Source organism: Phyllostomus hastatus, unplaced genomic scaffold (assembly GCF_019186645.2).
Source record: "Phyllostomus hastatus isolate PE091 unplaced genomic scaffold, TTU_PhHast_1.1 phas_contig_1162, whole genome shotgun sequence".
Lineage (NCBI taxonomy): Eukaryota > Metazoa > Chordata > Mammalia > Chiroptera > Phyllostomidae > Phyllostomus > Phyllostomus hastatus.
Window position 1 is genome coordinate 13,666,466 of NW_025333537.1, and position 282,208 is coordinate 13,948,673.

At 47.1% G+C, this 282,208-nt stretch overlaps 11 protein-coding genes, 1 long non-coding RNA gene and 1 other non-coding gene across 45 annotated transcripts; 6 read left to right on the forward strand and 7 right to left on the reverse strand.

The window, feature by feature from the left end:
- Positions 1 to 686: 686 nt before the first annotated feature.
- ANKLE2 (ankyrin repeat and LEM domain containing 2) lies at positions 687 to 20,639 on the reverse strand. The gene is made up of 13 exons (XM_045844168.1): positions 20,303 to 20,639; positions 14,996 to 15,469; positions 13,702 to 13,905; positions 11,775 to 11,968; positions 11,507 to 11,695; positions 9,659 to 9,781; positions 8,067 to 8,133; positions 6,541 to 6,713; positions 5,526 to 5,632; positions 4,592 to 4,782; positions 3,576 to 4,194; positions 2,621 to 2,752; positions 687 to 2,210 (listed from the first exon to the last, which is right to left on the reverse strand). The coding sequence occupies exons 1-13, from the start codon at positions 20,487 to 20,489 to the stop codon at positions 2,003 to 2,005; spliced, it is 2,868 nt and encodes a 955-aa protein (XP_045700124.1). The 5' UTR covers positions 20,490 to 20,639; the 3' UTR covers positions 687 to 2,002.
- A 2,255-nt stretch (positions 20,640 to 22,894) lies between these two features.
- GOLGA3 (golgin A3) lies at positions 22,895 to 55,862 on the reverse strand. 8 transcript variants are annotated; one of them, XM_045841539.1, is made up of 24 exons: positions 55,575 to 55,862; positions 49,720 to 50,031; positions 47,405 to 47,683; positions 45,091 to 45,203; positions 43,223 to 43,878; positions 42,705 to 42,816; positions 41,337 to 41,643; positions 39,860 to 40,062; positions 37,812 to 37,949; positions 35,781 to 35,942; positions 35,109 to 35,477; positions 34,013 to 34,090; positions 32,792 to 33,055; positions 31,762 to 31,856; positions 31,183 to 31,399; positions 29,579 to 29,722; positions 28,910 to 29,107; positions 28,357 to 28,473; positions 27,940 to 28,079; positions 27,334 to 27,466; positions 27,020 to 27,142; positions 26,262 to 26,426; positions 25,280 to 25,443; positions 22,895 to 24,704 (listed from the first exon to the last, which is right to left on the reverse strand). In XM_045841539.1, the coding sequence occupies exons 2-24, from the start codon at positions 49,850 to 49,852 to the stop codon at positions 24,485 to 24,487; spliced, it is 4,530 nt and encodes a 1,509-aa protein (XP_045697495.1). In that variant the 5' UTR covers positions 49,853 to 50,031; positions 55,575 to 55,862; the 3' UTR covers positions 22,895 to 24,484. The 8 variants fall into 8 exon arrangements, with proteins under 8 accessions (XP_045697495.1, XP_045697488.1, XP_045697503.1 ...); XM_045841532.1 differs by having other exon boundaries at positions 55,541 to 55,862; XM_045841547.1 differs by having other exon boundaries at positions 55,482 to 55,862.
- Positions 55,863 to 59,029: 3,167 nt separating this feature from the next.
- On the reverse strand, positions 59,030 to 84,715 carry CHFR (checkpoint with forkhead and ring finger domains). The gene is made up of 17 exons (XM_045844546.1): positions 84,353 to 84,715; positions 79,995 to 80,094; positions 76,860 to 76,969; positions 75,994 to 76,053; positions 75,670 to 75,876; positions 72,422 to 72,589; positions 70,389 to 70,548; positions 69,387 to 69,541; positions 69,136 to 69,298; positions 67,219 to 67,361; positions 65,981 to 66,097; positions 65,445 to 65,528; positions 64,860 to 64,930; positions 63,817 to 63,904; positions 61,050 to 61,157; positions 60,616 to 60,688; positions 59,030 to 60,275 (listed from the first exon to the last, which is right to left on the reverse strand). The coding sequence occupies exons 1-17, from the start codon at positions 84,489 to 84,491 to the stop codon at positions 60,233 to 60,235; spliced, it is 1,989 nt and encodes a 662-aa protein (XP_045700502.1). The 5' UTR covers positions 84,492 to 84,715; the 3' UTR covers positions 59,030 to 60,232.
- Positions 84,716 to 85,727: 1,012 nt separating this feature from the next.
- ZNF605 (zinc finger protein 605) lies at positions 85,728 to 108,615 on the reverse strand. Of its 3 annotated transcripts, none has more exons than XM_045841977.1 (5): positions 108,548 to 108,615; positions 104,007 to 104,175; positions 100,526 to 100,646; positions 100,203 to 100,292; positions 85,728 to 95,036 (listed from the first exon to the last, which is right to left on the reverse strand). In XM_045841977.1, the coding sequence occupies exons 2-5, from the start codon at positions 104,019 to 104,021 to the stop codon at positions 93,247 to 93,249; spliced, it is 2,016 nt and encodes a 671-aa protein (XP_045697933.1). In that variant the 5' UTR covers positions 104,022 to 104,175; positions 108,548 to 108,615; the 3' UTR covers positions 85,728 to 93,246. The 3 variants fall into 3 exon arrangements, with proteins under 3 accessions (XP_045697933.1, XP_045697927.1, XP_045697942.1); XM_045841971.1 differs by lacking the exon at positions 108,548 to 108,615 and adding an exon at positions 108,384 to 108,531; XM_045841986.1 differs by lacking the exon at positions 108,548 to 108,615 and adding an exon at positions 108,307 to 108,368.
- A 1,555-nt stretch (positions 108,616 to 110,170) lies between these two features.
- ZNF26 (zinc finger protein 26) lies at positions 110,171 to 119,898 on the forward strand. Of its 4 annotated transcripts, none has more exons than XM_045846522.1 (5): positions 110,171 to 110,404; positions 110,534 to 110,586; positions 114,414 to 114,540; positions 114,799 to 114,894; positions 118,291 to 119,898. In XM_045846522.1, exons 2-5 carry the CDS (start codon positions 110,554 to 110,556, stop codon positions 119,640 to 119,642), a joined length of 1,608 nt encoding a protein of 535 aa, XP_045702478.1. In that variant the 5' UTR covers positions 110,171 to 110,404; positions 110,534 to 110,553; the 3' UTR covers positions 119,643 to 119,898. The 4 variants fall into 4 exon arrangements, with proteins under 4 accessions (XP_045702478.1, XP_045702469.1, XP_045702487.1 ...); XM_045846513.1 differs by having other exon boundaries at positions 110,171 to 110,370; XM_045846531.1 differs by having other exon boundaries at positions 110,171 to 110,370; positions 118,294 to 119,898.
- Positions 119,899 to 124,383: 4,485 nt separating this feature from the next.
- On the forward strand, positions 124,384 to 139,377 carry ZNF84 (zinc finger protein 84). 7 transcript variants are annotated; one of them, XM_045843762.1, is made up of 8 exons: positions 124,595 to 124,724; positions 125,003 to 125,122; positions 126,431 to 126,539; positions 129,130 to 129,244; positions 130,315 to 130,488; positions 132,796 to 132,922; positions 133,635 to 133,730; positions 136,689 to 139,377. In XM_045843762.1, the coding sequence occupies exons 5-8, from the start codon at positions 130,474 to 130,476 to the stop codon at positions 138,668 to 138,670; spliced, it is 2,220 nt and encodes a 739-aa protein (XP_045699718.1). In that variant the 5' UTR covers positions 124,595 to 124,724; positions 125,003 to 125,122; positions 126,431 to 126,539; positions 129,130 to 129,244; positions 130,315 to 130,473; the 3' UTR covers positions 138,671 to 139,377. The 7 variants fall into 7 exon arrangements, with proteins under 7 accessions (XP_045699680.1, XP_045699689.1, XP_045699718.1 ...); XM_045843724.1 differs by lacking the exons at positions 124,595 to 124,724; positions 130,315 to 130,488 and adding an exon at positions 124,384 to 124,477; XM_045843733.1 differs by lacking the exon at positions 130,315 to 130,488 and having other exon boundaries at positions 124,486 to 124,607.
- Positions 129,765 to 129,954, reverse strand: LOC123823755. Its single transcript, XR_006786587.1, has one exon. It is a non-coding gene; the product is annotated as a U2 spliceosomal RNA (small nuclear RNA).
- A 2,224-nt stretch (positions 139,378 to 141,601) lies between the features above and the next one.
- On the reverse strand, positions 141,602 to 143,558 carry LOC123822278. Its single transcript, XR_006786256.1, has 2 exons — positions 143,130 to 143,558; positions 141,602 to 142,910 (listed from the first exon to the last, which is right to left on the reverse strand). It is a non-coding gene; the product is annotated as an uncharacterized LOC123822278 (long non-coding RNA).
- A 576-nt stretch (positions 143,559 to 144,134) lies between these two features.
- On the forward strand, positions 144,135 to 153,786 carry ZNF140 (zinc finger protein 140). 7 transcript variants are annotated; one of them, XM_045845977.1, is made up of 6 exons: positions 144,135 to 144,191; positions 144,725 to 144,780; positions 147,125 to 147,244; positions 147,635 to 147,761; positions 148,011 to 148,106; positions 151,555 to 153,786. In XM_045845977.1, the coding sequence occupies exons 4-6, from the start codon at positions 147,728 to 147,730 to the stop codon at positions 152,718 to 152,720; spliced, it is 1,296 nt and encodes a 431-aa protein (XP_045701933.1). In that variant the 5' UTR covers positions 144,135 to 144,191; positions 144,725 to 144,780; positions 147,125 to 147,244; positions 147,635 to 147,727; the 3' UTR covers positions 152,721 to 153,786. The 7 variants fall into 7 exon arrangements, with proteins under 7 accessions (XP_045701933.1, XP_045701894.1, XP_045701913.1 ...); XM_045845957.1 differs by having other exon boundaries at positions 144,156 to 144,428; XM_045845967.1 differs by having other exon boundaries at positions 144,156 to 144,428; positions 147,125 to 147,185.
- Positions 153,787 to 160,542: 6,756 nt separating this feature from the next.
- Positions 160,543 to 165,088, reverse strand: ZNF891 (zinc finger protein 891). Of its 2 annotated transcripts, none has more exons than XM_045843631.1 (2): positions 165,022 to 165,088; positions 160,543 to 162,688 (listed from the first exon to the last, which is right to left on the reverse strand). In XM_045843631.1, the coding sequence occupies exon 2, from the start codon at positions 162,401 to 162,403 to the stop codon at positions 160,736 to 160,738; it is 1,668 nt and encodes a 555-aa protein (XP_045699587.1). In that variant the 5' UTR covers positions 162,404 to 162,688; positions 165,022 to 165,088; the 3' UTR covers positions 160,543 to 160,735. The 2 variants fall into 2 exon arrangements, with proteins under 2 accessions (XP_045699587.1, XP_045699597.1); XM_045843641.1 differs by having other exon boundaries at positions 160,543 to 162,502; positions 165,022 to 165,069.
- A 135-nt stretch (positions 165,089 to 165,223) lies between these two features.
- Positions 165,224 to 182,769, forward strand: ZNF10 (zinc finger protein 10). Of its 4 annotated transcripts, XR_006786441.1 has the most exons (8): positions 165,224 to 165,534; positions 169,746 to 169,896; positions 171,637 to 171,796; positions 174,153 to 174,242; positions 175,834 to 175,960; positions 176,322 to 176,417; positions 178,615 to 181,881; positions 182,067 to 182,769. XR_006786441.1 is itself a non-coding variant. In XM_045845029.1 (7 exons), the coding sequence occupies exons 4-7, from the start codon at positions 174,210 to 174,212 to the stop codon at positions 180,075 to 180,077; spliced, it is 1,719 nt and encodes a 572-aa protein (XP_045700985.1). In that variant the 5' UTR covers positions 165,224 to 165,534; positions 169,746 to 169,896; positions 171,637 to 171,796; positions 174,153 to 174,209; the 3' UTR covers positions 180,078 to 182,769. The 4 variants fall into 4 exon arrangements, 3 of the variants coding, with proteins under 3 accessions (XP_045700985.1, XP_045700993.1, XP_045701000.1); XM_045845029.1 differs by having other exon boundaries at positions 178,615 to 182,769; XM_045845037.1 differs by having other exon boundaries at positions 171,656 to 171,796; positions 178,615 to 182,769.
- Positions 182,770 to 185,545: 2,776 nt separating this feature from the next.
- On the forward strand, positions 185,546 to 197,816 carry LOC123823360 (zinc finger protein 268-like). 5 transcript variants are annotated; one of them, XM_045846010.1, is made up of 5 exons: positions 185,546 to 186,260; positions 189,363 to 189,558; positions 193,375 to 193,501; positions 193,804 to 193,896; positions 194,979 to 197,816. In XM_045846010.1, the coding sequence occupies exons 1-5, from the start codon at positions 186,244 to 186,246 to the stop codon at positions 197,015 to 197,017; spliced, it is 2,472 nt and encodes an 823-aa protein (XP_045701966.1). In that variant the 5' UTR covers positions 185,546 to 186,243; the 3' UTR covers positions 197,018 to 197,816. The 5 variants fall into 5 exon arrangements, with proteins under 5 accessions (XP_045701966.1, XP_045701958.1, XP_045701985.1 ...); XM_045846002.1 differs by having other exon boundaries at positions 185,547 to 186,083; positions 189,370 to 189,558; XM_045846029.1 differs by having other exon boundaries at positions 185,548 to 186,260; positions 189,370 to 189,558.
- A 10,211-nt stretch (positions 197,817 to 208,027) lies between these two features.
- On the forward strand, positions 208,028 to 220,503 carry ANHX (anomalous homeobox). Its single transcript, XM_045845908.1, has 9 exons — positions 208,028 to 208,276; positions 210,400 to 210,527; positions 212,468 to 212,591; positions 213,651 to 213,873; positions 214,278 to 214,392; positions 215,288 to 215,580; positions 218,868 to 219,015; positions 220,127 to 220,211; positions 220,417 to 220,503. The coding sequence occupies exons 1-9, from the start codon at positions 208,028 to 208,030 to the stop codon at positions 220,501 to 220,503; spliced, it is 1,452 nt and encodes a 483-aa protein (XP_045701864.1).
- The last annotated feature ends 61,705 nt before the right edge of the window (positions 220,504 to 282,208 follow it).

A 282,208-nucleotide genomic window follows, 5' to 3' on the forward strand; every position in this document is an offset into this window, starting at 1 on the left:
ACACCTGTTGAGACAGGTGCGTGTGTGATCTGTAAGCCAGGAAACTCGGGTGTTGGTGCACATGCAAAAAACATCAGCGTCAGACACAGGAAAAGCATGCGTCTCCCAACAGCCCAGGGAGTACATCGGCCCAGGGAAGCTCTGAAACTACACCCAACAGGCAGGCATCCCCCCAGCCTGTCACTTCCTCTGGAGACTGGATGCTTCTGCGAACATCCGTGTACAGGCTCTGCCCAGGGCCTGGCACCTGGGATGGCGGTTGCTCCACAACACGGAGCCCGTCAGGCCTAGCACCCAACCCCACTGCAGGGCGGTTCATGTCACCCCTTTTCGACGGCAGGAGTCACACAGCAATTGCTAGCGTTACATAGTGCAGCGAGGAAACATGCTGACTTCACCGAGGCCAGAACGACGCTCACAACTGTGTCAGGAATGAAAGGAAATGACCGATCAACAGTCTCACCGAACACGGCTTCAGATTTGACTAAAAACAGCATTTTGCCTGGTCACAGGTGAGAGGTCTTTCTGAAATCTTAGAATTATTGCCACATGGTCTTAAAAATGATTCACTAACTGGTTCTAAAAGAACATCGTCACTGGAGATCTCGCTGGGACCAGGCTGCCCAACAGAATCAAACAGGGAACAAAGGCCAAACTTCACAAGACAGGAACAGCAGTCGGCAAAATTAGGGCAGAGCACTCCTTTAATGTCCATCTGAGTATTTACAGCAACACACAGGGCAGTAAGGTAAGAAAAAGACAGATGAGCACTGTGAATGTGTCTACTCTGATTTCTTCTGAGAACAAAGATGCCATTTAAAATGCCGCTGGAGTTTACAGCAGAACATTTTCTGTCTCACACAGATTGTCAGCGACTCTACATGTGAAAACACCTTGTGTAATCATTAGAAATTTTAAATCTGCACCTTTATTTGAAAGACAGCTGTCTTTATGAATGAAAAAGAATCTCATGCCTACTCAGCATCACTATACATTCTCAAAAATCAAGTCCAGGAAAATAAAAAATCATTTACAAAAGGCACTGAAGTTAGCAAAAGCGCTGACAGCTTTCAGTTGGCTCCCACCCTGGACGTCCACAGAACGCGGCTCTGCGCGCAGCCGCCCGTCACCCTGCGGGGTCTGTCCCTGGGCGTCTGGTGTGGCACTGGGAGCGTGACTCCCACACTCTGCACTGAGACCCCGGGGGCGGGGCTGAAGTAAACCACACTCAAATCACTGAACCAGTCTCAAACCCCTCAGAAGTCAACCTCCAGTTTCTGTACTAAAATGGGATGCTTTTATAACAGAAATCCAACTGGAGTAAGTTCCAAAATATTCTGAGTAAATTCTGAAACATGAGATCACATCAAAGCCAGGAAACAACTGTGTGCCCTGCCTGGCAGCAGGCGGCAGGCAGGCTCCGAGCCGGGCACAGCACACTGCTCGGGGCCACGGCCCAGGCCTGGCGGCGCACGCAGGCCTCCCAGGGCCCCTGGCTGTGTCTGAGAAGGCAGCTTTACCTCTGTCCAATCAAGGGGAACCCCAAAGTAACTCCCCGCACCCCAGAAAAGGAAGGTGGGCACAATTCACCTCAGTGCCCAGAACCGAGCTGCAGCAAGGTGGCTCCAGCAGGGGGCAGCTCCTGGCGCGGCCGCCCCCGCCCCCAGGCACGGGTGGTGGTCTGCGGGAGCACAGGTGGCCTTGGCTCCCGGGCAGTCACACACGCGACCAGGACAGCAACCACGTCTGGGGCACTGCCACACTGACACATTCCAAAATACTGGTACCTGAGTTTGCTTTCATCAACTTCTCCCAAAGTACCAGATACATAAATTTTATACAGAACATATGCATTTTCTAAAATACTTTTACTCTCAAAATGATTAATAAGTTAATCAGAATATATCCTTTTTGTGAATTTGAGCAACAAACACGTTATCCTTCTTTCTTTAAAAATGAAGCACGAGCCGCGCAGTGAGCCCCAGCCCTACAGGGATGCGAGCTAGGCCAAGGGCACCATCCTGCGCAAGTGGCCCTCGTTGGCAGGGCTGTAGCGCCCAGGGCTGCCCAGGCAGGGCGAGTGAGGGGCCAGTCCCGGCCTCCTGGGGCTGCCTCCTGAAGGACCACTTCTCCCTGGGCTGCAGCTGGGAGGGCAACTGAGATCTGGCTGCTGAGACGTCAGCTTCCCTTTTACCGCAGGGCTTGGCCAGCTGAGGAAACCAGAAAAGGTCTGTCAGTACACATGGCGGTGAGGGGGGATCAGAGGCCACGATGGGACCTCCTGCACCTGAGCCCAAAGGACCACTGTGGCTACGAGAGGCCCTTAGAACCTCAGAACATAGGCCTTGAAGTTTAAGAGCCCATTTGATTGTCTACATAAATCCCACATGATCATGACCAGGAACCCTGGGTGCTCCCCACGCCCTCCCTCGTCAGCAGCACCCCTTCGGCTTCTTCACGCACTGAAGGCCCCTCCCCTGAGATGCCCCCAGCCACGGCCACATGTCGGGGAGCTAGACACCAGCTTGTCCAGTGTCCTGGGGGGACCAGTACATGCGTGTGGGTCAGAACTGGGCGGCCCCAAACTCCAGTGCCAGCAGACCCGGGGGCCCGTGTGTACCTCTGCCTGGCAGAGGGCGGGTAGTGCAGGACGGCGCTCCTCCACCTGTGCACGGCAGGGTGCTGCCGAGGGTCCACGTCCACACACCCCAGGGCGGCCAGCACGTCCCGGTCCAGCTTCGACGGCTCCTCGCTGGGAGGCGTTACCGAAGAGGAGGAAAGGGAGAAACACTTGTGATCAAAAACAGACTTCCAGCAGCACGGCATTTCCTTTTCTTTTGACTGGTTGATTTTGGGGGCGCGGCGGAGAGAAACATCAGTTTGTTGTTCCACTTACTCATGCATTCAGTGGCTGATTCTTGTATGTGCCCTGACTGGGGACTGAACCTGCAACCATGGCGTTATCGGGATGACACTGGAGCCAACCAAGCTACCCTGCCAGGGCAAACCGCTGCATCCTTGATTCATAAACCCAGCACAGGGGCAGACCTGTGCTGGTCCCCCACCACCATCTTAAGCACCAACTGTCAGGCACAACCCAGGCTGCGGAGGGGCCGAGGCTAAGGTGGCAGAAAGGACATGCTGGCTTGGGAGAGAGTGCCCCCAGGATCTGCCCTGCCATGAAAATGCAACTCCATTTCCAGTTCTGAGAACCATCGACCTGGGACAGACCGCCACCTGGGGGACGGGGACTGAATCCCAGACCCCTCTTCCCAAAGCAAGCAACATTCTTAGGACAGTTCCAGTCATTCTGGGGTGTCTATCTTCCCAGGAACAACAGCAACACAAGGACAAGCTGAAAAGGGCGTGTCTCCTACCAACCTGAAGATCCAGCTGAGACAGACTGAGAGCCTCAAGAAGCTACACACCCGACACGTGTGAACGAGTGGTGCGTGTGAGGCCAGGCTGTGGGCAGAGGGAAGCTGCCACACACACTCACTCCCCCACTCCGTGTCATCGAGCCTCACACCCGTCCTACAGCGTCTCCCTGAACAGCCCCCACCCCCAACTCATACCCAAAAAGGAAGAGCCTCCAGACAGGCTCCTCCATGGTGGGGGCCTCTGCGGGCTCCGAGGACGCCGAAGTGCAGCTGTGCTGGGCCTTGTGTCCAGGACTGTGGGCATCCAGGCACATGTTGGCCATCCCTGTCGACGTCTCGCTGTCCGTCCCCGCCTGGCTGTTTCCGAGTCTGCTGGCAGCAGGAGGCTCTGACGCGTCACTGTCCATTGCATCTGCTCCTGATGTCAGGATCTTCTCATCTCTCATGTTCACACTTTCATTTGGTGTCTCAGAAGGGCCACTCCCTAGATTCTGCAAATGGAGTTTATTGAACTCCACCGCCAAGCTGCGGACAGGTGACGGGAGGGCCTCCTCCCCGCTCGTGGCCTTTGTCCTCTTCCCACCCGGGATCTTGCTGCCACTCAGGGGGCTGAAGCACCCATTCCTGTTGGGGGGACAGGTCCTCTGCTCCAAGGGAAGGATGTTGCACCCCAAGTCTCCCAAAGCCTCAACTGTGGGCTGGCTGTTGTTTCGAGCTGTGTTCTGTCGATTTTTAACCTCTTCCAAGCTCATGACATTGTCTTCACTCAGAAAGGCCTCCCCGGAGGTGGAGCCGCTGCACTTCCCACGGCGGCCTGTGAGGGAGACAGGGCAGCCCCTCAGGCGTGGGCAGTGGAGTCCGCACAAAGCGTGTGCAGCACAGTGCAGACCCCATGACCACCCAGTCCCTCCTGAAAGCTTCCTCAGACACCAGACGAAACCACCCGCCATGCTCCAGGGGCAGGGAAAGCAGGGCCCTGGAGCAGAAACAGAGCCTCCAGGAAGATAAGAAGGACAAGGCCAAGGGCAGCCACAGGTAGGGCGGGCTAGTGCCTGGTGTCTCCTTCTCATCTGCACGAACACAGGGCGCCGAGAGCATGACGGACAGAGGGCAGCGGCAGGCGTCCCTGTGTGCGCAGGGACATGCTCGGGCCCACGGGCACAGGGCGGGCTCCGGGCCACAGCATGCAGGGACGCCACGCGTGTCCTCACCCAGGGCAGAGGGGTTCTCCCGGACACGGGCTTCATCTTCCCCTGTGTCTCGCTGGGCCTCTCTGCCCATTTCCTGCTGCGTGAGATATTCCTCCAGTTTCTGCAGGCCCTCCCGGGAAGACAGGTCGACAAAGCAGCCCAGGAAGTCCCAGTACTCGACCCAGGGGTACCCCAGGTCATGGGCCAGGTCCCTGCAAGAATAAAGCATAAGTGATCAGTCGTGAGGCCGGAACAAAAATCCCAGAACCGACAACAGAAAACAGCCAGCTAAGGCAGAAATCCTGGTTACGGTCTCATTTCACCCTAAATCTGGGGCAAAGATAGGACTCTGGGTCCTCTAGCACAGGCGAGCAGCTCACTCGTGGGGCTCTGATGGGATAGAACGAGCCAGTCACTGGGGCGGAAGGAGCCCGCATCCAAAACCAGCTTTACCAATAAACCGTACAGTGAGGCAAAACAGCACAATGCCACCAACAGACGGACCTTTGTGTTTTCATAAACCAGTGATATAAAGCAGAAAATGATTCTGGTTTTAGCCAGGCACATGAAAATTTAGAAGTCCTTTTCAAGTTTAAGCTGTAAACCTGAAACTGAGCATGTATTTTAAGAAAAAATTCTAAATCCATTCAACGATGCTCTATTTGATTACTCTGTAATTTAGCTCCCTGACTGCCACTGGCAGCTTCTGGCCACCCTGAACACCCCGTGTTCTACTTTCCCCTTCACTGCCAAGGAAGCACCCAGCGCAGGGCACTCCTTCCAACACTCTCCGCCCCTCGGGCACGGGCTGCACGACCTGGGGAGGGGCTGCGGGTACAAGGCCTGCAGGGACCAGAGCTCCAGGAAAAGCCTGGAACATCCCAGTAAATGCTTCCTGGGGATTCTGACTCTGGAGCAGATGTCACTGGCCTTTCCACCCGCAGTTTTGACGCACCTGCCCGCTCTCTCCATGCCTCTTTCTGGATCCGACTTCTTGACATCGTGAAAGAAGCCCGCTTTCTCTCGAGGAGGGGTTTTCCAGAGCCTGCGAAAACCTTCTGCCTATGAAGAGAACGTATCTCGAGCTGTGTCCTGCATCCAAGCTGCTGGAGAACGTGAAGACCCACCAGCACCACAGAGCCAGCTGGGTGCTCCCAGGGTCCTCCCCTCCTCCCAACACAGCCTGGACGACATGCCCACCTGCCTTGCAGCTAAGAGAGCTACAGGGGGCTGCATTCTGACCGAAGTGTGGTGGGGGAGGGCCCTTCTCATTCCCTGTGGCTCTGGGTGGGGCATGGGGTCAGAGTGCACCAGGAGGCCCGAGGAGGAGGAGGAGGCCTCGCCCGGGAGCACAGCACCGACCTGCCACCCAGAGGTCTCCAGGCTTGTTTCCCACCACACAAGAGAAGAATTAATGCCCATGTTTTTGACCCATTAGAATTTTATGTTTTATGCAGCTGACTCTAATCCCACTGATGCCACTTGTTTTTCAGATATTTTATAGTTGCACGTAACTATTCAGAATTTTTTCAATGAGATGAAAGATTATACAGGCCACTGTATGTAACAGCTCAGAGGGTGAACTTCAAAGCTTCCAAGTGGAAGTTTCCTTGTGACAATGCCAGTCTACACCACTGGGAGAGACGGCCCAGCTAGACCGGCCATGCCCTGGGAGAAGGGCTATCAGAACTCAGGGGAGAACACGGTGACCATGGCATGGGAAGCGTCGGCCCAGGTAAATGTCGCTCCTGAGGTGCAGGCTCCCCGCCATGCCCGTGCTAGCGGCCAGTGAGGAGCAGGACCAGGACACCCCTGTCTCCCCAGCGAACCTCTGAGGCCCCGTCACTCACTCGCTGGGGCCCCAGGAAGACCTGGTCTCCGAGACCAGGTGCGGGGCAGAGGCAAGAACACCCAGCACTTCTGGTGGGGACAGCCAGGAGCTTGTTCCAGAAGCTTCCACAGCAGCTCACCTTGGCTGGACTCAGGGGCCCTGCGAAGGCTCTCAGGGTCATAACAGGGTCCCTAGGGCTGCTCCCACCGTGGCTGATGTGAAAGGCCTTGGCCGTCTGGTCTGAAGACCACAGCTCCCCGATCACTGGGGACGACATGTCCTCTGCCCTCAGGAGCGGCACGTAGTAGTGACCTGGGGAGACACCAGGGCTCGTCGCGTCTGCGGAGACGGCTCCTCACCTCAGCACACAGGTGGGGGCTTCCAGTGAGCGGCCCAAGAAACAACGTGAGTGACCCCTGACAACAACAACAACAACAACAACAACAACAAGGCCGCGAGTCTCTGGAGCTGAAGGGGCTGCACGAGAGGTCAGATGCTCCAGACTCTGTGGGTGAGCCCCACGCTCTACCTCGGTGGGAAAAGGGAGGGAGGGGGGCGCAAGCACCTCCTCGCCCCAGGTTCTTGAAAGGACTGGGGGAACAAGGTCAGCCTAAGTGGACACGGGAAAGCATCAAAAAGAGGGACTGTCTTCACCTCCCCCCATCCCCCCGGTCCCTGTCCTTTCAGCACGTCCCAGTTCTGGTCGCTGACCACCTATCTCTAACCTGACGGGCACTCGCAGACGCTGCGATGGGAACTCAGGACAGAACAGAGGGAGAGCACGGGGAGGTCACAAGGGACAGCGTGGCCAGGCTGCAGGGGACAACATGCACACAGCTGGTTGGCTGCCCAGAGCCAATGAGCCTTATGTATGAAAGTAGGAGGTGGCAGCAGTGTCTGTTCAATGGAGACCGAGTGACAGGGATCTGGATAAGGGAAACCGAGAGAGGACAGACAGGCAGTCAGTGGAAGTCAGCGACCTCTGGCTGCAGGTGACAAGGAAAGGCCCCTCTGCTGCATCACCTGAAACTCCCTGGAAACACAGAGGAAGACAGTGGGAACGGCCCCTTTCCGAAACCAGCCATCTCCACAGTCTGGAAGCCTGACAGCTACAGGCCAAGGCCCATGAGCTCCTGACCAGAGAAACGAGGGCCCTGAGAGTGAACGTGAACCTCCACAGGACCGTCTGGCAATCCGACTCCCAGTCTGAGGGGTGAGATGCAGAGCTGGCCAGGCCTCAGGAGTGGGGGCTGCCCAGGGAGCGAAGGAAGGAGCTGCCCTGGGCAGCTCCTTTGCCAAGGGTGGGGGCAGGGCCTGGCGCAGAAAGAGGTGACAGGGAGCTCAGGCACTGGCCCTCCTGCTGGCATCTACCCGAGAAACGTCAGATACACCTGCTGCATGAGCTGTCTGCAGAGGGTGAGGGGTGAGGCACATGACTGACAGCTTGGTCTCTCAGAACAGCTCAAGGGGTCAAAGGAGGGACAGGAGGAAGGCCGAGGTGGAGCAGGAGCTGGGGAGTTCAGGAAACAGGGTAACGAGGACGAGGGCTGGCACGTGGAGCTCACCCGTAACCCTCACTTCACGCCCCGCACACGGCCAGGCTCGGACCTGCCCAGTCTTGCCCAGCAGTGGGCCCCACACCCCCGCACCAATGCCCCTCCTTACCCTTTAAATATTCTCTGATCCGCTCCTTCAGTTCCATGGATTTATTTTTGCTTCTTTCACAAATAACCTATTTTAAAAAAGAGTTATGTGAACTTCACTCAAAATCTTAGTTTACCACATTTTCTTATCATTAAAGTTTTATAAATCCAAGTTTTTAAGTCAACAAAATAAGAATAGTACCTAATGCTCAATATTTCATAAAGCCCACCACCAAAAATTGTGTCCTGAACAGTTAAAATCTTTCTTCCATAACGTTTTGTAACAGCTTATGTTGCCAGGACAAGAAAAACCCTGAGATTCTGGGTGAATTTTATTTCCTTTCTTCACGTTGTTCTCCATTTGCTAGTGGTCTGCACGGAGAAACCTTCAAGTGCACCATCGAGTCAGAGCAGCGGTGCACAGACAGGCTCACGGTTTCCGGCTAAGTGCCGCTGCCCGGGAGCCCACTGTTTGGCAGGGTCGACACACAACAGCCATGTAGCACGAAACACCAATGTTTGCTTTTTGCAATTACAGGAATCAACTTTGTCAGCCCTTGAAGAACTGGAGTGACAAGAACATTTTTGCTAGAAGAGAATCAAACCTCAGTAACCTTCAGATAAGGAAGACGCCACGATACGATCATCCTGACAGCCTGTGAGAACTTACAACACGGCTGTGCAGTGCACCCTGGGACAAGTGCAACTAAGTGTCTGTTTGAGTCTGTAACTGATTGTGAGAGGTGTCAAATGTTTTTGAAATGTCTTACCAAAGAGCATTTTATATTAAAATATATACATATGCAAAGAAAATGCTGAGTCAGATATATGCAAAGTACTGTTAATTTCTGAGTTGTAGAACTGTCTGGATTTTCTTCTTGTTCACGTGCACTCTAAACTTTCTCCAGAAAGTAGGCATGTAATCCCAGCTGTTACAAGGAAGGCATCTGCTACCAGAGCAGAGTCCTTACAGGTCACATTCCCAAAGGGTGGGCAGGTCAGGTCAGGTCAGCTAACAGCTCCAATCTCGGTCAAGTGCACTTCCCAGACACAGGCAGGGCTCAGCCCTTGGCGGTGGTGGCAGGGGAGGGGGGGCGCAGGGTGGCGGCACGGGCACATTTTGCTCAGTTGCCAGCACAGAGCATGCGGAGGCCTACATGCCTCAGGTGGGAATATCTGGGTGGGACTTAGGTCAGCACCTGGTATACCCTGAGCTGCACCTGTCAGCTATTTGCAGCATCATCATCCTCATCACCACCCTTACCATCACGACCATTATCACCGTCACCACGACCTTTGTCCTCTCTGGCTCTGGCCAACTGAGATATGTACAGAGAGAACTCAACAAAAGACTGTGAGCTGCTGAGAAAACTGACCACCTGTTTTAGGAGAACAGAATCAGCACACAGGGCTGCGCATCCCCTCCTGGCTCCACGGCGGCCCTGTCCTTAGCAGCTGGGCTCTAGGTGAGTGTGAGCGCGCACACACACACACACACACACACACACAATCCGAGTTGCTCCCGGCTTCATGGTGGTGGTGATCACAGACTGCAGTTTTACGTACTTTCATTTCTAATGCCACACAGTGAAAGTATTTTAATAAGGTACTTACATCTTCAGGTGTTTTACCACATTTATTCCGTGGACGTCTGGCAATCAAAGGGTGTGAAGAAAGCACGTTGACCACACCTGCATTCCCAAACTTACAAGCAAAGTGCAACGGTGTGTCGTAGCCCTGAGAGGTGCAGAGGAAGAACACATTTCCCATTTACACTCCTTCGTCTCGTCAGGTTGCTTTACGATGAAAACAGTTACTCAGTATAAGAAACAAAGTCCCCGAAAACAAAGACGTTGTTTTTATAACTGAGAATACTGGCGGCTACCACCTATCCACTTCTTGCCAGGGCTTGAGCCCAGCACAGTGCCCTGGTGACCATGTATCCAGTGCCCAGGGGCCCAGGTCTGGTGGGAGCTCACGGCGGAGCTGGGCCTGAAAGCTGCTCAGTGAATAGCAGCTTTGACAATCCAAGGCCTGGTGCGATGTCTCACAACTGATGCTCAAAATGTGAAATAAACAGACGGAGGCAACATCCAGAATAAAGCAAAGTCTATGAAGTTGCTCTGTGCTCAGAGAAAGTTCCCTAGCAGCTAATGCCACTGGAAACCCCACAGTCTAGTCCCGGGTTCCTCAAAAATTAAAAACAGAAACACCTATGAGCCAGTAGCTCTGGGTATTTATCCAAAGAAACACAAATCACTAACTTAAAAAGGTATGACCTGTGTGTTCCCTGCAGCATTATTTACAGCAGCCAAGATATGGAGACAACCTAAGTGTCCCTTGAGGAAAGGATGCGGTGCACACGCACAATGAATATTACTCAGCTATTACAACAAAAAGCAACCCCCCCGAAATCCTGCCATCTGTGACAACATGGATGGACTGAAAGGGTATTCTGCCGAGTGAAGTAAGTCAGAGAAAGACAAAAGCTGAATGATTTTACTTTTATGTGGAATATAAAAAACAAAATAAACAAGTAAGCAAAACAGAAACAGACTTATAGGCACTGAAAACAAACTTATGGTTGCCAAACGAAAGGGGGTTGAGGGGCTAGATGAAAAAGGTGAAGGGGGCCCTGGCTGCTTGGAGCTTCACCTCAGTATGACCAGGTTGAGGGTTCAATCCCCAGTCAGGGCACATACAAGAATCAACCACCGAATGCAGTAGATTCAGTGGAAAATAAGTAGAATGACAAATCAGTGTTTCTCTCCCTCACTCTTTCTCTCTAAAATCAATAAATTAAAAAAAAAAAAAAGCGGAGGAATGACAGCCTTCTTAAAAAAAGGTGAAGGGATTCATATGTATAAATTACCAGCTACGAAAACAATGATAGGATATAAAGTTCAGGACAGGGAACATGGTCCACAGTATTGTAACAACCGTGCCCTGGTGTCAGAAGGGCACTAGACTTATTGGGGGAACCACTCTGTAAGTTATGTAAGTGTCTAGTCACTATGCTGTGCACCTGAAATTAATACAAAGATAACTGAATGTAAACTGTAATCAGAAAATAAATTTAAAAAAAAGAGAGAAAGATTTTAAAAGACAATATTTCCCCCCAAAAGCTACAACGGACAACTCCCCGCCCAAGTTCACAATGCTTCTCAAGTCCCTCGCTCGCCGCTGAGGTCCTTCCCAAGGGTCCCCGCTGGGGCGCCTTCCACTGCTACCTGCAGCCCAGCGGCCCGAGGGTCACAGCACCCTGCCTGGCAGGGCAGACCCGTGTGTGAATGGCTCCTTTCCCAACCACCTTTCCAAGCCCTCTGAGCTCACGGGGTGCACGTCTCCTTGCCGACCCTGCACGTGCAGGGACGCAGCACATACTCAGAGCCAGGCACGTGGGTCTGGTTTTCACTGCGAGGCTGACCGTGATGTCACTGAAGAAAGAGGCGGTGCACTCACCCCCTTGTCGGGCGTATTCAGGTACAGGTCCAGGATGTAACAAATGCGTTTCTGCAGCATGTCCGGGGAGTCATCAGGGTACATGAGCTGCATAAACTCAGGGTTCTCCAGTGTCTCAAGAGTCAGCTGGCAGATGGAAGCCTGATCCTCTCTGGCAGCAACATGCATGACGTTATACCTACATCCCTCCTAAGGGAAGAGCAAAGATTGTGAGTTTCATTTTTGTCACCCGAGGTCTTGAAACTAACAATGCTGGACACAAGCTCACCTGTACAATGGTTGGGTTGTCCCCAGAACCAATCAGATACCGGGGGTTACTCCAGACAAGGCTGGAAAAGGTGTCTTCGTCTCCCTCCTCCACAGCTTTTCGCAGTTTGGAAGTGAGGTCCTGTGTACGGGGATTTTTATAACTGTTGGCTCGTTCTTTGTTCATGGTTTCTGACTCAGATGAGCACAAGCCATCTGTTGTTGAGAGACAGAATTTAAGAACACTTAACTTCAATAAATTATGTACACAATTAATACAATTTGAAAAGGAACTAAAAATAAAAGAGAAAATATTAAAGATAAAGGTTGAAGTAATTAAATAGGAAAAAACCAGTAACGGCAACAAGAAATAAAACAACAGAACAGCTAAACGAAACCCCAAAACTAGCTGAAAAAAACTGTAATATATAACCCTTTGATAACCCGCCCCGCAGAAGCCCCCAGTCCAGCTGAGAGAAGCAGGGAAGGGACAGGAGTGCGCGGCGGCGGCGGCGGGACGGCGCTGCCCTGGCAGCCAGCAGCGGCACAAACGCGTGGCAGCAACGACCCGCGGGGACCCAGCCGGGAAAGCTGGGACGGGGCAGGGAGCTCAGTCAGAGGAGCCGGGCAGGGGCACGTGGCTGCTGGCATCACCCCAGATCGGCAAAGCACAGGGAGCGCCCTTAAAGGCAGCGAGCCAAAGAGACTTCCGCCAGTTTCACGCCAATGCCTGGAGACGTCTGGCAGATACCTCGAGGGAGACTTCTGCAAACAGCACGGAGGGAAGCCCGTAAGGCAGGGGTGTCAAATGCACGTTCACCAGGGGCCACATCGACCTCGCGGTCACCTTCAAAGGGCCGAGAATGTCGTTTCGGGACGGTGTAAATGTAACTACTCCTTAACAGTGAAGCGAGAGCCCGGCGCTGCTGCCGGGTAGAAACCAGGTGCCAAGCCAGACAGAACAAGGGGGAGGGCCGGGTTCAGCCCGCGGGCCTGGTGTTTGCCGCCTGTGACCTAAGGGCTTGAAATCCTTCTGGTTTCCAAGCAAGAATCACCTGTGTGAAGTCAAGTAGGGGACAGAGGAAAGGAAGCAAATGGGACTCTGGACAGACGGCCAAATGTCTGTGAGGAGGGGCTGCCTCTGGAACCCCAGCCAGCCCAGGAAGCAGGACAGCTGGGAGCTCCAAGAGTGGACAAGACTGAGGCCAGGGCTGCGCACACAACCGATGACAAAGGTCTCCTCACAAGACCAGGTTCTGAGCCAAGAGGTCAGGTTTCCAACTAAACGGATAGTCTGGGTCAAAGCTGCTGCCACAGTCCTAGAAGCAGGTGTAGCTTCAGGTGGGAAACAGACTGGTCTTGGCATCAGAAAGTGCCTCAGCCCTGGCTGGTGCGGCTCAGTGAACTGAGCTCCGGCCTGCAAACTAAAGGGTCGCCAGTTAGTTGGATTGCCAGTCAGGGCACATGCCTGGGTTACAGTTCAGGCCCCCAGTAGGGGGCGTATGAGAGACAACCATACGCTGATGTTTCCCTCCCTCCCCTTCCCCCTCTTCCCTTCTCCTCTCTCCAAAAATAAATAAATAAACTCTTTTTAAAAATGCCCCTGAATGCAACAGGCAGCAGGAAGAGAGGAAGACAGAAGGAACAGGACAGAAGAGGTGACGGCGGCCCTCACGGCTTCTCCCACAGCTCGTCAGTGTCGGGGCCTAGAGTAGCTGCCCGGCCCACTCAGCCCCCGTCGCCTCTCCCCTCAGGGTCCCGGTCCCCCCAGCCCAGCCCGAGGACCCATTCCCTTCCAGCTGCTCCACACCTGGGCTTCCCTTCCCCAGCAAACAGGACTCCTCCCAAAGGCGGGAGAAACTAATGCCCATGTAGCAGGAGAGAGAGCACAAAATACTTTTGGGCAAAGCTGATAGTAATGCCACGTTGTAAACAGCTACATAACTTACCTTTTGACCCACCATTGCTAGAGAGTGTCGCTACTTTCACAGAAGACGGTAGAGAAGTTTTGCTTGGAGAAGGGAAATAATCACAAATTCCTCTAGCGAATTTCTCAGCATCTTCTCTGCTTGAAAAAGCCTTGAATCGGGATCCTCTGATCATTTTGACAGCTTGCAGGGCTTCCTTTTTGTCTTCGTAAACGTGAACCCTCTCTGGTGGGAAGCAACAGAGGGAAGGTGGAGACGAGCGACAGGAGCCGCTGTCCTGCAGCCGCCCCGAAGGCCCGGAGCCCCCCAGGCAGCGGCTGCTCCCCGGCCGCCCGCCCGCCTCCTCTCCGACATGAATGTTCATGGCTGCGATCCCAGGGAAACAGTGCTTCGCTAGCCAAAAGAATGCAGTAAGCTTGATCGTGTATGTGTGTGGATGTAAAAAACGTGATACATTTTTATACATATCCTTTATATCCTTGGATATAAAATTCCATATTAAAAAATAAAATTCATGGGTTAATGACCTAAACAAAAATAACAAAGAAAGCAAGTTTTAAAACTATGAAGGTATTAGCAAATCAATGTAAGAAAATTTTAAACATAATTTTGGGTGGGAAATGCTTTTTAAGCATGGAAAGGAACCCAAAATGCATGAAGAAAAAGAAAGTTCTGATTATATAAAAATATTATAGTTCTTTAGAGGAACTATCACAATCAAGTTCTGTATAAGACTCTGAAAAAATACATAACATGCAAGTGATAGACTGGGATAAAATATTTTTAACTGATATACCAGAAGAATGGTAATGCCCACTGCCCAATAAAAATGGTCAATAGGAGCTCTGGCTGGTGTGACTCAGTGGACTGAGCTCAGGCTGCGAACCAAAGGGTCGCCAGCTCAATTCCCAGTCAGGGCATGTGCCTGGGTTGCGGGCCAGGTCCCCAGTAGGGGGTGTGTGTGAGAGGCAACCACACGTTGATGCTTCTCTCCCTCTCTCCCTCCCTCTCCTTCTCTAAAAATAAAATAAAATAAATAAGTAAATAAGTACCTAAAAAAAAAAAAAAGGAGGGAGATGATTAATTAACAAATAGTAGCCAGCCAATAAATACTTTATTTTTAAAAATTTCATACATAGATTAAAAAAATTTTAGGAGAGTTCTATATAAAAATACCAACAGTGGTTAACTCAGAATGATGAGATTATAGTGGCAAAATTATTCTTTCTTCTCTAACACTGGGATTTTTAAGATCACCTCACCCTGTGGTCAAAGCACCCCCTCCCCGTGCAAAACACCATGCGGGTCATATTACCATTTCTCGCTGGGGCATCCTCGTAGGCTGGACACACCCCATAGTACAGAGGCGGCCCAGCAGAGGCCCTCGCCACAGTTTGGGGGCCGCCGACCCCGGCCACAGCACTGCAGGGCACTGCGCAGGTCCGAGACTCCAGGTCATCTTCCTCCGGAGGACTCAAGCCCACACCGTAACAAAGATCTCTGTCTTCAGGGAAGCTGACCTGCTCGCGCAGGCTCCCCACGGCAAACTTCGAAGGCCTCTGCGTGTTCTGGCTGAGAGCTGTGGCACCCACGGGGGTCTGGGTGGGAAGGTGCGAAGGCGGGGTTCTTCCACACTCTAACAGAGCCTGAGCCAATTTCTTCTCAAAAACGAACCTTGTAGTTGAGGTAATGGGTCCACATTTCAACCCGGCCTTGACGATTTCCTCTCTTAGGTCATCCGGGTTCAGGAGTTTCAGCCGAGCGAGGATGGCATCCATTGTCATTTCACCTAGGCCCGAAACAACACAAAGCAGTTTGACGTCTCCACGTATATCTTTTTTTATCTAATAAGAACCAACCAAAGAATGCATAAATAAGTGGAACAACAAATCGATGCCTCTCTCTTTCTCTCCCTAAAATCAGTTTTTTAAAAAAGTGGCAAAAAAAGCTGGCTTCAAAGTTTCATTTCAATCCAGTGTTTCTCCATAATCTCTGGAGTCTATGGACTCCCTATGAGAATTTTCATTATGTTTTTTGTTCCCAAATCTATCAGAACACAAACAAAATTAAGATACACAGTTAAGGCTCATCTGGATAAGAATCTTATAACCTAGTACGATTACACAACAGGACCACACTAACATTCCAGGCAGGGGAAACAGGCACACTCCTTTGTTGCTAGTTGGACTGTAATTTAGAACAAACCCCAAGGAAGGCAACTGAACAGCTTCCATCAAAACTCCAACTCCAGAAACTTATCCTACAGATACATTTGCACTTTATCCCGTAAGTGGCAGAAGTTACGCAAAGATTTAAAACATGGCTCTAGCAGTCCTTTCGCTCATAGCAACAACAAATAGCTCATGTTTAACTTTTTGCTTGTCTTTCCATGTGCCTGGTGCTGTTGCAAGCACTCCACATACTTGGAAGATATTTAACAGAAACGGTAACTCTGGGAGGCATCACCACTCACTGCTCACCCCCACTTTACAGACGAAGAACCCAAGACAAAGAGAAGCTAAGGAACTTGTTCAAGTCATACAGCTACCGAACAAATGGATGTGAGCTGGAGCTGTAATGAACACATTTGGAGAAAAAGCAACTAAACCCATGGAGCACAGGTTTAAGTGCGGTCAGTAGCATCAGCAAGGAAATGACCCCTGTGATTAATGGGGCTTGAGACAAGGGCCTAGACTGGAACAGGAGGTCTTGACAGTGGACAGACCAGGTGCCATGCGAGGGCCTTGAGGGACTGCAGTCGGCCTGGACAATGCTCAGGAATTGATTTCACCCGAGGCAGAGAATGTCCGACACAGAACAAATGGAGATTTAGGCACTGAGCACTGGACACATCTGTCGCACACCGTGTGGGCACTTCAGTTTTCAAGTCTGAGATTTAGAGGACAGGAAGTGCAGAGGGTGAAAGACAGACCCAGAGTCCTCAGCACACAGGTGGTGGTCACGACACCAAGAGACTAGACCAGGGAACCAAACACACACAGACAGGGAGCCTGAAATGGAATCTGAGCAACACCAAGGAGTAAAAGGCAGGAACGTAAAAAAATTGGACATATTAACATCAATATGAAATATTAATATCAAGGAGGCGATGGTTTAAGAGGTGTTCACAGATGAAATGATAGGCCTTCCAGGACTGGTTTTAAATTACTCCAGCAGAACAGAGGGGCCGGTGACAGAGAAAACGAAATTCAAAGAATACCAGCTGCAGCTGGACGATGGGTACAGGGGCTCATCATATTATCCTATCTATTTTTGTGTGTTCCTCTTCAAAAAAACTTTTTATGATGCCCTCCCCTCACTGCAAGATTTCAGAAAAGGCTGCTACTTATTTGCAAAGCAGAACCAGTCTCAGAAACAGCGACTGTAACGCACAGCCCCCTCTAGAAGGGGGGCCTGCTGAGCACAGCACCCCACCGGGAAGAGCCCCTCCTCGAAGTCTCTGTACACCTGATTCAAGAGCAACATAGATGGCTCGGTGATAAGGACCTGGCAGGACAGGGACAGGGCAGGTCCAAGCCACATGCAAGGCCAAGTCCAGGGCTAGGGACACACTGGGGAAGATGCTATGAAGAGAGAGGAACTCAACCCCTTCCTGACAATATTCTACTTTTCATACTATCCGTGTCCTTACGCTGAAGCTACGTTTTTAACCTGTGTAAAGGGGACTTTGTCCTTGCAACTAAGCAAACGCTAAACAGAACAATTACACTGCACTGTATCGTATCACTCACTGTGTGACCTTGGGCAAGTTATGCAAACTCTAAGTCTCCGTTTCCTCATCTATACAATGGACACACTAGCTCTCCTTCTTAGGTTACAATGCGAATTAGATAAAACAGTATGTGCGAAGTCTATGCCACTGAGTTTGACACGAACAAACTATCCACAGATATCAGTCACAGCTAATAAGCTAACAAGGAATACAAGTTTCTAATTCTGCAAAAAGCACACTGTTACTAATATTCGTACAACACACAGGTATCTGCTCACGTGTGCGGAGGAAACGAAGGACGAAGCAGAACCTCGAGGGACCAGTTACCCCTCGTGGGGCAGGTGGAGCCGCACAGGAAGAGCAGCTCTTCAGAATGTGACTCTATGTTCTGACTTCTAGAAGCAAACCTTAAAGAATAAGTCAACAAAGACATGGGGGGACCCCCAAATAGAATACAAATAAAAACAAATGGGCTCAAATGTATTACAAAGTAGTAACAGAGTCCCTGGGGAGAAGGAACCCATTCAATACTAACAGAGAATCAGTTCCACCTGACTACAAACTAAGGCCAAGACCAGAGAAGGGCCAGGAACCCGGACTAGAGGTGGCAGGTGGTTTTCAGTGGCTCCGGTTAGTGGTTCGGAAGCTCCTCTACGGCACTCTAGGGCTCAGCAGGGGTCAATCATGGCTCCTGAGGTTTCAAATCAGGAGAGGGAGCCTAGAACAGGGGTTAGCAAACTTCTGGAAGGCCAGGGAGCAAATTCTGAGGCTCTGAGACCCACAGGCCTCGCAATCGCTCAAGAAGAGCTATAGACGAGCGTGACTGTGTTCCACTGAGACTTTATTTACAAAAGTGGTGGGGCCCGACTCGGTCTGCAGGCCCTGGTGTGCTGACCCTTGGGCTAGAAGGGGATGTATCTGTCTGACCCCGAGTGACTGATAGACACAAAAACAAAAGAAATCGAGTTAGGTGTGAGGACTCAGGGGTCCCCAACCTCTGGACAATGGATGGTACCAGTCTGGGCCTATTAGGAACCCAGCCAAGCAGCAGGAGATGAGCTTGAATGAACTGCTCTTGAATCACCCCCAAACCACCCCCCACCACCCCCGGGGGTCCATGGAAAAACTGTCTTCCACAAAACCGGTCCCTGGTGCCCAAGAAAGTTGGAGACCAGGAATGACATTTCCTGGTCTCCCTACCAGTAGTGTGATCGTGTAAGACACTAACATTGGGGAATCTAAGTGAATCATCTACAGACTTAACTACTTTGAAACAATTACGAACACAAAAAGTTGAGACACAGTAGAGGTCACGCGGACCCATCGCCTTGCTTTCCTCAGTGGCAACGCCTTAAACATTGCAGTGCGTGACCCAAAACAGGAACTGACCCACAAACCAGACAGAGGTCTCGCCGGTTTCGGGGGGCATTCTTTTGGGTTTCTGTACGGACCTGACCATTTGCCACCCCTGGAGATCCACAATCAATCCCTGAACCGTTCAGTCACCATGCACACCTCCCTCCTGCTGCACTTTTAGTCACGTCCAACCTCCTCCCGGCTGTCCCCACCCCTGCACAACTCTGATCTGTTCTACCGCTACTGTCGCTCCGAGAGCCACTCGCTGCAGACCTTCTGGGGATGGCTCTGTCACTCAGCACAGTGCCCGCGAGCACTGGGCAGGCTGCTGTGGGGACACACAGCCGCCTCACTGCCGGGGGGCATCCCCTGGCATGAACCTGCCAGTGTGTTGAACACTCACCCCTCAAGAGACATCTGGGCTGATTCCAGTTTTTGACAATTAAGGATAAAGCGGTAAAATGTGAATATGGGTTTCTGAGTGAAAATGAGTTCTCCAGAAGAAATGCCCCAGAGAGCGGTGTGGGTTCAATTCTCCGAGAAACTGCCTGTTTTCAGAGTGGTCGCACCATTAAGGTTTCCACCAGCTGTAACGAGACCCTGTTTCTCAGCGTTTGGAATATTTGCTTTTTTTTTTTTTTTCTTTTAGCCGTTCTAATGGAGTACAGTGATACCCCACCGTGCATTTATTTGTGTTTGGCCAGTGGCTGGTGGTGCTGAACATCTTCTTCCACACGTTTCTTTGCTTTGTACTATTTCTGTTCATTTCTTAGAAACCTAAAATCATTTCAAAATGACAAGCGAAAAACTTAAAAGAAACTGGAATACAAAGAAACACCGAGCCTCAGCCCTCCCCCCGACCCTGTGTCTGGGAGGCTTTCAGGCCCGGGCCCTGTCCCGATCGCGTAACTGGGCGGAACAGCGCGCGGCTGAAGGTGCCGCCGAAAGCTTAGTTAAAGGGCGAGCGCAGGCGGCCGGCGGCCGGCGACGCGACAGCACGTAGGGCGGGCTGGACCCGGCGTCCGCAGACGACGTCCCGGCTGGGATCGGCCCACCACCGCGGTCGTCCCCACGGAGCCCGCCTTCTCGGGGCTGCTTTCTCAACCGCGAGGCGTCATCCCAAGGACACCCTCAGCCCCGAAGTTCCGAAGCGAAATTTCGCTTTCTGTTAAAAAACTTCACCCTTCCACAGGAGCACTCGAGAGACATGAAACGCGGGCCAGGGAACTGAGGACGCGAGAACGAGGCGGGTGCGGGAGGCGGAGAGGGCGCAGACCGCGTGCGGACACGGGTGGGCACCAGACCAAGGGAAGCCCAGACAAAGGACGCCAGGGGGCTCCCCGGCAACGAGATTCGGACGGGCCGAGAGGCCGACGAAACGGTCCGCAGACGCGGGGCGGGCGTCCGGCCTCAGCGCCGGGCCGTCGTCTGCACCGTAAGGACCTCGGAGTGCTACTCCCGGGCTTTTCCCAGAACAGCACCCCCAGGTCGGGGTGGGGTCCGTCCAGGAGGCGGGGAACCGAGGGGCCTTACCTGGGTCGGGGGCCGGGTCCACCATCGCGTGCGGTGGCGGGGCGGGAGACGCGTTCTGGCCCAGGCCCCACGGCCGCCTCTCCAGCCGCCACACCAGCCAGCGAACTGCGAGCAGCAGCACCGAAGCGCCCAGCAGCTCCCAGGCCAGCGCTGCCCACTCGGTGGCCACCAGCCGCTGCCACAGCATCGCCACCGCCCTCCTCTCCGCCGCGGCTGCCGCCACCGAGGAGACCCGCGCCCCTCAGGACCCCGCGTCTCGGGCTGCCCACGCCGCCGCCTGACGGCGCCGCCGCTCCCGGGGTCGGCTGGCGGGGGGCCGCGGCTACGCTCACAGGCCAGGGCGCTCCCACCAGCTTCCGGCGACCCAGCGAGGGAAGTGCGACTGCGGCCCCCCGCTGATGGCACCGGGCGGGCGAGGGCACGCGGCCAGGCGTGGCACGGGCAGCCCCGGACGCGGGGTCCTGAGACGGGCGGGGACGGGGGGCGTGGCCCAGGCGGGGGCGTGGCCCAGGCGGGGGCGTGGCCCGGCGGCGGAGCCCTGCTGCTCCTCTCCCCACAGCGCCTTTTCCTCGGCTTGGTCGACTGAAGCGCTTTGCGAGCAGAAGGGGCCGGAGACTTCCCTCCAGCGGCCGCGCGCCTCCGCCTCTGGAGGACGTTTCCCGTTAGCGGCGCGGCCGGCTCCACCCTCCCCTTCTCAGCCCGTCAGTGCGTCTCCTGACCTGAGTGCGGCGGGCTCCCCCAGGGAGCGGGAGAGCCGCCCGTTTCACCCAGAACTCTCATCTGGTTCATCCCTCTTGGTCAGAAGTGAAGTATGAAAGGGGTGAAACCGGGGTCCTCAAAACTGAGACTCAGGCCCGCTGCCGTAGGCAGGGCCAAGGGCTGGCCAACGACACGCCGGTGCCGACGGGCGCGCGGCCTGGGAGGGGTGCCGCCCTCTCCGCTCCGCTCCGCTCCTCGGAGCATCCCTGGCTGTGCAAACTCCCCTCCAGGTACCGGCCGCAGGTGGCAGGTACCGGCGACGCGGGGCCGGAGGGGGAACCCGGGGAAGCGGTTGTGAGCTGGGTTTCACAGCCCACCCGAGACTTGGGCAAACAACACCTTCGTTCGAGAGTGGACAGCGTGTGCGACTGCATGAGGCGAGTTACCCCCAAACATGGCGCTTCCTCTCTCTCTGTATGAACCCCAATGAAATATGAAAATCTGTAACAAAAAATAGTTTATTGCACAGATTTTAAAGAATTCCCAAGCACGCTGAAATTTATAAAAAGAAAAAATTAACATGCTTTTTAAAGTTACAATTTGCTGTGCATGGTGACACCTTCCCCCTGAACTGCCCCCACCTGGGGAGTCTGTTTCATGAGGAAATGTCTCACCGAAGGAAGTGGCTACGCGCCTCTCGCGCTTTCCAGCCTCTCCCAGACAGTGCCCGGGACCCTGCTGCGGCCCGAGCCCACCCCACAGGAGACTCGCCTGGGGCGCGCTCCCTGGGCATGTGTGAACAAGGCTGAGGGTCCCACACGCCCCAGTGCCGTCCACGTCGCGGGGGGCTCTCAGGAAGGGGCATTTCCCTTCAGACACGCTGGTCCCCGTCGCTGCCAGAAATAGTCACACACCACACTTTTGTTAAAGGAACACGCACGAAGCAGGAACGAATGTCACAATGACTCTGCAGTAGCCCCAGACCAAGGAAGGCCTAAGCCGCGAGGGGCTGCGTGAGACCCCCCAGTGCCGTGGCCCCGGGCCGGCTTCCCGGTGGGCGCTGCTGTCCAGACCCGGGGACAGGAAGGGCACGTTTCACACCCCAAGGGAAACTGACGCTCCAGATGCGGGGTGGGGCAAAAGCGGGGTTACAGCCGTGAGCACAGGAAACAGAGGTGACTCTTGTGTTCGTACTGTGTTAGTCTGCACTCGAGCAACTGCAAACCCCCTTTCGCCCCACCCTGGAGAACAAAACCGACCCGATCTGTGGCATCTGCCTGATACATGTCGTGGAGAAATCAGGGACAATCTCATTGCAGTATTTTTTGCAACCCAAGAGAAACAAGTAATGACATCTTAAGGTGTCCGAGCCCCCGTTCTCTGGGTGAGGGCATGACGGCGCACTCACACACAGGACGAAAGAGACACACCAGTGCAACGCCACGGGGAGCCCGTCCTTCCCGATGCTCCAGGCACGACTGCTGGTGTTCACGAGGAGGTTCCTAATTCCCACTTGTCCCCACACAGAATGTTGCACACGTCGGGAGGTAGAAGTGACAGCAGAGTCCCATGGAGATAAGAAAGCTGGAGCCCCCAGAAGACACCACATGAGCTCTTGAATCCCAGCCCAAGGGTGGCTGGGCGCTGGCTGGACTGGAGGGTGGGAACTGCGGATGAAGGTGGCACAGGGCAAGGCCAAGGAGCCAGACAGCACACGTGCACACGGACCAGGGAAGGGGCTGAGGACAGAGCGGCTTCCCCTTGCTGGACGCACTCAGGGGTCGTGTTTCCTCAGGGAAAGGACACAGGGATGACTGGCAGGCCTTCCACGGCATCTGGGGCTGAGTGCCATTTCTTGGTTTTAAAATTAAAACAAGGGTAATGCAGCCAAAATAAATAAGAACATAAATTATCATCTTTCTCTTCTGATGGTACAAAAACATTTTTTTCAAAAATGATTTTCAACTATTATGGAAAGCAGAATACATTTATAATGAGTTTTCAAGTATTGTTTCAAGATTGACCCTGTACAAATGAGACACGTGTTTAGAAGTCTCAATACTTGCCGGGGAACCTTTTTTAAACAACAAACATCTTTGTGTTAATACAACTTTATCAATGAACCTTCTGACAGCATATTATAAGAGAGCACAGCTCAAAAATACCCTTTTCTCCACAGAGGAGATTCAAGGTGCACACACGTCACCCCACCTTCAGAGCAGCAGATCTGCACAGGATGCACGTGCACCCACCTCGCGCTGTTCTCCAACTTGTTACAATAACTATTTTAGGTTTTCTTAGCTAACTTGGGGACAAGCTTACAGCCCTCCAGTACCACAGTCTTTCCGTTTTTGCCGGTGTGCTTCAGGTGGGACATGTGTACAGGCAAACCTCACGCACTCGTGGTACCTGGTTTCAAACAGGGCTTTTCCACGTTGGGTGAGCATGGGGACCTCACCACCTTTCCCCTCGGGGCAACCTGCCTCTTCCAGGAACCTCACTGCACTCCAGATAAGATGTTAAAGCACTGTGGACCTCCTGATGGCCGTCACCACCGAGTCCAGCACATCTCCGATGACCACAGGTCCTGGTGCTCACTGCCACCCAGAGCACAGAAGGTGCAGCCTGGAGAAGCCATGTTACCTGGGCTAGAGCCCCACCTACCCACCTGACCTGTGCCTCTCTCCAGACCTCACACGTCAGGTCAGCTTGTGGGGACCACAGCATCCTTTTGGGTGCCCCTGGTGACCGCAGGGCCTGTCTGGGCGGTGACCAAGGCGAGGCCAAGCAGGGTTGGGTTGGAGAGGTGGACATCGTGCACTTGTACCAAGGAAAAAGACACTCAAAAATAAAGTGAAACAAAAACTAGAAAGAATGCTCTTTGTCTAAGAATATTTGGTTTTAGAAGGTAAATAAAATAATTACGTTTCTTAAAATATAATTTTCTGACATCCCTTAATCCTACATGTACATTATTTCCTAACAGCAGATTTTCAAAAGGCAATCAAAAAGCAGACAATTTAGGTCATTTTTAAATAATATGAGGACATACTTTTTAAAGATTAGGTTATAATTCTCAGTATTTACATACACGTCCTATGGTGGGATGGCTAGGAAAAAATAAAATAAAATAAAAACCAAAGGTGCAAATAGAGTTTCACTTCCGTGGGAGGTGAAGCTTGCAGTGGGTCCCACAGGGAGTGAGGCAGTGAACCCACGACCAGGTTCCCCAGGACCAGCGGCTGCAAAGCCACGTTTATGTCACTCGTGAGGTTTCGCTTCCCACACGTAACCCTCAGAGACCTTCCAACACTGTCACCAAAAGCTCACCTAGGATTTTAAGGTTTGGTCACTTTGTGGGAAGCTGGCTATGATCCGCTCCGTTATTTCACCCCTTGTAAAGGCAAACACAAAACTTAAAACTCCATCGCTGAAAGAAACAGCTCAGTCAGACACATGACCTTGTGAGGGACTGTCCGACAGTTACACACACTCGGGATGGGGATGCTCCGTGGTCGCCATTCCCAGCCCCTCTGTGGGAGCCCTGCTGGGACCCGGTGGCTCTGTGTCTCCTCCGGGGTTGGCATGGGCACCTGGGGAAGTGGGGCTGGCGGCGAGGTCCCCTGGAGTCCACGAGGACAGTGACTCGTGCACAGTGAATGCGTGTGCCTCCATCTGGCGCTGCAGGCTGTCCATCTCCTGCCTGGGGACACAGGGAGCAAAGGTGGGAAGGCCAGTCAGAGACAAGCCAGGGTGCCACTGCTTCCCCATGATGGATGTGGGGCCTAACGGGCGTCAGCTGGATGGCCATTCGCTCACACATCTCGGGCACCTTCAGGGACCAAAGGAGCCTCTCTATTTACACCAGCAGCAGCAATGGGGGACACAGAACTTAAGGGGCTCTCGACACTGTTCTTGGTGCCGTGTAGAGACCAACAGACCATGAGGCTCCACACACAGTCTTCTGTTCAGGGATGTGAGGAAGATGGAGCCAAGAGACTCACACGCAGCCTCCCTCACAGGGTCCAAAAAAGAGGTCCCCACCAGGCCATGCACTCTGTACATCAGCCTCATGCCAACGGAGTTGAAGGGCTCAGGACCTGGTAATTTAGGGCTTCTCAGGGTTATTTAGCTGCAGGCAACTATCACCTTACAATGTGACCACACTTAACAGAGACCTGCTCAGCCCCAGCTGGGTATTCAGTGCTGCAACAGGGACTCGGCCAAGCTCAACATGTGACTCAGAAGCTAAGCAACATGAGACAGAGCCCCTCGTACTTCAGTTGCTGGAGGCAGCTGTTGAGGTTCCTCAGGGGCTCCTTGCTCACGGCGGGAGGGGGCCTCAGCAGTTCCTCCAGCAGCGAGGCTGGGACCGGGCAGTCAGGGACCTTCACTGGCGTCACAGGGCTGGAAGGGCTGGCCTCGCCTCTCCGTTCCTTCCTCTGTTCATAAAAGCATATAATTAGGTGTCTGCTGCCCACCCCGTTGTCTCCGCTCCACACGGCCCTGGGAAGGTATGTGAAGTGGTCTGCACCCACTGAGCTGGCAGCCACAGGGGCTCAAGAAACGCTGGCCGAAGAGAACACCTCCCTGCTGCACACAACAGACACACACAGTCCTGGATCCTCAGGACAAAGCCAAGCCCTAAATGTGAGCTCCCACACAGGACTCTCCACGAGAGATCACAGCCCTGACTCTGAGTTTCCCTAAGAAATTAAGTCAATTTTCCAACTCAGATGACTCCCCTTTCTAACACTTCAAATTAAGACTTTGCACAGATATATGCTGATGCTACTGAAACCCTGAATCTGTGCCACTTCTCTGACCAGGAAACCATGAATGCATGCTCACGTGAGTACGTCTCTGAGAAGAAACAAATGCTAGGCACGCAGACAATCCGAGAGGGACCTGTGACCACAGCCTCGGGGTCCTGGGGTTTCAGGGCCCAAGCTGGTCTCAGCTGGGTGCACCAAGGGACGAGGGATTTTAACACAGCAAACCATGACCTCACTTGGTTTATAATGCCCAGTCAACAACATGATAACTGAACTCATAAATAGAAGCAAACATTTTGCTGGAAGTCACCAAAATAAATACTAGGACTATTGTCCAAGCAGAATTCTCCACATTTCACACAGGGGCTGCTGAATGTGGAGTCAAATACAGTTTTATGTCTGAGATCCACCACCCCACCCCCAGCCCCCGGCCACCTCCCCGCAAAGGCCTGCAGTTCCCATTCCTGCCGCCAGAGCCCGCTCACCGTCTTGGCTGCGCCGCGTCGCAGGTCCAACTTAAGCTGCTGGTTCTGCTGCAGCAGAGTTTTCATGTTGTTCTTCAGCTCCGACACTTTGGCCTGAAGCACAAACTTGTCTTTCTGGGTCTTGGACAGGTCCTCCTGCACTATCTCCAGCTCAGACTTGATGTTCTAAGGGAAGTCAAGTCACAGAGTTTTCACAGTTGAAAGATCTGAAATGCTGCCAAGGTGTCTGCGTGTCATGAGTCTAAGGAGACACAGCAAGGTGCTGACTGTCGTAGGTGCCCCTGCCTGGCTTCAGGTCCTCCCGGCAGGCCAGCCTGTGATGCTGGCAGCTCCATTTACATCCCGCATGCCCTCACCCCTCACTGCTGCCCTGACCACACCCACAACGAGCCAAAGTCCCCAGCGCGCATCCCATGCCCAGCTCCTGAGAAAGAGTGAAAGTCGGTCCTGGTGGCCAGTAGAGCTGCTACAGGCAAGTCATGCTCCCAAACCCTCTGCAGTCAGGACCACCCCAGGCACCATCGTGTCGATGTGTCACATGTGCTGTGTCACTCATTGCTGCATTTCGCAGCAAAGCCCAGGTGTGGTACCAAGGTCTGGTGTCCTTGGCCTTCACCCGCTGCATGACCCGGACATGTCCATGAAATGGGGTAATGTGGTCTCACAGTCATCGCTGATGTGGTGGGAGCAGTGACTGCCCATGTCCTGGCTGTCTGAGGCGAAATCTGCCCGATGACCCCCGGCTGTGCTCCCAGTACCTGCAGAGACTGCTCAGCCCCATCCAGCTCCCGCCTGCTCTGCTGCTCAGTCAGGTCCAGCTGCTGCTTCAGGGCCTGGATTTCTCTCTCCTTCTGATCCACCTCCCACTTGAGGTTTTCCATCTACAGGAGGGGGAAAAATCACATGAGCAAAAGAATTTCACAGTGGCTTTCTTGCACAAGAAGTACTCCATGTCTGTGTCTTATTTAACATCACACTTAGAGACACATGACTGTCCTGAGCCTGCAGGCAGGGAAGCAGCAGAGTCCAGCCATACAGGTCCTGTCACCAAAAGCAGAGCTGCCCTGCCTACCTCCTGGTTTCCTGCGGGCTGTCTGCTCAGCTGCTCATCCAGCTGCTTCTGCAGCAGCTGCAACTGCGTCCGCGCCTCTGCCAGCTCTGCCTGGAACTGTGCGACTTCCTGGGCACGTGTGCCCTCCTGACGCCTGGCACAGAGAACACGGCAGATGCAATGACAGCGTGCAGCCCACCTGACCCCTCAGCCCAAATGTGTCAGCTCTGTGTGACCAGTCCTGAGGGGTGGGGGCTCGTGTGCTGCTCACTCTGGGCAGGGACCCTCTAGGGGTGGTTGATGAACTGTCTCGACTGAGCCTCACAAGCCCCCTGGGGTTATGGTAGTGGGGAGAGTTTCACAGGGACCTGAACACATACAACTCAAGGCTGCCCTTGTCGGAGCTGACAGTGAGCCTCAGAGGTGGGCATAGTCCTCAGAGGGTACGGCAGCATGGCGACTATAACATGGGGGTTAAGCATAGACTTCTTGAGACAGACTAGACATCTTCTCCTTCCCAGGCCTGCTCACACGGTGACCTCAGAGAGTGCAATGTACTAGGTGGACTTGGGGCAGAGCCCCGGTGGGGACCCTGTGGCAGTTGGCCCTCTGCCCGTGGACACTTACTGGAGACAGTCGGCCTCTGCCTGCAGTGTCTGCACCAGGAGCTCCTTGGCCTGCAGCTCCTTCTTCACCTCGCTCAGCTCCAAGGTGGCGGCCTTGAAGTGGCGGCGGTTGTGCCCTGCTTCCGCTTTGGCCGCAGCCACCTGGAAGGACACTGGCCTCAGCAGAGTTCAAGGCAAAAGCAGTATCCCCTCTGCCCTCACTTGTCCTAATGGGCACCAGGGCTCTCCTGACCCCACTGTCACCCAGCCCTGATGCCACCTCTGTGCTTGGGACACGTCAGAAAAGGCACTGGTACGTTAAGTTCCTGGAGGGAATGGCTGTGTCAAGGGGCCCATGCTCAGTTTTAGACACTGAAAACGCGCCCTGTAAAGGCTGCACGTGGCTGCACGGTGGATGTGTCGGAGGGTGGCCACACACCTGTTCCCTGAGGCTGTGCACTTCCAGCTTTTCTCTCTCCAGGGCGGCTTGTAAGGTCTGCACCAAGTGCCTCATCTGGCGGTCCTCCTCCTGTTTGCACTGCATGATGGCCTGCACCTGCAGCGCGGCACCAAGGGGACCAGTCAGGAAGGACCTCCATGCCACAGCCTATAGAGCCCAGGACAGAGCATAGGCCACCGTAATCGGTGCCACATGGGAGACCAGGGCCAAACAGAAACCAGTGAGTTCTCTGATGGCTGGAAAATCCAAGGCTGTTGATGGCCACAGGAGGACACCCCTGAAATACCCAGCTCCCCCGAACTCCAGAAGCTTTGGAGCCCTGAACCGAGAACAGGGTCTGGAGCAAGACCCCTGCTGGTCCCTTACAGACAAGCAACTGCCTTGACATAGTGAGGGTCCACCCTGGCCCAGCAGGAGTTGCCCACCCCAAGCCCTCCCAGGACTCAGTGACGGGACAGTTCGGGGCCTATGTGCACATGTGAGGAGGGTGTCACACTCCCCCTGCAGGAGCAGCAACGACTAAGCCTGATACCTGGAGGTTCAGCTCCACAAGGTCGGCCTCCCTCTTGGCCAGCGCTGTCTCCAACACGCTGTTGTGCTCCCGCAAAGCCGCGTTGGACTGGCCGAGGCCCGTGAGCTTCCCTCGCTCGTGCTCCAACTCCAGAGCTAACTTCTTTTTTGACTCCTCAAGGTGCTTTATCTTCCTCCTAAAGCCCCTGGATTCCTGAAGCTGAAACAAGTCCCAGTCATGTTATAGAGTCATGCGTTCTGGTCAGGGGAGCTGTGACCCACTGGGAACAGAACAGCCAACATAAAACACAGTGACAGGTACCCAGGGCCTGACTGACAGTCCCATTCGATCTTTAAACGTCCAGCCCACCTGAGCTGCGCCCTCTGGAATTTGCAACGAGAGCATCACAAGCAGGAGCATGGCTGCCACGAGGCCTCTGACGCCCCCCACATGGGTGGCAGCGGACATGTCCTGCTAGCTGCTATTGTTACCGTGCATGGGGTTGGGGGAGTCTACACTTGGGCAGTCAAAGATCCAGAAACATGGTCGGACGGGTGTGGAGTGCAGAGCAGTCAGGTTCGGCACACAGGCCAGCCAGGCTGATGCTCCAGGGTCCTTCATCTCTGCACCAGGGCCGCAGTGGAGCAGTGTGGCCCATATACTCTGCCGCGTGACCACGAGCTCACTTACCTCGTCCTCCAGCTCCAGCACCTTCTCCCTGTACTCCTCCAGCTCCTGGCTAGTCAGCGCGATGACCTCCTGCAGCTCCTTTTCCAGCATCACCTTGCTGTGGCCCACAGTCTGCAGCTCCAACTCCAGGGTCTGGATTCTCTCCTAACAGCAGGACAGGAAGGTGGACAGAGTCGTGGGCTTCAGTATGGCCGTGGAACGTGCTGACCTCCCTCCTATGTAGCCCTGCGTCACCTGACCCGAGAGGCTGCTGACCACACTGACAGCAGGACGTAACTAACCACTGTACACACACACGGGCACACATACACGTGCATACACACTCTTACTGCCGCTGTGGTGTAGGTGCTGTTCATGCTTGTCTCTCCACTGAGCCTCCTAATGAGGGGTCTGACTGTCTACTCAGACTCAGGAAGGTGAATGACCTGCCCAGAACCCACTTTCTGCGTGTGGCTTTCAGGCTGAGCTCCTACAGCAAGCGGAGGGTGGAGTCTACAGGCTTTGTGCCTTCCCACCTACCACATAAGCCAAGAAATGAAAAAACCAGACATGTTTTACAGTGGAAGGGAAATTGTAATTGAATAAATTTTCCCCGATGATAAGTGTAGGTGATTGTAGAAACAAACTTCACGTGAGAATGCAATGACTAAATGGAAGTGAGATACCTTAAATTGGAGAGTAATACATAGAGTGTGAACTAACTTACTCAGGCAGACTTACTCTGAGTAGCAAAAGTGAAAAACGGTCAGGCCCAAAGCTGGCAGGGGTCCCCGGCAAGTCTGAGAGGCTTCATGTCATACATTCAGCCCTGCCCACCCACTCCCCAGTGGGAGCTCCCGCCTGCCACCGTCCTCCATTCCGCTCAGGGATGCCAGCCAACCATGACCTTGAAAATAATCTACACGCCAAAGGCTTTGGGCTCACAGCACGGACCTCCTTCCCCAGTTCCTCCAGGATAAGGCCCCCCATCAGCAGAGCCGCCTGCCACCACCTGCACCTGGATGTGGGCGCATGCTAGCATGGACCTGAGCGTCCCGTTTTCCCGTTCTCTCCCTGTCACAGCCTCCCCTGGAACCACCATCCCTCCACAAGAGAGTCGCAGGTCTCACCCTACCTGACCTCAGTCTGCTCAACACACACCGACCCCTTCACATCACACAGGCCCATCCTCTGCTGAGACACCAAGCTGTCCGCCCTAACACCTTGGTTACTCAAGTACTACCTCCTCCGAAAGATTTTCTTGATTGTCCCACAGGCGCTGGAACCCTCACCAGCCCCCACTCACACTGCTCACACAAATGCTCCCCAGACACTGAAGGGGCAAGAAGGAGCCAGTGTGGCGAGCACACGGTGGGCCGTGCCTGACGACTGAGTGTCCAGTGTCCGAGCAGACCCCACAGGCCCACAGGGGCTAAGGGAGAGGACCTGCATGCAGCTCCCACCCCTGGCCACATCGACATGGTGTTGAATTTTAGAGAGCTGCTGCCCACACACTCACTCCGCCCCCTCAGAGGGGTCTGTGAGGGTTTCAGGGGAAATGCTCACATCCCCTCACACCCCTACCCTGGGCGCCCACGACGGGCTGAAGCAGACGCAGTACCCACATGCAGTGTGCGGCCACTGGGGCCGCCGGCCTCCTGGGCTCTCAGCTGGCCGAGCTCGGCCTCAGCTGCCTCCTTGGCCGTGAGGGCCTCCTGCAGGCGGCGGCTGAGGATGCTCACAGCGCTCTCGTAGGCCTTGTGCTTGCTCTTCATCTCCTTCTGAGCACTGCTCAGGTCCGAGCCCAGACGCATCACCCTCTGCTTCTGCTCGGTGATGGCCCTGGGGCATGTCAGAGGAGACAACAGGCTATCTTAAGTCCCCCATACCTGCCCCCAGCTCCACCTCTCCTGATCCTGCACCCCCAGATCCAAGACCCGTGGATGTGGCCGGTGTTGGCAGCCCCCCAGTGCCCAGCACTGTGCTCAGACCCACCCGGCCCCTCCTGGAGCTGTTCACAGGCTCCTAACCAACCAAACAATGAACCTGACCACAGGGTCATGAGTAAATCACGGCTGATAGCAGCGCCGGTGTGCATGTGTGGGATGTGTTGGGGCAGGGCCGGGGTGGGGCTGGCATCCACCAAGAGCAAGACACACAACCCCAATGGAAATACAAACAGAAAGGGCGAGGCCCCGACTCACCTGGCGGCTCCCTGGTGCAGCTCCTCAATTTGTGACTTGAGCGCTTCATTTGCCTCCGTCAGCACAGCCACCTGCTGCTTTTCAAACTGCAGAGACTTCAAAGGAGGGAGGAGGAACCAGTGAGAGCAAAGCCCCATGTGCCTCGGCAGCCTGATTCTGGACGAACCCCAGGCACGCGGTCCCGTTTCAGGGCCGCCTCCAGCACGTGGGCTTTGAAGGTCCCGAGAGAGAGCTTTGCCCTTTTATGAGGGACCGTGTCAGAGAGGTCAGGTGCCCCTGCTGTCTGTGTCATGGCGATGGAGGGAACACTGGGAAGGGGCCCCCTCCCCCTGGGCTCCCCAGCACCCATGGGAGCGAATGTGAACCAATTTGGGAGGCTCAGCCTACCCCTAGCCCCTCTTGCTGCCCTGAGCACGTCTGTGACATGACTCACACCGAGGCCCCCGCTCCAGTAGCTCCACCTGCACACTCACAGCTCTAATGCTGTCTCTTCCCGAAACTCTTAGCTTGCGGCCCCCAGTCAGTCTGCCCAACCTGCACCCTGCCTGGCCCTCTCCTGAGACTTCAAAGACCTCACACACCAAACAGCCTTGGTTTGACGTGTATGCGCATGTGTCATTTCAGGAACACCCCTCAGTCCCAACAGGGCCCTGGACTGAGGTCTCGCTCTCCCTGCCCTCTCAGGCACCCTCAGCCCCCGCAGCACAGCCACCTACACCAGCTCCTGCTCGCACCCTGGCCTACCCTTGGCCACAAGACCTGCACAGGTGCACCTCCACCCTGCTGGCCCTCCACACCGCTCACCAGCTCCCACTCCCAGAGGCTGCAGCACCTGCTACAGCCTGGTGCTCCCTGCTGTCCCTCAAACCCAGGTCGCCCTTGGGTCTCCCCACAGTGCCGACTCTCTTCCTGCACTCAAATCCATGTCACCTGCCGGCAGGTACCTGTCGCCCTCACTGCTGTATGCCCCCCTGCCCAGCCCCACGAGAGCCTGAACAGCCAAGTCTTCTCAGTCAGCGCATCCGCAGACCTGTAGATGCGTCTCCATCTCATCGCGCTCCCGCTGCACTGAGTCCAGTTGTCCTTCGAGAGCTGCCATCTGCTGCTGGACCTGGGACACCTCCTTTTGTAAGCGCGCCCGCTCCGCCTCCACGGACTTCTTGTCCCCTTGCACCTGGATCAGCTCTCGCCGCAGCTCCTTCACCTCCACGTCCAGCCTCTTCTTTGTGGCCTTGAGCTCGCTGGTGAGCTGGTCTCGGGAGGCAGCGTCGCGTCGGTAGGCCTCCATCATCACCTGCCAGGACAGAGCTGCAGCCAGGGCGGGTGGGGCCCCCAGTGGACACGCAACTTACACAGAAATGCTCACGGGCCCTGAATGGTGAGGCTCAGCGGGCTGGGTGTCACACCACAAACCAAGAGGCCACCGGCTGGATTCCCAGTCAGGACACATGTCTGGGTTGCGGGCCAGGTTCCCAACTGAGAGTGTGCAAGAGGCAACCAATTGATGCATATCTTGTACACTGATGTTTCTGTGCCTCTCTTTCTCCCTCCCTTCCCCTCTCTCTAAAAATAAATAAATAAAATCTTTTAAAAAACACTCATAGCTTGTCTGGGGCTAAATAAAGATAACACTTTGCCAAACTGAAGACACCGTCAACTGAGACACCCCCGTGATTCTGCTCCCTGACAAGCTGGCGAAGCACACAGCTGCTACGCCAGGTGCGGGCACCTCCAGCCTCCACCTCCCGGGAGTCTGGCCGTTCCCCCTCCAAGCCATGCTCCCAGCTGGCAGAGACGCCCACACCACTGGGGGCGTGCCCTCAGGGGCCAACCCTCCTCAGACCCTGCGCTGGCAACACTCTCTCATGCCCCCCACACGGATGGGCTTCACAAACCGATACACACCCTGGGTGCGCCCAGACTGATGTCAACGCTGGGTCAGTGTTGTTCTCCAAGCGTGCGTTAAACAGAAACTCAGCCTGTGCAGTGGTGACGCACCTTCTCTGCTGTGACCACAGGGCATGATGCGGCCGGACACCAGCCCCACTGTGGACACACCTGACTCTGGAGACTTTCTATGGGAGGGGGAGGGGCACCTCTTAGAGTCAAGAAGTGCCTTTAAAAACTGAAGGTGTCTAGACACTCGCTACCTTGCTCTTGATCAGTGCGACCTACTGATGTGATTAAACCACTTATAAGACTGTTTTCACACACTTGTTTCATGTAAAGAACACCAACAACTCAACTTTACCTTTTGTTGAAGAAACTGTTCTTTTATTTTCTGCGTCTGCTTTTTCAGAGAGGCAGTCTCTTCCTGAAGGTGCTCCACCTACGAGGGACATGTGCGCACTTTGGTCCCCGAGTCAGGGCAGGAAAGACAACTTCCCAGTGGGACAGGAATGCCACCCCACTTCCTACCCACTGTTTTAAAAATAATAACCTTAATCCAAGGTGCAGCCACCAGTGACCTGGTTAATAGCACCACAGGCAAAACGGAAGCATGAGCAATAATGCCTCATACCAACAACGGTCTCTTCCAGAGCTTTCCAACTATCCGCTGATGTCCCTCTTACTGACAGTAAAATCAAACTCCAATTTACTCAAAGAATCTGCACACGTGCTGTAACTCCGTCCCTGCTGGTTTGAAAATCTCCCTCCGCGTGCCCTAGGAAGTAACTTAGCTCCGTCATTGTCCGCAGAGAAAACACGGGCCTCCCTCAATCTTACTTCCCAAAAGGAAAATGCCATTGGTTTTTTGTCTTGTCCTGTTGCTTATGTAGTGGGACCTGAAGACAAAATTATTGTCTGACGCCCACTCTAGTTCTGCACATCCTGCGGCTTTCTTGTTTTGCCCATATTTTTAACATTTGTCTATGCCCAGCCGTGTTAGCTGTTTGCATCACAGCTCCCAGGTGTGGGTGCGAGGTGACATCCACACAACCAGACACTCAGGCCACCTGCCCACCTCGCCCGCTGACACCAGTCTGTCCCACTGCTGTGTGCTGTGGGTTCACTGCTCAGGCACACAGGAGGGAAAAGACAGAAGTTCCACACACTTTCCCTGCCTGAGCTCTACACATTCCGTGGACAGAAACTGTGTTTATTGGTAGATTACTTTCAAAGCCCAAACATAATTGTTTCCTGGCTCTTGGCCTGTACATGCCCAGTACCTAGAGGGCCGGAAGCCCACCACCAAGGGAATGGGTCCTCCCCCAGTGAAGCCCTGGCCTCAGCCTGGGTGTACTTTCACCTTTGTACAATGGGGTTTAAAGAAAGAGCCAAACCCTGAACATCGATGCTCACATGTGTGACTGTGACTTGTACAAAATGATGGTAAATGGCACTACCTGGCTGGACTTGACGGCTAATTCCTGTCTCAACTGCTCCAAAATTTCCGATGTCTCCTCAGCACCTTCCTCCAAGCGTCTGGCTCCTCCGTCAAGCTGCTCCCCACTGCTCCTGGCCGCCTGCAAAGCCACCTCCAAGACAATCTTCTCCTTCTGCAGGAAGCTGATGGTGTCATCCCTGGTGGTGGCCTCACTTTCTAGCTCTTCTAGCCGGGCCTGCAGCTCATTGTAGCGCTCCTGCAGGTCGCCAAGGGTCTGCTCCCGGCTCTGCAGTGTCTCCTGGGTCGAGGTGAACTGCTTCAGCAGGTCCAGGTGCTCCTGCTGCAAGGCCTCGAGCTGCTGGTCTCGCTGGTGGAGAGTCAACTTCACCTAGAAAAGGGACCAGATTCAGTGTGACCACCCACTCTGGAATTTTTACTGCTGCTCTGTTCAGGTTGAAGATAACCTGCATGGACATTTTGCAGTATTTTGTACATAAAAGTAAAGTCGGGTGTACAAGGACACTTGCAGAAGCAAGCACTTGGCCAGGTCTGCCATAGCAGCCAGGTCTGGTGGTGGAACACTGAAATGAATGTGATAGGTGGACCAGCACCAATGCACACAGCAAGGACAGCCACATGAGGCAGCTGTGTGTGGTCCAGGCATCTCAATGGGGCTGCAGCAGGGCCTTGCCTGCTCCAGCTGCTGCTCCAGGGCTACTGCCGAGGCCGCCACATTCTGCAGCTGCTCCTTCTCCTCCTCAAACTCCTCCAGCCTCCGCTGCAGGTCCTCCTCCACCATCGTCTTCGCCTCCTGAATCTGCACAAAGGCAGCTTCTTGGTCCAACATGTCAGCCTAGAACCGGAAGAGAGTGCATTTTAAAAAACAGGATAACCTGAGTGCCCCAGCAGAGTGAAAGGACACCCTCCCAGTGGTTAGGGTACTCAATCCACATCACTGTCTGCCCGTGACCTGTGAACGGAGGAGCCAACGGCCACTGGAGTGAAAGGCTGGTGACCTCTCACTGCCCACTGACAGGCTCTCTGCCTGCTCTCTGTCCACGGTCCTCCCCAGTGCTGACCCTCGGGCCTGGCTGGGAGGAGAAGCAAGCAGACAACTGTCTGAGGACCTGGGATAAAGTGACAAATGATATCTCACACTGCCTCTCACATGAAGATGGGCACCCTGGGGTGTGACACAGGGAACATCCTGTGTCACAGGATGATCCTGATACCACTTGGTAAAGCCAGAGACTGGGGTCGTGGGACAATATGGGAACGCTTACATCTGACTCTGTACATGAGACCCAATATCCAGGTGTGTTTCACAGGGAAAGTAACGTCAGTTTATAATTTAGAATTTTCCGGTTCTTTGAGGCTAGAGCCCATGAAGAGCACGTTTTTCACAATGTGACTCTCCCCTCATCCAGGTCACCTGTGAGGACAAAGGCCATGTGCAGAGAAGGAGGAGAAAGGAGCCACACCAGTGGCAGGACACCAGCCTTTGGGGTGACTGGAAGGCCAGTGACAAGACTGCCACGCCCCACCCCTGTGATGCTGCATGGCCTTTTCTCTGCCTGATTTCTCCCAACAATCCTAAGAAATAGGTACTATTTCTCTCATTTTATAAAAAGGGAACGAGGCCCTGGCTGGTGTGGCTCAGTGGATTGAGTGCCAGCCTGTGAAATGAAAGGTCATAGATTCGATTCCTAGTCAAGGCACATGCCTGGGCTGCAGGCCAGTTCCCCAGTAGGGGGCATGGGAGAGGTAGCTGATTGGTGTGTCTCTCACACATCAAAGTTTCTCTCCCTCTCTCCTTTCCTCCTCCTCTCTCTAAAAATAAATAAAAGTAAAAATAAAAACAGACTTTAAAAAAAAGAGAAGAGAACAAGGTTCTAAAAGGTCAAGAAATCGTCCAGGTGTCACAGCTTGAAAAAAGGACAGGTACTGGGTCCCAGACCAAGCTGCTGCGTCCCACCGCCCTGACCCTGACCCTGCACATACTGCTGGGCAGAAGAGTAACAAAGGCTGAGGGCAAGGAGACACTTGCTGCCACTGGGCTCTGCGAGGCTCTCAGACATGCACTGCACTGAACGCCTTCCTTCCCGCTCACTCTCTGCCCAGCACCACCCGCCACTGGGCTGTGTGCCAGGACCCAGACCCCCCACAGGCCAGAGGAGACGAGTATGAGAGAATGTGAGGAACTGAATCCCGACACCTAACCACTGTAGGCTGTTCAATACTTTAAAAGACATACAGCCCTGACTGGTGTGGCTCAGTGGATTGAGCATCGGCCTGTGATCCAAAGAGTCGCTGGTTTGATTCCCAGCCAGGGTACATGCTTGGGTTGCAGACAAGATCCCCACAGTGGGGGGTGTGCAAGAGGCAACCACACACTGCTGTTTCTCTCCTTCTCTTTCTCCCTCCCTTCCCCTTTCTGAAGATGAATAAACATATTTGAAAAAAAAAAAAAGAAAGAAATTAGTTCTCTTTCCCCTACATTCAAAACTACTCAACTTCTGAACATGACACATATTTCTTAAAAAAATAAAAGTAAAAAATAAAAGACATACAAATATATGTATATATTATTCATGTGTATGTACGTATTTGTATATTTCTTTAGCCTTGACCAGTGTCAAAAAAAGCCCAATTCAAAACAAAAAAAAACCCCAAAACAAAACCCTAGTGACAGGCAGCGGCCGTGGGATAGCCCGGCCCTCACCTCGATGCCCTGGAGCTGCAGGGCTATGCGCTCCTTCTCCTTGATGGACCTGTGCTGGGTCTCTGTCAGCTGCTGTGACAGGGACACGTTCTCCAGTTTCAGGTGCTCCAGGAGGCCTGTCTGGGTCATCTGTCCAACCTGCAAAGAAACACATGGCAGAGAGTTGCTAGATTTCAAGCACTAGATTACAAGTGCAGACCAGCCTGTGCCCTAGGCTGCCAGGGTGAGACCCTGCCCATTGGTGGCCCCTGAGGGGCCAGTTCCTGAGGAGCCACCACACAGGGCATCTGCCCACCCTCTTGCAGGACAACCTGACACTAGGGGCAATGGGCCCTGTGTGCCTAAGAGGGGCAGGCAGGCAGCCCAGGAGCTAGAGGTTACTCCTCTGAGAATGTGCAGTTTGTGGCAAGATTTATACCTAAGGTCCCACTGAAGGTTCATCCTGAGCCCCAAAGGTGAGGGGGCCTTACCTAGACGACAGGTGCAGCCAGGGCTGGAGATCTGCCCCATAGGTGAACTGACCAGCTGTGACGAGACACATTTCAGGCCCTGCCCTCTCCATGTCAGATTGTCCTGGGCACACCAGGTTGACCCTGTCCATTCCTGGGATCCAGCCCAGGGCCTGGCCCAGGCCATCAGCCAGGCCTCCTTTGACTACTGTCTCCTGGAGAAGCAGGCACCCAGCTTTGAACATGCCAGTGCCAGGGAAGGGGTCAGCAGACACAAGGGTCTGCAACTGGACCTTTGAGCACACCACTCCCAGCTCCAGTAACAAGGCTCCTAGAAGGACACGAGTCCCAGGGCCTCAGGGGAAGCCACTACAACAACAGGGACACCATTTGCGGGAACTGTGTCTGGAGACGACGACACGGTAAAGACCACCCTGACTATCCCCCCGCTGGACGGTCCTGGGAACAGGTCTAAGTGACTAGGAAAAGGGGGGAAATGCTGAACCTGGCTCCCAGAGGGATTTGAAAACAGCAATTACGTTTCTCAAACTGCCACTCCCGGAAATCTTCCTGTTTTTATCTTCCCAATTCCATTTCTGACTTTTGTCAGATACAAAAATCTGGCTTATTTAAATACTTTATGCTTCATTTAAATGAATGTACCATAGCTTCAAAATTACATTAACTTGTAAAATAATGTATTTTTAAGTTATGTTGTAAGCAGAACCAATGCTTGTCCATGTGGTCCTTTAGCTTAAATGTGTGACATAAATTTAGAGAGTTTCTACTTTGTACATACGTAGACTTTAGATGTTTAAAAAAGGAAAATTTGGTCAAGTTAGTATTTCACATTCTCTACCTGGGAAATAAACTTTTAATTAATGTAAATTATTTTATCTGGACCAAAAAAGGGGGAAGGGAACAAAATCCACAGTTAAATTCAAAAAGAAGCCTGAGGCTGATACAGGTGCCACCTGGCACCTTCGTGGTCAACCCGCTCAGTCGAGAGCCCTGAGGTCCAGAGCAAAGAGCAGTTCAGCCCGTGCCAGCTGTTCTGAGTCCTCCAGAGCAAGACATGGCTCAGAGGGCGCAACCCCAGCGTGACTGTGCACCTGTGCCAGCTCCCACGTGTGCCAGCAGTTCCCTAACACAATGAAAGGGAGGAGAACCTGGGGATCAAGCATCTTGAGAGGGAGAAGCTCTCGCTGGGAAGAGAAGGCATGCCTGCGCCCTGTGCATGTCACAAACAAGTCACAGGAGAGCAGAGACCGGGCGGACTCAGAGTTGAGAACTAGGTTCCCAGGACAGAAGTCACCCTCAGAGGACGACGCGTCCTAGCAGTCAGAACTGGGGACACAGTTCCAGAGAGGAGTATTTTAGGGTTAGACGTGCTGAAGCAGAGGTTGTGACACTCCCTGTGTCAGAAGGTCACGAAGACGCTTATGTACAGGGTGAGCATGGGCTACGTGACTGGTTAGCAGGTATTTTAAAAAACGCACCAGAGAAATCCAAAAAGCAGAAGTCTTTCTAATTTACAGAAGAGCAGTTGCTCCACACGGAACACGAAGTGTGAGCTGTCCAGCCCTGTTGGGGCCATACCTGGATGTGGGCCATCTCGCCCTGCAGTCTGACCCGGGCCTCCTGGGCCAATGCGAGCTGCTGCTGGTACCACTGCCTGACGCTCTGCAGAGACGCGATTTCTGCCTGGGATGCCTTCAGCCTGCTTGTGAGCGTCGTGCGCTCCAGCTGCACTTGCCTCAACTGGCTCTGTAAGGCTGTCATCTGCTGTCGTAGGTCATGCACTGGAAGCGAGAAAGCACAGTGCTCAGGCCAGCCCACAGTGGGAGCCCACAGCTGCACTTGGAGGTCCAGATCACGACAGCCTCCCCACAGAGCAGGGACCCAGCAGACTCCCAAAACACACGGCAGTGATGTTTAAAGTTGCAGTGCTGAGCCACGTCTCCTGGGGATGGGGTTAGGTTCCTGTCACAATACTTCATCACTTGGTCCTTGTCACATGTGTCTGTTTATGACACCCAGCATCGCCTACAGCGTTGATTCATCAGCACCAGACTCACAGAATGAGGCTCAACTAATACACGTTTACTCTACAAGACAGCGCAGCCTCCTTGCACTTAGGAACAAAACAGTGTTTCGGGTTCTTTTTAAATAGCAAACTACCCGAAAAAGCACAAAAATGCAAAAAACATGTCACTGAGCCTCCTGTGAGTGCAGGTCCATCCGCTGCCTGATGAGCTCTGGTCGGGTCAGGCCTTGCAACCCAGATTTATAAAATCATTTTTGAGTTCAGAACTTTTTGGATTTTATAATTTTCTTAAGGGACTGGGTACACAGAATGCTCAAAAAACTAAAAACAGTCTACCGTTTTGTTTTTCAGTTGTGCTGTATTTTTTTCTAGTTTCAAGATAAAACCTTTGTGACAGCAGTCCATCACTTTTTCTTTTATGTCATCAGACCTAAAACCTAGCGTCACACGCCTTACGGCCAAGACTCTGTGCTGACAGCAGCCCCACAGCCGCTTGGCCAGAAGAGGCTCATCTATCTCTGCAGCCTGTGCTGGAGGGGCTGAGGCCCGGCCGACGCTGAGGTGTCCTGAGCTGACAGCTAGTCCTCTTGGCAACTGGCTGAGTCTGGGGCCTCAACCCAGGTTCCCTGGACGCCAGTATTCCATGTCATTCTGCAGGGGATTCCCACAGGGACCCAGCCAGACCCACAGCTGAACTTAAGGTAGGCACAATAAAGGTTTACTAATCCACAACCTATTGTTTTTTTTTTACATATTTTAAATAAGACCTGTCATTCTGTGGAACAAGCAGGCAGCTCCGACAACTGACTCAGGGTCAGAGCCCACATCTGAGACCCAGGCCACCCTGACGCACATGCAGAAATTTACCAGAAATAATCCGCATTCAGAAAAGGAGGCCCTCATGTACAAATCAGAAGGCAGTACAACCCCCCAGCACATTCATATGGCAACAGGTCAGTGTCCAAAGCAGGCACCTGAGGTGCACCCCACTGCTGAGCCCAACCCGCAGACACCAGGTCGCACACGCACCTGTGCTGTCCTTGCTGAGCATGCTGCTCTGCATCTCCTCTACCTTGGCCAGGAGGCGCTGGTATTGCTGCTCGGCCACCTGCAGGTCTCGGTGGGAGGAGGCCAGGCTGGCGTTCTTGGCCTCCAGTGTGTTCTGCAGGTCGCTCATCGCCCGCTCCAGGTCCCAGCATGACTGCTTCAGAGTGTCCACCTCCGAAGTGAGCGCGTCCTGCTTCTGCTGGCTGCTGTGGCTGTGCTCCTCCTGCGCCTGCAGCCGCGTGTTCAGGGCTGCCAGCTGTGCCTGCAGCTCTGCCTTTTCTTTAAGTGCCTAGAAAGATCGCCAAAAGGCAACCCAGTCAGGAGATCCAGTCACCTCTACCTTGTGCATTAAGGAGGCTGCCACACCACCCAGTGAGACAAAGAAAGGTGCAGACAGGTGGGCTTTCCAGGAAAGCATTGATTTCCAAATTATCCAGCTGTCTGACACAACGGCCCCCCCAGAGGAGGTACACTATCCAGACAGCCAGGGGCAGGGGACCATGCACCTGCCTGTTTCCGCAGAGTGGTGCTGCACAGGCGCACCCTGAGAGGGCTGTGCAGCACCTGCTCACCTCTCAGCTCTCACATAGCATATTTGTTCAGAAACAAAAAGCTCACAAGCACCCCCCCAACACACACACACACACACACACACACACACACACAGTACCAGGAGCCCTGAGGGATCCTCAAAAGACAGAGAGCCAGGTTCAGCTCTGAGGAAATAAATCGTCAGGGAGAGGCTCCTACACAGGGACCCTGTAGGGCCAGCTGGGGCCTCGGGCAGCCTAAGGCACCATCCTGGGCTGGGTGGCAGGCCCTCAGAGACCACTGCCCACGGGATAAAGCAGGAGAGAGGAGAGCAGAGCCTTGAGAGCCCCAGGGAGAGCAGGGCACATCCACAGGAGCAAAGGGCATGAGCTCCACCATTTGGAAGTCAGCCTATCAGGTGTGCAGGGAACTCCTGAGTAGAAACTGATTTTTAGGAATATGCTAAGCAAATAAAGCAAAGTTCGTATCAGAAAAAGAACCCACAGCAAAAAGCATTCAAGGGGAAAGATGACAATTTTATCATGCCAGAAAAAAGTGAGGTCCAGCCAAATCAATCTGACTCTTAAGCATGGCTGGTTATCTGACATCAGGGTGAGCAAATACTGCAGGCTGACCCAGGCAGAGACGGCAGAGACATGGGAAATGCCAAAGGGAAGCTCACATGCCTCTGAGCGGACAGACCAGGCCAACAGGACGTAGGCACAAAGGTCTGGCTGCTGCTGCTGCTGTATTTGTAAGGACATGCGAGACTCTACCCAATGATCAGGAAGCACACAGGTAAGATGTTGCACCCCTTACCTGACTGGCCTCCTGGGATAAGGCTTCCAGCTGCCCTTCAAGTCTCATTTTTTCTTTAAGAACCTGCAACATCTCATCCTGAGTTTCAGCCACAGAACTTTCCATGGATACGCTGGAGGAAAAGGTACATGTAGTCAGGTGGTGAGAATACGAGTGATCATAACTTTTACACTCTCCAAACCTCACACATCCCTGCCGCTCTCCCGCAGTTGAAAATAAGTAAGGAAAACGATTCCAATGGAGAGCTGTCAGGAAACAACCCCACCACAGCCGGGCATCTTCAGTCCCCCTTGGCTGCAATCCCCATGTGGGGATGTGAGCCAAGGTGAGCTCCTGTGGGCTTTTGCAGGCAGGTCTAGGAAACGCTGGAGGAGAGAATGTCCTAGCATTGCAAACGATGACCAGATAGCTCTAGTTCCATTTCTAAAGATCAACGTGTATGTCGAGGAAATGGGAAGGACTGAGAAGTTAGGTGTTGCAGCCCCTGCCCGGGCGAGTGGGTCCTGCGTGGTGCCCACCTGCTGCAGATGCTGTCTGTCCGGCTCCGTGTCTCCCCATTGACCTCTGGTCCCTGGTCTCGGTGCTCAGCTGCCGCGGCCTGAAGGACATCCGCGATGGATGGGAACTGGCCCAGGGAACTGGCAGCAATCTCCTGGCCGTTGACCACATAGGAGGCTTCACGCATGCCGGCACGGTTCACAGGAAGGCGGTGCACGCCCCGGGTGGAGATGCCACTGCAGGAGGAGCTGTCGCTCTCATTCCCATCGGCCTCAGACGTGTTGTCTCCAGTCAGGGAGGAGTTCTCCAGGTCGTCGGCCTCAGGACACAGGCTGACCTCAGACACCACTGACGTCACGCTGCTTTGGCTCTGCTTCAGGGAGCCCCTGGTGGAGTCTGTGGCCAGAACATTTCCACCCGAACTCCCAGCATTTGACTCTTCAGTTCTATAATCAGCCAGGGACCGAATTTTGCTTGATTTGGAGCTTTTTTTCTCCTTAGGATGTGCCAGGAGCCCTAAGCTGCCTACCTTCGGCCCCCGAGGCACGCTGGTGCGCAGGAAAGAATATTCCTTTGTCATAGCCACGGTGCTGGCCCTTGGTAAGGTTTCTGGGTTCAACATGAGTTCAGGATCAAGTGTGCTGAAAGGTCTCATTTTAGTTGCAGGCTGGCTGGACTGAGAAGGAAATAAAAGCAGGAGCACGTTTGAACTTAGCAACAGCATTCAAGCTGTGCTGCCCACAAAGAGGCTGCACAGATGACAGCAACCCCTGCGTGTGTGCCGCCCCTGCCCAGCTCCGCCCCAGCACACTGTGCTCTGCAGCCTCACTGTCCCCGCGTCACATCCAGGGACCATCCAAGCACACTGTCAATGACTGCAACTTGATTACAATTAAAAACAGCTATTAGCCAGTCCTTCCTCATCACACCTCCTTTGCAATATTTTCCTGGCTGTTCTCCCATTTTTATACTTTTGGATAGACTTAAATTTTTTCTTCAAGTTATAAAAAGACGTTCTACTGAATTAGAACTACCTTATATTTGTAATTACTTAGCAGATAATGAGTAGTTTCCCTCCAGTTATTCAAAACTGCTTGCAGAGGAAGTTAGAGAGAGTTCTTCCAAATTCTGGCCACCTTTACTGCCATTTTAATGTGATGCTCAGATAGTTACCACTTTTCTTTTATTTTTTAAAGATTTTATTTATTTATTTTTAGAGTGGGAAGGGGGGGGAGAGAGAGAGAGAGAGAAACATCAATGTGCGGTTGCTGGGGGTTATAGCCTGCAACCCAGGCATGTACCCTGGCTGGGAATCGAACCTGCAACACTTTGGTTCGCAGCCCGCGCTCAATCCACTGAGCTACGCCAGCCGGGGCTGATAGTTACCACTTTTCTTATAAACATGACCTTTTCCCACTAATATTATAATTGGCCTTATTAGGATAACTATTGGTTTTTAATACTTGTATTTTTCAAACTTCTGAACCCTATTTTAATAATTTTATATTTTTATAAATTATAATTTTTGGTTGACTCTCTAAAGTTTTCCAAGGCATCGCCAACATGTGCAAACAACAAGCCACCTCCGCTCGGAGGCGAGGACTGGCTGGCTGCTCCAGCGCAGAAAGCAGTGACACCCATGCGCTGGCTTTCTTTGCTCTCCGAATGGCAGGTTCCAGGGTGGAATGCCCTTGTTTCGAGGGAAGAAGAACCAGACAGGGTGGGAACCAAGGCCCCGCCGGAAAACCCCTGCAGGGGGGAACCAATGAGAAAAATGGCCTTTCCAGAGCAGCACAGAGAAGTGAACCACAGACCCTAGCATGGCATCTGACTGACCGCGCCTGCTACACAGAAGCTCTCCATTAGCTTTTCCGAGAGTGGGACTCACTCGTTCCTGCTGCCGCTTCACCCTGTACTGTTTCAGCTGTTCCTCCAGCCGCTTCCGAGCCTGGAGTCGGACCTGCTCCTCCTTCTCCAGGGGCAGCGAAGCCTCTGCTGAGCCTGGGGTGGGGAAATGGACTCTTGGAAACTCATAAAGCACCAGGCACAAAGGACAAATCCCAACAGCAGCTGTGCTGGCTTGCATTTCATTACCGACATGATTTAGCTTCTAAACAACTCATGCCATCTAGTTTGAAAGGCCTACTTCCAGAAGGAAAGAAACTGAGCCCCAGACACTGGCCACAGATGGGACCCATGTGGCAGAAGACACCCTGGCCATGCCTGGGGCCTGGGCTCCACACAGCATCCAGCGGGTACAACAGGACACGGCAACTTGCCCCTAAGTAATGAACTGAACTCCAAGTTGGTGCTCGTGGGGAGCCCTCCGCAAGCTCTAACTCGGATCTCTGAGGTGACAGAGGGACCAGAGGAGAACAGTCCTGATGGAATGACACCCAGTCACAAGGTGTGCCACACCAAGCATGCTTGCTTTATGCAGTTATATCTGGAGATAGGATTTGATCCACAGCTTACCTAAGTTCCCACAAAAATGACTCATGTTATATGAGGTCAGTAACAGAATTGAAAGTATCTAAACCCAAACCTTTTCCTTTAGATAATCAAGGGGAACAGTGAGTGCAACAGTACAAGTTGCAGGTTTCCCTCACATACAGCAAACATGCACGCTGGGGGATATGCTGATGAGAGCAGGTAAATGTCCTGATTTAAGCACTTCCTAAGCAACGCCACCCTCAGAGGTGGAGTCCCAGACAACAGGCAGTTGCTGTTTTAAATAACCCCTAACAAACACCTGAGCACCAGAATTCCAAGAATTTCACTAGGAATTCACCAACGTCATTACTAATTGGTGCGTTTATCAGACCTCTAGTACTCTTTTTGAGGCTTGAGTGGTCTGAAATGCAGAAACCCAGTGGCCAGTGGCTGCATGCAGGGCACCCGGACCTGCAGGTTCCGCAACAGAGACACAGCCCGAGAGTCAGGGTCATGAGTGAACACTCCCCAGGAAGGGCAGCAGATCCCTGCCACATGGGCACCTCACGGGCACCTCGTGGGCATCTGGCACATGCCGGAGAGCAGGAACCAGACTTTTATGTGACGTCTCTTCGCTTAACTGTTGACAATGAGTTTACAGAAAATTTAAAACACACTATGGCCTTAAACAAAAATAATGCCTGTGAAGAAAAAGGCAAACAATCCTAAAGAAAAATGGGCCAAACATATGAACAGACATTTCACAGAAAGGAATGACCAAATGGCCAACAGAGAACAAGATGCTCAAACCCTCCCGCAACCAGAGAAGGGCAAGTTTCAAGTGAAACAATCAGTGCTGATACGCCCACCAGACCAGTAAAAACTGAACAGAAAGTGTCTGGGTGCGGGAGGGCTGGGCGACAGTGTGCTCTCACGGGTCCTTAGTGGCAGTCACATGACCACACATGACAGAATAAATAAAAACGCCCGTTGCCTTGGACCAAGAAGCTGTCTCTGGGGGGCAGCCCTAGAAGCTGCGGCAGTGATGCTGCAGGCGTGAAGACGAGACACATGTGGCAGGGGATGCACAGCCGTGTCCACGCAACAGTGAAGGGGTGAGTGAGAAAAACCTCCAACAGTGGGAGCAACACAATCCCATAGAAAAAAGCAGGGACCCCAAACCCAGCAGTTGACAAAGGTCTATGGAGGGTCAAGAGAATGTGGCCGACCAGGATGGGGAGTGGTAAGAGCCCCCCCCGCCCCAACCCCCGGTGTGTGACATGGCCCACTGTGCACAATTCTAGGTCTGGGTGTGAGAAAGTCAGTGGCAGACCACAGTCTGAAGGTTTCCTGGTTTGTAGGCCAGTGCTCAATCCACTGAACCATACCAGCCAGGGCTTGGTCTGGACGTTTCTTGGGCTCACAGGCTGCCAGTTTGTGACTTGGCCATCCCAGAGTCCCAGGATCAGCACAAAATCAACGGTGATAAAGACAATTCACAAGAGAAAGTTTCCGAAGTGTTACTGTTGAGATGCATTTCCCACAGGCTGCTGCTCCCCATCCCAGATGACAAAAGTCACATACTGGCCCTTTAAATCTGGAACACCAACACCAATACCAGACCACGAGGATGTGTACTTTCCCTCTAAAATGGAGCCATCTGATAAACGCACAGTCCACCATGCTGACGAAGCAAAATGCCTGTGAAGGCGGCGGCGGCTGGCACACGGGGGAGGGCAGGGAGGGGAGGCCGGGGGTGGGATGCTTACACAGTTGCGTTTCTTGCATAGGAAGACTGAGTCTGAGAGACTGCAAAGCTTCTTTTCTAACACTGCCCTCAGCACTAGTCCCCTGAGACTTCGTTAGGTTGTCATGGAAATCAGCCACACCTGGAGGGGCATCAGGACCCACTGGGCTTGCGGGGGGACCGACAGCCCATGGTGAGCCTGGGAGCTGTGGCGTTGGCCCATTCTGACAGGCGTCCCCCTTGCTGGGCATGTCTAGGCTTCCTCCTTCATCCACAGCTCTGTTCGCCTCAACGTTGGCACCTGGAAGAGAGGGCAAGCTGGGCCATCATGTTGTTCTGCAGATGTGCAGCTGAAACAGGACGAGAGAGAATCTAGAGATGTGAGCACGAGCAGTCCGCACACCCTACGTCGGTTCACTCCAGGAGGAGAGCAGGCCCTGGTCCCCTCACCATGGGCGGGAACACGGAACGGGCCACTCAGCCACTCAGAGCCCGCCATCCCCATCTGTGGAATGCCTTCACCTTTGCATTTGGGATGAAGAATTTAGGATTGTTTCCTTTTTATTTAAATACGACCAATGGGAAATCTTGTGAAAGCCTGTATTAATGAAACAGAAAAAGAAAACAAATGCTTAAAACATAGCTGACCGTGTTTCTAACAGGGATCAGGAACTGCAGGGCTAATCAGAGCCATAGCCTCACAGTCATTTTCACAGTCATTTCAAAGTATAAATTCATCCTCCAAAATGAGAAATCTAAGGCAAAGAGGTGGATTAGCTGATCAGAATGATTTCAGCAATGTTGAGCCCCGAGTGTGTGCTTCTGCTTGACAAACACCTGTCTAGTAAAAGCCCAAGATTTATCCAATGATGACCCATCAAGCTCAGTTTTACCCACTGATACATTACACACACACTTGTTCGTACATTAGCTTAAAAACTCTTTCCTTATCGAAAGGAAGAAAGACTTTATATACTCCAGTGACTGTTAGTCTTCTCCCTGCCCCTCACACTGGGGGGTGAGCTAGTCAGAGGTTGAAGAACCAGGGTGGTGTGTGGAGGAAGGGAGGGACCCATAACACCCTCTTTTGCCCAAGTAAATTTAAAATGGGGTTCTATCACTTGAAATGTGAGTCCCAACTAACACAGTGACTTACGGTCATGCCTCTCTAAAAGGAAAACCAGAATAAAAAATGTGCCACAGACACAAAGCAGAACCAGGGGGCTGCCCTCAGCCCTGAAACTGTGTCTGCTCCCACACAAACCACCCTGTAGCTCTGCTGTATGTGTCGGGGGGTGGGGGTGGGAGGGGAGTCCTGCATTTCAGATATAAGACAATCAGGTTAATACCACTTTCTGATGAGTTTACAGGTCTGGGAGAGTCTCACAAACCTTACTGCTTATAAAATAAAGTAATTTTTGAGCATCATATTGCACTTTAAAAATATCTAAAAGTGAGAAGGCCCAATAAACAAGACTTTGTTTCCAAACACAGACCTAACTATGGATAAACAAGTAACGATGATGATGATGCCTCCCGAGTGCCTGTGTCTGTTTCACGTGGGCCACTTCCTCCAGCCCCACGATGGCCTCGAGAGGTAGGCTCCACTCATCTTCTGCTTCACACAATGGGACAGTGAACCCGAGGTAAACTGCAGACCCTCTGCAAGGCTCACTGCTCTCCGTGGTGGATCTAAGGGCTGCCTCCCCATCTGCCCCGCTCTGGGATTCTCCGTCTTGGGCCCACGCTCTCACCGGCCTCACCGGGCACTTAAGCGCAGTAGCCAACAAAACCATTTTAGGTGCTTGAACACCATTTTGAAGAACCAGGATGCAATTTCCACTAGTAAATCAGCACACACACACTTTTTGCAAGCACACACTACACTAAGTGTCATGACCAGGAAGGGGCATGAGGACTCAGTGAATTAACCATCAGCTAACACACAAATATGATCTGATAATCCTTCGACCACTACTAGACCATTCTGGCTCCCAGTTAGTAAAATTCTGGCAGCCAACCAATCAGAGAGGTGAGACACTAAGCCAGGAACAGTGACGTGTAGGAAAGACCCACAGAAACTTCAGGGAAATCATCACGGCTGCTCTGCTGGGGCAAAGAGTGGGGCAGTTCCTATTCTATTTAAACACAGGCCGTTGATTTACAGTTGGAGTTAACTAAGAAAAGACACTCATCTGATCACTACAACACACTTCGAATGAAAAGTTAGCTGTCGTCTTAAACACCACAGTCCGCCTCCGAGATGCCAGCCAATGCCCATCCCTGTTCAGAGACAACGCGTCGTGTCGGCAGCACGCAGAGAGCCCGGTGACTCACGCTGGGCTTCGTCCCACTGGTCCGGAGGCGCCTGCGGGCCCAGGGGCTTCGGGAGGGCGCCAGGGAGGGTTGAGGTGCCACTGTGGGATCCATCCTCCAAGAGGCCACCCTGCACAGCTGACGCTCCATCCATGGTCAGGACGACTCAGACTGGGTGACACCCAGGGGCTGCACGGGGGCTGCGGGCAGGCACAATCTCTGCCATCACCAACAGTTGGGGTCCCCTTGGAAGGACGGCACTAGGTTTTCCATTTTGAAGACATTTAAAGTCTCATAAATGGCTTGAAATCAAACCGAGGAATATCATGATACCTGCCAGGAGGGAAAACAGAAAGTATTATGAAACTTCACTAGCAGATTTGAACTAACAATTCCAAGATTAACATTTGCTTCTCCGTTTGCATCAGTACAACAAACAAATGCAGATACCAATGTGGCTGAGTAGGTGGGGCAAAGTTGCCCCGAAAAGCAAGAGGTCACCAGTTCAATTCCCAGTCAGGGAACAGGCCTGGGCTGTGGGTTCAGTCCCTAATTGGGGTGCCTACCAGAGGCAACTGATCAATGTTTCGCTCTCACATCAATTTTCCTTTCCCTCTTTCTCCATCCCTTCCCCTCTCTAAAAATGAATGAATAAAATCTTTAAAAAAATCATTGCAGTATCCTAGGTTTTAAGGATAAAATGCTGAGCCAGTCACACCCAAGCCTGTTCCTGAAGGTGCTTATTGTCATTATTGGTGATGGCCAAAGACCGTCCTGCCATGGCAGAGAAGCTCCCTCAATTGGCAATGTGTTTTCACAGGTGGCCACTGAGGGGGGTCCAGGAACTGAGGAACTGAGTTTTTTGTTTATTTAAACTACCATATTTTGCCATGTATAATGTGCACTGTTTTGCCAAATATTTAAAGAAAAAATAAGGATGCACATTATACATGGGTAGTACTAATTCATATCTAAATGTCTTCAACTCTTGTATTTAGGCTTATGTGTTAAAAGTAGAATTCTAGAAAGCAACATCCAGGTGCAAAATAATACCCTGGAATGTGATCGTTGATTTTGTTTCTAAATAAATAAAAAATTGAATTAAAAAATTAAAATGAAAGATTCTTTTTCCTGGAAGTTTAGGCCAAAAACACAGGTGTGCATTATACACAGCAAAATACGGCACTCTGAGTGTACACAGCCACCGGGGGCCGGGACTTCTGTGTAAACACTCAGAGGGCTCCCCTCCTCGGAGACCTGGCACGAAGGTGCTGAGGCCACTGTTCAGGACCAGCTGCGGGCACAAGGTCGCAGGGCACTGAGCTGGGGAAGCACAGGAGTCGAGGCCACCGCGGAGTGGGGGCAGAGAGAGCATCTTACAGGAGGTGACCAGTCCACCTTGCATTTCCAGCAGCGTCAGTGCCCTTGAGCCCATCCTGCAATGCTAAGTTTAAGGGAGCAAAACTGCCCAGTTTGGCAACTGGTTTTGGCTTGTGAACTGGCTGAGGAAGATATTATCACCTTGTTTCCTCGTCAACAAATAAGGTGTTATTAGCTGTTACTCTTTCTATGGGAATGTTGGCATTTAGTTCCTTTAAAATATTATCCTATGCACTGTTCTAGGTTTCACATGTTTCAGGATAAAATTGTGCACAACTTCCTCTCCAGCTTACAAATCCCACTGATGTTGGGCTACAAGCCAGGCAGTGGTCCTCACCAGGGGGGCTGACATAGGTGAGCCTGCTCTGCCAGGTGCAGTGCCTCTGAACACTTCTTCACCCAGTCCGTGAACAGGCATTCTCAGGGGTCGCATCACCTGCTGCACCCATGCAGTGAATGACTAGTAGTGGGAGTGTCCCTCTGGGTGAACCTGGGGTGTGGAGGGAGGGGGCTGACTTGAAGCTCCAAATACCCACACATTCCTCCCTGCTGTCCTACACCCTGCAGGCCAAAGACACCGTGCGTTAGTGCTATTAACAATACAGGGTGTGGCAAACAAAGGTTTACAGTTGTAAGTACACAAAACAGTTTATTCTTGTATTATTATTTATTTTTTAAAAGATTTCATTTGTTTATTTTTAGAGAGCATAGAAGGGAAGGATAGAGAGAGAGAGACAAACATTACTGTGCGGTTGCCTCTTGAGTGACCCCTTCTGGCGACCTGACCTACAACCCAGGCATGTGCCCTGACTGGGAATCAAACCGGTGACTCTTTGGTTTGCAGGCCCACACTCAATCCACTGAGATACACCAGCCAGGGCTTGTATTATTATTTATTAATTACTGTATTATTTTCCATATAAACAGCTACAAGCCTACTTTTGCCCCACCATGTATAAAAGCTTATATCTACTACTAAGCATAAAACTAGCACTGAAAGGATTTGTACTGGAAAGAACTGTTGATAGAAATGTGTGCAAACATGAACTATAATCCACTGTAGCTCATCAAAGGGCACTGGGCTCCAGCCCAAAAGAATCAGAGAAAGAAGGGGAGGTGCTGAGGCTGGAGAAAACGTGATCCTGCAAGCAGTGAGTTCTCAAACTCATTCTTGTGTCTTCAGTAACCAGTAACCTCTTTCACCCCCAGACTTTCCAGGTGGGGTGTGTGTGGGGAGGCAAACAGGCCCTTGGAAGCTCCACTGAACTTGCAAGCCCCACAGACCCTCCCTGAAAATCACCGATTCCCATGGTCCCAGCTCCAGAGAAAACCATTGCAATGCCCACCAAGCCTGCTCCGCAGCCCCACTCCCAGGGACTCCCTGGGGTGGCTGCTGGTACACTGGTCAGGCCAGGATGAGATGCTACAGAGGAGAGCCAACAAAGCCAGGCAAGGCACGCCAGCACAGGATAGCCGGCTGCCCCCTCATCACAGGGACAGATGATGACAGACAATATGTAAGAACCAGTATGGAATCCGTGCTCACAGCATGTGGCATACTGTACGTGTTGGCCACCCCCACAAGTTCCCTAACAAGAGAAAATGTTTGGATTTGCTCTGAAACGTGGGTGAAGATGTCCACATCACCACCATGCTCCCCACAACACAAGACAGGGTACCAGCGAGATCTCAGTGTTTTTCAGGCAGAAGCTGGTCCCTCTACTGTGGCACCCTTTACCCTACATCGCCAACCAAATCCCCAAATTCTTTCTATGTACCATCAGGTGCTGCTCTGAAGACTCTCTGGGGCCTCAGATACAGCACCTGGCCTGGCCTACTCCCTTCTGCCATCAGGAACCCCCTTTGTGCACATCACAGTACACCTGTGCATGTGCCCGTCTCCTCCATCGCCCTGTGAGGTCCTTGGAAGCAGAAACACCACCCCAAGTCTGCCCTGACATCCCTACTTAAGAGCTGGTGCCCAAGGCAGGCTGCTCACTTAAATCTTTAGCTCCACTGAGTTCCACCCCTCAGAGACCAAGCTAGCAGTTCCCCGCAAAAACGATTCAGTGTCTGCATCTGTGAGGATCAACACTGCCTTTCCGAATGCAGAAAAACTCTAGTCCTACTAAAAACACAAAGACAAATGTGCCAGCTCTCGCAGCCTGATGCCATCACATACTCCACTCCTTTAATTCCCTTTATTGGGTTTCTTGGTAAACAAGAAACCTTTTGATTCCCAAGTAGTTCTACTCCCTAAGAATGTGAGGCCCTGAGACCATGAATGGCTGTGGTTCCCCATGAGGATGGCTTCTGGTCACGCGCAGCCTCTGCCCCTGCAGCCGGACAAGAGGCAGGACTCATCGCCTGCTCATAGCAGCGCACCCGCCTGCCAGGGAGGGACTGGCAGTCCCGGCCTGCCCTTGGCCTTGTTGGAGTTTTACTTGTCCTGAGTTTTAATTCATCGTTTATGGCCTCATGACCTCCGACTGCTGACCAAACCAGGACAAGGAAGAGGGTCAGGCAGCTAGGAAGCTGTTATTAGTAACATGCACCCCATTCTGTAATTTTTAAAAAAATAAAGAGATCAGTCTTATCACAGTTCCATTTTTGGCTACCTGCACTCTGTGTTTCCTAGAGGGAAGACACAGGGCAAAGCTCTCCCCTAGAACTGCGCAGCGCGTTCCTGACTCCAGGTTCAGCCCCGCCTGGCGACAAGGGACCTCATGCTGAGCAAGCACTGTGTCAGGCACCTGTGTGACTCCCAGCTTCCCCCACATGGCAGACTACACGAATTCAGCATCTACACGCACCCCACCTCATCTCCGTTGTTACTGTTGGCAATCAGAAACAACACAGCACGGCCAAAGATAAAACAGAATTTTCTTAAGAAGATAATGTCCTCTGCTGAGGCCACACTAGTGACTGAAAGTAAACAGAGACCGGCACACAGAGTGAACCCTGGGGAGCCTCCTGCACAGGCTCCGGCGGAGACATCTGGGCTTCAAACCCCAACCTGCCACCACAGCTGTCAGGGCATGGGCACACTGCTGAACCACCCTCGTGAGTAAGATGAGAAAACAATGTAAAATTTTCGCCAGGATTAAATGCAATATGGCACAGGGTCTGTCCCATGCCCTCAAAAAAATGGTTGCTATTACCATTAATGTTATTTCCTTTCCATTATTGCCTGTCAAAATTTATAGGCATAAACCAACTGAATATATCCTTTCTCACTTAAAATATACTGCTGTTTAAGGCAATCAGCAAAAAAAAAAAAAAAAAGTCTAACTGATGTCAGATGATTTTTATTTCTTTTTATCACTCTCCAAGGCAGACTGTCACTGAGAGCTCACTCCCATAAAGGGTCACGTTTGCAATATAAAAGGGACAATTAAAAAATTTAACCCCATGAATCACTTAAACCCATGAGTCAACTGTGTATCATTTACAATGTCCCACTGTGGCTTTCAATCATAATGACAATAAAATCCAAGCCTCTCGTCATAAACTAGAGAGCTGCACCCAAGTAGCCCCTCCCTCCGCTACATCCTCGTTCCTGTCACTTTCCTTCTTTCTCATGACGCCTTAGCCACTCGTCTGCACCTAAGGACACCAAACCGACTCCTCCCTCAGGGTCGTCACACTTGCGTTCCCTCTGCCAGAAACGCGCTTATTCCACAGCTTCGCGCGGCCAGCTTCCCGTCATAGAGACGTTGGCTCCAAAGTCACCTCCCAGACCCTCCCTAGCACCAGACCCTACTCTCGGCAATTCCCTCACTGGCTGTCCCTGTCTCTCCACGACAATGTGAGCTTGCTGAGGGCAAGGTCCCGTGTCCCAGGACCTAAAGTGAACAATGCCTGGCACGAGGCTGACACTCAACAAGCACCTGCAGCAAGTCTGAGCTGCGCACCTCTCCATGCTGGTGTCAATGCCTGGCCCAAATCGCTCCGGAACGTGTCACCTCTCCAGAGAAACAGCTCTAAGCACAGGGGGAAAAAACAGAATCCGGGTGGAGGGAGAGGCAAAGGGCCACACAGAGTCTTTCAACCTGGTCTCACACTAACCATGTCACACCATGTCACGTCTGTCCTACGGACCGCAAGTCTGCAGATGGGCTCCGGCGCTGCCTGAGGTTCCTAAGCAGCTCCCAGAGCAGCTGCGGGCACCTCTGCCACAAATCACGCCCCGTCACGCGCAAACAGAGTGCCAAGGGCTCAAAAGGAAAAACATGCACGAAGCCAGTTCCTCCGGCATCTGCACAGGCTGGCTTCCGGGCCCCGAGGCTACCGCGGGGCAGGCGCGGGGCGTCGCCGCCTTCAGAGGGAACGCGGCCTGCCCTCGGGGTCCGCCCAGGCCCTTCCGCCCCTTTCCCGGCCTCCACCCCAACCGCGCCGCGGACCTGGCGTCCACGCGCCCTTCCCGGCGAGTCGCTGCCAGGAAGCTTCCCGCGACCCTCACCCCAGAGCTCAGGAACCGCAGCAGCAGCACTGACCAGTGGCTCCAGCGGCGACGTGGCCGCGCCAGGGGCGGGGCGGGGCGGGGCGCATCGACTGCTTCGGCCCCCCTAGGAAACACCCTGTGCTCGCTGCCTTCGTTCCGGAAGAGAAGATGACCTTTTCTCTCCAGCAGGTGCCCTCAGGCCGGGGATTCTCCGGCAGCAGGGCCAGCATCCAGACCACTCACAACTGGCTCGAAACAATGTCATAAAATGAGTGGGCGGCTCTTCCCCGTGTAGAAATGCAGCTTCCTGACTCGCAAGACCTCCTCAATAAAGCCGGACAACTGAGCTTCCGGCGGAAGTGGCGCTCCAGGACTCTGACCCCGCCCCATCTGTCAGGTTGTGGGCGTGGCCACCCTCCGTTGCCTGTAGGCCCATTGGGGGCGTACTTAGAAGGTGCGGGGGCGGGACATCGGGCCCGTTCACACCCAAAACCTTCCAGCGCGCTAAAGCAAAAGTGACTGAGGCTTTGGAGCCACAGCAACGTTTTACCTTTTTTTTTTTTTTAAAGTTGTTGGGCCCTAGCTGGTGTGGCTCAGTGAAATGAGCACTGGCCTGCGAACGAAAGGCTCGCTGGTTGGATTCCCAGTCAGGGCACAAGCCTGGGTTGGCCAGATCCCCAGTAGGGGCATGTAAGAGGTACACTGAAGTTGTACCTCTTAGACAGAGGGGAAGAGAGGGTACACTCTCCCTCTCTTCCCCTCTGTCTAAACATAAATAAAATCTTTAAAAAAAAAACTGGTAACATAAAAAATGTTGGCATAAAGCTTGAGGTTTAGGTTTTTTTCTTTTTTCTTTGCCTGTAGATATCAAGTTGTTACAGCATCCTTACTGAAAAGACCTCCCTCCACTTACTTGCTTTGGCACATTTGTCAAACACCAGTCGGCTGCTTGGCAGAGACTTTGGGTCTGTTTCCGGAGTCTCTGCTGTGCCATCTCCTTGCCTATCCCAGGAGCTTTGCAAAAAGCTGTATTATCCAGCAGAGAATTCCTCCCACTTCATCATCTTTCCTCATTGTTCTAGCTATTCTGGCGTCCATGCCAGTCCATATAAATTTTACAACAAACTTGTCTGTAAAAATTTTTTCTGGGCCCTGACTGATATGGCTCTGTTGCTTGGATCTTGTCCCACAAAGGGAAAAGTTGCCAGTTTGATTCCCAGTCAGGGCCTGTGCCCAGCTTGTGGTTTTGGTCACAGTCAGGGCACATAGGAAAAGCAACCTCACAGTGATGTCTCTTTCCCTCCGTTCCCTTCTCTCTAAAAATACATAAAATATTTTTTGAAAGAAAAATCCCCCCTGGGATTTTGATGGGAATTAGAATAGCACTATAGATAGATTTGGGGAAAATTAACATCTTTACTATGTGGAGTCTTTCAAGTCATGAACACTCAATGCCTCTCTATATTAGGTCTTCTTTGGTTTCTTAGACATGCTACCAAAAGCCACTTATCTCTGCTGCATCCAGTTTTGCTGACTTTCCAAGGGATAGGAAAGAAAGGCAAGTAACAGAAGCAAAAGCAAACTTGTCACACAGACATAACACCGACTATGGCATGCCCAAGGGAGGGCTGGAAAGTTTTTGCCAGGATACAGAACTTCCTGTGGAGATGGAGCCGGTCTATTGTCAGCTTTTAAGTGCTCTACTGTTTCCATCTCACAGAAGAAATAGGTTCACTGAGGCTGAAACAATCCAAGTGAGACAGGAAAGAGCCAGATTTGGCTGCACTCCACCTGCACCAAGGATGGTGGGCCTAATTCTGCAGGGAGCTATGAATCCCACCAAGGAGAATGTCTAGGATCCTCTGTGTTCCCACCCATGCATGGCTGGTGCTTGCAAGGGGAGTTGCCAAGACCTGGCCAGTGCTTTATTGAGGCTCCCACCAGGGTCAGGCCTGGACAACTGAGGCTTCTGGGACTGGGGTGGTCTCGGTTCTCTTGGTGGCAACACTTGATACTCGACATTCATCTTCCTCTTGCCTGGGACTGCCCCTGAACTGCCCCACCTGCCTGTGGGTGCTGGTGGCTGGGAAGTACAATGGGCTCAGGGCTGGCCCGTCAGCGATGATGCCAAAGACAGGCTTTCATGTGAATGAGGGGGAAATACCAGATCACCTGCTTCTGCCTGATGGGAGGGGAGGGTCCCAGTACTGTGTTTAGGTCCCTGTGTCCAGCCAAGTTAGGCCCACTCTGGGCTTTCTAAGTCCAGTTGATTCTCATCTCTTGCTTCCTTCCTGGTGTGGGCTTCCTGGTGGCCACCATAGCAGCAATCCTAACTGACCCAGAACCTGGGCATTTCTGGGCCTCATCCGGGCAGCACATGTGCTAATCTGGCTGCACGACTCCTGCTGGAAAAGTCCAACTTAGCCTGTCCTGGTTCGGGCACTTGCCTGAAGCAAAACCCACTGATGCAATCTGCTCCTCTCAGGTCTGGGTCTGTGATTCCCATTCTGTTAGCGCTGATGTATTAGAATGATTCGCTTGGCCAACAAGGCCCGTATAGGATTGACCACTCACATTGGAGCTTGGACTGCAGACCAGGAGGGGTTCAAATGTAGCCTCTTGGAGGGGGAACAGTGGTGGTGGTGTGGGCAGGGCTGACCCCATCATTGGTAACCCAAAAGGGACTTGGGTCTGGGGACAGGCTGAGAGGCTGAAGGACTCAGCTGCACCTGTGCTGGGCTGAAGGGGCCAGAGAGCACGTGGGAATCTCCCCTGCATAAGCCAGGCACACTCGGTACAGGCAGGGCTCCAGCCCAACGGTGGGCTGGTGGGAGGGTGGGAGGGTGCTGAGGAAGAGGAAGTACAGAAAAATCACAAAAACATGGCGTGACGCACACCCACCCAGCTCTGTAGAATAGCTGCCCTGGTTCCAGGGTTCTGCCCTAGACTTACAGCTGACAGCTACTCTTAGCCTGTGCACTCATTAGAAATGGGGAGCCCGAGTTCCACTGGGGTCAGCCCACACCACGGGCCCCCCAGTGTGATGTGGCACACACCTTTCCCTTCACGGATGGATTCAGCAAAGTGTGAGGAGTTCCATGTTATTTAAATGTAGGCAAAAAAAAAAAAAAAAAAAAAGCTGGTACATCCTCCAAGGGACTGCACCTTTGTTCTCACTTTTGGGGAGAGGTGGGGTGGGCTGAAAGGGTGATGAGCCAACATCTTAAGGTGTGGAGGGCAGGCCTCACTCCTGCACAAGCAGAGCCTGAGGCTTGGACACAAAGCTGTGGCTTCAGAGTGGACCGACAGGCTGTGGCTCCCTCAGGCTGGCGGATCCAAGAGACCTTGCACCTTTTCATGGGTGCTCAGACCTGGGGCCCAAGCCAGGGTCACTTGTGCCTGAGAGCTAACTCAGCAGAATCTCCTTAGTATTAACTAGACATGTCTACAGCCATCTGTCCTTGTGATGGGAAGGGTCACATCGTAACCAATACATGAACAAAGATGCAGGAGAGAGAAACAGACACGGCTTGTTTATTAGAATTCAGGAAGGAGGCCTTCTCTCACAAACAGGTGCTGCTTCTCAGTCTGTATCAAGAGCAAGACAACAGTTTAAAATCGTATTCCTGAGAAGAAGCAAAAAAGTTACAATTTTGCAAACAAAATTAACAGGTGATTTTAATAAAAGATAAAAAATATTTTTTCTTTTACAAAGAACAAAATTTCAAGTATTATTCCAGATGACAGCAAACTCAATGCAGGAGGAAAGGGCAAGGACTAGTGGAAGCCAAGGCCCCTGGAGCTCTTGGTGGGAAGGGGCTGCTCTGGGGGGTCAAGATGCCAGTAGGGCTGACCTGCACGTGCACCTTGGCTGCCCATGGCCAGGGCCCCGCAAGAGGGAATAAAGAACTTGGGGACAGTGGGTGGGGCCTGCAGCTATGCAGACAGAGGAGCAGCAGGGCCAGCTCTTTGCTTGCAGGCTCAGGGTGGTGGCGCCCCAACCTCCCCAGGCCTGGGAGGGGCCACACACTCAGTGTCGGTGTCCAGAGCTAGCAGTTCCAGACACCCGATGATGTTTTTATTAATAAACGGAAACATACATTTGTTTTTTTCAAATACTGTACTATTCCTAATATTAGTCAATTTGTAAATTATAAATTATATTATTTGTGCTACAATTTGTGGTATTTAAATCTTATTAAAAGATAAGCATCAACCCTATTAAAATAAAAGCTCATAAGAGCTGTGGCTTTCCCTGCGGGGCACTGCAAAGCCTGTGGGCTGTAAACGTTTTTCTTAAAGAACAGAATGTTTCTGACAAACTTTCCTTTTTCTCCCATGAAACTTTTCTTGGAAAGAGATGTGCATTTCAACCACAGCTGTGGGAAAGGTACAAAGAGCAAACCTGCAGGCCACCATCTCAGGAGGAGGAGGAGGGGATAGCTGCTGGCTGTTCTGGCTGAAGAGCTTCAGGTGGCCCCAAGCTCAAAGGATGGAAGTGCACGCCCTGGACCCCAGGCTGTTGCTGGGGCCTCAATGAGAGGGTCTCCTCCACAGAACAAAAAGTCACACCAGAGTGCTGGATGCAGAGACCCCCAGCGTGCCCTGAGGGAGTATAAAATGCCCTACAATGTTCATATTTAGTTCTTCCTGAAACACGCTGTCACTGACCCTTGTGCTCCCAAGCCACCTTGGTGCCTCCTCAGATGCTTAGTTCTTGAACCTCGTCTGTTCACAGATATGATTGAATTTCCTGCAGGGAGAAAGCAGTCAAATTACACACGAGAGCAAACATTTAACACCACCGAAGAAACTCAGAGGTGCAAGGGAGAGGTGAACATTTCTATGCAAGTGTTTCACAAAATGAGGTAACAGGAGAGTAGAGTTCCTAAATGGCAACACCACTTTGTAGACTGCATGTTTAGAGTAGTATATTTGTAAGTTGGCTAGTCCACAAACATCCCTAAAAGCTGAGATGTCAACTGGGACGCAACACTTGGAAAATCCCATGAGAAGAACAAGGGTCAACCCCTGTCCCAGCCTCTAGGACCTGAGAGGACATACCCCGCCCGGCACAGTACAGCGTCACTCACATTGCATGGTGGGCCTTCACCTGAGTGCGGCAGTTTCGACCCCAGTAGCAGTCAGGACGGGAAGTTACAGCCACTAGAAAGAGAAAAACATCACAATGTATAGTGTGTACACCATACTCACATACTCAGGTCAGGGAGTTTACCCAAGACCCAGAGACACTGCAGCTGAAATGCACTACACTTTGCCCTGCTTTACAACAATTTTCCTTCCACTGTTCCAGGAAAGATAAAAACGTTTAATTGAAAACCCAATTCAGGAAGTGATATTATTCCAGCTCGGATGTTCTGTGCACTTGGGGCCTAACACAGCACAGTACTCAGGCAGCCCTCTGTTAAGAACACAAAGCAAAGGCCCAGACAGAATGCTGACCTGTCGTGCAGGAGCATAGAAGCCATGGCAAACAGACATGAGATGGGGGTGGGGAGTCACTTACCTGGCAACTCGGAGGCAGGAATGTTCTGCCGATACTGGTAGGTCAGCTCTCGGAAGCTCCGCAGACCACAGCAGTAGCACAGCACAGTGCTCCCCGTGACCCTGTAATCTAGAAGACACAGGTCATGCAGCACCACCAGACATCAGGAACGCCAGTGTCCAGAACAGCAGGACAGATGTGGCTGTGTTCACTAGTGGAGGACTAACACGCTGATCCATAAATGGAGGAGAGAGAGGGCCAGATGTTTGGGAAACAAGAACAAAACCAATCCAGATGCCAACTTGTTTCTTTACTGTAAAACAAGTCCACTTGGATTAAAATTTTTTAAATATTAAATATTTTTAATATTTTTAAGGAATGATATGATTTTTCTCTAGTTATTTCCAAGTATGCCATGAAAATTAATGGCATGTAAGGGTCAGTAACTCTGAGTGCCCACAGTCTGCATCAGAATGGAGACACGTACAAGGAAGGTGAGAGCTAAGGAAACAGTGGGAAATCCGCAGCACCGAGGACATGTGCTAACCTCACATAACAAAGCCGTCACACACATCCACACCCAAAGTGCAAACAGCCTGACACAAATAAGGGCTGATGTCACAGACAGCAAATGACCCATAGAACAAAAGAATCCTCAATTCTGTGAATAATCAAACATGGGCAGATAAAAAGACAATGAAACACTGTTCACCTCTTTATTTACAAGACCTGACAGACAAAATTGGCTGCCAGTCCCCACTCCGAAGGCACAGCCCTGGGAGGAGTTAGTCAACGTGACAAAGTCTCAGCTGTGTGCACCATTTTTTCCGTAAAGTAGAAGAAACATTCTTCACTTTTACTAATTAGTGATTTGGATATTTTGGTATGTCAGCTATTTCTCACATGGTGTAACACTGATTATTCTCAATTAGTGTCTCAATTTGATCGCTATCAACTTCAAAAGGTCTACTCAACTGTGGAGCACCAACCAGTGAGAAATCTTCAGCACAAAACTTGGCAAACTACTTTTGATATGTTCAATCAGTCACAGCACCTTGTCTACACACTGCACAAATCTTTTATTTTGTGTTTCAGTTGCAGTTTTACCTTAGAATAATAAAAAATAATATGCCAAAAATGTTGTGTCTTTTCCTTCATCTTCAATATTAAAATGGTTACACAAAAACTCACCCATTTTGACATTTTTTAAAGTGCATGCTGATATGACAGCTGTCACAATACAATCTAACAACATTGTTTCAAATGGAGTTAAAGACAGCTAAGCGCTACCAGAGCCATCTTATCTAAAAAAACCAAATAAACTTTTGGGCCAACCCAATAGATTACAATACTATAGTAATTAAAAATAAAGGTATATAGATCTTTACTGATGTGTAGAAGGTCCAATATGTATTGCTGAGTGGACAGGTTATAAAATGGCACGTGTGGTAGGATTTTATTTATGCAAGTTATGTGCACATGGATATATGTGGTCATGAGAATATTATCACTGGGTATATGCTTTTAGGTGGTAGGATTTCCAATGGTTTTTACTTTATGCTTCATACTGCCCCGTACACTTTCAATTTTTTGTGAGCCATGTCATTCTTACTAACAAATGAAAGGAGTTAATGCCCAGCTGACAGATTTGGGCAACTACCCAGGAGTTCCCAGCAGAAAACACCTGAGATACTCCCTGGAGTGTATCTACAACACAGAAACAGCTTGGAAGGATTCCCAGCAAACCTCTCAAGTCTTTCACAAAAGAATCATTTGAGCCCTGACCAGTGTAGCTCAGTTTGTTGGCTGCCATCCTGCAAAGTGAATGGTGGCTGGTTTGATTCCCAGTCAGGTCAAAGGCCCATACAAGAGGCAACTGATTGATGTTTCTCTCCCTCTCTTTCTCCCTTCCCCTCTCTCTACAAATTAAATAAAATCTTAGTCCTGGCGGGTGTGGCTCAGTGGATTGAGTACTGGCCTGCGGACCGGTTCGGCTCTCGGTCAAGGCACATGTCTGGATTGTGGGCCAGGTCCCCAGTCGGGGGCATGTGAGAAGCAACCAATAGATGTATCTCTTGCACATTGATGTTTCTTTCCCTCTCTTTCTCCCTCCTTTCCGCTCTCTCTAAAGATAAATAAAATCTTGCCCTGACTGGCGTAGCTTAGTGGATTGAGTGCGGGCTGTGAACCAAAGTATTACAGGTTCGATTCCCAGTCAGGGCACATGCCTGGGTTGCAGGCCACAGTCCCCAGCAACCACACATTGATGTTTCTCTCTCTCTCTCCCTCCCTCCCTTCCCTCTCTAAAAATAAATAAATAAAATCTTAAAAAAAAAGATAAATAAAATCTTAAAAAGATAAAATCCCTTGATTTTTCTGCAGCCTCCCTCAGTGACAAAAGTCATTATCTGACAAGGCACCAGGTGTCTCTGTGAGAGGAGCCAACCCTTCAGTCACCAACACACTGAACTACAGGCAACCGAGGGCCCCGAGGGTTTGGGAACAACCCACCCCAGGATCTTGACACCAAACATCTCTAGTGCCGGGCCCCTCCCTCCTGTCTGCGAGAGAAGATCCTGGAACGGGTCATGAGGACTCAAACCCCACTCTGAAAAAATCCTGAAGTTTTAGGGCTTTTCTTTCCGTCTGTGCCAGGGTGGGCAGAGGTCGAAGCTGTGGGTGTGGGAGCACTGCCCAGGGGCCCGACAGCCATGACTGCTTCACAGGAGGCCCAGGGGCCACGGACATACCAGCGTTCTTCAGGGGATGGCAAGCACTGTGAGCTTACCAGTCAGCAGGAACACTCCTCTCTGCAGCGCTGCCAGGCTTTCAGCCAACACGTTCTTCCATGTCAAACCCCTGGTCGCCAGGTAATTCTGTGGTGGGGAAACAACAGCAACAGGAGAAACACTGTTCAAGAGGGTAAACAGTTCATGAAAGGCCCTCAAAATTGTAACCTAAACATGGCAGGTCTTTGTAGAGGGTAGCTGTGCACCTTATGTGGGCCCATCTCCATGACCACAGCTTCGGACGGCCAGGAGGGCCCGTGCACCAGGGCCCCCAGACCAATGTGGTAACACACCCACAAACCAGTGTACAGGGATTCTTGTCCAGATGCTTCCAAGCCTCACCAGGCAGGCCAGCTTCAGGCTCTCTAGTGCAGAGTGACGCATACTCTCTGAATCTATGCCAGGATCTCTGCCAGGGCATCCCAGCACAGGAGTGTGAGACATCCACCCCAGCTGGAGCAGCTATACCACAGTGACCGGCCCATGACCGTGTGGCCAGGAAGCTGGTGTCTGGATCTGCACTCTGCCCTTCACTCACACAGAGCTGCCCAGCTTTCCAGGCAGACCTACAAGGAAGTTCCATGTGCATACCTAACCAGGGGCAGTAGCGCTCAGGAATGTGCCATGCAGCTGAGAGGCCCTCAGTCCTATCTGTGAGGCTGCACATAAATGGGGTGAGAGGGACTGATGTGCACATTAAACATACTGAAATCCTAAGAGCTGTGCTTGCTTCCTGACATGGGGAAGGAAATTATCAGAAGAGAGCCAGAGAGAAGACTCCAGCTCCACCCAGGCCCAGGGGTACCTTGGCCCAGCCCAAAGACCCTCTGCGTGGGGCGAGCAGGAGCCATAGAAGCACCTAGGATTCATGGCATGATGGGCATAAAGGAAGAACCTAGTTCTTGGAATATGGGGGAAAACGGCCCTATATAAACATGATGCTGACCATCAGTGGTGGCATGAGTCAGAAAATGCCAAGTTATTAAAGTGACCAAAAAAGTGCTGGGGAGACCTCCCCCTGGCCCTGGCCTAACCCAGGTACCTTCAGGATGTCAGACTCGTAATTGTTGTTGTTCAGCACCCCGTCCAGACACCTGTCGCCCAGGTTGAGCTCTGTCGGGTAAAGGGAAGCAACATTATCTGTTTTACGGACATTTTGTGAAAGCACTGTACCCCCGACAGCTAATATAACCACCTTCCCTTCATCATGGAGTCTATGAATAAAAAGTTCCATGACAAACCACAACTTTATAGTGAGAACAATAAAATAACTTCCATTCCCTCTTCCTGAAATGGCCTGCTCTCCAGTCTCCTCGGCACCTGGTCTGCTATCACAGATCTGAAGGCTGTGGCCAGGATGTGCCCTTTTAGGGGTGGTGATCGTTGTGCATAAATAAACCCTCCTGACTTTGAACTCAGGATCCCCTGAATTCCCCTCTTATTGTTTGGTGCTGAGCCAACACTTTTAATGGCCAGCCATGCAGTATGTCGGGAAAAGGCAGTTAATTTGTGTGGACCTATAGTGGCCTCCCCATCCTTGGACACATGACAGGCCACACCACCCCATTCCACCCTCAAATACACCAATATACAGAGGCAGAAGCGGCCGGCTGAAGAGCAGCATTACCACAGAAGGGGGCCAGGCAGCCGAGGCAGCCGGTCCGGGTGCAGCCCCAGTACAGGTGGCAGAAAGGCTGCAGGCAGACGGTACCTGTGGACACAGCACAATTGCCAGTCAGGATACTTCCATGAAAAATCAGGCCAAAGGGCCATCAAATAAGCAACAAGCTTGATTTTAACAGCAATCCACAAACTCTAAAGTAAAGCATCATATTTATCTACCAGACTTAAAAGTGACACATGAAAGAATGACTGGGGCCCCAATGTAGGGACAGGCATGAGATGCAGACTCCAGAAAGGGAACCACCAAGTACGGACACTGGATGTACAGCAGGGAAAGCCTCACCAATTGGTGGGAAAAGCTGGTGACTCATGTGTCCACTCAGGGACCACAAACTGCACGATGGAAAAGCAGAACTGCATCCTTACTTCCCACCACACACAAGCGTCAACCACATGTTGAAACCCAAGCCTGAAGGACACACAGGCGAGGCTTCATGGTGGGAGGCTGTTCAGGCAGACAGCATGCACACGCTTACTCACACTGCTGGGGTGCAATGCGGGGGTCCTGCTCACGCTCCGCCCTCCGGTCAGGCATGGGCTGGAAGCAGCAGGTGCATATGGCATGGCTTCCTTGCAGGGTGCACACATAGTCCTGGGCTGCAGATAGACAGGACAACAGGCCAGTGTGTGTTGGGGCACAGGCAGAAGGAGCAGATGAAAAAAAATCTAGGGGGTGGCTATAAACTACACACAAAGACATACAGACAGACCTCCACGAACACTCAGGAGAATTCAGACCCCTTCCCCTCAATAGACAGTTAACAGTATACCACTGAAATGAAGAAGTTTAAATAAACTGAAAACAACCAAAGTTATCTTTTGGTTCAGTGGTTGTTATCAGGATGTCAAAAATCACAAAGGTTTTCTGCCATTTCCTATAAAGGAAGGACAGGCCACAGAGCACACACCATAAAACAATATAGCAACAGGCCTGGCAGGCAACACTGGCTGACCCGCACCAGGCGATGGTGCATGTGGCCCAGCCAGACACTCTCCATCCACTTGAGGCTCTGAGCACGCACACTAGCTCCAGGCCCCATCCCAACGGGGACTTGCGTCTGCAATCTGCAAACGACAGAGACCACCTGGTGAGTGGCAGGGTCAGCAGGAGACCAAGCAGTGCACGACCCTGTGCATGTGGCCTACAGAAAGTAATGGAGAGCCACTACACAGCGCTGTGACAGATGGTCAAGAATGTGGCTCTAGGTGACATTCTGGGTCAGTGACCTCATTCTAGGTCATGACGGGTTTAGGCCGACAGTGGCTAAGAGGCCAGGCCCTTGTGGGGCCACAAACCACGGATTCCGTGTGTCCACTCTCCCTTTCCTGATGGCACCTCAGGACTTGGCTGGTAGAAACAGGCAGACAGCGCTCAGGGCAGCTCCGGGAACAGCATGGGCCGTTGCCAGAAAGAGGCAAGTCCCTCACGGGAGGGGCCCATGCATGGTTGTTTGGCTTTGACAGGTACCACCAGGAACACCAGCTGCCCCAAAGTCAGTGGCTGTGGGGGCTGAAGGTGAGAATCAGGACTCATTTCCCAGGAGTGTCCAGGAGCAGGGAATATGATAATTACCTAGTTTCTTAGCCCAGAACAGATGTAAGGAGCAATAAGCTACAAGGCAGTGGGACCACTAGAAGCAGGGGATGGGAGAGCAGAGAGGAGCCACATCCCGAGTGATCACAGTAGGGGCACATGTCAGAAGGCACTGCCGTCTCACCTGGTGTGACACTGGCAGACGTTGATGGTGTGTCCCCGGATGCCTGCATTGCCCGCTGCTCGCTGCCAGGTCCCGAGTAGTGAAAGAGCTGCCCCACCTGCCTCCGGTACTCAGGGCACTGTCTGCACACGATGTATGGCTGGCTTCGAGGACAAACACACAGACCTGAGCTCAGAGGGGTGGGATGACAGCTGCTCTCATAGATGGAGGTGGTGGTGATGAGACAAGGGCCAGATCCCCGATCCCAGCAGTGTCTTCTCCACCCAGGGACCTAGTCCCCACTTCACAGCTCAGCCCTGTAGTGCCTGCTGTCACCCGGTGAGTGTTCTGGGCTGTGCTCTTGGCCACCTCTACTGTTCAGCTTCCATAGCCCTCACTCCTCAACTGCTCCTGGGGTGTTGAGGTGTCCTTGCTTTGCAGGACACCCCCAGGGGCACAGCAACTCAGTCTCCACAAGGAGCAGGACCTGCTCTCAAAGGCTCAATGCTGGGAGAGCTGCGGCTGCATCCAGAGGTGCCCCCAGACCCCCCAGGGCACCTGGGACTATCGCCCTGGCCACCCAGGGAATGTCTGCACACATTAAAATCAGAACAAAATGCACTGCAGTTGAACGCTGCTGCCCTCAGGGAACTTCCTGAGTAGCCATCAGGAACCCAGCCCCACCCAGCCTCATGCAGGTCAGCTGAACTCTCAGGATGCAGATATTACAAACAACCCACGGAAAGACAGACAGGGACTCCTTTCCATTCAGTCAGAAAACGCCTTCCTGAGCCTGCACCAATGGCCGGAACCAGTGAGGGAAGAACAGGTGGGGCCCAACAGGAAAAAATAAAAACCATCCACAGGTAGTGCCATTGCCAGGACCTTGCCAGCAGGCATCTGAGGACACTTCGAGGGCTCCTCCCCTCAGCTCTCTGACCTGGCCGGTCCCCTCCCACCTGCTCCTCATGGGGGAATTGACTGGGCACTGCAAGAAACTACAAACGTAGGAACTCACTGCAGCACGGTTTCTGAGTTTAAAACATCGGGAAACTACAAAATCTCAGACACAGTACAATCCCACCTTCACAAAGTTATTTACTTCTAAGTACAGTGCATCCTACTTTGTTAGAAAAGAAGTGTGCATGACACACATCTGAATGGCCAGATGGATAAACAATATGTTCACCCTGAGGTGATTTTTAGTTTTCTTTTTGCTTGACAGTTATTTGCAAAGTTTTGTGAAAAGAAATAAAGATAAATTTGGGGGTTTTGTTGTCTTTTTAAATATCATGGCCTTGGGTCAAAATTCAGACCTGGACTTGTGAGTCAGGAGCCTCCACATTCTGCAGCAGATACAGTGCGGTCTCCCCAGACTGCACACTCTCTGCCAGGGCATCCTGGCCTCTCTGCATGAACATCCTGACAAATGACAGACACTGGCACTTATGCTGTAGGACTTTATGGTCAGTAGATAAGCTACAGAGTACATGTGCTGGTGCGGGACAAGGAACATGTTAAATCATGCCTATTGCAGCCAGAGTCAAGGGGTGTGATGAGAGGTCAGCATGTGAAAGGGTATCAGTTACTGTGGTGATCATCTCACCTGTCCAATCACACAGGACACCTGAAACTCACATAGTGCTACACGTCAGTTACATCTGAATAAGCAGGACCCAAATACAGATAAGCAACAAAAAATCAGAATGCTCCATGTATACTTGAAAAACAAAAAACAAGGTACTGGAGGAGGCAGGGTAGCTGATATTGCTCAGAGCCTGGGAGCCAGGGGCTGTTCTCAGTGCCCGCCCCTCCTTGCCACACTCAAGACAGGGAACATCGCTACCTGAAGTCACATGTTGCAAGTGAGCCCAGAACACCAGAGAGCTGACTGCTCGGTGCAGAGGCTGCCCCACTCCTTGCCAGGTGCAGGCTCACCTAACATCCGAGGATTCGCTGTCCTCATCTGACAGGTCCAGCAGGTCCTCCAAACTGTCCTCCTCGTCTGAGAAAGACCTCCTGACTTTGGGCTGCAGCATGTCCTGAGTGATCTTGTTCCTGGCAGCCATGCTCTGCACATCTTCCTCGCTCCGCCTCTTGTCTGCGATTCAAAGGACACAGCTCTGCTGGCAGGCAGGACCCTGGGGACATGCCCGTGGCTGCGGGAGCAGGGCAGGGACTCCACTTACCTGGGTGCTGGAGAAGGTACGCTTCTACCAGGTTGTTGAGCATGTGGTTTTTACAAATCCGCTCGACCAGACAGCGGCACGTGGGGCACAGTGAGGAGCGTTCCATCCAGCCCGAGTAGCAGGCCGCGCAGAAGGTGTGCATGCAGGGCTGTAGGCTGTGGTGCGAGGACGGGCCTTCAGGTGACCCCGCAGAGCACGTGCAGGGGGAACTTCTGCCCACCAAGCCACAGCAGCCCCAGTCCCCAGGGCATGGCCTGCCTGGAGCGTTAGAAGCTGGGATTCCGGGTCACACTGCCTCTTTCCCCAGAGGAGGGCGTGGCCTTGCCCCAGCTGAGGGTTGGCAACAAAACAAAATCGAGCAAACTATCACCTCAGCAGGGCCTGGAGCCTACACTTCTGTGTGGTGCCCACAGCTGGAAGCATCTGCATCCTGGGCAAATGACCAGGAATGCTGCGTAACTCCCACATCCCACCAGAGAAACAGTCCCCACGTGAAAACACAGCATTCAACCTAAGCTATGTTCACTCGGCCCTCGTCAAGTGAAAGACACTAGAGGCCATGGGGCGATTCTGTGCCCCAGATGGTTCAGAGAGCACACCGCACTTCAGAGATACAAGGAACACAGACACCAGGCCCAGGAGGCCCGCACTTAAGCTGAGACACGGACAGGCTCTCACTCTCCCCATAGAAAAGCAAGGCATGAGCATTCTCCCACAGCCACTCCTGGGACCTTCCTTCTATGTTACCTAGTGTGTCCTTAACTAGGTGCAGTTCACCTGGTCTGCATCTTAGGTGGACCAGCACTTAGGTTAGACATGACTATGTCAACCAAGGCCACTGCCACACCAGTCTCATGGCTCCTTGTGCAACCTTGGTCATGGGGGCCAGGTTTTTGGCTTATAGGCCATTTAAGAAAGATTATTGACATCAGTGGACTCGACCCCAAATATGACCCAGAGGCTGACTGCACCTGTGGCACCCAGCCACCCACACAGGCGCACCTCACACAGTCGTACAGCAGGTCCTGGCAGATGCAGCACGTGAGCTGCTCCTCCATCCTGTCAGGCTTCTCTCCCGCAGCCCGGACCCCCTCGGGGGCGCTGAGGGTGTCCCCACCCTGGTCTGTGACCAACAAATGCAGGTTCGGGTTGGGTTCTCCATCTGCAAAAGATAGGGACAGGTTGTGGCAATCATATCCAAGGAGGAAACAGACACTTGCTCTTTTCATTTTATTAAAGTTTTAGCCTGCAGACAGAACACAGTCCTGGCCAGTGTTTAAGGGCATTTTTAACAAGGTCCATAGTAAGTCTCATCCTCCAGTCCATTTAAGTCCTGTTTTAGAAAAATAGCTAATGACATAAAAGACATTCAGGAGACAGAGATAAGGCCCAGCTGTCAAAGAGTAGTGTCTAACATCATTTTTGCTTAAACAAACAAAAGCATGACTCATATACACAGGAAACTGATTGCTGGAAAGTCAGAATCTCAGACATTACAATAGGAAGGGGGAGAGGGAGGGGGAAACATCGATCTGTTGTTCTACTTATTGATGCATTCATTCATTGATTCCTGCATGTGCCCTAGACTGGGGATTGAACCCACAACCTTGGTATATCGGGCTGATGCTCAAACCAACTGAGCCACCTGGCCAGGGCCATTACAAGGAGCTTTAAAACTTTTCTTTCTTCTCCTGGTGGGATTTTTTTTCTATAATTCTCAGGTGTTGCTAATCATAGTTTTATTTTTAATTAAAGAAATACTTGTATATGGTTAAAAAGTCTGAAAGTTTTTAAAAGAAAGCAGAAGCTGCACCCTCTGCTTGGCTTCTCCTCACCTTCAGTGTCCCTCCTCTGAAGACACTGCTTTCGTGCATTGTAGCCGCTTCTCCTCTTGGAGACTCGGCGTGTCTGAGCTATGATGCTGTGTTTAGGTCAATTTTGGAAGCCATCTCCTGACATCTACTATGGTACAGGATTCTGTCCCCTGGGTCTCCTTCCTAATTTACTGTAACACAACTGCTGGCTCAGTACATTATATGTAGGTTATTTGCTTAAGTATTTACTACTGAGATAAAGAGTAAACTATCATTGTTTTCCTCCTACAACTTTTCATCTTTACTGAGATAAAAAATGGCTTCATTTTCCTGGCTGGCGTAGCTCAGTGGATTGAGCGTGGGCTGCAAACCAAAGCGTCGCAGGTTCAATTCCTAGTCAGGGCACATGCCTAGGTTACAGGCCACGGCCCCCAGCAACTGCACATTAATGTTTCTCTCTCTCTCTCTCCCCCTCCCTAAAAATAAATAAATAAAATCTTTAAAAAATTCATTTTTACCTTGGCTGGCATAGCTCAGTGGATTGAGCGCGGGCTGGGAACCAAAGTATCCCAGGTTCGATTCCCAGCCAGGGTACATTCCTGGGTTGCAGGCCATAACCCCCAGCAACCGCACATTAATCTCTCTCTCTCCCCCCCACTCCCTCCCATCCCTCCCTAAAAATAAATAAATAAAATATTTTTTTAAAATTTCATTTTTACACTTGCTTATTTTTACATACCTGTTGCTGATTCCTCCCCAACTGGTTAATTATAGCAGCTAATTGGCTCTTCCTCCCACCCGAGGCCCCCTGCTCTGGTGCTTTCCTGTCCTGCTCTCAGGACTGACGCATAGCTATTGTCCTACTGCACATGCCCAGAAATATTTTACAGGCTTTTAAACTTTTGTCTTTTAAAGCACAGATTTTTCTCTAAATTACCTTTGATGTGAAGGTTCAGACTAGCTTAGAGATAACATATTCCTAAGAACTGGCTGAGTCAGGACAGAAATACAACTCTGAATGCACTGTTTCCAGATGAAGACCATCTATCTCCTCATAGTAAACAGGAAAGAAGAGCCCTGAATTCCATTCAGAAAATGCTGAGGAACGACAGGGCTCAGCCTGAGATGCATCCTCGTGCTTCTGTGGAAGATGAGCCCCCGGGGTGGCAGGTTGCAGCCCTGCCAGAAGGTCAAGGGCACAGGGAACCACGAGATTCTGACCTCCTCTCATTCTCTTCTTAACGGGCTCCAGACCCTCCGGATTCTGTGGTTCTGATGGAGGAAAGGATGTTCCCTCTCTGCTGGGGACAGTTGAAGGGACGCTGGAGGTGTCTTCGCTTGTCACAGGTAGACCACACTCTTTCAGGGAGATGCTGGCACCTCCGGTGGCTGTGAGACAAACAAGAGAGATTTGATCCACCAGCCTGGAAGGAGGGAGCATGGGGGTGAAGCGCCAACGATCCAAACCAGATGCAGGTAGTTTAAGATGCCATGTGTAAGAATGACATGTGCAGCCCTGGCTGGTGTGGCTCAGGGGACTGAGCATCAGCCTGGGAAATGAAAGAATGACATGTGCTTCCAGGAAACACCTAACCACTCAAGTCACTTCTGAAATGCACTGTGCCCATTGCTGTGCTCAGGGGTGCTGGGGGCACGCAGCACATTCACAGGGAGAGACACACATGTCTGCAATGGGGATCAGCCTTGAACATTTAGTCTAACCATAGCCAATCCACAAGCATGTCATCACGTAAAACACACTGTTGACACCCAAGTTCATGCAGAGACCTTAGGAAGAGGATGCAGAGGGCCTCACTGCAAGAGGAAGACCAGACAGGTGGGGATGGAGAATGTGAACACTTTTCCGAGGGTGACAAAGGGAAACAGGGAGAAATAACTCCTGGCAAAAGTTCTGGTATTTAAAAAAATTGATTAATTTATTGATTTTAGAGAAAAAGGAAGGAGAGATACACACAGGGGGGAGGGAGGGGGGAGGGGGGAGAGAGGGAGGGGGAGGGGGAGAGAGGGAGAGAGAGAGAGAGAGAGAGAGAGAGAGAGAGAGAGAGGGAGAGAAACACTGACATATTGTTCCACTTATTGATGCACTCTCTTTGGTTGCTTCTTGTATGTGCCCTGACTGGGGATTGAACCTACAATCTTGGACCTACAGCCTATTGTACGACACTCTAACCAACTGAACTGCCTGGTCAGGGTGGAAGGACTGGTCTTCATGAGCAAAAAGCAGAGTCATCAATCAAAATGAATTTGACAGAAAGGTAAAAAAGCTTTCAAATAACCTTTATCTTAATAAAGACCTCAACTGTATTATTGTAGAATGTGTATCTAGTCTGTAATGTTCAAATGGTAAGTGTTTCTATTTGTTTTTTAAAAAATTGGTCTACTGCAGCAGAAAGAAAAAACTTAGAAGTGTTTTGTGAACAAACTGTCTTGCATCCTAAGGGAAGAAAAGCAGCAGCTTCCTGGGCCAGGTCCTGAGGGCATTCTACTTGCAGTTGGGCTCCTTGCTCCAGCATGAAGGTTATAATGACACCCATGGTGAGGACTAACTAACACTAACCAAAGTGCTTGGCACCCCACTTCACATTTAGGAGGCGTCCTGGAAGTATTAACTGCGGTTATTTTCTTAATACACTTAGGTATACAGATAGGAAAACCCACATTTACAGAATTGGAGCTAAGTTTTCATCGGAACAGTTTGCTTATAGGAACAGTTTTGGTGTTTATATATTTTTAAATTACACAAGTAGTATACACAAATGCATCACCCTTTTATGGCAGATTAATATCCCATGACGTCCATACACACATGCATGCCACCTTCATCTATCATTGCGTATTTAGTCCAGGGGTGTCAAACGCATTTTCACTGGGGGCCACATCAGCCTCACGATTGCCTTCAAAGGGCTGAAATAATTTTAGGACTGTATAGATATAACTACTCCTTAACTGTTAAGGAGCTGAAATTACATTTAGCTCTTTGAAGGCAACTGTGAGGCTGATGTGGCCCCCAATGAAAATGAGTTTGACACCCCTGATTTAGGCTGTTTCTGTACCTCGGCTGTTGTCAATAATGCTACAGTGAACAGCACCAGGAGTGCAGAGGCGTCTTTGAGCTGTTTCACTTCCTTCTGGTATATACTCGGAAGTGGGACTGCTGGGTCCTATGGCAGATCTATTCCTGGTGTCCTGGGGAGCCTGCACACTGTCCCCACAGTGCCTGCAGCAGTGTGCAGCCCCACCAGCAGGGCACCAGGGCTCCCTTTTCCCACATCCACACCAGCACTTGCAATCTCTTGTCTTTTTGATGATGGCCATCCTACCAAGTGTGAGGTGATATCTCATCGTAGTTTTGGCTTGCATTTCTCTGAGTATTAGTGATGTGGAGGCCCTGCTGGTTCCTGCCTTTGAATGTGGCTGTGATGGCTGGAGCTGTGGCAGTCATATTGTAATCAGAAGATAAAAAGCAAGAGGACAAAGAAGCAAAATGTGGCAGACAGATAGTATGTGCTAAGGTCTTGAGCTGATGAGTGTGTGGTTGGCTGTGTGTCTCCGGACTTTGTCCCAGAGGCCAGGTTTTCTTTTTCTCACACCCAAACACCCTCATTGAGATTTAAGAGGGTCTTTGGCCATAAAAAATCTGCAGGCTGGCCTATAAGGTAAGAACAAGAGAACAAGCATTCAAGAGACAAATAAGTATCCCAAAACTAGGCGGAGAAGGATGTAAGTTTACTAATGAATATCAGAGACCTTAATAAGCTGGGGAAAATAGCATTTTTCTGAGTAAAGTAAAAATGTCAATTCTCAAAACAAAATCTCAAAAAGACTTTTTTTTTAAACTTGAAAAGATAATTCTAAAGATAATCTGGAAGAAAACTATAAAATAGTTAAGAAAGTAAGCTAAAATATTAATATGTATAGTGTGATCCAATTTAGAAAATAAATATGTATGTATTTTAACATCTTAAGGATACTTCATCTACAGAGCAAGAATTTTTTCTAGTAACAACAAAGGAAGGCAAAGAATTCATGCTGTAAGGACCAAATACATAAAACTGGCTTCAAAAACATATGCTACTCTAGATGAGTCTAAAAATGTGATGTCCAGTAAAAGAGGCCAGACACAAAGGCCATGTAATATAGGACTCCATTTGTATGAAGTGTCCAAAGAGGCAAATTCAGAGACAGAAAGCAGATTAGTGGTTGCCAGGTGATTTTATGGTATGTGAATTATATCCCAGTAAAACTGTAAAAAGTACCGCGGCACCATAGTCTCTGACCTTCAGCACTTCCCCTGCATCTGAAACAAGAATATTTACTGCACAGAAATCTTAACTACTGAGAACCTGATGCCACCTCTGAAATCCTTAGAGGCTGATCTGTCTCACGACAACATAGGTCAAGATTAGTGAACAGAAAGCAGTGTAGCTCCATCCGAAACCCCAACTCACCGGGGCTGGAGGGTGGTGCTCGCCCTGCAGGGGGCTCCATGGAAGAGGTAGGGACCCGGGGGAAGAGGTCAGATGTGGAAGTTGATGGCTGTGGTTCCTCAAAGCACACCTGAGTGGTGGGCGATGGTGGCAGGAACTGGGGCTCATCCTCTTGCCCTGCACCTGAGGTATCTTTGGTCACATGGAACATGTTTTCTTTATTGGCCTCTGGAAGCACAAAAGCAGAAGGAGCAGTCAGGGCTCAGAGTGCAGCTGCTTTCCACACCAGCTGATGGAGAAGCTTCCTCATCACTGTTGACAGCCCTCTGCTGAGATCTTACTTACCGAAGGAGTACTGTGCCAGGCCGTGCTCCTCACTTAAAGACTTGTAGAGGTACGCCACGTCTAAAAGGAGTGAGCCCAGTCAGAATGGTGTCAGCCCACACACCCAGCCAGAGCCCATTTCCCTCTTCTCTTCCCTCCAGTCTCTGTGTCCTTGTTGACTATTCTGACCTATCAGTCACTAACAATATTCACCAGTTTCAGGGATTCTAAAACAAATGATTCAAAACATGCTAACCAACTTTAACATAAGCATCAGGAAAACACGTCTGGAGTCAGGAAGTTTTGTGTCAGGAGGCAAACAAAAGGGAGGCAAGGCACCAACCAGGTGAAGAGCCTGCGCCTTCCTGTCCTTCCACGGAAGGTACAGACACGAGACTCTCTGTGGCCTGGGCTGGCTGTGGTTATGCTGCAGGCAACCTAGGGCACGTCGGCTCCTTCTCCCTGTTTCAGGGGTAACCCTTCAAAGCTTCTTGACTCTCCTCGTCCAGTATGGTCCTTCTTCCACAGACTCAGAAACTCAGAGATGGAATCGTCCTAATGGAACCCAGTCTAAGCTGCTGTCTCCTGTCAAGTCTCCAGAGCAAGACCAGCCGTGGCCTCTAGTCCCCATTCTAGGCCTTACTACTCACAATGCAGATTTGTCCTACTGTGTGCCCAATCCATCCCCCTTCGCTTCCCCAGGGCTGCCCTTTGGAGATCCAGGGCTCACATTTTTGAAGGGCTGGGCCCCATTCTTGAACAGACACAACTCACACCAAGAATCTATATAAACAATAGAGAGACTCTTTCCAGGAAGCGTCCCAGCTGTAGTAGAATTTCCCCACAGCACAGCACGTGTGTGTCCACCCCATTGAGTCTCCTCTTACTGTGTTCTGGCTCGTTCTTCCTGTATACAAAGTAGATAACATCCCCCGTCTGTAAAGGACAAGTCTGCTTCTTAACAACCTTCAGCTTGTTAATTACTGTTCCATTGGTGCTGCAGAGAAAATAAAAATGCAATTTTAAAATCACATGGTATTAAAAATGTCTGTTTCTACAACTACTAGGAAAGCAGTTCAATATTACCACTTTGATACATGCACCCCTATGTTGATTGCAGCAAAAGCCAAGATGTAGAAGCAACCTAAGTGCCCACTGATAGATGGCTGGAAAAAGAAACAGTGGTGCATCTATACAGGGAATATGACTAAGCTGTAAAAAAGAACAAAATGTTGTCATTTGTGACAACACGGATAGACCTACATGGTATTGTGCTTAGTGAAGTAAACCAGACAGAGAAAGACAAATACCACATGATTTCACTTATATGTACAATCTAAAACACAAAACAGACAGTTACTAGAGTGGGGAGAGGCTGAGGGACAGGTTGAAATAGGGGATGGGGATTAAGAGGTATAAACTTCCAGTTATACAATGAATGAGTCATGGGATGTCATACACAGTGTAGGGAATACAGCCAGTCACACTGTGACAGTTTTGTATGGTGACAGATGGTGACTGGACTTATTGTAGGGATTTCCTAATACATGGAAATAATGAATCACTATGACATATACCTGAAACTAATAAAATACTCTATGTTAATTATGTCAATAAAAAATTAGCACCTTGAAATGATAAATTACTCAGAGGAATGATGTAAACATTTAATGAGGCAGAGACAGAAGCGCCCCCTTACTGGCAGCTTGACCAGCAACCAGCCAGTCTCGTCAAGTGTTCCAATGTCTCTGCTCTCCCACCACCACATTCTGCAGGTGGACCCTTGGACCTGAGCCAGCAGCTCTGGGCTCTGGTTCCCAGGTTTTCTCCTGCCTCTGTACTTAGCTCTGTCCATAGGTCTGCCCCTCCCTCCAGGAGCCATGACCTGGACCAGTTCATTCTTCAAATGAGACTTGACTCCTCCTGAAAGTGGGAGGTCAGCTGGGGCCCACCCAGCTGGGAGGTTGCTCCAGTCAATCAGGGACACCCTGCTGGGTGGGAGAGGTACTGGTGGTGAGGAGGCCAGGGGCCTGAGTCAGAAGGGCCAGGAAGCCCTTCACCGAGAAGGGACTTTCCAGTGCAGCTCTGACGCTAGCGGCACAGCCACATACTGCCAAGGGCCTGTGCTTTTGGGCTCCTCCTCATGATCCACCCTCATGCTCTTCCTGAATAGAACATCTGACTTCATGCTACCGCTTCACTGCCGCCCCCCACCCCCATCCCATGACATCCTGCTGCTCTCAAGCTACAGCGTGGCCACTGGGGCTTCCGCCCAGACCTGCACCCCCACTCACTCTGACCGCGCAGAGCGCCTGTGGTTCCTTCTGCCCGGAACACCCTTTTCCCCTCCAGCATCTCACTGAGGAAGGCAGTGGCCCCTAGGGGCTGGAAAAGGCAGGTGGGGATTCTTCTCTGGATCCCATACCCTGATTTCAGTCCAATGAGACCTGAGTTGAACTTGAACCTCCAGAACTGTAAGATCATGAATTTATGTTGTTCTGAGCCACTAAGTTTGAAGTAATTTGTTACGGCAGCCACAGGAAGCTAATACTGTCACATGGCCCATGCAGGAGAGCCAGGACCGGATGCAGAAGACCGGCTGTGGAAGCAACATGGTTACTGTGATGAGACAGAGAACCACACCTACAACCTGAGACAAGGGGCATGAGAGTGCCAGTGTTTCCAAATAAATCCCAGTTCCTAGTCTTCTGTCCCCACAGCGCCTGGCCTTTACAAAAATAAAAACCTGCCGTGGCTGGTGGGGCTTAGTGGACTGAGTGCCAGCTTGTGAACTGAAAGCTCACCAGTCTGATTCCTGGTCAGGGCACATGGATGGGTTGTGGGACAGGTTCCCCTCCCCCCTCTGGTTGTGGACATGAGAGAGGCAACCACGTGACATCTCTTGCACCAATGTTTCTCTCCCTCTTTCTCCCTTCCTTCCCCTCTCTCTAAAGATAAATAAATAAAATCTTAAAATAAAAATATAAAACCTCATCTGGTGGGAAAGACACTCAGCATACTGCTAAAGACCATCTGCCTCTTGCACCAGTTAAAACAGGCATGTCCTGACACAGCATCCCATTCTACAAATTTACCCCAAGCAAATAATTGGACAGGAATGCAAAGTTTTAGAAAATCACTACTGTCACTTACAAGAAAAGTCAAAATAATAAATTCCCATTAGTTATTATATAACAATGAAAAAAAATGAGATGGATTTAGACGTACTAACATGTCAAGCACTCCAGAGACAATATAAGTGAAAAAAGCAGATATAACAGTAAACATAGTAAAATGTCATAATGTAAAATAAATATATATGTACTTTTCATGGGTAAGTGGGATTTTGGCAAGCTTCTCTCTTGTTCCCAATAGGGGGTGTGCAAGAGGCAACTGTACATTGGTGTTTCTCTCCCTCTCTCCCCTACTTTCCCTCTCTCTAAAAATAAATTAATATTTAAATTTTTTAAAATTTATTGGTTTTAGACAGAAAGACAGAGGGAGAGAGAAACATTGGTCTGTTTTTCCATTTATTCATGCATTAATTGGTTGCTTCTTGTTTGTATGCTGACGGGTGATCAACCTTACAATCTTGGTGCATTAGGACAACACTCGAACCAATTGGGCTACCCTGCCAGGGCCAAAGCTGTTCTCTATTACATACTACTTATGTTGTAAAAAACTAATAAAACTTTAAAAAGGAAAGATTTTCTTTATTTGGGGAAAAAGTTGTCTAACTTAATTAAGTAGGCTTGCAAGAAGTAAAAATTTATCACTTTCTTTTAAGTCTTATTTCTAAGATATTGTTGCTTTAATCTGAATACTTTCAAGGGTCACAGACACCCACGTGTCACTGAGCATCCATGCTGGGAGTGGGAAGTACACTTCCCGATACCCCGATGGCCTGGCCAACTGCCAGGTTACAGAAAACCAACCCTTGTTTCTTCTCCACAGTCACTGGCTTCATGTCAGGTTCCTGAAGCTACAAAAAGAAACAGAAAAGTTGTCCAGAAAGAGCTTACCTGGTATCTTCTAGCGACACCTGACCGGATTTTTCATCCACGATAATTTTACAGTGATCTCCAGAGATCAGTTTATTGCCAGGAAACGAAAGGTCACAACCTAAAACACAGAGAGGGACACCTGAATGTGACTGTGCTCACCGTGCACAAACAGCCCTTTGCATAACCAGAGCGTGTTTGCACGTGACTGGAAATCAGGGCCCATGGTGTAGGCACTTAAGGAGACAACACCTAATCAAGCAAGGCACAAAGAACATTTGTTAAAGGATTTAAGTGTTAATCCAAAGTAAAGGGACAGGGACTGTGTCCTGAGCCTTCTTCATGCTCCATTAAGGGGACAGGATACCCCACCAACACCTCCAAATAAACAGCAACAGCTTCTAGGCATCAATTATACAACATGCACATGTATGCAGCTAATGATAAATATTATAGAACTTAAAATATACTAAGGGGTTTAATTATGTGATTCTTCAGTATGTTTTTTAAAAATATATTTTATGTATTTATTTTTAGAGAGAGAAGAAGGGAGAAAGAAAGGGAGAGAAACATCAATGTGTGGTTTCCTCTTGAGTGCTCCCTACTGGGGACCTGGGCTGCAGTCCAGGCATGTATCCTGGACTGGCGAACCAGTGACCCTTTGGTTCATAGGATGGCATTCAATCCACTGAGCCACAACAACCAGGGCTTCAGTATTTTATCTTAGTCAATTTCTTTTCTGTGTAACCTAAGGTTTCATAAACCATACAAAACTGAAGCAATGACAAACGGTCACAGAATATGACTGAGGAAATGATCACAGGCACACGCACATGTTTAAGAAAATTAAAAACAGAAGGGAGATGCAGCTATAGCTAAACACAATCCTTATATCCTCATTAAATGCAAAGAGAAAATCCTCAAATACTTTGTTCTCTCTTTAAACCTAAAGAATAAAAGCTTTCAGGAGGCTTTTAATATCTAATCACTAATCTGCTTATAAATGGTATATGTGTTATAGTTATTGAGGTTTATAATAGCTTTCTTTTTAATAACCTAATGTGGGAAACAATACAGTGTCCATCAACTGACGATGAATTAATAAACAAACGCTTGTATATCTGAAAAAGGGAACGCTACTCAGTAATGGAAAGGAACAGAAGAGATGGATACACAGGACAGCAAAGGATGGATCTCAAAAGCATTATATAAGATTAAGAAGGCAGGCACAAAAGACTGGTGGAATACTGTGTGCTCGCAAGTAGCTATTCTAGAAAAGACCGAGATAGGGACAGAAATTAACTCAATGGTTGCCAGAAACTGGGCTTGCGGGGAGGGAAAGGACTTCAAAAGGCCACCAGGGAATTCCCTGGGGTGACTAGTGGTGGTTCTATTTCTCAAAACTCACTGAACACCAAAAGGGTAGATTTTACCATACGTGAACCAGGCTTCTATAAACCTCACATATTAGAAATGTTATTTGCATCAGCCTTTGTTCTGCAGTACGGGAAGTGTTACATTTGTCCAGGTGAATGTCACCTGTGCTCCAGATGTCTCCACTGCACCAAGCACTACCTCCCGGCCCAGACCCTGCACTAGTCACGCTGTCACCAGTGTGGGTTTTGAACAGGCTGTGCATGCCAAAACATCACCATTCTAATTTGGACCTGAGATAATCTGTGCTCAACTCCTGTTCTTGGCATGGGCCCCGCTTGTCATTCAACTAGTTACACCTCTCATGTGGTTGCTGCACAGTTCTGCCACTCCCCAAGAATGGGGATCTGTTTGGGAAGGTGAGGTCCTCATCTCCTCTCCCACACATCAACTCAGCTCTCCCTTTCCCCACAAGTAAATCCTTGTACATAGCAGGTATGTAATCATTTTAAGTTAATATAATAAAGTCCTACAGCTCCTATGGTATGTTTGTGTGCCCCTCAAATTCATGTGTTGAAGCCCTAACCCCAATGTGACTGTATTTGGAGATGGGCCTGCAGGGAGTGGGGGTGGGCCCTAATCTGAGAGGGTTGTGACCTCACAGAGACAGGAAGAGACACCATGGCTGCCTGTCCAGCAGCGAAAAGGTAGCTGTTCAAGGAGAGGGCTCTCAACTGGAAACCCACTGGCACCTTCATCTGGGACTTCCCAGATTCCAGACTGAGAAATGAGTTTCTGTTTAAGCTTCCCATTCTCCAGTACTTTGTCACAGCAGCCTGACCGGAGTTCCTAATACAGCAACTACAGGTTTTGCTGTAAAGTTTAATACATGCGATGGAAGGACTTCTATTAAGAAGCAGATTAACTTGACACGTTTTTTCTCCTTGTAGGAACATGTAGTATGCTGTTATTAATATTGTGTTATAATAACAATGGCTAACGTTGAGTGCCTCGGCTAAGTACTTCACACGGGTGATCTCAACCCTTCCCGAGACTGTGAAGCATGGACAAAAGCTGCAGAAAGGTAAGATGTTAGCACAAAGCAAATTATGTGATGATGCCAGGTGGAAACCCAGCAGTTCTCTTCCAGGGCTTCTGGTCTTCACCAAACTTCCAATCATCTCGATTAAAGACAATTACTTGTCTTTCAAAAGTTTCTAATGATATGTAAGCACTTCCATAGCTGTAAAAAAGTTAACTTGACATTGGGATTTCCGACCACCAAAAAACCAAAAAGCAAAACCAAACAAAAAACCCCCTGCTAAACAAAAACAGCTGCAGGTCCATTGTAAGGGGTAAAGTGAAACCAAAAGCCTCTGCTTTTAAAGAGTAATCGCTCTCCTCTCTTTTGTAAAGTTCGCAGTCACAGTATACAAACTAAGTATTTTTTTGGCCTGACCAGTGCACTCCTCTCCTTGCAGGAAAGCCGCTCCAGCAGCACGTGGGGAGTGGGAGGACCCCCTTCTTTCCACAGTGCCTGTCTCTGGCTCCCCCATTCACTAGACCAACATACACTGGGGTGGCCAAAAAGTTCGTATGTTTTTTTCCATAAAATAAAAGACACACTTTTCATTTTCACTAATAACCTTATTGATGTGGACATTTTGAGTATGTTGGCTATCTCCCACGTGGTACAGTGTTGATCGTTCTCAATTAATATCTCGATTTGATCACTATCAACTTCAGCTGGTCTACCCAACCCTGGAGCACGGTCCAGCAAGAACTCTCCAGCATGAAACTTCACAAACCATTTTTGACACGTTTGGTCAATCACAGCACCTTCTCTATACACTACATAAATTTTTTTTTTGCGTTTTAGTTGTATTTTTACCTTTCCTGAAACAATAAAGCACAATATGCCAAAAATATTCCATATTTTCCTCCATCTCCGATATTAAAATGGCTACACAAAAATTTACAAATCTTAAGTTTTTTTAAATGCATGCTGATGTAACAGCTGTCACGATACAATCTTAACAAAATCGTTTTGAATGAAGTTAAAGACAAGCAAGGGCTCTACCTTACAGAAGAACAAAAACAACAACGAACTTTTTGGCCAACCCAGTATTTCAAAGGTAGCAGCAGTTGGGACTTGAGATGTTTTCAAATGACGGGCCGGCAACTATACACATTTCGCTATAAGCACTACTTTAGCTGCATCCCATACGCTTTAGCATGCTCTTCACTTTATTCATCTTGAGCTATTTTTTTCTTACAGATTTCATTTATTTATTTTTAGAGAGAGGGGAAGGGAGGGAGGGAAACATTAATGCGTGGTTGCCTCTAGTGCGCCCCCTACTGGGCACCTGGTCCACAACCCAGGCCTGTGCCCTGACTGGGGATCGAACCGGCGACACTTTGGTTCTCAGGCCCGCGCTCAATCCACTGAGCCACCCAGCCAGGGCGTCTTGGGCTACTTTCTAATTTCCCCGGGACGACTTATTTCACACCTCCCCCCCACATCCGCTCAGGAGCGAGTCATGCAAGTTCCCACTTAGCTCTGAGCTCTCAGATACCCTCCCTTCCTGACTCATCTCACTGCGCGGCGGCCAGAGGAGGTGCTCTGTGCAGCCATGAAGCCGAGGAAAGGGCACACTGGGGATAAACTAACGCCCCTCCTGCATCCAGTTCTCCCGAGGGCTGAACAATCTGCAGGAGGCGCCCCAGGGAGTACCTACATGGGCTCTCTCCCAGGAAAAGCTGTTCCTCACAGCCGGCGGGCCCGGCTCCCAGCCCACGGCCTCCGTCCGCACCCCGGCCCCACCTCGCGACCCCGGCCCCACCTCGCGACCCCAGCCCCACCTCGCGTCCCCGGCTCCACCCAGTCCCCGGCTCCAAGTCGCCGACTCCCGTCCCCATCCCGGCCCCTTGACCTGCGGCCCCACCCCTGTCCCGCTCCCGGTCCCCTACAGGGGTCCCCATCCCGGCCCCACCCCGGCGAGCACCTCTCCTCCGCCCGATGGTCAACTCGCGTTTCCGCAGAAGGACCGGCGGCTCGCTCTCCTCACCGCCGAAGCGGAGGAGCTTCCCCCACGGCTGCAGAGGCGGCTCTTGAGAAGGCGGCTTCTGGGAAGGCTGCTCCATCGGCTTTACACTGCCGGAACTCGAAAACGTCACAGGAGGCGGCCCCGGGCCTCACGGCCCTGCCGTACCGCCTCCCGCGTGCCGTCCTGCGCCGAACCCGGAACCGGCCGCGCCGCTGTCAACAGAAATAGCGGGGTCTCTCAGACCCGCTAGGCGGGGCCAACGAGGTTTACGCCCTGCGATTGGCTGGCGGTGGCGCCCACCGAGCGCCGCGGCTAGAGTGGACGTAGGAGCCACCTTGGGGAGTGGGCCTGTGAGGGCTAGCGGAGCGTGCGCAGTGGGCCTGGGCGCCATCTTTGATGCTGGCCGGGACGAGTGCGTCGTCGCAGATCTCGGAAATAGCCGCCGTTGGCGCCATGTTAAGTTGGGGCAAAAGGAACAGATGGACTTGGGAACTGGGCACCCACACTTGTTTTCAGACGTTCTGCTGACGAAGTGCATATATGCACACGAGGTTCAGCAGTTCTGACACGTTCCTCAGAAGAAAAGACATATGTTAAAACTCTCCATTTCTACCCCATTACAGTGAGTAATTTCGGGTCAGTACTGCCTATTCTTACGGTATAATGGAGAAGAAATTTTCGTTCTTTCTTTTGCAAGGGAGTCCTTCTTTTTGTTGAATCACACGGGAACGATTCTAGATAATTAAATGCTTACATATCTCTCGCCACCCCCAACTTGTATCCCAGGTAGAGTAATTTCCCCCTTTAAAATAGTAAGTCCTTGACAAATGCTTTCTATTGTCATTGGACAATATGAGATCATTGTTGATTTTCTTGGGTGTGATTACAGTATCGTGGTTACGTAGGAAAATGTTTTTTTAGAGACAGTACTACTTAGGGATGAGATGTCATCATTGTTACAATTTTCTTTAAAATGCTTTTAGTTAAAGAATAATATGAGGCTATCGTTACATCTATAATTAGTGGGTACTTAGGCATTGATGGTGTTACCCTGCATACTGTATGTTTGTGATTTCTATAATAAGGAAAAAATACTTCCCATGGTGAATTGTCTTGAATGTAATTAATGGTTTTTGGGGAAAGCTCTTCATTTATAAGCTCACAGATACATCCATAACACAGCACCACTTTTAAATAAAATACAAGGTTGTTTCAGTCACTTATATGTTAGTTACCATAACTAAGTTTATATTTAATCAGTAATCTTGAATATGACTGTTTACACGAATCTCATTTTGTTACATATAGTAGTTTTTAAAAAATTGAAGTATAATCAACAAGAAACATTTTATTAGTTTCAGGTATACAACATATTGTTTCAGTATTTATTTGTGTTCCAAAAGGATCACTACAGTAAGTCTAGTTACATTCATCACCATACAGTTATAATTTTTTTCATATGACAGGGACATTTAAGATATATTCTCTTACCAACTTTATGCAATACAGTATCGTTATCTACACTCACTTTGCTATATATTACATTCTCATGACTTACTTTATAACCAGAAATTTTTACCTTTTAACTCCTTCCATCCATTTCAACCATCCCCCAAACCCTGTCTCTGGCAACCACCAATCAGTTCTCTGTACCTTTGAAGTGCATTTATGTTTTTTTGGATTCCATGTATTAGTGAAATCGTATGGTATTTGTTTTTCTCTGACTTGGTTCACTTAGTATAATACTCTCTATGTCCATATTGTTGCAAATGGCAAGCTTTCATTCTTTTTCATAGCTAATAATCCATTGTATGTATGTGTGTAGTACTCTTAAGTTTCTGCTCACAAATCATTCAATAACTCAGTGTATGTAACTGAATCTTCCATTTGAAGATGCAGGGGGACCACGTGAGTGGCCATAATTTTCTTGCAGGTTTCTTTTCTGTCACTTTGTGGTATCATTGGTAATCTTATGGTGGCGATAAGTTTTTCTGCAACCTGGTGGTAGGCCAAAAGTGATTAAAAAAAAATTCCTTCTTTTACAAACTGCCAGGTCTGCAGTGTAGCTTTGGGCATTGCTCTTGGAAGCTTAATAAGCTTCAGCCTGCTTATCTAATCCATTTCTCAGCCTCACAAAAAAAACAAACAAACAATTTGTGGGTGAAGGAAGGCATTCTACTGATTGTAACAATGAAATTATTGAATGAATTTAAAATGTAGTGACTAAATGGTGAGTCACTGAAAGAAGATAAAGTTTTTATGTTCACGTCATGTCACTTGGCGAAGGGGCCGGGTTAAGGGTAGTTGGAGGGGATTTTGTGTGTGCAGATAAGAAATTTCCCAACGTGGGGAAAAGGTGCAATCAAAGCAGCAGTCAGGTTTCTCCCGAGCCCTGAGTCAGGACCACAGCTCCGGCTGCACGCATGATTACCAGTTAGTAAAGTACTAGGTGGAAAGGTGATAATATAGTTTTTTCCTATAAAAACTTATTCTGCAGCCCATAAAAAACCTCCCCAATTCCAACCCTGACTGGTGTGGCTCAGTGGATTGAGTGCCGGCCTGTGAACTGAAAGGTTGCCGGTTCAATTCCCAGTCAGGGCACGTGCCTGGGCTGGGGCCAGGTCCTGGGTTGGGGGCATGTGAGAGGCAACTGATATCCCTCACAAACTGATGTTTCTCTCCCTCTTTTCCTCCCTCCATTCCCCTCTCTCTAAAAGTAAATAAATAAAATCTTTAAAAAGAAAATCTCAATTCCTATATCTGTGGAAATACCAGGTAATGAAATTAGGGGACATACTTGTTAAGATGTAAGCAAAAATAAAATCCCATTGCTGAAAGGCAAATGGCGCCAATGACGACTGGGATTGCAGCCATGAAGAAAGGAAGACGCAGGTGGAGTCGCCATCTAACCTCAGCAATGCAGTGAATGTGCTGAGTTCTCTTCCTCAGTGCTATTCAGACTGTATTTCGCATGCAACCAATTTTGTTTAAAACATCGACCTATCTAACTGATAGTAAGTCTTGTTCTATAGCCAGCATTATATAAAAACAAGAAAACATCTGCTAGTTGAATACATTCTTTAGTCAATGGACAATCATGAAAAACGGACAGATCATACCTCAAAGGACATCATCGGGACTTTTTTCTGCATACTCATTTTTCTGCTTCTCTCTGCTTCATTTTAGGTCTCGGAACCCTTCATCCTGAAGATAGGGTCCCTGTACAAGTAGGGAGGATGACCAAGTGCTGCCCCACTTTCCAGTTTTCAAATCCAAAGGGAGGCCACTGCTCTCCAGGACTCATTTTATACAGTCTTGGTGAATACATTTGAGCCACATGCTCAGAACCTGGGCACTCCCTGTGTCCGGAAGGACAGAACATGGCTTTGGTCAGTGGGTCAGACAATCACACTCGCAGGAAGGAGAGGTGGGCTGTGATTCATGGGCCCAGAACAGGATGGATCAGACACCGTAAGACCACTCCAAGGTCCTGTTTTAATTTTACAGATTGGGAAACTGGAGATCCAAAAAGCTTTATCTGTCAAAAACTACACAGTAGTAAAATAATTAGTAATGCAAATGAGACATGCCTCTTGTGCTTCTGACTTTTCCAGACCCTCAGTCCTTTCAGGCTTTAGTCTGTGAAATAATGTAAATGTAAGTTTTGAGCTACTTGAAGAAAATAGCCATTTTAAACAGGGATGACTAGAGTAATTAATAGTAGTATCATAAAGAGTGCCTCACTTCTAGGGAGATGGGATTCAAACCCAACTCTGCTACTTGGTAGCCGAGTGACCGAGTGACCTTTGAGGTGTATCAAAGCACCTCAGAGTTAGTACTGAGCTAAAAGCTTTAAAAAAAGTAAAGCACTGAGCACAGAGCTGAATGTAGCACACGCACCCCCACCCCACACACAGAAAGATGCCACTGCATTCACAAATGCCAGAGTTTGTGAGTTCTCATTCCCTCCATCAGAAACCCTCTCAACAAGGCAACAACATGCAGTTTAACACCCACACTCAAGCACTGATCAAAGCTGGGACCTGGCTGTGTGTGTGCCAGTGAGGTGGAAGGCACTCAGACAAAACGAAAGCCAAGGACAACTGTGTGTCCTATAGGCAGAGCACTGGGCCTGGGAATGTGGACTTCCCCTGCCACTAAGTGATCCTTGGCAAGACACTGCCCACCTGTTTGAGTCTTGAGTTAGGTAATACCAAGGGGCGTTTCTAACTGTTAACTGTCTGCAGTCCCACCCAGACCTTTGTCTTCAGAAGGCACAGCATGCATGCAGCTGCACTTACACACTGTGCCTCTTCTCTACTTTTTTGGAAATTATACTCTTAGCACAGCTAAGCTGTGAGGACACTATTTTAAGCCTCGGACAATATTTCTCACTTACATTTCTCTCTTCCTATCATCTCAGCAGTGACTGCTTTTATAGCTACCTTCTCTTTGTTGAGCACCTTTAACATTCTACATGTTGATAAATACCTAGATAGAATGATTTAGGTATTAAGTAAATTTGTTGCTCTGTGTTTATTTAATCTTAGAATTCTATAAGCAAGCCTCAGTGACAAGATGCCAACAGTACCTGGATACCGTGAGTACTGACTGACCCAAACTGCAAAGACCCCACAAAGAAGAGAAGGAACGATCAGATGGCACCCCAAACCCACAGATTTGGCCTCAGGACAAACTGACTACATTTAAGGTCCACAAGGTGATGGAAGGAAACACCAATGTAGGGGAAAGCACTTTTAGTGGTAATTCAGTTGCATTTCATTCTTTTGAGCTGCTGCACAGCCTGCTTCTAAGTTGCAGACAGACATCATGAGATAAATAAAGTTTCCTAAGATAGTGAGAGTGAGAATAGCTTTTCCCTTCACCATGTGTTGTAAAGGGGGTGGGAAGGATCCTGACGGTGGGAACCACTTTATTATCATGCATAGATCACACAGCACCATGACAGCGAAATGGTCACAGAGGGCTGTCACCACACTATTCCAACTAAGCCCAAGCCTCAGAATTTTTGTTTCACTTGCTGGCTGATCCCATAAACTCGGGGCCAGAGTGATACCAAATTGGATTAACCCAGACAGTGTTGTGAATGGTGCCTCCCAGACTGACACAAAATGGAAAACCTGCATGAGAAGCTCCTTCAACACGCAGATTAAGATGCAGAACAAACTGGAAGACACTACTGTGCGTGTAGCTGGATGGCAGTTCTCTCCCTTCCAACGAGGCTTGTGAGCTGGTGAGAGGAGGCAGGTGAGATGGCTGAGAGGTGTCTGACTCAGACGGGACGGTGCTATCGGTGCCAGGCTTCTGTTGCACCCACACTCACTGGGCTTCACGAGGTGGTGAGGGCAGCAGGTTGGGTTTGATCTGAGCAATGGTGATGTTCTGACATAGTTTGTGATGGGAACTGGTGTGGAGCCTTTGGGGAGGTTCTCCAAAGTAACTGTGACTACAGAAATGAAAATCTTGTCTGTGGTTACAGACTGCATGCATTGTACAGAATAAGAACAGCAGAATATGGAATGAGGATTTTTAATTGCACAGCACAGTTTTTAAAAATGAGTACTGGGAAGTACAGTCCGTCGTTCCTTTCTTCACTCAGTGGTAGGTTATCGTTTTTTTCTTATACATACATAATTAACATACTAACTGCTTTCTTGTAAGTTGTTTGGCTAACCCAGAGGTAGCATGAGATGTTATAAATATTTTGGTGATATTACTGAAGAATGGTAACAGCGGCCAGACCACCTGCGTATGTAGCAGATGGCAACCTTCTGAGCATTTCTGTTTATAACGAAAAACACTTTGATATTTGTTGTAATTTTTACTGAGTTGTTAAAACACAAAATATTGATATTTAATGAGGAAAATCTTGATAGATGTCCATCTGTTCCCCGTGAGACACAAATACTAGTAACTGATGCTCATCATTAAACACGTACTCAGAATACTAGCTGAAGAACATTTGATAAAGGGACTATTTACAGCGTGTTCAGAATTAAGGAAACTGACCAGGTGAAGCAGCGAGAAGCAGTGATCACCCTTAAGTCTGAAGAGCAAGGAGAGGGATGTCCCAAACTAAAGCTGAGGCTCCCACTGGGAGCTGCAGTGACACAGGGAGAGATGCTGCCAAACTGTGCGCCAGCAGAAGAGACAAGCAAACACTCCAGCCTCTGCCTCCCACCGGCTCATCTCATATAAGTACCTCCCATGTTCGACCTAAGCAGAAACCCTAGCCAAGCAGTCCCTGGGGGACAGCCCTTGGGACACAGAGCGGACAAGAAAATGGATAGGAGACACAGAGAACAGTCAGCACATGTACAGATCCACAGCACATAGAACAACTTCATGCAGCTGCTACAAATACAAAGTCACACTGAGCCTTGAGCAAACAGGTTTCTGATTCAGGCAATGCAGTCTATTCAGCTGCTTTTAAAGGTTCCTACTTACACACCATTGTGGTCACTTCTAAGTAGATCATAACCTAAAATACACTGTCATTGCTGTGGCTATAAGCAGGACCATTACCTTTTATTTATTTACTTTTAAAGATTTTATTTCTTTTTAGAGGGGGAGGGAGGAAGGGAGAAAGAGGGAGAGAAACATTGACACACAGGAGATACATTGATCAGTTGCCTCTCTTACACCCGCTACTGGGGACCCAGCCCACAACCCAGGCATGTGCTCTGACTGGAATCAAGCCGGCAACCTTTTTTGTTCACAGGCCAACAATCCATTGAATCACACCAGCAAAGGCAGGGCTGTTACCTTTTAAGATTTTAAAATAAAAAAAATATCTTTTATATTTACCCATATATTCACCATTTCTAGAACTCTTCCCTTCCTCCTGCAGATCCAAATTTCCACTGTTATTTTTCTGCTGACCAAAACCTTGTTTTAATGTTTCTTGAAGGCAGGTCTGCCAGATATAAATTCTCTTTGATTTTGTTTTTCTGAAAATTCTTTTTTTGCTTTCATCTTTGATGGGTAATAGAACTCTACTGTAGGTTTTTTCGTGCCCTCAGTAATATACAGATGTGACTCCACTGTCTTGTACCTTGCATAGTTTCTGACCAGAAGTTTGCTGTCACCCTTCATGCCTTCTTTTTCCTTCAAGTTCTTAACTATTGTTCACACAGGTTTTCATTCAATTGACATGGTGTCATTGCATGATTTTATTTTATTTTTTTCTGTTTTGTGTTTCTGAACTTCTTGAATATGTGGAGATATACTTTTCATGTATATGCAATTTTTTCAGCTATTACTTATTCAAACACTTTCTTTTGTGTCTTCTCTCTTCTCTCCTGGGACTCCAGTCACTCGTATGTTACACACTGTAGCCAACTCCCCGTTCTCTTCCCTCTGTCTTTTCTCTCTGGGTACATCATTTGGATAGTTTTTGTTTTTTACTCTTCAAGCTCATTATTTTTTGTGTTTCTGTGTTTAATCTGTTATTAATTACACCATTTATGTTTAAATTTTAAGATGTTATTCTCATCCTGAGAAGTACCATTTGGGCTTTAAAAATATATCTCTGACTTCAAGTTTCATCAGATTCATGTTTTCCTCTATATAATAGCTATACAAACATCTTTGTGTACTAATTCCAATCGCTTCAGTATTTTCTAGGTCTCTTTCTACTGATCGCTACTTGTTACCAGTCCCATTTTCCTACTATTTTGCATGCCAGTATGCTTTTGGATGCCAGACACTGTGGGCCCAGAGTAGCTTTGAATCTAGCATTAGTCACTGTCACCACTGAGGCAGCAGGCTGCTGGGGATTCTGCATGGTGCGCCGTGCATTAAAACTTGTTCCCACTCTGGCTGGTGGGAACTGTTCCTAGCCCTGCACTGAATTCTAGGGACTGTTTAGCCTCCTTCTCTCTGTCCTACTTTATCTGGTTTCAGGAAGTTTCTTTTCACAGATATGCAAATTGGTACTAAGTCTAAAGACTCCAGGGGATGCCTTGCAGATTTCTGTAGTCCTCTCCCTAAGAAGCTCCCTCTTTTCCAGTACTTCCCCTTGCAAATTCTAGCTATGGTGGCTTCCCCAAATGCCAACTCAGCAGCTCTACTCAATTCAGCACTATGGTGTCTGTTACCTTCCCTGAACTGCAGCCTGGAAACTGCCACCACTTTGTCCTCCTCCTACCACAGGTCACAAACCTGTGCTTGTCATGTCTAAAAACCATTATTTGATATATACTGTACAGGTTTTTTATAGCTATTTAAGGCAAGAGAGTTCATCTATTCCTTGCTCTACCACCATGGCAGAAAGAAGTCTTCACACTTAAAACACACCTACCATTGAAAAATGACCGTCTTTTATATAATTTGTATGCAACAAACACAACCTCTTTATAGTATTATTTCAATAGGATCATGCTTACAAAGTCCTCAGATTATTAGGACTCCTCCTCCCTATGAAATCTCTAATACTCAGTATTCCCCTGCGCACACGTTCTCTACTACACTGAGAGTTATCCTCACTTGCCATCTTTCACTTGCTGTGACTACACAGCTTTCCTCCTGTTTAGGTCTTCTAACTATTTAATGAGCTTTCACTTTTAATCAAAAGGTTCTGTACTATCACAATATTGATAGATAACTTATCAATGTGTAATAAATTGTGTCTTCTGGGAGAAGGCTTTCTTATACTGTCTACCAAAAAATGTCCTCTTTCTGAATTCTGTTTAGTGACACTTGCCTTTCCAATAAAACTTTTTCTAACAGTCACTGCATTGATAGGATTCCTGTGCTCTGTGTCCTCAGAAAAATCAGGAGGCAAAGTGTCTGCTAGCAGGCCTTCCACGCTCACTGCACTCATGTGCCTTCTACCTGACATGATTTCTCTGGTGGATTATGAGCTGTGACTTCCTGTTGAAAGTAGCCCCACATTCATTGCACCCATAGTATTTATCTCCTGTATGAAGTCTTTGATGCCTCATAAGATGTGACTTTCTAGTGAAAGACTTCCCACACTCACCACATTTATAGGGTCTCTCTCCTGTATGAATTCTCTGATGTATGATCAGCTGTGCCTTCTCAAAGAAAGCTTTTGCACAATCACTGCATCCATAGGCTTTCTCTCCTGTGTGATTTCTCTGGTGTTTAATGAGCTGCACTTTCTGAACAAAGGCTTTTCCACACTCGCTGCATGAATAGGGTTTCTCCCCTGTATGTATTCTCTGGTGCCTAAGAAGCTGCGGCTTCCAGGCAAAAGCTTTCCTACATTCACTACATTCAAAGGGTTTTTCTCCAGTATGGGTTCTCTGATGGTGAATGAGACTTGATTTCTCACTGAACGTTTTCCCACATTCACTGCATTCATAGGGCTTCTCACCTGTGTGAGTTCTCTGATGGGATATCAGGCTGGACTTCTGGGTGAAGGCTTTCCCACATTCACTGCATTCAAAAGGTTTCTCTCCAGTGTGAGTTCTCTGATGTGTAAGGAGCTGTGACTTCCCAAAGAAGGTTTTCCCACATTCCACACACGCATAGGGCTTGTCTCCTAAGTGAAGCTTCTGATGTCGAATCAGCTCTAACTTCTTAAAGAAGGCTTCCTCACAGTCACTGCACTGGTAATTCTTCTCTCCTGTGTGAGTTACCTGATGTCTGATAAGTTGTGGTTTTCTGATGAAGGCTTCACCACATTCACTGCATTCATAGGGTTTCTCCCCTGTGTGAATCCTCTGATGTCTAATGAGGAGTGAGTTCCTGCTGAAGGCTTTTTTACACTCACCACACGCATACGGTTTCTTCCCTGTGTGAGTCCTCTGATGAGTAATGAGCTGAGACTTCCAAAAGAAGGCTTTTCCACAGTCACTGCAAGTGTAGGGTTTCTCTCCGGTGTGCATCCTCCGATGTGCAATGAGCTTTAGGTTCTGGGAGAAAGCTTTCCCGCAGTCACTGCATTCATAGGGCTTCTCTGTTGTATGGGTTCTCTGGTGTCTTTTCAGCTGTGACTTCCTGCCGAAGGCTTTCCCACACTCATTGCAGCCATAGGGCTTCTCCCCCGTGTGTGTTCTCTGATGTAAAATGAGCAGTGACTTCCTACTGAAAGCTTTTGGACATTCACCACACCCATACGGTTTTTCTCCCGAGTGTGTCCTTTGATGGATAGTGAGCAGGGACTTCTGGGAGAAGGCCTTCCCACACTCGCTGCACCCATAGGGCTTCTCTCCTGTGTGAGTTCTCTGATGCACAACAAGCTGTGACTTCTTGTTAAAAACTCGGCCACATTCCATGCACAGATAGACTCCTCTGTGTGTTACATGGTTTGTCATGAGCCATGACTCTTTGCTGCTGCTCTTTCTACATTTATTGCCATCACAGTATTTTATTCCACCATGGGCTCTGTCAGTTTTCATATAGAATAACAGTTTTTTGTTGAGCTCAAGTTTCCTTCCTCCACGATTATTTTTATGAAGAAAATCAAGAGGGTGATTCAGATTTTTTTCACTGGTGCCACGTTTATGGAGTCTCATTCCTAAATGAACAAAGTTAATGCTTGAATGAAATATTTTACCCAAAACATCATGTTCATGGCCTCTCTCCATGCTTTTAAGCTTGTCTCCATTATCTCGGTGCCACATTCTGAGATTATGATCTATCCAGAGTTCTTCTAAAAAGGAAAAAAATGAACCATACTGTGTAAATCCCCCCGTGATTATGCTTATTATACAAAACTTCTGAACTGGAGCCTAGGATCCCAGTCCCCACTGTGCCCCACCTCCCACCAACAAAATCTCCCAAATACAATGTCTACCTATTAGGCATTAAATTTTTAAACAAAAATTGAAAATAGATATTAAAAATTACAATGGTTTATAATCACAAAACTTTAAATAAGGAAAGATGAAAGATATTCAAGGAACAGTGATCATAAGATAAAAAAGACTGGAGCAATTTCTAATGAAATACCAGGGCAGTTAATTTACTTAAACTTGGTAGTAGCAGAAGATCAGGGAAGAAAACAGGTGAACATCCACTATCAGAAGCCTTACAATATAGGGAAGACTGAGAATAACAAGTCCAAAGAGAGGAAGATTACACATATTGTTAAATGTTTTAAAGGAAGAAATACTGAATACAATGCACAGTAAATGTAGGATATCAACTTTACATGAAAGAGTAGAAATACTAGTTTTCTGTATTATCATTACATTAAAAAAATATTTTCATTCAAGATCATGACCTGAATCACTGATGTCAGTGTACCATCCTTAGAGCTACTTCTTGGAATTATCCAGGAGTTCTTCAGAGCTCAGCATCAACATTTTTATTTAGGTTTCTTGACATTTTAACTGAATCTATAATCTATTATAAATTGAATCTATTACCTATTATGTATTGAATCTATATATAATGCTATCAATGGAAACTATTCCAAACCACAAGAATCTTTGCATAACATTAAGATAGAATAAGTACAATTACTTGTAATTTCCATAATATGACCATATATTGACTACTTTAAAGTGATGTTTTCTTTCCAAATTATAAAAGAAAGTTTAGGAAAGTTACAGAGGTAGTAAAAGTGAGCTGTAGAAGAAACGGGCCAAGGAAACCAGTTAGAGACCAAAGAAGGGCACTCAGAGCCCAGGAGAGGGAAAGGCAGAGGTAGCGAGCAGGCCTGCAGAGAAGACGAGGCAGGGATGGGAAAGGCTGGGTGTGCTCCAGAGAGGGAGAGTGCTGAAGTGATCTTTTGAAGGTTTGTTTACGTTAGGATGAGGTTCTTCATTAGCTATTGTGAAGTAGCATTTCCAGGAAGTACTCTGCAAGATGAAAGGTTTGGCAAGATCTCAAAGGTGCTGGAAAAGGCAAGAAAAGGGAGGCTCCCCTGGAGCCTCCAGAAAGGGCCGCAGCCTGTCCAAAACGTGGTGTGAAGCCTGTGACACTCGCTCTGACTTCCAGAAATGAACGGCAAAGGAACTGAGCCGAACACAGAAAAAGAAAGAACAAAGATGCGAAGAAGGGGAAGAAGGACCAGGTTGGAGGGAAGGAGTACCGAGGAAAGGTTGACTGGAGCTGCATTTTCAGTTGGCTTCAAGAGCTTTATGATTTGAGCAGCTGGACCGCAAAGGGTTCTGAGTAGGTGTTAAAACCCCCATTTAGAGACGAGAAAATTCAGGTTCTAGATGTTTATGTTACTTCGCCAAATAAACTCAGACTGACATGCAGGCAAAGAAACAGGAAGGAGATCACCAAAATTCAACGTGCAAACTGCTGTATAAATATGGCTTTGACTGCGATTGGTTTTTGAATAGGTAGGTGCTGAATTTTTTTTCTTTTTTTAAAGTTTTATCATATTTTTTTTTTTTAAGATTTATTATTTTCTGACGGGGGAAGGGAGGGAAAGGGAGAGGGAGAGAAATATCAGTGTGTGGTTGCCTCTCACATGGCCCCCACTGGTGTCCTGGCCCACAATCTAGACATGTGCCCTGACTAGAAATCAAACCGGTGACCCTTTGGTTTGCAGCCCATGCTCAATCCACTGAGCTATACCAGCCAGGTGAATTTTTCTTTTCAAAAATATTAATAAGGACTTCAGGTCAACATGCCAGTATAGGCAGACGGGTCTCCTCTTCGCAAAGCCACATCAAAATTACAACTAAAATATAGAACAGCCATCACTCATGTGATGGTTCTCATTTCAGAACCATCAGAAATCGAGTTGAATGGAAGTCTGACAACTATGGAATTCAAGAAACCACACCCATCCACACTGGTAGGAGGGGTGTAGAGGTGGAACGGGCTGGTCCCACACCCACATGTAGAGGATAAAAATTTAGGAGGGATATCTCAGGAGTGAGGAGTCCCAGCCCCACACTAGGGTCCCCAGGCCAGGGTTCCAGTGCCAGGGAGATAAGCCCCCATAACTTCTGGCTGCAGAAACCAGCAGGGACTGAGTTGGTGAAAAACTTCTGGAGTCTGAAGCAGTTCCTCTTAAAGAACCCACACAGGCACTTAGACTCACTCCTCTGAGCTCTAACACCAGGGTAGCAGCTTGAAAGGCACCAGTGGCCTACAGTGAGGAACTGACGTGTCTGGCATCAAGGTGGGAGCTGGGGGACAGCTTTCTCCCAGACAGAAAGGAGGGCACAGCCACAGGGTCAGCAAGTGGTGCCATATCCGACACTCTATCAACCTGGCTGACCCTGTTTGCTCCACTGTTTGACTCTGGAGATCCCCTGAGACTCCGCCCCACCCGAGTTGCTTTTCCATATGAATGGCTGGTCTTAGCTCTTACTGCACAACTTCCTAAATCCTCTGAAACAAGCAACAGCCAACCTCAGGGAGCCCTCACAGCTCCTATACTTCTGGTTAAGTGGCCCCAGGCTTGGCACTAGCAGCAGACAGCCTAGATTCACAGCTTGGCTTTGCCTGGGAATCTCCAAGCCCAGCACAAGTAGCAGCTGTCTTAGATTGCTTTATAGCTCAGGAAAGGTGGCCCCAGGCAGAACACAGGTGGGGGCTGACCTTGGCCTGCATCATCTGGGAAACCCCAGGGCCCCGAGCACCCAGTGGACAGCTACAGACCACATGGGAGCACCAACACTCAGCCCTTGCACAGCTGATCCTCCACAGAGAGCGGAGGTTGGTGGTCAGTGGTCATAGCCAATCCCTGCTGAAAGTATGGGCATACTAATAAATATCCTTTTTATTTCCATTACAGTACTTATCAAATAGGTAATTATCTTTGTGTCTCTCACACTAGAATGTAAACCCTGAGGGTGGGGAACGGTTTTGCATTTGTCAGTGTGATAGGGGACTCAAGACCAGGAAAATTTTAGCTTAAGGTAAAAAGCTGTAAGTCGAGCACGTAATGTGTATGTTAAGCTTTTGTTTCAATAACTACAGATAAGGCCCATCCTGGCTCCTGGGAAAAGCAGCTGACCTCCTGGGGCATTGGCTAGAGATTACCGCCTGGGGACAAGTTGGAGGCATCTGGGCCTCTTATGTGACCCCCCCGCAACAGCTAACTGCTGAGAACAGAAATCCTGCAGCTTCACTCCTAATCCTCCCTGAATTTCAAAGCCCTTACTGCCCTTGTTTGTCCTCCCCACCCCCTTATAAAAGATCTGGCCACGAAAGAGAAGGGAAGAAGATTTGTTAGGGTATGAACCTGCCATCTTCTCGGATCACCTGCCATCTGAATAAAGCGCCCATAAAAGATTCAATCGCTGTTATTGCTTATTGGATTGGGTAGTGACAGGCAACCTGAACGCTAGTGTCTTTTACAGTTACAGGTGGTATGCCCCCACTACATGGAACACAGCCCTCAGTACTTGAGGACGGATACAGTTCACCTCCCACTGAACTTCTGATGCGTTTGTTTCTGCTTAACCTTGATAATAAACTTTGCATTTTAACACAAGTGTTTTAAGGTCAAGTACTGAATATTTTATAGTTTTGCATTTTCTTCTAAATTAAAATTCTCTGTTCTCTCAAGGTTATTTAATGACTCACATTTTCTCTTAAATCCTCTCATTCCATATGATACCAGTGTTCTGAATTAACGGGAGAACATAAAATCTATCTTCACAGCTTTTCCAAACTGCACAAACCCAGACTTAATCATCCATGAGTGGTGCATGGACATTTGTAATCTGAAACACTTGGTGAGATTAAACACTCGCTTAGGCAAAAACCTTGGTACTAAATAAATATTTAATGAATGAGAAAGTTGCTGCCTTACCTCACCCCAGAACAACCAAGTAATGAAATATTTAGTAATTATGTACCACACATTCCACAGAGCACAGAGAAGAAGTCACTTGCCATCTTTCTATGTGGAAAAACACAGTAAGGCGTCCCTGCTTAGGGAATTCCATACAATGTCTGGTCAGGCCCAGGTTCCTATAAAACAGGGCTGAATGGGCGGAGATTTCAGAAAAGGCTGAGACAAGGACACTCACTGTAGGTGAAGAAGGAGCTCAGACTGAAGAGGAACAGTTCTGAATGGGGAAACCATAGTGTACTTGAAGGCCCTCACGCAGAGAAAACGTATGGAAGACACCGAGGAAGAAACCAGTTCTAGTGCAGTGAACCGCGATCTTCGGGCACAGAAAGTAGACGTTGCCATGTGAGAGGCTCTTCAACACAAACGGAGTTTAAACATCCCAGCAGGTAACGGGCTCTCACACCCAGCAGACTGCTTGACGGGATGAAGAGGAGCTTTAGAGAAGTGAAACCTCAAGTCACCACAAAGAAGCCCTGGAAGCTGCCTGTCCCGTACAAGTCTGCACAGAGGCCAGGAAGAGCGGACCTCACTCTGGAAGGTATTCAGTTTGTGTCCCGAGGTCAGGAGTCACCTACCCTCTGTGGGTTTAAAAGGAAATCTGACAAAATCAAAGGAGAAAAGAAAAATAATAAAGGAAACTCGAAGGTCATCAGTGTCGCCTAACATGAGAAAAACCTGTGGACTCTCTGAGAGGAGTGGAGCCTGGCCAGGCGGGTTGGAGTGGGGCAGGAGAGCAGGAGATGGAGGCCGCAGAGGCCGGAACAAGGGCCTGGTCCACCGAAGCGAGGGCCTGAAAGACTGGCCGCTGATGGGGAAAACGGGGTGCATCTCATCATCGACCGCACACAGGACGCACCCTGACGTGGGGACCAGGACTGAGAGCACTTTCCAACTCACGCAGAACGATGTCACCAGTCCTGAGTCAACTCTAAAGACTCAAGGACTTTAAACAATTTTATAAGTAACATTTCAAGAGTGCCAACCTGTCATCTGAAACCTGTGATTTAACTTCTGCGGTATGCCGCACACCTGATTATTTCTCACCTGAGAAGTGGTGACTTACTATTTCTTCGTTTACTATCCAGGGCTCTTGCTCCAGCTTGAAAACGGCATCAGGTTTGATGCTTTGATGACCTGTTGGTTGGAAACACAGAGGACTTGGCCGCCTTTGCGTGGATGGAGGAGTTCTTAAATGTGAAGAATATTTTACTACAAAGGCTACAAAATAAAGCAAGTGAATGAAAATCTCTAAATTTGGTATATAAATCAAAAGAATCTTTGACATCTGAAACTTAAATCCAAAACCAGTAAAACCTTTGAGGCCCCCAGTCACTGGGCACACACCGCGCACGTAAGAATGCTCTTACCCAGGAACACTAGATTGCTGTAGTTCTCCAACATCACGTCTCGGTACAAGTTCCTTTGGGTAGGATTTAGTAGCCGCCACTCCTCCAACGTGAAGTCCACAGCCACATCCTCAAAAGAGATCTAGAAAAGCATAAACCCTGTTATATCTTCAGTGATTCTCCTGTAGACTGCAGGCTTTCTTCTCCATAGAGGTGGGCAGCCACTTCCACTGAGCAGAGGAGGATGGACGTGACAGCTGTCACCTGTAAGAGTAGCTGAGGGAAGGATGCACCTCCATCCTGGGAACCTGCTCTTGCTCCCTCTGGGGCACCCAGCTGCCACGCTGGGAGGCAGCCCTTGCAGAAGCCCAGGAGGCAAGGGGCTGAGGCCTGCCCACACCCTCTGTGGGAGCTGCAAGGGGGCCCCTCCTGCTGCAGGCAGAGTTGACTGCAGCCCTTCTCAACATCGTGATTACAGAACCAAACAGGTAAGACGCCAGTCGATTTCTAACCCCCAGAAACCATCAGATGAGTGTTTTGTGTTTTCAGCCATTAAGGTTTGGAGTAGTTTGTTACATAGCAATAGTTAGCTTATCCTAATCTTGTATTATACATTGAGAGAGATACAGAAATGTTATTAAAATATTTGTCATTATGCCCTGGTCGTGTGGCTCAGTGGATTAAGTGCTGGCCTGCAAACCAAAGGGTCACCAGTTCGATTCCCAGTCAGGGCACATGCCTGGGTTGTCAGCCAGGTCCCCAGTAGGGGGCGTGTGAGAGACAATCACACACACATTGATGCTTCTCTCCCTCTTTTTCTCCCTCCCTTCCCCTCTCTCCAAAAATAAATAAATAAAATCTTTAAATAGATAGATAAAATATTTATCATTATGAATCCATTCATCTATATCCATTGAATAAGAAGTTGAAATAGTTTGTCTTTAAGCACTGTTTCTCAAGGAAGATGCCACTGGTACTTGGGAACGGTTCTTAGTTGAGCGTAGTGCCCCATGCAGTGGGAGCCCTTCAGCCAGCCCAGCCTCTACCTGTGGAAGGCCAGTACCATTTCTCAGCCACTGTCACACCCAAGTCCCATCTATGCATCGAAGACACGCTCCTCGCCCAGGGTGGTTCTGTTCCCAAGGAGGACAACTAGCTAGCTCCTTTAGCTATCTCCTAGATTACAGGTATTGAGCACTTAAGGGTTCTGGAACTGTAACAGATGCTATAAATAAAAAGATGAGTAAGAAAAAAATCATGTTTTCAAATACTTTGTCTTTTTGAGCCAGAGGCAATAGTGTTACAGAAGCCATGAAACAAGGACACACAGGGCATGGGGACAAAGGGCAAAGGAGCTAGAACAGCAAAAATGATTTGGAAAAAAAAAAACCAAACCTTGCGGTATTCACATGACCTGATTTCAAGTCTTCCTGTAGAGCCACAGTAGTTTAAACAAGGGGGTATTAGTGAAAGAGTAAACACAAACAAGGGGGTCAAAAAACCCCGGAATTATCTTCTGGAGAATGGGCCCCTTTAGTACAGGCTTCGCTCGCTAGATCCTAGGTGTGTGTTCTAGGAACCCATCTGTGCCAGCTGGTGTTGTGGTGAGAGGCTGCGTTCAGCTTCAAGTGAATTTGTTTTTGAACTCTTTCAAAATACGAATTTGCGCATTTCATAATGGGTGATTTACCAGTGCACCTGCCCACACCATCTGAGTGTTCAGCAGTCTTTGACCAAAAACTGCATGATTCCCCCTGCCCCACCCTCCTATTCATCTGATCTCGCCCCGAGTGACTTTTTTGTTGTTGTTTTCCCAGATGAAAAAAGTCCTCAAAGGGAAACATTTTGTCGATATGGGAGAGGGAAGACAAACAGCAGAAGTACTCAGCAAGAAGAAGGAACAAACAATGTGAATCAATTGCAAAAACATGATTCCATTAGGTAACATTCTGGAAAAGGAGAACTGGAGACAGAAGACAGGACAGTTGTTGCCAGGGGTCAGAGATGCAGGAAGGTGAGACTCGGAGTTTGTCTGCAGAGGTGGACTGTGACTGTGATGGGGAGTACGTGAACTGTATGTTTTAAAACTCACACAAGGAATCCGGCTGTGGGCTAGAAACCAGGATTTTTCAGGCCCATCCGCAGGCAATGACAAAGGCTTTACCTGGCCGGCCTCCAGGGGACACTGTCCTTAGACACAGACCTGCTGGGCAGACTGGGACGGCACTGCAGTCAGGGCCTCAGGACCCTGGCTGGTCATGAACTTGTGCAGCCTTGGTCTCCGCATCTGAGGCCTCGCTCAGGTGCTTTGGCCAAGAGCTCCTTACAGGGTGAGGGAGAGGAGGACCTGAAGTCACTGCTCATTTTGACTCAGTACCGGGTACTTTCCTGCTCCCGGACCTTCCACCTCACCCTCCTCCTGACCGAGGACCGTGAAACTGCTGGAGCTCGTTGTCTGCGGATCCCTGGGAAGTGGGCTGACCCCACATCTGTGCTGATGCACCTGACCCCTGGCCTGTGTACTGTGGGCGATGCGTGGGGGCTAGGTGCCTCCTCGGTTAGGCTCTGGCTGCACCATCACGGTACATGATGAAAGGTTCAGTTACTTTCACCTCAGCCATTGCTTTAACCAGGTACTTCGACACCTGGCAGCTGGGCATCTGACCTAACTGCACACCAAGAAAGGGGAAAAGTTGGTATTATTCTGCATAGGTTTAGACAACAGAATTTTTTTAAAGAAAGCAAGCTCAGTGGGTAGGAATGGCTTTGAAAGGTGAAGGGACATGAGTCTGTTTCCTGAGTCAGCAAAGTAAAGAAACAGTGCTGAAGGCAGACACCCTTGTGCCTGGATTTTTTCCAACAGAAGCAGCAAAAACATTTCTGAGAGAAGGTTACAGGGCCATCTGGAAGTTTTGTAACCATCACCTCTGCCTGGTGATTCAGGTTCTCTCTTAAAACTAGAATATCGGCAGCATGTGTCCCGCACGCCCCCTGCTGGTTCTCTGAGCACCAGCACTCTGCCGCCTCCAGAGTCATGCCCTTCGCTGGCACTGGGGTCTGGAAGAACCCTTCCATATGAATGTGTTTATTTTAGGACTGGTGTTTAGGACACCGTCCACAGTATCAGCGACGTCAACAGCGGTTGACGTGTTTCCTCTCCATGTAACTGTCAGGAAAGGCTTGCTCCGGTGGAGGAGGAACTGCTCTGCCTTTGGGAGCTGCTCCTGCTCGTCCCCGCTGCTGGCTTCAGGAGCAGCTCAGCAAAGCTCGCAGCTCGTCTCTGACGGTGAAGGGCCTCGTTGCTTGTACCCCTCCGCGTTCCAGCTTTAAGGCTGGGTACGACTCTGCATCCATTTTGCTTCTCCACATCCCTACCGGGTTTACACTCTTCTCTCTGGCTATGATCCAAACATACGTAACCCTCTCCTATTGCTCGTAGAGATTCCTGTAAGCCTCATCACATCCACAGAAGAAAGGTGTGGCGAATAAACAGATAACTCACCTGTGACGTGATCATTTTCTGCTGCTTTGGGGAAGTCTGCTGTTCTGAGCCTTCCCTCTGTCCTGACGCTCTGAGAAAGGCCTCTGTTCAGGGCTGTAAACTGCACCTCCGGCCCTGAGACCTCTGCTTCCTTATCCCGCCTCAGTCATCTTGTTCCTGAGAGCACGGCCTAGGGATGCAGTGGGAATTTTATTTCAGATGGTACAAGTAAATCTCCATTCTCTCTTACTGGGAACTTGGAGGAGCTGTTTGCTGCGCCCCAATGAGAAGCAGGAGTGAACGGCAGCCACCGCAGGTCTCAGCTGAGCCTGACACTGCCCTCGGCAGCCCTGGCTCCCACCTGGAAGTGCCAACCAAACACACCCAGAGCCTCCCCGCCTTCATACTGCTCTGCAGACACCTCAGCAAAGTCTGAACATACCATCTTTTTTAAAAAAGACTTTGTTTACTTTTATAGAGGGGGGAGGGAGAAAGACAGGGACTGTGTGAGAGATACATCAATTGGCTACCTTTCAAATGCCCCCAACTGGGGACATAGCCTGCAACCCAGGCACATGCCCTGACTGGGAATCAAACCAGCACATTCCTGGGGTCACTTAAATCAAATGATTTGCATAGGTGTGAAATGCAACTAGCTTCTAGATCAAGATGAAGTAGCATGAGGTGCTGGCTCTCCACCCCCAAATCAGCTCTGGGGCAAGAGGGAAGCAGAGGTCAGAGAACTAACATAAATGGCAAGAGCGAGACACAGGCTGTGGTGAAGCTGAGCGCACACCGTGGCAGCCCAGAGTGGACGGCAGTAAGAAGAGGCCTAAGAAAACCTTCGCGTTGCTTCTTTCTTGGCTCCCACTGGGGCAGAGCAGCCCCGACACAGGTCTCCAGGGAGAACGGAGGCAGATCAAAGTGCTGCTGCACCAAGAAGCCAACGAAAAGGCAAGAGCTGCCCAGTGACCTTGGGGCCTGGACTCATCCCCCTGCTTCCATCGCTCCCCGGGGAAAATGCTCCACTGGGGCTTCCTTCTAAGGACCCCTGACTTCTGACCTGAGGAGCTGCTGGAAGAGGCAGAGGGACTCAGCTGCCCAGTGGTTCCACAGGGACCCACCCCTCTCTTCAAAGGCCTGGCCTCAGCCCTTCCTTGCTGCAAGGTACCACAGCTTGTGCGAAAGTAGCTAACACCTCTAGGAAAATACAAGCTCAGAGGCCTATAAGGGCAACTGTAAATGAAAAATAAGAAAAGCAACCCTAATTCTCCCTCATGCAAAAAAGGGAAAGAAACTCCCAATACCTATTTAAAGAGCATTTACTTTAAAAAATCTGTAATTGCAAATCCTTCCCCTGCCCTTTTGAGATGTATGTTAATGTTTTCCAAAGCAACATGAGCCTTGTCCAGTTTAACAGTCCAAGAATGTGAAAGTCTTTCTTAAGGACCTGGAAGCCATCTCTTGGAAGATGGGCCATCTCCCAGTTTCTGGGAGGGCGGGAGCCTCAGCAGCCTGATCTTGGCACCCAGCTCCATCATGATGTGAAAGGATGAATATTTTTTTCCTTTGGATAAAGGCAATTAGCTCACACAGATGACCATCCCAGTCACCTGGTAAATTAAGGATGGACTGTGTGTCCCAAGTGATCATTCACCTTGAGAACGGGCGTGGTGGGCTGCATCTACCTGGCCACAGCAAAGGAGAGCCTTCCCCACTTACTCCCTCCGCACACTGCTCACAATGCTCCTCGCACTCGGGTTTACTTGGGATTCAATAGTAAAACTGTTCTTTCTCTTCTACTTCTGTGGAGAATTTTTCTGGGTTTGCAGATCATGGTTTTAATTATTTCCCTAACAGGCCAAATAGCCAGATAACTGAGTACAACCACTATTTTTAACACCTTTAAAAGGTCACACACTGCCTGCTGGTGTGGCTCGTCGGTTGGGCATCGCCCCGCGAATAGAGAGGTCACTGGGTTAGATTCCCAGCTGGGGCACAGGCCTGGGTTTGCAGGTTCTGTCCACGGGGCATGTGCGAGGGGAAACCTGTGGGTGTCTCTCTCACATCAGTGTTTCTTGCCCTCTCTTTCTCCCTCCTTTCCTCTCTCTTTAAAAAATAAAAAAATAATAATTTTTTTAAAAGGATCATAAACTGCATAACAGTTACCACCTTAGGCAGAATTATTGGGACAGACAAACCAAGATTTAAAATAAGCATAATAAACAAACAATACTATGTTTTGATGTATAAAAATACCAACACTTTTGTTGTCCTCACTGCTTATGGACCAGGTCACCTATACTCAGCCACAGCTGGGGCCAGAGAAGGGCTTCACGGGCGTGGACTGCGCAGGGATATTTCCCTCATAAGAACACGTCAGAGAGGAAATGCCCAAAGACCTCAGTATCTGAATGACCAAATATATATTAGAAATCATAACATCATGCCCACTGTCACTCATCCTGTGTGCCCATCACCCATCCCCCAAGGCCCCAGTTATTGATTTCACAGTCCACCCTTCCAAGACCTTCAATCACACACACTGTGGGTCCCCAATAACTCATCTAACGAAGTCCCCAATTGCCAGCCCCCAAGTGACAAATCCAATCCATAAGAGTATATGTATCAATGAAACCCAAAGCCTCTCCACAGCCCCGCCCCCAAGCCAACACCCACGGGACCCTTGATTCACCTCCCCCCAGGCTCCCTCACTCAGCCCATGCACCCCTGCAGGCCCCAAACCACTGACTCCTGCAGGCTTCTAAACACTGACGCCAAGAAACACCACCATGGGCTTCCCAGACCCGGGACAGTAACCTCCAGAGTCTGTTCACTGGCTGAAAAGTGAGTCACTGAAACCCCAACCACTGGGTCCCCAAGAAGCCCACGGAACTCCAACCACTCCCTCCCACAGGCACCCACTCACTCACCCTGACAGGTGCTCACCCCTGCTCTCACAGAGCTTGCTGCTCCCATCACTAAACTCCAAGGTGTCCCCAGTCTCTTATCACACCAGACCCCTCAACCATTCCCATCCGAAATTCTCCAATCCACCACGTGCTCGCCCACCATTCTGTGGTACCCCCACCGTTTCTCCTTATCATCACCCTGAAAGGTCCTCTGGTTCTGCACAAACCCCAGTACCCCAGCCCCTCCTACGACTCCAGTTACTCGCCCCATTGTCAGCTCATTCAAACCCCCAAAAGGCCACCCATTAACTAGTATCTCGCTCTCTGTCACTGACACTCAGTGCCGCAGTCTCTGATGCCCCAATTACCAGACCCTAAACACTACACAGGCCCCCCTACAGTCCCTTCCGCTGAGAAATCAACCACGGATCAGTCAATAAAAAAACAAATGCAGACTTAGTACAGAACTATTTTATTCCAAAGGATTACTGGGTGGGGCCTACTGCCACAGGCAGAACACTGGGGTGCTCCGCGCAGAGTGTTTTGGTTTCTTTTATATAGAGAGGGGTAAATCAGGTTAGAGGAGCCAGGTGAGCGGGGACTAAAGTTCAGGGAACTGGGGGAAGGAGAGAAGTTGGGTTAACAAGGATTTTTTTTTTTAATCCTCACCGGCAACCTTTTGGTATGGGGGCCGACGTTCCAACCAACCCAACCCAACCCCCCCCCGCCCCCGCCCCCCCCCAGCTAGGGCGGGTTAACAAGCATTTGGTCCTCACCGGTCAGTGGGGCATACAGCTCAACTAATCACTAAGTTGGCAAAAAAGACTTTGGAGGGTCAGCGTCTGGCCTTGTCACTTGGTTACACGAGGGCCAGTGTGAGCCTGACCCAGCCACGGAGGAAGGGGATCTCTGCAGGGAGCTGTTTCCCAGGACACGGAGGGTGGCAGGTGCGACCCCACGCTGTCAGCCCCAGCAGGCCGCTCTGCGGATGAAAACTTCCACCCAACCCTTCGGTGCCCCATACCCTTTGTAGGTGCCCCACAACGCCTCGCCATTTTTCCTAAAGGCATCCGGGTCGTCGATCATCGAGCCTAACGGTTCCCCCGAACAAACCCGCGGCCTGCGTCCCCCTCACTCCAAAGGGCAGCGTCCGGGGCGCCCCCACTACCAGCCCTTGCTGCTTCGGGCCCCCACATCCTCCACCGCACCGAAGGACCCCTAGAGCCCCTCCTAGGGATTCGCCCACTTAATTCCCTGCCCAGCCTCAACTTACTGGTTTTCTCAGATTCTACCCTCAAGTGTCCCCAGATTTAATCAGCTCCACTGTCTCCACACAGTCCCTCGTCCCGCTACCACGGGCGGGCCCGCCGTGAGCCCCCCACATCTCCGTCCCGCCGCCTAGCACTCACTCGTACGCTCCGCCGGTCCCCTACCGCGACCGCATCCAGCTCCCTCCAGCTCCGCGCGTCTCGCGGCCCCCACCCACCTGGACCGGAACCGCACGCGCCGCCCGGCCGTCCGGAGGGCCTGCCTGGCACCCGCTCCAGGGCCGGCAGGTGCTCGCGCCGGGCTCGACGCGGGGCAGCGAGGGTCACGGGGGCCACCGCAGGCCGCAACCTCACGGTTCTGCCTCTCCCCCCACACTCTTACCCCTTGGGGCCGCAGCTCGGAGCTGACACCACCCGACGGCGTTGTGTCCGCGCAGAACTACATTTCCCTGAAATCCGCTTGTTCCAGGACTACATTTCCCAGCGGGCTCTGCGGGATAGACAGCTTCAGGAGTTGAAGCCGCTCTGCAGCTGCGGCGGTTGCTTGGTTCAGAGATTAGTGGAGAGAGTGCTAAGGGTCAGAATGTGCGTAAATCAACCGAGTTGTGTCCGCAGAAGGGAACTTCTCTATCCTTTATATTTTTTATCATACCTTAAAGTAATTTATGAAACGAAAGAATTTATGAAACGAAAGTAGCCCTGGCTGGTGTGTCTCAGTGGATTGAGGGCGAGCCTGCGAACCAAGGGGTCGCAGTTTAGATTCCCACTCAGGGCCCACGCCTGGGTTTTCGGACCATGCCGCGTGGGCGGCAACCACTGATTGATGTTTCTCTTCCTGTCTTTCTCCCTCCCTTCCCCTCTCTCTAAAAATAAATATATAAAACATAAACAAATATAAATAAAAGTAATGTAGGTATGTCTTAATACATCCAATCCAACAGCACGAACAAAAGGACTGAAAATAAATGAGGAATTTAGGGAGAATTAAATGCAACCATGGGAAGAAAAAAATAATAAAAAAAAATTAAGGAATTAAACAGGAAAAACTAACCTTGATAAATCCAGTTCCATATGTTCATAAAAATTATGTACATTTAAGTCTTGGTAGTGTTCTCTGTCAACTAAATGGATTCATAGTATTTATTGAGTCTTTTCTTGCTAATCTTGTCGTTTGCTTTTATCCTTAAATTTCTTTTCCTTTGCTTTCTTTTGTCTTTGTTGTTTTTTAATGACTTTTTGAGAATTAAATGCACTTATGTTTTTACTGTTATAATTACTCAAGGTTATGAAATTCCCGGTCATCATGGCTTAAAGTTTCTCCCATAAATTCTTGTATAGTGTTGTCTACATTTTGTCTGTATTTTCTATTTCATTCACTATTTGTTGAAAGCTTTTAAAAAGATTGTCAGACAGGAAGTCCTGTAAAAGTTATGCTATTTATAGTTTTATTGCAGTTATGAGAATGGGTCGTTTGATCTGTGTTGGACTGAGAGAAGCATGTAAATAGCTCCTGTTATTGATGTACTTCTATTTTTCTTTATTCATCTATTGTACTTTCTCCTTTATGAAGTTGGTAACTGTATTATTTGGTGCATTGATAAGCAAAGCTATTTTACAACCCCGGGAACTGCAGCGTGTAGCCCCACAAAGTGCTCCTCTCTGCTCCGCCTTGTGGTCTGAACCCTTGTTCAACATCAAGACCTGAGCACACCTGTCCCTCTATCGAGGCCGCACTTTTCCCCGATTGCGTGGGCTCTGCACGAGCTGGGGCATTACGGTGCCCGGGGCGGATGACCCGAGGCTCTCGCGGAGGCCCGCTAGCCAGCCTGACTTTCACCTTAGGTTCCCCACTTCTCTCCATTCCCGCCTGCTTCTAGAAGCTGGTCCAGTTAGGGGGACCCTTCGCAGAGGCTTCTGGGAGATGTAGTTTTCTTCCCTGACCGTCCCTTCTGGCTTCTGACGCTTGACGTACTTCCGCGTGCGCCGCGCCGCCGTTGTTGTCCGTACGAGCCTGCGGTGCTGGATCTGGCGTGCTGTCAGTGGACGCGCGCGGGCAGGGGGCGTTCTCAATGCCTGTGGCTGCGGAGCCGGCGGCAGCGCAGAGTTAGCTCGGCTCTGAGCGTGCGTTGCAGACCAGGACCTTGGCCAGCCGAGCCCTCCGTGGCCCGTCCGACCTCGGTCCTCCCGCGTCAGGGCCGCGGAACGGTACAGACCCTTAGCTCCGAGTTCCTCTGCCCAGGTTCGGAGGCCGCGTCCCTGCTAGGGACTCAGCCCCGGACTCTCCTTCCGTGGGGTGCAAGGTCTCTCCTGGGTGGACGAGGGTGGAGGCGGCAGGGAGACCCTTACGGTTTGGTTCTGTTCCCGGCAGCCTGCACGAAACAGCGCGGAATGGCCACCGGGATCCGGACAGCTTCGTGTTGGGTAAGTAGGGACTTGCTTACTTTTTAAAGCTGACCGCGCGAGCGCGGACACGTGCATCCCTGCGCAGTCACACCCAGGGCCGGAACTCACGGGCTGCCCTCGACCCCACCCGCCCGGGCTCTGGATCTCCAGAGACGTGGTCTTGTAGCATTTCGTGTCCGAGGCCGTCTCCCTCGGCAACCCTTCTGATCGCCAGCTGCGGACCCTGAACTCCGAGGAAAACGAGCGTCCTTACGGAAAGGATCCGCTATCACTTCAGGTTTTTCACACTTAAGGACTAAGTCGTCTTTATATCCAGTCCTTTAGGGACCCTTTAGGGAAGTTACCCTCCTCTTTGTCTTTGTGTTTGTTCAAATGCTTATTTACTGAGAGTCTTTTTTTGTGTGCTGGACCCGGGGGCTGGTGTTGGAGGTGCAAACATAAGTTATGTATGTTTCTTGTTTTGGAGGAGCTGTGGTCTGGCAGGAAGGGTAATCAAAAGTGAGCATTGGGCACTGTGGCAGGTTAATGGGTAGGGAGAGGAGTTTTGGAGGAGGAGAGGTCCTGTGGACCACCTGGACTGATGGACTGGTCGAGAGCGACGACCTCACAGCCGCTGCGATGGCTGAACTGGCCCGCGACGCACGCCAGTGTGTTCCGGCCGTGGGAGCATAGTTAGAAGACATACCCAGGGACCAGGGTGGTTTTGTAGGTGTTGAATATGCACTGCCTGTAGTCGAGTCTAGCTCAGCGGGAACTCTCAACTAGAAATACATAGAGGAGAGGCACCTACGACAGTGTCAGCTCAGGGTGTGACTGAACAGAGCCTCGGAAAGGACCGAGTAGAGGACTCTGCAGTGGCAAGGAAAGAACTGCTGTGAAGAAGGACTGGAGTGAGTGCAAAAGACGTGGAAGTTTGGAGAATGTCCTTTTTACCCCCTGCAAATTTGAGAAAAGAGCACATAACGTAATGGATTGTCCTTTAGTTTTTTGGATAAACTTCCTTCTCTCAGTTTACTATGTGTGTATGTACAGAATTCATTTTATTTCACTAGTAGTTTTCTGTAGGAATATCGACCAGAGTTAATAAATGAGGTTAGGCTACAGTTCATGCTGTCCTTGTCTGCCACTGTCTGTGGGGTTTTGCAAGTCTGTGTGATATGCTGTCTGCATCATTTCCTGGCTCAACATCCGATCAGATATGATGGGGACTTTCTATTCCTGGGGTATTGATAGAACTTACTTCTAAATATAATGTGACCCCTAGCTGGTTGGAGTAGCTTGGTGGATTGAGTGCCAGCCTGTGAACCAAAGGATCACTGGTTCAATTCCCAGTCAGGGCACACCCCTGGGTTGCGGGACAGGTCCTCATTTGGGGGCTGGAGAGAGGCAACCACACATTGATGTTTCTCTCCCTTTTTCTCTCTCCCTTCACTTCTCTCTAAAAATAAATAAATAAAATATTAAAAAAATAAATATAATGTGAGGCCATTATCTTTCTGGAGTTTGTTTTATGATCATTGGCTAGTCATCCATGCTTTCCTAATTCTTTCTGGGCCAATTTTGGTTAGTTTTCTTTTCCTAGAAAATTTTCCATTCTAAGTTTTAAAATTCATTGACATCTTGTCAATGAATTTGTAAATACAGTCAGTTCCGCTATCATGTTTGCTTTAAAAATGTCAATTTGTTTCAATGTAATTATCTTAGGGGAAAAAGTGAGCTTTCTGATTTCAGACAACCTTCTTTTTACCACTTTATAATAAGTTGCAGCCCCTCTGATACCCAAACATCAGGTGTTTTTCAAGGTAAAGTATCATAATTATTTTAGCATATTTATGTATTTCTTAACCATGAAATATAGGTAAAACACCTACTGGTTTTCTTTTTGTATGTGTTGTTGACACAGGTCTTATTTTTCCCATGAGCCCTATGGTTTTTCCTGTGCGATTTTGCATAGTAGTGGTTTTTTTGTAGCGTATGTATCTCATTACAGCAGCATAACCAGTGTATAGAGATGTCCTAATAAATTTTTAATAGGGGCCCTGCCTTGGTCATAATAGTCATGACCAATTAAACAGTGCTTGGCCAATTAAATTTTTAAATACTTTCTTTGTATTTTATTTTTATTCACATCAAGCTTCAAAAATAGTAAAAGGCTTAAAGTAGAATAAGCCTCCTGGTTTACCCCCACTCCCTGCTCTGCACCTTGCTCTTTCCATCCTGTCCCCAGAATCAGCAACTTTGGTCCGCACTCACTATTGTGGCATCTTCTCCTAGCTTTTCTGTGGTCACATCTCTATGCCTGGCTTCACGTTTCTCCTCCCTCCATCACGAAGTAGCCAACTTGATTCGTGGCCTGGATGGACTTCATTAGGATACAGACAAGCCGCAGCTTCATTTTGACCATCACAACCTCAGACTTCCCTGTTGGCTCTTCTTCCTGGGCCCTGGTGGTCCTCTTAGCAGAGCCCACTATGGTCCAGTCACAGTCTTGCTTGGCTGTCAGTTACTTTCAGGTGTTGGGAAGTCCAGTTCACACTCTCATTCCAACCCCAATTCTTCCCGCTCTCAGGGTGCAGAGGGGAGACGAGAGGCTCATCACTGTATTCCCGCTTCATTTTCTTATTGCCCTCCTGTGAGGGCTCCTCCTGGATCGGGGTGGGAGGGTCAGTGATGAGAGGAGAGATGCTCCTGTAGTCTGGCCCTCAGCGCCCAGCCACAGGGGTCGCACTGAGCCTTGTACGTCCACGGTGTGCATGCGTCTCACTCGCTCACCTGTGTGGCCATCCGGGGAATTGCACTCCCTGTCTCTCCCTGCAGGTCCTTCTCCCTGCAGGCAGTGCTGTTGGTAGGGGAGCCTGTCCAGGGGATCAAGTCCAGGACTCTTCTGGGCATCACTTCTCATCTGCGTTTTAAGAGCGCTCCAGCACTTTCTCTGTTCAGAATTTCCCAGAGGGCTCGGCGGGCACCTAGGCTGCATATGAGAGACTGTCTCTTCCATCCCTTCTTCCCATGGGAACTCTCCTCCATGGGGACACTTCTCTCTCAGTGGCCCACTGCAGGGAACTTTTCTCTGGCAGCTTCTTCACGGCCTTCAGCCCTTCGTTTGCTGCGTTTCTCACCCCTCAGGCTTCCCAGACTCCTCAAAGGGCAGCATCTTGGTCTGCTTTCCTCGACACCCTTCCCTTTCTCTGCATGCCACCTCACCTCCGCCAGGATGTCTTCTGTCCCTGTCCTCACAAGACACCCGGCAGCCAACCACTGCTCCTGCTTTGGCCCCAGCACCTTCATCTTCCCCCAGCACACTTTGAGTCTTGGTCCGCCTCAGTTACAGGCCACACACTTTCTTGGAAGAAGGCTGAGAATTCACCTCTTCGGTACACATTTTATAGTTCCAGGCCCTCACTCCCACGGAGACTCAAGGTGGGCTGAGTAGCAGGTAAGAAGACAGATGCTTCCGGAAGGTCAGACCCTCCCATGTGTCTGGCACCTTTATTTAGAATTGTTCTCTAGCTCTGTGCAAAATATACCCAGGTTGTGTTTTATCAAAGACTCAAAACGCCTTGTGTCGTTTGTTTGCACGTGTAGATGTTTGTTTCCCTGTGCAAGACTGCGAGCTTCTCAGGGGCAGAAGTGGGTTTTATCCATCCTGAAATCTTTTGTCCCCAAAAAGCATCTGGCACGTAGAATCGCAAAGACTTTTTTTTTCCACAATTCTCTCTCAAAACAAATGCTGACCTGGAGGAAGCAACCTGCGAAGGAACATCTCTCCCATCCCATTCTGCCACATCTTTTCCACGCCACCTAATGTAACTGTGCCCATGTGAACGGGGTGTGTGTTATTACAGGGATTGTTGTCATTCAAGGATATATCTATGGACTTCACCTGGGAAGAATGGCAGTTACTGGATTCTGTGCAGAAGTACCTGTACAGGGACGTGATACTGGAAAACTACCGCAACCTGGTGTCCGTGGGTGAGTATACCTCTCTGCTAACCCCGACTGTGACTCCGAAGTTGCCATCCCTTTCCTTTTGCTGCCCTGCCCTGGGGCCTCTGAAGTACTTAGTGATTATGAGCTTGAACTTGAGAGGTCAGGTGTTCCTCCCTGTTTGGCCGTCACCTCATAATTATAATTTTCCCTCAAGTGTTAATGAGCAGTTTCACGCTGTAGCTCCTGACCCCTTAGTCCCCAGCAGTTTGGCCCACATCCTTTGCGATTTTGTATTAACAGGGTATCATGGTACCAAACCTGATTTAATCTTCAAGTTGGAGCAAGGAGAAGAGCCATGGATAATAAATGCCAAAATTTCTCGTCCGCGTTGTTCAGGTAGGTGCGTGGGGACCAGGGAGACGGGAGGCCTCGGAGTCCATGGGGTGCCATCCAGGCAGCCTTGTGTGTAGAAACTTCTGTCTGGAGTCCCTGAACCACTGGGGTGGCTGGGGGAGTCCGGGAGCTCCCCAGGTCAGGCAGGGGCTGCCGTTCGCCCACGGTTGGGCTTCCTCCCCTGGCTCGGGGAGGTAGGCACACCTCGCTTCTGTGCACCCTGCCCAAATGGCGTTTTCCGGGTTGGTTTCCTTGCTTTGGGCTCCTTCTTTTTGTGCCTTCCTCCCCATGGTCATGGGCCCCATCGGCCGGTAGCATCTTGCCTGGTGTCACTCGTGCCTCCACTTCCCAGATGTCCCTTGTCCCCTTGCCGTCACCGTTGCATCTCTTAGACCTTACCCACAGCCTTTTACTTCCTTTCCTCTCCCTGACTGTCTTCAGGGATTTCCTTGCCTCCTCTCTCCTCACTGATTGCTTTGAAGCTATAACTGTTACTTTCTTGGCACTTTTTTTCTTCAAACAATTCTGAAGCCTGACCTGGTCTCCTCTGGCTTCTTTTCCCATTTGAGTTGTCCAAAGAGGTTTGTTTCCCAAATTTGGCTGTTTGGTCTCATATTTATAACTCTTTTATTTTATTATTTTTTAATTGTTATTTTTTAAGTCAGTGTGAGAGAAAAGCATTTGATCGGTTGCTTCCTGTAGACACCCTGACTGGGGACTGAACCCACATCCTAGGTATGTGTCCTAACAAGAATCGAACACAGCCTTTTGGTTTACGGGACAAAACTCTGACTAGCTGAGCTACACCAGGCAGGGCTATATTATAACTACTGAAAAGCTTTTCCGTTCTGAACATGTAAGCTTTTACTTCTCTCAGTGTTGTAGCATCAAAATCAACATTTTTGTCCCTTTTCCTCCTGCAGTCTAGTCCCAGGGGTGACATGCTTGCAGGAGAGCCCCCTGCGCTTTTCCATCCTCATCCCCAGTGTGTGGAGCAGGAAGTCACCTCTTCTGAAGTCGGCGTTCTCCCTCCGTGTTCTGTTGTTGTGATCGCTGTCTTGCACTACCGTTCTTCCGTTCTGCTCTTGGGCCCACCTCGGGTGCCCCTGTGGTTTTCTCCTTGGCTAATCCTGGTACTGCTTTCACTTCTGTTGGTATCTTGTCCTTTGAAATATCCTTATAGTTCCTGCCTCCTCAGTTGTCACCGAGACAAGATCAATATTCTGTCACACTTCAGCTTCTTAGCTGTATTTGAGAACTCAATTTTTCCTTAGCTATTGGTGCTGGATTTATTTTCGTAAACATGCCATCACAAGTCCGAGAACCTAAACAAGTATCTTGAACCCCTGATTCAACCACAGTAAACAACAAAGGATTTGCAGTCTCAAAGGACAAATCGTTGGCTGTAGGGCAGCGGCTCCACGGTGTCAGAAGCGTGGTGGCATCAGGCGTCAGGGCTCCAGCTGTCCCCCTTCGTCTTCCCCAATGTTAGCTTTTCTCTTCAGCATGGCTGGGTAGGTGTCTTGGTGCCAGGCATGACATGAAGACACAGCAGGAGCCCTGGATAAGTCCTATTTCTTGCCAAAATATCCCTTTCATTGGTGCCTGAAATTTTTCCCAGAAGCCTGAACAACTTACAGCATCTCACGGCTGCCAGGCCAGCGCCTAAACCAACCGTGGTGTGGGAACGGGTCCCTGCCTCTGCCAGCCAGACCACCTCCACCGTGTCCTCACCAGTCAGGGCTACGGCACAGAAGGAGGGAGATGCCTTTCAGGTACACAGTGACAGGTGTGTCAGAGTCCCACCTCTGGATACTCCACACAACATGCTCTCCTTTCCAACTGTGCATCTTCCGGAGTGGTGATGTTCCATGAAAGATAACCATCTGTCCCCAAAGCGGGACATGTTCTCTTCCCAGACCTGCACTGAGTTACAAGTCCAGGATCTCTTGGGATGTGTGTGGCACCATCCGACAGCTAAGACTGGCCTCCACAGTGGCTTAATTCAGAAGCTTGGTGATGTCAGGGACCAAGGAGGTGACATGCAGGTAGTAGATAGATCTTCTATCCCAGATGAACACAGTGATGGGGAAGGAACCCGAATATTGCCACAGAAGCCCCTCCTTCCAGAAGGGGAGGAGGGGAAACCACGGCTGTCACTGGTCCACTGCTCACAACATCCCTTTTAGAAAAAGAGCAGGGCAGATGTTTTTGGTATAATTGGTACAATTCCCTTGTTAGCCAGTTGCACAACTCCTGGCACCTCACTCTGAGAGGGTCTTCCTTGCTCGTGTCCTCCTTGGCCATGGGTGAGAGAAGGTTGGGGAGAATCCACTCTCTGGGGGCTACTTAAAGTTTCATTAACCCACTTCTGTTGGTGCACGTTTTGGGGCATTTAGGGTTGAAGAATCACAGGGTGTTATCAGAGCACCCTGTGATCAGGGACTTAGGGCTCCCTTCAAAACTTAGCAGGCTTCTACTCGGTTCTCTGTCTATCTCTGTTAACCCAGTAACAACACCCACAGTTATCTAGACATAGTCTTTAGGCCTAAGAGCTGCTCCCTTCTAGCCACTGGTCTCAGTATCCTCCCATTCAACCTGGAGTTTAGTGGCTCTGCTTCGAGGCACGGACTGTAACTGAACCGTCGCACCACTGTGGGGAGAAGCAGTTCAGGAAGGAAGCTGTGGAAGGGTGCCTGTGGTGACAGTGTGATAAGGGGGCAGCTGTCCAGACCCAGACCTGCTGCCGCTCCCTCAGCCCCGCCTGCTCAGCTGTCACTCGGCATCGCGTTCCTGCTTGGGCCTCACAGGCGGACCTTCCTGTCCTCTCCGCCTCTCTCTCCAGCTCTAAGTGTCACCCACTCCAGGGCTGGGCAGGCGCCCCTTCTCACCTGCACACATTCCCTCCAAGAGTCCTCTGTCCTGTCACTGAATCCCTTTCATACGCTCTTGACGCCTGCTCTTCACTGAGCACGTAGATCTGACTGCCTGTTTGCTGTCCTCACTTTCATATTTCACTGAGATCTCAAATGTAATAAGATGCAAAACAAAGTCCTTTATTCTTCCTCCAAACATGTTTCTCTCCCAGTGTTTTTCATCTTGAGCAGGACCACGTGTTTCTCAAGTTTAAAATCTAGGCATTATTAAAACATCTGTACTGAAAACCACCTTTGGTCACTGCCAGTTCGCTACCCATTTCCACAATGGGACGTGGTCTGGTGGGATCCGGTCCCCTTGCCTCCACACTCAGCTCTCTGGTGCAGGTGCGTAAGGCCACTGTGTCTCTGAACCGGCGTCAGAGGCCTGTTTCCAAGGGGAGGCTTGTTACGTGGCAGCTCTAAAGCTCTTTCATTCCATATCATGTTCATGTTATGATTTTGAAAATATTTTCCTTTCTAGAAGGTTGGAAAGAATGGTACCAGAAAAATCAAGATGCACTTGAAAGTGTTGAGAGAAACTATGCGTGTAATGCATTTGGAAAACTTCATCTGAGCAAAACGCATAGTTCTTCAAGACAGAGACTCCATAAGTATAACACACATGGAAAAACTATGACACAAAACTCAGGTTTAACCAGAAGCTGTCTCAGAAAGAGTCCTGATAAGTTTCATGGGTACGAACAATCGTATTTTCTTAAGCGTCAAAGAGCTCATAGTATAGAAAAAAACTGTATCTGTGGTGAATGCGGAAAAGCTTTTCGCTGCAAATCACAGCTCATTGTACATCTCAGAATTCACACAGGAGAAAGACCTTATGAGTGCACTAAGTGTGAGAGAGCCTTCAGCGCCAAGTCAAACCTCAACGCTCATCAGAGAGTGCACACGGGGGAGAAGCCCTACTCGTGCAGCGAGTGTGGGAAAGTCTTCTCTTTCAGGTCACAGCTCATTGTCCACCAGGAAGTTCACACAGGAGGGAAACCTTATGGTTGCAGTGAGTGTGGGAAAGCCTACAGCTGGAAGTCCCAGCTCATTTTACACCAGAGAAGTCACACGGGAGTGAAGCCCTATGAATGCAGTGAGTGTGGGAAAGCCTTCAGCTTGAAGTCGCCGTTCATTGTCCACCAGAGAACTCACACAGGAGTCAAACCCCATAAATGCAACGAGTGTGGGAAAGCCTTTCGGAGCAAGTCATACCTGCTCGTTCACATCAGGATGCACACAGGTGAGAAGCCCTATCAGTGCAGTGAGTGTGGGAAGGCCTTCAACATGAAGACGCAGCTCGTTGTCCACCAGGGAATTCACACGGGAAATAACCCTTACCAGTGCAGTGAGTGTGGGAAGGCCTTCGGTCGGAAGGAACAGCTCACTGCCCACCTGCGAGCTCACGCAGGAGAGAAGCCCTACGGGTGCAGCGAGTGTGGGAAGGCCTTCAGCAGCAAGTCGTACCTCGTTATACACAGGAGGACGCACACAGGAGAGAGACCCTACGAATGCAGTTTCTGTGAGAGAGCCTTTTGTGGGAAGTCACAGCTCATCATACATCAGAGAACTCACTCAACAGAGAAGCCCTACGAGTGCAGTGAGTGTGAGAAAGCCTATCCTCGGAAGGCATCACTTCAGATCCACCAGAAAACTCACTCAGGAGAGAAACCATTCAAATGCAGCGAGTGCGGGAAAGCCTTCACCCAGAAGTCATCTCTCAGTGAACATCAGAGAGTCCACACAGGAGAGAAACCATGGAAATGTTCTGAATGTGGGAAATCCTTCTGTTGGAATTCAGGGCTCCGCATACACAGAAAAACTCACAAGTGAAATGAGGATGAAGTAGACGTTAGAAGCAGTCTAATAAAACTTGCTCCTAAGGAGACTTCAGATGATAATGTAGAAGGACATATAAGCAGAAAGTCTAAAAATACACATACTAACTTAATATAGGAGAGAAACCAAGCATATTTGGAGTGAGTGTGCAAAAGCTTTTAGAAATGTCATATACATGCTTTGTAGATGAGAATAATGGAAGGAACCGAGCAGTAACTGTATTGAATGTAATGGCATCATGAGGCATTAATTTGGAGGATTCATTCTGAGAACACTTTATAAATTTAATAAATTGGGAAAGTGTTTTCCTGTAGAAAATGTGTTATGTGGAGAGTCACATTCCAGATTTGAAGCTATGTTTTAGAAGGAAGGAAATAATTATAAACCTTAGACTTTTTCATGGTGGAATATAAAGGCTTTTATTTTGATATGTAAATAAAACATCAGGGAAACAGAAGGAACATATCCTGCAGGATAAGGGATATTTAGTGTGACTTTCCTGAGCAACACTGAATAGCATTTTTAAAGATTTTGTTATTTTATTTTTTAATGTAACTTGTTATACATATATTTGATAGTTTGCAGAATAACACCTCCAATATTCTTCATAGTAATGTTAAATATCAGTATTGTCTATTTCTTAGCAATATAAATAATATAATGTGACTTAATAAATGAAAAGACATGGTTCTAACCCCAAACGGGGTCACTTACTTGTGAATCTACATATGTAAGTCTGGCAGGTAGTACAGGGCTGCTTGAGGGAGCTCACCATGAGGAATGTCAAGGGCGTTTTCAGGGGTGTCCAACCTTTTGGCATCTCTGGGCCACACTGGAAGAAGAAGAGTTGTCTTGGGTCACATATTAAATACATTGCAATACATAATTTAAAAAATCATAATATTTTAGGTAAATTTACAGTTTTGTGTTGGGCCACATTCATAGCCATCTGGGGACACATGGGGCCCGTGGGTCACAGGTTGGACACCCCCATTTTAGCAGGTCAGTAGCCATTCCTGTGCATCCATATGAGCACCCTAGTTTTCTCTGGAGAAATAGCTCTGTCTTGTCATCATGTTTTTCTGGGTGTCCTGTCCACTCGCTGCAGGCGGGCATCACTCTCACTGTTGGGGAAGGGGAGCCTCTTCCAGGACCTGGAGTCTAATCAATCTCAGGTGAACCAGAAGGGAAACGGAGTTCGGATGTGCTTGTCTCACAGCCCTACAGAGACCATCAGCTCCTTCCTGCTCCACTGATGTCCCAGAATGACTCGGTAGGCTCCCTTTTGGAACCTGGTTTTCTGGCTTTGTGGGTGCTTCTTTATAACTTTTTAATAAAAGTGGGTCTTTTCTTCCTGCTAAAGTTCAGGAGGAGTTTCTTATAACTGCAGGGCTTTAGTCCATAAACTTGTTGCCTCTAACAGTGTGTAGGTAACAAAGTGGCAGAGACAAGTGCAGTTTGTGGCTTAGAGGTTTTTTCCTGAAATGAAGAAAATCTTTCAGATTCTTGTTTAAGTTCCAAGACAAACTTTTTAGCTCGTAGGATGAAATGGTGTTCTTGTTTGCGTACACCAGAAACCTTGTGGCCCCTGAGGAGATTCTGGGAATTCTGAGGAACTATTGCCATGGAAGAGTTTTACATTTATGAGGAAATCTGGGACTGGAGATGAGACAGCTCCCTCTGGTTATCTTGGCCCTTGAGTTCCACAGTGACAGGCTTGAAGCCCTGGAGCCTCTCCTCAAAGCAGAGCATTCAACTCTGCACCTCTGTGACATGGCTGAAGCAGTCGCTCACTCACAGCTGTCGTGCTGAGATGGTAAAAGCCAGATACACATTTGGTTTGCTGAACTAAAAAAGTCATCCACCTCAAACTTGCATTGGTCTAGAAACAAGCTCCTAATAATTCAGGTACAGATATCTGAGAGGATTCTGAGAACAGCCTAGCAAGCTCCGATACACGTCGGACTGTGTGCTCTTCATCCAGGCACACAGGCCAACCACAGCTCACTGCTGATGGTAAGATGCAAGAGGACAGAAATAAACTGATAAATGAATTAAGCATAAAGGAATTAGATCCTAAAGGCTGGGAAGACAGTTTATGCATATTACTAAAAATGGGAAAATATGCTGTGGCCAGGACACCCAGGATGTGGCCTGGACAGCTGTTAAAGATGGTGGGTGTGTGACTTGTGAATCCAAATATCTCAGCAGAAATTCTACCACCTTGGACTGATGGGGACACAGAACGGTTGAAATGAAGGAAGTTGGCCGATAGAGGGATCTAGCTTTAAACGTGGGTTGACCTTAAAGAAAAGGGGGAATGACTCTGAGGCAGGACCACTCCCTGGGTCCCAGAAGGCGAGGCTGTTTTCAGTGGCAGAGAGCTGGCCTACCAGGCAGGGATGAGGGAGCAGTACCCCCGCCCGTACCCGCCATGGGCTCGGTGGACAGAACATTCAGCCACAGAGCACTTGGAAATCTCTTCAGCTAAATGTCCCAGTTCACTACTTGGCAGTTCTACTTTTCACAAAACAATACAAGTCAGTCAAGTTCTTTCCCACTTTATTCCAAAAATCCCCTTTTCCTCCAATCTCCAGTAACATGTCACTCATTTTTTCCAATACTTTACCAAAAGTACCTTCACCATTTGTATTTCTGCTGAGTCTTCTCAATGCAGTCTGGGCTTTTTCTCTCAAGCACTTCTAAACACTATCTTCTGCTGCTAAGTCCAAAGCCACATCCACATTTTTAGGCATCGGCTGTAGGAGCACCCTGTTTTCCAGTACAGAATCTTTATGCACTTGCTAGGGCCACTGGGACAAAGTGCTACAGAACACGTGTTTGCCTAAAGTCTCAGTTCTGGAGGAGGAAGTCTGAGATCAGGTGCCAGAGGGTTGTCTCCTTCTGGGGGTGGTGAGGGAAGAGTCTTCCAGGCTTCTCTTTGGCTTGTAGATACCCATCTTCTCTCTGTCTCTTTACATCATTTTCTCTATTTTTTTCCATCAAAATTTCTCCTTTTTATAAAGATACCAGTCATATTGGTTTAGGATCCACCTAATGATCTTATTTTAACATGCTAATTGCTTTAAAATTGCCCTGTGAAAGGAGGGTCACATTGAGGTGTGGGGGTTAGGACTCTCACGTGTCTGTTGGGGGGACACAGTTAACCAATGAAAGGCAATGAGGGAATAGACAATTTGAACCACAAAACCGATGAGAGACGTGTATGGAGCACTCCACCCAAATGCATGGGAGTTGACATTCTCTAGTGCACAAGGAATGTTCTGCAGTATAGGTCAAATGCTGGGCCATGGAACAAGCCTCAGAATTTAATACTGAGGTTTTGTGAAAAGGAAACTGCAACCAGCTTGAAAGCAGAGACCAAATCTGAAACATCTTGAGCATCCAAATATAAGAGGTTATAACCCCCAGAATAAGATGAGAATCCATGCATCCATATGGACATAAACAAATGTATAGACAAGTAGGGAAGAAGGGAAAACTTCCTTACTGTAGAATATAATTTAATAAACACCAAATGAAAAGCAAGAATCATTCATGAATGCTAAATTTAGGTGGGTGCAAGTGTTTATGAGAGAATATTTCATTAGTCTCAAAAAATCTGCCCACAAAATACTTATTAATTACAATAGGAAAAATAACTTCACAAAGAAATAATGGCATTTATCACCTTAATTAAACTATGAAAATTAATATTGCCATTATTGGTACAAACTAATTTATGAAACTTAATATGATTCTCTGAGGATACAACATCACTTCTGTAGTGTTCCTGCCAAAATGCTTAACCTGAATCTAAATCACAAGTCATATCTACCAAACACGGTGAGGGCCCTTCAGCACCTCCCGAACCAGTGCTGAGGGCGTGAGACAAAGTCTGGAAGACCGCCCGGGTGCACTGGCACTCAAGACTCACGACACTGGATACCGAACCCAACTCTGTTTCTGGCACATCAGGACATGTTTTGGAATTTGAGTGAGTTCTGTGTATTAGATAACAGTACTGCATTTATGTTCATTCTTCAGTTTGATCATTTTCCTGTGATTAGACTATGGGATGACTGTGTTGGACTTAGGCACTGAAGTGTTCAGGAATTTGGAGGAATTATGTCTGCAACTCATGGTCCTACCTTACAAGAAAAATATGTTACTCTATGAAGAAAGCAGACTTGGTAAAATGTTAACATTTGGCAAGTACAGATAAAATAGTTTTTAGGGATTCTTTAGTACTCTGAACTTCTGTAGTTCTGTACTTTTTTTTTTCTTTTCAGTAGTATGAAATAATTTCTAAATAAAAAGTGAATTTAACGAGGTCATTGGATGTCATAGGCATAATAAACTACTTATGAATACACCTGATACAATGTTGAATTTAAAATGAGATCCGGGAACAACTCTTTTAAAAACCTACATAAACCAAGAATCTATGACGAAAATGACAAAATGCTAATAAAGTTCATAAAGGAACTGAAAAGATAATTGAAATATATATTGGTGGAGTAACCACTTGTCTTTCTTTTTTAATCTTCTTTTAGGTTTGTATTCCTGCTCTTTTCAAATCCTAACCGTTTAATTACATCTCTCCCAAAAGCTTATTCACGCAACTCGCTCGGGTGCGGGCGGTTATTCCCAGTAAGCCGGAACGCCCAAACCGCTAAGTCTTCTGGGAAGTGTAGTCCGAAGGTGCCTTGCTCTCGCGCACGCGCATTCGCGTGGTCACCGACGCTTGCGGGTTGAGCCCGGTCTCTTTGTCCTTCGCAGCCGCGCAGAGGCGAGTGCGGACGGAGCCTCGTACCCTGCTGCAGCTGGTAATAATCGCGGAGGCGCCGGAGCCGCACCGAGGCCGGAGGGCCGGGGGCGCTGTGCTGGCCGAGGGGCGGGGCGGCAGTTGCATCACGTGGTTCCGGATCTTGCGCGTCCGAGGTCGGCGGCTTGGGGGTGGGTGTCGGCGTCGTTTCGGATTCCGGCCTGGGTTTCTAGGGAGGGCCGTCGGCCGGGGTGTGTGGGGTTCCGGCCCGGACTGTAGGGGTCGCTGGGCTGCAGGCTTCGAAGCCGGTAGGCGTCGCGCTGAGGCCGGCGGGGAGTCCGGGGTGCTCGCGGTGGGGTGTGGCGGGCGCCGACGGACCTGGCCAGAGGGCGAGGGAGGAGACTGGGCCCGGGCCCCAGTCTTTCGGAGGAGTTGGGGACCCGGTGACATCCTGACGGTGCTCCGCGCGCGGCGAGTCGGTCGGGAGGAGTCAGCGCGCCGCCTCTGGGTGGCCCACAGCCTTTCTCCTGAGGCTTCGTTCCCTCGGCCCCCTGGGTTCTTACTTCTTTGGGACGTTCTCTTTCAGGTCGGTTTTTAAAAGGAGTGCCTCCCGCCCGTGGCATCCGTGGATGTGCTCGGCTGTGAGCCCCGGCCTGGTCCCGTGGACAGGCTGGAACCCTATGGCCGCACCCGGGGAGCCGATTGCGTGAGTGTCTGCGGCGCCTGTGTAGGTGGCCGGGGGGACGGTTGCCGGGCCTGATGACTCCTCCAACTCAATTGCACTCATCCCGCTGTACATTTTTCAGTGGAGGTTTTTAAAGGGGTTCTCCCCTATAAATAGATAGATAGATAGATAAACAAAAATCCTGCCCCCCGCCCCCGGCTCCGCCAGCCCCTTGGACGGGGGGGAGATTTGACGGCAGCTGTTGTAGACCGGACATCCCTGACTTGAGCACCTTATCTCCACTCCCGGTTTCCGGGTTGAACAATTTTCATATGAAAATGAGGGAGTGAGAAGAAAGGAACTTTCCCCCCTAGCTTCGATGCTTTCTGCTCTCACTAAAACATACTTTTTATTTTAATTATTATGTTGTTTACTTTGTTTCAGCCATGTACTGCTAGACTGAAACTGCTCTGCTTGCCCGTTGTTTCCTTGGTTTAAGGACTAATGTTAAAAAAAATTTTTTTTAGCCCTGACTGGTGTGGCTCCCTGGGGTCACGGGTTGGATTTCCCCATGGGGCAGAGGCCAGAGTCGCCAGCCAGGTCCCTGGTTTGGGGCGTGGGAGGCAACCCGTCAATGTCTCCCTCTTTTTCACCCTCCCTTCTCCTCTTTCTAAGTAAATAAAATCTTTTAAGAAAGATGTATATTTTTATACTTTTTTCCGTTAAAAATTTAAAATATGTTCACTGTAGTTAATTTGGAGAGTCTTGGTAAACAAATGCAAATCTTTGTCTCATTAACAAGAGAGTCGCTGCTAGCGTTTTGGTCCATTTCTTTTAGTAAGTGTGTATGTGTCTTCAGTACATCTTATTTATATTTATTTTTCAAAAACAAAATTGAGAATATGCTGCATGTGCTGCTTAAAGCCATTGCAATATATCATGAATATCTTTTTGTAACTTGGAATATTTTTTCCCAATTGGGGAGTTTAAGTTTACCTGAGGAGTTTTTCAATTGGCCTCTAAGAGCAAGAGTTTTCTCTTCCTCTTGTTTTTATGCTCAGTCTGCCGCCACCTTTTCTGCACAGGGGACTGTATCACTCCTGAACTGGGAATAGAAACAGGGTCTTGCCCCCTGCAGTGCTGCTGAGAGTCTGCAGTCACTGGCTCTGGGGTGGACAGCGTGGGACTAGTGGCCCAGATCTGCCACTTCCTGGGGCATCATTGATGTTGGGCAAGTTCCTGAACCTGTATGCTGAATGCTTTAAAAAAGACAATATGGTGTATAGGACATTGACACTTAAGTATAAATGTTACTTTTTATTCTTTTTCTGCCCTCTGAAATTCTTTCAGAACTTGATGCTGAGTGGCACTACAGGATGAAGAGGGAGGTAGCTTCCTTCTGAAGATAAATGTGAGAGCTGTGACCCAGAGCTGCAGTGTTCTGCAGGAAATGGCCAAGGTAAAAAAAAGCACCGATGAAGAGCTTAAGTCTCCACTGATGAGGGGATATGTGACCGCCAAATACAAGAGTTCACGGTTTGGGGTGGGGAGCCCTGACTGATGTGGCTCAGTGGATTGAGCACCAGCCTGCAAAATGAAAGCCAGTTTGATTCTCTGTTGGGGCACAGGCCTGGGTTGTGGGCCAGGTCCCCAGCTGGAGGTGTGTGAGAGGCAGCCATCGGTGTTTCTCTCCCTCTTTCTTCTTCCCTTCCCCACTCTCTGAAAAGAAATAAATAAAACCTTTAAAACAAAAGTTTAGGGATGGGACTTGTCCTGCAAGGGCCAACTTTCAAAAACATTTTTTAAATTAAAATAAAAATTGTTGAATAGTCTCTGACAAAATTACAAAGGAAACTCAAAAATAACGTTCTGGATTGGGCTGTGTGCTTGAGGAAATGGTTTCACTGATAAACATAGTTTTATTCATTAAAATGCTAGAATTTTTTAAAAAAGATTTTATTATTTTATAGAGGGGAAGGGAAGGAAAAAGAGAGAAACATCAGTGTGTGGTTGCCTCTCATGCAGCCCGCACTGGGGACCCTGCCACAACCCAGGCATATGCCCTGGCTGGGAATCAAACTGGCGACCCTTTGGTTTGTAGGCCGGCGCTTAATCCACTGAGCAGCACCAGCCAGGGACAAATGCTAGAATTTTTATTACATGAAATGAGGTAAAGTGGAAGCATAATTCGAAGGAAATGACATATTCGTTAGGGTATGTTTTCCTGGCTTGGGTATGTGTGTCCTTTATGATTGATACTTTTTTAACCATATACAGGTTTTTGCATTTTTAATGTTTAAATGTATTGACTTTTTGGAAAAAAAAACTCGATTGCTTTTATATTTGTATTATGTTTGGAAAAATTTTCCCCCAGTTACCTAAATATTCAACTGTTTTTTCTTCGGGTAGTATTGTGGTTTGCATGATTGACCTGGAGGTAGTGTGTTGTAATGGAAGAGACACAGAACTAGCTTTATTTTCTTTCAGATGTTACCACTTCTGCTCATGAAGTAATCCATTTACTCTTGGCTTTGTAATGCTAGTTGCATCCTAAATTCTTACATATTTGAACTATAATGCTTTATCCATCTGTATATCTTTTTTTTCAGTGTTGAATGCTTTTATGACTATTACAATTTTATGAAGTTGGTTAACACCACATGGACCTGTTTATACTCATTAATTTGTATCTCCATAAGGTTCCACGCTGCTCCTCAGCCTTTTTGCTTGTTGAAGGAAAACTTTTTGAGGTTATGATCTGAGTTAATAAAGAGATAAATAATTTTTGACTAAATTATCTGTAGTATAATATGAAGTCTTTCTACCCCAGAAGACCAAATTGTGCATGTATGAAGTCTGTTTTCATAGTCCCCATGTGTGTTTTTAGTTTGTTTCATGTAGATCTTACATATTTCTTGTCAAGTATATTGCTACATATTTTATGTATTTTTTCTATTATGAGTATATTTTATTTTCTACATTTTCATTGTTTTATATAAGAAAGCTGTTGATACTATAGAACTATGTTTATTAATCTGGTAAGATAGTCTTTCTATAGTGGGAAAAAGACAAAAACAATTTTATTTGTTTTTACAGAGATGGGAAGGGAAGGAGCAAGAGAGGGAGAGAAACATCAGTGTTTGTTGCCTCTCCTGCACCCTGCACTGGGGACCCTGCCCGCCACTCAGGCATATGCCCTGACTGGGAATCCAACCAGCGACCCTTTGGTCCACAGGCAGATGCTCAATCCACTGAGTCGCACAAGTCAGGGTGACAAAAACAATTTTTAAATGTACCATGTATTTATTTATTTTTGTTTAAAATGTACAGATATTTTCCACTGTTTCCTAAGAGTGGTTGTCTGTGGTATGGTTATATCATAGGTAATAATTACTTCTTATTTAGTTAATACACATTTCAAAATTTCACTGTCATATTTTCCTTTTGTAGTCATGATTATGGCTAATTGTTCAGTGCTGATGTGTGCCAGCTCCTGTCCAAGGATGCATATAGTTTCATAGTTGAAGGTGTAAAGGAGTAACTTCCGGTGTAGCTGTGAGAAACCTCCGTATGCGTTTCTGAGCGGGCACCAAAGTTTGAATCACAGAGAGGCCGGAAGGGGAGGAGCTTGGTTTTCTTCTCTGCGGGCTGCTCCGCAGAGTGGTCTGTCGGTGAGCAGCTTTTCTCCAGGTGTGCTTTTATGGAAGTAAGGTGACTGAAATCAGCTAATTCTAAGGTATGTGGGTGGATGTGTGAATCAACACACCCAGTGACACTGGGATTTTGGTACTTAATGCCCTCAACAAAGCAAGAGGATATGACATTCCAGATCTGCTGCTTAATAGCTGTGCAGTCCTGGGCACAGTTTCACTCCAGGTCTTAGTTTTCCCGTAAAATGGAGATTTTGCTAAGTGCCTTACCGAGTCATCTGTGAGGGTAAATTATAAAGTGCTAGTGTTGTGCCTTATGTGTAGAAAAGACACAGATGTCAGCTATGGTTACTACAAAGAACTAGGCACTTCCCTTTTAGTATCTCATGTATTCCTCAGGATCCCACTGAGCCAGCCAGAGGTCCACGCTCCACCGTTTTAGCAAGTAAAGACATGGGGACTTGGAAGACAAGAAAGCAGCATAATTTGGAATATGGAGTGTCATTACATAACGGTAAAGGAATCATTCCCCAGAAATATATAAACTCTACACATCGAACAGCATAGCCTCAAGCACATAATGCAGACATCAGTGGACTCACAAGGAAAAACTCACCAGTCTGTAATCATATCGGGAGAGCTAGCACACGACCTTCAGAAGCTGATAGAACTGGTAGACATTGGTTGTGGAAGGTTAGAGGTTGACAATTACAGTAGGAAACTAAAGCTCATAAAAATGAAGTTTGGCTCTGACCAGAGTGGCTTGGTTGGGTGTCATCCTGCAAACAGAAAGGTCACTGGTTCAATTCTTGCTCAAGGCACATGCCTGGGTTTCAGGTTCGACCCCTGGTCAGGGTGCAACTAGAGGTGATTGATGTTTACCTCTCTCCCTCCCTTACCCCCTCTGTAAGAATAATAATAATAATAAATTAATGTTTTTAAATTAAGTTTGTTTTTACCCAAAGTCACATAGCCAGTAAAGGGAAAAGTTTTATTGAAACACCTACTTGTTTGTATGTGTTTATTGTGTATTTTTTTTGTGCACTGTTCCTAAAAGTATTGTGGTACCAGTTCCATGTGCAGAGTGGACAGAGCAAGCTCCTATTCCATCTCCCTGCTCCAAAAATCCATTTAACATATTTTTCCTCAAGTAGAGGACGAATCAGATATTAGATTGTTAAGAACATACTACGCTTGATCTTAGCCAAAAGGCCGAGAGGCAATCTAGTCTGTTTTAATACAGGTCACATAAGCTTCCCAAAATTCCATCTGTTGAAGATGGAGTTTCTTCACAGCACCTTCTGAAGTGACTTAGACTTCACTGACCACAGTGAACACCGAATGGACCTCAGACTGACTGTATTACTGTTATTTTTTCATCTGTTCGCAGAAACAGACTTCTGCTGCTTTTCTGCACCATGTTCTGTTCCTACCCCGTAGCCCTGTTTCAGTTATGCAGAAGACACTCAGACTTTAGCAGGTCATGAATTCCCAGTTCTTAGCAAAGGAAGATCATAGGTGCAGTGTAAATATACCAGTTGAATTGCGTTGGTCCCTAAGTCCGCAGATCCTGCTTCCCCACAGTGAGCCAGCTCTTGCAAGATAAGAAAGGAGTTCCTGGAGCCAGGAATCCATCCTCAGTGTGAAAGACCTAGACAGGACCCCACACCAGAGCTCCACGGCGCAAGCAGAGGAAACGCAAAGGTCTCAGGCTTGCTAATCATTTTACGCAGAGAACAGAAAATGACCATGTTGCAGGTGAGCTGGTTGTTTATTCCTCATTGTTTTTCCAGGGGTTAGAAGTGTGTGAGCCTCCCAGTGAAATAGAAGAAAATAATTGAGGAATTGGAAGCCCTGGCCCTGTGGCTTGGTTGGAGCATTGTCCTGTAGTATAAAGGTTGTGGTTTGATTCCTGGTCGGGGCACATGCCTAGGGTGCATATCCTTCCCCATCAGGCTGTATCTGCTTGCGTGAGGATAAAAAAAAGAAAGACAGAAATCAGGAGAAAATAGCCTCAGAGGAGGAGATTCAGAGTGGGACAGACTTGGAGCATTAACACCCTAAATGGGTCCTGAGACATTCTCAAGGCTTCAGTTTTTATAAACCATAATTACTGAGTATATTCATATTGATAGGTACTGAATATGAGCTGCAATCTTGGTCCTCAAAATTTTGGCAGTCATAATAAATATGAACATTTATGTGAGTTACGTTATGCAAATTGATTCTTCATATAAAGTAAATATTCCTAGGTCATGCTTGATGAAGTCTTTGAATAAATGATACAGTGGGTGATGAATGTCCTGAAGAGGAACATTATAATAAATACACAGATCTTATGGCCATTTGTTTTAGTTTTACACAGTGTGAGTGACCCAAAGCAAAAATGACAAAGCAGGACTTAGTGACCGTAATTACTTATTTACCTCCTGTTGTGAAGCAGAATCACATGCAGGAAAGTACATAAAAGGTAAAAGAACCACTTAATGAAATTTCAGCTGAATACGATTATAGTTCATAACTTCCCCTCCTGACAAAGGACACCCATAGGTGCCCTCTCCAGTCACAACTTCCTCCCGACAGGCAGCCAGGACCCTGGCTTACCACCGTTTTCTTGCTTTCCCTTCACCTTTACCTTGGAAGTTTCCACCTTGAGCACTGCAGGTGGGCTTTGTGTGCTGCCGCACAGACCTGCGGCTCTCAGCCCGTGTGCCGCAGGGGCTTCCAAACTGTGTAGCGCCGGCTGCTGAGTCAGGGGCACAGACCTCTTTTTCCTGAGATGGTCCACTAAGAAAACGTCAACATCTGCACAACAGTGGCCATCCAGTGTGAACGTATCAAAGTTATACCTTTTTTTTTTTTATTCCATTTGGAACCAGGACGAAGTTGAAATTTTTTTTAAAGATTTTATTTATTTTTAGATAGCTCAGGCAGGGCTCAGCTACACCTTTTTTAGTAAAAAGAAATTCCACTGAAATTCCGAGTTTCCCAAGACTTTTTAAAACATAAATGTGAATTGTTTTTCAATTTTTAGTTTGTTGATTTTCTCTTTTTCATCTCCTCCTTCCTTCAGAAATCTAGTCCTTTTTATAAATTTTAAACCTACTTTTTTTTAACTTCGTTAGATTTCCTGTGTTTGCAGTTCCTGTCATGCACATGCTTCCCTTTGCAGATACACTCGATGTGCACCTGTGGAGGTGATTAGATATTTCTTCTTACTCTGCTCAGGTAGTGAATATCCTTGACTTTTTTTTTTTTTTGAGTATTTTATTTATTTTTAGACAGAAGGGGAGGAAGGGAGAAAGAGGGAGAGAAACGTCAGTGTGTGGTTGCCTCTCGAGTGCCCCCTATTGGGGTCCTGGCCCACAACCCAGGCATGTGCCCTGACTGGGAATCAAACTGGTGACCCTTTGGTTCAAAGGCCACTGAGCCACACCAGCCACAGCTGACTTATTTTTTATTTATGGTAAACTAATCTAGTCTGAATATTTTTTCTTTGTATGTTGCTCACTATAATTTAGTAGCATGTTTAGGATTTTCACATCAGTGTTCATGTGAATGGTCTTTGCTTTTCCTGTCCTACCAAGGTTATGCTGGTATCAAAAAGTTTAGGGTTGTGTTTTTGCTTTTATGTTCCATAACAGTTTGGTAAAATTGAAAATGATTCTGTATTAAATGTTTACAGAATTAACTGCTAAACCCTTTTTATTTTTGTCAGAAGATACTAACACAGGGAACCAATAATTTCCATATGTGCAATGCATGTTATAAAATCATTCATTGGTAAATAAATGAGTCATTCAAAGAACAGGACAAAACCATAGATTTTAATGTAACAATACAAGGAGTTCATTGTTGTGCACAAAGTTCTCTGATGTACACAAAGCCGTACGTAAACGAAAGGACGGAAGAAGCTGTAGCAGCCTTTTGTCCCATGGTGCGATACAACAGTAAGGGCAGTCTCAGACTTGCTGTGGTCAGAGCAGTGTGCTAAAGCTCTGGTCTGGCTTTTCTACATCACGGAGGGATTACTGCCTCAGGTTCAGCAGGATTGTGCTTTCACAGGAGCCGTTCTCATTTGAAGATTTATCTGTGGACTTCACCCAGAAGGAATGGCAACTGCTGGACCCCTCTCAGAAGGACTTATACAAGGATGTCATGCTGGAGAACTACAGCAGCCTGGTGGCACTGGGTAAGAAAAGCTTCCCAGAGGACCTCACTGTGCCCAATACCTTGTTGTTGTTTTTGTTTGTTTTTTAGTTGCTGAGAGCTTGTGGGGCTCTGAAGCTGGTAATGAGTTTGGGCCTAAAGATAGGAGATCAAAGATTCTTGTACTGTGACGGGAGGTGAAGTAGTTGGATCTCTCCTTCCCGTAATGAAGTCATAGTGTTGTTGTGCAGCCTCTGAAACCCAGTGGTAGTCCCGGTGGTGGAAACACCCTGTGCAGACGGACACCTTCCTGTGCTCCCCGTGCTGTTCCCGTCCTGACTCTGTTAGTTGTTAGGGCAACCCTTTGTAAAAGGTACGACTTTACAAAGGTAAAGAAAGCTTCCCTCTGCTTTCTGATGAGGAAATTGAAGCTAAGTAAGGTTATGTACCTTTTCTGAGGACTGATGGAGTAAATGGAAGAGTCGGGATTTGAACCCAGGCACGATGGCTCTAGAGCTTGGGAATTGTTTAATGGCTTTGAACGTGAACTATAAGTCAGTTTCTTAGACTTTGTCAGCTACCAGGGAGACCATTACTATTTCTCTGAGAATTATTCACTCTGAGAATTAGTAACCATCTGTTGATTCACAGATGATGAGCTTAACTGGGTCAGTTCTGACCCAAACCATGCCCATTGCTCAGGCCCTAAAGTCCAAGCATTCAGGGCCAAGGGCTTTGTGATTTCCCTTGAACAGGGTATGAATTTATGAAACCTGATGTCATCTTCAAGTTGGAACAAGGAGAAGAGCCTTGGATAGGAGATGGAGAGGTTCCAAGTTCAGAGTCTCCAGGTGAGTGTGTGAGGACCAGGTAGGTGAGAGAAGGTAGCAGTGCAGTTCTAGCTGTTCAGTGGGTTGGCATCCTTCCCATGTGCTGTGGGGCGCTCCTTTTCACTTCTCTCAGCCTTCGACATGTGCTACTCAGGAACTCACATTTACTGTGGCTTCTTTGCTTGAAGCTTAAAGTGAAATGTGTCCAATGTGTCTGGGCTGCGATGATCCTCCACATCTGTCACATCTTGGGCTTTGTCCTCTTGTTTGGTTTTCTGCCTCTGAAATGTTTACTCTCCTGCCTTGCCTTGCCCTCTGGTCAAAGACACCTTTGCTTGCACATTTCAACATTTTTATCTTTTTCCTCGTTTTGGATGTGTTAGATGCCCTGAGCAATATGCTGTGAAAGCCCACTCTGTTCCATCTTATGATAGGAAATGGGGTCAGCATTCCTCCTAAACGTGGTGTTCTTGTCCTCCCTTTTGAATCAGGTTCTGCTGTGCTTGTTCTATAGGCTAGATGCCGTGGAGTACATTGAGTGATCTCTCTCTACCATTCTTTCTATTACTTATGTTTTTTTTCCCCTTCAGACATATATTTTTAAAACATTCCCTCCTCAACTCCTACTTAAAACTAGACCCATCCTGTCTCATTCCTGAAGTTCCCAAATTGCTAGAGTGAGTCAGATTTTAATCTTTCGTAAGTTCAGTGATGCCACCATTTCAGTTCTTAGAGTATACAGTACTACTCAGATCAGTTAAACCTTCCTGCTCATTATCTGCTATTTGACATCAACCAATTTCAGGTTCCCTCCAAAGCAGACTGTGAGATAACTGTTGGAGGGCAAGACTTGACTGGGGATGTGATTCATACGGTGCAGTGGGAGAAAGTGACGGGTGAGCCATGGGCACTTGGTGCTGCTGGGGGCCCTCTGGGGAACCCTCCCGCTGCCATCTCTGATTGAGCATTGCTCTGGAACATTGACTTCGTAGTGTCCAGCATCCCTGCCTGGGAACCAGGCATGCCCTTGCAGCCCAGAAAAGTTCTCCAGTGGAGAGATGCGAGTGCCTGGGGTAAGCCCCACCATCCACCCGAGCCGCAGGTGTCCCCTGGGTGTAGATGAGGCGGCAAGAGCACCTGCTACAGCATGTAATCTGTTCAGTGACCTCCGTGTTGTTTGTCTGTTTCCCCCTTTCACATTCACAGTCAACTCCGTTTAAACATTTCTCAGAGTTTTCAGTTGTGATATGTATTCTTTTCTGCATCTGAACTTTTGTGTTATGCTTTCTATATTTAAGACCTCTTGATCTTTTCTGCACAGACTCCGTTTTCAGTGCTTTCATGTTCAGGAAATGTTTCTTGACTCCAGCCTCCAAAAATGGAGCTCCAGCCTCCATTTTTCTCATTGTTTTCTGATTTCCTTTGCTAGACTTGATCACATTGTGTATAATAGTTTTTAGTTGGTTGGTTCCTGAAGTTTGTTTGCACACTTAGACACAAAAGCATATAACTTAATATCTTTCATTATGGAACACATTATACTCATTCAATAAATATGTCTTCATAAGCCCATTGTTTTAATATAGATGTTTTTAACCAGGTGTGCATCAGATTACCTGAGGATATTTTTTCCCAATGATGAGCATAATGGATCAGTTACCAGAGGCTGGTTCAGTAGGGTTGTGTGCATGTGCGTGCATGCATGTGTGTGTGTATGTGTTAAGATTGTTAAAATTTATTTTTAGCCTTGCCTGATGTGGCTCAGTGGGACTGAGTGCTGGTTTGTGAACTGAAAGGGTCGCTGATTCGATTCCCAGTCAGGGCACCTGCCTGGGTTGTGGGCTGGGCATGCGAGAGGCAACTACATATTGATGTTTCTCTCCTTCTCTTTCTCCCTCCCTTCTCCTCTCTCTAGAAATAAATAAATGAAAAAAATTATAATTTATTTTAATTATTTTAATTTTTTATTTCTTTAATAAACGGTTTTTATTGTTACTTAAATAAACGAAAATTTTAAAAATGAAATAACATTTATTTTTAGAGAGAGGGGAAAGGAGGGACAGAGGGAGAGAAACAGCGATGTGCAAGAGAAATATTGATCAGTTGCCTCTTGCACACCCTCAGCTGGTGACCTGGCCTGCAGTGCAGGCATGTACCCTAACAGGGAGCGGAATGGGCCCCTTTTGGCCTGCAGGACAATGCCTAAGCCACTGAGGCACCAGTCAGGGGCCACATACAGTTTTTAAGTTGGGTGTTCTGGGACTGGAATTTGTAATTTGAGAACCCGCTAGTGACTTCTGTGTACCACATTATTTGAGACCCAGTGCTTTAATAATGACTACTAAAGTGATAAAAAGTAAGAAACATAGAAAATACCTCCCAGTAGCTTAGAACTTATTTAAGAAGATGAAACATTCGCATCTACTATTTCAATTTTGCATTTAAATGTTTTTCTCTTACATCAGTGTTTCTTTCTCTCTCCTCTTCGTCTTTCTCTAAAATCAATAAATATATTTTAAGGTGTGGGTTAAAATATATATAACCTATTAGGTTTTCTAATTGAATGTAAGTTTCGTGATGGCAAAGTCTTGTTCTCTGTGTCTCTTGTACATCACATACTGCCTGGAACACAGAGTGTGCACTCAGTAGGTGTTAAGTAAATTAATTCCTCAGAACATTGGATCAGTGCTTCTTCAAACCTTTTCTCTTTAGTTCTCATTGCTTCTCGTGTATTTCCACAGTCATCCCACTTTATAAACTTTAACAACAACGAAAGATAACTTAGTCTACGCTTTCCTGTTTACAACATTTCTCTTATTTTTGTTTTTAGTACCTCGAGTGTAGGTATTGTTATTGGAGCTTATGTCAGACTGGAAAACTAACCTTAAAAAGCATCTACCCCTTTAAATAATATTTGTAGCTTTTTATTCAGTGCACCCATATGAGAATTCACAGATTCGTGTTTTTTTTTCTTTATAGAACAAGTCTTGCAAGTAAATAGTCATATGGTGTGGCACCAGGATAACCAAGAGAAGCTTAAAAATGTGAAGCAAGATTATGAATGTGATACATTTGGAAAAAATTTCAACATGAGCATAAACCTTGTTCCTTTAAGGAAGTCAAATGATGAAGGTGATGTAGATGGATTAATTTTAAAACACAATTTAGACTTACTTCTTCCAAAAGTTGATTATAGAAAAACAGAACCAGGTGACTTAAATGTATTTGATAAATTATTTCTCCATAGCAAGACTGAAGAAAATGATACTTGGTTAAAATACTATGAGTGTGATAAATATGACAAAATTATCTATAAGAAGTCACAGATTATTATATACCACAGAAATCGTTTAGGGGAGAAGCTTTATGAATGCAGTGAATGTAGGAAACGCTTCAGTAAGAGATCAAGTCTCATTAAACACCAGAGCAGACATGTAAGAGAGTTAGCCTACGGCTGTGGTAAATGTGGCAAAACCTTTCCCCAGAAGTCACAGTTTGTCACACACCACAGAACTCATACAGGAGAGAAACCTTATAATTGTAGCCAGTGTGGGAAAGCCTTCTCCCAGAAGTCACAGCTCACATCCCATCAGAGGACACACACTGGAGAGAAGCCATATGAATGTGGTGAGTGTGGGAAAGCCTTCTCCCGGAAGTCACATCTTATATCGCACTGGAGGACACACACAGGGGAAAAACCCTACGTGTGCAGCGAATGTGGGAGAGCCTTTAGTGAAAAGTCAAATCTCATCAATCATCAGAGAATCCATACAGGAGAGAAACCCTTTGAGTGCAGAGAATGCAGGAAGGCTTTTAGCAGGAAATCACAGCTTGTTACACATCACAGGACTCACACAGGAACCAAACCTTACGGATGTAGTGATTGTAGAAAAGCCTTCTTTGAGAAATCAGAGCTCATTAGACACCAGACAATTCACACTGGAGAGAAGCCCTATGAATGTGGCGAATGCCAGAAAGCCTTTAGAGAGAGGTCAAGTCTCATCAATCATCAGAGAACCCACACAGGAGAGAAACCTCATGGATGCATTCAATGTGGGAAAGCCTTCTCCCAGAAGTCACATCTGATATCACATCAGATGACACACACAGGTGAGAAACCCTTTGTATGTAGTAAGTGTGGGCGGGCCTTCAGCAGGAAATCTCAGCTTGTTAGACATCAGAGAACGCACACAGGAGAGAAACCCTATGGCTGCAGTGAGTGTGGGAAAGCTTTCAGTGAGAAATTAAGCCTCACTAATCATCAGAGAATTCACACAGGAGAAAAGCCCTATGTGTGCACTGAATGTGGGAAAGCCTTTTGTCAGAAGTCACATCTCATATCGCATCAGCGGACACACACAGGAGAGAAACCCTATGAATGCACCGAATGTGGGAAAGCCTTTGGAGAGAAGTCAAGTCTTGCAACTCACCAGAGAACTCACACGGGAGAAAAACCCTATGAATGCAGGGACTGTGAAAAAGCCTTTTCCCAGAAATCCCAGCTCAATACTCACCAGAGAATCCACACAGGAGAGAAACCTTATGAATGCAGTCTTTGTAGGAAAGCTTTCTTTGAGAAATCGGAGCTAATTAGACATCACCGAACTCATACAGGAGAAAAACCTTATGAATGTGGTGAATGTAGAAAAGCCTTCAGGGAGAAATCAAGTCTCATCAATCATCAGAGAATACATACAGGAGAGAAACCCTTTCAGTGCAGTGAATGTGGCAAAGCCTTCTCCCGGAAATCACACCTGATACCACACCAGAGGACACATACAGGAGAGAGGCCCTATGGATGCAGTGAGTGTATGAAGGCGTTCTCCCAGAAGTCACAGCTTGTTAATCACCAGAGAATTCATACCGGAGAGAAACCTTATCAATGTAACGAATGTGGGAAAGCCTTCTCCCAAAAGTCACAGCTTATTAATCATCAGAGAACTCATACAGTAAAGAAATGATAGACATTGACTTAATATTAGTCTTTGAAAGAGACCTGAACTCATTGTACTTCAAAAAGTGCAGTTGGTAAGTCAGATAATAGATCACATTATATGTCAGTGTTGTTTTGGGTAGGAACTCTAAATGAGGTTATGTAGGGAAAGCTTTCATCAGATTGACATGTTTATATATCAGAATTCATAGAGTGGAATGAGCCTATGAAATGCAGTGTATGTCCAAAAGCTTTCAAACTATAGTTACACCTTATGCAGTAGAAAATTCACAGCAAAGAGGAATACCAAGAATATTAGAAAGTCTTCCAGAGTGCAGATCTCATTGGCTGTTAGAAATACTCCTACTAGGGGTAAATCCTAGTCCAGTGGGTGAAGGAACCCCCTTGGATGTGGCACTTGAGGTAATATTTTTATCAAGAAATGACAGCTCGTTGTACATAAAAAAATGTTCCCAGGAATGAAATTTTATCAAGACACTAAATATGGGACAGTGTTTAGCAAGTAATCCAATGGTATTTTGGACAATTCACGTTGTGGGTAAACCTAACAATTTAAAGACATTGGAAATATGTGCCCTAGAAATAATGCTATAAAGGGAAGCCATGTAATTTTTGTACACAATTCTATCCCATTCTAAATGGTTGACAGATCTTCACTCTGAAGTATGGAATTTTAAATATATGTGAATAAACTGAATCATTGAAAAATCTAAATAAGGAATTTCTTAGTGGTGTTTGTGGCTTACTTTCTTTTGTCACATAATGTGTGTTGTATTGTGAAAAAGCACATGGTAATGTAGTTGGGAGCATCAGGTGGACGTGTGTAGTGCCTCTGATGTCTGTTGAAACACATCACATACAACTTGTTTCCTATCATACTGATAATATAAAAATGGTAAGTAACGTAGCATGTCTTACTGTTAAATAGGAGCTTCAGTGGAAACACCACATCTCATTTCCCTATGATCTGACATAAAGGGTGTATTGTTGTTACTTAATTTTATTGACAAAATACTTAATTTTGTCTTCAGTAATAGAAGCCAACATTTTATATAAAGCCTTATGCATCCTTAGAGTCTGAGACAGTTTATGTAAAACCTGGTCAATAAGTATTAAAAGGCAGGAACCACAGAATTGTAGTAGTACTCATGACTGAGTGAGCAAAAGGAAGGAAGTGTGTGACTACATTACTCAGCATTCAAACAAAATGACTGGAGCTGTGCAAAATCTTTTTCTCATTTACTAGATGTCTCCATGTGTAAATATATGTAAAGTTCTTTTGTAACCCAAGTACAACTTGCATTTTTATTTATTATGATGAAATGTCATGGATTCTGTGTGCTGCCGGTTTTGGTATTATATAAAATATCTTTATTAGTGAAAAAATTACTTAAGAGATACTCTTCAGAAAATGTAAAGTATAAAGAACTATGTGATGAGAATTATATTTTTTGATGTATTCGAGGAAGCCTATTTTACCTTCCAGGAAATTTCTGTTATTACTGAACAAATCTTAGGAAACGAGGTTTTCACCATCACTTGAAAAACTTGTTTCGCCTTTCTTTATTGCATCATCCACATTGGAAACTTTCTATTTTAAATTTACCATTATATAAGTATGGTACTCTTTGAAAATGCATGAACCATTCCTTAGCTCAACTGGAATTTTTTAGTGATCTTTCTATAATGTTGCTTGATGAAGTCAGCAGTAATTTTTTAATGTGTGGGGGTGAAATTCAGAAAAGTCTACATTGTCCTTGTTTCCAGTCTTGGAAAAATCAAGACTTTTCTCACACACAAGTTGTTCTGTCAGCATGGTGTATTGCACCTTTGATGTTATGAGTATTTTTTAACTTTCAATTTTCATCACTATTGAAAAATTGGGACTTTAAATGAGAGTAATTTTTTAAACCATTGCATCAGAATTTTCAATAGCCAGATGATCATTCCTTTACATATGGTGATTTTTAAAGTGTTCTAAAATTTAATTCATACTCAAATTTGTGGACTTCTTACTTTTCTCCCTAGTACCTGAAGGGGGGAAACAGACCATTGAAAATGAACAAAGGGTTGCAGGGTGATGTTTTACTTTGTGGTTTTCCCAACGGGTCCCCACTCCTCCATTTATTATGATTCTTCCCTTGTCCCAGAGATTCATTTATGAGGTCTTAGATTGAGCTCAGGAGTCTGTAACTAAAAATTTCCAAGTTTTGTTTATTCTAATTCTAGATTTTATTAATCAGTACTTCCTTCACTAGATAATGGAACTTCAGCACTGGTCTATTGGATGAATACCTAGGGACAGTGTTATTTTGGTAACAGACAGGTGTTACTCATAGCGAGGGCTGATGCTGGCAAAATATCTGATGCAGAATTCATGGAGAGCTATGGTTCTGAAATTTCCCAAGAGGGCTCTGATCCTGAAATTAGAGATTTTCCCTTTTTTAAATTACCTTGGTAAATTACAAAAAAAAGTCTCTACTTTTCCCCTCATTGATTCCTACCACAAAGCCCACTCAAGAAGAAAGGCAGTTTTAAACTTAGAGTTGATTTACTTCCAGTTTTGTGAAGCACAATGAACTTATGTCAAGATAGAATACATAAGTGGACAAAATAGGAAGCATCGTCTTTTCTCTTACCACCCAGGTTCTTCCGCTGACCTGGAGAGTTTTACTAAGGACCATTTCCATTGTATTTATTTTAGTAAATAACAGGCCTTTTGGAAGTCCAGTATGAATTTTGAGGTGTGTTTCAGGAATGCCTTCTGTTTAGCTTTTTATTGTGGGATGTTTTATTTGCTGACAAAATTATCTCATGGATCCATGTGTTCCTGATATTTTAGTTTCAAGAACATCACTTGTAGAATCCTGAGATGAATCTAAACAACACCAGATTTAATATGAGGTATTAAAAAGAATGTAGATCAATAGTCATTTGATTTCCATACTTGAGACCACAGTCGTTTATTTTGTCATATATTTCAGAAATATATACCCAAGTTTTTCAATTTCAGTGGGTTTCTTAGACTACAAATATGGTAGTAACCTTTCAGATGTTCATTACTAGTATCTACTTGACTAATTGCTAAGTAACTCAACCATGGCCCTTTGCAACTCTGTGCATACTTTTTGCAACCATGCCTTCATCCTTTTTTAGTCTATTTTCACACTCATATATAGTTGTTATTTTAGGATGCAATCACACTCCTGTGTTGAAATATTATGTGGCTAACTGTGGACTTCAGAAAGAAAGTGTAATATGTTTATGGTATGTGAGGACTTTCATACAAATACATGCATCTCCATTTCTGAATACTTTTTCTCCTACACACTACTTTTTGGCCTCCTTGTACTTGCAGTTCCTTGAAATTTCTACATTCAGATGCTTTTTGCAAATCTGCCACTGAAATGCTCCTGTTTTTTGTTAATGCCTATCTAATCTATATGAACCTGTACCTGTATTTGTCACTGGATAATATAATCATTGCATGTTGTATCTTTTCCATGAGAAAGCTTCTGGAAAGCTGGGACTATCTTGTCTGTATAACTTGAGCAATGAAGATTTACTATATAAATGTGAGTGCTTATCTGTACCCATGTTTTCTACCACACGGAGAAGCGTAGTCTGCAATGAGAGAGAAGAATGAAGCCATTATAGAAGCAAAGCCATGGAACAGCCCTGAGTGAGTCCCAAAATCTGGTTCTTGACGTGCATATTCATCTCTGCCCTTTTCATGCCTTCATCATCGGATTCTTCTATAAGATACTTCGAATAAATCCCCAAGTTTGCTTCAGCTGGTTCAGGTTGTGTTTGTTACTTACAACCCATATATCCCTACGAAAGTCGTAAATTGGGTTCTTTGCAAGCAGATACTAAGGTGAAGTTTTGGGTGCAGGATGTTTATGGAGGATCAATGGCTGTGAAGTGATTGGAGAATCAGTAGGAAGAAGTCAGAATGCAGTGTAGTTGTTGCAATCTTTGCCAAGCCAGTACGGAAGCTCTGAAACAAATACTCTTCATAACAGTGTCTCATCTTGGGCCAAGATTAGGTTTTACAGGCTTGAGTTGCTCCGTCATCTGAAGCTGCCTTAGGAAGGGCGTACTCGCAGGCGAATCGGCTCTTTGCAGCGGCGGCCAACTCTGAAAAATCTGGGCAGCTAGTCCTTGAGGAGGGATCTGGGTGACGCATCTAGTGAAGACACAGTCCCTCCCTCCTTTAGATCCGTTTGTCCCAATTTTAGGTGTCTCTGAGGAGAGACAAAGAAAAGGAAAATTAGTAGGACAAAGTGCAGCCCCTACTGTTGAAGTTGTTTTCTCTCATGTTATCCAGTCCAGATTCTCCTCACAGTCACCACCGCTGGGGGCATCGGTGGCTGTCTTGGTGGCTTGACCTGGACCCTCATTCCTGAGCCCTCACGTGCCCGTCCCATTCCCGACTTCATCCCAAGAAGCAGCGGGTGGATCACCTGAATCCACTCGTACTCCTCCCCCTTCTGTGGTGATAACAGCAGCCCTGCCTCTTCCGCAAGTGTCAACACCCTTAAAAAGACAGCGGCTCCTCTTCTGACCTCTGGGCCTCTGGACAGAAGGAGCACGTTTCCCACGTCATATCTGTAGCTTATAATCAAGTGTAAGACGCTCTGTCCTCTGTCAGTGAAGTCTGTCACCCTTGGGAATGAAGCGTACAAAGTCTCTGGAGGGTCACTGCTAATGGTGGTGAGAGCATGCCTGAATCCAAAAACTGGTACCGAGAACCAAGTATCCTTCCGCTTTGGGGGACACAGCACCACAACTCTGCAGAGAGGCAGCACGTCGCTACCGCTGCCGCTGGCTTGGGACCCTCCACCAACCGCGAGGGGCTCTGGGAATCGCAGTCCCTGCCAGCGAGGATTCTGGTGGCCAAAGCTGTCCGAAGCCGGCGTTCTTGGACGGAAGTGCTGGAACCGCAGTGGGTTCTGGGAATTGTAGTTGTCTGAGGGTGGGGCTTTTGGTCTCAGGAGGCAGAGGCCGCGGAGCGTTCTGGGAGCTGTGGTTGTCTGAGGACAATGCCCTTTGTCTGGAGGCCCCCCAACATCCGCCGCATGGCTTTCTGGAAGTTTTTTTGTGTGTGGGCGCTCCTTCCCCCCACCCCGCACGCTGAGGCCACTGTGTGTCCTGGGAAGTGCAGTCATCTGGGGGCCGGGGTCGCTGTCCGTGGTGCTGCAGGTTTAGGGGGTTTTTGGTGTGTGACGGAGAGCATTCCCCACCCCCCACGTGCTGAGGCGCAGATGGGTCGGGAGCGCAGGGGTGCAAGGCCCCGTACCTCCCCCTCGCACTGTCTCTCGCGCCAGGGTCCTGGGGAGATCTGGGAATTGTAGTGTGTGAGGGGAGTCTTCCTTCCACTGCGCGCTGAGTTCGCGGAGGACCCTGGGAAGTGTAGTTGTCTGAGGCGCGTTCTGTCAGAGGCTGGCGCCGCAGGCGTGAGGATTTCTGGGAGTTGTAGTGTGCGAGGGGAAGCTTTCCTTCCACTGTTTGCTGAGGCCCAGGTGGTGAGTCCGTAAATGCAGTTCTCTGGGACCCGCACTGTCTCTGGCGCCGTAGTCGTGGGGGGGTTCTGGCAGTTGTAGTGTGGGACAGGACTCACACCGCTGAAGCCGCGGTGGATCCTGGAGAGGGCAGATGTTTGGAGCCGTGGCCTGGTCCCGGGGTTCGGTCCCTGAGGCTCCGGAAGGCGCAGTTTTAGCGCCCGGACGCAGACCTGAGAGTCTGGGATTCTTGGGCCAGAGGTAGGTAAAGGCCCCCCAAACCCCCAGCCCGCGCAGGCATTCCCGCAGGCAAGCCCGGACCATGACCGTCCGGAACTCGGAGCGCTTCGCGCACCCTGCCACAATCGCAGAGGAAGCGCGCCGTCCTGTGACCCCATTAAAAGGGACGCTGAGCTCGTGGGCGGAAGGGAGCTCCCTCGGGCTCCCCGGGCCTGCTGGGTTCCCTGACCCCGTGTGCCGAGGGCGGAGGGTTGGGACCCGCTTCCTCGCGCACCGCCCGCGGGCCTGACGCTAACCGCTCCTTTCTTTCCCCCCAGCTCTCCCAGGCTACTCTGCCCTTTTCTCCTCGGCTTTGCAGTGAGCCATGTCTCAGGTGAGCCGGTGCTCCCTTTCTTCTAAATGAAGCTCTGATTTTCAGTCCCTAGGGACTTCCGCGGCCGGCCGGCCCCCGCGGAACCCCAGGACCCAGCTTGGCTCCTCCCCTTCGGGCGCGGGTGCTTCGCAGGGTGTCAGAGAGAGGGCGGGAGACTGTTCCGGTGTGGGCGGGGTTTCTGACCTGGCAGGTGTCTATTAGCAGGTAGGGAGCCAGCTGTTCTCTTGCCTCCTCTTTCTCCCTTACTCGATTGAGAAGAGCTTTAAATTTTGTCTCTTGGTTTAGCTACCCTTCATGCGCTTACTTATCATATTTATATCAAGCATCTAGTTTCAGCACCTGTACCTGGTCTCAAAGGGTGACCCCTGGACCAGCAGTGTCAGCTGAGAGCTAGTTAGAAATGCATGTGTGTGTGTTTTTTAAGATTTTTAATTATTTACTCCTAGAGAGGCGGTGAGAGAGGGAAAGAAACACCAGTGTGACACAGAAACACTGATGTGAGAGAGAAACATCAATGGGCCGCCCTTCATAGGCACCCGCCCCTCATCAGGCCCGCAACCCAGGCATGTGCCCACTGGGAACCAACCAGTGACCTGTCACTTTGCACATCGACGCCCAACCAACTGAGCCACACTGGCCAGGACTAGAAATGCACGTTCGTGAGCCCTACCCTAGACCTTCTAAACCAGAAACTGGGAGTCCGGGTCAGCAGTTTGTGTTTTGACAGCCCCTTCAAGTGGTTCTAATGCATGACCCATTCTCAGTCTTGGGGATCCAGCAATGAGCAAACCAAAATCTCTGAACTCAGGGAGCTCATTTTTCAGACATGACATCAAGTTTATTTTAGAGCAAGGAATGCTGATTGTTTTTGTTTTGGTTGTGGCTAAGTGCCTGGCTGGCAGTCATGCTTCTCAAACGTGGGTAATATTGCCAACCATTCCAAATTAGTCCCTCTGTCTTATTTATTTATTTATGTATGTATGTATTTATTTATTAAAGATTTGATTTATTCACTTTTAGAGAGAGGGAAAGGGAAGGAGAAGGAGAGGGAGAGAAACACCAATGTGGGGTTGCCTCTCCCACTCCCCGTGCTGGGGACCTGGCCCACAACCCAGGCAGGTGCCCTGACTGGGAATCAAATCAGAGAGCCTTTGGGTCACATCCAGTGCTCAATCCACTGAGCTACACCAGCCAGGGTTGTTTTTATTTTTAATTAATTTATTTTTAGAGAGGGAAACATTGATGTGAGAGAGAAATGTTGATTGGTTGCCTCTCATATGTACCCTGAACTGGTGCATGAAACTGAACCCACAACCTAGATGTGTGCTCTTTCTGGAATCAAACCAGTGACCTTTAACTTTGTGGGATGATACCCAACCAATTGAGCCACACCAGTCAGGGCTGCCCCTCTGTTTTATGTGTATGTGTGTGTGGGTTTTTTTTTAAGATTTATTTATTTATTTTAATAGAGGGGAAGGGAAGATGAAAGAGAGGGAAAGAAACATCCATGTGCTCCTCTGTTTTTAGATCCAGTTCTCAGTCCTACTTTTTGTCATACTTGTCTCCAAATCCAGAGCTCTCTAAGTTTTGCTCAGGAGTCCAAGTTCCACCCATGTTACAAATCCCACTGTTTACTCTAGGAAACAGCTTTATTCTCTATCACTAAATAATCTTTATCACTTAAAAAAGTAACTTTGCCATACATTTTGGGCTGTTACTAGCTTGGGACCTTCTTTTTTTTTAGAAAAAAGATTGTATTCATTTAATTTTAGAGAAAGGAAAAGGGAGGGAGAGAGAGAGGGAGAGAAACATCAATGTGTGGTTGCCTCTCGCACACCCCCAACTGGGGACCTGGCCCACAACCCAGGCGTGTGCCCTGACTGGGAATCAAACCGGTGACCCTTCGGTTCACAGGCCAGCATTCAATTCACTGAGCCACACCATCCAGGGCTAAAATTCCTTTTTATGTCTAACAGTTATGCGGATCACTCAACAGGTGCAAAACTAGGTGTTTATTGTTCCCTCTAACCTAGAGGGAAGAAGCATTAGGTTCCAGCGTGGGAGGTATTACATTTCCTGCTCTGGAGGTCCTGCCCTCTACTGCTTATCTTCCTTGCTCTGTAACATTGCTAAAATTGCCTCTGAGTTTCATAGCTGCTACGGGCCTGGTAGCTCAGTTGGTTAGAGTATTAACCCCATATATCAAGGTTGCAAATTTGATTTCCTAGTCAGGGCCTGTGCAAGAATCATCCAATGAATGCATAGATAAGTGGAACAACAAATTGATGTTTCTCTCTCTCATTTCCTCTATCTCTCTAAAACAATTAAAAATTAAATTTCACAGCTATTTCTTCAGGAATGGGGACAACTATGATAAACCTGAGAATGCATACCACATTTCAAGGGTACGGCTGCTATGGACTACAACTAATTGTTATCAAGAAGAAATTCTTGCCAAATCAAGGTGAAATACACTGGTATTAAGGACAATATCCATTGCCCATTAAACACAAAGGAATTGTCTTCACTGTTCATAAAGTGCTGTAAGGCCTTAAGAATTTTTATAACCAAAGCCAGAAATCCAAGTTCGCATATATAATTTTTTACCTTTCAAAAAATTGTAAATTATCTCAGGACAAATCACATATTTTTTCTCTCATTTTCTTTATTATACAGCAAAACAAAACAGCTCTACTCTTACTTATACTGTCAGTGATCACTCAGAATTTGGAAAACTCCCATTGCCATTACTTGTATGCACTTTCCGCCCCTGACAGTGGGTTGCATTGCACTAGTCATCAGGGCCTCAGGGAGCACTGGTGCTTGTTGCGCAGATGCCTGTGTGTCATTTCAGGGGTCAGTGACATTCAGAGACGTGGCCATAGACTTCTCCCAGGAGGAGTGGGAATGGCTTCAGCCTGCTCAACGGGACTTGTACAGACATGTTATGCTGGAGAACTATGGTCACCTGGTCTCACTGGGTAAGTGTTCCTCCTCCTCTCCCCGCACAAAGAAAGTGACCTTTAGTGTTACTCTCGTGAATCTTGATTATCTGCCTGAATATTCTCAATGGAGGTATGTCCCCCGTTTTTCCATTAGTTTTTAAGATGGGGATTATAATGCCACCTACTCTTTAGATACCCTTTATACTTACATCTGTCATTTCTTTTAATGGTCCCTCTTTCCTGAGGATTCAAGAAGTGATTTTGAATTTATTTCATTTCTTCAAGCAGGTCTTAACATGTCTAAGCCAGACGTGGTTTCCTTATTGGAGCAAGGGAAAGAGCCCTGGCTGGGGAAAGATGTGAGAACAGATTTCTTCTCAGGTGAGTGAGTTAGAAGTTGGTGGGGAAGTTTAAAAATAACAACACAACTCGTCAGTGAGAAAGCAATACTTTTTTATATGTTGGTTAGAAAGTTTTCCCTTATAGACAGCAGATACAGAGATTGTGAAGTCTTGCCCACAGCTCCATAAGGGACCACTTCACACCACTTACCAGTCTGCCTTCAGTTCTCATTGTAGCCTTTCCCTCACTTCCTCAGAGATACACGTGTCCTCTCCTTCCATCATTAGCTCTTCTGGTCTCTGAATTTCATTTCTTTTTGATTTCCCCTCTTTATTTCTTTTTTTTTAAGGTGTATGTTTGTATGTATGTATGTATGTATGTATGTATTTTTAGAGAGAAGGGAAGGGAGAGAGAAAGAGAGGGAGAGAAACATTAATATGCGAGAGATACATCAATTGGTTGCCTCTCACATACCCCTAACTAGGGACTGGTCCGCAACCTAGGCATGAGCTCTGACTGGGAATTGAACCTGTAACCTTTTGGTTTGCAGCCCAGTGCTCAATTCACTGAGCCAAACCAGCCAGTTATATTGTGATTTGTTATATTGTGTTATATTGTGATTTGCTTCTCAAAATTAAGATTTATGTACTTTGCATATTGTTCTTACCCTTTGTTTCATTGTATAAGTAAGTACACCCTAATTATCCATTCTATTATTGAGGGCTTCCTGGATTGTTTGCAGTTTAGGGCTGTTGTAAGCAATGTTGTGATTGTCCCTGTATCCTGGTCCGCAGTAGGCAGTACCTGCTGCTGGGGGATGTCCTGGGGGATGTCTAGGACTGGAGCTGCTGGGTCAGAGGACAGTGCAGCTCTTCTACATCATTAGATAATGTCCAAATGTTTTCCAAAGTGCTTTGCACAGACATACACTCCACAAATATACTAAGTGGGTTCTTGTTTTAGTTTTGTTTTGGTAGTTTGGAACAGTGCATGGGAGTATTTCAACAATTCACTGAGCTTCTGACTTACAAAGATTTCTGGTACAATTCACTGATTTGACAACTGAGCAGTTCTTTTTTTTTTTTTTGATAATTTTTTTACGTTTTTTAATTACAGTTGATATTTAATACCATTAGTTTCAGGTGTAAAACCCAGTGATTACACATTTATACAACTTACAAAGTGATCACCTCAATAAATTTAGTATTATCTGACACCATGCATAGTTATTGCAATATTATCACATTATTTATGCTGTACTTTGCATCCCCATGACTATTCTGTAACTACTGATTTGTGCCTCTTGATCCCTTCACCATTTTTAACCATTTTCTCAACTCCTCTCCCATTTGATAATTATCAAAATATTCTGTCTACGAGTTTGTTTCTATTTTGTTTTTTAGATTCCACATAGAAATAAAATCATGGCATTTGCCTTTTTCTGACTTACTTCACTCATCACAATACCCTCTAGCTCCATCCATGCTGTTGCCAATGACAAAATTTCTTGTTCTTTTCTTTCTTTTTTTTTTAATGTTTGAGTCATATTTCATAGTATTTACCGGGTTCGACAAAAGTAGGTTTACAGTTGTGAGTACATGAAACAACAGTTTATCCTTGTATTATTTTCTATACAAACAACTGTAGACCTACTTTTGCTTCATCTCATACATACCGCTTCTTTATCCACTGATTTATTGGTGGACACTTATGTTGCTTCCATATCTTGGCTATTGTAAATAATGCTGCAATGAACATACGGATACATGTGGTTTTTCAATTTAGTGTTTTGAGTTTCTTTGGATAAATACTCAGAATTGGAATTGCCGGGTCCTTCTTTGACTCTTATAGCCTTTGTTCTGCTTTTTATCCTCGTTGGTCTGGGAAATCATATGACAAATAGTATGCAACTAGTTCCAAACTAGTTTTCTCAGTGAAGCTTTCCTTTATCTGTTGCAGTGGATTTTTATATCTTGTCCCTGATCTTTTATACACTTTTTTACTCTAAATACTTAACTTCCCTTTCTTTTCTTTTTTTAAAGATTTTATTTATTTATTTTTAGAGAAAGGGGAAGGGAGGGAGAAAGAGAGGGGGAGAAACATCAGTGTGTGGTTGCCCTCGAGTGCCCCACACTGGGGACCTGGCCTGCAACCCAGGCATGTGTCCTGACTGGGAACCGAACTGGTGACCTTTTGGTTCTCAGGCCAGCACTCAATCCATTGAGCCATACCAGCCAGGGCTTAACTTTCGTTTCTTATGTCATTGTTTTCTTTTCTGTCTTCACCGTTTATATTCTTAGCTCCTAAAGAGAATTATTCAGTTCATATCCCCAGAGCTCTTATAGAGGTACTCAGAATACATGGAACTGGTTTACAGAAGAGTTGTGAAAGTAATTTAAGACTTTCCCTTATTGCAATGATCATTTTCTTAATAGCTAATTCATTGCTTTCCCTCTGTTTTTTCCTTTTTTTGTGCATACCATATATAGGTATATATCTTGGTTCATTGCTTAAATACATATTAAAGAAATATGAGGTCTCTCTACTTTTCTGTAGAAGCTTACAGTCAGTGATGATGAAAGGCAGCATTCCCTCCAAAGAAAATGTCAAAGCATGTTTTAGAGGAAAATGGTTTTTTAAAGTGTAATAATTTTGGGAATAATTTTAAACTTCCATAAAAGTTTGAAGAATAGTACAGAGAATACCCATATGTTTATTTGCTAACATTTTGCCCCATTTTTAAGGATAATTTAGTACATGAGTTTTTCCAGAAACTTTTGCGCCTATGTTGTATACATCATGGACTTGCATGGACTTTTAACCCTACATATTTTATAAGACTAAGAATATGAGAGAATATATATTTTTAGAGACCATCATGTTATTATAAAATTCTCTTCCCCCCAAATGATTAAGTGTCTGTTTAAAATTTAGCCTGAAGATAATCAGGGCCCGTGCTCATCTATCAGAAGCATCTGGTAGAAACACTGTTACAGCAAAGCTGAGCTTCAGATATCAATGTAAAAAGTAGAGGTAGAGTGAGCAACATAGAAGGTGATATTCAGAGAAACCTTTTGTTATTTTATTTAGAATAAGCCACTGTTCCAAAGGCATTAGGTGAACAATCTGATATCTTTGTGGGACCCGAGGAGCACTTGCAGTTTATTAGCATAATGAAATTTTCATTTTCAGGTCATTCTGGCAGCAAATAAATGGAAGTGAGGAAAACTAATAACCTGTCTTTCCCAATTACTTAATCTTCTTCATATCCCTCACTTTCAGTTACCTTGATTTAATTTTTCCCCTTATTCAACTAAATCTCTCTTCTGTTTGATGTCTTCTGAATTACTGGGCTTAGACTGCTTAGATTTCAAAGTCACATATGACAAATATGAAAACATTTCATACTTAATTTTTTCATTGAAAAAGAGAGAATGGCTTTTATTTCACTCAACAGGAAATAAGAAACATTGCTGTGTTTTTTCAGTTTCAGGGTCGAATGGTGTGATCAGAGAATTTTCTCCAAACAATGTTATATATGAAGATGATTCATCCCAGTATTTGATAAAGGAGAGGATTCTGAGCTACAGCCCTGAACATTCCTGTTTTAAAGGAAGCTGGAAATGTGAGGATGTTACTGAGATGCTACAAAGAAATCAGGGATGTATCAGGCAAGTGAGAGTTTCTCATCAAGAAGCCCTGTCTCAACATAGTGTCAATGCCGTGGAGAGGCCCTTTGGGTGCCACGAATGTGGAAAAACTTTCAGTCGGCGCTTTTCCCTGGTATTACATCAGAGAACTCACACTGGAGAGAAACCATATGTATGTAAGGAATGTGGCAAAACCTTTAGTCAGATCTCAAACCTGGTGAAACATCAGATGATACATACTGGAAAGAAACCCCATGAGTGTAAAGACTGTAGTAAGACATTCAGTTACCTTTCATTCCTCATTGAACACCAGAGAACACATACCGGGGAGAAACCCTATGAATGTCCTGAATGTGGAAAGGCTTTCAGTCGTGCCTCAAACCTCACTCGGCATCAGAGAATTCACATAGGGAAGAAACAATATATGTGCAGGAAGTGTGGGAAAGCCTTTAGCAGTGGCTCAGAACTCATTCGTCATCAGATCACGCACACCAGTGAGAAGCCGTACGAATGCATTGAATGTGGGAAGGCGTTCCGCCGCTCTTCACACCTTACTCGGCATCAGAGCATTCACACCACCAAAACCCCCTATGAATGTAACGACTGCAGGAAAGCCTTCCGTTGCCACTCCTTCCTTATTAAACATCAGAGAATTCACGCTGGAGAAAAGCTCTACGAATGCCATGAGTGTGGTAAAGTTTTCACATGGCATGCATCCCTTATACAGCACAGGAAAATCCACACTGGAGAAAAACCCTATGCATGTACTGACTGTGAGAAAACCTTTAGTCGGAGCTTTTCCCTCATTCTACATCAGATAACTCATACCGGGGAGAAGCCCTATGTATGTAAGATATGCAATAAATCCTTCAGCTGGAGTTCAAACCTTGCTAAACATCAGAGAACACACACTCTAGAGAACCCCTATGAATATGAAAATTCATTTAATTACCACTCATTCCTTACTGAACACCAGGGAATTCACACTGTTGAGAAAACCTAAAAATGTACGGATTTAAAAACATAGCAGCTAATGCCTTACTTTGACTTGAGAGCCTTAAGTGAATGTGTTGAAATTGAAGACATTGACCCATACCTGGAGAAAGACCCCAGAAATATATGGGAAAGCCATTAAAGCTGCTTTTCTTTTTGTAATATCAGAAAATGCAGTCAGTATTGAGAGGACTCCTCATCTGGTAGGACTCCCTTACTCTACGTTTACTAATTCCCACCAGGAAAGGGATGCAAGTCGAGTGCATGTGAGAAAGCTGTCCCTCGGGGATTAGCTCTCCTTCTGCATCTGTCAGCTCACGCACGGATGAATGCATGGGTTAGGGTGCACTTTTCCAGGACATCAGAAAATTTATACTGAAGTAAAGTCATACATACAAACACCGTGATTCGAGAATGCCTTCATGTACCCTGCACTATTTATAAAATTCTAAAGGTCTTTCAAGGAGAAAAAGCAACCCTCTACATGAACTGAATATAGATTGACTTTCTGCAGTATCTTAAATCTGAAGAATTATACTGGGGAAAACATACCATTGTAATGGGTGTGGGAAAATCTTAGCATTCTGAGAAGTCATACTGGAGGGAATTAATGTAGGAATTTTTTTCTTTACAGGGGGAATGTTTTGGTCTTTTTCTAAAAAAGAAAGCATATTCAGAAAAGACCTGTACATACATGTTTTGATTTATAGTTAATATGGTACTTGCTGAGAGTTTACTCCCACAGCATATATGACTCTGAAAATGCAACTATCACGATGTCGACATGAGCAAGAGTAGTGTGCTTTCATGGAAACATTATACAAACATAATTATAGAAACATTTTTGGTGTCTTACGGTTTTAACTAAGATAGTGTTTGGATTTAAGGTTATACTAACACACGTTTATCCTTGAATCTGACTAGACATCTCTTAGTCAGAAATCAATGTCCATGAGGCAATGTCCATGTCCAGGGAAATGCCAGCGTAGTTTTCCTCTTTTGTTGTATTTACAGTAAGAACATTTATTTTGTAAAACCATACTTGTCTAAATAAATTCTGTTGTGTTCACTTTCAATGTACACCTTGACCATTTTTTAATGTCCCGGGTAAAAGTTTATCTTCTCTGAAGCAACTGATTGCTTCTTATAAGAACTTGCCTCGAATCTAGTGTTTGTAATATGCAACTTAGTACTTGACTAAGTGCTTCATTTATTTTTTCCATGTATACGTAAATCTTACACAAAATGAGAGGCTAGCATTTTCTTTTGTGACAACAGAACAGCTGCTGCTTAGTAATTACTTTTCTAGAATTACCCAGTGAGTCATTCTGTTGTGTAAACCCTCCCTTTCCCTAGTGCTGCCAGCATTGTTACTTTCCCCAGCACCATGAGCCCCGTGGGGGGTGGGGAGGTCTCAGTGAACAAGAACGTATTTGTTATTTCAAAGGTTTGTAACATTCAGAGGTGTAGCCGTAGACTTCTCTAAGGAGGAATGGGGCCAACTGCACCTTGCCCAAAATAATTGATATTGGGATGTAACGCTGGAGAACTATGCGAAGCTTGTCTGAGGAGGTTACTGTTCCTCCAAATTAACTGAATTTATGTATCTTCGCTATCTCCCTAGGAAATATTGTGAGCAGCGGGTGGGCTCTGAATTGCCTGGCTGAATTCCTATTCCATGTCCTTGAGGAAATGATTGCAAATGGGTAGCAGTGGAAAGTGGATACATTTTCCTCCTGCTCTTGTTCTTAAAATAGCTTTTCCTCCCTTTACTGAGATTGGGTCTGGAGCTGAGGAAAACTATAATATTTTGAAGTATCTATTTTCTCTCTCTTGTAAGCAGGACTTTCTGTTTCTAAACCCAATGTGACCTTATTGGAGCAAGGGAGAAAGTGATGGAGAAAAATGTGACAAGAGGACTGTGACCAGGTAAGTGAGGGGCAATCAGGCAGGAAGTGCCTTTACAGGAAGTTCAGCACACAGATACAGTATCTGAATCATTTTATCAGAAATAAAAACTTTCTCCTCCTTCATGTAACATCATTCAAAACTACATAACTCATCTAAAAAGTCCTCTAATTTATTTGTGCTAAGATATTTCAGAAAGTAAGAACTATTATTCTAAAAAGTGAAAACAGATAATTCCTAGGTTATACAGGAAGAGATGTCAAACACTTGCTACTGAAAAAAAGAAAATGAATACTTCGTGGATGTTTTGGATGATACGGTATGCTTTGTCACTGCAAGAAGGTGCTGGCAAGGTTCATAATTGCTTTCTTTCACTCAATTTTAGCATATAAATCTGTTACATCTTCCCATTTTAACCATATCATTTGTTATAAGCTGTGGCACTTTCCAGAGGTAGATGACAATAAAATGTTGCCAGTTTTTTCAAGATGCAATTCAGTAACAATAGCAAGACACAGTAAGATATAAAAGCAAACAGCAGGAGAAAAGTATATGCTGTTGCACTTTAAATTACTTGTATAAAATTTCAGGTCCAATTTGTATTATATTGTTGAGACAAAGAAACAGTGGCAGTATATAGTGTGACCATCTCCATACATGTGAAGGGGTAAACATCCAGTTTGAACATTTTGATCTATGTAGTGTAAGTTTATTTCAGACACAATTTTCATAGGTTTACATACTCAAGATGTGTGAGATTTATAGGAAACATACTTAGGAATGCAGCTACAGTATTTTCACACTCTGTTGTCATGGTTACTCAATTATCCATACATTGTAAAACCATCACACTCCCAACGAACATCTCTGTCCTTTACAGAGGAGCACATTAGGTAATCTTCCACACAGCACAGGGTACCTGTACTAGCATGTGACTCCTTATGTAACAATTTCTGTGTGAAACCTTCTGAATTAGCATTTGCCTTTAGAGTAATTCTCTTGTATACAATCAAAGTGTACAGCTGAGTGACTCATCTTTGGCACACTGCTAGATGCAGCTGTCACGTACTGCATGTCAGATACGGTTACAACTGTTTTTTACTATGACCCCTTCAACTGAATGCAATGTTATTATGAAACTGTTTAACTGCTATTCATAATATCTTCAGGAAGTCTGCTTCAAGATAGGATGCAGTATTGTGCCAGCAACCAGGTAAAGCAGATAAATTACAAAGTCATTTTTTAATTTTTTGTTTATTTTTATTGTTGACACTATTACAGATGCCCCCATATCCCCCGCCCGTTGCCCACCTCCACCTGGCCCCTCATCACCACACTGTTGTCCATGTCCATGGGTCGTGCGTAAATGTTCTTTGACCAATCTCTTCACCTTCTCCCATCCAGTCCCCCTGCCCTCTCTCACAGCTGTCGGTCTGTTCCTTGTGTCCATGCTTCTGTTTCTATTTTGTCAATTTATTTTATTAATTAGATTCTACATATAAAAGAGATCATGTTATTTGTCTTTCTCTGGCTTATTTCATTTAGCATAATCTCCAAAAATCATTCTGAAAGGCATTGCGGAGCTGTGGAAGCAGAGGACTAGATGAACCAAAATGCTATAGAGGTACAGTGCCTCTGAGGTAACCTGATGATCACAGGCTATCTGGCCCTTGTAAGCATTTCCTGTTTTTAGTGTGGGCCTGGGGGAAAATCTCACGAGTTGTAGGGGATCACTGGTGGCAGATTAGAAACACAAGCAGCCTCATGCACAGCTGGTTCTTTCACATGGGACATTGCTGAGTTTCAGGGCTATGCAGGCAGCTAGAGAGTTGGAGTCAAAGCTTCTGCGAGGAAGAGTGAGGTATCTACAGTGTCTGTAGTGCTTAGGAATGACAAACCCACCAGGGAAGGGTGGCTGCCTAAAGTACACAGTCAGCTTCTTCCTCAGCCATTGGTCAGAATTTGAAGTTACTGGGGCAGGAGGTCAGGGAGACTAACCACACAGTCCTCAGATTTAAAAGCCTAGGAGAGTCATATCCAGAATACAAAGGCTAAATAGAGGAAACATTGCAACCCAGCTCTGACGCAGCTCAGTCTGTGGTTGGACTGAAGTATTAGCCCCTCCAATCATCAGGGAGAAACTCCGTGGCAGAAGGTAACGTAACCTGCAGCCACTGTGCTTCTCTTGAACACAATGTCTGGAACACAATGTGCATTTCTCACATTACAAGTGAGTTTAAGTCATGACATACATTATTTGAGAATCTCCTGTTTGTGTTTAAAATTCTCAATTTATGTATTGTCTTAAAAGAACTCTGTATGCTGAGGAAATGAGACACAGCCAGTGTGATCTTTTAAAAACAATTTCTTTCTCTTATGAAAGATAATTGAAGACCTTCTAATAGCTCTTCAAATAAAAAAAATAAACTGTACCATAGCTGGTAAGGTCTTTTATGATCTGGCCTACTTTCCAACCTGGTTTCATATACTCTTCTCCTTGCCCCCTTGCCCAGTTTTCCAGTTGCTGGCTTTTCTTTTTTTAGAAAAAAAAATACGCTAAAGTCTGAGTGATAACTTCTCTTGCAGAATACTACTTAAATCTTGTACCTCCCTCACTCCCCCATGGAGTCTAAAAGGAGCCCCGTGCCCTTTAACAGTACTTTCAAAAAGCTTGCCTTTAAAATGTTGAAGATAGAACACGTGGTTTTAAAAACGTAAAAAAATGAAACTTAAATTTATAAAAGGGATAGAATCTATATACCCAACAACAGTCTAAACAAATCTATTTACAACCTTGAAGATATTAAAAACAATGCTTTTGATAATTAAGACATCATGATGGAATTGTCTTAAAAATATTTTTAAAATTTATATTATCAATTTAGTTATCAATTTTTATATATATCCTTCCAGGATATCTTCAACTCACACAAATATACACTAACAATATATATTTTATTTATTTATTTGTGTTTAAAGATTTCATTTAGTTTTAGAGAGGGGAAGGAAGGGAGAAAGAGAGGGAAACATTGATCTGTGAGAGATACATCAACCATTGCCTCTAGCAGGTCCCTGATCCCAGACCTGGCTGACAACCCAGGCATGTGCCCTGACCAGGAATTGAACTGGCGACCCTTTTGTTTGCAGGCTGGTGCTCAATCCACTGAGCCACCCCAGCCATGGCAGGCAGTGCATATTTTAATAAAAACATGGTCATACTTCAGTAATTTGTAATTGTACTTAAAAAGCACAATATATTAAATACATCCCACATATCTATAAATATATAACTACACTTTTTAAAAGATTGTATTTTATTTCTAGAGACATAAGGAGGGGGAATGAGAGGGAGAGAAACATTGATGTAAGAGAAAAAACAGCAGTTGGTTGCCTCTCTTATGTGCCCTGACTAGGGACCGAACCTGTAACCTGGGCATGTGCCCTGATGGAATTGAACCGGCAGTCTTTCAGCTGGTGGGACAGTGCCCAACCAACTGAGCCACACTGGTTTTAATGACTGGTTTTTAACTACATTTTTAATGACTGCATTATATTCCACTTTATGATTAGCTATTATTGGGAATTTTCTAGTTTTTCACTTGAGCATGAAACTGAGATAACTGCTGTTATTTACACATGCATGCATTAAGAGTTTTTTTATTTTATAAAAGCTCAGAAAATAAATATTTTGGACACACACTACTTACCTGTCAACCTGAAAAAGTTGTATTTATGCTTCCATCAGTAGCCTAAAGGCGAACACTGCCCCCTCACCAATACCAGGTCATTTTACTCCTTTGAAGATAATACACAATGTAGCAGCATATGAACACTGACCGTACAAAGGAAACTATATGAGCTTGTAACGGGGGAAAGGAAGAGAGGGAATGAGGGCGAGAATAATAAACATGACACTGCAGTCCTCTCGACAGTCTTAGTTTCTGTGTACCTGTCACGGTGGAATATCTTACTATGCCAAGTGTGACTCTAATGCTTAAGAAAAAGAAATTTTGATTCTGTGCAATTTTTGCCTTATTTTAAGTTAAGCTACCACAGAAATACTAAGTAAAAAAGTTTTGAAAAACCTTAAATGTTTAAGTGAATTCCTACTTTGGGCTAAATACTAGGAGTAAACAGTGAACAATGTTGACAAAGTTCCCACCGTCCCAAAGCTCCCATTTGTGAGGGGAAGACACATAATTAGACAACACTGTGAGAGTGTGAACAGTTTTGTTAGAAGAATTATAGGATAATTCATCATAAAGGATGGCCAGGTCAGGGTCCAGAGTCACAAGACGCAAGGGATATGGCCTGAAAAGACAGGTGACAATTTGAGCATGAAAGGTCAAAGGCGGGAGGGTTTCAAAGAATAATGTAAGAGATTAGTACCTTAGGTGGATCACCCTGGGAGCAGTGTTATGAACACATGAAAGGAAAGCAAGAACTAGAAACAACACTGTTCCCTGCAGTATTGCTTGTTATTAGGAAACTCCGGGAGGGGAACTGGATTAACCTACAGTATGATATATCCATATAATCAAATACTATATGGCTATTAAGAATGAAATAGAACTATATGTGCTGGCAGATATGTTTTAAAAGGGAATGAAAGGTGTGACAGTTTTTATAAAATGATATATTTGCATATGCATAGAATACAGTCTATAACAATTTTTGTAAGACCATATACTTCTATGTACATAGAACAGTCTGAGAATGCACAGTCATCTACAATGTCAACATTCAAAGGCAGTAGAATCTGGGGACTTCCCCTTCTGTGCATACATAGCACAGGTGGTTTTACATTTATTTCATATGCATATATTAGCTTCATAATTAAGAAACACCAAGAATAAAATAAATATAAGAATAAAAATAAAAAATAGTGAAAGGATACTGTGGAAGCTGCATAGAAAACATACTGGAACAAGGTAAGATCAAATCAGAGAAGCCAGTGATGCTGCGGTTCCAGTAACGTCCAATGTGCTGGGTGAGACTGAGCCCGAATCTGCAGCTGCTGGCCTGCCAAGATTTTGCAGGCCAGAACGTGTACATGAATGCCAGTCCCCAAGCAAGCAGAGCTCAACCCCCTTTTCTGAGTACCACTTAAGATAATCTCACACAAGTACTATATTTGTACATCGGACATAAAATATTCAACTCTACATACCTGTGGATCTACAGTCTTTTGCCTCTTGCACCTCCCTGCTGGGGACCTGGCCCGCAACCCAGACATGTGCCCTGATCAGGAATTGAACCAGTGATGCTTTGGTTCACAGGCCCACCCTCAATCCACTGAGCTACACCAGCCAGGGCTGCAGTCTTAGATTTTAATAACTCTACTGTATTTCATATACTGCTATGAAGAGAATCAACAAGCTTATTTTTCCCACCTAAAAAGATATCCAGATATACCAGTGCAGTGCTGGTACAACTGTTTAAAGATGTCTTTGAGGAACCAGTATTTTTATTCTACTCCACCCATGAGCCATAGTTGTCATTCTCATAGGCACAACCTGGTTCCTTACGCTCTAGGAATGGAAAATTGAAAGGGAGAGGAATGGGGAACAAAAAGGCAAAGTAAAAACAGACAGGTCTGTCACTAGTGACACCGTCTATTTTGGATTAATCAGGAATGAGGGATATGGCTACACTTGGCTGTAAGGAGGCTGAGAAGTTGTGTAATTGGGCATACTGGTCCTATGAGCCAAAACAGGGTCATCAGGATGGAAGTATGGCCTTGTTCAATTGGGTACAGCAGTATCTGCCACAGCAGGGTAGAAAGCAACTTTGAAGAAAATAAAGTACTATAGTGTAGATATTCTAAATGTAATGCACTCAATTTAGAAATCAATGAGAAGGTAACTGAAAACCTTATGTCACATATTACAAAATCATAATTCTAAACAGCTATGGATCAAAAAGTCATAATAAATATTAGACAAGTAGAATTAAGAGAATAAATTAGCGTACACCAATATGTGTTATGTAGATAAAGGAGTTTTTAAACGACTACATATGTAGCCTTAAATGCTTATTTTAGAGAACAAAGACTGAAATAGTGAAACTGTAGTCCACCTTAAGGAGATGAAAAAGGTCACTCCACATTCAAAACACTTACAGGGATTCTCTCCTAGTGTGAATTTTCTTGTGTATGATAAGTGAAGAATTCTGACTGAATGCTTTGCCACACTGAATACATCCATAGGGTTTCTCTCCTGTGTGAGTTCTCACATGTCTCCTAAGGGAAGAGGAAACAGTGAAGGTTTTCCTGCATTCCTGACATTCATAGGGTTTTTCCCCAGTGTGAGTTCTCAGATGCATTCTAAGGGATGAGAGACCACTAAAAACTTTCCCGCAGTCTTTGCACTCGTAAAGATTTTCTCCGGTGTGTATCTTCTTGTGAACTGTAAGGTGAGAACTCGTGTTGAAGGCTTTTCCACAGTCACTGCACTTGTAGAGTTTCACCCCCGTGTGTATTCTCTTGTGCACTATAAGGTAAGAACTTGTTCCAAAAGACTTTCCACAATGATTACACTCATAAGGTTTCTCTCCAGTGTGAGTTCTCACGTGGGCCTTAAGAGATGTTTTTTGACTGAAAGCTTTCCCACATTGATGACACTCATAGGGTTTCTCACCAGTATGAGTTCGTATGTGTCTCTTTAGGGTTGAGGAATCAGTGAAGACTTTTCCACATTCTTTACATTCATATTGTTTCTCGCCCATGTGACTTCTTTTGTGCAAAATAAAATTAGAAATCCTTTTGAAGGGTTTCCCACACTGACTACATTCATATTTCTCTCCAGTAGGAGATTGCTCCTTTTGCTCACTGGGTGACTGATGACTAAAAGTTTTGTTTTTATTACATTCATAGGAATTTTCCACCATATCAAAATTATTTTGTATAGGAAGCATATTATATTTGAAATGTATACCATGTTCGGAGCATGTGTCCTCTTTTTGTGCTGTTTGGGCTCTTTCAAGATGCCATCTATCATATTCATGACTCTCATAGAATGTCTCACTCACAGAGTTCTTCTCATTACTGTTTAGGATTGACTTATGCTTCAAACTCTCAATAGTTAAGCAACATTTATGGCAACGTTTACTGACGGAAACTCTGTTTGAAAAAGCAAGTTTTGATCTAAGTTTAGAGTTTTCTTCTAATTCATGGCAGTCACAGAATCTCTCCTGATTCACTGTTTTCTTTTGGGTATATGTCATTTGCTTCAAATTACCCTCTGGGGTCTTGTGCTGTTTTCTGGTCTTACGGCATTCCCAGTCTTGTATTAATGTGGAAGACCAATCATCCATTGTGAATCTTACCATTTTACCACTGGATGTTTTTCCCCCCAAAACATTCTGCTTTAGAGTTGACTCTTCGGTTGTAATTTGAATCTCCCAATCTAGATAGGTGCCTTTGGGTATTCTCCTTTTCATAGTTCTTACCTCTTCCTGACCCAACTGGGAGGTCACAGAAGGCTTGCATAATTGATATGCCACTGAAGTGAGATTTACGTAGTTTTCCAACATGACATCTCTGTACATACTTCTCTGAGCGGAGTCTAGCATCATCCACTCCTCCTGTGTGAACTCCATAGCCACATCTTTAAAGGTCACTGGTGCCTGTACCCAGGCTGCTGGAAATCCAGCCACCATCCTTTCTTCCTCAGTATTTCTCACATAGAAACAGGCAGAGTCCTGCCCTGGCCAGCGTGGATCAGTTGGGTGGAACGTCCTCCCATAACTGAAGGGTTGTGGGTTCGATTCCTGGTCAGGACACATACCTGGGGTGTGGGTTCAATCTCTCATCCAGTGTGTGGGGGAGGCAACCAATAGATGTTCCTTTCAGGCATCAATGTTTCCCCTTTTCTTCCTCTCTCTCTAGAAACAATGAAAAAAAAAAAAAAGGTCCCCATGTGAGGATAAAAAAATTAAAAAAAAGAAACAGGCAGAGTCCTGTGTAGTCAGAACTCATGTGGGGGTAGGTCAACAGAGAGATCGGGATTACTTCTTCTCTTGTTTCTCTGGTCCAGTCAAGGCAATGATGCATTTCACTAAGCATCTTCCCTATAGGTAAAGAGGCAGGTTCAGTTAAAAGAAGAAACGTGGAAATAGGTACCCACTGGAGGCAAAGGAAAAAAAAAGTCCTCCCCCTGCTTCCCATGAAGGTCTGACCAGCTTAAATCTTTACTGGGACTCTAGTGACATGTAATCTAGTTATCCTTGGCCACCTTCCAAAACTGTCGTCTTGGTTATGTATACTGGCTTGTCCTGCAGACTACTTCTCAGTCCAGGGTGGAAGAAGCATGCATTATTTAAAAAATCAAAGCTGAATAGAACCAGACAAAAAAAGACATGGTTATTTAATTAAATTTCATGCATACTTTGCTACTTTTTAAGCTGTTTTGTTAATGGAAAAATAATTTCCCTGCTTAAAAGAACTGTTTTAGTTAAATTTGTGTATTCTACATATAACCTGGTTTACTGAATAACCTCACATATGATTAACAGGACTGATGATATGGCTGATATTTTGCCTGAATTTTATTGGAGTTGTGAAAGGTAGATATGTGAGTCTGAAACAAATGTTCATTTGATTATGTACCGTCATATAATCTCTCCAAAGTCCGTATCTCATGAGAAATTAGGCTATCTAAAACTTGAACGGCACGAACAAAAAGGCATGAACTATGTTCCAAGCTTTAGGAGTGAGTGCTTAACAGTATTAGATGGCACCTGAACAACAATAAAAAAGTAAAATTCAACAAAGCTAAAATAAATATTAAAAGGTATAGAACTTTCCTGAACAATTTTTATAATAGCTTTAACATAAAAAAACAACAGTGTGAATACAAAAGGCTAATGAATGCTTGGAGACTTTAAGGATCATAGCAAATCATCCAATAATTTGTTATGCTATTATCTATACAGGTCTTGCTTTTTTGTTTTTTTTTTTTTAAGGATTTTTTCACTTATTTTTAGAGAGAGGGGAAGGGAAGGAGAAAGAGAGGGAGAGAAACATCCATGTGTGGTTGCCTCTTGTACATGCCCCACTGAGGACCTGGCCTGCAACCCAGGCATGTGCCCTGACAGGGAATCAAACCAGCAACGCTTTGGTTCGCAGGCTAATACTCAATCCACTGAGTTACACCAGCCAGGGCAGGTCTCGCTTTTTGAAGATGAGATGATAACCTTCAAATCCGAGCCTCCTACCTCAGCATTATACTTCAATAGAGTTCAGTTTTAGTGGACAAAATTATGTCATTGGCATTTTAGACAGGTAGGTTTTATGTCCCTAAACCAGAAACACATTTGTTACTTCAGTGTATATCCTATAGAAATAGATTTGTCTGAACTAGAATTATAATCCTGGAAAAAAAGTTTCCAGGAAACGAGATCCAACACAGATGAGGGAATGGATGAGAGTAAAGGGAAGTCTCAGTATGCCAGTGAGCTGCGCGGTAAAGAATAACCTGTAAACCCTGGCTGGTGTGGCTCAGTGGATTGAGTGAGGGCCTGGGAACCAAAGTGTCGCGGGTTCCATTCCCGGTCAGGGCACACGCCTGGGTTGCAGGCCGGGTCCCCATTGAGGGGTTTGCAAAAGGCAATCACACATTGACATTTCTCTCCCTCTCTTTCTCCCTCCCTTCCCCTCTGTTTAAAAATAAATCTTTTTAATTAAAAAAGATGGTTGAAAAGCAAAACTATTATTGTTACTATAAAATGATAGCATAATGAACACTCTTGTACCCATCACTTGATTAAACAGGTCTGGAAATGACATTTTAAAGTACTTCAGAATTTATCTCTGAATGATAAGAATCCTTCAAAAATCATAACCAGGATATTGTCACACCTATTAGATTAGCAATGATTCCTTAACACAAAAAAATACAGGCAGTGTTACGTTTTTTATGTTATGCTTTAAAATTTTTGTTTTCCTTGGATTCATAGTCCACCTAAGGTTCATTCAATTTTTTTCCCCTATAATTTTAAGTCTCTTTTAACTTAAGGTTTGCTTTAGAGAAATCATATTCTGTGATGCAGCCCATTAACAGAGCAAGGGATTAAGACCTTCAGGAAAAGCTCCTGGGTAAAGAAACAAGGTTCCCAGGACCTGCCGGCCCCTCTAACTTCACCGACCGTAAAAGTGGGACCTGCGCCGGCCCTTGCAGACCCGGCAGCTCCCGGCGCGGGAACGCCCCCCACTTGTCCAGCGCGCCGCCTGTGCCCGCGTCCCCCAGCCCCGACCCTCGGCTTCAGGCCTTGGCAGCCCCGGTTTCTCCGGCTGCTTCCCGGCCAGGGCCTTGCCCGCTCACAGCAGAACTTGGGTGGCCGCTCCTCATCGCCCCTCTTATTCGTCGCGTCTCCTCAGGGTTTACCGGCTCCACCGCACTCACCTGTCGTTCAAACACCGGCCTCTCGGCGTCAGAATGACCTGGTTTCGGGGAAGAGAGGAGAGTCGCGCGGACTGCAGCGCCCCCCAGCAGCCTGGAAGAGGGCGGGGCTCGGAGGTCTCGCGCGGGGGGGGCGAGACTACATTTCCCAGGAGCCCTCGCTCCGCCTTGCGGAGGGATTCTGGGCTTTGCGTCAAGGCCTTGATTCACGCTTGCGGGGCCACCGCTGCGAGGGTCGCGAAGTGTGGGCGAAAGCCTCGGATGGTTCGCGCGTGGACGGACGGGCGTGGGCGTGAGGGGTCTGGGCGCGCGAGTGCGCGTGGCGGCCCAGGGCGCGCGTGTGAGGCGACGGGGACGCGCGGCGAGGCGCGGGGGTGTGCGCGGAGAGTCCGCCAGGCTCTGCGGTCACGCCCGCTCTGCGGCGCCTCCCCCGGAGACCCGGCTCTTTTCGAAGAGCCGTTGCTGCCACCGTCGTGACGGGATTGCTCCCTGTCGACCTTGCAGAGCTTCTCGCAGGTACGCAAAAATGCCGGGTGCGCGTGTACCTCGTAGTCGGACGTGTATGGACCCTTGTGGTGAGACCGCGGCTTCTGAGCCTCGTCGTGCTGGGGAGACGGTGATTTCATCTGCGAACAGTTTTTCTTTTTAACGGGATGTTTTACCCCTTTGCATGAGTGATTCTTCCCCTGGGCGGCACTTCTGGACTCTTTCCCTAGTGCTGGTAGAAACGTTCGTCAGGAATAGTGACGGTGCCCCTGCCGGTGACCTTGAGCCCGGTAGTCTCGGTCTGCTCGGTGTGCAGAACCAGGCTGCTTCTGCTGTTGCTCCCCCGCGCCCCGACCGGGACTGGGGGTTTGAGATCTCGCGTACCGGCCTTTCTAGCGTCTGCTGAAAGTGGGCACGCTCCTGTTCGTTAGAGGAGGAAATTTCTTTATAGTAAAAGTTACGTTTCTAGGAGGAACCCAGCGTGGTCACTCTGGTTTTTAAAAATACATACTACTGGATTCCACTCGAGGGCATTGTGGAAGTTATGTGCTACCACCATTGATGACATAGGTCTACTTTTAATAGGTTTGGTAGCAGAAAGGGCTGGACAGGTTCTATTTCTCGGTTTAGTCTAAAAAAAAAAATAACCAGTAAAATATCAGTCTTGTCAATGCTTGCAGTGTTTAAGATCAGGCAGGTTTGTGTGTTGCCATAGAACAAAAACATCTGTAGCTCCTAACTTCCTGTTCTTCAGTATTGTTTTTTTTTACTCAAATAGATTAACTGGTGGTGTGTATGTGTTTAACTCAGTTTTATTTTTTGGAGACACCTCAATACTTACTCAAATTATTATAATTTTATTTCCCTTTGATACTGGAGTTATTAAGTAGACATGATACAGACCATTCAACATCTAATAGAAATGTCAAAGGAACATCTAGTAGGAACGTTAGGAGTCCATAGATCCCACCCAAAGTACATGGAGGAGGGGAAGAATTTCAACTCTGTGTATACTGCAGTAGCAGAATATATCGTTGAAAAGAAGGGAAGTAAAAGGGGAGACAGGATATTATATGGAATGCTACTTAACTAATTATACGGAATTAGTCAGGTTAGAGATGTCGACTGCAGTTACCATCTACCTGGGAAATGAGTACTTTAAAAAAAAAAGACTTTATTTACTCTAGAGAGAGAGAGGAAGGGAGGGAGGAAGAGTGGTAGAGAAACAGCGAGGTGTGAGAGACATGTTGATTGGCCGCCTCTCACACACCCCCAGCTTTGGACCTGGCCAGCAACCCAGGCATTTGCCTTGACCGGGAATGGACCTGGTGACCTTTGGGTTCGCTTGCGGATGCTCAGTCCAGTGAGCCAGGACACCCAGGGCAAGTACTTCTTTTCACCGCATCTCAACACTGCAGTAACCTTTCTCTGTGACCTAAGTGCGACCTAATCTACTCCTTGTCTGTTCCATTAAAGTTTTCCTCTGTTTTACAAAGGCTCCTGGATGGTGAATTGCACTCATTTCTGCCTTTTCTTGAAAAGTGTTCACTTGTTCTTTCATTTCTTCTCTCAACACAAATATCTTGAGCCCTTAGCATGTGCCAGTCACAGGGCAAGGATTGGAGATACATATCCTAAGTTAAATGAGGAGGTCTGTTTATCAGTGCATCATATAAAAACTGTCTCAAAATTCTGGTTAGGACAGTATGTGTTTACAAAGAATCAAGGACTACCTGGAAGAGAGATTACAAAATTATCCTTATTAACTAAATAATTATATTTCCAACGTGTTTGAGATAATCAGTTAACATCAAAGAGTTTGTAGTGAAGTGAGTGAAAAGGAAGTGTATAGGTTAACAGATTGCTTGGTGTCCTCAACAAGTTAGCACATATCTTTGTAAAAGAAAGTCTATTCACAATTGGAAGAAATTACATAGTATTTATTAATTTTTTAAAAGATTTTATTTATTTATTTTTAGAGAGGGAAGGGAGGGAGATAGAGAGAGAGAAACATCAATGTGCGGTTGCTGGGGGTCATGGCCTGCAACCCAGGCATTACCCTGACTGGGAATCAAACCTGTGACACTTTGGTTCACAGCCCACGCTCAATCCACTGAGCTATGCCAGCCAGGGCCAGTATTTATTAAATTTTTTAAAAGATTTTATTTATTTATTTTTAGAGAGGGAGAGAGGCAGAGAAACATCCATGTGTTGTTGCCTCTCCTGCGCCACCTACTGGGGACCTGGCCCGCAACCCAGGCAAGTGCCCTGACTGGGAATCAAACTGGTGACCCTTTGGTTCACAGCCGGCACTCACTCCACTGAGCCACACCAGACAGGGCTAATTTTAACTAGAAATACGTCTGAATTATGAGAAAACTTTAAAACCTTACTAAGAGATATAAAATTAAAATAAAGGATAAGTAGGAATAAGGGCAGTTCTATTTATAGATTAAATTCAGTTGTCAAGAAAATAGAACTGGGCCCTGGCTGATGTGGCTCAATTGGTTGGAGCATCCTCCTGTAAACTCAAAGGTCACGGGTTCCATCCTGATGTCTAGGTGGCTGGTTCTGTCCCTGGTTGCGGCACATAGCAGAGGCAACCAGTCAGTGTTTCTCACATCGGTGCCTTTCTCCCTTCCCTCCCTCCCTCCCCGTCTCTTTAAAATCAGTAAGCATGTCCTTGGGTGAGTATAAAAAAAAAGAAAAAGAAAATGTAACTGGGATTTTTAAAAAGAACCCCCATGCACTTTGGTCTTTTCTTTATATCTTTAGTTTCTTAAAATGTTTTGGAAGTGGCTCATTTCATCATAATTTAGTGAGAAAATTTTCTTTTTGAAGGATAAATACTACTAGAAATGATGTGTTTTCTTGTTTTTCATCACATAATTAAAGCACTGAGAGACTAGTTTAAAAAACATTTTAGGTTTTAAATAAAATGTTTATTTTAAGGAGAAAGAAGTTTCCTGTTGTATTGGGTTGGCCAAAAAGCAGTTAGTTGTCTTTAACTTCACTCAAAACAATTTTGTTAGATTGTATTGCGATAGCTGTCATGTTAGTGTGCATTTAAAATAACTTACCAAAATTGGTGAATTTTTATGTAGTCATTTTAACTTTGGAGGTGGAAGAAGCATGTACTCCGTATACCTGAGTGAAGCACTGTCAGTGACTAGGCCTTGCCTCTGGGTCCTGGCCCTCAAGTGTTGGGTCTTCAAACAGAGACCTGCAGACAAACACCTTGGGAAAAAGACAAATTTTCATTGTAGGTGCTCATTATGTATTTGACAGATGCCAGAGTGAACAAATAGAAAGGGCAGAGCTCTATGCTAGCCTCTTCTGGGATTTAAAATGAGATTATCCCAATTTTCACATGGGGGGCGGATAAGTAAATAGTGATGGCCTGAGGGAGAGTGTTGAATTGCTGGAAGCCCCAAAAGCTGTCCATGCTGACTGCAGTTTTCAACCCATGTGCCACAGGAATTTTTAAAACATGCAGTACCTCACTATTTAGTCAGGGGCACTGACCTCTTTTCCCTTAGATTGTCAACAAAAAAAATTACAACAACCCTGACTGGTGTGGCTCACTGGGTTGGGCATTATTCCAAGAAGTGAAAGGTTGCCGGTTTGATTCGCCATCAGTGTATGTGCCTGGGTTATGGGCCAGTTCCCTGGTTGGGGGTGTGCAAGAGGCAACCAATTGATGTTTCTCTCCCTCTCCTCCCTCCTTTCCCTTCTCTCTAAAAATAAATAAATAAAATCTTTTAAAAATAACCAGACAAGGTTAGGACAAGGACCTGTGCCTGATATCAGAGACCTCACTCCCTGTGGACACAACCCCTTGATCAATGAGCTCTGGCGCTCTCAGTACCTTTGTTAAGCCCATGTTGCTTCTTGTATTAGGGACTGTGGACGTAGAGAGGAAGAAGTGCTAGCCTTTCCAGCGAAATTAGGGAATGATACAGAGAGGGGAGCATTCAATCTTGCAGGATAGAGTTTTTGCCAAGAGACAAGAAAGGAAACGGCATCCGTGGTATAAGAATAGCATGTAAAGGTGTTGAGGCGGTTCAGGTAAGTTACCATGGTGATAGGGAGACGTGTGGTAGTTTGATGGAACGTTTAGGGCTAATGAGGTAGAGAAGGGCCCAACCACAAAGGATCTTGCTGAGGACTCAGTTAATTTTCCTGTCAGTTCTGGGAGATGAACAGAATTTTAATCAAGGAGTGAAACTTGTGTTTTACAGAGATGACGCTGATGTACACACTCCAGGGAGTGGGAGAGACGGAAGGCGGAGAAGCCAAGTACCATATCTAAGTCGAGAATTCTGAGGGCTTGACCCCAGGCCGTGGCAGTGGAATCCAGCATAAGAGATATTTAGGAGAGCAGATTTACAGGTAATGCTGATGGGGTGGGTATTAAAGAGGACAAAGTCTAGAAAGACACTAGCATTGCTGGGTCACTAGATGTCAGTTTTTTCCCCCAGAAGGAATGTGTTTTACAGGGAAGGTGTTCTAGAATGGGAGAGGAATTACTCCGGGATGGGGTAAAATTGGTAGTAGTCCGATTTCAGAGTACCTTGAAGTGTTTGTGAGTGACCAGTTGGAGTCGCTCTCTGTCCTCCTTCACATTGTTAGAACTAGCTGTTTGCACAGAGAGTTTCAGGCAGCACTTTTGATCATTTGGGCAGGTTAACTATTGAATTTCTTACTTTCTGCAGCCTTTCTGCCTTTGCCGTGGTAAAGCTGGCTCTCACCACAGTGGGATCTGAATGAGCCACCTCTTTTGACAACTCGTAGTTCTCAGCTTGGTTTAGCTAATATCTTGGGTGGCATCATTTTTTTTGAAGGTTTATTTTTTATTCTTATTTGAGGGGCAGAGAGAGAAAAACAGTGATGTAAGAGAGAAACAGCAATCATTTGCCTCCTGCACGCACCCCAACCAGGGATGGAACCTGCTACCCAGGCACGTGCCCTGACTGGAAATCGAACTGGGGATCTTTCCGTGTACAGGACAGTGCTCCAACCAACTGGGCCACACTGGCTGGGGCTTGGGGGCATCGTTTATTAGTTTAAGGGATTCACGCCTTTCAAAACTGTCAAAGTAAGAAACAGCAAAGTCATTTTATGTACTCCATTCACGTGGAAAATAATGAAATGCCAATAATCTCTCTAGATCACTGGTTTATTGTACAAGGATATAACTCAGGAGCAGCCAGATGGAAGAGATGCCTAGGGCCAGGGGTGTGGGGAGGAGCAAGAGCCTTCAAGCCCTCTTCAGGGCACCACCCTCCTGCATCTCTACATGGTCACCTACCGGAAGCTCCCAGGTGTTTTCTTAGCAGACGAATAATCATTACCATGTGTCTGGCAGTGTTCTGTGTGTTTTACAGATATTGACTCAATTATCATAATAACTCTGAAGTAGGACTATTTTGTCCCCGTTGTACAGATGAAAAGACTGATATCGAAAGGTTAAGAAACCACCTTATAAGTAATGGAGCAGGTTTTTGAATCCAGGCAGTCTGGCTGCAGAGTCTGTGCTGTTAGGCACAGTTAGAACTATGTGTCTGAGGTTAGGGGGCGAGATCGGGTTAGAACACAGAGTGGTGTGTTCGTTGTAGACAGAACACTTGGTCCCGTTGTGTATCCTGCAGTGGGATAGACAATAGGGACAAAGCAAGATGTGCTTTGTCCAGAGAGTGCCCTGGGGCTCACTGAAAATTGAGACTGGAAAAGACTGAGGATTCAACGTTTTAGCTAATCATGATTTTTGAAATCATTACAGAAGAATGAGAAGTACCAAAGAGGAAAACTAGGTGAAAGAGGAAACAATCTATAAAGAGCTTCAGGGACAATTGAGAGGCCAACAGTGCCCTTTGTAACAGGGGTCGTTGGTGAGATTTGTTCACCGGCGGGGGGCAGAAGCTATAGTGCTTTTATTTACATTAATGTGCATAGAACTGAAGTGGAAATTATTAACATCTCAGAGGGCAAAGTGGGTAAATAATATAAAGAAAACAAGATACAAAAAAGCTGTAAATGTAGACAAAGCAAAAATACTCAAACAGTAATCAAAATATGGAAATTTAAAATATAGTCTAAATTTAAAACAAGTTAAAAATACAATGTTTATAGACTTCTGCTTCTGGCCAAGATGGAGTAACAGGGAGTGGATTTACCTTCTTGCCCAAACAACCCAACAACAAAAAGACAAAGTACATGAAACAATTGTTTGAAGACGCTGGATGTCAGACCATGCAGGACAGCCATCCCTGTGAGGTGGAACACCAACGAGGTAAGCCCTCTGATCGCCTCAGTTCACTGCCTTGAGAGGGTTTTCAGGTCACAGCCGAGGACGGAGAAACCGACGTGGAGCCCAGCAGTCCGCAGGTGTCAGGGACGTGGAGCTGAGAATCTGGGGAGAGCAAAGCGGCTGGAGTGTGCAGGACAGACACCAGAGAGGGCAGTGCTGCAGAGGGTCTCCCTCGTGTAGTAAGAGCAGAGGTCGGCACGCATGTGTGAGAGGAGGACCAGAGGCCAGTGAAGGAATCCTCTGAAGGGTGAGAAGGAGTAGTACCCGACGTTCACGGGGGTAATACTGCCTGTTACTACTGTCCAGACTGGGAAACTCTGCTAATTCCCAGAGTGTTGGGAGTGGGCTTTATTTGTAATGCCCTGAAAGGAAAAGTAACTGTCTACTTCAAATCCTATAGTCAGCAAAAATCTATTTCAACAACAAAGGTAAACCAATGTATAGAATGGGAGGAAATATTTAGAAATCATATATATCTGATGAGGGTTTCATATCCACAATATAGAAAGAACTACAACTTACCAACAAAAAGACAAATGACCCAGTTTAAAATGGGCAAAGAACTTGAACAGACATTTCTCCAAAGATCATACAAATGGCCAAAAAGCACATGAAAATAATGCAAATTAAAACCACAGGGAGATATCACTTAACAATTACTAAGATGGCTATAATAATTTAAAGAATGGAATAACAACACATATTGGCACACTTGTGGAAAAATTGGAATCTTTTTATACTGCTGGTGTGAATGTAAAATGATACAGCCATAATTGAAAGGTTTGGTGGGTCCCCAAAAGTCAAAACAAAAAATTTACCATATGACACAGCAATTCCATTCCTAGGTATATGCCCAGAGGAATTGAAAGCAGGGACTCCAGCAGATTCTTGTATGCCAGTATTCATTATTACATTATTACATTAATCACAATAACCAGTAGATGGAAACGGCACAGGTAAATGGATAAATAAAAGGTGGTTGTTCCATACAATGGAATGGAATTCAGCCATTAAAAGGAAGGAACTTCTTACACATACTACATCGAGGGTTAACCCTGAGAACATGCGGAGTAAAATGAGCCAGATATAAAAGCACAGACACTGTATGCTGTACTGACAGGGTATGTCCAGAACAGGCAAATTCATAGGAACAGTACAATAGATTAGAAGTGTTCGAGGTTTGAGGGGAGAGAGGAATTTGCTCAATGTTTAGGAATTTCTGCTTGTGGTGAGGAAAAAGCTTTGGGATTAGTAGTGATGGCTGCACAACATTATGGATGTAGTTAATGCCACTGAGCCATACACAACAGTGGTTAACAAGGCAAATTTTGTTGTATTTATTTCGCCATAATTTTAAAGATTAACAATGTAATATACCAAAATGTACTGATTTTGTACACTTGAGGTGAATTGTATATGGGAGTTAAATCTCAACAAAGCTGTTGAAAAAGGATACAAAAGCAAAATGAAGACATTGTCACATTTACAAAAGTTGGAACAATTTATTACCTGCAGAAACATATTACAAGAAATGTTTAAAGATGTCATTCAGGGGAAAAGGAAATGAAACCAAGTGGAAATCACTATCTACCAGAAAGAATGACAGGCAAGTGCCAAGTACTTAAGTAAATGTATATTTATTTCTTCATAGGTAAGTTCCCTTAAAAGGTAATTGGCCAAGTATTAGTGTTCTATTGCTGTGTGACAAATTTCCACAAATTTAGCAGCTTCACACAGCACCCACTTACTAGCTCATAGTTCTGTAGGTAGAATGATGTAGTGTGTGTGGGTTTTCTGCTCAGATAGCCAGCAGCTGACACCAGGTGTTGGCAGGTCTGAGTTCTCACCTGGAGGGTGTGGGGGAGCGTCCACTTCCACACTCACTCGGAGTTCCGCATGGCTACAGGACAGCTCCTGTTTCCTTGCTGGCTATCTGCCAGATGCCACCCCTCTTGCCACATGGCACCTTCCACCTTTAGGCCAGCAGTGCACATCACATGTGTCTTGTGCTTCGAATTGCTTCTGCAGTCAGTTGGAGAAAACACTTTCCTTACCTGTAAAGTAAGGGTGTTAGATGAAGTCAGGTTTTGAGTTTTTGTTTGATTTCCTCAAAAAAGAGAATTTGTAGCAGTAGAACAGTTTGATTCCAAATGAAATTTGGCATTGAACTCGGGAGATTAAGGGGGGAAAGGCAATCTACCTGGCTCTTTTCTTCCTCCTCTTGGGAACTTGGAATATCTCTGAGGTTCCTCCATGTGGTAAGAAGGAGTCTGGGCTGAGGATTTATGAAACATCCCAGCCACAGCAAACTTATGTCAGGTTTCTTCCCTTTCCCCAGCTTTGCCTTTTCAGATCCGTCATTACTTGGGAAAGCATCATCACGAACGCAGAGGGCATGGAGCCCAAGTCACTGACTGCCCGGTCCCCTGTAAGTTGAGCTGCCTTCTTTGTTTTCCAGCTGAGAATGTCTTTTTGTTTAGGCTCTGGAGTTTGGCTACCACTTCAGAAATTGTGTTTCAGACATTCTCCTCTAGGAGACTAGCACCATTTTGTTTGTTTTATTTGTAGAAGTAGTTTTCTAACTTCCTTTTCTGTCAAAGAAACAAGTTTATCAGTCACGGGGGCAGGAGTCATTGAGGTAATACTGAGGAATGAAACCCTCCCTGTTTGTCCACAGGAAGGAACTGAGCCCATAGCAAGCTTCCTCCTCCAAAAAAAAGATGAAAGAACTGAGAAGGGCGGTGCCTTTCAGGGTTTCTCTAGTCCCTGGCTGTCCTGGGTGTGGTTTTGGCCGGGTGAGCTCCCCCGTGGTGCGGGGGCAGGCCGTTCAGAGGAACTGAGAGACAAGTAACACAAGTATCAAGGGGTGATGCAACCCAGGCAGGAAGAGCTACAAGGAGGAAGGATCCTGTGGGAGCAGCAGCATGCCCCGAGAGACCAGATCGGGGACAGGGCTCCCTGACCCCAGTCCGCTTCTTCCCCCCAGGATTCCTCTCTTGTCACCTCCGCATACGTGGAAAACCCCACCAGAAAATGATGCAGGTTTTGTCTCAGCTGTCCTCCAAGGTTAGAAGGATTTAAGAGAGGAAAATTAGCTTATTATATTTACTGTTTTTGTTGCTTCTCTTGAATTCCTGAGATTTAAAGTTTCTCTCTGATATAGTTTCCCTTCTGCCTGAAGGAACTACCTTTCTCATGTCTTTTAAAGCAGGTCTGCTGGAGACAAATGCTGTTAGTATTACTTCATTTGAGAATGTATTTGCATCATTCCTAATAGATATGTTCATTGGACATAGAAATTCTGGCCTGACAGTTGTTTTCTTTCAGCATTAAAATATGTTATTTTACTGTCTTCTGACTTTTAAGGCCTTTGATAAGAAATCCTCGGTCATTAAATTAGGTTTTTTCCCTCCACATGCAGTCATCAGTTCTTTTTGATGTGGCATTATAATAAAAGGCCTTACATCTTTGTCTTTTGTTGTTTTTTGTCAAATTGTTTTGCTACTATAAAAATATAATATCTTCTTCATTTTTATGCCAATAAATATTTAGAGAAAATGTTTTAGATAATTATTTTAGGCCATAGAGCATGGCTAGGTTGGCCTGTTAAGCATTAAGTTACCCCGAACTCAAGACTGTTTCCCTCTCTTTTCCTGCCTTGAACTATGTTCTTTATTTCACATAACATAAACATAGGTTAACTTTTGGTTTCTGGTTCTCTTTGCTATAACTGTTTATAGTAAACTTGATTTAAATAAAAGTGGTTCTGACAGTTCCTAAACCTAAAGCATAACAGAACTGGTTTTAGGACTGTAGTCATCTAATACACCTAAGAGCTGCTATTCCTGTAGGACTTGACCAGCATCCAGCATAAATACCACTGACTCCTGGGGTAAATTGTGGTCCACCCTCTGTCCCTGCACTAGCACTGTCTACCGCATCTCTCTTTCTGTCAGTCTTCAGGGAAGGGAGGGCAGCGAGGTGCATCAGGCTTACTGCAAACTTGTTTCATGGTGCAGACACTAGTGACCTTCAAGGATATACATGTGAACTTCACCAGAGAGGAGTGGAATCTCCTGGATGCTGCTCAGCAGATCATGTACAAAGATGTGATGCTGGAGAACTACAAGAATCTGGTGTCCGTGGGTAAGGCTGACCTCTGTTTTTGGAGATGTACTCCCTGTGGCGATTTTGGTTCTTCGTTGATCAAAAGCTATGGACCCTGAAGTGTGTGTCAGAGTGTGAAGTTCGGTTCAGGGACCTAATTTCTTCGGTGCACAGAACATCATTTTTGAACTCCAGCTTTTGTGAAAAATAAATTGTTTTTGTTTGTTGGATTTGTAAAAAGGCACCTTTTGCTGCCTCTATAGCCTCACCGTCTCTGCTCTTCAGAGCTCCCCAGGGCTCCGAAGGGCTTGGGGGTCCGGGTTAAATCTGGGGTGCTTCTCTGTGTCCACCTCAGAGCTCCCCAGTCCTTGCCCAATTCTTTATCTTTCACTGTGACCAGGACATCAGCTTCCCAAGCCAGATGTGATCCTCCAGTTGGAGAAAGGGGAAGAGCCATGGCTCGTAGAGAGAGGCGTTCGCCAAGACACCCATCCAGGTAAGGACAGAGTAGAGGCTAGCATCCCTGGAGATAGTGGTCACTAGTCTCATTTCTGAGAAATCTCAGTTTATTTACCCTCTACTTCCCCCAGCTAGTCTTTCTACAGTCTTGGCATTTGCATACATAGACAACAGTGCCTTCTTTATTAAAATTACGTTTCTCTTGATGAGGTTGGTTTGATCCCTGCTTAGTACCACCAACTCTAGCATCCCCATTCCGTCATTTTTACAGAACCCATTTTTCTCTATGCCTGTCTCTTCCCCTTTCACGTGGACCTTCCCACAGCCTCTCTGTAGGCTCTGCAGTGGGACCACTGTCCTCAGTTGTCCCTGCCACTTAAGAAACGCAGCAGAGCTCACCTGTGCCCACTGCTTCATTCTCCTTGTCCAGAACTGCTGGTCTCACCCACCTGTGTTCCTAACCCATGCTGGCTTTTTATTTAGTGTTTTTTTTCAGTGTATACCTATTTTATTTCAATCTTACCACATAAAATGCAAACCATTTTGTGGATTCCTGGCATCACTTCTTTTCCCAACTTCCCTGTGTGTAGAAAGTCAGCCTTCTAGGTTAAGAGATAGAAAGTAGTCTTTTGTTTTCCTCCTCCTCTATTCTCTATAAGCGATCTTTTCTCTCACCTTTGTTTCTGAGCTCAACATTCAGACATTTTTCTCCTCAGACCTCGTGGGTATTGCTTGTCTGAGTCATGCTGTGACAAGCTGACTTCACATGCACAGAACAGCCAGGACACTTGCTGGTGACTCTCTCCAGGTTTCTATAGACATCGAGCTTTCCAAGCCCAGAGCAGCCTGCAGGTGTTTCCGTCTGATACCGAACATGTGTGCCTGGGCGTTTCCCTCCATCTCAGGCTTTGCGTGTGATGTAAATAAAGTCCTTCAGAGTTAGCTGCCCTGTGAGTTTTTCCTCAAGTCCTTTCTCTGTGAAACCTTTGTAACTTCTCATCAAGTACAGCTCTCTTCCTTTTCCAAGCCTCCACTTTGGTTAAGTTCACAGCAGATCCTTCATTGACTTCATTTAGTTCACAGTTTCGCGACAGCATTGATGCGATGCCATAGGATGCAACTGTTGTTTATGTCAGTTAGCCTAGGGTGAAAATGTTTTGTTTTATGTCATTTTGCCTAGAGTTGCAGAACCTACTGATGATGTTGAGGACTTACTGCACTTTTAAATATCATAAACACTTTGAGTTTTTTTTCCCATTTGGTCTTATAAGTGATCGTACCAAATTCCTGTTTCAAGGGCAGGTCTTTGAATACACTTAAGAACTTGAGCAGTCAGCCGCTCTCAAAAACACATGGGAGACGAGATTGTTCTCTGTTTTCTTTCATTCTCTATTAGTTTCTTTATTTTCTCCATTCATGAGCTCATTTATTTAGCAAGCTTTCCTGGATGTGTGTTGACAAGTATCCAAAAATAATTGACTAGATACAGTTGTTTAGATTTTTATTGAGAGTTTGTTATCCAAAGAAATACTAAAACTCTACATGCTTAAACTCATGTAACACATACAATCTTTCACAGCAAATACTATGTCCTGGGGTTACAGATAACCAAAGTGATTTTTGTGAACTTTATCGACTGGTCTGAATCCAGCACTAGTTGTGCAGAGGTGAGATTAGCACCTGTATCTGGGTAACTTCTGTGTGGTGGCTCTTCCAGCCTGCTGCCTGGCCCCGGTGAGGTTCATCGTGGCAGTTGTCTGGGCATTGTGCTGCAGTGCTTTGGTGCTGTAGATGAGAGGTACTGCCTGACATGGCTGCATTTGTGATTTGGGAACATTAAACTGGCTGTAGTGTGAAAAAGGCATGTTGGGGAGTGCTTGGCAACAAGTAGACACTTAGGTTCTTATGTCATTAATAGTCGAATTAGAACAAGGGAGTGCAGCCTGTCCAGTGGGATTTCCTTTACAGGCTCCCTCACCACTCAATATCCTGACCCCACATGTCACACCCAGCCCTGTGGCTTCCCCTTGCTCTCTTTGCTCCTTGTATGTACTGTGTTGCCCGGCACATTTCCTGTTTACTGCTGTGTTCTTCCCTTTCTCATGCTCTATCCAGGTTGTGGAACCATGTCTGAAAGCACCTCTACATGACTTACATGCTTGGTCTCCACATACACCCCATCATTCTAATGTTAGTACTTTTTTAATTATGCAGAGCTTTTTCATTTCTTTCAGATTGGGATACTGCAGTTGAAATTAAGTCAATTTCCAATAAGAACATTTCTAAAGGTAAACAATCCTATGACATTAAAACGGAAGGAATGGCAAAGAGTGATCTCTGGTATCTGTCATTAGAAGAAGTCTGGAAGTGTGAAGACCAGTTGGACAAGTATCAGGAAAGCCAGGAGGGGCATTTGAGGCAAGTGGCATTCACCCAAAAGAAAGTACTTACTCCAGAGAGAGTCAGTGGAAATGGTAAATTTGGGGGAAACTGTCTCCTTCCTGCTCAACTGGTACTGACAGAGTACTTCCATAAACATGAGTCACGTGCTAAAAGTTTAAAAGGTGATTTGGTTTTCAGGGGTCATCAGGAAAGCTATGTAAGTAATAGCAGTGAATGTGGCCAACCCTTCTGTCAGAACATTCACCTTATTCAATTTGCAAGAACTCAAACAGGAGATAAATCCTACAAATGCCCTGATAATGGTAACTCTCGTAGTCATGACATGTCCCTTGGTGTATCAAAGGGTATACACAGAGAGAAACCCTATGAGTGTAAGGAATGTGGGAAATTTTTCAGCTGGCGGTCTAATCTTACTAGGCACCGGCTTATTCATACTGGAGAAAAACCCTATGAATGTAAAGAATGTGGGAAATCTTTCAGCCGGAGTTCTCACCTCCTTGGACATCAGAAAACTCACACTGGTGAAGAACCCTATGAATGTAAAGAATGCGGAAAATCTTTCAGCTGGTTCTCTCACCTTGTCACCCATCAGAGAACTCATACAGGAGACAAACTATACACATGTAGTCAGTGTGGGAAGTCTTTTGTCCATAGCTCCAGGCTTATTAGGCACCAGAGAACTCATACTGGAGAGAAACCTTATGAGTGTTCTGAATGTGGGAAATCTTTCAGACAGAGCACACATCTCATTCTGCATCAGCGAACTCACGTTCGAGTGCGACCCTATGCATGTAATGAATGTGGGAAGTCTTACAGCCAGAGATCTCACCTCGTCGTACATCATAGAACTCACACTGGACTGAAACCCTTTGAGTGCAAAGATTGTGGAAAATGCTTCAGTCGAAGTTCTCACCTTTTCTCACACCAGAGAACCCACACTGGAGAGAAACCATATGAATGCCATGACTGTGGAAAATCCTTCAGCCAGAGTTCTGCCCTCATTGTACATCAGAGAATTCATACTGGAGAGAAACCATATGAATGTTGTCAGTGCGGGAAAGCCTTCATTCGGAAGAATGACCTTATTAAGCATCAGAGGATCCATGCTGGAGAAGAAACCTATAAATGTGACCAATGTGGAATCCTCTTTAGCCAGAGCTCTCCACGTATAGTCCATCAGATTGCTCACACTGGAGAGCAGTTCCTAACATGTAATCGCTGTGGGTCAGCACTTGTCAACAACCCTAACCTTATTAGATACCAGACAAATCATATTAGAGAAAATACTTATTAATGTAATGAACATGGGAAATGTCTCATAAAGAACAATAACTTTATTTAGCTTTGGAGAACTCCTAGAGAGGAACTGTGCAGATGTAGTCCCTGTGGAAATGCTTTCAGTCTTGTTGCTACCCTTTTCCGTGCTAGACACTTGGTCTTAGAGTGGGGGGGGACCCCACAGATTTCACTTTAGTACACAAATACATTAGATTTTATTCTTTCCTCAAACTTAATGAAGGAATTGGCCTGGGAGCATTGTTGACCAAGCTCTGAGCACTAAAATCTGATAAGGAACCACTAAGTAGGTGAGTTGTTGAGAGGCAATGCAGCTTTCTTACCTTCTTTAAAAAAGTAAACAAATAATGATAATGCTGCTTCAAAAAGGTAAATGACAGTTGTTACTGAGAAAAATAGAAAATTGACAGCTATTATAACAAAAGATGGAAAATAATATTCCAGTGAATTGATAGGCCATTTTTACTCTCGTCTCGGATACTTAATGTTGTGTGACTTGTTTTATGTGTCTGATGTGACCATGTTTTGGTTAGTCAGGAAAATGAAAATCCTTATAATGGAAAACAACACATTTGCTAGTAGTAGTACCTATTGTGAAATATATTTGCATGTGGGCAAGAACTGAAAAAGTGTCTAGGGATAAGTGAATAGAATGGATTTGTTAGATAACGGGATAATGAGTGAGTTTTATAGTTTATTTGGTGTTACTGCAATACTTTAATGAAGGTATTTTTAAATATAAAAAAGGATATCTAGTTTCTGTATTCCACCATTAAGGAAGCTTAAGAGGCACCTAATAGCAAACTTTGCCATTAATTCTAAATTATTTTGGGTTATAGAGTTGTATTCTTTGAACAGGGCACTAAAGTCTCCTGTGAATTTGAAAATAGTGATTCTCTGGACTTTGGGACCTAGAGGAACTTAGGGTATTTCGAACACACCAGGGAGGGTCTCCGTTTTGAGTGGGAGCAGGCACCTGGGTAATACTTGGAACAAGTGTGCTCGGGATGTAAACACAGCACTACCCAAAAAGCACCTTCCTTCCAAAGTAGTCTTTTGTCTTTACAAAGAAGACTTGGGCCCTGGCCAGTATGGCTCAGTTGGTTGGGCCTCATCCCACAAATGAAAAGGTCACAAGGTGAATCCCCTGTCAGAGTACATGGCTAGGTTGAGGGCAAACAATGGATGTTTCTCTCTCACATTGATGTTTCTGTGCTTCTCTTTCCCTCGCTCTAAAATCAATAAGCATGTCCTCAGGTGAGGATAAAGGGGAAAAAAGCAGACTTGGTGATTAAGAGTATTAAGCTTAAGTTAGACTTAAGTTCAAAGCCCACCTCTGCCCTAAATTTGCTGGGCAAACTTAGGCATGCTACCTAGCTCCTCTGTGCCAACTTGTGGATATCCTCTGTGAATTAGAGATAATATTACTTACCTTGTAGGGTTGTGGTGAGAATTAAATCAGTAAACATATAAACAGTTTAGAATAGTGCCTGGCATACTAAGTGCTTTACAGTTATTAACTGTGATTATTAATATTGTTATTGCTTCACCCTAGTGTCATTTAAAACTTCCTGAGTGCTAATAAGAACTCCTTGAATTCTCAATTCCCTTCCGGTCATACATGTTTTTCCCTTTTAGATACATCAGAATTTATCAACATGAGGATATCACTGACCCATAGTGGGTGTATGGATTCATTTCTGAGGATCAATTAACAAATTTTAAAATTTTATGCAAAATCATTGTGTTCATGCAAAGGTTTTTCTTTTCTTGGGAGAGGATCCTAATCTACAGATTCTCTGGTAAGTCCATAATTTGGGAAGAGAATCTGTCTTAATTCTGTTTCATTGTATAAATGGCTCTCCTATGTGTAGGGACTGACCATTATTTGCCATTTTCTGGCAAACAAAATATCTGTTAAATGCTCAGTGATTGATTTTTGAATGATAAATATTGAGACCAAACAAAATCTTTATATCTTTCCCAGGAGAAAAATCTAGAAACGATTGTTAGCATCATGAGACAGCAGAACTACAAGGAACATGGACTGTTTAACTCATGCTCTTCATGGTACAGTTGAGACACTGTGAGTTGGCCCAGGGCCTCACGTTTTGAGTGAAGTCAGACCCAGACCTGGGTCGCAGGTCCCTCGATCACTGCTGCTCTCTCAGTGCTCATGTGCCATCAACACACGTGACGTATTCCTCCCAGAGCCAGTTTTCACCGTGAGCAGGGGCTCTTTGTGGGAATGCAAGAGGAGTCCCTTCACTGAGCCCTGTGGGCTTTCTATGGCCAGTGGATCACTTTTTCTCAACTGTAAAATGGAGGTACTACTAGTATCTACCTCAGAGAGTTGGGTGGCTTAGTGTGATAACGTGTATAATGTATTTACAACAGTGTCTGGCACGTAGTAGATGCTGTATGTGTTGGAATGTGGGAGGAGATGTCTTTATGGATGATCAATGAAATGTTACTTATGATAGTGCAAAATTTACAATATATAAATGTATAATAGCAAAAGGATTATAGTATATCTATGTAATATGCAGACATTAAAATTATGCAAAGAAAGTTTGGTAACTTAGGAAAAATGTTGATGCTGTCATGTGTTAGGAAAAAGCATGGTAAATAATTTTTCATATGAAATAAGCTCAAATATGTAAAAAAATAAATGAACTGTAAAAAATGAAACGTGCTCAAAACTCTAAGGAACTTTGTTAGGAGATTAACTGCAGTTAACCTACATATTAGGAGATTTGGCATTTACTTTTCTATTCTTTCAAAAGTCTCTTAAAAGAATACTGATTACTTTTAGGACCAGGAAAACAGTCTTGAAGGTGATGGAATGTTTTTTCTTCCAAAGGTCTTATCTACAAATAAGTTAGAACTTTAAGGGGATTGGGTGAGGTCACAGGATTCAAGATCAGCACACAATAATTGATTTCAGTTCTAGCATTGCACAATTTGGAAACGAAGTCAGAAATACAATCTCATTTACAATGGTACAAAAATGTAAAATAGATAAATTAATGAATCAAGTAAGTTCTGTACAGTAAAAAGTGTAAAGCATTTCTGAAATTCAGGAACACATACTCAAGAATACATACTGGATGATAAATGGAGTAATACCCTATGGCCAAGGGTTGGAAAACTAAATATTGTTAAGATGGCAGTTCTCCCCAAATTAATTTTTAGGTTCAGAGGCATTTGTGTGGAATTAGACAAGCTAATCAAAAGTGTGTATGGAAATTTAAAGGACCTAGGATAATCAAAGCAATTTAAATATAAAAGAGCAATGTTGGAGGGCTTCCACTGCCTGATTTCAAAGTTTGCTGTAGAACCACAGTAATGAAATGTTGGCATGAGGATAGATTCAGATCAGTAAAACAAGAGTCCAGAAATGGACCTCCACATACATTGTCAACTACATTTTGATACAAGTGCCAAAATAATTCAGTGTGGAAAAGATAGTCTTTTAAACCAGTCATGTGAAAACTGAATATTTTTATTGGGGAAAAAACCTTTCACATAAAAAATTTTTTTCAAAATGCATCACAAACCTAAATGCTAAAGTTAAAACCTTTAAATATCTAGAAGAAAAGAGGAAATATTTATGGCTGTGATCTAGGGAAAGATTTCTTATAGCACAAAAATCATGAATCATAAAGGAAAAATTGGCAATTGGACTTCTTAAAAATTAAAAACTTCAGGTCTTTTGAAAACACTATCAAGTACATAAAAATGCAATCCATAGACTAGTACATATTCACAATACATGTATGTGACAAAGCCATGTATCCAGAATACAAAGAACCCTGTAAGTCATATAGGAAGACAACAAACCAATAAAGACAGTATTTTACCAGATGCTTCACTTATAGGAAGACATGACTGTCCAATCAACCCATGTAGAGATGCTCAACATCATTAGTTATCAGGGAAATTCAAATCTAAATCATGATGAGATAGAATTTCACACCCAGTAGAATGGGATAAAATGTGGGCATAGCCCTGGCTGGTGTAGCTTATTGGATTGAGTGCAGGCCTGTGAACCAAAGGTTTGCTGGTTCAATTCCCAATCAGGGCACATGCCTGGGTTGCAGGCCAGGTCAGGACCCAATGTGTGTGAGGCAACCCCACATTGATGTTTCTTGCCCTCTCTGTCTCCTGCCCTTCCCCTCTAAAAATAAATGTTTAAAAAAATTAAAAGTTGAACAACAATTAAAATAAAATTTTTTAAAAATTAGAAAAAAATAAGTGAGCATAACCATCCTTAGTAAGGATTGGTGACGTTAGAAGCCTCTTACATTGCTGGTGGGATTATAAAATAGTGCACTCTCTATGGAGAACAGTTTGGCATATGTTCAAAATGCTAAACATATACCATTACCATATGACCCATCAGTCCCATTCCTTGAAAATGTAAACAGATGATGTATATACCAATTCACAACATCTGAGTGGATAAACAAATTGTGGTTTAGCCCTATGATGGAATAGTACCCAGCAGTAAAATATAACTAAAGATCCAGTAGCATGGTGAAATCTCAAAGACATTCTAAATACAAGAAGTGAGACACAAAAGAGTATTCACTGTTTGACTGCCATCTATGAAATTCTAAAGCAGTCTCCCACGACGACATACATCAGTGCTGCCTGTGCCTGTGCGTGGGAGAGTGCTTCACCGTCCACCGGGCCGTGAACAATCCGGATCTTCGTGGCGGTTCCTTGATTGTTACTGAACACCCTTCATACGGACCCGGGTTGCTGTATATACATTATACCTCAGTAAATCTGATTGAAAATACCCATAAAAAGCAGGGAGTTCTGGGGAACAAGAGCTGCAGCTCCAAGCGAATGCTAGTAACAGTAATTGTAATTGCTGATTTTTAAAACTACAGTTTAATATGAGGTAGCCAATCCACTAAGCCTTTTAATACATGAGATTATAACCCTGTGAGGAAGATAATATTATAGCCCCTATAGTTAAGGCACCTAGGTTTTGGAATTTTTAAGTAATTTGCCCAAATTCACGTAGCTAGTAAATGGAGCTTCATCTGAGAAAGGAGCGGGCATGTGTGTGGCAGGTCACGGAAGAGGATGGGTGGCATATAGTAGAGGGTCTTTAAAAATTAGCTGTTGTAATATAAAAGATAAGTACACACGACCTTTCGTTGACACATTTAAAAGATTCCTTCCTTCCCCTCCAAAAAATAGTTTTAAAATTGCACCCCTAATTTGAGGGGAAAACAATTCTATTAAAATGTTAATGTTACACATTTTTTAATTATTAGTGTAAATTAGGACTTTTATCAAAAAGCAGGGCCCTTAGTACACTTAATGTATTCGACTGCCATCTCTGTGTTATTACTGCCAATTACTTTAACTCTTTATACTATATATTTAAAGGCTAAAATGCCCACGCCCTAGTCCTGGGCAAGAGAGGCCGAGCTTTCCCCGCTACCACACGGTGGGCGCGCCGGGGCTGCCGCAGAGGCTCCTGGGAGTTGTAGTTCGGTCTGTTCTTGGTCTCCCTGACGCATTTCCTGTGCGTCCCTGTCAGCAGCCGTTGGCTCCGCCCAGGCCCGAGAGCCGCGCTCCGCATTCCGTGCAGGCTGCCTTCACCGGTCGCCAGTCATCGCGGTCACCCGAACTGCAGTGGGCTGTCCTCGTCGCCCCGAGGGGTGTCACGGAAGCGCCCAGGACGGGCTTCTGAAAGTCAGAGCAAGGACGAAGTCGATCTGGCCGCAGGTCCGTAGGTGGACGCGGCCAGTCTTCCCCAGTTCCCCGCCGCCCATTCAGGGATCCGAGGAGCCGATGCTCCAAACCCGTCGTTTCCAGGCAGCGGACGGTACGGACTAGTCCTGGCCTCCCTGCAGCCCGCCCGCGGGCGCGGCTGGGGCGGAAGCGGGGAGCCCAGCGGCTGCCGCTGTCGGCCTCCTCACGCGGGCGGGGCACGGACGGCGCGGGGATGGCCACCAGGGTCCGCACAGCTGCCACCTGGGTGAGTCGGGTTCCGTCTCCTTTGTGTAAAGCTGCCCCCGAAGCTGACGTGTGTACTTGCCAGCTCCTCCAGGGCGATGGAAATGTCGTCCCCTGCTGACGTGATTGTTGCAAAACCATCAAATTACTGAAGGTCACTGAAGTTAAAAATTACTCTCTTCATGGAAACTTCATTGAGGTATAAATTATATACCGTAAGATCTATCCGTGTAAAATATGTCATTATGCCGTGGCTGGCGTGGCTCAGTGGATTGAGTGGCAGCCCGGGAACCAAAGGGTTGCCGGTTTGAGTCCCAGTCAGGGCGCGTGCCTGGGTTGCGGGCAGGTCGCCCCCTGCGAGCGCGTGAGAGGCAACCACACGTTCTTGTCTGTCTCCTTCTCTTTCTCCTTCCCTTCCTTCTAAAAATAAATAAAATCTTTATATCATATAGTCGTTAATATAGCAGCACCCCCCACTGTGCGTACATCGCTTTCCACTTAAAGGAGGCACGTTATGGCTTCCCGCGGCGTATTGGAATTAACCGCCTCACTCCGGCAGTGCTTCGCGCCGTTCTGAAGTGAAGCACGGGCTAATGCAGTGCAGCGGCTGTGACGCCACTGCAGCCCACAGTGCGCACATCCTGGCGAAGGGGTCCTTCGTGTCCTGGGTGGGACAGAGTGGAAAAACGCAGGATTTTGTCACGCTACTTAGAATGCTTTACAACTTAAAACTCGTAAATTGTTTGCTTTGTGGAATTTTGCATTTAATGCGTTTGGACCGCCGTTGACCATGGAAAGTGAAACAGCAGATAAGGGGCGATTACTGCCCTCATGGAGTTGTGCAAATATCACCACCATCTGATGCCAGAACCTTGTCGCTGCTGAGAGAAACCCTGTCCCCAACCATGAATCTACTGTGTGTTCTCGTGAATTTACCTATTTTGGACATTTTCCTGTAAATTGAATCATACCATACGTGGCCTTCTGTATCTGGCTTCTTTCATTTAGCGTGTTTTCGAGGTCGCTCTGTGTTGCGCTCAACCCATTGTTCTCAGTCACGACGCTGCTGACCGGGGCTGCAGGGCACAGTCTTCCGGTCCGTACCCACAGACGTGCCCTCGCCCGGATCTAATGTTGTGGCTGCACCGGCCTTTGTGGTTCTTACTGTGGTTGTAAGAAACACGTCAGCAACAGCCGTCAGGGAACTTTGAGAAAACAAGGATTGTTACTCCCAGGTCCTGGAAGGTACATGACACACCTGAGGGCCACATAGTAAGGTCAGGGTGGAGAGGGCAAGCACACACAGGCCTGGGGTTCTGCCTTGGTTGGGGTGGAAAGGTGGGGGTACCTTTGGTACAGGTTCGCACTTTTTTGGTGAATTTAAAATTTAAGGCTTGGAATTAAAGCACAGGAAGGGAAAAGCATGGTCACTCATGTCATCTGTTACCTGCATAAACCAGGGCTTTTGTAAGGGGAAGTTCCTGGGTGAGGCTTCCTGGCTCTTGGTGTCATTTGTGTAGTTGACTGTGTGCATCTCAGAAGGATGTCTTTGAAGTGGACGCCTCAGCAATCAAAAGCTTAATGTCAAAGACTTACAGGATAAAAAGCTAATTGAGAGACACTTAAACCACAAAAGTTAGCATTTATCAGTACTTTATTATCGCTTAATAACACTCCTGTGTGGAGATGGGACCCCATTTTGGCTGTCCATTCATTCATTAATGGATGTTTGGATTGTTTCCACTTTTTGGCTATTGTGAATAATGCTGTTACGAACATTTGTGTAGTGTTTGTATGAACAGACGCTTTTATTTCTCTTGGCCAGATACCTAGGACTGGAATTTCTGGGTGATATAGTAACTCTGTGTAACATTTTGAGGAACTGCCAAAGTGGTCCAAGGTGGCTGCTCCATTTTGCTTTCCCAACTGTAACATGTGACAGTTGTAACTCTCCTGCCCTATAGTGAACATAAAATGCTGTTTAAATATCAGTGCTACTACTGTATCATGGTACATTCAGACAGTCCTTGCTTTCATCCCTTCCACTCTATTTCTCTCTTCCAGAGGTAAGCACTTTTACAGTTTCTAGTTCTTTTCAGTGATTCTTTTAGAAATACAAGCAGGCACACACACACACTCCTGACCTGACTCATTGCAAAGCTTTGTCAGGAAGCCCATGTTTCTGCCTCAGGCCTTTTCCTAGAGCTCAGCGTGCCTTGTCTCGCGTGTGCATGTTGTATTTTGTTAAGAAAATTTTTGGAATAAGATAACTCTGGACACTCCCCTCTTTATATCCTCTCTGATTATTTCTTAGATCCTCTTCTTTTTTTTTTAATCCTCACATGAGGATATGTTTATTGATTTTAGAGAGAGAGGAAGGGACACACACACACACACACACACACACACACACTGATGTGAGAGAGAAACATCCATCAGTCGTCTCCCGTACATGCCCTGACCAGGGATGGAACCTGCAACCTGTTGGGGACCCAGCTGAGCCACCCGGCCAGGGCAGATCCTCCTGTTCTTGCATGCCCACAGCACTGTGAGGTCACTTTGTGACTCTATGGGGATATAGTTTTTAGCCGCCTGCAACTCTGAACTTGAGAAACGTTGCTCAGAGTCCACTCAAGGGAGGTACTCTCCTGTTGGGGATGAACATTCATTGGTGACTTCAGAGATTTGTAGTGTGTGGCTCATCAGAATTTTCCGTCATTTCCCACACTTCCTCTGCTGGGAGTTGGTCTCTGTGAGGAGACCTGTCACCTCGGTTTCGTTTGTTGTAGGTGTCTGGGCTTTTTCTGGCCTCTTGTTTTTATTGGGAGTTTGGGGGAGATTAAATAATGACACTGCTGCCCTGATCTCATCCTACTCCCAATGTTTTAACAACAAAAAGTAATGATCAGTGGGAGAGGCGAAGTGAATTTATTCATCAGCATCTGGATAGTGAGAGAAGGAACTCTTAACTGAAACAGACTGTTTCATTCAAAATCCATTGCTTGTGTACCCTTCCCCCCCAAAACAGTGTTTACTTCCGAGCAACTGGCATCTTGTTCTTAGTTAAGTGGCTGCCCAAGGTTGTCTGACTCTCAGGGTGGTGGTTGTGCTTGTGAGGTCCCGGGGCCCTCTCAGAACCCGAGGCGGTGGAGAGACTCTTCAGGTGCCAGATTTCCCACAGTGGCACTGACCACAGTCTGCAGACCGCCTGTCCTGGCCTCCTGCAAACATGTTCTCTGGCAAAAGAGGCCAAGATGGGGGCCCAGAGGATGTATGCTTGGTAAAGTGGTTTCCTCTTGAGTCTACAGGTCCCACCCCTTCAGGAACGAGACAGTTCAGGCAGTAGGATCAGAGAGCTCCGAGGTCAGGAACCCATTGTGGGTCAGAGGACGCCTTCCCCAGGAGGACCCCAGCGGAGGCAGAAGAGTCGGTGGACAGAGCAGGTCCCACACTGGCTGTTTACTTCCCAGGAACAGCTGCAAACCACCAAGTCCCAGGTGAGTTGCTTGTTTAATGATGCCAGATTCTTTATTAGTTTTATTCATTCATTTACTTGTGCAATTTTTTGTTGGGGGGAGGGATGTGATTCTTAGCTTAATGGGTCAAGCTAGTCACTCCCAGTTTGTGGCCTGCTTATCGTGATGGTTCCTGTAGTTTCCGTCTGCCTTTCTTTCTGTATTTCCTGGTCTCCCCATCCTCAGTTTCCATATCCTTTTCCACCTCCCCCAACATTAGCTTGTGTTTTATGGATATCCTTTGGTTTATGTGTTCATAAAATGAGTATTGTTGTTGCTGTGTATTTTTAGTTCCCACTCCCTCCTCCCGCAGCCCCTGGCAACCACCTTTCTCCATTCTCTGCCTGTGGTTCCCGCTACTCTGGACGCTGCCTGTCAGTGCACTCATTTGACAAAATGTCCATGAGGGTTATCCACGATGGAGTGTGTTGCATAATTTCCCTCGTCTAAAGGCTGCCTGGTTTTCCATTGTATGCACATATCACACTTACTCATCCCATTGATGAACACTGGGACTGCTTCCACATTTTGGCCGTCGTGAGTAATGCTGCTGTGAACATGGATGTGAGTGTCTCTGTAAGACCCTGCTTTCTGTGTCTTTCGGTGTAGACCCAGATTTTCCCCTGAACACTGCTTTTGTTGCATCCGATAAATTGTGGTATGTTGTGTCTGGTTTTCATTCAAGTCTAAGTATTTACTAATTTCTCTTTTCACTTCTTTGATCCATTGGTGGTTTAACTGTTGGAAGACACCATCACCCCATACCACTTCCCATAGTAGCTATTCTGTTCCATCTTCCCACCAATATGTTTCTATTTTTTATGTCTTCTTTAATTTCTTCCAGCAAGGTTTTCTACTTTTCATTCTGCAAGTCATTTTTACCTCCTCGGTTAATAAAATACTTAGAAATTTTATTTTTTCCTAAGTATTTTATTTTTTTAATAATATTATAAATGGAATTGTTTTCATAATTTGCTTTTCAGGTTGATAATTGTTAGTGTACAGAAATACCAGAGCCCTGGCTTTTGGCTCAGTGGACTGCGCACCGGCCTTCAACCCAAAAGCCCACAGGGTTGACTCCCAGTCAGAGCACATGCTTGGGTTGTGGGCCAGGTCCCCAGTTGGGGGAGTGTGAGAGGCAACCGATTGATGTTTCTCTCCCACTCCTTCTCCCTCCTTTTCCCTCTCTTTGAAATTTGAAAATAAAATTTAAAAGTATGGAAAAAAAAAGAATTTTATATTAAAAAAATACAATTGACTTTTGTGTGTCAACTTTGTATCCTGCTACTTTGCTGAATTTGTTCTGTTTTTTGTTTGTTCGTTTTGGTGGAATCTTTAAAGTTTTATACATATAGGAACATAGAATCTCTGAACAGAGATAATTTTACTTTATTTACAATTTGGTTACCTTCTCTATCTTCTCACTTCTCATTTCCCTGCCTGGAACTGCCAGCCCCATGGTGGATAGAAGTGGGAGAAGCAGGCATCCTTGCCCTGTTCCTGATCTTACAGGGGAAGTGTACAGTCCTTCACCATTGAGAACGATGTTCACCGTGGGCCTTTAGTATGTGGTTTCTATCATGTTGGGCACTTCTGTTTCTAGTGGTTCAGCGTTTTTATTGTTAAATGATGTTGAATTTTGTCACTTTTTAAATTTTTTTAAAGATTTATTTATTTTTAGAGAGGGGAAGGGAGGGAGAAAGACAAGGAGAGAAACATCCATGTGTGGTTGCTTCTCATGCGCTTCCGACTGGGCATCTGGCACGCAACCCAGGCATGTTCCCTGACTGGGAATCGAACCAGAGACCATTTGGTTCTCAGGCTGGCACTCAATGCACTGAGCCACACCAGCCAGGGCAAATTTTGCCATTTTTTTCTAAATTGAGGTCATTATTTTTTTTTCCAATTTGATCATAGTGTATAACTTTTAAAACATGCTGTTGAATTTGATTTGCTAGTATTTTATTGAGGGGTTTTTTTTAAAGGCAAAGATTAAAGATAGATTTTTTAAATTGATTTGAGAGAGAGGAAGAGAAACATCAGTTTGTTGTTCCAATTATTGATGCATTCATTGGTTGATTCTTGTATGTGCTTTGACTGGTGATTGAGCCCACAACCTTGGCATATCTGGACAATGCTCCAACCATCTGTGCTACCCACCCAGGGCCAAAACTTGGTGTAATATTTATCTTTTAAAATCTGTTGAGGCTTAATTTGTGGTCTAACATATTGTTTATCCTGGAAAATGCCCCATTTGCAATTGAGAAGAACAGGTATGCTGTTTTGGGGTAGAATGTTTTGTGTATGCATCTTTGGATCTAAAATGAGTCTCACCCTGGCTGGTGTGGCTCAGTGGCTTGAATGATGGCCTGTGAAACAAAGGGTTGCTGGTTCTATTCCCAGTCAGGGCACATGCCTGGGTTGCAGATCCAGTCCCCAGTGGGGCAGCGCATGAGAGGCAACCACACATTGATGTTTCTCTCCCTCTCTTTCTCCCTCCATTCCCCTCTGTCTAAAAATAAATAACATAAAATGAGTCTCTTGTACACAGCATATAGTTGAGAGAGAGAGAGAAACATTGATTTGTTGTTCCACTGATTTATGCTTTCAGTGGTTGATTCTTGTATGTGCCTTTAACGGAGTTTGAACCTGCAACCTTGGCGCTTTGGGACAATGCTCCAACCAACTGAGCCAGCTGGCCAGGGCCTACTCCCCTGAGTGTTAATGCATCTTCTCTAGCAGTGGTCACTTCTGTGGTACCCTTTCCCAGACTCTGCCTTCAGGCAGCATTGCTCTGCATCCCCTCTGTGCCCCTCATATGCTCTGTTATTTCATCCTCACCTTTTTGATGCCCAGTTGCATTTGTATGTATTTAACTCTGCTTTCCTCTCTGAGATGCTGAATGTTTCCTGGGAGCAGGACTATATCATCCTTTTTTATATCACCTGCACCTAGTTGAATACCTAGCAGCTACATTCAGTAACTACTACAAAACTAGGGTAACCAGAGCCGCCCGGGTATGCCTACAATTGTCCGTGTCTAGGAAAATCCTTTCCCTTTAGACAGACTGGGACAGTTGGTTACCCTGTCCATGTGGCTCCTAGGATAGCTTAAACATTTGAAGATACAGGCATAGCTTTATTGCAGTTCACACTTTTGTTCTTTGAAGATCCTGCCAGACCCTCTACGAACTAAAAGATTATGACTCACTGAAAGTTCAGATGCTGGTTATCATTTTTTAGGAGTAAAGTATTTTTTTAATTAAGGTATGTACATTGTTTTTTGGTTTTGACATAATGCTGTTGCACACTTAATAGACTTCAGTGTGGTGTAAACATAACCTTTATGTGCACTAGGAAACCACATTGTTCATGTGACCCTTCAGGGTGATACTTGTGTCATTGCAGTGGCCTGTGGGGTGTGCCTGTGTGTGTTTCCTGAGCAGCTCTTCGCCTGCTCTGCTGTGCCCGTGGTGTACTCTGTGTGTCCTTCTGTCTTGGCTTCTTCGACTCCCACTTGCATTTGTACGTGGTTGACTTTGCTTTCCTGTACATTGTCGGACACTTGTGGGCAGGCATTTGTTTCACCTGCTGTCTTAGCTGAACACCTGGTACCTGATATTCTTATATGTTGAACGAAAGGCTGACTAATACAGCACATATGGATGGGAAAATTTTCAATGAATTTTGCTTTTATCGCAAAGTAGAATGTAATTGATGGAAACCCTCAGAAGCAGTCTGCTGTTGCCCACAAACTCAGTCAGGTAATCTGTAACTGTATGGGGATATGCCATTTCAGGAGTCACTGTCATTCACGGATGTGTTTGTGCACTTTACCTGGGAAGAATGGCAGCTGCTGGACCCAGCTCAGAGACACCTGCACAGGAGCGTGATGCTGGAGAACTACAGCAACCTGGCATTCCTGGGTGAGTGCTGCTGACCTTGGGGGAGCCGCCTGGTTGCCAGGCTGCCTCCTGGCTGCTTTAAGCTGGGAGTTGGAGGTGGAGCTTTTGTAAAAGACTGAGTGATTATAGACTTCTGTGTAGAGTCCAGGTTCCCTTAGTCTCCCATTGCCATCAGAACATGCTCTTTGAATGGTGTTTGTTTAGCCAGAGTACAAAAGGGCAGCTTTATCATGTTGCCTCTTAACCAGATTGTCCCCATTTCTCCAGTATTCCTGAGCCCTAGGCAGCTTTGATCAAGGTTGTCTGTGATTTTCTGTTTGCAGGGTACCAGCACACCAAGCCTGATATCATCTTCCGGTTGGAACACGGAGAGCTGTGGATGATGCAGGCCCAAGTTGCCAGTCCAGGCCATTCAGGTGACTTAGATTTTTTTCCTTTTTATTTAGAATTGGTGTGAATTCTGAAATGATGTGCACCTCATGCTTATACTTCTTGTCTCACCTGTAAGCATTCTCTCTCGGTTACTTTCCTCTCTGGCTCTCTTAGTCTTCTTTTACTTTCCCATGCATCTTAGTGTGACTTTCGTATCCCTTCAACTTCCTTTCTGTTTTTTAAATACATTTTTATATCCCTTACACTTATGTTCCACAACGGCAGCCTCAATTTCCTTTCTTTTCCCTGAAACCACGCCTTCCATGTTTCTCCATGCTGATCATGGAGAATGTCCATGTAATGTCCTCACCGCCCTTGCCAGGTGCATTCCTGCATCGTTGATAGTGTCGGTTTTCCTGCCCAAAGCCTTCCCCCTCCCCCAGGCAGCACCCCACCACACCCCCTTCTGTGATGCACACTTGACGGGCTTCTGCTCGTGCTCCATTGGCTGCTCCTGCTGTTTCCTCTGAGCCCAAAGGAGTTTCTTTTTATATTTACCATTTGCGTCATATATTGTAAATTTTAAAAGATTTCTATTCTGAAGATTTAAACCCTTTTTTGTCTGTTGGGTGATTGATAGGCCATCCCTTTTTCATGCTGGGAGTGATTGGTCCACAGGGCATCTCGCCTGCCTGAGCCACTCCCTTGTCTCATTTTCACAAACTGGAACATCTCTTCCACTGCTTCGTAGCCACATCCTGCCTCCTCACCATCCTGATTGGTGCTTGTTTGTCCTGCCGCGCTCCTCGTTCTTCCTGGGCCCAGGGAGTCTTCGTCCGTTTTCATTTTTCATTTTGCCTATTCTGCCTTCTTTACCCATTATGCAAACCTTTTAAAGTCAAAATAATCTTTAATTATCATCACTTGCCTATGCCAATGTTCATTTCTGGTTTTCCTTTGTTTTCTCCAGTGCCCAGGAGTTTGGGGACATTTGTACTTCAGATTTGACTTATATTCAGGTCTGATCTCTGAACGTAAAACAATAACCTCATGAAATGGAATTTTCAAGGCAATTTTATGCTATACCAGGAGCATATTATCATTTATACCATGTTTCTATTTTTAGATAAAGCCTGTGAAATTGGTGATCATGTGGAATGTTATCAGGAAAATCAAGACAAGATGGGAAGTGTGTCAGATTGCTGTGAGTGTCCTGCATTTGGAGCACTATGTCTTCTTGCTACAGCTTGTATTCCTGCAAGACAAAAGCTTTATAAATGTGGCACATGTGGAAAGAGTTTGAAATATAATACAGACTTCAATAGTAATAATGTTGGAAAGAACCCTAATGGGTTTTATGCACAAAGGGAATCATTCCTCCATTGTAAACATGAACGAACTCTTTTTGGAGTAAAATACTGTGAAAGTAATGGATCTGGGAAAACTGTCAGGAAGCCACAACCCATGCGCCGACAAATCCGTATGGGAGGAAAGCCCTTCAGATGCAGTTACGGTGGGAATGTCTTCAGCAACAAGTCATGCCTTGTAGTGCATCAGCGAACTTATGCAGAGATGGAGACCTGCAAGTGTGATGGATGTGCCAGAGACATCAGCCCCAAGTGTCACTTCAGTGAACACCAGGGAAGTCACACAGGAGAGAGAGTATATGAATGCAGTGAATGTGGGAAAGTCTTCAGTAGGAAAGACCAGCTTGTTTCATTCCAGAGAACTCATTCAGGACAGAAACCCTGCAGGTGCAATGAATGTGGGAAAGCCTTCACGAGTCAGTCATACCTTGTTGTACACATGAGGACTCACACAGGCAAGAAACCTCATGAATGCCATGAATGTGGGAAATCCTTCAGTTTCAATTCACACCTCATTGTGCACCAGAGGATTCACACAGGGGAAAGTCCTTATGAATGCAGTGAGTGTGGGAGAGCCTTCAGTCGTAAATATCAGCTTATTTCACACCAGAGAACTCATGCAGGGGAGAAACCCTATGGTTGCAGTGAGTGTCAGAAAACTTTTGGTTTGAAGTCACAGCTCATTATACATCAAAGAACTCATACGGGAGAGAAACCCTATGAATGCAATGAATGTCAGAAAGCCTTTAGTACAAAGTCAAACCTTCTGGTACATCAGAGAACCCATACAGGGGAGAAACCTTATAGTTGCAGTGAGTGTGGGAAAGTCTTTACTTTCAAGTCACAGCTCATCATACATCAGGGATCACACACTGGGGTGAAACCCTATGGATGCAAGCAGTGTGAAAAAGCCTTTAGTTTGAAGTCACAGCTCATTGTCCACCAGAGAAGCCACACAGCTGTGAAACCCTACGGGTGCAGTGAGTGTGGGAAAGCCTTCACGAGTAAGTCATACCTCGTTATACACATGAGGACTCACACAGGCAAGAAACCACATGAATGCCATGAATGTGGGAAATCCTTCAGTTTCAATTCACACCTCATTGTGCACCAGAGGATTCACACAGGGGAAAGTCCTTATGAATGCAGTGAGTGTGGGAGAGCTTTTAATAGGAAAGATCATCTCACTTCACACCAGAGAACTCACGCAGGGGAGAAGCCATATAGGTGCAGCGAGTGTGGGAAAGCCTTTAGTAGCAAGTCCTACCTCATTGTACACATGAGATCTCATTCAGGAGATAAGCCACATAAATGTAACAAATGTGGGAAAGCTTTTATTTGGAAATCACTACTCATTGTGCACGAACGAACTCATGCAGGGGAAAACCCTTACAAATGCAGTCAATGTGAGAAATCCTTCTGTGGAAAACCACGGCTTATTGTGCATCAGAGAACACATGCAAGAGAGAAACCCTATGGATGCAGCGAGTGTGACAAGGCCTTCGTTAGGAAATCTCAGCTCATTGTACATCACAGAACTCATTCAGGCGAGAAACCCTATGGATGTAAAGAATGTGGAAAAGCTTTCTCGCAGAAGTCCGTTCTCAGCGCACATCAGAGGACTCACACAGGAGAGAAACCCTGGCAGTGCACTGGGTGTGGGAAAGCTTTTTGTTGGAAGTCACAGCTCCTTATGCATCAAAGAACTCATGCAGATGAGAAACCTATTGACAAGTTAAGTGTAAGAAACTTTCTCTCAAAAGTCAATTCGCAGGAAATAACCAGCAAATCCATATAGAAGAGAAACTCTATACATGAAGTCATTTTTTACACCAGGAATCTTATACTGAATAAAAGCCTTGTGAATGTACAGCATGTGGAAGGGTGGCCACAGAACACTTTTTATTTATTTTAGAAGAAAAGGAGAGAGAAACATTTGTTGTTCCAAATATTGATGTATTCATTGGTTGATCATCGTTTCCTGACCAGGGCTGACTCTGCCACATTGGCATAGTGGGACGATACTCTAACTGAGCTGCCTGGCCAAGACCCCAGAAAGGTGTTTTTTTAATCCATACTTTATTAATTAAACACTGGGATTTTAATGACAGAAAATGTCTACTCTGCATAGCAATATTCTTAACAAATGCAACTTTTTCCTAGGGTAAAATGACTTATTAAAAGTGTGTTTTAATAATAGAAACGACTTCTGTTATTCTCTTTGTGAGTGGACCTGGTGACACCTCTTTAGTGACGACGAACGTCACCGTGTGTGCATTTCTAACTGGGCAGGATGTCCTGATATGTGTGAAGACTCAGAACCCGTCACAGCACTTGCACTCACTGCACATACTCTGCCAAGGGGTGGGGTTTTTCACCAAGGTAGGCCGGTGTACTGGATGTGAAAATGTTAATGGACTCCTTAAGTACAGAAAAGCCAACAGGTCTTGTTTTCTGTTAATCACCTTTCAATTATTAATTAGTTCATTTTATATTGATTACCCAGTGTACCTTTAGCTATTGTCATTTTTTAAAATCCTCACCTGAGAGTATATTTATTGACTTTAGAGAGAGGAAGGGAAACATCAATGTGAGAGAGAAACACCAATCACTTTGCTCCTGTATGTGCCCTGACTGGGAATTGAACCCACAACCTAAGGATGTGCCCTGACCAGGAGCTGAACTGCAACCTTTTAGTGCACAGGACAATGCTCCAACCAAGCAATCTGTCCAGGGCACAATCGTCATTTTTAATTCTAGTTTACTTGTCTTTATTTTAGCTTTGTGGTATTTTTGTAATACATTTAAGTGATGCTGAAATATTTACATATAGTTGTAATGTAAGGGTGGTAAGAAAGCATTTTGCCAGCTGCTTACTTACAAAGTCTGTTTGCTTCACAACCTCACCAGTTCCATTATGTGAAGGAGCAGAATGAATGTGGAAAGAGTTGGTTCCCTGGCAATTGGATTGGCACTATCTTGGAGGAATATGAGGGTTCAAGACTGCAAGTGTTTCTGAAGCACCCACACTTTGTACTCTTCACTTGAGGGAATCTCTCCTGTTTCTTCCTTGAAGGAGATATTTAATAATTTCCAAGTGACTAATCTTTATTGTTTTCAGGTCATTATACAGGATATAATCTCAAAATACCTGGGATGAATGATGATTCACAGAAGGGAAGAGAAGGCTTGGATAAAGAAATAAGTCCAGATATTTGCTAAAGGATGTCCCCTAAATCTGGGAAATCTCATGAATATGTATTTTGTCATTGATGTACTATGAAGATACACACAGTACAAATAAGCACATAAGGGAAAATCTACGTACAGTTTACTACTCACCTCGGTCAATTGGATTTTAAAAGTTGCTGTGTTGTGTGATGCAAATCCACATGAAACCTCAAAGACTTACAATGCTGTGGGGGGAAAGGAAGGACAGTGCTGGATTTGGTTTTAATCTTAAATGCAGTGGTAAATTTAATCTTAAACTTACCAGATATTTGAAACTTAGAGGAAATTAATAGATGAACAAACAGTAAATCAACTTACATTAAAAATTGAATTTCTTTCCCAGCCAGGGTACATTCCTGGGTTGCAGGCCATAACCCCCAGCAACCGCACATGGATGTTTCTCTCTCTCTCTCTATCTCCCTCCCTTCCCTCTCTAAAAATAAATAAATAAAATATTTTTTAAAAATTGAATTTCTGGTGTGAAAATCTACCTAATCCCTTCAACCCAGCCCCAGAAGGCAAAAACATTCCAGAGACTTTTCTGTAACAGTTGATAGTTACAGAAAAGTTCAAGGAAAGGTGATTCCGATATTTTATAGTATTGCCCAGAAAACAAACATTGGGGGTTGGGGGATGAATTTTAAGTCATTTATGGACATAGATTTTAATGTCCTAAATAGAATCTTTAGCAAAATGCATGTAATCATGTATATTTTTTAAAAGCCTTGACATTGTTAAGTGCAGCAGACCACTGGTAGTGGGCCTGGTGTTCCTTCATTCCCAACAGAGGCACAGTATTTTTCCTAGGGCAATGTGGACCGCTGTAAAGCTACATCTCTCCGTTTTCTTTGCATTTAAGTGTAATTATGCTACTAAACCATGCACAAATGGGGATACAAGTTGCTGAGAGGGTCTAACGGAAAGGTTCTTCAGAAGGAAAACAAACAGCTGGGAGGCGTCTCCAAGTGTCCTCTCATCTTCCTCTTCCATATGCAGCATGTCATCGCTGGGTTTCAGGAGACCATGTTGGGGAGGAAGCCAACTGCAGGATGCCGTGGAAAGAGCGGTGTGGCTCTCTGCTAATGATGGAGCTACTAGAGTCGCCGTATACCACTACCATCTGGGCACGTTTCACACAGGAGAGAAGTAAAGGGCCTTGTTTCAGCACCTTTGCATGGGGGAAGACTTGGTTCTGTTATATGCAGCCAAATCTGATCCTTTTTCAGGGTGTTTGGAAGACAATAGTACAAAATTATTTCATAAAAACCACACTGCCAGGTAAAGAAAAGCCCTATATTATCAATATGTGTAGATAATTAAATTAGGACTAGAAATGAACCCCTTTAACTCCTTCAAGGAGTGTGTTCATAAAAATGACTAATGTCATGCATAGTGGTAAAACAATGGACATGTACCTTCAAGAAAATCACAAGGGTGTTCATTTTATTGAACAGTGTAATGGGGGTTGTAGCTAAGGTGTGAAAACAGGTTGTAAGGAATCTGAGGTTGGTTCAGAAACAAAAAAAAAATTCCAATTTTATACCTAGCGATTGTGTTCTAGTTAAATAAGCTGGGTAAGCTACAAAACCAAGAAACCAAAGAAACCCAAATCAACAAATCACTAGAAAGTAAGAGACATTATATATAAGAAAAATGTTGCACCCTTTGCAACGGTATGGGTGGACCTGGAGGACATTGTCCTAAGTGAAGTAAGCCAGTCAGAGAAAGACAAACCCCTTATGATTTCACTCATGTGTGGAATCTAATGAAAAAACTGAACTAAGCAACTCGGGACTTCCGGCCAAGATGGAGGTGTAGGTAGACACACTGCCTCCTCACACAACCAAGAGAAGGACAACAAAAATTTAGAAACAAAAAACAACAACCAGAACTGACAGAAAATTGAACTGTACGGAAGTCTGACAACCAAGGAGTTAGACACATTCATCCAGTCCCGTCGGAGGGGCAGAGTCGGGTGCCAGGTGCAGAGAGGTCGCAGCAAAGGCTTGCGGACCTCTGCACACAAGGCAGCAGCTGACAGACCCCAGGCGCAGGTTGGCAGCAGGCAGACCCAGCAGGGCTCGCAGAGCAGCTGGTGGACTGGGTGGTCCCACATTCTTGCGCAGACAAACCAGGTGAAGTTGGGGAATGAGACAGACCTCGAAGCCCAGGGCCCCAGCTTGGGGAAATAAATCCTCAAAACACCAATTAAAACACCTGTGGGGGTGAGGTGTCAGGAGAGACTTCCAGCCTCACAGGAGAGTTTGTTGGGGAGACCCACAGGGCCCTAGAACATACAGAAGCCCACCTACGTGGGAATCAGCACGAGAAAGGCCCAGTTAGCTTGGGGGAAACAGTGGGAGGACCGAAATCCAAGAGAGAGAGCAAGCGCCATTGTTCCCTCTCGGACCCGCCCCCACATACAGTGTCACAACCCAGTGACTGGGTTGCCCCGCCCTGGTGAACACCTAAGGCTCCGCCCCTCATACATAACAGGCACAACCAGACCAAAGGGGGAGGAGAAGATGACTCAAAAGGAAGAACAGATCAAAGCCTTAGAGCAAATAAATACTTTCAAGCAACGAAGAGATAGCCAAACTATCAGATGCACAGTTCAAAGCACTGGTGATCAGGATGCTCACAGAATTGGTTGATTTTGGTCACAGATTGGATGAAAAAATGAAGGCTATGCTAAGTGAAATGAAGGAAAATGCACGATAGTGATGGGAAGAAAATGGGACTCAAAGCAATGGAGTGGACCAGAGGGAAGAAAGAAACAACCAAACAGAAAAGAATGAAGAAATAAGAATTAAAAAAAAAATAGGAAAGGCTTAGGAACCTCCAGAAAGGCTTAGGAAACATCCTAACATCCAAATTATAAGGATGCCAGAACCCATCAGACTGTCAGCTGATTTCTCAAAAGAGACCTTGCAGGTAAGAAAGGACTGGAAAAAAGTATTCCAAGTCATGAAAGGCAAGGACCTACATCCAAGATTGCTCTATGCAGCAAAGCTTTCATTTAGAATGGAAGGACAGATCAAGTGCTTCTCAGATAAGGTCAAGTTGAAGGAGTTCATCATCACCAAGTCCTTATTATATGAAATGTTAAAGGGACTTACTTAAGAAAAAGAAAAAAAATGCTTATAGTAAAATGACAGCAAACTCACAATTATTAACAATCACACCTAAAGCAAAACCAAAAATAAACTAAGCAAACAACTAGAACAGGAACAGAACCACAGAAATGGAGGTCACATGGAGGGTTAGCAACAGGGGAGTGGGAGGAGAGAGGGGGAAAAGGTACGGAGAATAAGTAGCATAGACGGTAGGCAGAAAATAGACAGGGGAGGGCAAGTATAGTATGTGAAATGGAGAAGCTAAAGAAGTTATGACACATGGACATGAACTGAAGGGGGAGAATGTGGGTGGGAGGGGGTGTGCAGGGTGGAGGGGAATGAAGGGGGAAATGGGACAACTGTAATAGCATAATCAATAAAGTGTATATTATAAAAAACTGAACTAAAGCAAAACTGAGACAGCAAGGTCACAGTGAAGGGCTGGGGAGGCCGGTGGGTGGAGGCAGTGAGCAAAAAGGAGAAAGGACTCACACGTGGACAACGGTGGTGATTGCAGGGGGTGGGGTATGAGGGGACTAAGTGGTAATGGAAAAAATACAGTAAAACAGTAAAGTGAAGGCATCAAAAATTCATAAATTAGGCTGTCAGAAAAAAAAATGTTGCTGCTCTCATTCTTGGCGCAACTGCAGCAAGAGAGGTCCTGCAGAGTGAAGGGAAACCACACACACCACAGTTGCCCCTGGACGGGCATGATGGTCCCGACTCCCTGGCAACCCCACCACGGGAGTGTCCAGCCAACTCTTTCCCATGGCGCATCATGGGGCCCTTACAGATAGTACGACAAGTGCAATGTTGCCAGAGAAGGCTGAGAAAGGATTGTGCTGAGGTGCCCAGGCCCTCTCCTAAGTGCAAGGCAGATACTATGTGAAGACTGCAACAATTGAAAGAAACCCCTGAAGAGTCTACTTTCAGGCGGAAGGTCGGGTAAAGAACTCCCCTGCCGCCCTCCCATGTGAATGAAAACCGCCTCAAGGCACTCAGGACTTTGTACAAGATATGGCAGAAGGGTCAGGAGAGCTGACAGGGTCTCTAAGGCATTGTAGGCCTTCGGGGGGCTGAGGGGTCAGAGGTCAGAAGAACTGGAAAGCAAGGGGACCTCCGCATCCCAGAAAGTGCGCAGGCTGTGAGGCCAGCAGGTATTTCACACTGCTGAAGCTGGTAGCCTGGCTTTGAGCACAAGCTGATCTCAGACATTCCCATGTTCTGATCCCAGGTGCTCCTGAGGGAAACTTCCTGGTCCTGCCCTCAAAATATTTGAAAGAAGGTGTGGTCTAAATCCAGCCGAAAACTGCAACGAAGCCCAGGCCAGCTTAAATACAGCTGGGACTGAATCGGTCTCACCCAGTCTAACAGCTGACGTGAGAAAATATGCACCCTTTAATAGAAATAAATACAGACCCAGGGCAAAGAAATAAATCAAGAATAAAGAGATTATATACAATTATGAAGGCTTCATTTCACCAAAGAAATCCTAAGTGTGTGTGCATGAAACTGAAGCTTCAAAATCATGCAAAAACTGAGCCGAAAAGAATATACTCTTATCATTTTAGTTGGACACGTTTACTTCTCAGTATCTGGGAGACCAAATCTCAGCAAGGCCATAGATGAACTGAGTAATGCCATCCACAAAGTGGAACTAAGGCATTTGTAGAATATTCAACTGCAGGTTACACATTTGTTTTTGTTATGAATCAAATTGACATCTCTCTCCCACTCTAAAAATAAATTTAAAAATTTTACAAAGATAAAAGTCATGTAATAGGCAAAAACATTAAACAATTTAGATGATATGGACAGTCTTCTGGAAAAACAAAACCTAAAACTAAGAACAAAAAAAAATTGAAAAACTGAATCCAAATTTAAAAACCTTTCCATAACAAAAGTCTGAAGCCTGGATGACTTCACTAGTGAATTCTTCCTGACAGTTAAAGAAGAAATAATTCCAATCCTGTAAAAATTTCAGAAAATAGGAAAAGCAAAACAATCCTTCCCAATAGTTTTAAAGAGACCAGCATAACTGTGGTGACAAAATGAGATAAACAGTTGAAAAAAAAACACCCCAAAATGTAGACATATCTCTTTCATGAACATAGATGCAAAAATTCTAAACAAAAATTAGCAGCCTGAATCTAATGATACGTAAAAATTGTATCATGATCATGTATGGTTTATTCTATCCAAATATGATTTAATTGAAAAAAAAAACTATTCCACCACAATTTCAAAATAAAAGAGAAAAACCTAGTCCAGAGACAGAAAAAAGTTGATGAAATTAAACTTTATTCAAAGTGCAAAATCTTAAAATTAGTAAAATAAACCTCATACCTCATATGAGAAATTATCACGTGTAATTCAGTGAATTTTATGGTCCTAATTCGTTGTTATTCAGTCACTTTTTTGTTTGGCATTTGCTGAACACTGAATGTCCCAGATAAGATGTTATTGTTTACCAACATTGTCTTACGGTAGCCTACTACCCCCTTCTGAGCTAGGGTTCCCTTCCCTTGTTATTGATGAAGAAACATTGAAACAGTTTCCAGAGTTTCCCCACCATTAAGTGGCCGCCTTTAACTTGGACTGAAAGCCTACATTCCTAACTTCAGCACAGAACTATTTGTATTCCTAAACACCTAAATCAGGACAAAGTCTTCATAAGCTCCCATTGTAATAAAGGCCTCATCTTCCAAGGAAAGGTCATTAACCGAGGCGAGTTGTAAATACAGGCTGCCTTTCCTCTCACCATGCCGTCTAACGTCTGTCTAACGCAGCCATTAGCACATTCTAAAGCAGTTTCTTAGATACGTGGATGTTTAAGTTTCACGGACTCAGTTGATGTTAACTGGGTAAAGAGGGCCATCGGGAATGTTTCACTGCACACACACTGTGGTTTAGAGAAAGGGACTACGCTTCCCGCGCCAGAAGGTCTTCCCGGTAAACCGCCGGGGAGGATGGCGTTGCTGCAAGCGACTTCTCAGTTCCTCTCGTTATACTGGGTCCGTCGGGTTTGCTTCCCCCAACCCTGTTTCCTGTGTTTTCTTTTTTTCATGCCTTGGAGAGAGTCTAAAAGTCGAAAAACAAAGTATCTTTTTATAAAAATCAGAAAACACGAGTAAGGAAAAAAATTAAAATGCCTAGTAAAAAGAATTGTATCACCCGGGGTCAACCAGAAGTCAACGTTTTATTCTATGTACTTTTCCAATGGGCTCCTATCACTCAAGCTGTCTCGTAACTCGCCGTTTTTATTGTACCATTTGTCATGATCCCCGGTCGGGCCGTGAGCATTAAGTGTGATTACTTAGCAAATCTTCCACCAGCCGCTTGGATTCCGATTTTCACTTAAACAACGCCGAAATGTCAGTCTTTGTGCCTAAGTCTTTGCATAAGCTCTGCAGCCAAGAGAATTTTTTCCTTTCTAGTCCGACCTTGACCATCCTTTAAGAACCAGCTTGCAACCTTCCACTCCTCTCATTTCCGAAACACCGTCTAGCGCGCTGGGTGGGGCAGCGCGCAATGTGTTTCCTGCACTGAAGGCCGTGTCTGAGCAGGACGTCGGGATTCCCACCGACTAGACCTGCATCAGCGAGTGCCGAGACTCCTCTCCTTGCTGGTGGAGACGTCCCAAAGGCTCGCCGCCCGCTGCCCGACGCTCGGGATCCCGCGAAGGTCAGGCCGGCGCGGGATTCAGTTCGCTGGGGCTGTCCCTGGGTGCCCCTGCGGCCCGACTCAGTGCAGCCCCCTCCTGAATCGCGAGCCCCGCGTCCCGCAGGGGTCTCTGCTCCCGCCCTGTGTCCTTGGGTCCTGGGTTTGAAAGGCGCTGTCGTCCAGCGGGGCCAGGAATAGATCCCCACAGGGCTTGGCTCCTTGATCCACTTGGGCTGGTGGCCTGGGGTCAGCCAAGGGTCACCGCTTCCTCCGGACCCCGCCTCTGGGGAGTGGGGGTGGTGACGCCCTCGTCTCCGCTGCAGCCTCAAGACCCGCCTGCTCCGTCCGGGAGCTGAGGACTTGCAGAGCCAGTTTACATGGCGCCTCCGAACGCCAGAACTTCTTGGCGCCCCCTGGACTGCACAGACCCCGGGAACAGGGGGAGTCAGGCGGGGCCCTCGCCCGGATTGGCTGCAGCTTCGATACTTTGTAGCGACCGCACCTTTTACGCTGCCTGGCAGTCGCCTCGGCGCCTCCCTGGAGCGGCGGGCGGAGCACGTGCACGCAGGGCCAGGGCGGAAGTGGGACTGGGGGTGGGGTGTGGACCCCGAGCCCTGAAGTGGATGCGGCGGGGTAGGACTCTTGGCCTCCGCAGCAAGCAGCTCGTGGTGAAAGGTACGTGGCGTCGGACCCCAGCCATAGGGGTGTAGGGGTCGGGCCTCTGGGCAGAGCTGCCTACTGTCCTCCGTCCGCTCCATCTGCGCTCAGGGCCTAGTCCCCTCAGGGTTCGGGTCCTGTCCGCAGGAGCCCGGCCCTTAGTCTCTTTTGCGCCTCTCCTGGAGCCCGTGGGGTCGGCGCTGGAGGAAACGTGGGTCCGGAGCCTAGTTCTCCCCTTCCTCTACCCGTCGAACCCCTGTAGCTTCTGCTCTCTCGGGGACCCGGGGTCTGGGCCTCCCGTCCATCAGGACGGGGTGAATCTTAGGGTCCCGAGTCAGGACCTGGTGAAGTGGCGAAGTAGGTGGGAGCGCGTCCACGTGGACAGGTGGGCGTGGAGCCGGGAGGAAGGTGGGGGGGTGGGGCGCATAGCCTGAAGCGAGCGCTGCGCGGCTGCGCGCGCAGATTTTTCACAACCTTAGTGGAAAGTTCAGCAGAATCTGCTAAAAACTTAGATTTCCCGTAGCACCGCCTGTTAACTTGGCCCCCAGGAATATGGTCCATAGAAATAAGGCCTTATCCTTGGAAACGTTCACGGCTGCAAGGTGTTTGAACACATACAGCCTCTCCTTTCATGGGACACTTTGCAGGACCATGCATATGCGCCGGCAAATGTCCTTGGTACTAGCTGGATCAGCCGTCCCTCTGTGCTGTTAAAAATAAGTGTATGGGGCGGGGGGAGAAAATGCAGACAACTATAATTGAACAAAAATAAAATAATTTTTAAAAAATTGGTGTATGGCCCTGGTTGGTGTGGCTCAGTGGATTGGGTGCGGCCCTACGAACCAAAAGGTGGTAGGTTTGATTCCCGGTCAGGGCACGTGCCTACGTTAAGGGCCAGGTGATATGAAGGGCAATCAATGATTGCTTCTCTCCCTTCCTCCCTGTCTTCCCCTCTCTGTATAAATATAAATAAATTTTTATATTTTAAAAAATATTTATTTATTTTTAGAGAGAGAAAAGGAGGGAGAGAGGGAAACATCAATGTGTGGTTGCCTCTCATGCGCCCCCTACTGGGGCACTGGACTGCAACCCAGGTATGTGCCCTGACTGGGAATCGAACCAGTGACCCTTTGGTTCCCAGTCAGTGCTCAATCGACTTAGCCACACCAGCCAGGGCAGAATAATAAATAAAATATTTTTTAAAAATAGGTGTATGTATACATAGATTTGTATAAAAAAGAAACTCAAAACTTTTAAGTCCACTTGCTATAGCTTTCATGTGTTAGGGGGCAGCACGGGCTTTGTGGGATAATGCATCGGTTCTCTTTGCTTGGGCCCTGCAGCCAGCCTTCTGGGCTCAGGCGATGTCAGGCCCCTGCTGGTGTGCTCACTGAGTGCCAGCACTGCGTGAAGCTGTGAGGGGAGGGAGCCAGAGGCCCAGGGCTATGGGTGCAGGGCGGCCCCGCAAGGGTGTATTCCATTGTGTAGGGTGTTTTTTTCTTTTTTAATGTGTGTGGTTAGGGCAACCTTTAACTCTTTGTGCTTTTCAAATAGTAAGTTTCAGCTTTTTTAACACTCAGAACAGTTAAAACCAGATGGTCTTGTCCTGCTCCTGCAGGCCCCATGGCTCCTCTTTGCAGGAATGTGAGAGGCCTCTGCCCAGCGCCTGGCCCAGGGCACTGCTACAGGCTGGTAGAGGCCTTGGCATTCGTCTGGCAGATGCTGAGGAAATCGGACACCTCCCCCACCCCGCCACGGTCCCTGCCCCACTGAGTCCAGAGGGGGAGTGAAACAAAACGTCATCACTGTGTGCATAAGGACAGGTGGAAACAGGATGGTCAGAGGACCCGGGTGGGGCCTGCGTGCGGGCCACCCAGGGGACAGAGGGAGGGTCCAGAGGAATGAGTGACAGCACCTTGCTCGGGAGGGGTGCACGACCGGGGGGCTGGGAGGAGATGCCACGGGCATCTGCTCCCTCCGGCCTTTTCTCAGGCAGGCTCTCATTAGCGGCACCTTGCGAGGGTCTGTGGCAGGAGGGGCCCCTCAGAGGGTCGAGGGTTGACGTACAATCAACCTGTCGTCAGCGCTGGCCATTGTCATGACTGTCACCTTGTTTATAGAGGGGCGCAACCCAACACAGGATGCAGAGTTTCTTGAAGATGCTGAGGGGGAGTGGGGGCACCAGCCCACCCCTGGAGGAGGTGGTAACCCTCGCTGGCAGGTTGTGCCGGGACCTTCAAGACGACCTTGCCCAGGTGCAGCCCTTGGTCACAGCTGTGTTGGACAGCCAGCTCCGCCTGTACCTCCTTGACAACGAGGATGTGGCCCTAGTGTGCACCCGAGTGCTGGTCCAGCAGGGGCAGTACCAGGCTGCCTGCCGGCTGTTGGAGGTAGGACTGGTCTGAGGGATTTTATTTATTTACATATAGAGAGAGGGGAAGGGAGGGAGAAAGAGAGGGAAATATTGACTGGTTGCCTCTCACATGCAGCTGCCGACCAGGGACCCAACCCACAATCTGGGCGTGTGCCCTGAATGGAAATGGAACTGTCGACTTGTTGCTTTGCAGAACAATGGCCAGCCCACTGAGCTATACCAGTTGGGGCTGTGGTTTTCATTTATCCATTTAATAGGACAGAGGTGCATTTTGCTGTCTAAACACTGACGTGTTTGATTGCAGGATGTGGCCTGCCCCAGACTTTACGGGTGGACATTATATAGTATATGCCTGTGTTACTTTCCAGAATCTGAGCAGTTCTGAATTCCAAAGCACAAACAGCTCAGAGGGCTTCAGTAAGGGACCTGAGGGCCTGTCTTTCCCTGGTTCACCCCATATTACAGTCCATGCATAGTTCATGCCGAGTTTACTTTGAAGATACTCCATTTTTCCTAGTTCTTTGTATTTCCACTCCCTCCCAGCCAAGTGGTGTCCTCTGGTCCCTCAAACTGCCTTCATGCAGCAGCGGGAAGACGTGTAAAACTGCAGGTGGGCCCTTGTGTGCGCCAGGGCAGTGGCCCAGGGCCTGGGATCTGAGCCTGCCTGCTCTCTGCGTGAGCCTCCGCACTCTGTCCCGGTGTCCTCCACAGTGGCCATGCCGGCCTCCTCGCTATCCCTAGAATTCCCAAGATATTTCTTTGTCCCAGGACCTATGCACATGCCATACCGTTTGCCAGAGGCTGGTGCCTTCCCACCTTTCTGGTTTCTGCTTTAAATGTCACCCCATCTAGCCCTGGCTGGTGTGGCTGAGTTGGTTGGAGTGTCATCCCCTAACAGAAAGGTTGTGGGTTTGATTCCCAGTCAGGGCACATACCTAGGGTGTGGGTTTGGTACCTGGCCCAGGTGGGTACGATCCCCCATCAGCGTGTGTACGGGAGGTAACTGACCAATGCTTCTCTCTCCAATCGATATTTCTCTCCCTTCCTCTCTAAAAGCAATGGCAGAAACTATAAGAAGAAACATGAATGTCACCCTGTCTAGGTAACACCCGCTTTATCCCCCAGTGCAGCCCCACATTCCACCCGCTGGGGCCCTCCTCAGGTCGTGTCGGAACTCTTTGTCGATCCGTGCTCCCTCTGCCTCCCCTCGCTGTGCTGTGGGCCCACGAGTCACAGCGTTGATGACACCCAGCATAACATCTGGGACATAGGAGGGGCTCAGTTTCTCGTTCTTAGCACCTCCCTCACCACGGTGGTCCTGAGAACACTGGGGTTAAAGGCGCAAGGCACCCTGACTGAGATGTCTGGGGAGGCCAGTGCCAGACGTCCTTGGCCACCTTTGGCCGAGTGCTTTGTCAGAGTCTGGTTATGTGAACAGGCCAGGACTCCTTCCTCCCACCCCGCTCAGAACGCACTCTCTGAGGACCCAGGGGCCAGCCTGCTGGAGGGAGAAAAAGTCTTTCACATAAGATGTGGGTCAAACCCTGGCTGGTGTGGTTCAGTGAATTGAGTGCGGGCCTGCGAACCAAAGGGTCGCCAGTTCAATTCCCAGTCAGGGCCCATGTCTGGGTTATGGGCCAGGTCCCCAGTAGCGGGCATGGGAGAGGCAACCACACATTGATGTTTCTGTCTTTCTCTTTCCTTTCCCCACTTTCTAAAAATAAATAAATAAATAAAATCTTAGAAAAGAAAAGGACATTTGAAAAAAAATAAGATGTGCGTCAGGCTTCAGAATCTCAGCTCTCACAGTGTGGTGCTCGCACAGCTCTGCCGCTCGCGTGGCCGTCAGCCAGTCATCTGCCTGCCCCTTGCCTCATGCTCCTCACCTGTGAGGGGTGACTGGGAGCTGTGCTCACCTTAGTGCTTCGGGAGGGTTGAGGTGCTAATGTGAATGGGTGGCCAGCTGGGCCACCAAGCACACGGCACTGCACCTGGTGGCACTCAGAGCACTGGCCATCTGGTCACGCCCTTGCTACTTGGCCCATCAGTGAGCAGCTCTTCCCAGGGGTCAGGGCAGGTCGGATGGCAGGGCTCCCGGTAGGTGAGGGTGGCCAGGTCTCAGCAGGTTCTTCTCGGCAGGGGTGCCGCGTGCCAGGAGGCAGCCAGGAGCTGGTGCAGCTTTGGAACGACATTCACTACCATCTGGTCATGAAGAGGCTGGGCGTGGCCACACTGACCCCAGTGCAAAAGTTCCGCTGCAGGAAGAGGTACGCCAGTGGGCCTTGCTTGTGCTTATTCCTTGGGGCTCCTGAGCGATGTGCCATCCAAACCACAGGAGGACTTAGGTGAAGCAGGCAGGATGGTAAGTGCAGGAGAAGTCAGACGAAGCATCTGGTGCAAAGGTAATAGACTCATTATCGACCCATGTGTGTGACACAGCCCCACCCTCTGTCTGCTCTGGTGGCCATGGGCGTGCATTCCCACCTTTGCCAGTGGGGGAGTGGGAGTGGTTCCCAGGACCCAGGCGGAGAGTTCCAGCTGCGGCGAGAGCCACTGCCCCCAGTGAGGGCCCGCAGGCTGGGAGTGAGGCCTCACTACGCTCTGTCTTGTGGGAGTGGCCCAGCCCTCGTGCCTCAGGTAAGGCTCTGCAGGTGGTTTGGTCTCAGCAGTGGCCCTCAGAGCTGCAGGACCTTTAAAGAGAGTTAAAGAGGAGAGTGCTGTGGGTAGTACTCAGAAGGTTGCCTGGCACAGTAGATGTTAAGGAGAGGTAGTATATAAGAATCACCACCATAACCTTTGTCAGCACTAAGGAAACATTACAACTGTTAGTTATTGCTACTGTTGTCACCATTCATGGATGAGGAAACCAAGGCACAGAAAAGTTAGTGACTTGCCTAGGTTACAAAGTAGACAGAGGCAAAGCCAGGATTCCAGCCCAGACATTGAGACCATGGAGCCTTTGATCGTGACCTTGGTTGTTCCCTGCTGGTCTGCAGGGCCACTGTGCTCCTGACAGCCCAAGTGCCCGGACTCCTGAGCCATGGGGCCTGGTCACCAGAAGAGATGGATTCGTTTTGTACCAGAGAGGATTTTTTTCATGCTTCCCACCAAACAGAGTGAGATGTGAGTCTTGGAGGCTGCGGGGTGTAGCCGCGTCCCTGCATATTGATGCTGATGGTCTGCCTGAGTGCGGTTCAGCAGCGTAAATGATGTGGGACCAGCAGAGGGTGTTTGTGAGGGGCCCCTAATTGCTGGGAGTTATTGGAGGTGCTGAGGATAGAGACTGGGCTTTGCTTTCCCGGAGCTGACCTTGGGTGTGGACGGTGGACAGAACAAGGAAACCAGGTACACCCCACAACTCGGAGGGAGGAATGCTAGACAGAAGGCCTTCAGACGAGGACAGTGACACGGTATTCTTCGCTGTGGGGAGGGCTGCAGTGCGGGCCGGTCCAGTCCTTGGAGGGCGGATCTGAGCAAGTGGATCTTAGGGTCGGAAGGAGGGGGTGACGTCAGAGTTCCAGCAGATGGTCAATGCAGGAGCAGAGGCAGGAGGTTCTTGGACTTTCTGGGAGTGGCTGAGGAAAGCGTTGTGTGAAGGTAGATTTTGGAGGGTTTGCGATGGCTTGGCTGTACTGGAGGAGGAAAAGGAGGAATAAAGCCAGACTACAATGCTCTTGGCTTGAGTGGCTGGAATAGGGTGGTTTCTCACCGAGATGCACAGGATGGGGCTGGGGAAGGTCTGGGGGGCTGCGGGCCCAGCTCCTGTGAAGCTCCGGGATTAATGGGAAGGATGTCTCTTCTGATGCCGTGGGGATTTGTTCAGGTGGTGTTTGTATATCAAGTCTCGTATAGACAGGTACTAGTTGTTTCTACGTCGTTGTTTTCCTTTGCAACAATTCAAATGGACACCACAGTGAAGCATAACCAACTTCAATATCCTCATCACCCATCTTCCACAGTTCATTGGCATTTATCAGCAATTGGCCTCTCATGGAGTGGTGCGACCTCTGTGACTGTGCGGAGCAGAGTGCCGGCCAGGGCAGCCCCTTCCTCCCTCGGGGTGGGCCCCTGGGACGTGGCAGCAGCAAGGGGCAAGGAGTGGCCGGTGAGCTGAGAGGAGGTGCAGGGGTGCCCGGTGCTCTGCAGCACTTGAGGTGTAGCCAGGTTAAGGGATGTCTGTCACCACCTCCTCACTGTCCCCACCCAGGAACCCACCGCCCCCCGCCCTCTGCCCTGAGGGCTTGAAGAGCAGGAACTTCCCTAGAGAGGTTCGCCAGAAGTTGCAGGACTTTGCCTCCGGAGTGAGCAGCAACCCCAGCAAGGCTGAGCGGGTAAGAGCCAATGACAGCTCAGGCAACCCTCCCCTTGGCCAATCTCCACCGTTAGGTGACACCCGGTCCTTAGGTGACTCACCCCCAGGCCTCCCCAGTGGCCCGTCTTGCCAGAGCCCTGGTGGTCTCCGGTTCTCCTTGAACTGGCCTGGGGACCATAGCTCATTGTCTGGCAGCCCCTGAAAGCCCAGCCTGCACACGTGGAGGGTTTAGTTTTCTCACGTGAGGTCGCCTGTGGCTCAACCAGATGCTTCCTGAGCACCCGCGGTGGCCAGACACGAGGTACTGGGTGAGGGTGTTGAGTCTCTGCCTTCACGGAGCTTCCAGCGTTGGCGGGGCCGATGCCGGTGGAGCCCGGTGCTCGCTGAGGCTGGAGCCAGGAGGCGGGGAGCTCGCGGGGAAACGGCGCGACGGGGCGGGAGGGAGTTTCCCGCTGCTCAGAAACGGGATCCTGCGCCCTCCGCCGCTTCGCTGCTTCGTCGGATCGGCCAAGCTCTGCCGTGTCGGTCTAATTCCCGCATTAAATCACAAACGTCTCCCCAGCGGCCGCTCTGCCCACCTCTGGGTCTCACCCAATCAAGAGGGCGCTCCGGCTGCTGCCCCGCCCACCCTGCTTCCCGTCCAATGGCTGGGCTCGAGCTGCGCGCCCCCCCCCGTCTCCCCCCCCCTCAGCAGTCGGGGCTCCCCCGGGGGTCGCGCCTTCCGCTTGTCGGCGTCCCGGCGGCCGGGCTCTGCGCGCCTTCCCCGCCTGCCGTCCAGTGGAAGGGCTCCCCGGTGGCCGCCCGCCCGTTGTGACTGCCGAGTGTCGTGCCCGCCCCTGAGGGAGCGAAGGGCGCGGGTCAGCGGTCGTCGTGGTTTCCAGGGGGCCGCGGGGGCCGCGGGTCTGCAGGCCGTTCCCGGTCTTCCTGGCTCTCGGGGGCCGTCGGGGCTGCCCCGTAGGAGGCCTGGCCGCGGGTCTCCCCCGCCCTCCCCGCCCCCGCCCGCCCACGGTGACAGCGAGGTCGCCCCTGTGGACACCGCAGCGCGGGTGGTGCAGCGCTTGAGGCTCGTTTCCGGCAGGAGGGCCTGGCCGCGGAGACCAGCCTGACGGCGGAGCAGGTCTACAACTGGTTCGCCAACTACCGGCGGCGCCAGAGAGCCGGCCTGCAGCGCCCTGAGCCCGCGGGGGACACGGCCGAGGACCCCCTGCAGCCCTCACGCCACCGCCGCCCCTGCTTCGGGTGTGTGCACCGGCCTCGATGGTCAGGTGAGTGGCCCCAGGGCCCCGGTGGTTGGGGCGGACGTCAGGTCACTGCAGCTTCTGGCAGGGCTAGGGCTAGGGCTAGGGCTAGGGTCGCTGTGGTGTCGGGGACCCTTCCCCGATCGGCACGGTGGAGACTTCACCCTTAAGGAGCGAGAGCTCGAGGCTGAGGGTCAGGTGGGGCTGCCGCCGATGTGTGTTTAGAGGCCTGTGTGGCCAGGGCCAGAGGTCAAGTCCGTTTGGGGAGTGAGCCACGCGCCAGGCTGTAGGGCGTCTCAGTCACGGACTGTCATTAGGACCACAGATGAATTAGGGGACAGAGAGTATCGGGATGACTCAGAGGTTATGCCCTTTGCAGCCATCGGGGCTGCTGGTAACCTGCTGGGAAGGAGGATGGAACCTGAACTCCATCCAACCTCCCCTCCCGTCCGATCGGCTTTTGACAGGCGAGGAAAGCGGGCGTGCTTGGTCCTTGGCCACCACCCACAGTCAGTGGGAGCCTCTGGCCCTGGCCTCCGACTTTTCTGGAGACGCGGCAATGCCAAAACCACTGATTCCCAGGTACTGTCGTCCCCGCAGGCTGGGGACCATCGCCCTGTTCCGCTCCCCTGTCCTCAGCAGGAAACCAGGCCTGCAGTGGGCGTGGGAATGCGGGGTCAACCCTGGGACCAGGTCAGTGACACTGTGGCCCCAGGGGTCGGGGAACCCCTGGCGGGAACCCAGGTCAGGGCCCTGCACTTCCTTACAGGGGCCTGCGTCACGGCCTGACGTCACGCGGATTGTGGGGAACGGGGAAAACGGGCGTAGGAAGGGAAATAGGCAGACCCCGCAGTCGCGGGTTGCTTATTTCTGGTATTTCGTGTGGCTTGTGTTTCGTTAAGTTGGTAACAGCCAACACTGCTTGAGGTCCTACTGTGCACCAGTGACAGTAACTGGGCCTGATGCCCGGTGTGCAGACCCACAGCACTGTTCAGCGAGGTTGCTGTGACCTCCCGGCCCCGCTCTCCTCACCTGTGAAGGGGGAGCTGTAGGACCTGCCAGGTGGGCTGTCCCAGAGATGCCTGGGCTGGGGCTGTGGACAAACGGCCGAGAGTACCACCTGAGACACTGCGAGTGTCTGTGGGACACGGATTCTTTGGGCCGTATCGGCGGCTGCCCAGTGTTGTTCCCTTAACATCAGCCATCACGTATGCAGCCAGCTAGTGGGCTCCTGCTGATTGCGTCCAGCTTTCAGTGTTGTGGAAGAACGCTTCAGGGAAGGTCCTTGTGAATGAACTGCTAGTGTGTCCTGAGTGTCCAGCAGTCGTATTTTTTGAGCATCTCTAGAACATTTGCAGCCCCAGGGAGGACAGGGCAGGTGGCGGGATGGAGGGGCGGTGGGCCCCGTGCCATCAGCGACAGCCCCGGCCTGAGCGAGGCCTGTCCACCCAGGAACGGTGTCGGCGGTGTTTCCCAGGTCTCTGCAGGGTGCTGAGATGTACCAGGAGGGGCCTGGCCACGATCCCGCCGCTCTGCCCCCCGCCTGCCCTGACCCTGGCCTCGGCGCACTGGCCACCTGCAGTGACGCGCTGGACCCCTCTTCAGCTGCCCCCAGGTCCTGGCTGATGTCCCTCGCGCTGGCGTCCTCCAGGGACGTTCCCTTTCAGACTGGGCAGCTGGTCTACAGTCCCAGACTGGATTTCGCGATGCCCCCCACAGACGCCCCCGTGGCTATGTCCGTCGCCATGCTCTCGGGGCCCAGTTCCACAGGTGAGTCTGCTCCAGGCAGACCGTGAGTGTCTGCGCCGGAGACTGCAACGGCTGGGGCCTTTCGGAGGGTAGCGAGGGTGAGAAAGGCCAGGACTTCCTGCTCGAGTCCTTTGTTTAATTAGACCCACAACCAGTGTACCTGAAACAGGCCTTCCCACAACATTCCAGGTAATGTTTCTCATTTAGTTAATAGTCAGAGTACAATATGCACATGAGCCATGGCTGGTGTGGCTCCGTGGACTGAGTGCCCGTCTGCAAACCAATGGGTTGCTGGTTCGATTCCCAGTCAGGACACATGCCTGAGTTGCCAGTAGGGGGCATGTGAGAGGCAAGCACACTTTGCTGTTTTTCTCTCTCCCTCCCTGTCTTTCCTGCTCTCTAAAAATAAATCAATGAAATCTTTAAAACATATGCACATGAAACAAAACAAGACAGCGAGGGAAGAGCAAAAATAAAATGAGGTGGCTGCCACCCTGGGCACCCTACTCAAACGCACCTGAATGCCTGTCAGCTTCTGCTAGACGGGGGGCGGAGCTTCTCCAACCCTACATCTCCCCACTCTCACCCCACGATGGAAATATTGTCATCTTAGTTTCTCCCTGATTATCGTTGTAGCTGTAAGTACCTTCAGAACATGTATTTGGATGTGCATATGCATTTTGCCCATCAGGACAGTAGCATCTGGTGACATCCTTCCTTGTAAGGAAGGTACTGGCACTAAATTCAGCCCGCCACCCGCATTTCTGAGCCTTCTGTGCTTATATACATGGTGTTCCGGGGTTTTCAGTCGCCTCTCTGTTCCCCTTACACCGCCTGCTTTCCCCACACGTTCCGTCTCCCAGGCTTCACGTGTCCCGTCTGAGGCCTGGCTGCTGGGAGCCGCCTGCTCCCTGGGCCCCTCCAGTGGCGTCTTCTCCCGGGGCCCGGGGTGCGGCCACCATGCCGAGAGCCCCTCGAATTGCTTCCCTGGGTTGGCCCCAGCGTGTCCAAGTCACAGGCCTCGCTCTCTCTTTCCTGACACCTCTGTTGTGTTCGAGCGTGTCTTCAGTGAACCGTGCAGCGAGGTGCACGCAAGATAAGCTTTCCCATCAGTGTTCTCAAGTTGTCTTTCATCTCCTCTCACGTTTGACGCACAGTTTGGCAGGGAAAGAATTCTGAGTTTAAAGTGCCTTTTCTGCTAGAAACCCGAAGGCGTCAAGCATCGTGTTGCCGCAGCGTCCAGTCACGTGTCACTCTGATGGTCACTTCTTTGCAGATCGCCCGAGATTCCTGTATTGGAGTTTTTTTTAAAGGTTAAATGTATCGAGGTAATACTGTCAGTACTATATAATTTGCAGGTGCTTTCATGGTAATTTGATACCCGTATACTCATCTGTGTGCTCAGCCTTCTGTGACCAAACACTGGGATCCATTCCCCCGGTTTCCCCACCCCGCCCAGTGCCCCTGGTGACACCATTCTGTGGTCCGCGTCCATGAGTTTGGGGGGTTTTCTTAGTTCACTTGTTACTTTTTGTTTATTCCATCCACCGTGAATGGATAAAACTGAAAAAGGAGGGGATTTTGTTTTGGTTTTTTTTAGTGACTTAGTGTTCTGAAATTTCACAATGATGGTCCAGGGTCTTTGAATTCACTTTGCTGTTAAGTGTTTGCATTTAAAACAAGATCTCCTTTAAGCTTGGGCATTTTTTAGTAATATTATTCAATAGTTTCTTTCTTTCTTTCTTTCTTTTATTTGGTAGTTTCTTCAATAATTTTTTTCCTCCGTGGTCTCAGTTCTCTGTTTTGAGCACAAATGTTATTTGGATGTTGGAATCCTGGACCAGTCTTAAAATGCTTACCTTGTTTCTTGTATCTTCTTTGTTACTGCATATGCTTTTGAGGGTGTTTCTTAAACTCTCTCTTCCAATATTTTATTTTGATAGATATTTCCAGAGAATTCCAAATTCTCTTTCCTTATCTCTGAATTTTCCTTTCTTCATAAGCCATGATGCTTTTTGTAGATGCAATATCTTGTATTTCTCTGAGGGTCTCACTGGAAGTGTCAGAAACTGTGCTTTGTGGTCTGAAGGCAGAACGTTGGGCCTGTGCACCTGGCTCTTCTGAACAGAGGGGGCTGAGGAGCAGAGAGAGGAGCGGCCTGGGGCCTGTTCTTCTGGAAGCAGCTTTTCAGTTTGGTCCGACGGGCCTTTCATTCCTTGCTCTCCGTTTGTTTCTGCCACCGGAGACTCACGTGTGCCTGGTTAGTGGCGGAGCGGGGACAGTTGCTGGTCTGCCTCCCGCAGGGCTGGGGCAGCTGGTCTCGAGTCTGCGTCCAGCATCTGTAATGGACAGTGTTGGCTGGGAACTCAAGAAATTCCCTGTGGGCCCCTGAACCCCAGGACATCACTGCACTCTCCCCCTGGGCCCCTCCCTCCCTGACCTGTGCTCCAGGTTCCTCCCAGATGAGGTGCCGTGTGGAGAACTGGACGCCACCACCTGCCGTGGCCCCTCCACGACCCTCCATTTGTTCAGAGATTGTGGCTTTTGTACTTCTCTCGGAGGAAGAAGATACATCCCACTGATCTATTATGTTTGAACCCAAAATGTTCAAATTTGCACTTAACTCTATGCCCTGTACCTCAAAGCCTCTGAAAGTTCTGCAGGAAACAGTAAAGAGCAGATGGTCAGGGAGCTTCCTCTGGTCACAGAAGGTCTGGGCCGCGTGAGCTGGGGCCGCTCGCCTGTTGTGAGCTGACGTAAGGGCCACTGGGTCTGATCTCACCCCCGGCCGACTCAGGGCAGGAAAGGGCCTTCCTTCTCAGCTCACTTTCACTCCCAAGTGTCTGTAGAGTCTGAGCTGATCCACAGGGGCCTTGTCTTCAAGACCAAGAGAGATTGAGACCCTCTGTGGTACAGTTTCGGTAGAGAAAGCGGCACTGGGAGGTCGTGGCACCCTGCACCTCTGTGAAGTCCTGATGAACCCTCAGGTACCAGGCGAAGTCGACCCAGAAGGGTAGGCCTGTGTCCGGTCCTCGTGTGGCCGTGGGGACTGTGGCAGATTCGGATGCTGAGCCTTGTGGGTGGGGACAGCAAGAGGTCTGGAATGACCAAGCAGGATTTGCCTTTGTTTTGTTCTCTAGAAGCCTGGAGGGGCCGCTGAGGGGCACAGGGGTGTCCAGTCCCCGTTCTGGGAGGGAGGCTACGGCCTGGGGCCAGCCGGGCTGGGCGCTCCTGTCCTGTGGATCCTGGCTGTGCTGCACGGGAGCGGGCCCCCGCCCCATCGGGCTGTGGACTGTGCTCCTGTGCAGGCTTCGCCGACACACCCAGCAGAGACCCCCAGAGCACGTACCTGGAGGAAGGTCCGGGCACCAGCACTGGCCCAGCAGACGGACAGGCGGGCAGCTTCCTGGTGACGCGGCAGCCCCTGCAGGCTCCGGAATTCGTCCTTCCGCAGAGGTGAGTCTGCAGACCCCTGAGATGGTGCCAGTGACACCCGTCGTTTGCAGGTTTCTGGGAACTGCAGCAGACCCCCACCCAGCCCGCTCCTCCCAGGAAGAAGAGGGCAGTGTTACCTCAGGCACAAGGACCCCTGGAGACCCGAGGGTAGATGTGGGCGTCTGTCCTGGGGACGGTGCTCGGGCCCGTGCCCTGAGGTGGCCCCGGGCCCCAGAACCCTCTTTCTGGCATCTTCTTTGTCCCAAATACAGGCTGTCAGAGTTTCTGAGCAGGATAAAGATTCTGCATTTATAATCAGGTTGTAGTTTTCCAGCGGCTTGGGAGGACCATGGGCAGCAGTGCGGGCGGCTGCAGATGGGAGCGACGAGGAGTGTGACGGGGCCTCTGCTGTGGGGGGGGCCTGGGAGTGACCCCAGGGCCAGGTCCTCGGGGGCTGGGTCTCCCTCATCTGGCAGCAGTGGGCCAGATGCTCGGTGACGGCAGAATTACAGGGGAACCGGAGAGGGGGCCGTTCCCCAAGTCCTAGGCTCTGGTCCTTACGAAGCAGCAGCCCTCCTAGGTGCGGGGGGGTCGGGGTTTGTTGCCCCATCACCTGGAGGGCATTCGGGAGCCTCAGGTTTGGGGCAGCAGTGACCGTTCCTGGACACGTGTCCTATGCATGCCTGCCTGTTTCGTGTCTGCTGTCAGCACACACCTAGGAGTGGAGTGCCGGGCTCACAGGGTGCGTGTGCGATCGCCTGAGTGAGGAACTGCGGGACAGCTGTCCCTGGGAGCTGCACTTGGCACCTTCCCTGCTGTCCCTGCTGCTCCCTCTGTTTTGGTCCCAAGGTCCTCTTGTCTCCGTCACACCACAGTCCTGTCCCTTCCATGTGACCTCCTCTTCCCTCACGTCTCTTCTCTGTGAGCCTGCTCTGATGCACTCTGACCCACCCAGGCCCTGTGCTCCGGTGTCACACAGGCCCCTCCAGCACCCTGCACACCTGAGGGCCCCAGGGGAGGAGACTGTTTCTGAGCATCAGGCACTTGGAAGGGCTCTTCCTTCCTCCTGGGGTGGAGGGTCGGGTGTGGTGCCCCTTGAGACAAGGCCTGCTCTGACATGCCCCTTTTCCAGCCTCCAGGAGCTGACACCCGCCTCACCTGCCTTCCCTGGCCCTGTGCCTGCTGTGGAGCTGAGTGAGCCCCCGCCACCCAGCCAGGTGAGGCTTTCCGGGAGGTGACCCAGGCCTCTTCCTATCTCCTGAATCAGGCGGCCAACGATGGACACTGGCGTGAGGCCTCGAGGCCAGATGGCTGTGGAAGGAGACCTGGAGGCGGACGCCGTGGGGCAGGGGTGTCCGGGGCCAGGCTGTGGGGGAGCCAGGCAGAGGCCTCTGAGTGGTTAATGCTATATCGGCTTTCCAGGTGCAGTGGGCTGACAGCCAGGCCTCCAGCGATGCCTTCTGGGGGGCCAGGATGCTCCTTGAGCTGTCGGGAGGCAGCCTGGGCTGAGCTGCCCTCCAGAGCCAGCGCCCCAGGGCAGCAGGTGTGGACACGCAGCCTTTCAACACAAGTTACAGAACTTTGTCCTGATGGAAAGAGGAGGTTCCTCAAGTTTCTGGGGTGGGGAGGCTCTGCTGAGAAGCATTGTCAAGTCCTTGGCGCATGCCTTGTTTGGATAGTTTGGTTGGCAGTTTCCGGTGTTGGAGGAAGCACTTGAGACATGTTCACGACATCAGAAGTCGAAGGTGTGTGCGGTTCGCTCAGGCAGCACTACGTCGTAGGCTCCGGCTCCTGAGCAGGTTGTGACAGGCCGGACGCCGCCCAGTTCGCTGGGCGAGTGAGGCCCGGGCAGCATCCCGACGCTTCCGGGTCTGCGGGCTGTGTGTGGTCCAGCAAGGTCGGGTGGGTGCATCTCACCCTCAGGTTGTAATTCATTTATGTTTGCAAGACAGATGTTCTATTCAATTAAATTAAAGTTTAATGTTCTGAATGCCTCGTTTTTATTCACCTACCTGCATTCTGCACACTGTCTTGTCACTCTGGCTGTCAGTCCCTGGCCAGCATTTCACAACAGGAGTGCATTACCCCCATGTCACAGCCCGCTGCCCCTGGTGTCCCCGTCCCATAAGCAGCAGTGGAAGTGGCCGTACAAAGGCACACAGGGCACCGAGGGCTGAGCGCACGTCAGCCCCTTTTGCGGAGGTGGCTTTGACACTCAGGGCTGTCACTTCCATGTAGCTTGTGTGATACCGAGGGGACAAAGCCACATCCATGCCCTCTGTTCACAGGGTAGTGGGGGAGACAGAAATAGCAGGCGTGTGGGCAGTCACCCACAGGAGGTCGTGAACGAGGAGTGGGTGAAGACCCGGCATGTGTGGGAGCCGGTGCTTGCGTGACGAGACCCTGGGGGCTCCTGCAGTGGAGGCCTCTCCACAGCGACCTGCCGAGCTCGGCCACCACAGCTGCAGGACCCTCGGCTGCATCCTCCACCCTTACTGCACCCTGAAGACCTGCAGACCATCCCATCCCTCCCTCGTTGGCAAACCACACGTCTGAACGCTCGATAATAGGTGCTTCCGGCAGAGACGGTCTCCCACGTGCACTGTGTCCTCTCACCGCCCATCTCTCCGCATCACAGTGCTCAGCACTGGCTGGTGTGGCTCGGTGGGTGGGCTTCCAGCCTGTGAGCCAGGGAGTCATAGGTTCAGTGCCCAGTTGGGGCACAGGCCTGGGTTGCTGGCTGAGAGAGAACTCTTTGATATTTCTTCACTTTTCTCCTTTCACTCTCTAAAAATGAATAAGTAAATTGACTAAAAAATATTTACTTAAAAATTTAACAAAATTCACCCTGGCTGGCGTGGCTCAATGGTTGAGCACAGGCCTGCGAACCAAGTTTAAAAAAGATTTTATTTTACTTAGAACAAAGGGAAGGGAGGGAGAGAGGGAAACATCAATGTGTGGTTGACTTCTGCAACCCCCTACTGGGGACCTGGCCTGCAGCCCAAATAGTAAAATTAGAAAAAAGCTGAAATACATAGATATGAAGACCTTTTTTGTTTGAACCATTTGAAAGTAAATCCCACCCCCATCATCTCTCTAACCCTTTGTGTATCAGATACAGAATTCTCCCATGGTCACAATCAGATCAGCACTGATACTTGACTGCCTTCTAATTGCCACACCCTATTAAAGTTTAATGAATTCTTTCATTCATGCCCTAAATTGTGAACAAGTCCCACCCTGTCTCATACGCTGCACTGATGTGGCGAGACACTCACAATGCCCTCGAGCCTGGAACAGTCCCAGTTTTTCTTGGACTTTCATGGCCTTACCACTTGAAAATTACAAGCCAGTTATTCTGCAGAATGTCTTCCAAAGTGGCTATCTCTGGTGTCCCCTTGTAATTCAGGGTACCCATTTTTGGGAGGAATGTCCCAGAAGTAACACTGGGTCCTTATGGCATCTTACTGTGGCACGCAATTGTGATCCCCAGTGTCGATGGTGTGACTCAAAACATTTGAGGCTCAGCCCCAGTGCTGGTGTGTGTCTGGTAAAGCCCTCACCGATCTCCAACCACAGAGGCTGACGTCGACCTCCGGGTATCTTGGTGACCAAATGGGGTGTTGCGGCCTCAAATCTAGGAGAAGAAAGGGGGACCCAATAAAGAGTCTCAACACTGTGCCGATGAGGGAAACTTGATTCTCATGGCGGGGGTGGGGGAAGCTGTCGGTAGTTCTCATGCATGGGAAGGGACAGGATTAGATCCCCACTCCTGGAAGGTCAGCAGGTCACAGTGCGGGGTTTGGATTGGACGAGAGGAGGATAGTAAGCAGAGGGAGCTGTGAGAAAACACGTGAGGTGGGGCTGGCCTGAGCTGAGGCAGGACCCCGAGTTTGCGGAGGAGCAGGGGTGTGAGGACGAGGAGAGGCTGGGGTCAGTGCTGCCCTGAGGAGGAAGCCAGACCGGTGCGGGAGTGAGTGCCCACGGGGAGCTTGGCGCTGCGAGGTCCAGCCTCACAGGCTCTCAAGAGGGAGAGCTGAGTCCTAAGCCGAGATCGTAGAGCAATGAACGTTCTAAGGTATAAAACTGAGACATTTCCCAAGCGACAAAACAAAGACTCTGATTGGTTTGTTCTGTGTCCAAAAGAACATAGTTAGTAAGTGCCAGATCCAGGCTCATATTGCTTTTAGAGACAAAAAATTAGGAGTCCTCCCTGTCAGAACTGCTGCAATCGCACACAAAAGAGTGCAAACTATAATAGGAGGCACTTTGGGCGAAGCGATGACAAAGAATACTTTCTTTCTGACTGATGAGAGGCCAGGCCAGGTGAGCAAAGGAAAGGGGGTGGGTGAGGGGGAGGGGGAGGAGGGTGTGGGGGGTGACCAGTGATGGGCAGAGACCAGACTCGAGGTGGCAAGCACACAGCACAGTGTACAGAGGATGTGCTGTGGAATCATGCACCCGAAACCTGGATAAATTTATTAACCAGTGTCTCCCCAATACATTCAATGAAAAGAAAAGGCTTGTGTTGCTGTCAGAACAATATCCATTATTACAATTTTAACTGTTCCATGTGTTCTTCTATTACTTTTCTCTAAAATAAAAATGGCTTTGTTTGCTACAGTTTACATAAACAATGGAGAAAAATAAAGTTAATTTAGAATCCTACCCAAGAAGTAAAAACTGTTTTAGTTATAAATATCTGCCCCCTCAGACATCGGTAAGTGGACATTTCCTTTATTCTATTGTATTTGCTCTGGATTTTAGGTTCTTCAGATGGTTACAAAACTTGTGCATTTTCAGCTTTTCTCTTTTCCTAAATATGCACAACTTAAGACTGTACAATTTGCTGTCAGTTGAGGTATGTCGTATTTTTATTATTCAGTTTGAATGATTTTCTAACTCCAATTGTGATTTACTTTGGGGATTATTTAGAAGTGTATTTCATGACTTTTACATACAAGGATAGCAAAGAGAGCAATAAAAAAAGTTTGTGAGACATTTGTTGAAACTTGCTTTATAGCTAAATATAGTTGTTTTTCAAAACGTTCCAAGTGTGCTTGAAAAGTATTTGTAATTTTCTTGGTTGCTGCTTACTTAAGCAATGAGAAAAAAATTTATTCCAAATTCTACCCCAAGAGTTAAAAAATCTGCTATCATTTTATGTAAATACACTTGTAGATATGTCTACATGCATGCTTCTATGTACTTCCTTTGGATCTAGTGTACTATTTTAGGTTCCTAATATGGATACAAAACTTGTACATTTTTAGCTTTTATTTCAGATAATATGCATTTAAGGGTGAAGATGTTTTTCATAAGTTTTGGTATGTAGTATCTTTAACACCATTCAATGTAAATTATTTTGCAATTCAAGTTGTTTTATTTTTGAGATTGTTTAAGAGTGTATTACATAACTACTAAATATAAGGACTTTACAGTTACCCATTTTTAGTGAATTCTAGCTTAAGTGCAAGGAGAGCATTTAGGAAACAGTACGAGATTTCAATGCTGCAAAGATGAAAACTTTGGAGAAGATGGAATTATGAAGATGCCTGCAAGGTGGTAGAAAGCTGTGGAACAAAATGGTGAATATGTTGTTCAATAAAATTATTGTTGAAAACATGTCTTTTAGTTTGTCTTGACCAAAAAAAAACGAATGAACCTTTTGGCCAAGCAAATAGTGTGCATCTCTGCTGCCATCTCGTGGGAATTTTGGGAATAACATGTTAGTGGCAGGTCAGCGGGAAAAGTGGTTGACTGTAGGAGAATATCAGTGAACATTGATTGCAATGTTATTTAGATGTGTTTAGTAACTTTTAAACATCAGGACTTACTAGTTACATTTTGTTCATGATTTCTATATTAACAGCAATGACAGTAAGAGACATACTGCATATAATTTCAGTACTCTGAAATTCGTTAAAACTTGCCTTAGCACAGGACGGTCCCTTTGAAAAATGTCCCAAGTGTGGCTCTCTGCTGCCATCTCACGTGTCACTTGGGAATCACAGCTGCTTGCAGGCCAGCAGGAAAAGTCATTGGCTATAGGGAATTATCTCCCAAGGGCTCATGGAACGTTATTTGAGAAGTGACTTTCACTATATTTAAATGACAGGACTTTCTAGTTACCGTCTGTTTCTGACTTCTAAATTAGCATCCTTTAGGGCTAGACATATATTTTTTATAATTTCAGTCATTTGTTGAAAACTGATGGTTGGTACACATGGTCATTTCCAAAATGTTCGAAGTGTATGTACTGCTGCCATCTCGTGGGTATTCTGGGGAATGACACCTTAGTGCAGGCCTTTGGAAAAGTGGTTGACTCTAGTGGAATGTCAATGATTGTTGATGAGTGGTATTTAGAAGTGTATTTTGGAGAAAACTGTATTTGAACAATGATTAAAATAAAATAAAATAAAGAAGTGTATTTCAAAACGTATAAGTGTAAGGACTGTCTTGTTACCTCGAGACTGGTTTCCAGATTAATGGGCAAGGGAACAATAAACGTGGTTTATGTGACATTTATTGGAACTGGCTTTATAGTGTAATATAATCAGGTTGTTAAAAGTTGCAGGTGTGTTTCAAAATCGTTTGTCATTAGCTTTGTCTGTTGTAGCTTCCTTAAACAACATGGAGGTAAAGTTTAGTCATAATTTTGCACTAAGAGGTAAAAAAAGTAAAATATAAGTGCTGTCATTGTATGTATGTGTTCATCTGGACATGTCTAAGTGCTCATTTCCTCCATTTTGCCTGGACTTTGTTTACCATTTTAGGTTCCCTGTATGGGTACAAAAGTTGTGCCTTTCCTGGTTTTGTTTATAATGTGTGCCTTCAAGGGTGAAGATTTCTTTCTCAGGTTTTGGTATGGAGCATCTTTAGCATCATTCATGTCAAGTTACTTTGTAATTCAAATAGTGGTTCATTTTGGAGGTCCTGTAGCAGTCTATTTTAGAAGTTCTGTACAACGGAACTTTCTCCTCATCCATGCACTGTGAATGGTAGCTTAAGTGCTATGAGAGCAGAAAACATAGTATATAGGATTTCAAGGCTGCGATGGTTGTCAAAACTTGCTTTGAATCGGGTTGGCCAAAATGTCAGTTTGGTCCCCCACAACCATGCCGCTGCCTGGTAGCCACCATGTCAACTGGTGCTGGGCTTGCATACTTGCCTTTAATGTAATTTGAAACCTTTTTGTGGCAGAGGGCAGTGGAACAAAACTGTGATGACCTTGTTTAGTCACCGTGTTTGAGGGAAAATGAAAAGTGTGCCTATTGTTGCGTCTCATAGTAAAAAGCAAAGGAACCTTTCAGCCAAGCCACTAGTGGGATATGCGTTCTACATGTTGGTCTCTTCTGCCATCTTGTGGCCATTATTGGGAATGACACTGTAGTGCAGGTCAGCAGGAAAAGTAGTTGATTCTAAAGGAATATCAATGGTTTTTACGGCAATGGTATTTACAAGTACATTTCAAAACGTTTAAATGTCAGCACCGTTTGGTTACCTTGTGACTGATGTGCAGGTTAAGGGCAAAGGGAGCGATGAACGTGTGTTATGGGACATTTGTTGGAACTGGTTTTGTAGAGTAATAGAGTCAGGTTTTCACAAGTTCAAAGTGTGTTTGAAAATTGTTTGTAATTTGCTTTGTCTGTTGCAGCTTCCTTAAATAAGGGGAAAATAAAATTAATACAAAATTCTTTATCCTGAAATAAAATAAAATAAAAAGTAAAATAACATCAGTATCATTTCATGTACTAGAGGCATGTTCCCTCTAGTGTGTCTTGGCTTCATTTACTCTTTTCAGTTTCTAAAATGGGCGCAACTCTTGTAGAATTTGAGGTTCTGTGCGTAACCTGGGTGTTTAAAGGTGCAGATTTGGTTCTCAAGTTTCAGTATGTAGTATCTTTAGCATCATTCAGTTCAAATTATTTTGTAACTCACATGGTGGTTCATTTTGGAAGGTCTGTAGGAGTTTATTTCAGAAGTACCAAGCAGGAGAACTTTTCAGTCACCCCTTTTCAGTGAACTGCTGCATGAGCAAAAAACATACTATAAATTATTTCAATGGTGCAGTTCTGGTTAAAGCTTTGTTTATACCGGGTTGGCCCAAAAGTCAGTTCACCCCCCTCACCCACTGCCCCACCCCATCCTGTGAGTCTGGTTCTGAAACTTGTCTAACCTCGTTTGAAAGCGTAAGGTTAGACTGTATGGTGACAGATATCATAGCAATGTGCATTTAAAGAAAAAAAAACTCATCAAAACTATTGCATTTTGTGGCCATTTCCATGCTGAAGATAGATGAACGTAAGGAACACTTTTGGCACATTAGGCTTCGTCATTTCAAGAAAGGTGAAAACACAACTGGAATGCCAAAATAAAGATTGGTAGTGTGTATGGAGAAGGCACTGTAGGTGATGAAATGCGTCAGAAGTGGTTTGTGAAGTTTCATGCCCAAGATGTCTTGCACAAAGGTGCCCCACGGGTCTGGCAGACCATGTACAGTTGAGAGCCATCAAGTCCAGATGTTCACTGAGGACAGACCATGTTATACCATGTGGGAGACAGGTGACATACTCAAAGTATCCTAATCAGGCTTCAAAAATCATTTGCACCTACACAATTATGTCAATTGCCTTGATGTTTGGTCTCCACAGAAGTTAAGCTGGGTGGGGGGCGGAACTTTCTTGACCTTGTTTCCACATGCAGTTCTCTATAGAAACGTAAGGAACCTGTTCTGCTTGCAAACAAATCGTGAGAGGGGTATGAACTGTTGAATTTTGAGAATAATGTGGAATGGGAGAGATGGTGGGCAAAAGAAGGAACCACCACCAGCAGCCCCTCCACAGGGCGGTCTTCATCCAAAGGAGGTGATGTTGCCTGTGTGGTGATACCAGAGTGAGTCCTGTAGGATGAGCTCCTTGGGGAAATTCACAACACATGCTGCCCCATCAGACCAACTACAAGTACCGTCTGAGGGAAAGAATCAGTCCAAGCAGAAGTTGCGAAAGCTTCAGGATGAGGTGGGAGCTCACGTTTCTCTTTGGTGACCAGGGAAAACTGGTTGCAGCCTGGCTGCACAGTCGTGATTCCTCTGCAGTACTTACCAGACCTTGCACCTTCGCGAGGCCATTTAGTTCAGTGTTCCGAATTTCTCCTAGTGGAGAGAAATTTCTGTTCCCTGGAAGGCGGCAGAAGACACCTGGAAGAGCTCTCTGTTCCTAAAGGTAACAGGGCTGTTGGATGATGGAATGGGAAGTTGCCTGAGAGATGGCAGAGGGCAGTGGAACTGATTGGCGATGACATTGTGCAGTCACATTTTGGGGGGAAGATGAAAAGTGTGCCCATTATTGCATCTTACACTAAAAAGTGAAGAAACCTTTCAGCCAGGCCATTAGTGGGATATGCATTGCATATATTGCCCTCTTCTGCCATTTTGGGAAAGACGCCTTAGTGCAGGTCAGCAGGAAAAGTGGTTGATTGCAAGGGGAATATCATTGACTTTTCACAGTAATGTAATCGAGAAGCGCAGTTGGAGATGTCCAAATGTCAGGACTGTGCAGTTACTTCATGTCTGGTCTCCAGATATCAGCCTAGGGAGGAATAAGCATGTTTTATGTGATGTTTTTTGGAACTGGCTTTGTAGCTGATAGGGGCAGGTTTTTACAAGTGCCGAGTGTGCTTGAAAATCATCTGTGATTAGCTTTTTCCATTGCAGCTTCCTTAAATAACGCGGAGGTCAAACGTATTTGAAATTCTCCACCAAGAGATAAAAAAAGGTAAAGTAAAATACAAGTGCTCTCATTTCATGTCCGTGCCCTGGAGGACATGTCTACAGTCTCGTTTCCTCCCCTTTGCCTGGACTTCGTTTACTATTTTAGGTTCTTGGTACCGGTGCCAAACTTGTGCATTTCCAGCTTCTGTTTCTAACCTGTACATTGAAGCATGAAGTTTCTTTCTCAAGCTTTGGTATGAAGAGTCTTTATCATCAGTCATGTCCAGTTATTTTGTTTTTATTTATTTAGTTTAATTTACTTTTATTTATTTATTAAGTTTTTAAATTAGTTATGCTCTTACAGTTTTCCTAATTTTCCCCCCTTATCCCCCTACACCCTGCACCCCAACTCTCCAGTATCCCCCCTAGTCCATGTCCATGGGTTGTACATATATGTTCTTGAGTTCTGTTTCCTATACCATTTTACCTCTCTCCATCTATTTTATGCCTACTAATTATGCTCCTTCTTCCCAGTACCTTCCCCCCTATTCTTCCCTCCTACTTCCCCAGTGAAATTCTTCCATGTGATGTCCATTTCTCTGATTCTGTTCCTGCTCTAGTTGTTTGCTTAGTTTTTGTTTTCGTTGTTTTTTTCTTTTTTTTAGTTTCATTTGTTGATAGTTGTGAGTTTGTTGTCATTTTACTGTTCATAGTTTTTGATCTTCTTCAATTTCTTAGATAAGTCCCTTTAACATTTCATATAATAAGGGCTTGGTGATGATGAATTCCTTTGACCTTATCTGGGATGCACTGTATCTGCCCTCCCATTCTAAATGTTAGTTTTGCTAGATAGAGTAATCTTGGATATAGGTCCTTGCATTTCATGACTTCAAATACTTATTTCTAGCCCCTTCTTGTTTGCATGGCTTATTTTGAGAAATCAGCTGAAAGTCTTATGAGAATTGCTTTGTAGGTAACTGTCTCCTTTCCTCTTGCTGCTTTAAGATTCTCTCTTTGTCTTTAATGTTGAGTAACTTAATGATGATGTGCTTTGGTGTGTTTCTCTTTGAATTGAACTTCATCGGGACTCTCTAGGCTTCCTGGACTTCCTGGAAGTCTATTTCCTTTGCCAGACTGGGGAAGTTTTCCTTCATTATTTGTTGAAATAAGTTCCACTTTTTGCTCTTGTTCTTCTCCTTCTGGCAACCCTATAATTTGGATATTGGAATGTTTAAAGTTGTCCCAGAAGTTCCTAAGCTTCTCTTCATTTTTTTGTTGCTTCATTCTATGCTGGTTAGATGTTTATTTTTTCCTTTTGTTCCAAATCGCTGATTTGAGTCCTGCTTTTGTTCCCATCACTGTTGGTGCCCTGAACATTTTGCTTTATTTCACTTTGGGTAGTCTTTATTTTTTCTTTCAATTTTGTGATCAAGCTCAATCAGTTCTGTGAGCATTTTGATTACCAGGGCTTTGAACTCTCCATCAGATAAGTTGGCTATCTTCTTATCACTTAGCTCTCTTTCTGGAGTTTTGCTCTGTTCTCTCATGTGGGCCATAGTTCTTCATCTTGGTTCACCAGTCTGGTTGGTCTGGTTGACTGTTTCTTTAATTCTGTGGTTGTCAGAGTTCCATGCAGTTTGATTTTCTGGCACTTCTGGTTGTTTATTGATTTTAGATTGGCTTTTATCCTCCTTTTGGTTGTTCCAGGAAGCAAAGGGTTTCTACCTATGCCTCCATCTTGGCTGGAACCTCAAAGAATCTGATACTGTTTTTTGAAACTTGCTCCATAGTATGGTATGGTCAATGTAAAAAAAAGAGAGAGAAAAAAAAGAAAAAGAAAGTTCCAAGTGTGCTTCTCTGCTGCCATCTCCTGTTCATTTTGGTAATAACACCTTAGTGCCTGTCAAGAAAAGTGGTTGGTTCTAGTGGAACATCAATGACCGTTGATGGCAATGGTATTTAGAAGTGTATTTCAAAATGTCTAAATGTAAGGACTGCCCGGTTACCTTGTGCCTGGCTTCCAGATTAGGGCAAAGGGAGAAATAAACGTGTTTTATGTGCCATTTGTTGGAACTTGCTTTATAGTGTAATAGAATCAGGTTTTTAGAAGTTCCAAGTGTGCTTGAAACTCATTTGTCATTTGCTTTGTTTGTTGTGGCTTCCTTAAACAATGTAGAAAGTAAAATCTATTTAAAATAAATTTTAACCCAAGAGGTTAAAAAAAATAAAACTGCTATCACTTTATATGTAAAAGTCAAACTGGCCAAGCCACTAATAGCATGTCCTAAGTGTGCATCTCTGCTGCCATCTCGTGGGAGTTTTGGGGAATAACATGTTAGGGCAGGTCAGCAGGAAAAGTGGTTATTATAGTGGAATATCAGTGACGTTGATTTTTTTTTAAGGCTGTTTCCAGGTACAAGTCTCAGTCCCAATGTAAGTGACCAGCTCCGTGGGACCACTTTTTATTAGCATATCATCTAGACCAGACACCAGATTTGGGGGTGCACCATTGGTTCTTTTCTTTGGTTATGACTTTAAATTATTCTTTGTGTATATAAAAGATATTTATTTCTGCATGTTATTTACCACAAAGTTTACTAAGTTGTATTATGTATAATAACTTTAAGTTGATATTCATGAGTTGTCAAGGTAAATGAGTTATCATGCAATAAAAAATTATGTTAGGTGTATAAAACATGAAAAAAGAGTTAAAGCTTGGAATAAAAACTGAAGACATGAATAGTTAAAATGTGTTAGTTATAAGTTCACTAATAATTAAAGAAAATAGTAACATGATCCTTAGCATGTAAATGAGTTCAGGACCTGGAGCAATGTTGTTCTAGAAATCAGAAGTATTTTGTAAGTAAAATTGTGCCCCTTGTAGGTTATCTGAGGAACTCACAATATGGCAGAGATCCACATTTTCAAAGCGGAGAATGTTAGATGGTGAATTCTGGAATGCAAAAGAAGAGGGTTGCCCAATGTTAACTTATTATAAGACCATTATAATGCAGCAGGGGTCGTGTAGCATCTTCTGTGCAGATGCATTCATGAGTCACTATGATTCAGCGCTTTGCCAGAAAACAGGAACAACTGGTCTTAGAACAGGGCCTCTGTCCTGTGTGGATGTCCTTTATCTTAGCCCTCGGGCACCTCCAGAGTTTCCTCCTTCCTGACTATCTCCTGCCTCAGAGTTATACAAATGACACTTACAAAGAAAAACAACAACAAATACCAATACACCCAAGTGAGATGCTTGGCAGAGGGAAACCACAGTCAGGGGTGTTGGCAGGGGTGGGGCTGGGAGCCAGGGGTCAGGGGCCGGGTGGCTCCTCACAGGCTCCTGGCTGACAGTCAGCTTCATCCCACCCCAAGACCCAGAATCCAGTCAGACAAGGAGCACTGATCCTCCAGCAGGGGGCGAACACCTCACAGCCCTGATCCCAGGTGGTCTGCTGTCAGGAGGAGGAGGAGGCTGCAGTGGCGGTGAGAGGCTGTGCCAAGACTGTAGACCCTCAGGCCTGGAGTCTGGCTGTCAGCCCTGAGGGCTGGGAGTGGAGCCAGAAGTCAGGCCTGGAGTGTCTCCTGCTGCCAGTTCCCCCTGCAACTCCCCCCTCACCCTTACCCCGACCTTGTCACAGTTTTCTGTGTGTTTCCTGCTGTTTTCAAGGACAGCAAATTTCTCTGTCCTGAGCCAGGCCTGTGCAATCTTCAGTACAGCCCAGTTGGAATGCCTGACAGCCCCAGGTGAGACCCCGACATCTGTTCGTCACCTTAGGGGCCATCCTGGGTTTACTCTTTGGGACAATTTAAATGAGAGAGTAGTGTCCAGACATGCCTTCACATTTCTGTCACTGAGAATAAGGGCACAACCCCCTGCCATTCTCTGTCTGTTCCCTGGCATCTCTGCCTTGGGATCAAAGGATGCAAACAGTGGCTTCATCCAGAGTTGGGAGGGTTTTCCAACTGTAACAAGCCCAGCAGTAGTGGTCTCCCAGTTCAAAAGAAACTGACTCCTTCCCTCCTCCCTCCCAGTCTCTGAGACTGGACGAGTGTGATGCTGGAAGTACAGGAGCCCCTTGCTACCAGGAGGACAAAATATAGGCCTAGAAAGATAGAGCAGAAAGACAGCTGAAGCTGTGTGCCTGCTGCTGCTGCTGCTGCTGCTGGGCAACCTGGCAGCCAGACCTTTGGGCCTGGACTGTGTGATGGAGCTATAGTCCTGTCATGCTCCTGAACCATCTTGCTGACAGTTCTAGGCATGTGGATGAAGGCATTTCTGCCTCATAGATTTGAGACCATGCAGGTAAAACACGTAGCACATGCTGCTCGGTAACCTAGAACTGATGGTTTTTCTTGGTCAGCCAAGGCCCTGAGCAGAGACCTGAGAACTTGGCTGGTCTGGCTGCTGTCTGGACAAGCACCGACCACAGGGAAGCTCACGCATCATGGCAGCTGGACCATCACAGTAAGGATGCCTGTACCCATCCCCAATGCCACTGTGATGGGAATTTGTGGTTGGAGTCAGAGGCCCTTGCCTGACCCCAGAGAAACCGTATCCAGACTTTGTCATGGACTCTGCCTGTTGCCCTTGTCTCCCCATTAGAGTCACTGCCCAGGCCAGAGATGGCTGCCCTTGCCTTGGCACAGAGGGTTGGTTGGTGTGTCTCAGCGAGGCTCAGAGGGTTCTAACGAGCCACCTGGCTGAGGACCATGGGCCTGGGTGACACTGCGGCCCAACACAGTGACGCATGAGCCCCCAGTGAACACAGTTCATGGGACATGTGCTGGCTTCTGCTGTACATGGTAAGGCTGGGGATGGGAGGGTGGCTGTTGCTGTCAGTGAGTGTGAGTCTAGCTATCACTGCAGAGCTTAACTCATCACCTTGGGGGTTGTCCCCTTGAACCCTTGGACTATACACGGCATGCTCTGCAGACAGACATGTGGTGCTCCACCCTGGGGATCAGAAGCAGGTTTGGTTCATCCACCTAGTGCTACCCAGAGAGCAGATGAGGAGCCCCTGAGGCACCCACCACGAAGGACCATCCTCTCTGTTAAATGCCCAGCTTCTGCCTTGGCCCCCAGCTCCACAAAGAGGCAAAGTTGGTGATTTCAGACCATCCCCTCCCAGAACTGACCTGAGGAGACTTTACCTGGATTGGGATCTGATTCATATATTCCCAGTCCCAGCACCAGATAATGGGTTCTGGGACACCTTCAGTTATGTGGCGGGCGATGCTGGGAGTGTTTTCTATTTTCAGCAGAGAATGTGGTCTAATTTTGTGAGAGGCCATTTCATCCTGCTACGTACAGGGCAGTCTTGTGAGGCACATTTCTGATGTACTCTGGTGATTCCTTAGGGCTAACTCTGCTTAGGGCTCAAAGTCAGCCTGTGGACACCAGCAGGACCCAGTCTGCAGCAGGTGCCCCTTCTGACTGGTTGGTGCATATTGTAATTAAGAGTCTGTTGTGATTGGCTGGTGTCTGCTCTGATTGGCTGGTGTCTGTGCCCACCAGCTGGGACAAATATACATGGACCATACCACCCAGTGGCCCCTCCTGCCCCCCACCCTGTCGGTCCAGCCCTGAGGTGAGCACAGCGATGATGCCCGTGTGCTGGTTGATGGTGACCGTGGTGTGTTGAGGCACCATGATGTGAGCTGTGGCTGCGTTGTAGGTGTTCTTGTCGTCAACTGTGTCCATTGCTGTGACTTGCATCCTGATGGTGCCTGCAGGGAAACGTGGAGGGGAGATGATATCCCAACAGCGAACAACCAGCATGGCAACAAAATTAGCACAGAAGTCTGAAGTGCAGCGTGCTCCCGTTTTAGTCCACTCACCGTGCAGACGCTAGCACTGCCTGTGAACTGACACAGCAGCATAGTCCACCACATTCCTGTAGTGATTTCAGTGTTATTTGTTCACTCATTCTGGAAATATTTAGGGCTTCTTCTGACACAGCTGTAGCTGTGGGAACACTGTCCCTCAGTAACAAGAAACTATCAGGGACCTGAGGGAAGGGCATGTGGCTGTCCCAGGTCTCATCCCTCCACCTGCTCCCAGGCCTTCATCTGTCTTTCCCTGACAATGTCAGGGGAGTCCTGTCTGGACACTGGCCTCACAAGCCAGAGGGGAGAGCTGGGTGGGGGGAGTGAGCCCTGGTCTCTTAAACCAAGACTTTGGAGTTTGGTCCATGAATGGACCTGAGGTGGCTATTCCCCTCATGTGGTCATCATGAGATGGTTGGTACTGGCTGGTGAGCAGAGTTTGCTGTGGGGACAAAGCCGCCATGATGGCAGAAAAGGGAGGAAAAGGGGGAGAAAACAGCAGTGGCTGCCATTGGCAGGCGAGGGGGACCAGAGATCAGCCCATCGGAGTGTCCTTTCACGTGGAATTTTCAGTTTCATTTATTTTTCAGCTGCTGCTGTCTACTCTGAGCTCAGAAGCTGGCCTGTCATGTAATCTTCATGTCCAGTGAGGCCCAGAGCTTGTCTATGATGGACACAGCTCAGTTCTGCGCCTTGCCCTGCCTACGTCCACCCTCTTAACCTTCACGTGCAGCCCCTGGAATGTGAAAGGGGCTTACAAATGTGTCATGAATAGCTTCACAAGATAAGCGGCTGTCTGAATTATTTGGAAAGTGAGGCCCTTACCCCTGGTTCTAGAACCCCCTGAAGCCACACAGGAGATACTTGCAACAGTGTCGATCACTTCTCCCCGTCCAGGGTTGTCATCTGCAGCCACCGACTTTCCCTTCTTACAACAAACACCAAAGGAGGTTTGTCATTCTTGGCCACATGCTCAGTTGGTTGGAGAATCATCCTGTAACTGAAGGTTGAGGGTTCCATTCCAGTCAAGGCACGTACCTAGGTTGAGGGTTAGATCTGTGGTTGGGATGTGTATGGGAGACAACCAATCATCACACCGATGTTTCTCTCTCTCTCTCTTCCCCTCTCTGTAAAAGCAATAACAAAAATGTCCTTGGGTGAGGATAAAGAAAAAGAAAAGAGGTTGCTCAGCGCCTGGGCCAATGATGCTGTAGGAAACCCGGACTTCCTTGTCCTTGTTCGATTTGATCTGAAGATGACACAGGAACAGAACCTGCAAAGAACAATCCCCATCAGGTCTAAATCCCCTCAGCCAGGCTCCTTGAATGAGACCAGAGTTTTCCCTTTGCTGTTTCTGACCTACATTTTTGGGAATGGGTGTTAGTCATTTTCTGGGAAGTAGATGGGAGGGATAGCCCAGTCTCTCCTTTGTCTTTTGAGACCAAGAGGACCATTGGGGAACACCAGTAGTCCATCTGGTGCCCAGAGAGAGCTTCATCAAAGGACAGCAGGAGAGAGACCACAGCACAAGGCTAACTGTCCAGTAAGCCCAGCAGCTGTCAGAGCCATGATGACCTGTGGGAAGGGTTTGAGTTTGCTGCATCCTGACCTTCCATTACCAACCACAGCATCTGAGGCATCTTGGGGGCCCTCATTAAAAGGCATCATCTGGGCAAAAAGCTGCAAAACCAAAGAGAAGTAGGCTAGGGTACAAGAATAATGTCCATGGTCCTGCCTGAGAGCCACCACTTAGCGTCGTGTTTCTCCTCTGCTCCCCAGAAAGCATATGCCCCAGCCCCCACCATGGCCTCAAGGATTTTGAAACACCTTCCTCAGCAGAAGAAGGCTGGGAGGAGGATGCTGACATCCTGTGAGGCCTGAAGGTAGAGTGTGCTTTCCCCTTACATGCAGGACACTGGAGAGCTCTCCTGGGCCCCGAGCGCACTGCACACACTGCACACTCACGTCTGTACCAGAACTAGGCTGACATGTGCTGTACAGACTCTCCCTGGAAACACCATTCTTGTCCAACAAGGGGGGTTGGTGAAACCTCAACACAGCCCGGGGTGTGGGACCCAGTGTACCTGTGGAAACTGGAGGAAGGTGTTCAAGGCATGTGGAAGAGAAAGAGGCTGCTGAGGAGGTCAGACTGGGCTCTGTACCATTTGTAAAGGAAAGGTGTGTGGGTGTGCTTGTGTGTGCAGTGAACAGAAAACTTTAACTCGCTGTGCTAATTGTTGTGCTTTCTGGATTATGGAATAATGGGTGCTTTTATTTTCTGTATTTCCCAAACTCCCTTTTTAAAAACAATAACTGAATATCATCAGAAAAAAATAATGTTCCCATCAAGTATGAGAGTCTGCAAAAGAAGGTCTTAAAGTGCAAATTTCAAAATGTTACAGTTTTCTCCAGGTGATCAGATTAACTGTCTCGTACTTTAAAAAATAATTTTTAAGAAAGCTTTTTTTAAAAAGATTTATTTATTTATTTATTTATTTATTTATTTATTTATTTATTTATTTATTTTTAGAGAGGGAAGGGAGGGAGACAGAAAGAGAGAGAGAAACATTGATGTGCGGTTGCCGGGGGCCATTGGCCTGCAACCTAGGAATGTGCCCTGACTGGGAATCGGACCTGCGACAGTTTGGTTCGCAGCCCGCGCTCAATCCACTGAGCTATGCCAGCCAGGAAGGAAGCTTTTTAAAGTAACTTTTAAGAAGTTTGATCTTTGAAGACAGCATCTGTAGGTAACATACTTCCCCAAGAGCAGCTCTCAGAGGCTTGTCAGACACTGTCCAGGGCAATTGAGGCCGGGGCCAGACCTGGGGCCAGGCCAAGGACAGACAGGTCAGGGTCTGGGTGTCAAGACAACCTGCAGATTTTAGAAGGGCCTACCTGACCCCAGCTGTGGAGGGCAGTGAGTTGTTCTGTGTTTGTGGCTGACCATTGTGGCCAGGGGCCCCCTCACCTGCCCAGCTATGGTCCCCAAGCCAGCCCACAACCTGCTTACCTGGGTGGCAGACAATCAGAACATAAACCGGGTGGGGTGGCCATAGCCGTGGTGGCCACTGTCGTCACAGAGTCAAGTGTGTGATGGAGGCAGGTGGCCATGCCGTCTTGTCATCTCAGCAACTAATGCTGTTTCTGCCCAAGGACTATTGACCTGCCCCATCCATGTCCATCTCAGTGTCATGTGGAGGAGTTGGGAAGCTGGCAGGTGCAGCTGGAGTGGCCTTGGGAGCCCGCCAGGTGTTACAGGGACAGGACAGTGAGTTCAGCTGCCTGTCAAGAACAAAAGACGCAGAATACAGCAGATGTCAGGCTACAATCACTCCTTTAAAACAAGGATGGTGGCTGCCAGGCACTGATGGGTGGGCGGGAGGGGTATGTAAACACTCAGCTCCCTGCACAAAGTGGTCTGAGATGGTGTGAACTATGCAAGAAAGGCTGAAACAAAAGGGCCTATTTATGACTTAGCATTGAGAGCTGCACACAATTTTCACAACACAGATCAGCTCAGTTGTGTGAAGGAGAGACTGTATAAGGGCAAAAGTGACAGCATGTGTATTTGGGGGACACCTGGGAGGCTGGCAGCTACACTAGGAATGTGGTTTGCTGCTGAAGGGGAGGGAGAGGGAACAGACCTCTCTACTCATCTTGAATCACTAAGCCTTCTGGGACAGCTCCAGGATCTGCCCTGGTGGGGTGGTAGTGACCATCACGTGGCAGTCTGTGGGTCCCCTTCCCCACTGTATTTCAGTGCCAGCCCCTCTGCAAGCATTACACCAGGACTCTGCCCCTCTCTGACACATGCTGAAAAGTCACAGAATATTGAGTTTATGGTGTTCTCTCTGGGCTGTGGTGGTGGGGTGAGAAACAGGGAAGGGAAACAAAACCCAAGAAAGACACGCATCTTCCTTAAAAAAAAAAAGCATTAGAAAGAAAATAGTGGATATTTATTATTGAAATCCATGTAGTTTATGTAGACACTCTTCACAAGCCTGGCACTTGGAGAACAGAAAGGTCACCATTCTAGGTCATGGGGGGTGGGTGTCCCCTTTTGGCAAACCCATTCCAGCAGGAATAGGGTGGGTCATGCTTAGGTCTCCCTCATGCAGGAGAGGGTATGATGGGGTCCTCGCTAATTGTTCCCCATCTCCCTGTATTGAACTCAGCTCTGGTTCCAAGAAAAGTGTGACCTCTGGGAGCTGTTAGCACCCTTCCCTATGCTTATACAGATGTAATATTTAGCCTGTTCTCATCTTGAGTCTCACTGGACTCCCACCCATTGGGTCCACAGGAATTTTGTGCTCCTGGGCCATTGTGGACATGATCTGGGAATGGGTGGACAGGAATGACCAACATTGTGTATGTCTATTATTCCATCAAACTTCACAAACAAGTTTAAAGATACAATAAGTAATAATTTTGAGGTGGTGTCAGTGGTGTATTACACTATCTGGGGCCCAGGTACAAGGAAAGTGCATTACAGAAGCTGTTTCGTGAACGTCAAATGCAGGTTGGGTGCACCTGTTACAGGAGAAAATCAGTCCTTCTTGCCAATGCAGTAAAGGATTAAAGATCAGCAAGTGCATTAACATGCAAGCAGGGTTTGTTAGTGATACATTCTTATGGAAGAGGACAGGTCTTGCTGAGGTAGGGGTGAAAGGCAAGAGCTTGGGTGGCAAGAGCACCAGGTCCTTTGTCCTGAGGACTTATATAGTTGGTGGGATGGGGGCAAAGAACTTACATATTGACAGGTAAAAGTGGTACCAGCTTCCACGGGGGACATGACTACCCAAACGTAGGTATGTGTGGGGGTCATTAGCTTGAATCCTTATCTTGCTTCAGACCCTATTTGGTCATCTTGTAAAATAGATGTTACAGGAGACAGTTAAAGTTGAGGTAGTTACCCAAAGTTACCTATGGGTTCTTTCTGTAAGCACTAGGGACCCTCTCATAAGACAGTGGCCAGAGGAAAGCAATTAGCCAAATTTGTTTTATGGGTCCTTTGCTTGAGTGCTGTGAACCCCCTCCCATCTTCTAGGCCTTGGAATGAATACACTTTGAAAGTCTTTCTTTGCCAGATACTGGGAATGATACCTAGAATTTAAACATGTTAGCATTGGTGTTTCTTGTGATGTTGGAACATGTGCCAATAGAACTAGACCAGGCTCAGGACTGCTGAGTTACTGGGTGAGACATGTCTTCCTCACCCTCCCTGCTTTGGTTTACCATCTATCCTAACATACCAGTGCAGGCAGGTGCTGTTCCCAGTGTCAGTTCTCAGCAAGGGGTGGGCTAGGGTCTTGTTTCAGTACCACCTGGCTGTGCTGAGGAGGCTCTGAGGGTGCGCAGGGTCAGTGGGAGGGTGGAGACCTGGAGAGAAGTACATGCCCCACCTCAGGCCTCCTTCTCAGCTGCTCCTTCTCAGGGCAGCTGAGTCTATGTGCGGTAAGCAGTGGGGTCTGCTCAAATTCTGAGTTTGGCTACAGACCCCTACACTGCTCTTATCTTCTTGTCCAGCAGTAAAGACCCAGAAGACATGGACACTGAAGGCTGTTCAGCAGGACTTGTAATCTCAGTGATCCTCTTGCCAGGTACTGTCTGTGCTGATTCAACTTTGAATGTCAAACCAAAAGGCTGGAGTTCCCATTTCCAGTGTACAGACTAGGAATCAGGCAGAGAGAAGTGGAGAACCTTGCCCTAGGTCACACAGCTAGAGACAGAGCTGAGACTCACACCCACTATGGACTGATGTGGAATCTGTGTGCTGTGCACCAGGAAATGCTGACCCTGAAGGGGCAGCAAGGAGTAAGGAAGACCAGATGCTCAGACTAAGTCAAGCTCACATCCATGCACAAGTAAACATTCCTCCCTGCCATTCACCTGAGGCACCAGAGGTTGTAGGAAACTAGAAGAGCCAAGAGAAGTGAAGGGAGGAGGGTAGGGAGCCTATCAGGAGAAAACGCCCCACTTCCCAGGAGTCCGGGGAATTCCCTTCCTTGGTGAGTCTGTCTCAAATGCCTCTCTCTGGGCAGTAACCAAAGTAGACTGACTCCAGATTTACACATTTGCAGGAGTTGAATTTCTGTGGCTGAGATTATGAGTTCTTTGTGGCTCTTCAGGAACCCTCTGCTTTCAGTGATGATGAGAAGGAGGGATGTGTATGGAGACAGAACATTTTACAATAGGTCAAAAAACCATGAACGAGTTTGGTGCTGACACCCCCATATCACGGTGGAACTGTTTGTCCGTCTCATCTTTTAATGAAACTGGAGGGTTTGTTTAACCAGTTACTTCTCTACTAACTACAATCTTGGGGAGAATAAGGGACTGTAGACTTCCTATGGCTATTGATATTTGACTTAATGCTAATGACTCACTAATTCCACTTGCAAACAGGGGTTCTCCCCAGTGTGTGTCCTCTGGTGTGCGATGAGACCTGACTTGTATGTAAAGCCTTGCCTGCACTCCCTGCAAACATAGGGCTTCTCCCTAGAGTGTGTCCTCTGGTGTGTGATGAGATGTGACTGCTGTGTAAAGCCTCGCCCACACTCCGTGCAAACATAGGGCTTCTCCCCAGAGTGTGTCCTCTGGTGTGTGATGAGATGTGACTGCTGTGTAAAGCCTCGCCCACACTCCCTGCAAATATAGGGCTTCTCCCCAGAGTGTGTCCTCTGGTGTATGATGAGACTGGACTTGTATGTAAAGCCTCGCCCGCACTCCCTGCAAACATAGGGCTTCTCCCCTGAGTGTGTCCTCTGGTGTGTGATGAGATATGGCTTCTGTGTAAAGCCTCGCCCACATTCCCTGCAAACATAGGGCTTCTCCCCAGAGTGTGTCCTCTGGTGTATGATGAGACTGGACTTGTATGTAAAGCCTCGCCTGCACTCCCTGCAAACATAGGGCTTCTCCCCAGTGTGTGTCCTCTGGTGTGGGATGAGACCGGACTTGTGTGTAAAGCCTCGCCCACATTCCTTGCAAACATAGGGCTTCTCCCCAGTGTGTGTCCTCTGGTGTATGATGAGAACTGACTTGCATGCAAAGCCTCGCCCGCACTCCCTGCAAACATAGGGCTTCTCCCCAGTGTGTGTCCTTTGGTGTGTGATGAGATATGACTTCAGTATAAAGCCTCGCCCGCACACCCTGCAAACATAGGGCTTCTCCCCAGAGTGTGTCCTCTGGTGTGTGATGAGATGTGACTGCTGTGTAAAGCCTTGCCCACACTCCTTGCAAACATAGGGCTTCTCCCCAGAGTGTGTCCTCTGGTGTCTGATGAGATATGGTTTCTGTGTAAAGCCTCGCCCACACTCCCTGCAAACATAGGGCTTCTCCCCTGAGTGTGTCCTCTGGTGTATGATGAGATATGGCTTCTGTGTAAACCCTCGCCCACACACCCTGCAAACATAGGGCTTCTCCCCAGAGTGTGCCCTCTGGTGTATGATGAGATGTGACTTCTGTGTAAAGCCTCGCCCACACTCCTTGCAAACATAGGGCTTCTCCCCAGTGTGTGTCCTCTGGTGTGTGATGAGACCTGACTTGTGTGTAAAGCCTCGCCCGCACTCCCTGCAAACATAGGGCTTCTCCCCTGTGTGTGTCTTCTGATGTCTGATGAGATATAGCTTCTGTGTAAAGCCTCGCCCACACTCCCTGCAAACATAGGGCTTCTCCCCAGAGTGTGTCCTCTGGTGTGTGATGAGATGTGACCCATTATTGAAGCCTTGCCAACACCCTCTGTGCTGGATTGTTACAATTTTTGACATTCCTACTTTCACAAGTAACTTGCCTGTGTCCTCTGGACTGTCTTTCTGGTCTCTACAGGGCTCTTCCTCCATCATTCTCTCATGCTCATTTGAGCTCATTTGTTCTTTGGAAGTTTGGAAAAAGGGTCTTGAGATTCTCCTCTGACTGATCCTTTTAAGCAAAGGTTTGGACCTTTCTTTGACCTCTTGACCTTCAGCTTTATCATTCCAGCTGTGTGTATGAGTATGTTGTTGCTGCTGATTCTGATCCTCTGGACAGGGTTCCTCTGCTTGGAGGTGTTTTCTTGCAGATGTTCCCGGGAGAATCTGAGAGGGATGACCGAGTTTCATGTGTTGGCTGAGGAATTTCTGACTGGAGAAGGCCAGAGAGCAGGAGGGACATGGGTGCACCTCTGGCTTTGGTTCTGTTGAAAGAGAAAAGTTTGGTCAGGGCAGATGTTGACAAGAATGCCTGGGCTCCATGATTCATTCTTACTGTGGTGACAGTGCAAGCTCCATCTCCCACAAAGTGTCCACTCACCATCTGTTTTCCTTCTTATTTTTATGCAGTGCATCTTCTTCCACATCAAGGGTCCATAGTATGGACATTCAAGAAGCATCAGATGCCATTTTACTCCCTGTGTGGATGGAACTGCATTGACCTTTCCCTTTCATAGGTATTTTCTAAGTCATGTGAAAGAGGAAAACCACAGGCCTCGACTAGGAATTCCTTCTGTTTTCCAAAACAGTAAAATAAAATGTCCTTCCTGCCCTTGCTCATGTGGCTCAGTGGATTGAGTGCCAGCCTGCAAGGCAAGGAGTCCAATTTGATTCCCAGTCAGGGCACGTGCCTGGGTTGTGGGCCAGATCTCCAGTAGGGGGCGTGTGAGAGGAAACTACACACAGATGTTTCCCTCTTTCTCCCTCTTCCTCTCTAAAAATAAATAAATAAAATCCTAAAAAAAAAAGTCCTTCCTTAAGCCTCACACTAAGTATTTATGTTTCATCTCATTTAGTGTTAGCCCATTTCAAATACACTGAGAAGTCCTGTTTCAAAATTTTTCTACAACCACACGTCTTACACGCCTGACTCCTGTTCCTCTCTGGCCAATCCACCATGTGCTTTCACTTGGAGATGAAGTGATCTCTTAGGGGATTCCCCACTGTGGTTTATTTTCTAAAAATTAACAAAACGTAATCAGAACAGAGAACACACCACTCTACAGCTGATGACTGCACACTTGCACTCAGGAAAGTCCCTAGGGTCTCAACTTGGGTCATTGACACTGCATTTCCAGTGCTAAGCATCCATCTGATCTCTGTTCTCAACCTTTATGCTGAGACAAGACCTGAGTGACCCTCAGACAATTCAATGCCCCACCTCTTTTCTTCCCTGTACTAGCTGCTCCCTCGGCCTGGGATCCCTTGCCCACAGGTGTTTTTGTAAATGTTGTCTCCCAAAACAGCCCTTCCTGGACACATCTGCTTTCACACTGATCCCTGGGCACTTGTCCTATATTAGTTTTCTCCAAAGCACTAACACCTGTGTAGTGTTATACACATGCAAGCACATGGGCCTGGGTTTCCCTGCTACACCCATCAGCCCTTCAAAAGCAGTGATTCTGATCCTCATGTTAATCTGTATTTCCTGATCCCAGGACCATGTGCACCACAGAGTAGGATCTCTCATGATAATTCACTGAAATGACAAACCAATCTGTCCTGCCTGAATGGTGTGGCTCAGTGGGTTGGGTGCTGTCCCACAAACTGAAAGGTTACAAGTTCAATTCCCAGTCAGGACACATGCCAGGGTTGTGGGCCAGTTGGGAGTGTGCCAGAGACAACCAATTTATGTTTCCCTTGCACATTGAGTTTTTTCTCCCTCCTTTCTACTCTCTGTAAAAATAAATAAAATATTTTTTTAAAAAGATTTGATTTATTTATTTTCAGAAAAGAGGGAAGGGAGGGGGAGGGAGAGGGAAACATCTGTGGTTGCCTCTCACATGCACCCTACTGGGTATCTGGCCTGAAACCCAGGCATGTGCCCTGACTGGGAATTGGCAACCCTTTGGTTCACAGGCTGGCACTCAATCCACTGAGTAACACCAGCCAGGGCAAAGTCTTTAAAAAATAATGAATGCCTATAAACAGAAACATTTTATTTAGAAGTATGGAGGAAAGTTAAAAAGAAACAGCTATAAAAATGTCAGAAAAACTGCCTTGGTGAGAGAGCTGGTTAGTGCTTAAAAACTTTTTTTTTTTTGCCTCTCAGCCTCACAGCACTAAAAGTGGTTGTATATTTTGTGCATGAAATATTTAAAAAATAAAAAATATAAAAATTTTGCCTAAGAGTCAAAGGCGTATGAATGAATTGTGCATTTCTGAAGCATCTGATGTGAAACTTTACTGACTTTAGAGTGGATTTTACTGTACTTAAGAGTTGGATCATGGATATTTCTATGGAGAATTCTCTCTTTTCTTTCTGTTTTGAAGAATAGTGGTGCCCACCTCTCCCGGATGTGAGCTGTCTCTTCCACTTGCTGCCCCACTTGCTGCCCAGCTCCTGGCCATACTCATCCCCGAACCAGACCAGCAGCTCACAGCCCGGCCTGATGACCCGGCAGGTTCGGTAGAAAATCTGCCCGTGGTATTGAAAGGCCACCAGGTTCTGCTCTTCATCATCCCGGGCACAGTTCACATACCTGGGATTGAGGGCAGATGAAGGGAAAGAAAACCACAGTGATGAGTTTCCCACTACCTGTTACATCCATGTCCAGCTCCTCACTGATTCTTAAGGCCCTCAGGCTCTGGTGTTGCCCACTGCCCCTCATGTTCCCGGGAAACTTTGTTCAGTGTCTGAGACTCTGTCAGCATGTCATGTGAACTCCTGTCTCCAAGTCCTGTTTGCAGTGCTAATGCTGCCTAATACCATTTTCTAAAACCCAGTTCTAGACTTAACCCTCCCACCCTGATTGGGCCATAATATCCAGTGATCTCTGGCTTCTCCAACCTCTAAAAAAGTTGTCTCACACCATAGGACCTGGTGCTTGATCTAGGGCTCTGCTTCTAAATTAGCTCACTAATTATCCAGTACTCAGCCCACATCTATTTTCTCTTGAGAGGCCTTTGTCCAACCCCCCTACACTTTAGAGTACCATTCACTTGCTTGCCCAAGGTTACTATAGAAAATTAGAGGTCTTTATGTCTTAGTAAAATGAAACAGAACAATAGTAGTTGATTCACATTCAGGTAACCTTACTAAAAGAGAGCCCCTCTCAGGAAAGGTGCCTATGACCATTCCCCTGCTGGCCTCACAGCCCAGCTCTAGTTAGAAGTGAGGGCGGGATGGTTTGCTGCGGTTACAGGTTTAGGCCATCCGTGGTTTGTGCTATCTTGACACTGTGCACTCCTTGGAAATTATAGTTGAATGTTTCTAAAAGCAATTGTTTTATGTCTGTCTGTGAGAAGTCCTTCATAGAACATGGGTTGTGTGATCTATTTAAGTAATGTATTCCTTCACCTAAATTGGAATATAACAAGTGCTTAATTAATGCTCATTTGATAAATTAAAGTGTAATCCAGTGTCCCTGGTGAATCTAGGCTCTTGAAGGTCCTTTCAAGTGCCCAAGTGTGTCTAGTAGAGAGCTTTATATTTTGAGGACATATGCTATACTTTTTCCCTATATGTCCACTGAAATGAAAGAACACTGTATGGAAAAAAAGAGGAAAAAAAGGATTAAGGGACAGCACTGAGGGAGGCATGATGAGAGGGGAAAGATATATGGGCTTGTGGGGGGATTAGAGTCCCCTCTGGCACCCAGAAACCTGTTGACCTCACCTCATCCAGTTGGCCCAGGATTTGTCCTTTCCATCCACATACTCATAGCAGTTTCTGCCTTTGGCGATCTGTGTTTCAGAAAAGAAGTTAAAGACCTTTTATTTTTTTTTTTTTGTGGGGAGGTAATAGTCAGAAGAATTCTTTTACTCTATTGTCATCAAAGTTCTTCCAGCATGCATGGGGATTCAACTGCCAGTTGTGACCACAGGATATTTTTCTTAGTCATCATCTACACATCTGAGTCTACCTGTCCAATCAGAGCAGGGAGCCCTCACAAAGGAGGAGCCACTCTTTTGTGTCTGTACCACTTTGCTGCTCCCCTTTAGCTCTACCTACTGCTGATCCTTAAACAGGAGCTCTGTGTTCATGTGAAGTCCAGTCAGTACACAGAGCTAACCATATTGTCCCCTCCATGTCTAGCATGTAAGAGGAGAGGTCCCTCCAAGCCTCAGTAGGAATGTGGGAAGTCAGAGGACAGTGGAAGAGGTAAACAGTTCTCACCAGCCAGGAGTATCTGCTCTTGGCTGCCTCTTCATCTTCTGTGATGTGTCCCTTCATAAGGGCCAAAGTGCAGACCCACTGGCAAGTCTGCTGCCTCATTCCACACTCCAAGCCCAGCCTCAGGGATGACCGATGGCCCGATTCTCAACCCAGGTGGCAGGGTGAGGGCTGAGCGGTGGGGATGCCCCCTGTCTACTGCACTGTCCTTTACAAATGTAGGGGGTCCATGCACCGCACAGCTGTCGATGAAGAAGTTCTGACACTTCTCACAATCTGGAGGCAAGAGCAACAGGAGTTAGGGAAGGTATAATGCATGTTCCTGGATGCAAAGAGCTTCAGAGGGAGTCCAGCACTGACATCATGAAATTATTGCATCATAACATGCTTCTTAGTGAGGGTCACTTACAAAGGTAATCATCATCCTGGGGCTCGTTGACCTCTTGGTACACACAGTCCTTTCTTTCTCGTAGGCTGTACATCTTGACGCCTGGGCTGGTGAGCGCGTCCGAGTTCCACTTCACACTCCAGTGCCGGCCTTTCTCCCCGATGGCAGGACGCCCAGAGAGCGGGACTCGGGCCCTGCCGGAAGAGGGGCTGGACAGGGCGGGGCCGCGCAGCCGCAGACCCGCTGGGGGGGGGGCTCTAGCCCCGCCCCCTCTCCCCCACGTGCCGCCTCAACGCGGGCTCCGCAGACCCGGCCGGGCGTCTGAGGGACCCCGTGGGCGGGCCTGTGGCGGCGCAGGAACTGCGCTTCTCCCGGGGAAGGGCCGGGAGGCGCCCCGGGGTCCGGAGAAGCCCGCACGAGGCGCAGGCGCAGTGTCCGGCACTCCGCCGTCTCTCGGGCTGAGAGGCCCGGGGTCCCTCAGGACTCCATCTGCGTCTTCCGGGTGGAGGACACTCAGCGTCCCTGGGGCAGAGGGCCAGACCGCCGCGGCTGAGGGGAGTCGGGGCGTCTCACGAGGGGCTTCCGGGTCCCCTCCACTGAGTCGGTTTCCAGGACGACGGCATTCGGGGTCTCTGAGTTTGGGGAGATTTGGTCTTTCCGGGCGGGCGGGCTGCAGGAAGGGCGCCCCGAGCTGAGGGGAACTGGGGTTCCAGGCTGTTTGGGGGTCAGGAGACGTGGGGTCCTCCGGGTTAGCGGACGCGCCCCTCGATGCTGAAGGGGTTTGGGGGCCCCTCGGGATGAGGGCATCTGGGGTCTCTCTGTCTGGACTTGGAAGGTCTCGGGCTAAAGGTTCCACAGGGCAGGGCTCCGCGCTTACCGGTCCGTCTCCTGGGGCCCCGGTCGGTTCCTGGGCTTTCCGCCCTCGGCAGGAGTGAGGGTGCCGGAGGCGAGGTTCCTGCCGGGATAGCCGCGTGGGAGCAACCCGCCAATCAGAGCTGCGATCCCAGTGCCCTGCCCGCCAATGGGCGGCCAGAAGAAGCTGAAAGGGCAGGACGGGGGGTGTGGGGGTGGGGCTGAGCCCCCTCGGTTCGGGACTGGCCAGCGGAAGACCCGCCCCACCCGCGGGGATTGGCTGCTCTGGGTCTCCCGAGCGCCAGTCACACTGCCTGCAGCGAGGACCACCTTGGCGGTTTCCGTGGCTAGTTTTCCAGCGGCTGGTGAGGGACCCGACCCGCGAGAGCTGGGAGCTCCGAGCCCGGGCAGGTCTTTAGGGTGGATGTGGCCCTCCTGCCGCCTGACAAAGTGTCTTTGTTGCACCAGACTGTAGTCGGGATCCCCAACTTTCGTCTAGACCCCTCCATGCCCTCCCTTGTCAAACCCACTTTCAAAAAACAGCTGCATAACCAGCGAGGGCGCGGTCAAGACTGCACTGCATTCTGGGAAACTGTTGTCAGTAAATCCTGACCACGCAATTCCTAGACACAAAAGAAGTCCCAGAGGGCTGAAAGACTGAACACATGGAGTAATAAGTATACCAGAAAAGCCATGGGGAGAAGTGGTGATACGAGTAATAGGTTTGTTGAAGTAGCTTTGTCAGGTCTACAAAGGCTTCAGAAATAAGAAGACAAGATATAAGCAAACAGAAATGAAAACAAACAAAACACCTTGAGAAAACCTACAAGTATTTTGCACAAATATAAGGCACCTAATCTGAGGACGGGGGTCCAGGGTCAGTGTAGCTGCCACTGGCTTTCACAGGAAAAAAACGGAAATAGGGTTTCGGGCCCTCACCTCATTTTGAGCACAGAAAGATAACTTCATTTCCATGGGTCAGAAATAAGCCAACTAACTGTAATTATTACTGTGAAATTGCATAAAGGGGAACCTCACCAAAGTGGAGTTGGCGGGTGAGAGGGAGTGCTCTCATGTAGCACCACCCTGGGTCAATTACAGGAAAAAGTGTCAACCACAGGCCCCCCCCCCAGGAAGATGTACTGGTGCCTCCCAGCAGACACTGACTTCCCAGCAACTCAGCCAGAGAGAAACCGTGGAAGTGCAATACGACTTACTTCCATGGAAGTCAACCCACAGAAGTTCTTTACATTCGAAGACCACGGTGCACTCAGGAAGACACCAGCCTTCCTCATCTCAAAATCTTTCATGGAATCATAACTTCTGCAGAAATCTGCATACACCTGTTTTATCGGTTCAGCCACAGCAAACTTATAGAAAGATGCACCCCCCCCCCAGAGTCATACAAGGATGGCTCCAGCAACATGAAATCACAGATGGCTGGCCTGAAGGCCACACATCCGGGGTTTTGCCAAGGCCCTGGAAAACATGGTAGTTACATTCTTCTGAACAACAACGTCCTTCCTTGGGGTGAAAGGGACCCCAACTTCTTAATGCTAATTTATTCAGGTTGGCCAGTTGGCTCCTGACAAAGAATTTGGACTTTGTATTATCAATAGAACATACAAGAACTATGTAGAATGATCTGCCCACAATAATTAGTCAATGTTTATTAAGTGATGAAATTCACTGTCATGAACATACAGGGTGGGGAAAATGTAGGTTTACAGTTGTGAGTGTTCAAAACAGAGAGTTTATTCTTGCATTATTTATTAATCATTGTACAATTTCCCATACAAACCTACTGCTGCCCTACCCTGCATGTGGTTCTATGTAGAATAAGATGAGCAGCAGTTATGGACCACATCTTATACTTCATATGTTTATACAGATTAGATTTGCTGAATCTATGAGTCAAATTGATTCTGTCTTCTTTTTTAAATGAGAATAAGATTTACTCAGCCGTCGCGAGGGCAGTAACTGTGGGGATCAGGACCAGAGTCATGCCTGTGTGTGAGTGCCCAGGCTTTCTATTCGGGACAGAGGGTGGGAGTGGGCCCTTTTGTTACAGTGCTGTTATGGCTACAGGGCACTGATGAATGGTCGTTGTTATTTTCTCCCTGCAGGTGCACCCTGCTCTTGTTTTTCTTCTTCTTTAACAGGACTCAGAGCAGCAGTAACTGGATCCCCCCACTCTCACTCACAGGACTCAGCGCTGACATCCCGGCACCCCCAATCTCTCAGGCTTATCCCCTCTACACAGTCCCATGAACCGATGTGACAGGACCCCTGCTCTCTCAGGGGGAGCCCCTCCCCCCAATCACAGGGCTCAGATACGAGGTGGTGTCAGGGCTCCATATTCTCTCGGGTGAGACCCCTCCTCACACTCAGAGAACCCAGAGCTGATGGGACAGGTCCCTCTGTGCTGGCAGAGTGGGACCTGCTGGCTCTCAGACGCCCACTGCCTGGAAATGCTCCGCTCTGCTGCCATCTAGTGCACATCCTGGGGATGGCACCTATTTACTCAGCAGCTGCTCGGACCGTTTTGCCAGGACGCTTGGAATCTCCAGGGCACCTCACACCATCCCCAGCTCAGCAGGTCTTACATGCCCATCGTGGTTGGGCCCAAAGCTCACGTGACAGGGCCCACTACTGCCGCTGGGGGGACCTTTCCCCAAACTAATGTGACAAGACCCCTGTTCTCCCAGAGAGGGACCCCTGTCCATAACCACAGAACCCAGAGCTGAAGTGACTCGACCCCTTACTCTGGCAGCTGGGCCCCTTTGCATACTCATAGGCCCCGAGCTGATGTCACGGGACCGCTGCTCTCTCTGGGTGAAACCCCGCCCCACGCTCCCTGAACCCCCTTAACTGGAGCGGATGTGACACCACCCCTGTTCTCTCTGATGAGACCCCCCCAGCACTCGGACGATGCAAGCTGTGACCACAGGACCCCACTCTCCCAGGTGGGCTCCCCAGTCATGCACAGGGCCCAGACCTGGTGTCACAGGCCTTGCTGTTCTCTTAGGAGGGACCCCTGGCCGTACCGATAAGACCCTGTGCTGAAGCAACACGGCTCCTCACTCTCTGGTAGGACCGACACCTTCTTACAGCCACAGGAGCAAAAGCTGCAGCTGTCGTGCCCTCTACTGTCTCCAGTGTGACCCGGCCCCCATGTCACAGCATCCCAGAGCCGATGTGACAGGACCCCCTGCGCTCCCTGGGAGGGACCCTGCACACACTCGGGGGCCCCCAGAGCCAAGGGGACAGGGAACCGCTCTTCTCCCTGGTGGGACAGTTTTCCAGACGCACAGGGGACAGAGCCTGTGTGACAGGCTCCCTACTCTGTCAGGTGGAAGCCCTTCCCATGTCCACGGGTCTCGGCTGTCATGCAGGACACCTGTCTTTCCCAGGTCGGGGCCCTCTTCACTGTGACAGGACCCCACTCCTCGCAGGGAGAGGCACCTTCCCACACACTCAGGACCCAGAGTTCAGATGGCAGGGCCCCCTACTTTCTCAGTGAGGGGCCCACCCCACATTCACAGGACCCCAAGGTGATGAGACAGCACCCCCAGACTATCCCATGTTGGACCCCCCACACTCTCTGGGACCCTGGCTGATGTCAGAAGACCAGGTGTCCTCTCCGGGTGGGGCCTCTCCTCCTGCTCACAACACCCAGTGCTGACTCGGGAACCACAGCTTCCTCTTCCCTGGCGAGGTTTTCTTCCTGCAATTCTGGGACCCAGGGCTGAAGTGACAACACCCCCCAGCTCTCTCTGCAAAGCCCCTGTTCCCGCACCCACAGCGCACAGGCGATGGGACAGGACCCGTCACACCCACAGGCGGGGATGTTCCCCGAAGTCACAGGGCTGGTGTGGCCGAGCCCTGTGCTCTTGGAGGGGGGCTGTCTTCAGGCTCCCAGGACCCACAGCTGAAGTGACAGGTCCCCTGCTCTCTCAAGTCAGACCCCTCCCCACAGTCACCGGGATCAAAGGTGAAGGGTCAGGACACTTGCATTTCACAGGGAGGGGCCTTTCTCAACCCTCACAGGACACAGGTGTGCAGTGACAGGACACTCCCATCTCTCCTGTAGTCCTCTCCACACTCAAGTGGCCCAGGCCTGAGGTCACAGGACCCTTACACTCTCAGGTGGGACCCCTCTCCTTGCTTATAAGACCCAGAGCTGACTTGACACGACCTCTTATGCTCTCTGGTGAGGACCCAGAGCTCCTGTTATGGGGCTCCATCCTCTCTTAGGAAATAGTACTTCTCCCAGCAGTCAGAGGACCCAGGACTGACTTGTCAGGACCCCTTTTTTACACTCTAATACACACCGCCATCTAGTGAGCATTTTTGGAATAGCATCTGAGTTGAGGCCCCAGGAAATGCTACTTTTGTCGCCGCCTTGTGGACATATTGGGAACAGCACCTTTTTCGTAGCATCTGCTCCTATCATTTTGCAAGGTCACTTTGAAGCCCCTCTGACCCTCGCGCCATCACAGCCTCAGTACATTGTATGTGCCCACGTTTCCGTTCCCTGTCTAATGCTGTTCTGCACGTGGGGTTCCTGACTCTCTCATGCGAGTGAGGTTCCCATGCCTGTGCATATCTCAAAATAGGTTGTTTCATTTGCTGATCTGTGTTATACCTGTTGGATTATTAGACCAGTCCAAAGATTCTTGAGGCTAGAGGAAGGATTGTTTCTACACCACATAAGCAAACAGTCAGATATTTAATAGGAGGTGAATTTGGGGAGTATATGTTCGTAACCATTTACTTAAGTAAGATTTAACAATTTAACTGGAGTAACTTATTCTCAAAACTGAATGATTATGTCAATGAAGTATGGAACAATGTACTAATTCAGCTCATTAATATGAAACTTCTATGCACAGTTTCAGCAACGGTAATGAAGAGGGCCAAAATTTTGCTCTTGGCATGTTAATTTTAAACTCGCTGTTAGGAAAGGGAAGACTGGGAAATTACGTAGGATTGGCATCTCATCTTTTTCTAAGAGGTTTAGTTTCCCAAACTGGGTTTAGGAAGAGAGCTTCAGCACAATCATCTCAGCTTTAGACAGTAAGACTTTCTAGCCAGAGCTTGTCGACCCTCTTACCTTACTCCCTGTGTCTTAAAGGTTTTGGAAGATAAAAAATTGCATCACAAGTGGTGAATGTGTGTGTGGCCCTTTTCCCACTGAAGGTGCATGAACATAAGCGACATTTTCGGCCCCTTTGGCTTTGTCACTTCAAGAAAGGTACCAGCACAACTGCAGGGCAACAAAAGGTTTGTGGGGTGTATGGAGATGTTGCTGTGAGTGATGAAATGTTTCAGAAGTGGTTGTGAAGTTTCATGCCAGAGATTTCTCGAGCGCAGTTGCCCCATGGGTAGGCAGACCAGAGGCAGTGGAGAGCCTTGGAGGAGACGTTCACTGAGGACAGACCACGTAATGGCACATGGGAGACAGGCTACATACTCAGAGGGTTGAAATCGAGCGTCAAGAATTATTTGCACCAGGACAGTGATGTCAATCGCTTTGACATTAGGTTCCACAGAAGTTAAGTAGGGTGCTGGGGACCCCCCTTTGACTGCATTTTTACAAGCAGTTTTCCACTGAAGTCTAAGGAAAACATTCCACTTGCATAAAAAATTTTGAGGGGGGATGCACTGTTGATATGTTAGAATAATGTGGAACAGGACAGTTGAGGGAAAGAAAGGAGCCACCACCAGCAGCCCCTCCAAAGGGCGGTCTTCCTCCAAAGGAGGTGATGTTGTGCATGTGGTGGATTCCCAAGGGTGTTCTGCAGTAGGAGCTCCTAGCAGGAACCCAGAGGGTCACTCCCAGCAGGTACTGCTCCCTGTCAGACCAACTGAAAGCCGCCTGTGGGAAAGCATTCAGAATTTGTCAGCAGAAGACGCAGATGGTGCATGAGCATTTATTTCAGCCTTTCCTAAATTCTCTAAATGGAGAGGAATTTCCATTCCCTGGAAGACTGCAGAAGGCACCTGGAAGAGTTCTCTGCTCCAAAATAGAAGAATGTTGTGGGAGAATGGAATGGTGAAGTTGCCTGAATAGGTGGCAGGGGGCAGTGGAACGAAGCTGTGAGTACATTGTCCAGTCGTTGTTCAGTCTCATTGTTTGGGGGAAAATGAAAAGTGTGTCTGTCATGGTACCTGATGGTAAAAAGTGAACAAAGCTTTCTGCGAAGCTAGTTGGTTGATGTGTTCCAAGTGGTGGTCTTTGCTGCCATCTGGTGGCCATTTTGAGGAATGACGCCTCAGTACAGGTCAGCGGTAAAAGTGGTTGATTCCAGTGGAATATGGGTGACTTTTGATGGCAGTGGTATTTACAAGTGCATTAGAAAACGTCTAAACATCAGCACTGTCCAGTTACCTTGTGACTGGTTTGCAGGTTAAGGGCAAAAGGAGCGATGAGTGCGTTTCATGTGACATTTCTTGAATCTGGCTTTGTAGTGTAATATAGTCAGGCTTTGACGAGTTGCAGGTGTGCCTGAAAATGATTTGTAATTTGCACTGTCGCAGCTTCCTTAAACAATGAGAAAAGTAAAGTTTATTCAATTTTCTGTACTATGGTGTAAAATACAAAATAAAATACGTAAATAAAATAAAAGTGTCACTGTTTTGTGTATGTGGCCTTAGGGACATGTCTTGGGGCTCTTTTTCTCTTTTTTTGTCTGGACGTCTTTTACTATTTTAGTTTCCTCATATAGGGGGCAAAAACTGGTACATTTCCAGTTTCTGTTTGTTACGTGTATTTCTGCGTGAAAATTTCTTTCTCAGGTTTCGGTATGTATTATGTTAAGCATATTTCAGTTAAAGTTATTTTGTATCTGAAACGGTGGTTCATTTTGGAGATTATTTAGGTGTCTGTTTCATAAATACCAAACAACAGAACTTTCCAGTCACCCACTTTTAGTGAATGCCAGCTTAAGTGATATGAGAGCAAAAAAACTCACTGTATGTGATTGCAGTGCTTCGATGCTGGTTGAAGCCTGCTGTATACTGGGTTGGCCAAACACTCAGTTCAGTCCCTCACCACCCTCGCCTTCACTCTGCCATCATGTGACTCTGGTTCACGTGCTTGTCTTTAACTGTATTTGAAACCCTTTGGTTAAACTGTCCTATCAGCATGTGTTTAAGAAAAACTCAGAACTAATGAGTGTATGGCCATTTTCATATTGAAGATGAATGAATAGAAGTAATATTTTCAGTACATTACACTGTGGCACATCAAGAGGGTTAAAAGGCCAGTTAAATGGAATACAAGATTTGTGGCTTGTGGAAGAAGGTGGTGTGATGGATTGAACATGTCAGAAGTGGTTTGTGAAGTTTCTCATTGGAGATTTCTCGTGTGAGGGCTCCCCACCCGTTGGATGGACCAGTCACAGTCGATAGCCATGCAGTCCAGACTTTCATCAAGGACAGAACCTATTGTGCCACGCAGAGACAGGTGACATACTCAAAAAACCCAAATCAAGCATCAAAAATAATTTCCACCATCTGGCTGGCGTAGCTCAGTGGATTGAGCACAGGCTGTGAACCAAAGCATCGCAGGTTCGATTCCCAGTCAGGGTACATGCCTGGGTTGCAGGCCACAGCCCCCAGCAACCACACATTGATGTTTCTCTCTTTCTCCTTCTCCCTCCCTTCCCTCTCTAAAAAAATTCAGTAAATTTAAAAAATATTAAAAAAGAAAATAATTTCCACCAGTATGGTTACATCAATCGCTTTGATGTTTGGGTTCACAGAAGTTAAGGGGGGAGGAAGAGGGATCCCTGCCTGACCACATTTCCACATCAGATTGTCTGCTGATATACAAAGAAATTGTTGTATTTCTAAGACAAACTGTGGAAAGGGGGATGAATCATTGATATTTGACACCAATGTGGATTGGGAGAGACCGTGGGCACATGAAGGGAACCACCAGCAGCCACTCGAAAGTGTGGTCTGCACCCCAAAGGAGGTGATGCTGTGGACATGGTGGGATCACTGGGGCGTCCTGTAGTAGGAGCTGCTCACCGGAAACCAGGCAGTTACTTCCACAGTACTGCTCCCCATTGGACCAACGGAACTGTCCCAGGGAAAGAGTCCTGAATTTGTCAGCAGAAGACACGTAACTGGCCATCAGGAGAAGGCGAGAGAGCACGTTTCTCTTTGGTGACCAGGGGAAAACAGCTCCAGCCTAGCTGGGCAGTCCCCATTCGTCTGCAGTGCTCATAAGACGTTGTGTCCTCAGACTGCCAGGTATTTCAGCCTTTCCTAAATTCTCTTAGTGGAGAGAAATTTCTGGTCCGTGGAAGACTGCAAAAGGCACCTGGAAGAGTTCTGTGCCCCAAAAGATAACAATGTTGTGGGCAGATGGAATGGTGAAGTTGGTCGAACGATAGCAGAGGACAGTGGAAGTAAATGGTGAAACCGCTGTCCAGTCATATTGTTGAGGAAAATGAAAAATGTGCCTGTCATTGCGTCTTACTGGAAAACCCGAAAGAACCTTGTGGCCAAGCCCATACTATAGTATGTGTTTCACGTGTCAGTCTTTGCTGCCATCTTGTGGCCATTTTTAAGAATGACATGTTAGTTTAGGTCCGCAGGAAAAGTGGTTGATTCCAGGGAAGTATTAACGACTTTTGATGGGAGTGGTATTTACAATTGCATTCGAAAACATCTAAATGTCAGGACTATACAGTTACCTTGTGACTGGTCTCAAGAGTAGTGGCCAGTTGAGGAATAAGCGTGTTTTATGTGACGTTTCTTGGAACTGGCTTTGTAGCATAATACAGGCAGGTTTTTACAAGTGCCAAGTGTGCTTGAAAGTTGTTTGCAATTTGCTTTGTCTGTTGTAGCTTCCTAAAACAATGCAGAGGTAAAACTTATATATAATGCTGCTACAAGAGATACAAAAAAAGCAAAATAAAATATAAGTGCCATCATTGTATGTACCTGCCCTTTGGGACATGTCTATTGGCTCGTTTTTCCACTTTGTCTGGAGTTCGTTTACTATTTTAGGTTTCTCGTACGGGTGCCAAAACATGTGCATTTCCAGCTTCTGTTTCTAAGCCTTTCCTAAATTCTTCCACAAGGGTGCGTTCAAGGGTGAAGAGTTCTTTCTCAAGTTTTGCTATGAAGCACCTTCACCCTCACTCAGGTCCAGTTATTTTGTCATTCCAATGGCAGTTTATTTCAGAGGTTCTGTAGGAGTTTATTTCAGAAGTTCCAAACAACAGAACTTTCTAGTCATCCATTCTCAGTGAATGCGAGCTTAAGTGGTGTGAGGGCAAAAAACATATTGTATAGGATTCTGAGGCTGTGATGCTAGTTGAACCTAGCTCTACATGGGGCTGGTGTAAATGTCAGTTTAGTCCCCCACCCTCTCCCACCCCCACACCCCCACCCCATCCCTCTGGCTCTGGTCTCACATACTTGCCTTTATGTCATTCAAAACCATTTTGTTAGACTGCATCGTGACAGCTGTCATACCAGCTTGCATTAAAAAAATCTCGTCACAACTGCAGAATGTGTGTGTGGCCATTTTCACACTGAAGATGGAAGAACATGAGCAACACTTTCAGCCCCTTAGGCTTTGTCATTTCAAGAAAATGACAAAGTGCAACTGCAAGGCAAAGAAAGATTTGTGGTGTGTATGGTGACATTGCTGTGAGTGATGGAACATGTCACAAGTGTATTTTCAAGTTTAATTCCAGAGATTTCTGGCGTGCAGTTGCCCTACTGGTCTGGCAGACCAGTTGCAGTGGAGAGCCATCAAGGGCCGATGTTACCTGAAGACAGACCATGCTATGGCACATGGGAGATAGGCAACATACTCCAAGTATCCTAATCAAGCGTTGGAAATCCTTTGCACCAGCACAGTTAGGGTAGTTGCCCTGACGTTTGGGTTCCACTGAAGTGAAGCTGGTAGGAGGGGGTGGGGCCCATCTTCACCGCATATCCACATGTGGTTCTCTACTGAAACGTAAGGAAGACATTTCATTTCCAAAATAAATTGTGAGGGGGGATGAATTATTGATACATTAGAATAATGTGGAGTGGAGGAGATTGAGGGCCAGCAAAGGAAGCACCACCAGCCCCCTCCATAGGGTGGTCTTCATCCGAAAGAGGTGATGTTGCCCTGTGGTGGTTTCTGGAGGGGGTCCTGCAGAAGGCGTTCCTTGTGGAAAGCCAGCAGGTTACTTGCAACAAGTACCGCTCCCCATCAGACCAACTGAAAGCACCGCCTGAGGGAAATGGTCTGAAATTTGTCAGCAGAAGACACATACGCTTCATGATAAGGTGAGAATGCAGGTTTTTCTTTGGTGACCAGTGAAAAATGGTTCCAGCCTGGCTGTGAAGTCCCGAGTCATCCACAGTGCTCACCAGACCTGGCACCTTCGCATGGCCAATTACTTCGGTTTGTCTGAATTTCACTTATTGTAGAGAAATTTCCTTTCCCTGGAATACTGCAGAAGCCACCTGGAAGAGCTCTCTGCTCCAAAAGATAACAAAGGTGTGGGGCCATGGAATGGTGAAATTACCTGAAAGGTGGCAGAAGGCAGTGGAACAAAAATGGTGACGATCTTGTGCAGTCACCGTGTTTGAGGGAAGATGAAAAGTGTGCCCGTCATCGCATCTCACAGTAAAGAGTGAAGGAACCTTTCAGCCAAGCCATTTGTGGGACATGCGTTCCAAGTGGCGGTCTCTTCTGCCGTCTTGTGGCCATGTTTGGGAATGACACCTTAGTGCAGGTCAGCAGGAGAAGTTGTTGATTAGTTATAGTGGAATATCAGTGACTGTTGATTTTTTTTTTAAAGACTATTTGGAGGTACAAGTCTCAGGTCCCAATGCAAGTGACCAGTTCCTTGGAACCACTTTTTGTGAGCACATCGTCTGGACCAGATACCGGATTTGGGGATGCACCATGGGTTCTTTGATTATATCTTTAAATTATTCTAAGCCCTGGCTGGCGTAGCTCAGTGGATTGAGTGTGGGCTGGGAACCAAAGTGTCCCAGGTTCGATTCCCAGCCAGGGTACATTCCTGGGTTGCAGGCCATAACCCCCAGCAACCGCACATTGATGTTTCTCTCTCTCTCTCTCCCCCTTCCTTCCCTCCCTCCCTAAAAATAAATAAATAAAATCTTTGGAAAAAAAGAGAGGAAATAGTGAAACTGAGCGAGCATGCCCAGTTATTTAAAAAATTTTTAAAAGTTATTCTTTGTATATATAAAAGATATTTATTTCTGCATGTTATTTACCACACAATTTACTAAGTTGTGTTATTTATGATAACGGTAGGTTGATATTCGTGAGTTCTCAAGGTAAATAAGATATGCAATAATAAAATTACATTAGTTTAGCCATATAAAGCATGAAAAATAGAGCTTGGAATAAAGTATGAAGATATGAAGAGTTAAAAATGTGTTAGTTGTAAGTTCATTAATAATTAAATAAAATAGTGATATGATTCTTAGCATTGTAAATGAGGTCAGGACCTGGAGCAATGGTTTTCTAGAAATCAGACATTTTTTGTCAGCGAAATCGTGTCCTTTATAGGTTATCTGAGGAACTCACACTATGGCAAAGGTCCACATTTTCAAAGAGGAGAACGTTTGGTGGTGAGTGCTGGAATCTAAAGGAGGAAGATTGTGGAGTCTAAGTGATTTTAAGAAACAATTATTGCAGAGCGATTTATGGGCAATGCAAAGGAACAGTGACCCTCAGTGCTGCGGTTTATCACAGCGTGGTTCAGTGTCTGAAGGTGTCACATCTTCCTTGGCCTCTGAGCTTTTGCAGGTGTTTTCTAGCCAAGGACATCCGCCCCACCCCCCAGTCTTTGCAACATGGCTGGCATTTTATGTATGTATGTATGTATGTATGTATGTATGTATTTATTTCTGTTGTTGTTCTTTAGCTCTCAGCCTGCAGGCTGCCTGTCCAGAGAGGGGCGTGATTTCAGATCGAGAGTGCAAAGTCACATGCTGTTTGTATTCTAATTGACTCTTCATCGTGCTCCATATAGAGTAGGGTTTCTCATTGCTGTGGATAATTCTTTCTCTTGGGAGATTTTCCTCTGCATTGTAGGTGCTTATTAGCAATCCTTACCTCTGTTCAGTGCATGCCAGTAACTCCCACCTCAAACCCACCCCAAGGACAACCTGAAAGGTCTCCATAAATGTGCCAAATGTCCCCTTGGGGGGAAAAGTAGACCTGAGGTTGAAAACCACTGATCTTGAAGCTGTGATCATCTCTGGAACCTGAGTGATCTGGCCTTGGTAAGAAGTGTTTTGACTATCATTCCCTGCAAATTGTTTTCTGACTCCAATTGTGGATTATTTTTGGGTTGTTATTTAGAAGTGTACTTCATAATTTGTAAATATAAGTGTTTTCTAGTTATGTTGTTACTGATTTCTTGATAAATGGCAGTGAGAGCAAGAAATATATATATGTGGACATATAAACATATATGTGTATGTATACATAATGCAAATTTCAGTCCTTTACAGTTTGTTGGAACTTGCTTTATATCACAGTATGGTCAGTTTTTAAATAAAAATTCCCAGGGTGCTTGGAAAGCTTCTGTAATTTGCCATTTTGGGGGTGTAGTGAAGTATGTATGCACATTGAATGCCATTTGCTTATCATGTAATTGTAAAAAATATTTTTTCTATTTTTTGTGGGCTTTATTGTTTCTGAAACAGAACCTGAATGACAGAGGTTTGTTAAATCTCCCATTATGATTATTATTTCATGTATTTTTCCATGTAGCTCTGTCCTATATAATTTTGAGTTTATGTTATTAAGTGAATAAAAATTTGGAACTAAGTGGTAAATTGAATTTTCTGAAGGAGTGCTTTTATGAAGTACTCCTGTTTATGTGTATAGTGGTTTACATTTTGCCTTCCAGTCTGCTGTATGTTGTATAATTTTCATTTGGTTCATGTTCGTATAGTGTATTTTTACCATTCTTTCACTTTAGATCTCTTGGTATGTTGTAGATAGCTCTCAGTGTTTTATGTTAGTTATGAGTGGCTATTAAAATCAATTAAAGACTTGATTTTGGTGGAGGATGTAAGGTATGGGGCCCAACATTTTTCCCATTTAGTTGTTCCAATACCTTTTATTCCATCTCAAGTATTTCCCCACAGATCTAAGGAGATATCTTTGTCCTAGAAAATGACCACGGTCCCTCACATCATGGTTGCCTCATTTATGCTCTTCTGCGTGTGGGGTTTCTGACTCTCTCCTATGAGTGAGGTTCTTCTGCCTGTGTAGGTCTGACATTTGGCCATTGTCATTTGCTAACCTGTATCATACCTGTTGGATTGTTAGACCAGCCCAAAGATTCTTGAGGTCACATGAAAGATTGTTTCTCGGCCACATAAGCAAACAGTCAAGTGTTTAATACGAGGTGAATTTGGGGAGTCCATGTACCTCACCATTTACTTAAGTAAGATTTAACAATTTTAGTAAAGTATGTTATTCTCAAAACTGAATGACCATGTCAGTGAAATATGGAAGAATGTACTAATGTAGCTCATGGATATAAACCTTCTATGTAAAGTATCACAGGCAGTCATGAGAGGGCCAGCATTTTGTACTTGGCATGCTGATGTTAACCTGGCTGTTAGGAAAGGGAAGAGTGAGAAATTACTTAAGATTGTCATCTCATTTCCTCCTAAGAGGTTTAGTTGCCACAATTTGCTCTAGGAAGAGAGCTTCACCTCAATCTCAGACAGTAAGACTCCTAGCCAGAGCTTGTTGACCCTTCTACTGTACAACCTGCATCTTGAAGTTGTGGGAGTTGCCCAACAGACATGAACATGCCAGGTATGCTGCCTGTTTTTCTAAATTACCTGCATGTCCCCCACTTCACCTTTGAAATCTAAGACTCTGTTCTTCCATTTTTCGAAGATACCCCCATATACTCAATATTACCTCATTATGTTTGGTATTCATGTGAATATGAATTTTCTTTGTCCATGTAGTAGATGTTGAATTCCTCCTTTAATTAGATTGTGTGAATTTGATTATCTCAGCTGTTATAATTTAGAAGGTATGACAAAAATAATTTTTTTTATCGCTCCTGGTGTTGGTGAAGTGGCCATATGACATTCATGGGCAGGACACTAACTTCTGGAAAGTGCAGCTTCTGAGAGATCATGAACATCTCCTGGCAATGATAGGGGCTTAAGACTTGGGAAAATTTAGCTCAAGGTAAATAGTCATCAATCTAGCAAGTCATGTGTATGTTAAGTTTTTGTTTCAGTAACTACAGATAAGGCCCAACCTTGCCTCTTGAGAATAAGCAGCTGACCTCCTGGAGACATCTGTACCAGGAAGAAGCAAGCGACCACCCTTCCCCCTTGGAGGCAACTGTTGATTTTGAAAGGCTATCGCTGACACCTTGTTTGCCCTCCCCCAACCCCCTTATAAAAGATCTGGCCAGGAAAGAAAGAGTAAGATGGTTTGTTAGGGTATGAACCCGCCATCTGCTCGGATCGCTGGCCATCTGAATAAAGCGCCCATCAAAGACGCAATCACTGTCATTGCTTATTGGATTTGGTAGTGACAGGCAGCCCGGACGCCGGTGTCTTTTCCCGTTACATATTTTGGCGAGTCTGCGCGGGGACAGACTTTGGTACTCTCTGGTAAGTTTGGGTGTTTTGCGGGGAGTCCCATTGGCTGCCTGGACTGAGGGGCCCTGGAGGCTTGGAGTCAGAGAATCCCAAGCAGCTGCCAAGTGATTTCACTTGGGGATTCTCACTCCTTGCTCCCAGCACCTCTCGTCGTGCATCACACTAGACTGAATCATTGCGCTTTCTGGTTCAGGTTGAAATCCTGGGTCACAACTTAAGTCAGCTGTTCTGTTTGGGTACTGTCTGTTTGGAGCTGTGTCTGGTCAGCAAGGACATCTGCTCTGGTCCCAAAAGGGCGTCTGTTTGGAGCTCCGTGGAGTGCTGTCTGGTAATATGGGGGTGGGGAACCCTCTGTTCCAAAAAAAACAGCCCGCTGAGGTGGGTTCTGGTAAATTGATCGACGTATGAGCGTATATCGAAAGCGTATGTTGTTTTGTTGTAGTACTGTTCTGTTTGTGTCCTGTATAATTTAGACTCAGGAGAGTGCTGGTCACTGAATGGGTCTTTAAATTACTGTATTATACTGTAACTAAAGTTGTTTTGTCAAAATCAGGGAAGTAGGACAAATTGCCTTACCTAGAAGTTTTTGAGTTTACATGATAAAGATGCATGCATAGTTAAAAAGGAAAAAAAGAGAGGAAAGTGAGTTAATAGCTCAGAGAAAAGAGAATTTACATATGAAAGATAGAAGGTCAGAGCAGAGGGGCCAGGAAGATGTAGGTATTAAGACTGCTGCAGGCTGGTCAGAGTTCCTGCAGCCCCAGGGGATCCACTCCTGTGAGTGAAATGGGAAAAGTGCGCCTGAACTGGCATCGCTATCTTGAATCGGTCAAGAAACCAGATTCGGTGGAGGAAAAGCCCCCACCAGGGCAGGGCACTATCCTTTTTGGAGACTTTTCAGTGAGAGTAAGGTCAGAAGGCCAGTCTGCCAGATGTTATCTGGCACATACTCTGTTTCCTACAGTGGACCTGTGAAACTGGAAAATCTCAAACCCTTCTTGGACATAACCAAGCTAAAATGACTGATTTGATTGCATCAGTTTTTGCCATTTATCATCTCTATTGGGCAGACATAGAAGCCTTATTGAATTCTTTGCTTCCGTAAGGGGGATGAGCAGAGGCCGGTGTTGGATAAGGCAAATGAAGAGGCTCGGAGTGTTGACGGGAGAGACCTGGTTCTTTTTGCTGATGCATGTAAAGAATTACATATCAGCAAATCTAGTAGTATGTAATCAGTTTATTAGTGGTCTGCTTCCATGGAAGAGAACAGGACTGGGTAGATCAGGGGGTGAAAGGGAAAGTTTCAGAGTAAGTCAGGGTGAGAAAAGCAAGAGAGGCTGGAGACCAGGGTGGCAAGCCCCTGGGCAGCCTGTGGTCAGAAGCCCTGTGGCCCAAGAGCTAAGAGCCCCCTGAGCCCCTGAGAGCGAGAGTATCCTGAGCCTCTGAGAGAGAGAGAGTGAGTCCTTTGTTCTCAGGATTTATATAGTTGGTGGGATAGGAGGGAAAAGAGTTACATATTGATTAATGGGTAAATGTGGCGCCAGCTTTCCTGGGGGAATGTGACTACCCAAATTTAGGGATGCATGGGGGTCTGTCTGCCCGAATTCTTATCTTGCTGCAGACTCCATTTGGCCATCCTGTTGTAAAACACATACGTGACAGGAGGCAGTTAATTAAATTTTGGGGCAATTTCCAAAGTTATTTATGGGCTCTTTCTGTAAGCATCAGGGACTCCCTTGTAAGACAGATAGTGACCAGAGGTAGGTGTTGCATCCAGCAAACGCGAGAACAAATGTCAGAGACTTTCAGGGTATCAAAGATGTTGCTTTATTGGCCAAGTTTAACCTGCGCAGGGGTGAACTCTCAAAGTGTCCGGAGACACGGTACCCACAGGGGCTGCAGATGAGAGAGTCGCCCCGAGCCCTCACAGCTAGGTTCTTATATAGGGGTTTTGGCGCGAGCAAGCAAGCAAGCATTTTACAGAAGCTGATGTGGCAGTTAGCTATTTGCTTACAGAGACCGCGCGCGGGAACAGGGTAAAATTCAAATTTTTAAAACTAAACAAAGCATTGACTATCTAGCAGCCCCAGGGGAGAATATCTGCATGACACAGGACGTTTGCATAACTACATCCTACACTCTGTTTCCCTTGTTAGTTCCTTTTGGCTACAATGCGGTTCCTGTTTACTAAGGTCACATTTAGTTCTTAATTTTCTTGTTCCCGACAGTAGGCAATTAACCAAACTCGAATTATGGGCTCTTTCTTGCTAGTACAGAAACCTGCCTTATATTTGTAGACATTAGATGTTTGTGTTTCAAGGGTTTACAGGTTTAAATAGGGGGACAGACTGTTCTCTGGAGTATGATGTCCAGAGGCAGGCATCTGGAGTCAGGGCCAGGCTTCGGACACGCAGTCCAGTGGCATGGCTTGGGGATTAGGGTTGGTGGTTGCGGTTGAGGTGGATGCCATGACTTGTCTTTAACTTCATTTGAAACCCTTTTTAAAAAAATTTATTGTGACAGCTGTCATCTTTGCATGCATTAAAAAAACTCTGACCCGAACTCGTGAATGTTTGTGTGGCCATTGTCGTATGGAAGATGGATGAACATAGCAACATTATTGGCACATTAGGGTTTGTCACTTCTAGAAAGGTGAAAACACAACAGAAATGCACAAATAAAGATTAGTAGTGTGTATGGAGAAGGTGCTGTAGGTGATGAAATGTTTCAGAAGTGGTTTGTGGAGTTTCATGGCCAAGATGTCTTGCACAAAGGCATCCCATGGGTCTGGCAGACCATTTGCAGTTGAGAGCCACCGAGTCCAGATGTTCACTGAGGACAGACCATGTTATGCCGTGTGGGAGAAAGGTGACATATCCAAAGTATCCCGATCGCACATTGAAAATCATTTGCACCTACACAATTACATGAATTGCTCTGATGTTTGGGTTCCACAGAAGCTAAGCAGGGAGGCGGGAGCTTTCTTGACCTCATTTCCACATGCGGTTATCTACATAAACATGAGGAAACCATTGTGGTTGCAAGCAAATTGTGAGGGGGTATGAACCATTAAAATTTGAGAATAACACGGAATGGGAGAGATTGTGGGCCAACGAAGGGACTACCACCAGCAGCCCCTCCACAGGGCGTTCTTCATCCAAAGGAGGTGATGTTGCCCGTGTGGTGATACCAGAGGGAGTCCTGTAGGAGGAGCTTTTTGGGGAAATTCGCAATGCGTGCTGCCCCATCAGACCAACTACAAGCACCATCTGAGGGAAAGAGTCCAATTAGAAGTTGTAAAAGCTTCATGATGAGGTGGGGGCTCACATTTCTCTTTGGTGACCAGGGAAAACTGGTTGCAGCCTGGCTGCGCAGGCGTGATTCCTCTGCAGTACTTACCAGACCTTGCACCTTCGTGAGTCCATTTAGTTCAGTATTGCAAATTTCTCCTAGTGGTGAGAAATTTCTGTTCCGTGGAAGGCGGCAGAAGACACCTGGAAGAGCTCTCTGCTCCTAAAGGTAACAGTGCTGTTGGATGGTGGAATGGGGATTTGCCTGAGAGATGGCAGAGGGCAGTGGAACTGATTGGAGATGACATTGTGCAGTCACATTTTGGGGGGAAATGAAAAGTGTGCCCATTATTGCATCTTACACTAAAAAGTGAAGAAACTTTTTTTCAGCCAAGCCATTAGTGGGATATGCATTGCATATGTCGGCCTCTTCTGCCATTTTGGGAAAGACACCTTAGTGCAGGTCCGCAGGAAAAGTGGTTGATTGCAGGGGGAATATCACTGACTTTTCACAGTAATGTAATTTAGAAGCGCAGTTGGAGACGTCCAAGTGTCAGGACTGTGCAGTTACTTCATGTCTGGTCTCCAGATATCAGCCTAGGGAGGAATAAGCATGTTTTATGTGATGTTGTTTGGAACTGGCTTTGTAGCTGATAGGGGCAGGTTTTTACAAGGGCCGAGTGTGCTTGAAAATCATCTGTGATTAGCTTTTTCCATTGCAGCTTCCTTAAATAATGCGGAGGTCAAATGTATTTGAAATTCTCCACCAGGAGGTAAAAAAACGTAAAGTAAAATACAAGCGCTCTCATTTTATATACGTGCCCCTCAGGACATGTCTATGGCTCATTTCTGTACTTTGCCTGGACTTCATCAACTATTTTAGGTCCTTGGTTCCGGTGCAAATTTGTGTATTTCTAGCTCCCGTTTCTAAGCTGTGCATTCAAAGGTGAAGAGTTCTGTCTCAAGTTTTGGGATGGAGCATCTTTATTATCAGTCATGTTGAGTTCTTTTGTTGTTTTTTATTTACTTACTTTAATTTAGTTTTAAATTGTTTTACTGATTATGTTATTACAGTTTTCTCAATTTCCCCTCTGTACTCCCACTCCGCCCTGCACCCCAACCCTCCAGCTCTTTCCCCCCTTAGTTCATGTCTGTGGGTTGTACATATAATTTCTTTGAGTTCTCTGTTTCCTATATCATTTTTATCTCTCCCCATCTATTTTATACCTGCCAATTAAACTTCTTCCCTGTACTTTTCCCCCCTATTTCCTCCCTCCCCCCATCCCCTACTGAAATCCCTCCACGTCATGTCCATTTCTCTGATCCTGTTCCTGTTGTAGTTGTTTACTTAGTTTTTGTTTTCATTGTTTTTTTTTTCTTTTTGGTTCATTTGTCCATAGTTGTGAGTTTGTTGCCATTTTACTGTTCATAGTTTATCTTCTTCTGTTTCTTAGATAAGTCCCTTTAACAATTCATATAATAAGGGCTTGGTGATGATGAACTCCTTTAACTTGACCTTATCCAGGAAGTATTTATCTGCCGCTCCATTTCAAATGAAAGCTTTGCTGGATAGTCATCTTGGATGTGGGTCCTTGTCTTTCATGACTTGGAATCCGTGTTTCCAGCCCCTTTTTGCCTACAAGGTTTCTTTTGAGAAATCAGCTGATAGTCTGATGGGAACTCCTTTGTAGGTAATTCTTTTCCTCTTTCTGCTTGTAAGAATCTCTCTTTATCTTTAATCTTGGGTAACTTCATGATGATGTGCGTTGTCTTCTTCTTTGGGTCCACCTTCTTTGGGAGTCTGTGGGTTTCCTGGACTTCCTGGAAGTCTATTTCCTTCCCCAGACTGGGGAAGTTTTCCTTCATTATTTGTTTAAAGAAGTTTTCAATGTCTTGCTCTTGTTCATCTCCTTCTGGCACGCCTATCATTTGGATATTGGAACATTTAAAGTTGTCTTAGAGGTCCCTAAGCTTCTCCTCCTTTTTTTGAATTCTTGTTTCTTCATTGTTTTCTGGTTGGATGTTTATTTCTTCCTTTTGTTTCAAGTAGTTGATTTGAGTCCTGATTTCCTTCCTCTGACTGTTGGTTCCCTGCATATTTTGTGTTGGGAACCGCCCTGCCTGGTATCAGAAGCTGTAACCCTCCTAGGCTAAGGCTAAGGGAACGTCCTTGAAACCGTAAGCCATCAAGGAGACAAGCTTATCTCCCTGGCAGGGGCGCTGCTTCTGCTCCTATATACCTCACCCGGCCTGGGACCCAATGTTTGGTTGGTTACCCAATGATGGATAAGATTCCCCAAGGGGGGAACGACCCAAGACAGGCACGATCATGTGGGAGGTCCCCAAAAGAAGGACTTTGGGGGCTATGGCAAAAGGGGGTGATGGACTCTCGCCCTTTGACTTTGACAAAGGTCGAGTCCTCCTGCCCTGAAGAAAATCTCTTAATCTCTTGGGTGCCTTACTTCCCTCGCTCCACCTAAGCCTGAAACAATGACAGGGTGGTGCCACCCTGTGCTGGAAAGGGCGGATTCCCCAGGTGATCAGGCCTAAGAAAGAACATGTAAATTCCTGTGAAACCATCTTTGTTTAGAATGCTCTCAGTTGAAGGAGAAGGGTCCAAGGAGGAAGTTAGTTTGTTCCTTAAAGTCTTACAGCTCTTTGACCCTGACTCCAAATAGACCCTCAGAGTTCCTTGTTCCCTATCCTTTGATCCTTACTTCCTCGCAATGAGTAATGTGCTTTACCTGAATTCTTATGCAAAACGAACCTAATAATCAAAGCCGGTTTGGAAGGTAAATCAGCGCGCTCCCCACTAGAAGGGGTGACCATTCTGTCCCTACTTCTCCACAGAAACTGGTCTGTCTCTGTGCATGTTTTTTCTTGAGTTTCGAAGAGCCATCCTCAGCGTTCCGTGATCACTGCTGGCCGGTGACCCACACATCAATTTTGCTTTATTTCACTTTGGGTAGTTTTTATTCATTGTTTTACTTTGTGAACACGCTCAATCAGTTTTGTGAACATTGTGATTACCAGGGCTTTGAACTCTCCAACAGCAGATGGGTTTGCTATCTCATCGCTTAGCTGTTTTTCAGGAGTTTTGTTCTGTTCTTTCATCTGGGCCATATTTCTTTGTTTCAGTGCACCAGTCTGGTGGGTCTGGTTGACTGTTTCTTTAATAATTTGGCTGCCAGACTGCCGTGCAGCTTGATATTCTGGCACCGCTGGTTGTGTATTGATTTTAGGTCGGTTGTTATCCTCATTTTGATTGTGCAAGGAAGTGAAGAGTTTCTAGCTACGCGTCCATCTTGGCTGGAACCTCAAAGAATCTTATATTGCGTTTTGAAACTTGCTCCACAGTACAAAAACCCCCGAAAAGTTCCAAGCGTGGTTGTGTGCTGCCGCCTCCTGTTTATTCTGGGAATAACACCTTAGTGCCAGTCAACCAGCCAAGTGGTTGGTCCTGGTGGAATGTCCATGACTGTTGATGGCAATGGTATTTAGAAGCATATTTTAAAATGTCTAAATGTAAGGACTGCCCAGTTCCTTGTGACTGGTTTCCAGATTAGGGCAAAGGATGCCATAAACTTGTTTTTTGTGCCATTTTTCAAACACATTTATAACTTGTGAAAACCTGACTGTATCATACTACAAAGCCAGTACCAAAAAATGCCGCATCTCAAATATTTCCCCACAGATCTAAGGAGATATCTTTGTCCTAGAAAATGACCACGGCACCTGACATTATTGCTGCCTCGTGTATGCTTTTCTGTGTGTGGGGTTTCTGACTCTCTCCTGTGAGTGAGGTTCTCCTGCCTGTGTATGCCTGACATTTGGCTGTTTTCATTTGCTAATCTGTGTTATAGCTGTTGGATTATTAGAGCAGCCCATAGATTCTTGAAGTCACAAGAAAGGTTGTTTCCCCACCACATAGGCAAGTAGTCAGGTGTTTCATAGGAGGTGAATTTGGGGAGTACGTGCATGTCAACATTAACTTAGGTAAAATTTAACAATTTAAGTGAAGTAAAGTATTCTCAAAATGGACTGATTGTGTCAGTGAAATATGGAACAATGTGCTAATGTAGGTTGTGGATATAAAACCTGTATGTAAAGTATCAGAGGCGGTCATGAGAGGGCCGGTATTTTGCACTTGGCATGCTGATGTTCACGTGGCTGTTAGGAAAGGGATGGCTGGGAAATGACAGGATTCTCATGTCATTTCTTCCTAAGAGGTTTAGTTGCCAAAATTCGGTTTTGGAAGAGAGCTTCAGGACAATCACCTCAGCTTCAGACAGTAAGATGCCTAGCCCGAGCTTGTTAACTCTGTTACCGTATTCCTTGTGTTTTAAAGTTGTGGGAGTTGCCCAACAAAAATCAACCTGCCAGGTATGCTGCCCTTCTTTCTAAATTACCTGCCACTGTCCCCCACTTCATGCTTGAAATCCAAGACTCTGTTCTTCCCTCTTTCTAAAATACCCCGTATGCCCGATATTACCTCATTGTGTTTGGTATTCATTTTAATAGGAATCCCCCCTTGCGCATGTATTACATGTTGGATTCCGCCCATTAATCAGATCCCGTGAATTTGATTGGTATCTCAGGTGTTAGAATTTAGAAGGCAAGACAAACAAATTTTTAATGCCTCACAGTGTTGGTGAACCGGCCATGTGACATTCATGGGCAGGACACTAACTTCTGGAAAGTGCAGCGTCTGAGAGATCATGGACATCTCCTGGCAAGAGTAAGCATTATTATTATTTTTTTGCTCTGCCAGTCTTTTTGGTCTATTTCTGCAGGTTTTGATCTAATTTAGTAGTGCCAGGACTTATTTTCTTCCATTGTACACTTACATTGTCATGAAAAGCTATTTCTGCCACCAGCTGCTTGGACTTAGAGAGTCAGGAATGTTCTTTATCGGCTCCTGGCTCTTTTCACACTGTGAGGACTCGCTTCTGCTCCTGCATCTGGGAAGTGGGCTCCATTGCCCAGCTCCAGCTCTGGCGTCTGGCTGTGGGGTTGTGTTTACAGATTTGGGTTCTGTCTCCTGGGTCTGTGGGCTGGTGTTCAATCTGTCTTTGGCTGTGTGTCTGGGAGCTGGAGTATCTTTGGGTGTAGGTCCGTGTCCTGGATTAGTGTGTGGGGTCCATGTGCAGCTCTGTCTCTTATCTCTGATGTGTGGAATCTGGTGTCCAGCGTTTGTCATCAGTCTCTGGTGTCTGGGGTCTGGTATTCAGGGTCCATGGTCTGGTCTGGGTCTTGGGAACAGTTTTGGGACTGGGGCAGGTTTCTGGGGTTCAGCTTTTGGTTCTAGGTCTGCCCTGGGGCCCTGGTTTTGGATTCCAGGGCCTGTGTCAGGTTCTGAGTCTGTCTGTGGCATCTGGTGTCTGTGAAGTGATGGTCACTGGGGTCCAATTCAATGCCAGCAGGAGTTCCAGAGCTGGGGTGTGGGGAAGAAGGAAACTCTTTTTAGTGCGAATACCTCTGTTTTGGTACTCATGGCTGTGAGTGCCCCATGGCTGTTAGGAAGCTCAGTATTGTTCCAGGTGAATCATGCTCCGGGTGAATCATGAAGCAGCAGCTCTGTGGGTCAGCCCAATGCTGCTGCTGCTTAGTTGTGAAGCGTCTTGGCTGTGAGGGTGTTGCGCGTGGGTCACCGGCTAGCAGTGACCACGGCACACTGTGGATGGCTCGACAATACGCGAGAAAAAACACACATGCACAGAGACAAACCAGTTTCTGTGGGGAAGTAGGGACAGAATGGCCACCCCCCCTAGTGGGGAGCGCGCTGATTTACCGTCCATACCTGCTTTTATTAGGCTCATTTTGCATAATAACTCAGGTAACGTACAATACTCATTAGGGGAAGTAAGGAATATAGGAAACAAAGAACTCTGCCGGTCTATTGAGTTGGGGGTCAAAGAGCTGTAAGGCTGAGGAACAAACTAGCTTCCTCCTAAGACCCTCCTCATTCAACTGAGAGCGTTCTTAAACAAAGAAGGTTTCACAGTAATTTACATGTTCTTTCTTAGGCCTGATCACCCCGGGAAATCCGCACTTCCCAGTACCGAGCTGTACTTCCCCGTCATTGTTTGCAGGCTTAGGTGGAGCGCGGGAACTAAGGCCACCGAGAGATAAGGAGATTTTCTTCCGGACGCTGAGAACTCAGACTTTGTCAAAGCCGAGGAGTGAGGGTCCATCACCCCCCTTTTGCTGCAGCCCCCCCCCCAAGTCCTTCTTTTGGGGGGCCTCCCAAAAGTGATCGTGCCTGGCTTGGGTTGTTCCCCCCGTGGGGAATCTTACCCGTCTTTGGCTAACCGACCAAGCTTTTTGGGGGTTCAGTTATGAACAAAGCAGCAGAAACAGCATTCCTGCCAGGAAGATAAGCTTTTGTCTCCTTGCCGGCTCACGGTTCCAAGGGCGTTCCCTTAGCCTAGCCTAGGCGGGGGTTTCAGTTTTCTGATACCAGTCAGGGCGGTTCCCAACATGAGGGGGCCCTGGAGTGAGGCAGCCCTGGGGCAAGTTCCCCCTCAGGCTGTGCTGGTCAGCACCTCTCTGCCCATTCAGTTCTGGTCCCGTCATTTCCTCACAAAGAAGTGCCCTTTGGAAAAGGGGCCCCTCTGAGTGAGGGAGATCGGGCTGGGGTGAGCAGAAAAAAAGGCCTCTGGTGTCACCACAGCAGTCTAGGTTATTTTTATTCTTAAATTATGCCAAGTTTTCCTCTCATAACTTTTTTTTTACCCATACTGAGACTGCCCTTTTTTTTGTGGTAACTTCCTTAAATTACATAGAGAAATAAAAAGTAATTCAAAATCCTACCCAAACAGGTAATAGCTGCTATTCTCTTAGGTATATACCCTCAGGACATCTCTCCTTGCCTAGTTGCATTCTTCTAGTTTCTCTGGATTTAATGTATTATTATGGGTTTGCAGTATGGATGCAAAAACAGGTAAATTTTCAACTGTTTCCCCCTAATGTGCAGGTGTATCACTATGTTTTCCCATAGGTTTTTAATGTATTTTAAATATTATTTGTTTGAAATGATATTTTAACTGCAATTGTGATTCATTTGGAGTGATATTTAGAAGTCCATTTCATAACTTTTAAATGTAAGAATTTTCTGGTGACCTTTACATCTGATTTCTAGATTATCTACCATTAGAGCTAGAAACTTAATGTAATTTTAATCCCTTGAATTTTTAAAATTTTTTTATTACAATATTGTCAATGTAAAAAATGTTCCAAGTGTGCATCTCTGCTGCCATCTTGTGGTCATTTTGAGAATAACACCTTAGGGCAGGTCAGCAAGAAAACTGCAAAGTGGGTTATCTGTGAATGTTGAGTCCAGTGTGCCGCTCATGGTGTATTTTACATCCTTACTGAATTTTTTTGAGGTGGTCTGTTCTTTCTGAAAGAGGAATTTTGCATTTTTGATGAGAGGTCTGTTAAATCTATTATGATTATAGTTTTTTTTGTGTCTCTGATCTGCACAATTTAAGTTTATGACATTGTGTGTGAAATTGGACTTCCTGGTAAATGAAACTCCTTGATAGGAAGTGGTCTTCCTCTCTAGCCATGCTTGTTACCTGGAAGGCCACCGCATGTAATTATGTAATTTTCATGTGGTTTATGTGTGCATAAGACAGGGCGGGGCAAAAGGAGGTTTCGTGTTTTGAGGACGAGAAACGAAGTTTATTTTTGCCCTATAATTTAATAATGATGACATTAATTTCATGTGAACAACTGTAAAGCTGCTTTTGCACCATCCTGTGTACCTGTTCCTATTCTTTCACTTTCGATGTTTTTTCACACCACGTTTTAGGTAATTCATGTTTTCTCCCAGTTTGTGTCTTGTCCTTTTATTCTCGGAACTTCTTCAGAGTATTATTTAATTTTGTAAAGTATAATTATTAATGTATTTCTTCATTACACTGCACGTCCACAAGTGTGCATGACTCCTGGCTATTTTTTTTTTAAATGGACCAATCAACCTCAAAGGTACAGATGAGGGGCGGGGCCTAAGGTCAGAGGCAGGACTGGGCTGGAGGTGGGAGTGGGCCACCAATGGGGCGGGGCTGGGTGGGAGGCCTATTTAGGCTGGCGAGTGTGAAGGGTGGGCAGTTCTGGTGGAGAGACGAACAACTACACGGCCTGGAGTTTAGGCGCTGCCGGGGCACGACTCTCCGTGGGCATGAGGTGACGCTCACAGGCTAATGCGATGCAAGCAAGGTGGTCCAGGGGCAGGAGGTGAGCTGCGTGGGGGCTATGAGGTGAGAGAGTTGGGGGGGCAGATACAACCTCCCTGTGGGGAGCAGAAAACGGGGGCCAGACTGTTTCTGGGGTACATGTCTCGGGTCCCAGTTTAACTAACTTTTCCTGTGGGACCACTTTTCTATGTTTCTCTGGATATTTCTGTTGTAGATAACTGTGGTAAATGGATATACAAAGATAGCCATTTTGAACCCCCAAACAAGACGATATATTTCATTTGTGCAAGTTTCTGTGACTATGTAGCACTTTCCAATTTCATTCATACAGATCCTGTACATTGTAGTTAGGTTTATTCCCAGGTTTTTTTTTAAACTGTTTTGTTGCTTCTGAGTCTTTTCATAAATTTATATCTATAATTTTCTATATCTACCTATTTTTCATGTAATTTCCCTATCCTTGTAGTGAGTTCTGTTTGTGATACTTTTCCGTTGAATGTCATGAGTTACGAGGGTAAACTTGCTCTCATGCAATAATGATCATTCCATGGTTGTAGCTGTAGGTGACCTAGAAATAGTTACAGCTTGAATGAAAACATGAAGAAGTGAGGTAATGTGAGGAGTTAGGAAAATTGTGTTTGTTAGTCACGAATATGTTAATGACTAAATAAAAGAGTAACATCTTTCTTTGCATTTTAAAAGAGCTCGGTGTTCTAGAAATCCGAAGTACTTTGTGACAGGAAGTGTGCCCCCCGCCCAGGTACTCTGAAGAACACAATGTAGCAAATGTCCACATTTTCAAAGAGGAAAACTTTAGGTGGTGAAATCTGGAATCTAACAGAGCAAGACTGTTTGTTCTAAGTGACACTAAGAATAAGTTATTAAAATAATGTATGAGCAATGGAAAGAAGCAGGGATCCTCAGAGGACTACTGTGTTTAATCACAGTGTGATCTGGTCTCCTAAGTGGACAGATCTTCCTTTGCCTCCTGACTATTGCCTAGGACACTTCTCCCTGACATTTGCAAGTTGGCTGGCATTTTATTCTTTCAGTTTCAGCTTCAGGCTTCCTGTTCCAAGAAAGGCAGCCCTTGAGATCTAGGATGCAAAAGGATATACTGTTTGTATTCCAATGGAGTCTTCATGATACAGAGTAGGGTTTCTTATTCTCAGCACTAGGGACCTTTTGGGCCAGAGAATTCATTCTCCTGGGGGATTGCTCTCTGCATTGCAGGTGCTCATTAGCATCCAATACCTCTGTTCACTGCCAGCAGCCTCACTTCCGTCCACCTGAGGACAATCTAACAGGCTCAGAACATTGCCTGAAGTCCCCTTTGGGGCACAAATCACCTTTGGTTGAGAAGCAGTTTGAAGGTTTTAGTATTTTTGAAACTAGAAAGATCTTGGTCTGGTGTGCAATCTCGTTACTATTTTTTTATGCAAATTATTTACCACTCTGACTGTGATTTACGTTGGGAAGGTATTTAGAAATGTATTTTAAAACATGTAAGTATAGGGACTTTCTAGTTACCTTATGAGAAGGAGAGCAATAAGCATAGTTTGTGAAGACATTTGTTGAAACTTGCTTTATAGCTAAATATAGTCACCTAAAAAAGTTTCAGGTGTGGTTGAAAAGCATTTCAAATTTACTTTGTTGCTGCTTACTCAAGCAATGAGAAAAGTTTTATTCAAAATTCTACTCCAAGAGTTAAAAAGAACTGCTGTGATTTCTTGTAGATACACTTGCAGATTCATGAATGTGCACACTTCTCTCTACTTTCTCTGGATTTCATTTAGTATTTTAGGTTATAAGTATGGGCGCAACATTTGTATATTTTCAGTTTTTATTTGTGATATTGTGCATTTAAGGGTGAAGATGGTTTTCATAAGTTTTTGCATATGATGTCTTTATCCCTATTCAGTGTATTTTGAAGTTCAAATTGTTCTATTTTTGAGGTTATTTGTAACTGTATTACATAACTACCAAATATAAGGGCTTTCCAGTCACCCATTTGTAATGAATTCTAGCTTAAGTGCAATGAGAGGACTTAGAGAAACATATTGTATAAAATTCCAATGCCGTGATGGTTTTTGAAACTGGCTTTATATTGGTTTGCCAAAAGGTAAAAACTTGGGAAGATGGAATTATGAAGATGCCTGAAAGATGGCAGAATAGTGGTACAAGATGGTTAATATATTGTTCAATGAAATGATTGATGAATAGGAAAAACATCTTTCTCATTGTATCTTTCCCTAAAAACTGAATGAACCTTTTCCAAGATGTGCACCACTGCTGCCATCTCGTGGTCCTTTTGGGAATAACATGTTAGTAGCTGGTCATCAGGAAAAGTGGTTGCCTGCAGGAGAATATCCATGAATGTTGATTGAAATGTCATTGAGACGTGCATTTAGTAAGTTTTAAATGTCAGAATTAGTAGTTACCTTTTGTTCCCAATTCCTATATTAACAGCAATGACAGAAAGAAACATGCTATGTATAATTTCAGTTGTTTGGAATTTGTTAAAGCTATCTGTAGCACAGGATGGTCCCTTTGAGAAATGTCCCAAGTGTGGCTCTCTGCTGCCATGTCATGTGTCCCTTGGGAATCACAGCTTCATGCAGGTCAACAGGAAAAGTGGTTGATTCCAGTGAACTATCAACCACTGATGATTGCAATGTGGTTTAGAAATGTAATTCATAACTTTCAAATGTAAGGAATTATTAATGATTGTTCCTGATTTCTACATTAACAGCCATGAGAAGAAGAATTGTACTCTATATAAACAGAGGAACCACCACTCGCCCCTCCAAAGTACAGTCTTCATCCAGAGGAGGTGACGTCGCCCTTGTGGTGAATCCGGGAGGAAGTCCTGCAGGAGGAGCTCCTTATGGAAAGCCAGCAGGTTAGTGGAGACAGGTACTGCTCCCCATCAGACCCACTGAAAGCTCCCACCCAAGGGAAAGAGTCCAGAGTTTGTCAGCAGATGTGGAAGCAGATAGGATGAGGTGAGAGAACACAGTTCTCTTTGGTGACCAGGGAAAGCGGTTCCAGCCTGGCTGTGCAGTCCTGACTGCTCCACAGTGCTCAGGAGACCTTGCTCCTTCCCACAGCCATTTAGTTCATCTCTCTGAATTTTTCTTTGTGGAGAGAAATTTCCATTTCCTGGAACAGTGCAGAAGACACTTGGGAGAGTTCTCTGCTCCTAAAGAGAACAGTGTTGTGGGACGATGGAATGGGGAAATCGCATGAAGGTGGCAGAGGAAGAAAACGGTGATGGCATTGTGCAGTTATGTTGTGGGGGGACAATGAAAGGTGTGTCCGTCATGGCATCTCAGGGTAAAAAGTGAAGGAACCATTCAGCCCGGCCAGCATTAGGATATGCCTTCCATCTGTCGGTCTCTGCTGTCATCTCGTGGTCATTTTGAAGCATGACACCTTAGTGCAGGGCTGCAGGAAAAATGGTGAATTACAATGGAGTATCAGTGACTTTTCATGACAGTGGTATGTACACGTGCATTTGAAAACATCCAGATGTCAGCACTGTCCAGTTACCTTGCGACTGGTGTCCAGATTTACAGCCAGGGACCAATAAGCGGGTTTTATGTGACGTCTCTCGGATCTCGCTGTGTAGCGTGATAGATTCGGATTTCTAGAAGAGGCAAGTGTGCTTGAAAATCATTTGTAATTTGCTTTGTGTGTTGCGGGTTCCTTAAACAATGTGTAGGTAACAGTTACTTAGAATTGTCCACCAAGGAGTAAAAAAATAAAAAATTACCAGTGCCTTTATGTTATATACACGGCCTTCCAGACATGTCTGCAGGCTCATTTCCTCCAGTTTGTCTGGACTTTGTTTCCTATTTCAGGTTCCTCATAAGGGTCCACAACATGTACATTTACAGCCTCTGTTTGTCATGTGAGCATTCAAGGGTGAAGACTTCTTTCTCAAGTTTTGGTACAGAGCATCTTCACTATCCTTGAGTTCAAGTTATTTTGTTATTCCAATGGTGGTTCACTTCAGAGGTTTTGTGGGAGTCCATTTCAGAAGTCCCGAATGACAGAAGTTTCTAGTCATCCATTCTCAGTGAATGCCTGTCTAAGTGCTATGAGGTGGAAAACAGGATTTCCTGTTTATATAGGATTTCAATGCTGTGATGCTGATTGAATATTGCTTTAAGTCAGTTTTGTCACAAATTTTTTTTGTCCCCACTCATGCCTGTTATATTGGTCTGGTCCCATAGACTTGCCTTAAAAATTATTTGAAACCATTAATTTAGACTCTATCATGAGACATGTTATATTTGCTTATGCTAAAAAAATCATCAGAAGTGGTGAATATCTGTGTGGCCATTTTCACTCTGAAGATGGATGAGCATAAGGATTGTTTTTTGGCACACTAGGCTTTGTCATTTCTGGAAAGGTAGAAGTGCAACTGTAAGGGAAAAAGCATTTGTCGTGTGTATGGAGAAGGTGCTGAGAAAACATGTCAGAAGTGGATTGTCAACTGTCACACCGGAGATTTCTCGTGTGCAGTTGTCCCACGGGTCCTGCGTACCAGGTGCAGTGGAGAGCCATGAAGGGAAGGTGTTCAATGAGGACAGATCACATTACAACAGGATGGAGACAGGCAGCATACTCACAGTATCCTAATCAGACTTTGAAAATTGTTTGCAGCAGCTCTGTCATATTATTGCTTTGACGTTTGGGTTCCACAGAAGTTAAGCAGGGCTGGTGGGGACTCTTCCTGACTGCATATCCACATGCATTTCTCCACTGAGACGTAAGGGAAATGTTGTGTTTTCAGGTGAAAGTGTGAGTAGGGATGGGTTGTTGCTGTGTTAGGATCATGTAGAAGAGGACAGATTGTGGGCAAACAAAGGGACCATCCGTCACCCCACCAAAGGACGGTCCTCATCCAAAGGAGCTGAGGGTGTTTATATGGTGGATTTAGGAGTGAGTCGTGCAGAAGGAGTTCCTTGTGGAAAGCCACCAGGTTACTCGGAACAGGTATGGCTCCCCGTCAGACCCACTGAAAGGTCCACTGAAGGGAAAGTGTCTGGAATTTGTCAGCAGAAGTCACGTACACTTTAGGATAAGGCGAGAGTGCACGTTTCTCTTTGGTGATCAGGGAAAAATGGTTCCAGCCTGGCTGCGCAGTCCCGATTCATCCGCAGTGCTCACCAACCCTTGTACCCTCGCACGGCCATTTAGTCTGTCTCTCCAAATTTTTCTTTGTGGAGAGACGTTTCCATTCCCTGGGAGACTGCAGAAGGCACCGGGAAGAGTTCTGTCCTCCAAAAGAGAACAGTGTTGTGTGATGATGGAATGGTGAAGTTGCTTGTAAAGGTGGCAGAGGGCGGTGGAACAGAACAGTGACGACTCTGTGTAGTCCTGCTGTTGGTGGAAAATGAAAAGTGTGCCTATGATTGTATCTCAACCCTAAAAAGCCAATGAACCTTTCAGCCAAGCCATTAATGGGGATGTGCCTTCCGTCTGTTGGTCTGTGCTGCCCTCGTGTGGTCATGTTGGGGATGACACCTTAGTGCAGGTCAGCAGGAAAAGGGTTTGATTTCAGTGGCATCCTAATGACTTTTCATGGCAGTGGTATTTACAGTGCATTTGAAAGCATGTAAATCTCAGCAGTGTCCAGTTAACTTGTGATTGGTTTGTAAGCTAAGGGAAAGGGAGTCATAAATCTGGTTGATGTGACCTTTTTTGGAACTGCCTTTGTACTGTAGGAGAGTCAGGTTTTGTCAAGTTTCAGGAGTGTTTGAAAATCATTTCTCGTTGCTTTGTCTGCTGCAGCTTCCTTGTATTACACGGAGGTAAAATGTATACATAATGCTGCACCAAGAGATATGAGAGAAAGCAAAGTAAAATATCAGTGGTATTAGCATATGTATCGCCCTACCGGACACATCTAAGGGCTCATTTCTGTGTTTTGCCTAGGCTACATTTACCTATTTCGATTCCTCATGTAGGTGCAGAACTTGTACATTTCCACCTTCTGCTTCTAATGTGTGCCTTGAAGGGTGAAGATCTCTTTTTGAAGTTTTGGGTCGTAGCATGTTTAGCATTGTTCTGATCGTGTCATTCTGTAATTGTAATGGGGAACCATGTTGGGAGTTTCTGTAGGAGTCTGTTTCAGAAGTCCCGAACAACAGAACATTCTCCTCCATTCTCTGTGAATGCTAGCATAAGGGTGATGAGAGCCAAAACATAGTGTATAGGGTTTTGAGCCAGTGCTGCTTGTTGAACCTTGTCTTAAATCAGGATGGTCAAAAAGTATGTTCAGCCCTACAGTTGGTTCGGTCCCCAACCTCACTTCCACCGTCAGCCCCCTCCTCACCCCCTTGCTTCAGTCGTGTACACTTGCCTTTAACATCATTTGAAATTGTTTTGTTAGATCGTGTCATGGCCGCCATCACATCAGCGTCTGATAAGAAAATCTCACCACAAGTGGCGAATGTGTGTGTGGTCCTTTTCCCACTGAAGACGCATGAACAGGAGCAACATTTCCGGCTGTTTGGCTTCGTCATTTCAAGAAAGGTAAAGGTGCAACTGTAAGGTAATAGAAGGTTTGTGGTGTGTGTGGAGACATTGCCGTGAGTGATGATGGCACGTGTCTGAAGTGGATTGCAAGTTTCACGCTGGAGATTTTTCACGCCCAGTTGCCCCACAGGCAGGCAGATCCGTTGCAGTGGAGAGTCAGGCAGGGCAGACCTTCCGTGACTATAGACCATGTTATGTCCCATGGGAGGCAGGCGACACACTGAAATTCTCCTAATCTAGCGTCAAACATCATTTGCACTAGTGTAACTGGAAAAGACATTGGCTTTTGGGGTACCTGTCACTACCAAAAACCCAATAAGCAGTGACAGTGATTGAATGTTTTATAGGCGCTTTATTCAGATGGCTAGCAATCCCAGAAGATGGTGGGTTCATACCCTAACTTACCATTTTGTCTTCTCTTTCCTGGCCAGAGTTTTTAGAACAGGGATTAAACCGGATGCGGTGAGGGCTTAGAGATTCAGGGAGGATTAGGTGAGCAAAGCTGCAACCTTCCTGTTCTGGGCAGTTAGCTGTTCCCAGGAATGGCAGTCATCTGTATCTTCCTGGAACACAAAAGGTCCGAGTGTTCCCAGGTGGTAATGTTCAGCACTGCCCCAGGAGGTCAGCTGTTTATCCTGGAGCCAGGATGGGCCTTATCTGTAGTTTCTGAATGAAAATTCTTAACCTACACATTACTTGTTATGTTAAGAGTTATCACTTCTTGCCCTAAGGTAAAATTTTACAAGTCTTGAGTCCCCTTTCACTAGGATGGTTACAATGATCATTTTGACATGTGGGTTCCACAGAAATTAAATGGGGTGTTAGGGGACTCTTCTTGATCCCATGTCCACAAGTGGTTCTCTACTGAAAGGTAAGGGAATCCTTCCTTGTCCAAGGCCAATCTGTGGGGGGTGCGAAGTGAATCGTTCATATTTGATAAACATGTGGAACAGGAGAGGTTATGGGCACACAAAGGAACCACCACAGCAGCCTCTCCCAAGGCCGGTCTTCATCCATCGGAGGTGATGTCCCCCTGAGGTGGATTGAGGAGGGAGTCCTGCAGCGGGCGCTCCTGGGGAAACCAGCAGGTTCCTGGCAACATGTACCGCTCCACTTTGGACCAAGTGAAAGCAGCATCCAAGTGAAAGAGCCTGGAATCTGTGAGCAAAGGCACGTAAGCTTCAGCATAAAGTGAGAGTGCATGTTTCTGTTTGTGACCACGGAAAAACGATTTCAGCCTGGCCGCGCTGTCGTGGTTCATCCGCAGCACTCACCAGACCTCACCCCTTCACGTGGCCTTTGAGTTTGGTCTTTCTGACTTATAATAGTGTTGTGGGACAATGGAATAGTGAAATTGCCTGAAAGGTGGCAGAGGGCAGTGGAAGAAATCAGGATGCTGTTTTGCAGTCACATTGTCCCGGGAAAATGAAAAGTGTGTCTGTCATAGCTTCTCAGGCTGCAAAGCCAAGGAAGCTTTCAGCCTAGCCATTAGTGGGATCTGCGGTCCACCTGTCATTGTCTGCTGCTGTCTGGTGGCCGTTTTAAGGAATGACACCTTAGTGTAGGTCAGCAGTAAAGGTTGATTCCAGTGGAATTACAATGACTTTCATGGCAGTAGTCATGTCAAGTGCTTTTGACAACGTATAAATGGCAACAGTGTCCA

Bases quoted from the DNA above. Each gene is read 5' to 3' on its own strand.
- ZNF140 (XM_045845938.1), top strand. The intron at 147,762-148,010 runs GTAAGTGTTCCT...CATTTCTTCAAG, and splicing joins TGGTCACCTGGTCTCACTGG to CAGGTCTTAACATGTCTAAG. The intron at 148,107-151,554 runs GTGAGTGAGTTA...GTGTTTTTTCAG, and splicing joins GAGAACAGATTTCTTCTCAG to TTTCAGGGTCGAATGGTGTG.
- GOLGA3 (XM_045841539.1), bottom strand. From the start codon at position 49,852: ATGGATGGAGCGTCAGCTGTGCAGGGTGGCCTCTTGGAGGATGGATCC. The intron at 41,644-42,704 runs GTAAGGGGTGCA...CGATCTTTCTAG, and splicing joins TATCCCAGGAGGCCAGTCAG to GCACTTAAAGAAAAGGCAGA. The intron at 29,108-29,578 runs GTAAGTGAGCTC...GACTTGTTTCAG, and splicing joins TGCTGGAGCTGGAGGACGAG to CTTCAGGAATCCAGGGGCTT.
- ANHX (XM_045845908.1), top strand. From the start codon at position 208,028: ATGCAGAGTTTCTTGAAGATGCTGAGGGGGAGTGGGGGCACCAGCCCA. The intron at 214,393-215,287 runs GTACTGTCGTCC...GGTGTTTCCCAG, and splicing joins CCAAAACCACTGATTCCCAG to GTCTCTGCAGGGTGCTGAGA. The intron at 215,581-218,867 runs GTGAGTCTGCTC...GCTCCTGTGCAG, and splicing joins CTCGGGGCCCAGTTCCACAG to GCTTCGCCGACACACCCAGC.
- ANKLE2 (XM_045844168.1), bottom strand. From the start codon at position 20,489: ATGCTGTGGCAGCGGCTGGTGGCCACCGAGTGGGCAGCGCTGGCCTGG. The intron at 15,470-20,302 runs GTAAGGCCCCTC...TTTCGGGCCTAG, and splicing joins GGACCCGGCCCCCGACCCAG to GTGAAATGACAATGGATGCC. The intron at 9,782-11,506 runs GTGAGTGCACCG...TGCACCTCTCAG, and splicing joins TGAATACGCCCGACAAGGGG to GGCTACGACACACCGTTGCA.
- ZNF605 (XM_045841977.1), bottom strand. The intron at 100,293-100,525 runs GTAAGAGCATTC...TCCAACCAACAG, and splicing joins CAGCAATCTAGTGTTCCTGG to GTCATCAAAGCATCAAACCT. The intron at 95,037-100,202 runs GTGAGAAATAAT...TTTCCTTTTTAG, and splicing joins AGTAAGTCACCACTTCTCAG to AAGAACTCTGGATAGATCAT.
- ZNF891 (XM_045843631.1), bottom strand. From the start codon at position 162,403: ATGTGTCCTGACCAGGAATCGAACCCACAACCCTTCAGTTATGGGAGG.
- ZNF84 (XM_045843724.1), top strand. From the start codon at position 129,224: ATGGAGTGTCATTACATAACG. The intron at 129,245-132,795 runs GTAAAGGAATCA...GTGCTTTCACAG, and splicing joins TGGAGTGTCATTACATAACG to GAGCCGTTCTCATTTGAAGA. The intron at 132,923-133,634 runs GTAAGAAAAGCT...TCCCTTGAACAG, and splicing joins CAGCAGCCTGGTGGCACTGG to GGTATGAATTTATGAAACCT.
- LOC123823360 (XM_045846002.1), top strand. From the start codon at position 186,051: ATGGCCACCAGGGTCCGCACAGCTGCCACCTGG. The intron at 189,559-193,374 runs GTGAGTTGCTTG...ATGCCATTTCAG, and splicing joins TGCAAACCACCAAGTCCCAG to GAGTCACTGTCATTCACGGA. The intron at 193,897-194,978 runs GTGACTTAGATT...TTCTATTTTTAG, and splicing joins TGCCAGTCCAGGCCATTCAG to ATAAAGCCTGTGAAATTGGT.
- ZNF26 (XM_045846522.1), top strand. From the start codon at position 110,554: ATGGCCACCGGGATCCGGACAGCTTCGTGTTGG. The intron at 114,541-114,798 runs GTGAGTATACCT...TTGTATTAACAG, and splicing joins CCGCAACCTGGTGTCCGTGG to GGTATCATGGTACCAAACCT. The intron at 114,895-118,290 runs GTAGGTGCGTGG...TTTCCTTTCTAG, and splicing joins TTCTCGTCCGCGTTGTTCAG to AAGGTTGGAAAGAATGGTAC.
- CHFR (XM_045844546.1), bottom strand. From the start codon at position 84,491: ATGGAGCAGCCTTCCCAGAAGCCGCCTTCTCAAGAGCCGCCTCTGCAG. The intron at 76,054-76,859 runs GTAAGAGGAGAC...CACTCCTTTTAG, and splicing joins GAAGAACGAGCCAGAACACA to ACGTGGCGTACCTCTACAAG. The intron at 60,276-60,615 runs GTGAGTGACGCT...TTCTCCCTGCAG, and splicing joins GTGAAGGCCCACCATGCAAT to GAAATTCAATCATATCTGTG.
- ZNF10 (XM_045845029.1), top strand. From the start codon at position 174,210: ATGGAGCCCAAGTCACTGACTGCCCGGTCCCCT. The intron at 175,961-176,321 runs GTAAGGCTGACC...CACTGTGACCAG, and splicing joins CAAGAATCTGGTGTCCGTGG to GACATCAGCTTCCCAAGCCA. The intron at 176,418-178,614 runs GTAAGGACAGAG...CATTTCTTTCAG, and splicing joins TCGCCAAGACACCCATCCAG to ATTGGGATACTGCAGTTGAA.